Here is a 288358-nt window from a genome sequence, read left to right on the forward strand (position 1 = left end):
TAATAATAATGATGTTCAGAATAAGTGTATAACATAATAATAGTTATAATAATAAGGAGTACCTATTCACATTTTTATAAACACACTATACGACTTTGTGACTTTTTATGATATGCAATAATATTTTATACATTCTTAAATATATTATCATGCCTTTTCTATATTTACTTTTTAATTTATATTTGTATAAAATACCATGCACTGATTTTCTTATGATGCTTTGATGAAACAATACAATATGACATTTTCTTAGAATATTAGGACCCGCTATGTATGTACATCTCTTTTTTAAATAAATATGACAAATGATGCTACACTTTTAGATCATTATTTACATACTTTATTATTTTTAGCATTTTATTAACTCACTTTTTTAGGATGTTTCTATGCCATACTTTACTAATCAGGTGTTTATAAAATACTATTAAAAGGATTTCTATTGATTTTTTTTAATGCAAACTGTACAATGACTGTTGACGTGCATTATTATTTTTGAAATGACAAACCTACTATACTTTTTGGTGATATTTGTATGACTTACTCTATTATCACTTTTTTAAATGACACCTTATGGTATACGATAATATGCATTTTTTATGATAAATCTATCAAATATGACATTATGACTGACGATAATTTAATTAAGAAATCTGCTGTGATTTTCTTTTGACTTTTTAATATCATATGACACATTCAATATTTCTTGATGAAATACTACACTATGACTGTTTTAAATATGTTACCTTGATTTAGGAACGTTATGAATAAACATCATATTAAGTATCAGAGTGGAAGCAAATCTTCTAGAAATGCTAAACCTTTATAAAAAAAGGAATAAAAAGACAAACTGGCTCCAATTTAATTTTGGGGGTGTTTATTTCAACTAATGTCCCCACAGGAATGAACATGCAATACTTATGGAAAACAGAAAGTAAACATTTTAATTCTCAAATATTTGACACGTTCAGGGTTTTACTTTTAAAGTAAACAGCAATCAAAACAACAGAATACATATTTAATAGGGCAGGTAACATCCCCAAACCCTGACAGAATTGTATGGATTTATTTTTATTCAATCAGCAATTTTAATGTCAATGATTGTTTCTTTTATTTATTTATTTTCGGAGAAGAAGAAAGTCCATATGAATCACTTGTTAGATAATTATGCTACTTCCTCAATGAAAGATACAATTGTCTTCTTTAACCATGTAAATTGAAGAATCACATCCCGTGTGTCATTCTACCAAATAGCTGATTATTATGTCTTTTTTACCCAAAGAAAACAATGTACCATTTATGGATTGCTGCTGTACAAGAGGGATCACAGGCAAACATGGGAGAGGACATTCTGGTGAGAGATCACGACAACATGATGACGAATATTTCAAAAAAACCATACTACAGTAATTACATTTTTTTCTCAGGGAAAGCCAGAGTAAAACAAAGGCTTCTAACCTCTTACAAATCATAAATATATGCATCTGCTTTAAATAAATAATTGAACTCCACATAAAAAATACACATACTAAGAAATAACACTTATCTATAAACACACAAAAGTACCATAAAGAAATGTTTTTACTGAAAGCCGATCGAGAATTATTTTTTGGACTGGATCATTTTCATATTGCTCGTTGATTGTGAATGTCTTTGTTTTTGTATTTGTCCTTCAGCATTATTTTTTCAACAGGTCGTCCATTTCAGTATCCCAAGTATAGAGCACATACAGGAGGCTCTCTGCTCATTTCCTCAGAGCGAGTCTTCATCCGAAATTAGTAAATCAGCAGCGAGGCGTCGACTTTTTGATCCGCTCTTTGCTCCTCTACCTCAGAGAAATCCCCCTCCTCACATGAAACGCAGCGTCCAGCGCCTCTGACGCAGATCTCGATGGGCGTGGCCACCAGGTGGCGCCCTCTCTCGTGTTCTCATCTGTTGACCGCGATCGTAGCTGCCAGTGGAGGAGGGCGAGCTGTTCGTGGACACGGAGGAGAAGTGTGTGTCCATCATGAGCTCCCCTTCGCTGCCATGCAGGCGGGGGACAGGCTCTGCTGCTTCAGCCGGGTCCACCAACACGTTCTCCTCAGACGATGACGAGCTGATGTCCAGAGGGGGCGCCGCGCTGCTCGCCAAACCGTTCCCGTTCTCCGTGTCCAGCATCCAGCTCTGGTTGAAGTAGCTTGAAGACTTCTTTGACGGAGAAGCAGCGGCGCTCCTGCTCAATGGAGAGGAGCCTTCGGAACATTCGGAGAGAATAATCGGTGAAGTGGCCGCCAACTGCGACGGCACCGTGCCTGTCCCGGTTGCCGCTGCCAGCGCACAAACTCCTCGTAGAAGGTGTCGTTTGGCATGGCCTTCTCCCAGGGGAAGTTCCCTGTTAACATGCAGAAGAGCAGCACGCCGAACGCCCCACACGTCCGTGCTGTAGTCCACGCAGAAAGCCCTCGTGCCGCGAGGTGTCGCACAGCTCAGGCGCCGTGTATGGGATGGTGCCGCTGACGCGCTTCACCGGGGAGCCGGCGCGCCGCGTCATGCCAAAGTCCGAGAGCTTGACTTTGCGACACTCTTGTCGAAAATGAGGATGTTCTCGGGTTTGATGTCTCTGTGCACGAGTTTCTTACAATGCAGGTAATCCAGGGCGATCGCCACCTGGTGGACGCAGCGCTTCGCCACACACTCAGGAAGACCCACCTGAACAGAGGAGAGGAAGAACGAGGTCAAAGAAATGAAACCATTCAAATATTAAAAACTTTAATAGGATAGTATGTTGAAACAAGTCATGTTATAGTATGTCAAAAATATAGAGAAAAAACATCAAAGTATGGTACATCAATAAATGTCAAAACATTCATTGTACATTCTGTCAAGAAATATAAAATAAGTCAGAGTATAGTAGGTTGAGAATTATGAAAAAGCAGTTATAGCTTACTATGTAAACAAATTAAGTAAAAGTAACGTTATGATCAAAATATCATAAAAAATCAAAGTACAGTATGTCAAAAAATATAAAAACTTTGTTGATTTGGGCATTATAACTGAAAGGCTTGTTGTGGGCTCGTACACTTTTTTTTAACTGCCAGTCGTGTTAAAAATGTGTCCCATTTTATTGATTTTACGAGCAAACAATATTTGTTTACAACTTCTTCCCAAGCTTGGGGTGGTGCCCCCCAGGTTAGGAACCACTGGTATAATGTGTTAAAAGATTTCAATAATGTCTTAGTATAGTATTCCAACATTTCAGAAACACTTAATTATATAGGTGGTCCGAAAATATATAGAAATCATCATAGTTTAGTTCAAAAGTATAAAAATAATATCAAAGAATAGTATGTCAAAAATATAAAATAAGTCATAGTATGTTTAGTCGAAAATATCAGAAGAAAACATCACAGTATAGTGCGTCAGAATATTAAAAAAAGTCCTAGTGTTGTATGTCGAAAATATACAAAAAAAAGGTCGAATTTTGGAAAAAAAAACGGTATAGTATGTCGGAAATATGCAAAAAACTGCAAAGTATAGTGTGAGGGAATAATTCTGTCTTACTCCTGAGATATTTAACTGTTGACGTTTATAACCAACCCTGACTCGTTATCTCCTTTAAAGAATGTACTGCTGCACTCATTCTCAGTTTTATGACCGGTCAACTCTCGGTCACAGAGCCTAAGAGTCAGAAAAGTGATTCAGTATGTCCAGATGTTGGTGATATCTCCAGTGTTCCCAGCTGTTGATTAACTCTCTGTAAACTAGTTAAAAGGTCTATCGAGAGAGAGGCTGGTCAGATTTCACATGGCAACCCACCAGTGCAATCAGAATCTCTGGCTGCTGTGACTTGTGATGTGAAATTCTCCGGCCGATACTTGTAATAAACTACCAGTGTTTGACATCAAAGCTCCAACTCTCCTCGTGTCTCTCTGAGTCCTGACTCTCCATTGCTGCAGAAGTTTCCCTTACGTATGTTGAAAATATGAAAAAAACTGCATAGTATAGTATGTCGGAAATATTCAAAATTATACAACTACATATATAGTTTAAAATATTTTTAAAAATCTGAGTATAGTATGTTGAAAATGAGTATAGTATGTTGAAAATATCCCGTAAATCATAGTGTGTCGAAAAAAAGGCATAGATTAGTATGTCGAAAATATGTAAAAAGTAATAGTATGTTGAAAACACGTCATACTATTACTTTTTATTTTCGAAAATATAAATAAAAGTCATAGTGTAGTATGTCGAAAATATAAAAAAGTGTTAAAGTATATTATGTTAAAAATATCAAATCAAATGTCATAGTATGGTTGGTCCAAAATATCAGAAGAAACCTCATGGTATTAGTATGAGTATTGTGTGTCCATTTTCTATTTTTTTTTATCATGGTATAGAATTTCAAAAAAACTGAAGAAATGTATATATCGGAAATATATAACAAATTGTCATTATAGCATAACGAAATGATCAGTAAAAACAAACACAGTATAGAAAAAAAGCCAGTATGTCGAAGAAGTAAAAAAGTTATTAAAAAAGCCATAGAATATTGTGTCAAAAATGTAGAAAAAGTAATAAAATAGTTAGTCAAAAAAAAAGAAGTAGAATGTGATTTACGCCGTCGTATAGCTCAATTGGTAGAGCTGACAAGAGGAGGACCGGGGTTCGAATCCCGCCCGGGACCATAGCTGTCACTTGAATAAAGGGACTGGTTGCCCAAAAAACTCTTTAAAAAAAGTCAACATGTCATATAAAAGTTTACAGAAATGTCTATCAAATTGTCATAAAACTAAACTAATCTAATCTAATCAGAATTCAGTTCTGTATATCATAAATACTATTGTTAAAGGTCATAAAAAAAACATGTTTCAACAAGATTTGAGTTATAAGTAGCGTCTTTTTTGACATTTATTCATGATGGAAAGTGCAAGTGTCCCTGAACACAACATATACACGATAATCTTTCTCTCACCTGTGGAGGGATGATGTCGAACAGATCTCCTGCCAGCGCGTACTCCTGAGCGAATATGTAGTACTCGTCGGTCTCGAAGGCGATGCCGTACATGTTGATGATGAAGGGGGCAGGGCGACAGGTACAGGGAGATGCTGTACTCTCTCAGGAAACTCTTCAGCTTCGTCGTCTTCCTCTTCAGAAACTTCAGGGCCATTTTAGTGCCTGAGAAACAAAAAAGGAGGACAGAGGAATGTTACATAACTCCATAAATCTCCATCCTCGTTTTTCATGCATATGAGACGTGTCTAGGGTAATTATTTCACATCTGCCTAATTGCAAGTATGAAACTTAATTAAAATGATCAAAATGTGATGAATAATTAAAATCTCCCACGTCACTGAGTTAAATCCTGCCGTTTTTCAAATCCTCCAGACTCTATGTTCCCATAGAGCAGGGGTGGCCAACCAGTCAGAGGTTAAGAGCCACATTTTTTCTATGTTACTGCAAAGAGCCACATCAAACACACAGTCACTGATAACGCTTGTTTCAGTTTTTTGTTTTCTGGAGACAAGATTTCAACCACGTCACTGATGCATCTTTGTGGCATTGGGATATATATTTTTTAAATCCTCTGGAGCAGAGAGAGGAGCTGTGGATTATTGTTATTGATTATTGCATCAGTGTTTCTTAGGGTCAAAAACACTAAACTCACAACTTAAAATGAAAGCGTTTAGTTTATTTAATAAAAGAGCACATGTTCAATGTGAAAAGTGACAGTAGTTATAGATTATTTGCAATTTGGTGCTATATATATATTTAAAAAATATATATTATATATATTTTTGAAACACCTTGAATTTCAGGGGGGGGCGCGGGGCTCCGTTGGCGGGGCGCAGCGCCCCTCCAACACAATGGTAGGGGAAACACTGGATAGTGTTTAATCAACGATAGGTTTTCCCCCCCTCAAAGGTGATTGGTTCACTGCATCGCAGGTATTATTGTGATTGGCTCTTGGGTCACATCAAAATTAGACGCGCTGTCATCCTCTCATACTGACACCTGACACCACACATACACAAGTAGGGAGAGCCGGGACGAAAGTAACACGGGACGAAAGTAACACGGGACGAAAGTAACAGAGCGATTTTATCCGAGCCCAAACAACTTTGACCGGCCAAATTACGTCAGAATTATCAGCATTCAATACTTAACAGACCTACTAAATATCAGGTTTAACTGTCAGGAGTAGCTAGTGTTGTCACGGTACCAACATTTTGGTTTCGATACCAAGTCAAGAATTGCGATTCCGATTCTTTTTTGATACTTTTCTTAAAAAAAGGGAAACAGTCTTAAATGTAATTATTGTGCTTTATTTCACACCAGAACCATAACCATAACATAACCTTTTAAACAATGAGAACAATAAATAAAATAAATGACAAGAATTCGTATTAAATAAAATTAATACATGTCTCACAGACAGGCCTCGTGGTGTCCGTAGGCTTGCCCTCACTGTCAGAGATATAGCTCAAATACTTCCAAATTTCGCTTCTGGCGTCTTTTTTGTCAACAAGCCGAGGCGCAGCGGCAGCTGCACTCCCACTTGCAGCCATGCTTCTCGTTTTCTCACATGCTCTGGCAGCTAGCGCGTGCACGAGAGAGGGGAGGCACTTAGAGCGTGCTTGAGAGGGGAGGGACTTAGAGCGTGCTTGAGAGGGGAGGGACTTAGAGCGTGCTTGAGAGGGAGGGACTGCAGGCAAGGCTGCAGTGCAGGGAGTGGAAGCAGAGCGCTGAACACACACGGCTCTTATTAAAACGGCGCTTTCTCACCGGAGTACTTTTCCCCGTCATTCTTAAAGTACCGATACTAATGAAACGGCGGAATCTTAACGTTTTTAACGGCAGGGGTATCGCGGTACCTTTCAAGTATCGGTACACCGTGCAACACTAGTCAGGAGTCAATGTCTCTCCCCCCAAACTCACACATATACAATTCGATATGAACTGAAGAGCCGCATGAAACTAGGCAAAGAGCCGCATGCGGCTCGAGAGCCGCGGGTTGGCCACCCCTGCCATAGAGAGTGACCTGCTTACACTTTAACACAAATAAAAGTCCTGCATTTAGTTATGTATGAATCAGCAACATGTATTTGTAGGTATTTCAAGTAAAACTATTAATTGTGCAGTAATTTGTTACCTGTCAGCGATTTACTTTTATATATTATTTTGTTATATTTTGCATCTTGTGCAATAAAGGTACTTAATTTGTTCCGTCTTTGATTTGTGTCAATGCCGCATTTTACGTTGTGTTGTAAATATGAAACAGTATAAATGTAACAGACTGTATTTAATTATGTTGAACCATTAAATACATTATTACGTTCAATATGACATCACCCCATCATTGATGAAATGTCATTTGTGAGATCTAAGTGACCTTGAACTTTGATCATGTATAGGACAAATGGACTTTTGTGCCAAATTAAAAAAAAGGTGTCTTTAATCATCGTTATGATTAATGCAATTCAATCAATTGACACCACTATCACGTAAAAGTGATGCACTAAAACAAATGTAGTCTTGTGAGGTTCAGAGGCTCACCTTGGCAGACACTTTATTGCAACAAGAGAGAAATGAACAGAGCTAATCTAAAAAATATAAAAAGGTGGAGCGCTGCCATCAGTCAGTGTGTCAGCGAGGAGGAGAGGGGAGGGGAGGGGAGGGGAGGAGAGGAGAGCGGAGGGGAGGAGAGGGGAGGGGAGGGGTCTCCAATAGCTCCGGCTCAGCTCTGCAGAGCGCTCTGTGCAGGTCAACAGAGAGCCTTTGGGAAAGGTCCAGTCTGTTCATAACGCTTTGTAATGTTGACCGGACTATACACAAGAGAAATAAGTCCCAATTACATAAGTGATGCACAACTTACCTCGAGAGAATGTGCATTTTGTGAGCTGTGCATCAAATAAAAACATCTGTAAGAATATCGTCTATTTTATGTCTCTAATCCTGCAGAAGTCGTCAAATAATAATTGCCGTACAAGTAATATTAATATTCTTATTATGGTTACCAACAGTATAGCGTTATTTTTAACATTTATTAATTATAATACATTATTATAATAATAGTTTATTTTTTCATTATTTATTATTTGTAGAGAGTAATTGTGTCTTTGCCATCATATGTATCTATATCTAAAAGACGCATGGCGATACTATTTGTTTACAGTACAGAATATTTGAAACAACAAATAGGTAATGTTGTATTCTCTAAGCAGCAGCTTGTGTTACAGAAGTTTCATGTTTTCATGGAAGATGAGTTGTTTTCTGAAAGTCAGCCTGCTGGCTCATTTGCACGAGGACACACATGTTCCGAGGAACTCAGCTGACTCTAAACTGTGAGGGTTTCAGGGCAGGACCTACAAATAAGCTGCATTTCAAATCTACCCCACGGCCCCTTAACTGTCAAAACAACAGCACTTCAAAATAAAAACAGTATGCTTTTATCTTTCTGTCCACATTTGGTTACTTATTTAACATGTTACATTGAATAACACTTCTAGTACGTACTTCTAATAAGTCGGTAACATATTCAATGAAGGACTCTTAATGTAGTATTTTAACTGTGAGACACGTGTTTACTGTGAAGTAACTTTAAAGGAACATTATATTTCCACACTGACTCTCCTCGGCACAAATATTGAACAAATACCTTTAGAGAAAAAGTCTCAAATATTAAAGGAAGGTATAAAAAACGGATATAAAGTCGTGTTACTGCAGCTGTAGCATGAGGTAAAAGTTGAAAATATCTAAATGAAAAGAAAATATTCAAAATATGTTTGAAATAAAATGCTGACAAATTAAATATTGGATTTTATTTGGCGGAGGAAACTGAATATTAAAGGACAACCCCATTTCTAACTGTGACTGATTCACATTTCAGTTTCTCTCTTCACTAAAACTTTAACAGTTATGATTCAAAAGGTCAGAAACGATATTGCCTTCAGGCCATTTAGCCCCATAGTGAACCTGACATTTAAACCGAGCACCATCAGACAATTAGATCTGCGCTCTGATGGAGAAGATCTCAGTAATAAAGCAGAAGGTAAAACCACAGGTGCACATTGTTTCAACTCCACACTTCACAGGCTGGAAAGGTCAGAACTCATCTCGGTGACACACTACCGCTGCTTTCAAAATGTGCTTTGTGCTCCATAAAAAGAAAATAGGACATCATGGGATTTTAATGTTAATTTAGTAGCCTACATTTAAGCAATCTGAGTTCAGATATATGCCAAAATACTGCATTAAATATGTGGACAATTACGTAAAATGCGTTTTTCTAAAGTAAACACTTAAACAACATGAAAGGGTTTTATAAGTGATTGTGGAAGATAAAATGGTAAAAAATTGTATTCTTTGTTTGCTGATGCTTCAATACCAGGTACCAAGTACGTAGGTATTGAAGTAAATATGGCTTTAAGTAAGTAGGTAAGTAAGTAAGTATTGGTAAGCAGAGGTGTGGACTTGAGTCACATGACTTGACTCGAGTCACCAATTTGATGACTTGAGACTCGACTTGACAAAATCACAAAATACTTGCGACTCGACTTGGACTTGAACACCAATGACTCGGGACTTGACTTGGACTTGAGCCTTCTTGAGGTGACTTGATAATTTAATTCAGAGGCCTCCAACATGCCGATCGCGAGATGCCGCTAGAAGAGCAGACTCCCGTTGGGGAGAGCAGAATCTTCAGCCGCTCCAACTCTTGCTGTGAATCCATGCAGGCAGGGGCGGGACTTCATTTTGGTGAGCCACCATGCGGCCAATCATATGCGAGGACAAACTAGGATCATATCATTAGGTGAAAGAAGGGTGGGGGGCAGACGCTCCAAAGACAGCAGGTGTAGTAGTGGTACAGGCCAGCTACACAGAGCGACGGGGAGACGGGGAGCCGGGGAGCCGGATTTAAATGCAAGCGCGTCAGAAAAAGTCAAGAAATTAGCGAAAACCGAAAAAATAAGCAGCATCTGGCTGCATTTCAGTGATATTGTAGAAAGCAAAGCTGAGTGCAGGATTTGTAAAATGAAATTAACCTTCAGAGCAGGGTTATTGTTTTGGTAACCACTCAGGATTTATTGTCAGAGGTGGGAGAAGTTAAGATCTCGTGCTTGAGTAAAAGTATCAGAGTGTAAGAATACTCGGTTACAATAAAAAGTTCTGCATTCAAAATGTTACAAGTAAAAGTATAAGTAATAGCATTAAAAAATATACTTAAAGTACCACCTGCAGAGGGACCTAGATTCAGGTGTTCTTTTCCCCATAGAGACCGCCTCGCTGCACATTATCCCTGGCATAAAGATAGATTGTGGGTCCCTTATAACATGTTGTACACAGTGGAAATAAACTGGTCACCTCAACATCAGGGATCTTATACATTAAACTCCTTCTGAATCAAACCGTCACGGTAGCCTTACCTTACTGATCCCTCTTAAAATAAAATAAAACGTGTTACTTACCAGCAGAGAGAAAATTGATTATTAAATTATTAATGAGACTAATAAAGAGCAGTTTGATTATCAAGTATTATGGATGACGGATGTCATTACATTTGGTTAAAAGCACATAATGACTTGTTTAAGACTCGTTTTTTCAAAGTTTAGGACTTGGACTCGGACTTGAGCGCAAAGACTTGAGACTTGACTCGGACTTGCAAAACAATGACTTGGTCCCACCTCTGTTGGTAAGTATATAAATATGTATATGTAGGATGTTACTTATGTGTATGCTATGTTTTTTGTATTTGACTAGTAAGTATAAGTGAATGAGTAAGTAAGTAAGTAAGTAAGTAAGTAAGTATGTAAGTTAGTATGTAAGTGAATAAGTAATTAAGGAAGTCAGAAAGTAAGTAAGTATGTAAGTTAGTGAATAAGTAAGTAACTAAGTAAGTATGTTAGTAAGTAAGTAAGTATGTGAGTATGTAAGAATGTGAGAACTGAAGTTTTGATATTGTTGTTTCCCTATGTACTTCCGCTGAACAACACTTTTGTCAGTTGTTTCCTTCTTTGTTTGCCATGGAGGCATGTGAGAAAAAGATCAAAGTAACACGGGGTGAGTAATTGATACACAAATGATGTATTTTTGGGTGAGTATTCCTTTAATCATGTGGAGAAATCCAAGGCGTGATGCACCTTCCAAGCCTAGCTTCAAAACACTTCATTTCAAAGGAACATCAAAAGAAGTATTTGGAATCAGCTTCAGCGTCAACACACAGTTACCTCTGATCTTGTGTACGACCAGGTCCACCTTCCCGTACGTGCCCTTCCCCAGCTCACAGACCACCTCATAGTATTTGTTGATGTCCAGTTTCTCCAGGTTCTGAGCAGCAATCAGCTGGAGTTCCTCCAGGATGTCGATGGAGGCGCGGGAGCCGTGTGGCAAGGAGTTCATTGTTGTGGAGGGCGGGCCGGGATGAGGGTCCGGGCTGGAGACGGATGTTCCTGCAGGAAGGAAGAGAGGAGGTTCACTACGAGACCAGAGCCCACCCGTCTCCACCTTTGTAAACACAGCACCGCCACGTATTGACTTGTATGTGAACGTATGGGAGCTGGATGCTTTGTGTTCATGAGAAAGTTATTTTATAAAGATCACATGGAGCGTGAACAAGGATGTGGGGTTAGTGTTCCATTATAAGCTAGAAGAAGTTCAATTGACAGTGTGAAAAGTACAATATGAATATCGCATTTCAATGTTATTAACGTTATAACATTCAATATTACTAGAAAACCCTATTTTCACCTACACTATATAACTCCTGCATAAGATCACGTTGTATCTTTATTCTACATGACATATTCCCTATAGAACTGTGAATCCTAAGATGCTAAGCAGCATTTTGATCGACAGTGTGAAAAATAAAATACAATATCGCATTTCAATGTAAAAAGTTTACCAGTTACAGAGTATTAGCATGGAAAATTGTTTTTTTTAGAATAATACAGATGATGTTATTGTTTTAATACAGAACATAAATTATAGGTGCAGTTTATTTCTAAGTAAGTACTGCTGGATACATTTATAAATAATAATATATAATAGTTTAATAGTTGGTTTTATTTTGTATTGAGTTTGTAAATCTGTTTCTAAACTATACATTTTTTCAATAAATGTACAGTAGTGGAGTTTACTATATACTCTCTTCTTGCACTATTTCTGATTTATTTGTATTTACTTGCACATCTCAAAACATTCTCTTGCACTATTTTATCTGTTTTATTTGTTCTATGTCCTACACAGTATATGCATGTTGGAGGAGCCTGTGACCTAAGTTGTTCATTGCCATATCTACACTGTAGCTAATGTACAAATGACAATAAAGCCTTGAAACTTGTATATGTAATACAATAAAAAGTATAAAGGAAATTAAATAGCTTTTGTTGCTTCAGTAGAAAAAAAATGGAATTACGCAAGTATCTCAACATCGTAGGTACAGCAGACAAGTCAATAGTTTCTACACCACTGCAGTCAGAGAAATGAAATGTGTCAGATTGGATCACAAAAGAGGGAGGTTTTGCTCTTTGTAGAGCGGAGCAGCTGATAAATGATCCTCCTGCAATAATGAACATCTCATTCTGACCCGACGTGTTTCCCATCACCAATTCCAACCTCAGACAATCAGTCCAACCTTCCTCCTTCTGCCTCTAAAACAAGAAGCCAAGCAACACTCTCCTCCTCCAGTGTGACCCCCCGCAGCAGGCCAACCTCTCTGAGAGACTGCAGACACTCTGAGGCCTGATGGCACAGCACAATGAAGCCGCTCTCATAACGAGGATGAGAACGTGTCGAGGAGACGGGTGCTAGCCACTTCCTGTGCATCCGGTCCATCTGTGTTCCTGTCTGCAGCCTGAGCATGTCTGGGAAACTGTTGCACACGTTTCAACTTCTACTTTACTACAATTTGGAACCACATATTGTATTTTACTCCTCAAATGTATTTAACATTAGTTTCTACTTTCAGGTTAAAAGGGCGCAATTATGTTCATGTTCAGGTGACATGATTGTATTTTGTGACTCTACATGTTTACATGCTTTAATGTTCAAAAAGCTCTTTATTGTTCTCATACCGCCTGTGCTGCAGCACCTCTTTTCACCCTCTGTCTGAAACCAGAGCGCAGTCTGCTCTGATTGGTTAGCTGGTCAACTCTGTTGTGATTGGTCAACCGCTTATAGATGTCTCGCCCCTTAGCCTATTACGTACAATGTGTTGGAGCGCTAGCCAATAGAAGCGCAAGTGTGACATAGTGATGTCACTATGTTGCGGACGTAAACAAAGAAGTCGTTTCAGGCGGGGGTATTCAAATCCCCTGTGTTCCTGCAGACCATTTACATGCACAACAATCTATATACACACGACTACAGGAAAGCATATAGGACCCCTTTAAAATGATCATAACAAACTATAACAATCTCATAATGACTTTGTATATACTGCTCTGGATAAAAGATACCATGATGTAAAAAAAGGCAAAGTTTGCTCCAACTTTATCAGCTGCAAAATATAAAATGATGTACACATTAATGGATCATTAACTATAATCGTGATTCAGAACAATTGCCATAGTTTACTTTATTTGAATTTACTTAAGTTACGTGTCTGAGTATTTCTTCCACCTCTGATCAAAGCCAGTTCAATAAAAAGGATCACCTCGCAGTGACAGAGGGAAAGTGGCTCCAGACACCAACAGTATGTGCTGAGCATGAAAGTGCAACCAGCAGACAAAAAACGAGGAGTCAGCTGAACCCAGAGGAGCCGACCGGCTGTCCATCACCGGGCCACTCAGCATCCGTCTGACAAGGTCAATAAAACAAACACATATTAAACGAGACAGCGAGGCTGCAGACTGAAGAACTACCCGCAAACAGCCTTTTTATTTCCTGCCTCTGTGATTCGAATTTAATTAAAATTCAAGCTCTTCTCTGTCCAGTTTATCTGCAACACAGTAACAGTGACAGAGTAGCCGCGTTATCAGCACAATACAGGAAATGGGTTTTGTGTCTGCATGCACAAAGAGTCGCTTTTACAAAACCTGCTTTTCAGACATAACAGGTGCACGAGGAGATGCTTTAAAGCTTGTATCACACATGGTTCCCCAATTCTCACTGAAAAGAAAGCAGCAGATGGTTTGAACTTAATTTCACTGTGACGAAGGTAACTTCGTCACTATGGACTGACGGCTTCAGGCTGATGATTGTGTGCACCTGGTGTCCTGTGTTGTCTCCTCCCCCCTCACCTGTGTCTTGTTGTGCTGATTAGAGTGGGTGTATTTAGGGTCTGTTGCCCTGTCTGTTTAGGAGGCTGGTAGTGTGTGTGAGATCCTTGTGGCTACAGGATGTGTGCAAGGAGAACAGCAGGATTGAGGCTGTGAACTTTGTGCACATGATTTTAATAAATGCCCACTTCGGGTTATATTTTTGGACGTTCTGCCTCTGCCTCCTTGCTTGGTCTGGGCCGCTCAACAGTCAGCTTCACATTCACACAAATGTTTTGTCCCCCGCATTCACGTTATACAAACAGTACAACCTGTAAAAAAGGCACTTTGCAATCCCCTGATGGTGGAAAATGTCTTTATTTTAAGCCTGTTTTAGATTTACGCATCAAAAACACAAGACTGGAAAAATTGGGGAAATAATAATAAAAACAAGCATCTATGCTTGAATTAAGTTGTTGGAAAGGTGGCATATACTTTGAAAACTAAACTGAGAATAAGTGCAATGGAAACAGAGGGTTTCCACACAAACAGGCATGTGTACACAGTTTTTAAACACAGAGATGTTTTTAAAAATAAGCAGCTCACTATGTGCTCACGGCAAGGAGACGGAAATATTCCAATGGAAGATAAAATGTGTTATTGTATTTGTATGCCCATTTTATATCCAGGCATCAAAAACACCAGATTGTAAATGCTGGATATTTGAAAACAGAAATCTTAAAATAATCACCAATGATTGGGTGATAATCAATTGGAAAGAAAACAACAATATGGTTTTAATAGTTTCACTTTCTTTCTATCAGGTTTGATTAACGTTTGATTAACGTTTGTTTTACTACGATCAGCAGGGTATCATTAGTAAATGTGAGAGGCGAATATCATTTTGTGTTTTATACCAGTGGGTTGTGCGTTGGTGTTGGGATCAGGGGGTCACAGGTTCAAACCCAGTGCAGTCAGCATGTCGTTGTGTCCCTGAGACACTTCACCCCAAATTGCTCCTGTGGGGATTGCCCACAGTACTGAGTATGTAAGTCGCTTTGGATAAAAGCGTCTAACAAGTAACATGTAATGTAAAAATGTAATACCATTGTTACTTTGACTTTTTGTAAGTTATTAATGTTGTTACATTAAATGTTACCACAAAACCCTTTACCTAACCTATATACTATAACTCCTGCATACATTCATATTGTATTGATCTTTATTCTACATTACATGTGTTCCCTATATTCTACTAATAAGATGCTAAACAGCATGTGACAATAAAAGCTGAATTCAATCGTATTAATAAAATAATCGTTTCAATCACTTTTTACTGTACATTTGTTCTATTATTCTTTATACCTTCTAAGTGCTGCATCATCAAATATGTTCACTTGCTGCCTTGTTTAATTCTCAGCTCTTCTAACCATGATAACCTTGACACAGACGCATGCAGTGTGCACACGTTCACGCTCAATGCATGTACCACAGAACCTCCTGGGCATTAAGCATAGCTCATAATGTGCTCTCCCCCTGCCGTCATATCAAAGAGCTGCAGATGAAAGAACTCACAACCAGCACTAATGAAAAGCATCTTCTGTATTCTGGCAGCTCTGACTCTCTCTCTGGGTAACGGTGCCACGGTGGGTCCCCGGAGGGCCTCCAGGAGCCCCGCCTTCCCCCTGGACGAATGAGGGTTATGAGCCCTCCTGCCTGTCTTTCTTTTGTGTGAAATGCTCGTCTGTAATCAAAGCTGAAAGTCGGATGTGCGTCATTGCTGTTTTTTCATCTCCTTCTGCACCTCCAGGCTCATGTTACCTGCCTATTGCACCAAACTGGAGAGGAGGTGTGTCTCTCAGCCTGATGGAGGGGCAGGCTGCAGGATGGCACAGAGGTGAACATGAGCTTTTATTCATCTACCTGCCTATCGTCATGCCTAGTTTGGGTATTTCTGTAGAATAACTATAAATCAGTTCACATTGTATATCAAACCATATCCATCCAAGTATACCAAAGGTTTTGGTACCACTTTACAATAAGACTACCCTTATAAAGGGTTTACGAATAGTTTGTATTTATTAATTAGGTTGTGAACACTTTATAAATCATTAACAAGCTTTTATAAGACATGAGATAAACAGGGCAACTGTGACCGGTTACTTGCCAAATAGTGAGCCCACATTTATCTGTACTGCTAAGCCTTATTAGAAATGGGAGAAACTCATTAATAAATGGTGATTTGTTTAACACTTTACAAGGCTCCCTTTTGACAGTTATAAATGTTAGTAACTCGTAAATAAATGATCATAAAGAGATGCCAAGAAACATCAAGATGTAAGGGCGAGAATCAACTCAGTGAACAACAGATACCAAGGATGTTGGCTGATGAAGAAGACGAAGTAAGCTAAGTAGCCAATATAAGGCTTAGTCATCTTGCCAAATAGTGAGCCTGTGTTGATGTATGAAAACTATGTTAGAACTGGTTTATAAATGGTTCTTAATGATTAATAAAGTGTTTACAACCTAATTAATAACCTAATTATAAACCCTTTATGAATCCTTTATAAGGGTAGTCTTATTGTAAAGTGGTACCAAGGTTTTTGTCAGTCCAAAACCCAAATATATTCACTTTACAATGAAGAAAAGTAGTTGAAGCCTGAAAACAGCATTTTTGGAACAAACCTCGATGTATGAATGTAACAAATGATCTCACACTGGGTTTTTTCTAAAAAGAAACAGAAAAGCATCCATGAATCTGCTAAGAAATAAGAGATGTCTGTGTTACACCTATATGGGCACTCTGGTAAACAGAAGCTGCCAGCTAATTCAGCATATGGTGCAAATTGCCAAAATGTAAACTTATAAAAGGCGGGAAATTAAATCCAGTTGCAATAACAATTGTTGACTAATCATACAATATTGGCAATGATGGCAAAATATGCTGTTTTGGCCAATTTATTTCATGACAAACTAAATGTATTTAGGTGTTGGACTGGCAAACAAAACATTTCTAGACACCATGGCATTCATTTGTGTCTCGATACCCCACCAACAGAATGAACACATTCCAGTAACACTGACATCCTCCATCCATTCCTATACAGAAATCTTAGACAAAAACCATGTTGTAAAACTCACATCCAAAGAAATGTCCTTTCTGAGTAAGCCAACTCTAAATAATGAGAGAGTAAAAGCCTATAGATTACATAAGCAAAACATGTATGTGTGACTGACTCTGGACTAATTGTCACAGAAAATTAACATTACTAAAAATGTCAGTATGTTATTGTTTTGCCTTGAAACAAAGAAACTTGTGCACGTTTTTATTTCAAGCGATTCCAACTGCTGCAATGCAAAGCTGTCAGTAAATCAATTACAACTTGCATGACTGCAGGATTTGAGACTGCAACAAACAACCAAGATGACATTGCTACTTTACAGTTATTCTTTCACCCAGACATCAGCAGAGACCTGATCATTAATTTCTACGAGTTATTACAAGATGTAATTGTACGTTAAACCTGATAAAAGTGCTGAGTCATTGTCTCACTACTGCTATTAGAAACACATTAAGCACTGCAGAAAAACTGCCTCTGCCACCTCATTTGTGTCCAGGCCAACATCGACTTGTAAAACAACAGCACCTAATTAATCATTTGTAACGCTTAATCAATATGTCAGCTATCTAACACATACTTCAGGAACAAATGCTACCATCTTCAGTCATATTATGTGCTCAAAAAGGTCTGCTCGACACCAAGAGTTTCAGAAAGAGGAACACCTGTTCATTTGTATTTCAGAAATAAAATATCTCAACAAACATTTGAAAGATGGATATTACATTTTGGATTTATATTCCTGATCCTGAGAGGATGAATCCTTGTGACTTTGGGGGTCCTCTGTCTTTTCCTCTTCTGCCACATAGGGTCAAAATCTGTGATTTAGAGTGAAATATGTCGACAACTGTTCCTTAAACCTATTATCTAATCCCAAAGTTTCACTTTGACCTAGGGCTGCTCAATTAATCTTATTTTAATCGCAATTACAATTTTGTCTTGCAACGATTATGAAAACAACATAATTGAAATAAAACGATTTTATTATTTATTATACTTAAAGTTCAGGGTAATCAACTGTTAAAAACATACTGTTCAACATTTTTTTTTCAATAAATGATGTTTCCAAAGTAAATAGATAATCGTTTTTAATAATTGTGATATCAATTATTGACCCAAATAATCGAGATTATGATTTTTGCCATAATCGAGCAGCCCTACCTTGACCCAAACTTTGGTGTATTACATTTACAAATGTAACTAATCTGAGAGAAAAAACAAATATTATAATATGCTTAGCATTATCATGTTAGCATTTAGCTCAAGTACAACTTCACAGAGTTGCTAGCATCATCTATAAGACCGTAAGATTTAAAAGTTTTAAATAAACACCTACATGTCCACAAACAAATATTCACAAGGTTTTACAGTTGGTCAAATGTATGCCAACATTTTTAAGATGTCCTGGCAACTCACACACAAACAAACGAATAATAAAATATTGAAAACTGAAAAACAAATGGGACAGAACCCAACCATCCGTGATAGAAGTTCTAATCATTTCCAACAATCAGAATCCATAGTTTTGTAAGAATTTCACAATACTGAACTATTTTACAGGTTAGACTCAATACATTTTTTCCAATCCATAATCTGTCTTTGTTAATAACATCAATCATCCACAGCTGAACCCAATTATGATTGGCCAAATAATTCCTCTAGCTGAAAACACCAACATAGCATGGACTGCATTACCAACAGAAAGCCGTCCCTTTGAATGTAATGAACAGTGAGTTGGTCAGGTCTGGCCGGTTGTGTAATTACCTGCAGACCTGCTGCATTTTCAAAAATGTAGGGTTTTTCAAAAATGTTTTTCGTTGCATGGCCTCAGATCTACTTCATATAATAAACAAGTCTCTTCACTCAGGTGTTTTTCCACAGGCCCTGAAAACTGCAGTCATTAAACCGCTCTTAAAAAAGCATAATCTAGATTCTTCAGTAATGAACAATTACAGGCCCATATCAAACCTCCCATTTCTAGGTAAAATCATTGAAAAAGTTCAACAGTTGAGTAATTTCGTTTGGATGTGTTCCAGTCAGGATTTCGTCCAAACCACAGCACTGAGACTGCTCTTGTAATGGTCTTCAATGACATCCACTTAAACACAGACAGTGGCAGAACTTCAGTGTTAGTATTATTAGATCTCAGTGCTGCGTTTGACACTGTTGACCACAGCATATTACTAGACTGACTAGAAAACTGGGTGGGACTTTCGGAAACAGTTCTAAATTGGTTTGAATCCTACTTAAAGGACAGAAACAACTTTGTTTCTATAGGTAAATACACATCTGAGTTGACAAATATGACATGTGGGGTTCCTCAAGGCTCCATCTTGGGGCCTCTTCTCTTTAACATCTACATGCTACCGCTGGCTCAGATAACGAAAAACAACAAAATAAGTTACCATAGCTATGCAGATGACACACACATTTACATAACCATTTCACCAGGAGACTATGCTCCAATTCAAACACTGAGTAAGTGCATTGAACAAATCAATGACTGGATGTGTCAGAACTTTCTACAATTAAACAAAGATAAAACTGAGGTAATGGTTTTTGGAGCCAAGGCAGAACGTATAAAAGTTAGCGCTGAGCTTCAGCCTGCAATGTTCAAAACAACAGATAAAGCCAGAAATCTAGGTGTAGTCATGGACTCTGACCTGAGTTTCAACAGTCACATTAAAACAATTACTAAATCAGCCTACTATCACCTAAAGAATATATCTAGGATTAAAAGACTAATGTCACAGCAGGATTTGGAAAAACTTGTCCATGCTTTTATCTTCAGTAGACTGGACTACTGCAATGGTGTCTTCACAGGTCTCACTAAAAGATCTATTAGAAAGCTGCAGCTGATTCAGAACGCCGCTGCTCGAGTCCTCACTAACACTAAGAAAGTGGATCACATCACTCCTGTTCTGAAGTCTTTACACTGGCTTCCTGTGTGTCAAAGAATAGATTTCAAAATACTGCTGCTGGTTTATAAAGCACTGAATGGTTTAGGCCCAAAATACATTTCTGACCTACTGCTAAATTATGAAACATCCAGATCTCTCAGGTCTTCAGGGACTGGTCAGCTTTCTGTCCCCAGAGTCAGAACTAAACATGGAGAAGCAGTGTTCAGTTGTTATGCTCCAAATATCTGGAACAAACTCCCAGAAACCTGCAGGTCCGCTACAACTCTTACTACTTTTAAATCCAGGCTGAAGACTTTTCTTTTTGTCGCTGCTTTTAATTGAAACTGAGCTGTTGTGTTCATCAGTAAAGTGGAACTTCTGTGTGAACTATTCATATCTTAAACTGCACTGTAACTTTTTATTCATGTACTTTTTATTCATGTATTTTTATTTGTATTTATTTATTATTATCTTTTACTGTTTTTAAATGCCTTTGTCTGAATGTCTTTCATTTTTGTAAAGCACCTTGAATTGCCTTGTGTTGAAAGGTGCTATATAAATAAACTTGCCTTGCCTTGCCTTGCCTTGCCTTGCCTTGCCTTGCCTTGCCTTGCCTTGCCTTGCCTTGCCTTGCCTTGCCTTGCCTTGCCTTGCCTTGCCTTGCCTTGCCTTGCCTTGCCTTGCCTTGCCTTGCCTTGCCTTGCCTTGCCTTGCCTTGCCTCAATAAATTCACAAAGTACATTAACTTAAAAGTAACCATACGAGGGAGAATGTCTGCTCTGCAAGAACACATCAATGATTTCAAAAGGGACCCAATTATTTATGATTTATAAAGAAGTATGGCCTTCTTAACTTCCTAACAATAAACAGTATTCAAATGTAATATGTTGGTGGGATTAATGGATGTTGTTTTGTTTTTTATCGTGATATTGAAAAGAGCAGTGCAGGAAGGTGGAACACTTTGGCAGTTTCGGTTTGATCATCTCGAAGTCTATGAGTTTTTGGTTAGATGCTTGAAAAACAGTCTGGTTAGCAGAGGCTTAAGAGCTTTTAAAGTGTTGTTCTGCAACATAAAATATGTCAGCAAAAACCTTACTCCTGATTATTTAAAGCTGTCTTTAATAACAGCTGTTGCTAACTAAGTGTTGCTAACTAAGTGACTAAATTAGGCTACTTTATGTCATCACGCCGAACATTATTCCCAGTTGGTTGAGCAAGCCCCTTGCAGTGCTATCTTCAGGGTTAGACGAGAAAAATACTACACTCCATAGGGAATTCCACTGATATTGGTTTCAACGACTTTTCTGTTATTTTGACATTCCTACTGACTGTCAGCTTTTCAACGATGCCTCGACTGCTCAATCAGACCTGCTTGTCTTCCCCCCCAGTACCAGTCTCTGTGGGCCTTTTGTCATTCTTACCTATTCAAGTCAGTGCCAGTGAACCAACATGTGTAAAATACTATTCTCTGAATCTGCCCACTGAGATAACACAACCGGGGAGATTATTTCTGCACCACGAGCAGCTCTTTCCTGCGCAAATGTTTGAAGAGCTAAAGCCGTCACAGCCACAGCTCTGGCCCTCACTCCCTCTTCCAAAGGGGGCCGAGCTGCAGGCCTCTCATGGAGCTGTGGAGCACATCAAAGCTGGCTCGGGCTCCAACATGCGCGTACACTGGGGCTTTGTGTGTGCATGCTCGGCGGCGCATCACTGGGTGCTCTCCTTTAATGCCAACCCATTTCTGCTGCTGTGAACCCCACGCTACAGTAGGTAACGCTGCCCCCTTTGTCTGCTTTAATCTCTGCCTCTTTTTCTTCTGCTCTCACTTTCTCCCTCTGCACTGTTAATGCATGATCCCCTGTCTGCTGTGTGCAAACATGCATCAGTGTGCGACGAAAAACTGTCTAGAGCTGCAACGATCAGTCGACCAATCGATCCACAGAACATTGAATCACCAACTAATTTGAAAATTATCTCCCACACACTCCCCCCTCAGCCTGAAACACTTAGACTCCTTCTTTTACTTCTGTAACATAGTGACATCACTATGTAACACTAGCACTTCTATTGGCTAGCTATCGTTGTACGTGATAGGTATCGTTGTACGGGATAGGCTAAGAGGCGGGGCATCTCCAAACAGTTGACTAATCTCTACAGAGCCGGCCAGTTAACCAATCAGAGCAGACTGGGCTCTGGTTTCAGACAGAGGGTGAAAAGAGGTGCTGCAGCACATTAAAGCATGGAGACATGTCCCAGTAGAGGCAGGAATACAAATAAGAAGCTGAAATGAGGACGATTTGTCCTCTTTAAAGTGAGTGGGTTTTGCACTGACAAAACAAGACATTTAATAACCTTTTGAAAAACTGGGATGGACATTTTAAAGACCAAATGATTAATGTAGAACATAATTGCTAGATTACTGAGAGCGTTAGCACTCACAATAATAAATGACACTGATGGAGTGCTCGATGATAACTTCACGTTATATCCACATGGATGGAGAAGCAGGGCACGAACAGGGAGAAGAGCTTGCTTCAAGATGAGTTGTATTCCTTCTGCACCAGCAGCCATGAACCATCTGCCACACTGACACTGCCATTATCTGGGATAATTGAGTGTACTTTTTATATATGTTGCTGCTGTGTACAAGCTGTGAAACTAATATCCCTCTGGGACAATAAGCCAAAGCCTATTTGCTGATATAGATGTGTGTGTGTCTGGTTTAGGGCTGTTAGGATAATTCATTTTCTGAATAATTGATTGAGCATATACCCAACACTACTTCCCAGAGGTAACATCTTCAAATGTCTAGCTCTAAAAAACCTGAAGATATTTAGATTTCAGTTAATTAAGACAAGGAAAAAGGAGCTAACGATCTCATTTTAGTAGTATGAACCAAACATTTCTTCTCTGCCAAGGAGGCTGGTTTTCAGAAAAACTACAGGCAATATTTTCTATCAATACTGATCAAACTTAATATAGATTATTGCAGTAAGAATACCAGAAAAAACCTCTCAGTGTCAGTAATCAACTAACGATTATTTCCAGATTGATTGATTCTTCTCCCAAGAGACCAGTGCAACGTCATCAGGGGTAAGTTTGGCCCTTGAAAGCTAACGTTAGCTTCCCCCTGTCTCATGGCTATATAAAATATATATAATATCAAGGTGAAACGAACATGCATGACCCTTCAGGCAAATAGTGCAGCACATGATTAATTGAATCATATATTCATTGTTTTATTCAATATAATGAATGTATTAAAGCTAAAGAATGTCCAACACAAGTTTAAAAGTCTTCCGAGAGCCCAATGTCGGGCCCAATGTATTGTCTTCAAATGTATTGTTCTATTATAACAAAAATGTCTAAAACTTGACGATACCAGTCAAATTCACTTAAAATGTTTTAAAACCAAGTAGACAAAAGCTCTCCAATTCTAGCTTGCAAGCTAGTTGATTAAGCGTTTTCAATAATTTAGTTGTATAATAATAATAAAATGGCTACATACATGATATTTGATTGAACCCGGAGAATTCGGGGTACCTTCATTTGCTTGAAAAAACTGTAAAGGATACTGGATTATCAGAATAGTTGTAGATTACGTCAATCGATTAATCGACTAATCAATCCACGGTGGATTTCTGCAGCCATATCAAGCTTTTAGAAGCCATGACCCCAAAATAAAGAGAGTTCCCATCAATACAAATAATGTACTAAATAATACATCAAGGATGTAGGCATCCACAGTGTAACCCCCTTCACAAGACTCAGTCTCAGTGTTTACTGTCTGGGAGTCATAATCAAAAGCAGCACAAAGAGATGGAGTGAACCAGCTCGGCAGACACAAAGCAAGCATCCTAATGAACACAACGTGTAGTGCAGGTATACGAGCAGGAGCGTGCACAGTACGCTTGTTCGCCTTGGAAGAAATCATGTGTAGAAATGTAGCATGTAAACAATAAATCCCATATAGCGGTGTACAGATGTGGAGCTGGGACACAAAAGCTTCACAGCAGCTCCATTGTTCTGCTCAGGCTGTGTTTGGTCACATGGTGTCCAACTTTTCGCATTATACAGAATATAAAACATGATTTATCATTTAAATAAAGCAGTTCAAAAGAGGGTAAATGACAAAGCCGGCTTGTAAACCCAACACTTTTTCAGTGTTATGCTTTGCAACAGAGCATTGCAAAGACATGCAGTGACACAAAGCAGAATATTAGCAGTGAATGAATTTTAAAAAACACATTTAAAGACACAAACGAGCATTTCATTTGCAGTTAAGTGCTTTAAACCGGTCAGGAAATGAGGATCTGATCCTACCTTTCAAACGGTGCTGCATGCAATGTGTTAATCCATCCAGACAACACCTTATTGTAACTAAAACTGAATTGGAAACAGATCCTTGAATTATTTGTGTTGTTTTTCTTCTTCACAGCATTTGGAATAAAGCAGGAGTCTGTGGTTGTCTGCTCCGCCGCTGTCAGTCAGTCCCCCTGCAGCCGCTTTCTCTCTCTCTCTCTATTGTCTCTGCGCTCCTGCAGACAGGCCCCGCCCATCGCTGCTACCGTCCAATCGGAGCTCAGAGCGGCGGTGCGCTTCTCTGCAACGATCCTACGTCCAAGTGATGGAGGAATTCATACTGTCGACCACAACCGGCGACTTATAGGTCGATTTGAAGCAACATTGAGCTCTTTTATTCGAGTAACATTAGTATCACTACAATGTTATGTATATGCTGCTGCAATAACAATTCTTGAAATGCCAATGTTACTAATAAAAAGTTGAAATTAAGTCACTTAGCAACAGATAAATGTAGCATCAATTAACATGTATTTTACTTTGACATTCTGAGCTGACACTTGTGCTTTCACTGGCTAACATTATAATTAGATGTATCGATTATAATCAGAAAAACACATTACAAGTAAAAGTACCAAATGCAAATAATATAATTCGCCAACATTATTAAAAATGCAATGTCTTTTTTTCAAGTTATTCAAAAATAAATTATAGAATGACTAAAAGATTATTAAAATATCAATTAATTTCTGTCAATTGATTCATGGACTTATCATTGCATTTGGAAAAACGTTTGTGTAGTTTAATTTCAATCAAACCGTTATATTTTATCAACTTCTCTTGTGTTTTTAATGCAAAAATCCCTATTTCTAAATCAGCTAAAGCTGTTATGTAAAAAGTAAACAATTTGTCTCCGAAAAATACTACTTAATTTCATTACAAAATAGTCAACCTCAAAGTTGTACTTGTACTTTGTATTTGGCTGAGCCCCAAAACTATAGTTTGCAATACCTAGATATATTTCTTTAAAATAATGTTAAGAAAATCGATCAGATATATTTTGGCCAGTAGCCTAACTTGTGTCAGGAAAGTCCTCCCCTCATAAATGTCCCACGTCCTTGAATGCAGCATGAGGATGCAATAACGCAAAGCACAACATGTTCTGGATGAAATGTGAAGCTCACATTAATATCAATTTAAATAAATGTCTGTTTGCAGAAGGTGAGAATAACAACAAAATGAGTCATTGTAAATAAACTCTAAATAAAAACTGCTACTACAAAGAGAGTTTTTACTAAAAGAGTGATGACTGCTGTTTGTTTGTATTGATTTGTCTCTGCGATGGAAAGCATACTAATCATAATTATACTGTAGTTTGGTTGTGAAGGCCCTCATGATGTTAGGTTGCATTGTTTTGAGCAGGGGCATGATAGGGAGAATGCATCATGAATCATTTTCTATTCATGCAAAGCAGGGTTGAGGGGTCACAAGATGATTAAATAAATACAAACAATGCGTTTACACTTTTGCCTGTATCAATCAATCAATCAATGTTTATTTATATAGCCCAATATCACAAATGTTACATTTGTCTCAGTGGACTTTACAGTTTGTACAAAATATCAGTATGACAATACGACACCCTCTGTCCTTAGACCCTCACATCGTACAAGGAAAAACTTCCGGAGAAAACCCACAGTTTAAAGGGAAAAATGGGAGAAACCTCAGGGAGAGCAACAGAGGAGGGATCCCTCTCCCAGGACGGACAGACGTGCAATAGATGCCGTGTGTAAATTGAAAAGATAATACATTTGCAACATAGGTAGTCCAAATGTTTGGAAATGCATGTGTGTATAATAGGAAGATGAATCCACGAGGATATCCATCCAGGACCTATGATCCAGGACCACAGCCACGACTCAAGATCCAGGGCTCGCGATCCAGGACAGAGGAGCGCAGGATCATCCATGACTCCGGATCCCGGCGTATATAGACACCAAAAAGAAAGACATTTGGGGAAGCTGGGTTAATCGGAACATGAGAGTACACAGGTATAGACAGAGAGAAGGAAGAAGTAAGATGTCCCCCGACAAACTAAGCCTATATCAGCAAAACTAGGGGCTGGATCTAATCAGCCCTAACTATAAGCTTTATCAAAAAGGAAGGTCTTAAGCGCACTCTTAAAAACGGATAGGGTGTCTGCCGCCCGAACACAAACTGGAAGCTGATTCCACAAATGTGGAGCTTGATAAGAAAAGGCTCTGGCTCCCATTGTACTTTTAGAGACTCTAGGAACAACCAACAACCCTGCATTCTTGGAACGCAATGCCCTAGTAGGACAGTAGGGTATAATGAGTTCTTTAAGGTAAGATGGCGCCTGCCCATTAAGGGCTTTGTAGGCGAGAAGAAGAATTTTAAATTCTATCCTGTGTTCTATAGGGAGCCAGTGTAAGGCAGCCAGAACAGGAGTAATGTGGTCCCTTTTCCTAACTCTGGTTAGTACACGAGCCGCAGCATTTTGAATCAGCTGAAGCGACTTGACTGACTTCTTGGTACACCCTGATAATAAAGAGTTACAATAATCCAGCCTTGAAGTAACAAATGCATGGACTAGTTTCTCTGCATCGTTTTGAGGCAAGATATGCCTGATTTTTGCAATGTTACGTAGATGGAAGTAGGCGGTCCTTGAAATTGATTTTATGTGGGCGTTAAAGGATAAATCCTGATCAAATATAACACCAAGATTCCTTACAGTCTCACTGGAGGCCAAATTAATGCCATCCATAGTTAGTATATCCTTAGATAATTTGTTTCGTAGATTCTTCGGGCCAAGTACAATAACTTCAGTTTTGGTCGTGTTTAACATCAAAAAGTTTAAGGTCATCCACGTTTTTAAGTCCTTAAGGCAGTCTTGAATTTTATTTAGATGATTAATTTCATCAGGCTTGATTGATAAATATAGTTGAGTATCATCCGCATAACAATGAAAGTTTACAGAATGATTCCTTATAATATTGCCTAACGGAAGCATATATAATGTGAACAAAATAGGTCCGAGCACTGAGCCCTGTGGCACTCCATGGCTAACTTTGGTTTGCGTGGAAGATTCATCATTGACACGTACAAACTGAGAGCGTTCAGATAGATAGGACCTAAACCAGTCTAAAGCAGTTCCCTGTATGCCAACTAAGTGCTCTAGTCTTTGCAATAAGATATCATGGTCGATAGTATCAAATGCAGCACTGAGATCGAGCAAAACAAGAATAGAGACACGTCCCTTGTCAGAGGCTATTAGAATGTCATTTGTGACTTTAACCAGAGCTGTCTCTGTGCTATGATGTGTTCTAAAGCCAGACTGAAAAGCTTCAAATAAATCATTGTTTTTTAAGTAATCACACAACTGTTTTGCGACCGCTTTCTCAAGAATTTTTGAGAGGAACGGAAGATTAGAAATAGGTCTATAGTTGGCTAAAACCTCTGGATCGAGGTTGTGCTTTTTAAGAAGCGGTTTTATCACTGCTACTTTGAATGATTGTGGAACATAGCCTGATAATAAAGACATATTCATAATATTTAATAAATAAGTGCTAATTAATGGAAAAACTTCCTTCAACAGCTTAGTTGGAATTGGGTCTAACATGCACGTTGATGGTTTAGAAGAGAGAATCATTGAATTTAATTGTTCAAGGTTTATGGCTGAAAAGCATTCTAGTTTACTATCTAGTGTAATATTAGAACTTACGTTTCCGGGAGCTGTTGATAACACTATACTGGTCAAAGGCAAGAGGTCATTAATTTTGTTTCTAAGAGTAACAATTTTATCGTTAAAAAAGCACATAAAATCATTACTACTGAGTGCTATGGGAATAGAAGGCTCAATCGAGCTGTGGCTCTCTGTCAGCCTGGCTACAGTGCTGAAAAGAAATCTTGCATTATTCTTATTCTCATCTATTAATGAAGAGTAGTAAGCTGCTCTCGCTTTACGCAATGCTTTCTTATATTCATTGAGAGTAATATGCCAAATTAAACGAGATTCTTCAAGTTTAGTAGAACGCCATATCCTTTCCATATCCTTGTATAAATCATTAAAATCATATTAACTGTGATGAAGAACTGTACATACAACTTCAACCTGCGATGATCACAAGATGATAACTTAGTGTTTAAGTTCACACTCAAAATGCATTCAAATATGCAGATTAAAGATTTCCCGACATAGAGGTTGAACCAACATTTGGTGCATGATTTGGACACTGGTGCTTTGGCCCCTTAATATTGTTGTCTCTTTATAGTTGTAGGCATCTTTGGGGATTTTGTGTCTCTGTAGTAGATCTTTGTGATGATTTGTTGTCTTCCTCCAGCACTTTCTTGTCTCTTTGTAGACATTGTGTGTCCCTTTGTGGTCTTTGTTCTGTCTCTTTTGGTCCATCTGCTATATTTTATTATTCATTCACTCCGTGTACTGCTGTCAAAGCTCGTCCTTCATGCACCATAAGGAATGCCAAATGTGTTGCAAAGGGACAAAAAAACATCTGCAAAAATTAAGAACATTAACAATTGAGCAGGAACATATCTTCAAAAGAGTCAAATAAAACATTTAAAAACATGAGAATGAGATTCTTACTTAAATAGAATAGAAAATAATTAAATTAAACCTTGAGCCTGAATAGTGATGTATATTTTGCTTTCAAATTTTGAAAATGCTATTCATTTTGGAATTGTTTAGGTATATGGCATACATTTTGTTACATTAAAGGTGGGGTAGGTAAGTTTGGAGAAACCAGCTCGAGTGCGCTAGAATTTGAAAATACACAGCCGGAAAAAATCTGCCACTTCCTTTCAGAGCCCCTCCTCCAACACACACGAACGCGCACATGACCAATGAGGGCACGAGATAAGTTTGTGCACAGATGGAAGGCTGACAGGCAGGTAGGCCATTCAGTTACTTTAGCCGGGCCGGCTCAGATGATTGGTCGTGCTTTTTACAGCACTACGGCTTCCACAGATGACATTTTTTAATGGATTTTTTGTCAAAGCACTTAAGATATTCATTGCTATCGGGATGTTGAGGGCATTCCATGGAATATAACATGTGTTTCTGAAATAAATTACATACCCCACCTTTAAGGAATCATCTTGTGTTTTTTTATTTGTTTTTTAAGCTGACACAAAAAATATAAATGCGTCAAAATCAATATTTCAAATGTTCCCAAGCATACTCCTATTTAGTACTGAATTTGTGTTTCCCCCCATTAAATACAGGGGAATCATCTAAACAAACTGGAATTTAAAGGGTTACATTTTTAAGATTTAAAAAAAAAAATATTGATATATAATTATTTGAACACAGAAATGAATTTCCTCTAGGTCATCTTCTGGGTGATTGGGTTTAGTCAGAGTTAAACATGATAACTCCAAAGAACATGGATCTGCAGTGATTTGAACATTAATCAAGCGTTCACACCTTACAGTGACAGAAACATGATGTCAGATAATATTTTTTTAATTCAAGGTGTTCTGAATCATCAGCTGCGTCACCAAAGCTGATTGTTATTCTGCAGGCAAAGGAATTAAGTCTCAGGAGAGAAATAGAAACAGGCAGCAGTGAGCAGGGGAGATACATTGATCCTTTTTTTCCACAATGAAATCACAGCTGAATAAATCCAAGGTTAATTAATTCATGTTCAGCTTTAAAGTCTCTTGTGTCTATCCTGGAGCATTTTCAATTCCAGCTCACATTGTGAATGTTTGGAGCAGAGTTGTGTCCTCCTTTGATAATTAACTAGCTAACATCCTAAATCAGGCTGAAGAGGCAAACCCCAGAAGAAGAAAGACAGGAAAACAGGAAGAGGTGAGACTGGTGTTTGTGTTTGTCTCAAAGGACAGAGGTGTCCTTACTTTGTAAATTTAGGAGAATGTATGCGTGTTACAATGTGAGTTGCAGGTGAAAAAACAATACGTGGAGAGAGGGTTTTCTTTAAAAAAATAAACAGGCGTTTTATTTCTTAGCCTTCCATATTATTTTACAGGAACACAAAATGTCATGCCTGGTGCTGCGTTCACCAGCAAGGAACAAACACAAAATGCCCCCTCCCCTCTCAACCACATTTAGAGGAGACTGCCCGCCTTCCCAATCCAACCTGGCCAATCAGGTCATGGTTCTGAAAGCGGAGTGAAGGGTTAAATACAAAATTAAACACTGTTGTCTACATTTAATAAAACCCTAAAGGCTTAAGTAAATTCATAATTGCATCAACATAAATATGGTACCTTCAAAAACAACAAGGTCTGCTTAAAACGGATAATTTGTAACCTAATTGACACTCATACAATCACACATTTCCTGACCAATCACGTCCAAGACTCCGCCTACTCATACGGCACATATAAAGAGTGTTAGGGAAATAATTGTCCTAGACTCCTAGATATGACGTACATGACCAACCCTGACGTCTGTTATCTCCTTTAAGGAGATAGGCTGCTTCAGCCATAATGTTATTGTTCCCATTCTGTGACCGGGCAACCCTAGGTCACAGATGGTCTATTGTTGTGGGTGCACTGGGACACTTCCTTCTTTGTTGTTTGTGGACTCCAAGGTATGAAATCTTCGAGGCCATAAGTGACGGACGCAAGTGACTCAGTGTGCCCAACTGTCTAAGCTATCTTATCAAAATATGTTGATTACTCTCTGTGAAACCAGTTAAATGGGCTAACAAGAGAGAGGCGCTCCATAATTGACGTGGCAACTCTCCCGTGCAGTCAGATCGTGACTGCTGTGACTTGTGATGTGAATCCTCCGGCCGAAACTCCAAATAAATCATCAGTGTTTGACATCAAAGCTCCTGCTCCTCCCGTGTCTCTTTCCTGAGTCGGTGACTCCCACTGCATTGCTACACTCCCTTACAAAGAGTACTTTGGAGGCGTGCTTCCCCCTTTGAGCACTGGCACAAGATGGCTTCCAGGTCTGAACAAAGGAAATGGTGATTAGTTTGTGATTGTGTGTTTAAAAGACTGACAAATTCATTTAGATGCATTTTATTAATTTGTCTGTAAACTGTTTTTATAACTTTAACTGAGATAAAGACAACTCTGAAGAAACAAATAGTTAAGCCAAAATGTTAGTGAGGGAGTGTGTGCACTTCCTCACATTTCACACCTCCTCCCCCTCTGGCTTGCACAGGTCAGGCAAACGAGAAAGATAGTCAGCTATAAGGTTATTCTTACCAGGACAATACTGTATGGTGAACTGGTATGGCTGAAGGGCTAGGCACCAACGTAGAATCCTTGCATTCTGATGCTGCTTAGATTGCATCCACTTCAAAGGTCTTACACCTAGTGATGGCAAAATGAAGCTTTGAATGAAGCGTCGAACCACTCGGACAATAGACCTATCGCTAAGCCACGCCCCCTTTGAAAACTCGGACAAACAAAGCCGACCGTGAATGACTCTTGACAATGGCCGCGGGGGGAGTTCAAGTTAAAATAACATTAAAATAGAAGCAAGAGCTAATAAAAGCAACAGCAGATGAAAGTTAACAGTTAAAAGCAAGAGTAAAAAGGTAGCCATGTATTTCTTTATATAAAATATCTAATCTTGTTGCCTGTCGTGTGTAGTGGTGACTGTTGTGTAACCATTGAAATGATAATATGATGTTGAATGTTAGAAGTGGTGGTCACTACATTAAATCTATAACTATAACTGTCCTTGTTGGTCATCATTTTCACTGTTATGCACCTGGCTGACTGTAGCGTTACCTTTTTTTGGGTGAGGGTCTGTGTCTTTTCGGAGCAGCACACACGAGAGCCCGGATGGGATCTGATATTCTAGAGTTGGCTTCCCATCTCTGAAGTGCTTTGAGGTGAAAAGACAGTTAGCAAAAGTTAGCTAAAAACACCAGCTAACTAGCGAGGACGAAAAGTCAGACAGCAAACGTTGATGTTGATAACACTGTAGCTAGTTAGCTGGCTAACAAGTTGGCAGCTAACGTTAGCTAGCTGGGCTGGATATACGCTAGCTAGTTGGCAGTCAAAGTCAATCGTTAGCAAACTAATAGTTTGGTCTACGTTTCTAATACATACCGTCAAATATGATGTCTTTATGAATTGACCTTACCTTTGAGCAAACATAAGTGTCCTTGATAATTGTCTTCACATTCAGTTGTGTATGTGGTTGACGACACAGCATAATCCACCGCTTGCATTTGTCGAGTTTTCTTTTGGGCTTCGGAAAAGGTACGAAATATACTCCTCCATCCAGTCTTTCAGGGTACCTGGTGTCCGAAATTACAGGTACCCCACGCACAGCGTTTCACCATCAGATATTAGCTAGATTAGAAACTGAACTCTTCACAGTGGTTTCGATCGGCTTTTCTGGTGATGTCCGAGTTTTCTGTCAGGAGGGATTTTCGCTGTGATATGATTGGACAAATTCTATTTGGGGCGTGGTTTAGCGATAGGTTCATTTCTCGAAGCATCAGATACAGCGACCTCTCCTGGCGAAGTGCAAGGCTGCAGTGGGTTTAACGTATCTTTGCCTTGAAAAATATTCGATGCACACACACACTAAGACTGAATATCATGTTCTATTTGCAATTAAAGATTGATTATTGGGTTATTGAGAAGAGACTAGAGAGTGCTGGACATTTTTTTGGGAGGAGAGGGCCTTTTATCAGTTATTAAAGTTGAAAAGCAATGATTAAAATACATTCATTCCGGGCTTTGAACCAGCTGCGCGGAGGACATCGCCGCATTCGGGCCGCCGGCTCTACCCACTGGGCTATCTATTCCTTGTAATATTGAACTGTTTTTATATTACTGATAATTGTCTTTTTGTTCACAACTTCTCCACATTTCGAAGTGTTTCCCGAGCCAGAACGACCTATCTTTCTTCCTGGCTTGCTCTATAATGATACTACAATTCAAATGCAATACCAACAACAACTCAACAGCAACAACGCAAACTACGACAACAACCCACACATTGCGCAGAGCGGTCATAAAGTGTTGAAGCGCTCAAATTTGAAACTGTTTCAACCTGTCACCTGTCAGAATCGAGACGAGGCAGTGCATTGAATCGCGTGAATGGACCGCGAACCAGTCAAGTGATTCATTCTAGGAAATGAAGCAGTTGCTGCTTCGGACGTCACATGTCACGTGATTTGAAGCAGTTGCTGCTTCGGACGTCATATGTCACGTGATTTGAAGCAAGCTTCGAAGCACTGCTTCTATGGCAGAGGTGCCCAGTACGTCGACCGCGGTCGACCGCGGGGGCAATGCTGGTAGATTCATTCATATAAAAAAAAAATCCAGCTCCGTTAAAATAGACAAAACAGGTTTTGATCCCTCCTCCCTTGGCCTCCCTGCCACTTAATTTAGGAGTTTACTTGATTGACAGAAAAAGCGACCTATCGCTTTCCAATCTGTTAACCCAGAATGCAAAGCGATACAAAATCAATCAAGTGCCGGGAAAACTCAAATTAGTTAAACAAGACAAACAAGAGACAAACAACTAAATGAGTGCGGGACCGAGCAAGAAGCTAAAGACATACCACTTCCACCCAGAATGGGAGGAAGAATATTTTGTTGTGATGTCACATTCAAAGGTTATTTGCCTTATTTGTAAAGCAAGCGTCGCTCTGCCAAAGAAAGGTAACGTGGAGAGGCATTATCGGAGTGTTCACAAGGCATATGACAGCGACTTCCCTCCGAGTAGCGAGTTGAGAAAGAGAAAGGTCATGTATTATTGCTACACAAACATTATCTCGCAGTCTTAAGAGGCTTCTCAATACTCAAATTTCCCCTCCTCGACTCCTCGGTCCTCCGGTAGTGACCCGGAAATGAATTTCAGCGCGCCATTTTGAAGGACGTCTCATTTCTCTAAATGCACACCGAGGACCGAGCATCGAGCGTCGAGGAGGCTCTCTGGAGGAGCTCTAACCGAGGATACACTGATGGTTCCTCCACGGCTCCTCCGCGGATGCATTTCCGGGAACGGTGGAGGCGTGACGCACGGCCGGACTTATCTCAGCCAATGACAGCTCTGCATGCATCTGGATATTATTTTAGAAACTGCTTTCATCGCGTTGCGATGTTTACAGTGAGAACAGCTGTGAGGTCCGTGCAGAAAGCAGAGCAGTGTACAATATCACTCAGTATAACAGGCCTACATTACTCTCTTTATTTGCTGTAGTACAAAGAGTCGATATTTTTCTAAGACCATTTAGTGCTTCACATAATAAAATACACAACGGTTGTAGCCTGATTATGCTTTAGGAGCTGTAAGTGTGTGTGGTAGGCAGTGTGTGTGTGTGTGTGTGTGTGTGTGTGTGTGTGTGTGTGTGTGTGTGTGTGTGTGTGTGTGTGTGTGTGTGTGTGTGTGTGTGTGTGTGTGTGTGTGTGTGTGTGTGTGTGTGTGTGTGTGTTGTACAGTGCGTAGATGCGGCGGACAGACGGGTCTCAGTTGGTTTGGTGTCCTCTGCTTACTTTTAATTTAATTTAATTTCAAATCTTTATTTATACAGATACATCCCATTGAGATCATTGATCTCTTTTTCAAGGGAGACCTGCTCAAGTAGTTCCACATGAAACATAAAAACATAAATAGAACAACAAAAGGACATCATACAGCATCATTTACATAATTATCCACATAAACAGGTACCAATAGCTTCCGATTGAGTAGCATCCAACCGAGCTTTAAAAACATTTAGTGGCACCAGATTGTTCAGTTTCCATTTAATTTGCATACTATTCCAAGACAGAGGAGCTGCGCATCTAAAAGCTGTCTTCCCTAAGACAGTCCTAGCAGTTGGCACATTTAATAAAATGCATTCGATCTCAGGCAGTAGCCACTTACAATTCTCCGTGAGATCAGGGAGCACGGAGCAGATATAAGATGGAAGTTTCCCTAACGTGGCTTTGTATGTTAGGGAAACTTCCATCTTATATCTGCTCCCTGATCTCACGGAAAATTGTAAGTGGCTTATTATTATTACAAGTTAATACTTGTAAATACAACTTTTGGCCCGTAATTTCAATTCCCCATTTCAGCAACCAAAGAGAGGGGGGTGATATATCCAGTCTCTGATTGTCTTACGTTATTATGAGAGTGCTCTCATACTTTAAATTGTATATATTTATATAAATATATTTGTGTGTGTGTGTCCGCATCTGTGCCTGTTATTGTCTCATTATACGGTATACCGCACTCTCAATTAATTCAAAGTAAATATGTGGGGGAACAATGTTCAGCTGATTTAACAGAGATTATAAAATACAGCGCTATGACAAAACACTCGACAGCTGATGCTGCTGTTGCCACGTAATAATGAACGGACGTCGCTTTAATATGACCGCTCAGAGGAGAGGAGTTCTCATTTCTTTAAACGTCTGCTGCTTCCCCTCCTCTCTCCTCGGTTCCCCTCCTCGGTCCTCCGCTCGCATCTCCTGTGGGCGGGTCTAAAAGTCTCGAGGAGGGGAACCGAGGAGGGGAGTCGAGGAGGGGAAATTTGAGTATTGAGAAGCCTCTTTAGTGTCGCCAACTCGTTTCTAACATGCAAAAAGACAAACAAATGCGTCGGTGTATTTTTGATCTTTCCAATCGAGACGAGATCTCTCTTATGGAGTCAGATTTGGGTCAATATTCTAGCGCGTAAAACAAGCTACTCACGAGCGGAAAATGTGCTTTTACACGCGCATAAAATGACCCTCGCGCGCAGATTAAACCCCCGCGAGCGGCTCTGCGCCCGCGAGCGCCTCTGCGCTCGCTCGCGAGAGAGACAGCCCTCTTGCTTGCTCGCGGGAGTGTCAGCCTCGCGGAGTCTGTCTACGCGCGCGTGAAAAGTTTCTGGCACTTTGGGGCGGAGCCACTGGACTTTGATTGACAGCTGCCAGGAAACCCGGGGTTGCCAGGTTTGATAAATGCCTGAACTACCAAGAGCCGAGCAGTGACGGCAGCAAAATCTAGGTGCGTACAGCCATAGATATATATAAACACTAGATGACTCACCCGCGCTGCTGGCCAATGGAGACCGACGTTGCCACTTGGCCGCCATCTTGCTACAGGCAGTTCTCTCATTCATAACATTATGGTTTACTATTTAAATAACCATAGCTTGCTCAATTTTCAACCAATTTTCAAACGGTTTGGTTTTTTATAAACATCAAAGATGTAGTTATGATACTGTATACTTATAGTCAAGGACTTTCTTATGAAAATAACATTAAGCAGATAAAGCAATAGCTATACACACACACACAAGGTATTTATATTAAATATTTGCCGGTGTATATATTTCCATTTATTTTTATTATATTGTTAATATTTAAAATAAATTATAAAATAAAAATATATTTATATTTTATATATAAAAATCGGTCTCATGTTACCACTCTGTAAGCCAAGAGTTGTTAATTTAGCAATGCCTTAGCTTGAAGAATAGGGACACAATTAATGACAATAGCATATGGTGGTATATTATTTAGATATTCACACCTTTATCAGAAGAACCAAACCAACATAAAATGAGCTCACAGACAGGAGAGTTCTGTCTCATTTATCACAATTATACGAATATATAAATAATAGTAATATGGACATTAATAAGTTACTTTTTTAACAATTCAATGTTCACTTATCAATACTGTGAGCCTGATTTTTCTTACATTCTCCAACAGAAAACACAACTCAGCGTACTTTTAAGAAATTGATCTTAATAGGCTTTTCCCCTTATAAGGCAAAAATATGTTTTGAGGCTCTGGACAAAAATGGCTATTTTGATTGTAAAGGTTGCCAATCCCTGGGTGTAGTTTCAATGTTTGCACATGTTTATTCAAGTGTATGAGTGACATAGAGCAAGTGAGATGGCCAGTGGTTCTCAAACCTTTTACACAGAGTACCACCTCAAATTATATTGGGCTCTCCTAGTAACTCCATCATAGACCTTCCTGGGTACCACCGAGATAAAGGATTTAATATGACAAGCCATATGATGCTCTCATTTGTTAGTGACATTCCACATGCAAATAAAACAAGATTAGATGGCACTTTATTGATCCCAATTTGGGAAAACATTTGTAGTTACAGCAGCATAAGGGACAAAGCATTTTACAATGAATTAGAAATAAGCAAGAAAAATAAAGAAAAGAAAGAAAGAGGAAAATATACATATTGAGTTTGGCAGGATATTATATATATAATATACATAAATATAAGGCATATGGAATATTAATGTTAAATATTAAATAGATTATATATGTGTAAAATGTACAACGTGGTTATATTCAAGATAAACTATGGAGCAGGTGATTTGTTGAGTTATGGCACTGCGGAGCTGCAGAAGTCTGTTGGAGAAGGAGCTCCGTTGACTGTCCAGCTGCAGGTGGAGAGGATGGGTGGGGTTATCCATGATGGACAACAGCCTGTTCAGTGTCCTCCTCTCCACCACAGCTTCAAAGGGGTCCAGCTTGATGCCGATGACAGACCCAGCTTTCCTAATTAGTTTATTGATCCTGCTGGTGTCACCGGCTCTGATGCTGCCCCCCCAGCAGACCACAGCAAAGAAGAGTGCACTGGCCACAACAGACCGGTAGAAGATCTCCAGCATCTTACTGCACACGTGGAAGTATCTCAGCTTCCTCAGAAAATAGAGTCTGCTCATCCCCTTCTTGTGCACAGCATCAGTGTTGATCCTCCAGTTCAGTCCGTTGTCTAAGTGCACTCCCAGGTATTTGTAGTCCTCCACAACAGCCACATCCTCTCCCAGAATGCACAGGGGTAGAAGAGACGTCCTCACCCTCCTGAAATCAATGACCATCTCTCTGGTCTTGGCCACATTCAGAATACTCACAACATTAGGCTGAGGTTCATCTTCCGCTCTTCTTGAAGTGGTTGTGCTTCTTGTTGCTTCCGGCTAAAATAAACATAAGTAAAGACATTTTGAGTGTTTAAAATGTGCTGTAATACACAACACATTATTTATTCCTAAACTTGCAGAAAGAAAAACTAAAGTGTGACATTTAATCACATATTTATCAATCAATCTTATACACCTTGAATTTTTGTTGGCCAATGATACACATACCCTTTGAAGATGAGCTGGGAAATTGAATACTGTTGGCACAACACCATCTTTAAGCCGGACAGTCTGCCCCGTCCTGTCAAAGTCCTCACTCCTGAAGTGCTCACTGCAGAGCAGCGTCCTGCCAGAGGAAACAAAACCGTCCCTTCTTAGGGCGAGTTCCCACTGCCTCCTCCTCTCTCCGGTTTTGGGAAACCTTAAAAACATGAGAAAGGTAGCCAGATATATAAATTATTGTCAACATTGTCCGCCCTTCTTTCCTTTAACATTAAGGGTAAGGACAAAAATACACACCGAAATTATCATATTTTTGGGGTAATTGTATGTATGTATGTATGTATGCATGTAATGTATGTATGTATACTTTAAGAATAAGACAACCACACTAAGAGTAATAAAAAAGGTGTCCAAAAGAAACATTACATAATTGTGTAAAGAAATGGTAGCAACATAGGCGGCGCATGAGGCTCAGGTTTGGGAAGGCTAAATAACTTCTTTTTTTATCTGACTCTGCCCGCCTCCGGCGTTTATAGAAAAGAGATCAACTCAGTGAAAGCACCGCCTGCTGACCGATCAGAGCTCAGTGTGCGGAGTTTAAATCTATCAAGTCATATTACAGGAGAAAGGAAATACAGTTTAAACTGCCGTATGCAGAGAAGACGTCGACGTGTCGCACTTATCATTCATATCACACTGACATCACATCATCAATCAGATCATCGATCATATAATATCACAATATTTCCTTATCTGAGTCAGCTTCTCGAGCCGTATCTGGCCGTGCAACACTCACATTGTCACATATACTGTATGCAGACGTATTATTTTAAGCAACACATTAAGTTGACGAAACACTCGACTCAAATGTAATTAAAGTCAGATCCACTCGTGTCTTAGATGGGGCAGTATCATAAAACTGTTTTCAAACACTCGGTAGTTTATTTTTTAACCAGTTGTTCTATATTCTCCTTGCAGGTGCAACTCTGTGGCTTGTATCCTGGACTATATGTTTAAGTCATGGATGGTTAAAGTTCATATTTGTCTAATATTAGTTTACTTTTCATTAATGAAGTATGACACTGCGCTGTCAGTACACTTGTCCCCGTTTGTGATTGGTCAAATGTAGCGTGAACGCGTTCTCAGCTGGAGAGAGAAACCCTGGCTTGATTCACCGAGTTGATAACCAGCTTCGTGGACCACTTAGCGAAATCTCATTTGTTAGGGTTAGTTAAGATAACTCAAACATATCCAGGGTCTGTTGAATTGGCTTCGTACAGGGCACAGGTGGCTGCATAGCAGCGCTAATGTCAAAGACACACACATTATACATTATATTTTACCAGGATGCAGTGACACAAATATTTGGGAAGGCTTAGCCTTCCCTAGCCTACAGCACCCGCCGCCCCTGGGTAGCAACATATTCTAAAGAGGCTGGGTCAACATCAATCTTGCAATACTATTATCTCACATAGCCCCACTGATCCTGTGTAGCAGGACTTGTAATGTACATACATCCACTAAGTAATTAACTATTATCCTAATTATAGTCATAATATTGTCATATCTTACACGTGAAAGGTGATTCCACGGGTTCTTGTTTGCAGACTGCGGCGATTAGAGCAGCCGTAGGCTGCACAAAAGTCAAACATAGTCAGGTACTTCTGTAAACACAAAGCCAGCAATTTCCTGTATCATAATGTATCTAAAAATGTAAGATGTTTTTAACAAGCTAAACCACTTGGAAGAAATCATGTGTAACTTAAGTTATGTTGAAAAGAAAGAGCAGTTCTGCCTCTCCCACTGGTGTAAAGTTGCTGGGTGAACTTCTTAATACTAGGTCTCACTCACAGCCTCTTGTTATTAGCCAGCTAATAAATACAACCACATACACAAAGAAAAGCTGCAATTTCAACATGGCCAAGCATCCTGTATCATAGCCATGCTAATAACGTTTATAATAAACAAAACCGTTTGTAAATCAGTCAAGATTTCAGTGATTTAAGAGTATTTGTGTGCAGATCACTCACCTTACAACAGCTACCATAGCGCGTACCAGAGTAGCTGTTGACTGTAGCAAGATGGCGGCCGGTGAGCTACGCTGGAAAATCTCCCATGTATGAGCCATCTAGTGTTTATATATATCTATGCGTACAGCAGACAGTAGCTAGCAGTTTTCGACGGACACAGCCCACTGAAAAATATATTGTTTTATATCAAATTAATGTATATTACATTACATTACATTTAGCTGACGCTTGAATCCAAAGCGATTTACAATAAGTACATTCGACCAGGAAGACATAACCTTGAAGAAAACAGAATCATATATATATATTAGCTGTACACTTTACGAATATAATAGTTTTTTATGGACAACTTTACCATTCAATCTCGTCCAACTGATTTTGCTGCCGTCACTGCTCGGCTCTTGGCAGTTCAGGCATTTATCAAACCTGGCAACCCGGGTTTCCTGGCAGCTGTCAATCAAAGTTCAGTGGCTCCGCCCCAAAGTGCCAGAAACTTTTCACGCGCGCGTAGACAGACTCCGCGAGGCTGACACTCCCGCGAGCAAGCAAGAGGGCTGTCTCTCTCGCGAGCGAGCGCAGAGCCGCTCGCGGGGGTTTAATTTGCGCGCGAGGGTCATTTTATGCGCGTGTAAAAGCACATTTTCCGCTCGTGAGTAGCTTGTTTTACGCGCGAGAATATTGACCCAAATCTGACTCCATACCTCTCCCCAGTCTGTGTGCGAGGGGGCGGGGCAGTTTACACACACGCGGCTGCTCCATGCAGCAACACACGGAGGAGATGGCGGAGAGAAGCGCTCCAAGGTGTGGTTGAATGTTACCCGTCTTGAGGTGGACAATGCTCCTTGCCAAGAGTGTTTAGCATGTGAGGGCGGTAACACGAGCAATGTGTCTAAACATTTAGCAAAAGTGCACCACATTCAGACGGAGGAATGCACCGGGTTCGACTGTCTTTCTAGCAGCTCTGTAGCCCCATCCACGAGTAACGTTTCCACGTCAGGTGTTATGTATGCTAGCAGCAACACACGGAGTTAACTCCATTATACAAACATGGGGTAATGATTAGAGGAAACAGAGTTACTCTTTATTTTGTTAAAGTTTCAGCTGTTCTGTTTACAGTTCTGTCAGATTATTTAATACGATTTGTTAAAACATTGTTGTTTCTTTTGATGTGAAATATTATTTATTTTATTTAAATAAAAAGCAATGTTCATTTTGTAAACAATTTGTTAAGTTAATTTAATAATATATGTATTTTTGAATCAAGTATTCATCTTTATTGTCTTCATTGCTAGTTTCCACATGCCTAAAACAACCTCAAGCTAAATCTAAAAGTTGATGGCTAAATAAGAACGTTTGAGAAATTGTGCAAGCCATACAGTAATAGTCCGAATAGTCGATTAGTCGTTTCATTAATCGATAGATTAATCGATTATCAAATTAGTCGTTGCAGCCCTATTATCCCATGTATAAACAAAACGTGTTATTCAGCAACCCTTGCAATTTGGGATTTTATTTTTGGTTGGTAGACCTCGGTGAGCTGGTCATTTCAAAAGTAGCTCACCAGCCCAAAAAGTGTGGGCACCCCTGATCTATGGAATAGGAAGTCCACACTGTAAAAAAAAAAAAAACCCCGTTGTTTTTACGGTAAAAACCTGGCAGCTTTGTTGCCAGAATAATGATGTAAAAAATACGGTAAACTGTAAACAACTTTACAGAATAACGTGTATATTTTAGTTTAAAACTGTTGTAATTTACATTTTAAATCTGTAATTTCAACAGCCCTTTTCTGCTGAATTAGCATGATCACGTTGCTATTAAACTCATTATTTCAGTCAGATTTACATGCAGTTGTTGTATATTGTACATTGAATCCCATTCAATTTTACAGAAACATACCAAACAAATTATTACATGTTACTTGTTAGACGCTTTTATCCAAAGCAACTTACATACTCAATACTGTGGGCAATCCCCACAGGAGCAATTTGGGGTGAAGTGTCTTGCCCTGGGACACAACGACATGCTGACTGCAGTGGGGTTTGAACCTGTGACCACCTGGTCCCAACACCAAGGCCATGGTCCCAACACCAAGGCTCTATCCACTGCACCACACAAATAACACTGTTTAACTGTAAAAGCATCAGTGTAATGCAGTGTTTTACGGTGAAAGCAACATCTAAATACTGCAATTTAAGTTTTCTGTAAAACGTATTTATTACAATTAAAATGCAGAAAAAACTGTCTGTGAATATCAATCTCAAATATATAGTATAAAACCGCCTGGAAGGATTATTGCTCAGTGGGAAAAAAATGTTTTTCCTATACATTAGTCAGACTGAAAGATTTCATTTAAACTACACTGCCTTCGTATATATATGTTTGACTATTACCAGAAATGTGAAGAATGTAATCCAGGGTACACAGATTAAGCACTTAAAATAAAAAATGCAAAGCTAGATACACCTCAAGAGCCACTGTATTAAAAGTTGAACAAATTCCAACAAGAACTTGCCTTTCCAAGAATCTGTCATTTCTCAACATACATATTGGTAACACATACAAACTAAGGCTGCACAATAAACAAACAGCTCACATTGTCCAGGAAATTCAAGCTGAACAAAGTTGAGAGGTTACTTACATCACATCAAATGATTTATGGGAAATAATGTTTTTAAATATTTTTAGTACTTTATGTCTCATCTCTTATAGTGGGCACCTGTATAATATAATACTCGATCAAAGGTGAAGAACAAGTGGAAGAGGAGAGGAAGGAAAGCAACGGAATGAAACACAAGCAACCTGACATGATGGAAAGTGAATCCGATGAGGAAATATTAGGCATGACTACATCTGGGAAAAAGAGGATAAGCAACACGACAAGTGAGAGAGTAGAGGACAGAGCAGCTCTTAAGACCTGTATGATGCAGCTGGGCGTCAAAAAGCTGCCTGAAGACCCTTCCCTCTGCTCCCTTTTTGTCTCTTGTCTGAGGAGACAACCCAAAGTTATTTTAAACAAGGTTAGGGAGGAACAGGGTGCAAGTGAGGGAAGGATAAGTGGGGGAAATGTGGAGGCTGATGAACTATTGGAGAGAAGAAAGAGGCAGGAGCAACTAATGAAGAAAGACAAGGATGGAAAAGTAGAAGAAAAGAAAAGGAATACTCAGAGGAAGAGCAAAAGGATGACGGCGACAGACGAGGTGGGAATTTAAAAAACAAAGCAAGAGGAGGAGAATATTGTTGAAGGGGCAAAGGAGGCAAACATAGGAAGTGAGTGTTACTTACATCACATCAGATTTATGGGAAATAATGTTTTCATATATGTTAGTACTTTATATGTCTCATCTCTTATAGTGGGCACCTGTATAATATAATACTCGACTGTCACAGCCACAGACTGAGCTGTAACTTAGCCAAAATAAGGGATTGTCTTAGTTGAATACATGTTCATTGCTAAAGGAAGTGTGTACGTGATGAAGCTACAGTTGCAAAACATATGTCAGTGTGTGTCTAAGTGAGATAGGTGAAGAGGTAGGGTCAGCAGAGACCCTTCACTTCAGAAGCAAAAACCCAAGTGGAAAACAAAACACGTCAACATTTTTACACTCAACAGTAATGTCCTGAGCTTTTACATCCACATGAAGATTGTTTAAGCAACTTCACTTTGTAACAGCAAACCGCAAGAGTGGCTACAATGACCTTAAAAGAATAGTTTGACATTTTGAGAGTTACATATTGCATTTTTTTAAATTAGTTAAAAGAACATAAAAAAAAGGCACTTCAAATTGTATCTACAATTTAAACAATCAAACAAACTGTAACTTGGGCACATCGCCACATGCCATTGATCTTACTGTCCATATTCAGACATCACGCCACTCATGGTCCCAAAGTTCCTGTATCAAGGTGAGGACTCTCGGGTTCACCTGAAGACGGGATGCGCGTGTCTTCTCCACTTTGGTGCCCTTCTCTGGGTTGATGGAGAAAAAACACCTTCAAATAAAAATACAAACAACAGAATTAATAATAAAATAGCTTGCCCAACAACAAAAAACTTGACATCAAGCCATAAATGACAATTATCTTAACCCCCAATTCACTGAAGCAGCTGCTTTAGATTTGTTGCAGTTTAATAAAAGAAATGGTTGGATAAAGCCAATCCCAAAAAACACATACCTCTGGACAAACTCCAGGGTGGATGCCAGCTCTGACGGGTAGGCGATGTTGAAGCAATAGTAGCTCCCAAACATCACGGACAGGGCAGAAACCAAGGAGGGGATGTTGTCCTGTACTATGTTTCGATCCACACTCAGCATGAATCGCCTTGAAGAATAGCATGATCGTCCTAAAAAAGAAGAAAAACACAATTCAGACTAAATTAAAACAAGACTTGTCTTCCTGAAACATTTCACAAAACAATTTTAGCACACATGTTATTACATTTTAAGGTCCGTTAAATTGCTCACCATCAATACAAAAATGTATGTATGTGTATTTGCAGGTTAAGGGGAGATAAATGTAATGTCAATTTGACTTGCTTTTAGAGGATAGTTCATATTGTATGAAGGGGGGTTGTTGGAGAAACAGAGAGGGGAACCAGCAGACAGCTAAGCAATGAATATTTTCAAAGCTCTACCTTGCTGTCATACAGCTATACAGTCTGTTTCTGATAGGGACTGAAGCAGCAGGGTACATTTGTGACAATATTATAAATATAGCGTACACATAAACTGAATTTTTAGGTGGCTAAAATACGTTTCGCTGCTGCACCCATCCACAGCTTTATACGTACCCGTACTCCTGCCTGTTCCTCCAAAGACATGTCAGCAATACACTGACTATGGATAAGTATCCATAAGCATCCAAACTAGCCCTTTACGAGCTTACAGTAACAAAAAACATTGTGCAACATAAACGTCTCAAATTAGACAGAAAAGAGAGAAAGAACAGAAAAAAGTAGAGTGAACGTTTTTACTTACCACACACAACAATGGTGGGAGTCAACTGAACTTGGTCCATCTGTACTTCCTCTGCCAGGCATGTGTCCTCCACATAACAGAACATCGTGTCTTCCTTCTCATCAAAGTAGGACAGTAGAAGCAGCACCATGTCTTTGACGTCTTCAGAACAACCACTTAGCTCTCCTCTCATCACTTTAAACTTGGTTACAGCCTGTAGCAACCTTTTGCTCTTGTACACAGCAACAGTATTCATGTAGTTCAGGAGTCGTTTCCCCTTCAGATCCAAATTCCGTGTGAAAGTTTCTTGAAGCTCACTTCCTGTGAGTTCCTTGAAGTGGACTGCCATGCCAAGGTCGTCGAACCAAAACGGCCACTCTTGCAGGAGGGATTTTATATTTTTCCCCTGGTTGACTTGTTTACGCTGCGTGTAGAACGTTGACTTCATTAGAAGTTTGACCTCCTCTGGATTTGCATCAGTTTGCTTAGACATCACCCTCAGTTTTTCCTTTTTCTCCTGCTGGCTCTCTTCGGTCTCCCCAAGGGGCAGGAATTTTAAATCCCATTTAATGCACCCATAAGTGTCCTGGATTGCTGCTCTCTGTTCTGGAGGGACTTCGTCTGTGCGATTCTTTCGTTTTCTTATTTTTGGGGTCGTGGATGGCTTCACATTCTCTATCCTATTTTGTAATTGCTTGACCAGAGAGTGATACCCTGGCCCGATCACGTCTCCCTCTATTATGTCTTGAAGAGACGTAGGATACTTTGCCACTATCTTTTTTGCAACTTCAATAGTGTGTATTTTACTTAAGCAAGTACTTTTTCGCTTCATTTCACACACCAGAATCCGTACCATCTCTCTTCTCATTTGTGGACTAGGTCGTTTTCCTCTCTCCAGTGTCTGCATCAGTTCCTCTGGGAACTTATCCCACGGTATCACAAAGCTATCCATCCAGTCTATATCAGGGCTTTTGCAGCTGTTGGAAAAGGTTGAGGATGAACTTCTGGGTGAATAGGACGGCAAGGATGCAGAAGGTCCTGGGCCTGAGACACAAACAGATGAGCTGCTGGATTCAGGAGTCTGGCCTGAAAAACACACACATAGAAACAAAAAGAGTTATGAGGAACACCGTTTTAATGTTTCTATATTTCTGATTGATCTTTTACGCAGGCTACTTTGGGCACTGGTTGCATCCTGTACTACAATAGTCACAAGTATACATACATCTCAGCTTCCGAGCAGCAAGGACTTTTCTGGCTTGAATTGGCCTCAAAGCTGACAGCAAATCTGCTTCCTTAACAAACTGGAAATCCTCATCGGTCTCCACCCCAAGGGATTGTAAAGTCTCTTCCAGAATATCCTTTGTCATCTCTGGAAGTGATGGCACTGCGTATACATGTTTGCTCCATGTCTGTCATCTCTGGAATCATGGAAGAACGACACTTTTCGGTTTTCAAAATACAAATGAAAGACAAAGATAATTAGACATTTAGTCAAGTAATACTATTCATACATTATATACAGATAAGAGGAACCTCTAATTTGAGTATAGGGTGTGATTGAGGATGTATACTTTTTATTTCTGTATATTGCAGAACAAAAACTGCTGTCACTTTAATATTTTTCAAATAGTATTTTATCATTTTCCCTAAACATACATGTGCATTGTTAGAATGGTTTCAACACCACAGTAGCCAATATCGTGTTTATTTTGACAACACACCGTGTTTCAGCGGGATGACTTGGTGCCCGTTAACAATGTATGATGGTAACGGATATAAATCTACCAAGTCGTTAATGTTAACACATTGCAACCTTGCATTCTGTTTTGTCACAGAGTACAGGTGGTATTCAGAATGATAGTCAGCTTTATGTATATCCATCACAAAATACACAGCTGAATCATTTTGAATTAAAATAATGAGCAGTTCTCCGAACTCCATGGTCTCGTCATTTTTGGACACAAGGAAAAGCCCTTTTTTATATGATGTACCTTTATACTGTATGTCTGTGGAAACACTAGTATTGTTTTCTGAAAAGCCAAACTCTCTCACTGCATGTTTGATTGAATCACTGTAAAGACTGGAGTAAAAAGTACAACTGTCTTTGACTTGCAGAAGTTGACTGCATCCTGGTCCAGCTGAAAGATATGCCTGAAACATCTGATGTCTTTCGGATAAAGTTAGGCAGATGTTTTTAAAGTTTTTCAAATGCCTGGCACATCTCTTGAAGTAGCTGTGTTTACTTTCAAAACGCATTGTCCATACTCTAATCAAGGGGCCACATTTCAAGATGAGTGCCGGATAGTGTCTCATGAAATGGTGCTTTGGTTTTAGTGGACTCTCAGGAAAGAAACACTTCCTTGTTTCCAAATATTCTTGGATTGTAATGTCAAGATAGGCTACCTGTGACAACGAAATATTTTGTGCACAAATCAGATCAACAATATCTTTAAGCTGGAGAGTCAACTGCCACACATCATCTTCTGGATTTTGCACTTTGTCACCAATTAATATAGGCAGCAATCTTAACAAATTCCAGTTCTGAATGGCTTGACCTGAGAGCTTGAATACGTCAGAGCTGACAGCACAGGGCTTAGTGAGAGCATCAGATCCTTTGTACTTGAACTGTTTTATGCGCCGGTTCAAAAGTGAATATGTAAACCATTTATTTTTCTTAATAAAATACTTTAAGTACAGTGCAACATCGTAGGATAAGACACCCTCAAATATGTCATGGCCTAAACAAAGTGGGAGACCTGGCTTGCAAACATGAAAAGATGTCAAGAGCATTGAAGACAGAGTTTGCCTTTATGCCTTTGATGTGTTGACTGTCTTCAACTTGTAGATCAGCAACAGCAGAATCGTAACCTTCGGGTGTGCGCTGTGGTCCACATACATTTGGATCATCACTCTTAAACTCACTTTGTGTGATTTCATAGTACCTGCAAAAGTACTTAGAACGACTAAAGTTTTCAGTGAACCCACCAATACCGTGTGAACCCAAGTTATCACCCGCAATGCAGTACAGAGCCCCTTTGACCATGTCTCCACCTGTTGTAACTATTCCATTTTCCTCCAAATCTTTTAAATCCACTAACATCTCTGAGAACACCTTAGCAAATCCAAATTGTTTTAGGTCATTCTCCCCACACAATAAAACCAGGGACATGTGATCAGTATTAGAGCGCACATGAGCAGGTAGATTTGCCACAGAAAGATAGACTGCAACAACTTTGTGTTTTTTCCTAGCAGAGCCAAGGGGGTTGACAATTTCAAAAGCATCCTGGTACAGAATTAGCTTCAGGCATCTTGGATTTTCAATGAAGAACTGGTTGGACTTAAAGTTGTGGCCATCACTTATGTCACCAAAAACATCTGAGTCTGTTTCACATGACTGCTGTGACATTGAATTCTTCCAAAATTCTGATTCTAATAAGCCACTTACTGTTTGTTTCACAGGTATGTAGTAAGCAAACCTTTGTGTCATACTTTCATCATTTCCTAATGTTACTTTTTTAGGCTCTATGTATTTGAACATCTTTTTGAATGTCTGTCTCTGAGCTCTTGAATATGTTGTTCTCAGTGGTCCCTGGTGACAGACTGAGAACAGATCGGAATCCTTCACACAATCACAGATTTTAGCAATAGCATCATCAGTTAGAGACATGTCATCTTTTAAAAGTGAACGTAGTTTACTTAAAATGTAATCCTGTCCCAACTCATGCACATTTTGCATCTCTTCGACAATGGTCTGTATTGTTGAAGCTGGAAGAAGGAGCTGCCCTTGCCATTTTAAGTAGAATAAGCATACATTCCTAAGATAGGTCTCATTGAAATGCTGTGGCAAATCAGTGCTTTCATTTGTTGTTGCATCATTTGGGCTCTGGGAAGCATCTTCATGTGCAGAACACGGAGAAATGGCTTCCCTGTACATGTCACTTATGCTATCAACAGAACATGCTCTGTGTTTTCTGGACATATGAGCAGTAAATGACGATTTCACAGTGAAATTATTTGTACAACCAGTTACTGGACATAACACAGGTCGTCCCTCCACTATATGATATTTTAAGTGGGATATAAGTTCTTTCACTGTTTGAAATTGGCGCGCACATAACGAAATTGCACATTTCAAATCTGTAACAATGGCTCTAGCAGTGGCTGCAGGCACATTGTGAATCCGATAAAAGTGAGCTTTAAAAGCTGTGTAAGTACAAAATGTTCGCTTGCAGTTCGTGCCAACACATTTGAAAAAATACTGGGGTTCGTTCCTATGCACTCTACAATGCAGCACATAACCCTTCAAAGTCTGTAGCGTTTTGCTGCAAAAACGGCAGGTAATAATTTTTAGCACGTTAACACGACTGCCCGTTAAGTTTGAACCCGCTCAGATGTAGCTTCAAAACCCCCGCTTCACAACAGCATGAATTAAACGAAAATAAAGAGTTCAGCTTTTAGCATGATACTTCAATAACGTTACCAGACTATTTAAATTAACTCCCGGTGAGTAGACGTTATAACTATGACTATAAATGCAATAAATCACAAACAGAAGCTAGTATTGTCCTGACAACACACCGTTGTTTGCTTGCAGTTCGCGCCAACACATTTGAAAAACACTGGGGTTCCTATGCAATGCAGAACATAACCCCTCGTCTGTAGCGTTTTGCTGCAAAATGCACACAATCAAAAACAGAAGTTAGTATTGTCCTGACAACACACCGTGTTATAATTGAAGTTTGAAGAAAATAAACGGTTAGCTTACCAGTGCTACAGATGTGATCCTCCGCTCATGTGCACACAGCTCCGTGGTCCGTGGCAGGCAGACTTGAGATAGACTTGGCCGCGCATCCAGCCGTTAACCTGCAAAAAGCGACTGCTCCCGCGATAATTAAATAGTCCAATGAAATAACAGAAACAAACTCTACTGCTCAGTAGGCGTGTCTCAGTTCAGCGGCCGTTTCCTTCGGAGGCTGCGTTCGTTGACCGCTTGCGTCACTTCCGCCGAGAGGCTGTCCCAATTTAAAAAAAATACAAGAACGTAACGGCCCGTCCACACGTAGTGGCGCGTTCGATTACTGTTTGGGCTGTCTGCCGTGGGCTGCATTCCACTCCAAATTACCTGGCGGCCCCAGAATCCAAACGCCAGCTGTTTTATGGATTCTCATTTAATTTCCAAGAATATCTCAGTTTTGGGTTATTTCCAATTTCAAAATAAACATATGTGTTAACAAATAGAAATAAGAAGTAAGTATGTTATAGTATATTCAAGAATGAAAAAATATAAAAAACATGATTTTAACACTGTCATGTTGTAATTTTAACTGTATTGTATTGTTTTATGTATTACAGTTTTTCTGTGTTCAAACCACAGTAATCTGTAAATTATACAATGAAATATCATTATTTTAACATATTCTTAATGTGAATTTAACAGTTTTGTTTGGTTCAGTACTTTACGAAATATTACTGTAAATTAAACACTGCTTCATTGTTTTTCTATTTACAGTTTTTTTATGTCGTGATTTTACAGCTTTTCCCTGTTAATTTCACGGACTTTTTTTACAGTGCAGGGTTGAAGCTCCGTTCGAAGCTTCAGTGTCAAACTGCCATCACTTCTTACACAGGGCTCTCGACTAACTTTTTTCACCATCCTCCCGGAACCGTCCCGAAATACAATCCAAGCCGTCCCGAAATTAATGTGGACCGTCCCGAATTTAAAATGTTAGTTTTTCTACATTATCATTAGTTAAAATCATTCAAAGTGACCTTTAATATAAATAAAACATCATACAAATCATTAGATGATAATTCATCAACCTTTTTATTTGAGTAAATCATTCAATCACATAAACAAGGCCAAATATATTTAAACAAACACATAAACGAGAAAATTACTCTAATATTGAATCCAATCAAGTCCCATCCAATTAACAAAAAAATCCAACACTGTCCTGAAGACAGAACCCAGAGTAACCACTAACCAGGATGACAGTCTGTAACACAGTCAGGAGACCTTAGGCTTGTTTGAGACGCGTTGCGGCTCGCCTCGAAAGTAGACGAGAATAGCCGATCGCAGCCGGGGGAGGTCTCAAAAAGCTCGCCTGAAGTCGGACAGCTCGGAGTCGGCTTCGTCTTCTTCTTCTCTCGGTTTTTTGGCGGATTGCAAACAACTTTAAGTTGCATACCGCCACTTCCGGAGTCGGCTTGACTCGGTTTGCATTTATAAAGAATGCACACATGTATTTAATCGCAAAATGCAGTTTAGCTTCTAACCAGGTGCAACAAGCAATGAAGTGAAAAGTAATGTACACAATAGACAGAATAAAATATAGAATTAATTGAATGATGAATAAACAGTGAGGGGTATGAATACACTAGATATCAGCCTGTGAGCAGTATGAACAGTGTGTAAGAATATGCTAAGATATATAAAGTATGAAAACGGTAAGCAGTGCAAGTATAGTATACAATATATTGATATTAATGTCATGATGATAAACATCGTGGAAGAATGATGAAAAATGGGAATGGATGTGGCGACGTAAAACTGACACAAAACAACAACAAACTTTTGCTGAGCCAATTGGAGAGTTTCATCAGCAGCACGTGGTAAAAACCACCAATGAGCGCTCAGCTCGAGATACCAGCGAGTCGTTTCCCATCAAGCATTTCGCTTCCGCAGCCCGTGGAGAGGAACTGCTCCGCCTCGCCACGCCTCGCTCTCAAGGCTGCGGGCGTCTTTGTCCCGCGAGATTTCAACGTCTCATGTTGGCGAGCCCCCAGAGCAAGTCGGACAAAATGACTAACCATCATGCAACGCACTAGCAAGACGTTGATCGCAACTGCGCAGGTCTCGCTTGTCTCAAACAAGCCTCTTTACAAACTGCCCCGCCCCCTCGCACACAGACCGGAGAGAGAGATCTCGTCTGGATTGGAAAGCTCGAAAATACATCATAGACGCATGTTGTAGTCTTATTGCATATTAGAAACGGAGTTGGTGAATCTAAAACTGCGATATAATGTGTATGTAGAAATAATACATATGACATATATTTTTTAGATGTCCCCAGTACCGACAAAAAGTCCGATAACGTCGGAGTTTAACGTTACCACTGTCTTTAATAATTCCGGCACGGGGTCCGTTTAATACCGGGGCTCGGTACCCATCCCTACATGGGGAGAGGACTAAATACGATGGAGGGTTTTCTTCTCAGCCTTATTACCCGTAGGGGATGAAGAGGAGTAAGTAAATAAAGAGGCCGGCGCTCCAGGGTCTGGTTCTGCTGTGCGTTTTTGTGATGTAACGGTAAAACATTTCAGAATTCCTCCACGAGATGCCATTGTACATCACTCAACCCGCGACATACACACACTCAGTACATAGCTAGACCCGCAAATTTGCGGGCCAGGAATTCGCTGGCACAGCCAGCGGCACAGCTGTGGCCACGTACAGTGTGTGTGTGTGTGTGTGTGTGTGTGTGTGTGTGTGTGTGTGTGTGTGTGTGTGTGTGTGTGTGTGTGTGTGTGTGTGTGTGTGTGTGTGTGTGTGTGTGTGTGTGTGTGTGTGTGTGTGTGTGTGTGTGTGTGTGTGTGTATTTCGCGGGTTGCTAAATGTTTTGTGGGTGTGTGTTTATGTTGACAATGAGGTTTAATAACTGTGCTACACAAAACGTGCAGTCGGTTTAATTTTCATCGCCGTTTGTAGTAGAGTTAGCAGGGTATTTTTATTTGAACTCTCGTCCTAAATTCGTCCCAAAATTATTTGTTATCCTCCCCGACACAATTTTTTTCGGCCCCGGGACGACGGGACGTCCTTAAGCTCGAGCCCTGTACTTACACCTGCTGAATGTTTTAATTGTATGATGCATTAGAAGCTAAAACAGTGACTTTTAAACATTTTTATCCGGGATAACTCTTTTGAATTTAGTGTTTTTTTTTAACGTAAACAAATTTTTTCAACTTAATCCTAAATATATCAGTAGGATTTGTCATGTGTAAACCAGTTGTATTGCTACTAGTGTTTAAAAACCTTGGGCCACAGACAAAAGTGCAACTGTGAAAAGTCATGTTTGTTTTTGACTAGATACTTGTCTGCTTGGTTTCTCCTGTTGGTCACATAACAAGTATGACCTCCTCATATTAAAGGTTTGCGATCACAGTCTGCCCTGCTGCTTTTGGATGGTGATGGGGAAGGCCAGATCGTTATTCCAGTAGGAAGTCTAAGAGCTCATAATTAGTCGGCTGTTGGTTCTTTATCATCCCGACGTGTTTGACTGCATGGTTTCATCAAATTCTTGTCGGACAGGAACAATGAGATCCCAGGGTTGAGAGAAAACAGTGGGAGGATGTCACTATACCCATACACACAACACAAACACATTTAGCACAACATAAAAAGTGGAGCATTAAGAATGATATGTGCCTCATGTTTGTCTTCACTCTTGTTTACTACCACACAAAAAACTGAACAGCTGGGACTCCTTAAATCAAGGTTATGGTGCAATTTCCCAGAATGCACCACAGTGCCAGTGTTTTTAATCTGGCCAGGAGTCAGACGCAGCAGAGCCAGTTACTGCCCCGTCTGTTAAATCTTCTCTGCAGATAACCAGACTCAGTTTCCCAGCCTGATGACAATCTGTGGCCGAGGCACAGCGTGAGATTGGGGGAAAGATTGCTGGTGTTATGTAATTATGTTAAATGCACAGAATGAGGAACAACATAGCGGCCTCGAGCTGCAGCAGTAATTCATCCTCAATATTAAAACTGCTGTTTGGAAGTTAAAGCTTTTACATATAAACGATTGTTTAAACATGTATGCCCTCGCAAACAAGCTCACAATGCTGATTATCTTGTCCAGCACCCTTTTGGACAAGCTACGGTGTCCCTGAAGGTCAAATCACAAGATAAAAAAAAGAAAAACGAACTTCACAAAATGTTGTTTTGTGATATGTTTCGATTAGGACTGTCAATGTTAACTGTATGTTGTGTATGGTAAGTGTTGTTTACTTTTCCAGTGCCATAGACTAATTTCAATTATTTGTATGTAATAGACTGTTATCTGTTTCTGATTCTAAATATGAAATGCTCTGAATATGAAATGTTCGTTATTAATCCGGAAACCTTAACTAATGCGGATTTAATCCATTTACCAAAGTCGAGCCTCAGTTCCTCCCATGATACCAGTGCAGATGTTGTGCATGAATCGAATGGCTGTGAAAAGGCAAAGACAGCGGAGGTTGTGGCAAAAGAGACATGCATTGCATTGACTGGAGACCATCAGCAAGAGCCATCAGTACCTCCGAGTAACCACACAACTGCGCCCGTTTGCTTGGGGTGACGTGAAGATGAAGGGAAGGCCTTTTGCCGAACCATGCGCTAGTTTCTTGCACAATGGGGGAGAGCGGCTAGGGTCACCGTTGTAGGCATCTTTAAACAGGCTGCCAATAACAAGGGGGGGAAATGTAACTACAGAGGTTTTCTGGTACATTTCAACCTGCAGATTAATCATTTCATCGCATTAGGGGATTAGGTTGAGGAAGTTAAGTGTTGATGAGGTTAAAGTCTTGCAACCGTGGCGTAGTTTGTTAAAAAGCCAAATGTTAGATGTTTACATCTGACGACTGCATTCATGCTTCATAAAACATAAAAGTGGTTTTCATTTGTACAGACTATTTGATTGAACAAAGACCTGTAAATCATGTTTGATATAAAGCTTTTTTCCAATTGTTTTTCAATCCAAAAAAAACAAAAAAACATTGGCTTTTTGTCAAGGTAATCAGGGTAGTGCTAGCTTCTGGTTTGGACTTTAAAAATCTCCCTGCAGCACCATTCTCTAAAACAACCATTAACTCTCATGCAGTATGTTAGTAATGCCAGCAAATCCAGAGGGATTATACAACAAAGCTGATGAGAACTCTCCAAACTGGTCTTTCCTCAGTTTCTCCTGGGTCAAATCATCCACTCTACAAATCCTCCTGCAGCTCGTGCCCCCTGCTGTTGTTGCAGAGGGCAGAAACTAAGTCAGGTGAAGGGTGTTTTGGATCTGCCATAGTGAACATCTGCCGTGTGGCGTGTTTGTTTGACAGCAGAGGAAAAGCATCAACCTCCACATGAGACCTCAGCACTCCAACAAATGAGAGCTCCACGTGTGGCAGACACGACACACGTGCACGCAGGCAGAATAAATGGCACTCTGACACTGCTCTCGTTTGCTTCGTATATTTTTTCTTCTTCTGATAACTTCCCTGACAACAGCTTTATAGAGGGAACATTTGTTTTGTTATCCATCAAGGCTCTCCTCTGTTTGCCGTGACCAAAAACAGCTTCTTACAGTAATTAAAGTGTTTTATTACTACCATTCTCCAAGTACAATAGCATAAATATCCTAGCTTGTTCTTGCATTTCAAGAGGTGAATGATGATGATAATGATTCAGCTTGTCTCTTTGCAGCTGTGTAAATCACACGGACCGTGGACAGCTGGTTATCTGTCGCCTGGCTGTAAATTAGAGCAGCATCAGCTTCTAGCTAGAGAGGAAAGAGATCGCTTGATTGAAGTCAATCTGCATGAAATACATTGTATCAAAGAGATTCTGGCACCACATTGTGTTGATTTTCAGTCATGGGGTTCCACTACGATAATCCAGACAGAATTATGACCAAAAGCAATGGAGGGATTGCCATGAAATGTTGCAATGATGCTACTGCTCTGATTGGTTAGCTGGCCGCATCTGCCACTTAGCATATTGCGTGCAATGTGTTGGGGCACTAGCCAATAGAAGCAAGAGTGTTACATATAGGGAAGTACACAAAGGAGTCCAATGGAGGCATTTCAGGCAGAGGGGGGGGGGGGGGGACATCCCTCTGGAGGAAACTTTGGGAATTTAGCCTTTGAAGACCATTTACATGCATAGAAACCTATATATAGCACACTATACAGGGAAGGAAAAACCCAACAATTGCATAATAGGGCCTCTTTAACTTGTGTTATCTCCGTATGAGGATGTTGGTATTTTGCTCACTGTATCACGGTGCCAGCACAGTAAAAATAGGTTCAGATATATACTTAACATTTGAATAATAAGGGGCAAACTCATTCAAAGATCGTTTGGTTTTCGCGGCTGCGTAACCTGCACACTTCAAAATGAAAAGAAAATGTATTCTAACAGCACCTGCAAAAGCCGAAATCAACCGCTAACTGCGCTGCCAGGCAAAAATAGATCAAATGTATCCATCAGATAGCAGCAGAGCATGTTTCAGTATGAGACTGTGAAGCAGATGGCGGATATATAATGTGTTCTTCTTGTCACAGATGAGTATAATTCACTATAGTTCATGTTGCGGATTGTGTAATTAATGAATGTGTGTGCATGAGCGGGCTTGTGTGTTTTTCCTCTTTAAGGCCACAGAATCTGTGTGAGGTTTAGTCACGTGTGCATGAAGGGATGTCAGCTCCTCTTGATCCGACAGCTCACTGCTCTGAATATGAACTCCCTCAGTAGACTACAGACGCACAGAACTCCACGCTAAGACAGTAAAGAGACAAAGAGAGAAACACACATCAGCATGGGTTCCCAAGCTCCATGTTAGCTGTCATAAAGTTGACATTGTTTGTTTCAAAGAATTTTTTTTTCTGGCACATCTGCTTTATATAGGGACATATTAGAAATGAGACAGAAAAAGGCATGCAAGAGAGAAGAGAGGATGACTTGCAGCAAAGGGACCAGGCAAGTGTGGAACCTGGGCCACTGAGGTTACACTTATCATTGACAACGTGAAAATGTACCATTACAAAAAACATTGACTAACTCCACGTGAGACATTTCTCTAAGATTGCACAACTCAACACACGACTCAACTCAACAAGGGCATAATTTTAAAAAGTGGTGGGGACATGGCTTATAGGAAAAAACACTTTAAGCTGCGAGCATTGTAGGAGAGGTTCCGTATGAGACCAGTGGAGAGAATTATCGGGTAAGGGCTTATGATATGGCTTAGTTAAAGGGGCCTTTTATACTTTTGGGGTTTTCCCTGTAGTGTGTTGTATAGGTTTGTGTGCATGTAAATGGGCTGCAAAGGCAAACATCTTAAAGTTCACGTCAGAGGGAGTATTACGTTCCCTTCTGAGCTAGGGGAATCAAAGGGAAGCAACACAACCAGAATGGGATTGGTAAAAGTTATAAGCTGTTTTAATGCACAACCGGTGAACAAAAATGGCGGGCAAGCAGCCTGAAACACACAAATTGCCACAAACACTGGTTTAAATAACAAACAATAGAGGCCCCAAGGGCGCAAGTTTAAAGGGGAAACCAAACTAAGGGAGGACTCTAAAAAGTGAGTCTAAACGCATACAGGGAAACTAAATACTCACACACTAAATAAAGAAGGGAACAAAACCTCACTGTAAAAGTGGTACAACTAGCAAAGGAAGGCAGTAATAAAACACAGCTAGGACAACAGTCAAACAATACTAAACTAATCTAAGCACATCTAATCACAATAACACGGTCCACACAAGTTAACCCCCAGAATGAAGAGCAAATAGCGAGAGGCATCTGTTCACTCAACAGAGCCTCCAGAGTGATTATTGTCCCCAGCTTTGTAGTCTTCTCCAGCAGGTGTGCGCTGGGCTTGCACAGGGATTGGAGAACGTCGGGCCCGGCGTGCTCCAATCAGTGTCCTCGGAAGTGGACCAGGAGATGACAGCCAATGATGTTGGGGCAACCACACAGCTCATTTACATAATCACACACAGCTGCAGGCAATCCCAAACAGGTTACCGAGCAGGCAGAAACAGCAGCCGTAACAGGGAGTTTCTCTCTCACACACTCTGAAACACCTCCATTGGACCCCTTTGTTTACTTAGCGTACTGAAGTCATTTGTAAAACTTGCGCCTCTATTGGCTAGTCCAACACGCTAAAAGGCGGGTCCTTTCTGACACATCTCTAAGCAGTTGACCAATCACAACAGAGCCGGCCAGCTAACCGATCAGAGCAGACTGGGCTCTGGTTTCAGACAGAGGGTGAAAAGCAGCATAGGCAGTAGCCTATAGACTGCTGTGCTTTTTTACAGGCTGTCAATATCATTACTTACGTGTCTCTGTTGTGATGAAAGTGGCTGTTTCCCAAAATAAAGTGAAACAAATGAAGCTCTGTTCCCCTCACTCAGTTATGAACTTCCAAAAACACTTCTGATGATGAGTACCAAACCCTTTATTGATACAACTATGAGATTCGGGAACTGCTTTGAATTGTTTGAATGTCAAATACAAAATAAATCTCTCTTTGGATGAAATCACTTTTTGAAGTTGGCACATCCATTTCTCTCTGCTGATTGCACTCTTCTCATCAAGAATAACAAACCTCTGATCTTTGAGGTTGTTTCAAAGTTTCAGGCACCTGATAAATGATGTAAAGTGGAGGCACACAAACACAAAGCAAGGTCAGGTGCAGATGACGGTCACTCGTTTATATTCAAACTCAATGTGATTAGTGGAGGAGTTTCTTTGTGCCGCAGATGGTGAGTCAGCTCTTAAACTCATCTGTAACATGAGTCAGATCTTTAGAGATGTTAACACACACAGTTGACATGGATTTATATAGATAATTAGTTTGTGATAGGAGGACACTGTTCTGATGAAACTCAATGCCTCTACGGTAAAATCATTACATGAACCTTTTTTTTATAGAATTGTTGGTGTTTTTATTCACCTTAAAAACACACAAAACAAGCAGAGCTACTGTATGTTGAATCTACTACTGAGGTTCATGTTCTCCTTTATAAACCTGCAAGACAAATATAACACTAAAGTCTTAATTATGCTTTACCAACACAACAAATGTTACTTTCAAAAGAACAGAAACTACGGTATAACAGACTATATGTAAAGAAGTACTTCCTGAATCAAGGACAATATATAACTTCAAAAAGACCTGTTGTGCTTTTTGGAGTTTTCCTTTTCTGTAGTGTGTCATAGGTTTTTGGTGCATGTAAATGGTCTGCAAAGGATGAAATCCCAGCTAACCAATCAGAGCAGACTGGGCTCTGGTTTCAGACAGAGGGTGAAAAGAGGTGCTGCAGCACAGGCAGTATGAGAAAAACAAATAGCTTTCTGAACATTAAAGCATGGAGACATGTCACAGTAGTAGAGGCAAAACATTTCCTTTTGAAACCTGAAATGAGCACAATGGGTCCATTGTAATGATGATTTACTGGAGAACAGATTTGAAGATACTAACAAATGAACCATTATGTAATGATGAGGTTCAACATGCTTCAATAATGATCTCCAAAGATGCCCCACGCTCTCCTATTGGCCAAGGTATCTCCTGTCAAATTGGGAAACCAGATTACGCACACACAGCTTCTCTATACATGTTTGCAGATTCCACACAATCACAAATATCAGTTTGGATTTCACGATTATTTACAAATCGGATTACTCACACACTGATTGAAATACTGCTCCAACTCTGCACACATATCTGCGATTAGATCTGCCACGATTATTGCTGCATAGTATTCCTTCAAATCTTATATGTTTGGTTTTGGGTATACAGTAGGGTAGTAAAAACGGAAATGACACCCCCCAACATTTGTATATCTCTTAGTGCATTGCAGAGTTAATCTAGGTCAATTCCACGCTTCTCACAACATAGATTTAGCATTGTTGGAAAATATGTCATTATAAAATGCAGCACCTCTGGCTTTTATTTCAAGCAGGCATGAAACAGTTTTCCAGCCGACGATGAACTACGCATTCTTCCAACATCTCCCAATTCATGTGATACTTTCCACACATGGCTGCAAACAGGTCTTCAAGACAAGGCATTGACATTTCCTCAAGTGAAGTTCAGAAAGTCAGGAGTATATTTGTTTGATTTTCTACTTCAACGCTCTGCAGGATGATACAGTCTGAGCCTCAGTGAACAAACAGCTAATCCATCAGAGCCAATGAATTAAGTGATATTGGATTTATACTTTAAGAGTAGAAGAATACTGTTATTAGTCTCACTGTCAGAAATAATTGAGCCCATTGTCTCTGTCCTGCTGCTCTACAGCTGCAGGCAGTAGGCTAATTTATGCAGAAACATAATGGTCTCGTGAAATACAGCGGAGACTCCCCGAGCAACTAAACACAGGGAGCAAATATACATCAATGGCAAAGAGAACAAAGATATTCTGACGGCTTCTTTCTTTTTTAATGCAGATTATTCTGCATGGCAACGAGGATTTAATTACTGCAGCATGCCTCACCTGGAAGCGATCTCATATCAAAAAGGGAATTTCTTTGGTGAATGACATCTTTCTGCACCTGCACCTCAAATGAACCGCTGTTGAGTCTGAAACACTTTGAGCGATGACACATATATTGCTTTTATAGCAACGTTAACCCATGACTTAATACAAATTAGATTATAAAGAAATAAGTTATTTACAGGATAAAAATATAAATTCTATTCTAAAAAAAAAAGTATAATAAAATAAATACGTTTTAAAGAAATACGCTTAATTAAAGGAATCATAACACATACAATAATTGGGCAGGACAATATGAGAATAAAATTCCAAGGAAATAAATACATTTCATTTATATTTTACAAATGTCTTGTTTTTTTATTCATTTATTTCCATGTTTACCTTTTTATTATTATAGTCCTCCATGTTTGTTGCACACACAATACTGAAATAAGAAAGAAAAGAAGAGCAACAACAATGGTTTCCTGAAGCTATAGCAGAAATACTGAACATATAAAAGGGAATACAAACAATGTCCATCGCGAAAAGCCATTTAAACGTTTTAAGAATATTTTATAATTACAGTCATTCAAATATTTCAAATGTTTTATCACTTTTTTGGACCGTGCTGGTTCCCATTTCATATGCATACAGCTTGCATACTTACACAATTCATCAGAGAGGAGGAAAATGTGTCATTGCAGTATGGAATTATCATTAATATCATTAATACCAGAGAAAAACTATCTCAGCATATGTTCAATGTCATATTTCATGGGAGTTATGTAAAGAAAAAGTAGGCTAATGAAAAAAGCGGCATTATGCATAGAAAGAAATAATTGCATGATTCGTGATTATTCCAGAATATGGAAAAACATCACACAATACACTGAAGTGTAAACATATGTATAGTCTGCAGATGGACATGCATACGATTACAGTCAGCCATGTGTTGTGCATAATGCCACTAAAGATTATAGATTTAATTTAAACATTGTAAAGTCCTTAATGACATGTTTATTTTATTCAAACAAGCGATTGACATGTGCACTCTGAACATAATAAACAATATATTATATATTTAAGGAATGTTACCTTACGCAGGATTTGAATGTACGCCTTTCAGTTGTAACTGCTCTAATGGTACACATCAGAAAAATAATGTTACTTTTATTTGTTGAAGTAGTAATCATATACAGTACCTACATAACATGCACACTTTCCTTATGTCAAAATAATTTAGTGATGATAACATTTGGATCCTACTTGGATATTTGGTTGAAAAGCTTTAAAAATAGAAATGCCATATTTCTATGGCTTTTACACTTCTCATGTTTCCTCCTCATTCAGACATCTCTGGGTCCACATTTGGAAATGCAAAACACAGAAACGTTATTTTGAATAGATGATGGTATTTAAATAGCCTCCATATTCTCGATGCCTGAGTATCTGGGAGATTTGTCTCTAATAGCCATTTATTTGACCACATCAGATGATTTGACAGCAGAAAGCAGCATGTAAATATCCATGGAGTCTATGGTAAATACTGACACCGTGTGGAAAGAGGAGGGAACATGCATTTAAATACAACTATGCTTTTAACTCTACTATCTGACAGCTTCATTTTGCAGATTCAGAAGACATATACAAGTATATGCACAACAATATACATCAATTCCATTAGAAGTTAAGCTACCCAGCAGTATGCACCCATTCAAATGTGTTATTTCACTACCAGCTAGTGAGTAAGTGAGTGAACACTTACCCAAATAATATGGGAATGGGCCATTCATCATAATGCTACAGTCTTGATTGTTTTGAATTTCGGTAATTCAAGTATATTTTATGCTACTACTTTGTTTTTCCTCAGTGAACTTTAAGAGTACATTGAAGTGTAGCTACTTCTATTTATATGCTATTTCCAAGTGCTCTTTCATCCACTGGATTCATGTAAACTTGTATTCTTTCCAATGTAGTGGAGTAGAAGTAAACCATTAGAAAATGGAAATACTCAAGTAGGCCTACTACAAAGATGTGACTCAATCAAAGTGTATGTTTATAGCCCAATATCACAAATGTTACATTTGTCTCAGTGGACTTTACAGTTTGTACAGAATATGAATACGACACCCTCTGTCCTTGGAATACTTCTCCCATCACTTGACATAGAACAACCAACCAACAAAATGCACTCTTTTATAACGTTATATAAAAAGACATTGGTCATGTTTCCGACAGCACATGAAGGCACCACTGGCCCTGGTAATCCATCACAAACGTCTAGACTAGACCGTGAAGATTCTGCCGTCACCCAACTGACACCCCTTCTCTGATTGGACAATGATCTGATCCCGCCTTTTATTTTTTGATTGATAGCCTAATGACGAATAGCAATAGGCAACGAGCTGTCATCTAACTTGTGATTGGTTTAGCGGTACGGACAATATCAATGGTAACTTGTATTGTTCGACGTCTTCCCAAGACAGTAGCAACTTTAGGGTTTCCAACTACGAGAAAGTCGTTTTTATAGTTTTCTCCAGCGGTTTTGCTATTTTCATTAAGCGACAAACTTTGGTCGGTAGTCATACCATCATATACAGATGAATTAGAGGACATTGGTCAACATTGCGTCGAAAGAAGCGATCTGTTAAACGTAAGTCATAGCTTTGTTATGTTTGCCTCAGCTGGGATTTAAATGGTTAACGCCAAACTCCGTTAGCTGGACTTGCTAATGTATTCATCTTTAAAAGCCAAGCACATTCATAACATAATTATGCTGTCTTGTTTAACACTCTGTTGTTAATAGTTTTAGCTTATTTTATGCAATGTTTATAGAAGCAGGTGTTTGTTACTCGTGATAATGAGGGTATGGATTACCCGTTATCTTCAGGGCAAGGCTTGCTTTAGGTTCCTGTTTAGTGGAGCTTGCTCTGACCAGACTCCGTATACATCTTGTATCTAAAATACTTCAGGAGTAGCTTGAGATACATTTGATTAACTTTGAGGTATGACAATATGTATTCTCAATCGATATTAACTTTTCTTTAATTCGGCATGAAGAAAAATAAGATGTATTATTGGTTGAAACTTATTAGCTGCTTTTTCTCTGTTATCTCTGCTACTAAAAACATCGTCAACATCATGGGTGACGGTGACTACCGAAATGTATACTAAGATTTAATCTGCAACGTTGTGCATTGATGGTTAAATCACTTTGCCGAATTAATGTGGAGATCCTGGTGAATATGATGTCCTGTTTTGAGATCATTTCTCATTTCTCATTCAACAGTGTCACGTTAACTTTAAATCGACAGATTTCGAAACGGACTTTCAACCGACCTTACCTTGTCTAAATGGCTTGTTTTAAATTGATCCACAGGCCAGTGTTGGTGTGCTGAGTGGAGACTCACCTCTCCCCCTGGGCCGGGCTGGAGATGGGGGATCCGAAGCCTCCAGAGTTTGGGTCCCTGGAGGAAGAGCTGGGTTACTGGAAGGAGCAGGCTGCCACCCACCAACAGAGGTGTGTACCCCTCTGTGTTTGTTATTTTTTAAACTGACCTCAGACACCACCACTCCTGCCTCCTGCACTGCACAAAGATGTGAAAGTGCTCCGTAATTATATAAAAAATGCAGTTCTTCCTTAGTTTTTGTTGCATACTGTGACGTATTTCATAATGTTTTTATGCCTCAGAGTCCTTCAAAATGGCCTTTTTTACTCTTTTTTTTCTCACAACTTCTGGGGCCCCGTAGTAAATTCTGGAAAAATAATCAACTTTTTTTCCCCCTCTCCAGTTAAGTTTGTAGAAAAGTGAGTCACCGGGCAATCCTGCAAGACAAACAGTCATGATTCTCAAGGTGTTTTCCTATTAAACACATTTCTGTGATTTTAAGACTTTACGATTTAATTGATAATGCCCAAACTTCCTGTGGTTTGGTGGGAAACTCGTCAGGTTTTGTTGTTTGTCCAAACAGGTCGGGTTTAGAATGATGTTGGAAACCTTCCTCTTCACCAAGTCTTGGTCTAACTGGTTTACTTCAAACATGAATGTGATTATTAGGGATTACTAACATGAATGATAGCTCAAATATATGGCTTATATTCTGCGTATGTTTGTGCAGTGCGGAGGAAGCCCAGGAGGAACTGCAGGAGTTCCAGCAGATGAGTCGGGACTACGAGGGTGAGCTGGAGACGGAGCTCAAACAGTGTGAGGATCGAAACCGTGAGCTGCTCTCCGCCAACAACCGCCTCCGCATGGAGCTGGAAAACTACAAGGTAAAGAGGAAATCATCAGTTATTAGATACTGTTCAACATCCTGCATACAAACTTACAAATAAAGACATAGTGGTAGAGAGTTTACCTAACCCTCTCAGAATATGTAATACCAGTCAGGAAGGTATTTAAATAACGTTCAACAAACTGTTAAGTGCATTTGACTGGGGATTTCCATATCTATCAGCTGATAAAAGGGTAGGTTTCATGGCTCCTGTTGCCTCTGCTCTCTGGGCTTGACTGGTGCTCTTGTCTGAACACACACACACACACACACACACACACACACACACACACACACACACACACACACACACACACACACACACACACACACATACATATATATATATATATTGCACAGAGGATTTATTCAGAGCAGAACGAGGCAGCTGATGACTCTACACGGTCTGTGTCTGGAGGGGATGGCAGTGCTTCTCATAAGATCTACCCCAGTTATGAAGCAGTTCTCTCCTTTTCAAACATGTTAGTATATCCTTCTGCTATCATTCAAGAGGTATGTGCAGGGACAGTGGCTCGAGACGGAGAGTGATTGCTTTACATTTCAGTCAGTCTGTTCAGGGTCCCCGGAGCAAGTGGTGCAGGCTGACAGTGAGGTCATTGCAACATGTGTGGAGGCTGCACTGTCTCCAGCAATCCAGCATGTGGTTGTGCACTCCCCATTTGTGTAACTAGGCGTTTTTTATCAACATTTCATAGGGAACATTGAGACTTATTATAATTATGTAACATTTAATATAAAGAGCCGCCTTTATTTGTGTCTTATTGTCTTGTCTGGCTCTGTCACTATAAACAATGTCCAACAGCCAAATCAAGCCTCATTTGTAAAATAACATTAGGCTTTGAAGATCACAGTCAGAAAGCTAAAATAAAGTTTAAATAGTTTGATAATCTTTATCACTGGAACGTTCCCCAAGGGATACTTCACTCACACAATGAGTATTGGCATATCAAACGCTCAGCTTGTGTTGCTTTGAATTCTTGAGGAAAACATTGGACCTCATTAAACAATGTACTTCTAACTTAAGTCTTACATTTGTTCTTGAGAAAAGTCTATGGCGGAAGTGTTCCCACCTGTTCTCCTGATGAATTGTCCTTATTAAAAGCATGTGCCAGCTGATCCTAATTAGCAGGTTAACGCCTGATAACGACCATAAAAGGGTATCATACTGCAGTGTGTGTGTGTGTGCACACACACACACACACACACACACACACACACACACACACACACACACACACACACACACACACACACACACAAGGCTTGTTTGAGATGAGCCGCGGCTCGCCTCGAAAGTAGATGAGAATAGCCGATTGCAGGTCTCAAAAAGCTCGCCTGAAGTCGGACAGCGCGGCGTCGGCTTCCTAGTATCTCTTACCCCCCCCCCCACCTTCTGTTCCCAGTATCCCCATTAGGCTCCACTCCCTTCCTGCCTCTCTGCTAGTGAATTATCCTACCGGCCCACTTCGGTAAAACTCCTGGTATTCCCGAGGGCCAGTCCGCCCCTGATTGTAGCCCAATAATTGCTGCTAGTATTTCTGCTGTATAAACTGATAAGTTATGTGACACTCGTTTTGAGATTGATATTTTGAATTCTGGGATATACACGCCTATCCCCACGCATTCTTGCTTCTTAGATCCATCTGTATACATTTTGAGGTAATTGTAATACTTTTCGTTCGGGTACATACTCGTTTTAATTCCCACTTCATTTATTTGCCACTGTTTTTTCCTTTCTATGATACTCACATCTATATTAGCTTCTGGGGAAAGCCATGGGGAAACACGGCTAAATGGGCTTGCTTTGGCAAATGTTATGGTCTCCACTCCACATGCCCTCGTTCTCTCCTTACTTGTCCAGCCAAACCCACGCCCCTGGAACTTTGTATATTCCCAGCGATCCTGTAGTATTCTGTTTGTGATATTTTCTTCTCCACTTCCTTGTAGCCTGACCCAGTAGGCCTATGACAGAGCAAGTTTCTCTCTTCTAAAGAATGCACACATGTGTTTAATCGTTAATGTCAGATATGTACTGTATAAGTAAATACATTTGTTCCTGCTCAAGATTAGATTCAACTTTATTGTTATTGCACAGATTACAGGTACTGAGACAACGAAATGCAGTTTAGCTTCTAACCAGGTGCAACAAGCAGTAAAGTGAAAAGTAATGTACACAATAGACAGAATAAAATATAGAATGAATTGAATGATGAATAAACAGTGAGGGCTATGAATACACTAGATATACACAGCAGCCTGAGAGCAGTATGAACAGTGTGTATGCATATGCTAAGATATATAAATTGTGAAAACGGTAAGCAGTGCAAGTATAGTATAACATATATAGATATTAATTTCATGATGATAAACATTGTGGAACAATGATGAAAAATGTGACTGGAAGTGGCGACGTAAAACTGACACAAAACAACAACATTTGCTTTTGGAGAGTTTCATCAGGAGCACGGGGTAAAAACCACCAATGAGCGCTCAGCTCGAGATACCAGCGAGTCGTTTCCCATCAAGCATTTAGCTTCCGCAGCCCGTGGAGAGGAACTGCGTCGCGCCGCCTCGCCGCGCCTCGCTCTCAAGGCTGCGGGCGTCTTTGTCCCGCGAGATTTCAACGTCTCATGTAGGCGAGCCTCCAGAGCAAGTCGGACAAAATGACTAACCATCATGCAACGCACTAGCAAGACGGCGATCGCAATTGTGCAGGTCTGCGTCGGTCTCGCTCATCTCAAACAAGCCTACTGAAAGGTTAAAGGCTTCAGAGGGTGGAGCAACATTTATACATAAACAAAAAGATATGTTCTGAGGTGGAGCTACTTCTGCAGATATAATGGTCGTTTTCAGCAACGTCACTAGTGGTTAGATAGATTGAAAGATACTTTATTGATTCCAAATTGGACAACTCTTGTGTTACAGGAGTGTGTTTAGGCCATTTTAGGCCTTAAAATATAAAAAAATTGAGTAAAGTATAGACATAATAAAATATACAGCACATTTTAAATATAAACAAATATAAAATATCAATTGCGTTGGATGATATAACCGATTACACTATAAGAGTTGAAGTGTTTGTGTAGTATTTATTAATTTTAAAAGACCACTATGTTTTGTAAACAATGAAAATGAGTATAAAAATATATATAAATGAATAAATCCTATTTTACAAACCTTTAGAATAGAACAAAACAACCTACGTGACGAAAAGAGTTGCACTAAAATGTCAGCACTCAACCTATCTTAGGCCAAATCCTAGGTCAGAAGAAATTACAACGTTATTTATTATATAACTATATCATATCCTATATACAGTGGGGCAAAAAAGTATTTAGTCAGCCACCAATTGTGCAAGTTCTCCCACTTAAAAAGATGAGAGGCCTGTAATTTTCATCCTAGGTACACTTCAACTATGAGAGACAGAATGGGGGGAAAGAATCCAGGAAATCACATTGTAGGATTTTTAATGAATTAATTGGTCAATTCCTCGGTAAAATAAGTATTTGGTCACCTACAAACAAACAAGATTTCTGGCTCTCACAGACCTGTAACTTCTTCTTTAAGAGCCTCCTCTGTCCTCCACTTGTTAACTGTATTAATGGCACCTGTTTGAACTCGTTATCAGTATAAAAGACACCTGTCCACAACCTCAAACAGTCACACTCCAAACTCAACTATGGCCAAGATCAAAGAGCTGTCAAAGGACACCAGAAACAAAATTGTAGACCTGCACCAGGCTGGGAAGACTGAATCTGCAATAGGTAAGCAGCTTGGTGTGAAGAAATCAACTGTGGGAGCAATTATTAGAAAATGGAAGACATACAAGACCACTGATAATCTCCCTCGATCTGGGGCTCCACGCAAGATCTCACCCTGTGGGGTCAAAATGATCACAAAAACGGTGAGCAAAAATCCCAGAACCACACGGGGGGACCTAGTCAATGACCTGCAGAGAGCTGGGACCAAAGTAACAAAGGCTACCATCAGTAACACACTACGCCGCCAGGGACTCAAATCCTGCAGTGCCAGACGTGTCCCCCTGCTTAAGCCAGTACATGTCCAGGCCCGTCTGAAGTTTGCTAGAGAGCATTTAGATGATCCAGAAGAGGATTGGGAGAATGTCATATGGTCAGATGAAACCAAAATAGAACTTTTTGGTAAAAACTCAACTAGACGTGTTTGGAGGAGAAAGAATGCTGAGTTGCATCCAAAGAACACCATACCTACTGTGAAACATGGGGGTGGAAACATCATGCTTTGGGGCTGTTTTTCTGCAAAGGGACCAGGACGACTGATCCGTGTAAAGGAAAGAATGAATGGGGCCATGTATCGTGAGATTTTGAGTGACAACCTCCTTCCATCAGCAAGGGCATTGAAGATGAAACGTGGCTGGGTCTTTCAGCATGACAATGATCCCAAACACACCGCCCGGGCAACGAAGGAGTGGCTTCGTAAGAAGCATTTCAAGGTCCTGGAGTGGCCTAGCCAGTCTCCAGATCTCAACCACATAGAAAATCTTTGGAGGGAGTTGAAAGTCCGTGTTGCCCAGCGACAGCCCCAAAACATCACTGCTCTAGAGGAGATCTGCATGGAGGAATGGGCCAAAATACCAGCAACAGTGTGTGAAAACCTTGTGAAGACTTACAGAAAACGTTTGACCTCTGTCATTGCCAACAAAGGGTATATAACAAAGTATTGAGATTAACTTTTGTGATTGACCAAATACTTATTTTCCACCATAATTTGCAAATAAATTCTTTAAAAATCAGACAATGTGATTTTCTGGATTTTGTTTTCTTCTCATTTTGTCTCTCATAGTTGAGGTATACCTAGGATGAAAATTACAGGCCTCATCTTTTTAAGTGGTAGAACTTGCACAATTGGTGGCTGACTAAATACTTTTTTGCCCCACTGTAATTATTAAAGTCCAAAAAGTGTTAAAACGTTAAACAAATTGACAGATTTATTTATTTTCAAGTGTAAGTTCTAATAATGTGAACTTTTAACTCAGTAAATACTAAATCTGACACTGTGTTGAGAGGGGAAGGAGCTTAACACTCTCAGAGCAGTTGAAGGGGTTTGTCTGAGATTGCATGTATGTGCAGTATGCAGAGACTTCATGGAATTTAGCGAAAGCATGCTGAAGCTTGACCTGTTCTCACACACTGCCTCCTGGGAGCCCAGTACTAACCATATATACAGTCTATGGTACTAACATATATTTTACATTAAAAAACTAATGTGTATAAATATCCAGAACCACATAAGCCACGAGACAATGTTCATTATGTTTTGATTTCTGCTGTCAATGTTTGATATTCTATACAACACATGATGTCTGTGCACCAAAGTATGTTCTTAGGCTTGTACCTTTTACATTATACTTTTAATCACACTGACATGTTTTCAAACATCAAAGTTGTTTTTGGTTAAAGGTGGGGTAGGTTATTCACTTCAGAAACACTTTGTGTTATAGTCCATGGAATGCTCTTAACATCCCGATAGCAATGAATATCTTAAGTGCTTTGACAACAAATCCATAACAAAATGTGATCTGTGGAAGCCGTAGTGCTGTAAAAAGCACGACCAATCATCTGAGCCGGCCCGGCTAAAGTAACTGGATGGCCTACCTGCCTGTCAGCCTTCCATCTGTGCACAAACTTATCTCGTGCCCTCATTGGTCATGTGCGTGTTCATGTGTGTTGGAGGAGGGGCTCTGTAAGGAAGTGGCAGATTTGTTCCGGCTGTGTATTTTCTAATTCTAGCGCACTCGAGCTGGTTTCTCCAAAATGACCTACCCCACCTTTAAGCTAAATAGCATCACATTTTCAAAACATTTAAACAATCGTACTATTAATCAGAATTAGTGCCTTACATCAGAGTAAAATATATTAGAAGGTAAAAACATTAGAGCAAATATTCAAACAAAAAGAGATATACAAATAATATGAAAGTATTACAACATAATAAATGTGTGCAAGAAAACAAATGTTAAAAAAAAATACAATAGACATACGACAAACTCCTGTGGAAAAATATTTGTATTGTTTCAAAAATAAGGAGTGATGCCTTTTGAATCTGTAGTCCTTTAACATTCTGTCTCCTCCTGCCACGGTCTGCAGGAGAAGTATGAGACGCAGCACTCGGAGGCCTACAGGCAGATCTCCACCCTGGAGGGGGATCTGGCTGAGACCACCGCCGTCAGAGACCAGCTCCACAAATACATCAGAGAGCTGGAGCAGGCCAACGATGACCTGGAGAGAACCAAGAGGTCAGCGCACAACTTATGCACAATTGTTTGACCACACAAAAATAACTGTTATTTTTTTAAAGGTTTGGATTTGAAATGTAAGCCTTAATTATGAATGTTCTGCTTTCAATGAAACAAGAAACCCATTGCCATATGTGTATGTTGTCCGATATCAAATATTTGAACCTTTTTTAAATTTTATATATAGCAACCATTTTGATATGAATGATTGAAATGTCTGGTCATTTTAGTTCAGATACTTTGAAAGGGCTTGACTAAAAAGCTGTCCAAACTCAAGTTACCTAGGCCAGATCTGCAGAAACGTAGCCTACCAAATCAATGCCTTTGGCTGCCTTTCTAGACCCCCTAATATTTGACCTGAGCTCCACTAACTTCTCATGCTGTGTGTTTCAGGGCGACCATCATGTCGCTGGATGACTTTGAGCAGAGGATGAACCATGTCATCGAGAGGAACGCCTTCCTGGAGAGCGAGCTGGACGAGAAGGAAAACCTCTTGGAGTCCTTCCAGAGGCTGAAGGACGAGGCCAGAGGTACAGAGTGGAGATTAGTTTTACAAACGTGTGCGATATGGCTTAAAAAGAGAAAATGTTCACACTGTCAAATAGAAATCTCATCGATTTCGAGTTTTATAGCAGATTTTCGTTTTTTTGGTTAACCAGTCATTATAAATACAAATATTGCAACATATGTACTTACAGTGGGGCAAAAAAGTATTTAGTCAGCCACCAATTGTGCAAGTTCTCCCACTTAAAAAGATGAGAGGCCTGTCATTTTTATCCTAGGTATACCTCAACTATGAGAGACAAAATGAGGATAAAAAAATCCAGAAAATCACATTGTCTGATTTTTAAAGAATTTATTTGCAAATTATGGTGGAAAATAAGTATTTGGTCAATAACAAAAGTTCATCTCAATACTTTGTTATATACCCTTTGTTGGCAATGACAGAGGTCAAACGTTTTCTGTAAGTCTTCACAAGGTTTTCACACACTGTTGCTGGTATTTTGGCCCATTCCTCCATGCAGATCTCCTCTAGAGCAGTGATGTTTTGGGGCTGTCGCTGGGCAACACGGACTTTCAACTCCCTCCAAAGATTTTCTATGGGGTTGAGATCTGGAGACTGGCTAGGCCACTCCAGGACCTTGAAATGCTTCTTACGAAGCCACTCCTTCGTTGCCTGGGCGGTGTGTTTGGGATCATTGTAATGCTGAAAGACCCAGCCACGTTTCATCTTCAATGCCCTTGCTGATGGAAGGAGGTTGTCACTCAAAATCTCACGATACATGGCCCCATTCATTCTTTCCTTTACACGGATCGGTCGTCCTGGTCCCTTTGCAGAAAAACAGCCCCAAAGCATGATGTTTCCACCCCCATGTTTCACAGTAGGTATGGTGTTCTTTGGATGCAACTCAGCATTCTTTCTCCTCCAAACACGTCTAGTTGAGTTTTTACCAAAAAGTTCTATTTTGGTTTCATCTGACCATATGACATTCTCCCAATCCTCTTCTGGATCATCTAAATGCTCTCTAGCAAACTTCAGACGGGCCTGGACATGTACTGGCTTAAGCAGGGGGACACGTCTGGCACTGCAGGATTTGAGTCCCTGGCGGCGTAGTGTGTTACTGATGGTAGCCTTTGTTACTTTGGTCCCAGCTCTCTGCAGGTCATTGACTCGGTCCCCCCGTGTGGTTCTGGGATTTTTGTTCACCGTTCTTGTGATCATTTTGACCCCACGGGGTGAGATCCTGCGTGGAGCCCCAGATCGAGGGAGATTATCAGTGGTCTTGTATGTCTTCCATTTTCTAATAATTGCTCCCACAGTTGATTTCTTCACACCAAGCTGCTTACCTATTGCAGATTCAGTCTTCCCAGCCTGGTGCAGGTCTACAATTTTCTACCTTTGACAGCTCTTTGGTCTTGGCCATAGTGGAGTTTGGAGTGTGACTGTTTGAGGTTGTGGACAGGTGTCTTTTATACTGATAACGAGTTCAAACAGGTGCCATTAATACAGTTAACAAGTGGAGGACAGAGGAGGCTCTTAAAGAAGAAGTTACAGGTCTGTGAGAGCCAGAAATCTTGTTTGTTTGTAGGTGACCAAATACTTATTTTACCGAGGAATTTACCAATTCATTCATTAAAAATCCTACAATGTGATTTCCTGGATTCTTTCCCCCCATTCTGTCTCTCATAGTTGAAGTGTACCTAGGATCAAAATTACAGGCCTCATCTTTTTAAGTGGGAGAACTTGCACAATTGGTGGCTGACTAAATACTTTTTTGCCCCACTGTATATAAGAACAACTACTCAATTATTATTTAAAGAAGTAAATACAGCGGTTGTTTTTACTGCTTCAAATTAAGATTGAAATGCAATAAGGTATGGTGTTTTCCAGCGAGGGTAGGAAAAGACCGATTATTTAATTAGATTTTCTGGTTATAATAAAATCACAAGTCTCTGTTTCACTTCTGTAACTGTTATTTGTTATTTGATTGGTGTCCCAGACCTGAGGCAAGAGCTTGCAGTGCAGCAGAAGCAGGACAGGAGGCCATCTCTCAGCAATGGAATCAAAGACCCTTCCTCTTCTTCCTCCTCTTCCTCCTCCACCACGGCGGGTCTGCCCACCCCGCCCCTCACCCCCCCGGACAAACGAGCCGAGGACAAAACCACGTCCTCCACCCAGCCCTCCCCCTCGGCCACCACTCCGTCCAGACCTCCAGCCTCAGTGGAGAGCTTCAGCACCTCCCCGCCCTCCGTCAGCAGAGGTCTGGTCATGTGTTCTGGACTAATTATCAACACATCAGTATCAAAGGGTTTCATTTCCATTGGGGACGCCTGTTCACTTTTCAAAGTCCTGTTTTTGTTGGCTCTTTAAAAGTATTTACTCACTCGATGTGTCCTGCCCCCAGGTTTCAGGTAAGAGGGGCAGAAGAAAGGGATTTGTATTTTATCCTGGAGTTTGCCTCTTAGTCAACTTAGAACAGGCTATACTAATATAGATAATTCACAGGATGTAGCTCAAAGGGCTTTCACAGCTTGAACAGCACAAGACAAAAGGAGAATACGTCAATTCAAGTCAGACATATTGTATAAACTAAATGTAAATAGGAATATATGAACTAAAGTAGAGTTAAAATTACAAAGGTTTAGTTTTACACTCAATAAAATTGAACCTAAGTCAAAGATAAAGGCTTTTCTTTTTGTATTAAAGATGGAAATACAATCATAAAGTATCAGGCCTTTATCAAGAAAACTTAACTTAAGTGGAAGTAAAATGTGTGCATTGATATTACAGAAATGTACATACTCTCCGATTTGTTTTGTCTTTAACTCCAATATTATAACAATTAACCATTTTCATAACGACAATATTAGGATAAAGATTGATATTCCTTACTTACTTACACATTGAAACTTAAAGGTCACCTATTATGCGAAATCCACTTCTTCATGTCTTTCATACATAAGCATGAGTCCCCTCTGTGTAAAGAGACTCTGAAAGTTTCAGGACAAAAGATTCTCTCTCTTTTTGTCCTGATCCATTTATATAACAACCTGTCTGAAAATGAGCTGGTCAGATTTTGGCCACTTTGTGATGTCATGTTTTTTTGGGTTGTGCAATTGATAGCCAATTACCAACCAAGGTAACCCCCCCCCCCCCCCCCCCCTTATCACCTGAATCTCCTCCTAGAGCACCATTGTATATTTTTAAACCAATCACTTCATTGAGGGGCGTGTCTAGCAGCAACTCATTAGCATTTAGAGCTACAGACGCAGAATCAGCCCTTTTGAAACAGGGCTGAAACAGAGGGGTTTATGGGTAATGCTACAATGCACGATCTGTAGAGACATGTTTTTGATATATCCGAGACCTTTAATATATTGATGAAAAAGAGTATAATAGGGGACCTTTAATGGTCTCGTGTTATGTGCATAGCAAGTTTAGATGATATTGCTCTCTAAAAAACATACTTCTGGGAACTTCATATGAATCATTCCCAACTCCTCCACTGTGAGGATTCACCCTGTTTTATAATACTGACAACTTGTATTTCTTTATATTAATGTGATTTGCTCCTGCAGGTGAAAGCCTCTCAGCGACTCCTCTCCCCTCGTCTGCGAGGATCTCGGCTCTGAGCATCGTCGGAGAGCTCCTGAGGAAAGTCGGGGTAAGAGACGCTCTTGTGATTTTTTACCCAGAATGTATTAGCTGCTGACTTCTCAGCATGTGACGCTACAGGGCACCCAAAATACAAACAAGCACAAACCAATAATTGTTCTTCTTGAATAGATTAGAACATTTCCTTCCACGTGTCGGCAGTTAAATGCCATTTTCTCTTTTTTTTATTGAGGTTTTTCGATGAAGCTTTAAATCTCTATTGCCATATTTAACTTTTAGCTTAGAAATATGAACTCTCCGGGAAATAATCATCACATCTTCGCAATGTAAAATTGGCATTCTGTGTGAAAGTGTTTATGACAAAAAGAACAGTTAAACCTGGTCTTTGTTTATTTTGCAGCACTAAAACAATTCGGATTCGGTGAGTCTTTTATTCAACGGGTCAAGATCTTATACACTTCCCCGATGGCCACAATCACCACCAATGGACTGATATCACAATGCGTCACTTTACACAGGGGTACTAAATGTACCGTTTTCCATCAATTGGAAATCACGACACAAAAGCAATATCACAATTTGGAAAAACCTGCTTATGGAATGCATTTCAATGGGAAAATTATCTGCCGGCATAAAAAAATCAAACAATGATATTGATGCAATCTGGAAGCCATTCATTGATACATTTAATTAATAATCCTCAATCCGATTTCAGCCACCACCCCTTTCTACTTCTTTAAGGTCATGCTACTATTTATATGCCCCCCCCCTTCCTAGGATATATGACTATTATATTGTTACTCATTCCATTTTAATTATAATGTTGTCATGTATTACTCTTCTTGTCTGGTCCCCTAGACCAGTGGTTCTCAAAGTGGGGTCCGCGACCCCCCGGGGGTCCGTGGCACTCTGCCAGGGGGTCCGTGAAAAGTTTTCAGATTCATTAATTTAAATTATCATGATATCATTTTTTTTTCTTTTCAACAAATAATCTTTTTTTTTTTTTAATCTAAATATTTCATAGATTACGTTCAAATCTAACAAATAGATACATTTAAAAATCAAGCGCGTTACCGTGGAAACAACAATAACTGTTACGTCAGTCAAAGAGCGCCGCTGCAAGCATCATAGATATATAACACGGCTAGCATACTACGAAGATGGACAGATTTTTAAAACGACCGGTTACGGCTACAAATGAAGTAAATGAAAAACAGACAGGTCCACAGAAAACTACCGGTATGCTTAGTCCTAACTTACTTTAGTTACTGTACTGCAAAAAGCAGACGGCGCTGCGCTCAACACACAGACAGACTCAAAACCATGGACACACTGGCACATAAGTTACATAAACAATTTCTAGGCCTAAATTGCATAAGCTACAGTATTGCAACTAAGCAGACAGTTTTCTCTTTCTCTCTCTCTCTCTCTCTCTCTCAAACACGTAACTCACTCTCACTCCTGCCTGGTGCGCATGGCGCGAGAGGAGAGGGAGAGACGCAGAAGTGAGACTGATTACTTTGAGCAACATGCATGGGAATAAGTTACAATATAATACATTTGTGTATATTTCTCGCTATTCAGATGGTCATGGTGCTGCTGTTGCGCAATGTGCAGAAGTGTCTTCTTTTCGCACCATGACATTATCAGTTATGAATTTGTTTTTCACTGCTTGAGAAAACGGACTTGTGGCTGAGAGCGTGTGAAAAACGTCAATTGTGTGAGAGTTGGCAGCCCTGTGAACTCGCTTGACATTATTATGTATGAAACTGCCAATCAGATTTATTTACTTATTAATCGAAGGTGCCGGAACGCTGTTCTGGATCGTTCCGGCCCACTTTAACCCGTGTGTGTGTGTGTGTGTGTTCTGAAATGCACTTCAAATGATCACTTTTCTCTTGATTTCCCTTTGATATTTTCTTTAGGTACAGTGTTACTTGCAGCTAATTGATTGTTTTATGGGTATTCTGTGTTGAGATGGTGCAAATATTTTTAATACATATCCAATATCTTTCGAATACATTTCTCTTGTGTTGTTCTTTCACATAACTAAGACTATAGAAGTGTAAAAAATAGGCTACGTCAGATTATTCCAAGGGACATACAAGTCAAATCAAGTACATTTTTATTTATATAGCCCAAGATCACAAATCAGAATGAGGGGGTCCTTGGTGTATTCTCTATCTTGTAAGGGGTCCTTGGCTGAAAAACAATTGAGAACCTCTGCCCTAGACCAGTGGTTCCCAAACTTTTTGTGCCCAAGGCACACCAAAGGACAAGTAAAAATCTCAAGGCACACCTATTGTGCAAAATAGCCCTTATAACACGTGTTATCACTCATATCATGTAAAATATCTGTAAATGTGCATAATTATTTACTAATGCCAAATAAAATGTGACAAAGACAACTATATTACTCATGAAATATTTATTAACGAAATATTTCAGAAATTAATTTGAAACTTTATCAAATTAGGCTTCATCAAAGCAGCAACACACTCATTTAAACCAGACAGGTCACAACATTAAAAATGAGGCAAAAGAAATTCAGCACAGAACTGTCAATGCAAGGAAGCTGCATTGTCCATGGTCCTGAACTACAAATTATACATGTAACATTTCAGCAATCAGCATTGAAACATGTGCTATTGTAAATATTTTGCCGACTTACTTAGTGAGATACATGTGCCTGTCGGGGCGCGCAGAATTCTTTTATCCTTGGTGGCACTGAGGAGAGGGCCACTCACAAGTCCTGTTCAACAGAGCCGTGACCTCCTGTTGTTCTTCATGTAAATCATAGTAGAGAACGCCAACTCCAGAGATGGGGTTGTTACTAAAAAAAAGTAATATATTACATATTACTTTTTTAAAAAGTAATATATTACACTACTTCGTTACTATCTACATAAAGTAACTTGTTACTTTACTCGCCCGAGCACGTACGAACTGCGCATGCGTGAGTGGCAATAACTTTCCTTACCAGCAGGCGGCGGTAGTGTGTATTTGTCATTCAAAACAGGCAACAACCGGAAGACAGAGAAGAAGAACAGACTACGTGATATAAACAAACAACAAATAGCTTGTGTGGTAGCTTCACCTTAGCATGTGTTCTTTGCAGGTGTTTGTTGAGGTTTGACCACGTGGTGTTTACAGCAGTGGATAACAGCTTCTGGCCTGGACACAGTTTGCACCTCACCGTCACATTCCTGTCTATTCTTCGGACGAACTCAAAGTAATGGGCATACCTCCACCCCTCGAGAGTTATCGCTGACTCAGCCATGTTTATGCAGCACTGCACGTGGAGATGTGGACGGGCAAGTCGCGCAGATTTCGTACATATAAAGCTACAAAGTACTGATATAGTAAATACAAAAATAATAATTTTTTGTGTAGTTGTATATTGCAATAATAACGTATGGTTGTCACCAAATCCCACGGCACACCCGGACTTGCCTCACGGCACACCAGTGTGCCGTGGCACACCGTTTGGGAACCACTGCCCTACACACACACACACACACACACACACTTTTCTTTTGTTGTCTCCATGTATATGTTATTATTTGTCTTGTATACTTGTAAATGCTCCGTATTGTCTTCTGTGTATATGTGACACTGTACGTGTATGCACTTGTCTTGGAACTCCTATATCGCTAAATAAAATAATTATAATTAAAATAAAAGATACTATGATTGCAAAGTGAAGCAACAATTAAATAGACATCCAAAACAAAACAATCAGTGTCGCAATTAAATGTTTAGAATTTGAATATCAACATGAGTGAAGCCTCTTAGCTATTTGTAAAGTAGTGACATTTGATCCTTTTAACTGTAGTTTTTTATAATAAATTCTAGATTCTTCGCCTTGTTTAAATTTCTCCTCCAGTCTCGTCTTGCTGCAGATGAGGTTTATTTTAAATACTTCACCGTGATTCTAAACTCCAGGATCACAAACGTAAAATAACTTGAACCTGTTTTCTTCGCCTCTTGTAGAACCTGGAGTCCAAACTGGCGTCGTGTCGCAGGGGCCCCGATGGGGGTCCGGGGGCCACGCCCAGCCAGAACAGCTCCTCAGAGAGCCATCCTGCCAACGGCCTCTACAACAAGGGGTGAGGTTCACAGATTTAACGTTTTTTTGTCATATCTAAATCTTAAATCTATAAGGCATACAAATAAATACAGAAATAAAATAGTGCAAGAAACGTAATGGTGTTAATAAGGAATACATATAAATTAGGGCCGGGACTTTAACGCGTTAATTAAGATTAATTAATTACACAAAAATTAACGCGTTAAAAAAATTAACGCATTTTAATCGCACTTATTTTTGCACCGCGGAACGTTTCTCACTGGATGAGTTTCAGGCGTACCGATTATACTGGAGCACCAACTAACGTTCATGACTTCAGACAACAACAAACCACAGTGAACAACAGTGGGAAATGTTGTTTTAAAAAACGGACGGATGGAAGCGTCGATAAGAGCACGGTTGTGTGCAAATTATGCAAAAAGGAATTCGCATATCACCGCAGCACATCAAGCCTCAAGTATCACCTCAATGCAAAACATATAGCAGCTAGCGTGGAAGCTAGCGTGGTTGTTAGCCTGTTTTATCGCGTTCACACCAAAAAGAACCGGTACTAAAATTAGTTCATGAGAACCTTTTTACCCCCTTTTCAGTCCCTGCTAGAGAGCAGAGAGCTGCTAGAGAGCAGGGACTTTCGTGCGGCTCTCTTGTGAGAAAAGAGCTATATGTCTGAATCGCTGGGCGGATTGCAAACCACGCCCCGTAAAACTCCCAAAAAGTTTTGTGAATTTTATTATCCTCGCATTAGCATTATTAGCATTAGCCCAGCGCAGAAACGCAGAGACTAATTTATGGCAACACAAAATAAAACATGGGAGCGGTGGAGATGAGGAGGTGTCGGCGTTCTGGCGATTTACTCGGAAGGCTGCTGGGACTCCCTAATCCACCCCCAGGTTCAAAGAGTTCTCATGAACTAAGTTCTCATGAACCTTTGTGGGAAAAGTACTGCGGTGTGAATGCGCCTAATGGTATACTAAAATCCATGTGAAAAAAATTGCTTCTCACTGTTCTCAGGTCAAATATTTATATGTGATTAAAAATGCGATTAATTTCGATTAATTAATTACAAAGCCTCTAATTAATTAGATTAATTTTTTTAATCGAGTCCCGGCCCTAATATAAATACAAATTCAACACTGGAATGGCTGCCAAACATGTAGAGATTGAGATTTAAGAAACATTTGGAGGGGTATCTTAATATTTTCCAGAGCTGTACTCGCTTTTTTTACATCCCAGTTTTTTAGAAAGTACCAGTTGTGGAAGATGTACGCGCAAATAAAAGTACTGCATATACATGTCTACTTAAGTGACATAAGTATTTTTAAGTGTTATCAAACATATTTACATAAAGTCCAAATCCTAGGATGAGGAATGGCCCCTGGTCAGCGCTATATTACACTAATATTATATTTTCCGATCATTTGTTGCGGTATTAATGACATTTCAGTTCATATACTGTTGGGTAGTCATTTCTTGACAATGTTTAATGAAAGAAAGTGTTGCCGTGGTGACCTTTAATCTGAAAACGTTCTGACATACATTTACAACATATTCCCTCTAAATGTATTGGAATAAAAAGCAGCATGAAATGGGTTTATTCATTCCAGTACCTATAGGTTTACTTGAGCTCTGTATCTGAGTAAGCACACTTAGTTACTCTCTACCACCAGCCGACAGCAGTCCACTTCCTCTCATGGTTTGAGGGTTTCTTTGTATACCGTTCCATTGTAAAGTGTTTGTGTGTTTATAGGCTGGTGAAGAGGTTAGACTTCGGAGCGGGACCCAAGCTGCTGCTGTGAAACGTCTCTCCTTCCACCCTCAGCCCCCCCCCCCTGTCCATCCTGGATTTAACGGTACTGTGTTGCACGTCGTACAGACACTGGGATCAGCTGATGTAAACCAATGAATGTTTCTCTGGATACTTTGGATACTGTCACTGGCTCAAGTTATCACTGACTCTGTTTGTCAGCAGCGCTTCCTTCAGCACTCGCACTTAGCTTGAACTATTTGAACGGACTTGTGCTGCATGTCACCCCATCACTGTGTTTTTGTATTTGTGTGTCAAGACTGAACTCAAAGCATATTTTAGGGTAAAGGAAAAGTCACAAACGGATGCAGGGTTACGCTGAGACGAAGATGCATCCATGTTTGAACTTAGGGAGGAAAAAGCCTTTATTCTTAAACGGCGTCACTCTAACTATAACAGGGTTTCCCACAATGTTACAGATGAGAGTAATATCCAGTTACAAAGACAGAGATAAAGGCGAGAAGGCCACATTTACATTTGTCAATTCATCACGATTGAATTGAAATGATATTCTGCTTCGATACATATTTGCTTGCGTTAAGCCTTTAAAAAACAGCATTTTTTTCAATATCCTCAAAATACTGCTGTCCTGCTGGCTGCACACAAACAAAAGCTCACGCTATTTAATCCCTTTACTCAAATGAAGGGTTTTTATCTTTAGGGAGATGACATCAAAAGCTTGATTTGACATTTTGAGCTTATCTGAAAACATCAATAAAAGCTTTGATGTCAAAGAAAATCCGTCGGATGTCGTACTTGATTTACTTTGGGTACTAAATCTAAAACCAGGTCAACTCTAACATAACTGGATCTTAGTAATTGTCTTTTTTTTGTGAGTTACACTTGAAATTACTGTTAAAATTATGTTTTGTGGGGAAAAAATAATGATCTTGCCAACATCTAGTGGCCATCAACGGTTCTGCATCTTAAAGCTGCCTTATTTCATTTATTGTATACATAATGAATTAATGTGAGGATTTTGTACAGCTCTATGCGGATCTTCATTGAACTAGATCTGGTTGTATTCCTCATTCAGCTCAATGGTAACTGTTCAAGATATGAACATAGACTCTGAATAAGGAAACTCCTGTCGACTCGCTAATATCTGTTTTGGCTCTCACCAGTCTTTCCATATCTGTTATCTGCGATCGAGATACTTACATGTACCTTCATGACGCAGACGCCCAGCGCACACTCAAAGCTAAAAACCTGAAAATAAGCTGAGATAGAATAAAGGGCATCCCAAATAAACTAAATAATTGTGCACATAGAATAAGCGCCGGAATGAATGAATGAATATTTCACCCACAAAAAGATCCCTTGCATATTAATATCTCACCTCCAGTCACCTTTAATGAATACTGTCATGCGTCTTGATGAACTGAAGTAAATGGACACGTTTCATAACATCAAACTCTTCCACAACGTGTGCAGTATAATCCAAGTGTCTTTTATCTAGCTCCCTACTTCACAAAAACACTTGCAGGAGTGTCAGGGTTATGGTTGAATTATACGGTTTTAGCAACAAGTTGTACAGCTAGATAATGAGAATTGGATTATACTGCAAGGATTTCTTTTTAAGATATAATTGTATAATGTTACTGTATGTTGTTTACTCTGTCCCATTCTTTGATACTGTGTGTGAATGAACTCTGATGCAGCAGGGCTGACCCTCTGCAGAGCTACTTCTGGGTCTCAGGAGTGAAATAGGAAACGTCTCCTGTTAGCCAGGAGATATGAAAACTTCAGTGAAGGCTACTCGTGTTTTATGTTAAAAAGGAAAAGTATGTAATAGGTTTGAATTGTAGTGTTAAATAAACTGTACTTTGACTGTAGAGTCACTAATAAAGATGTTAGGTGCTCAGGGCAGACTGAACACTTTGTGATAACCTTCTTTTATATGTGGTCATTCATACATTTATTTTACTAGAAACAAACAATTCATGATGATAACATATTATAGAATGACTTGTAGGTAAACATTATTAATCATAATTGTATTGTTTGTTTATAGTAAAATAACTTGTTTGGGGTTTTTAATTCCAATGGTTATTGTAAATGTTTTTGTTCTTGTTTTTTCCCGTGGCCTCATTCTGATGACTGTTGAATAATACCATGATCTCTGTCAACCTTAAGTGCTGCTTATGTTTCTGAGAAAGCAATACAACTTGAAATGTTAATAAAATATATGAAGAAATCATCGTTTTGTTCCTTCTAGAAAGCCAAAAAAGAGAGGCGAAACATCGGTGAGGATTTTATTTAGCAGTTTAATAGCACTTCAGAAAGTCAAGCTGCGTCAAAGCACTCATTGTACAATGCACATTTATTATTATATTTGATATGAGGTTTAAATCACTCCGCCTAATCTTACAGTTGGTTATACAACATTTGGGTTACATGTATAGCTTTACATACAGTTTCCAAATGAACAGATCGTCTCTAAAATACTCAAGAAACCAGAGCAAAAGCCTCTTTTTCCAAAAATGATTTTTTTTAAATGCTTATTTTTATTTAGCTATTCGATTGAGAAACTATATTTTTTGCTGCATTCTTAAAAAATATGATTGAACCCTTTCTCGATTCCCCCTCAATTTTTAATATTAATCAACATTTTAAAAACTTTTTTTTTAAAAATGTAAATGCATAAATCACAATATATTGACTTTTCTTGTTCAATATGTTTTCTTTGTGTTTTACAAACAAATGTTTTCTGGTTACCTGGATGACAAATACAGCAAATTGAGAAACGGATAAAAAAAATCTGTTTATTGGGAAATAGATATATAAGAATAATTGTAATGTTTAGAAAAGTATTGTAGATTAGATTTTTCTGAATGACCGAGTAATATATTCATTTTTGTGGAAAGGTTACTTGTGGCATCATTATAAATAAATACAATTAAAATATATAAACTACATTTAATATAAAGACATTTTCAATATATTAAATTCACATAAAAAAAATGTGAAGATAATTTTGTGCGTATTTAAAAATGTTGAACTAAACCAGACCTGGATGTTCAACCGTGTTCAAATTGTTACTTTTCATTCATAAATCATGTTTTTCCTAACTCCAAATTATTTGTTGTTTTACTTTGAAATGAATTTGTTTCCATTTTGTCATAAAATATCTAAAACTCCTTCAAGTTATAATATAAGGAAACTATTTAAATAATTTAAATTAAATGTGTGAAATATTTCTGGCACAGGTTCTGCCATAGAAAAAAATATATTGTTGTGAATATGTATTATTATTATACTTTTTCCCAACTTGTTTATGTAAGTACCTCTAGAGTTTCCACATAAATCCATTGTGATATTCAAATATCTCTTCCACGTTATAATATAAGGCAACTTTATAAATAATTTAAATAAAAAGTGCGGAAATATTCCTGGGCCTCTACTCGTCGGGGGAGTAGGACTCCTCGCGGGGGTCCAGTGGGGGGGACGGGGAGCGGGACGGAGGCTCCTCCTCCTGCAGATCCAGCGAGTTCTCCTTGATGCTCCTCCGGCTGAGCCCCCCCCCCAGCCCCAGGCTCCTCATGCCTCCTCCTCCACTGCTGCTGCGGGGACTCGGGCTGCTGAACACCGCCTCCCCCCCGCTGCCACGCCTGGGAACACCCGCCACACCAGGAGGAAGAGGAAGAGGAGGAAGAGGAGGTCAGGAGGAGATTGAGGAAAGAGGAAGGCGGCTTATTGCAAAGCGAGTTTGAACAAAATAAAGGTTAAAGCCCGTAAAAGTGAAAAGAGAGCGATGAGGAAATGAGAAAGAGAAGTCCCGTTGAAGCAGAGAAGAATGTCTGCAGGAAGCTTTGAGGCAGTTTGCAGATCAGTAGTGTCTGAGGGAAGTGAGGCAGGACCAGAGGAGGAGGAGGACGACATTTAATAATAGCAAACATGTGCAATATTATTCAATATTTAAGAAATATTTCAACAAAAAATATATGAATATATATATATATATATATATAAACAAAGATTGTTAGGATTTTACATTAATACATTTTGTTGTGTATTTTTTTTATTTGGATTTCTCGGATTTGGTTAATTTTGTTTTAATATGTTACTATTTATTTTGTCGGGAAGTAGTTATTTAGTTATGTTTCTTTAAAATAGTTATTTTTTCAGATTTCTTAAAATAAAATGTATTTAGTCAATTAAAATCACAAAATAAATGTTATTTGATCTTTTTTTTTAAATAGTATTTATTTGGTTGTGAATTTTAATTTGTATTTTGTTATGATTTATTAAAGTAATATTTATTTTAATGTTAATAGTTTTTTAAATAAAAATCATTGTGATGTATGAAATAGCATTTATGTAACAGCTCCTCGTGTCCCTGCGGTACCTCAGTTTGCTCCTGAGTGAGGCCATGTCTCTGTTCATCGTGTCGTTGGCCTCGCTGGCCTCCTCCAGCTCCCTCTGCAGCTTCCTGCGAGCGGCGGCCACGCGCTGAGCCTCCTCCTCCGCCTCCTCTAGCTGGTGCTTCAGCTGCTTCACTCTCACGTTGCCCTTCTCCGCCTGCACAAAGCAGCAGCAACAAGTAGCATCAGTAAAGACAGTTACATGCAGCTTTACATACTTCTACACTAGCTTTACTTACCTGGTCTTTGTACTGCTGCGCCTGCTTACTCTCGTCCTCCATCTGGATGGTTAAATCCTTCAGTTTCTTCTCCTTCTGACGCACATTCTTGGCGTTGGACTGACGCTCTCTGCACAAAATAAATACAAAATATCACCAAATATTTATAAGATAGAATAAGATAACAAAAACCTGTATAACAATGTCATACTGTGCATGTACAATAATGATCTTTTATGTAACTTGGTTTCACTGCATAATTGTTAGTTGGAAATGAACTTGACAAACTCTGTATCCCACCATGCACCAGTACCTGCTCTCTATCTCCAGCTGCTCTTCCACCTCTCTCAGTTTGAACTCCAGGGCAGTGATGGAGGACTTGAGTTTGGAGCGTCCCTGGCCCTCCACCTCCTGCAGCTTGGCCTTCAGCTCCCGGGTCTGCCTCTCCAGCTGCTGTCGGGACGCCTCCTTGCTCTGAGAGGTGGAGCGCTCCACTGCCAGCTCCGCACCCAGCTGATCCACCTGCACACCGAGGGACAAGAGGAAAAGGAATTCACTCGGGGAGGAAACGCCTTAAACCAGTGGTTGAAGAAGTGCTCAGATGTTTTAGCAGTAAGATTAAGTTGTACAAATACTGACAAGTCACACTTCTGCATTTGAAATCTTACTTAAGTTAAAGTAGAAAAGAATTCACATCAACATATACTTAAGTAGTACAAGTAAAATTACTTTTAATTTCAGAATTTTAAATTTATTTTTTTTAAATATTGGATTATTTATGCATTAATGTTACCAGCAGGTAATGGGTAAGTAGGATTTAATTTATATAGCACTTTACAATACACATATTTATAAACACAAGACACGTATACAAATAAATACCTAAATAAATAGCAGCTCCTATAAAGATGCGCAGGAAAGATTCCCTAAACCCAGAAACAAGTCAGCTTTTTAGCAATTCCTTAATAAATGTGTCAGTACATAGTCAACTCTTGTAGCTTCTTTTGTCTTCAAAATGGCAGCTTCTTATGACACTGGCAAATATCATCACTATGACATTAGCAAACTTTAGCTTAGTCGTGGGGAGATGAAGTCATATGACCGTGCTTTAGTTACATTATAGCCTAGCGTTAGCTTTTTATTACTGGTGATTGCATTTGTGCCTCAAAAAAAGATATAACTGTTAGTATGTGGACAGTATTTTGCTGAACAAAACGTGTAAGTATCATAAACTCTGCTTTTTTTCTGCCACCCTAACCCACTAAGCAGTTTGCCTCAATGTAACATGAAAAGGGAAAAAAACATGGGGCCCAGGATTGAACCCTGTGGAACTCCGCAGAGTTAAAGGAGTATATGAGGACATCTTTGGCAACTTTAAAATGCCTATTTGATGAGCAGGACGACTAAACCCACTCCACTTTCTCCCACACCCTCACCAGCTGCTGGCTCTTTCTCAGCCGGTCATTGAGGCTCTCCACGTTGGCCTGCTCTTCCTCCAGCTCCTCCTCCATTTGGCTGATCTTTGCATCCATGCGGCGATTTTCATCAGACAGCATTGATCTGAAGAAAAAGGGGCGGAGTATCGAGAGATGAGCACAAACAAGAATGGAATGTTGGGAAGTAAATACAAAATAAGATGAAATTCACACAGTTTTAGAGCTAATTTGTATGATAACATCTTCAATGTAACTTACCATATTTTAAATTATTATCTTTTATCTCGTTTTACCTCACCAATAAAAAGATAAATTGTAAAGCTTTAGAACTGAATGAGGTCATTCTTATTTGACACAAACTCCAACACAATGCATTTAAACGGTAGGGCTAACACATGAACATCATAAAATAAAATATAAACATGTGTTCATCAAACAAGGCACTCACTTTCCAGAGGAGTTACTGCTGAGCTCATCAGCCAGCTCGTCTCTTTCTGTCTCCGCCTGTTTACGAGCTCTTTCCGCAGCTGCCAACATCTGGACAGACGGACAGACAGGCAAGACACACTTTTAAGAAGAGTGACCTTATGATCAAAATATGATATCAAAATCATATTGATGGGTAAATGCCTGGTAAATTATCACAATCACAACACATCCCCTCCAACCTGATTTTGAGTTCGTAGGAGCGTTTAGGATATTATTATTTGTGTAATTATTTTTTAATATAAGAGTTGCTCTCCTCAGCACGATGCTAAAACTTAGCAAAGAAAAAAAGGTGGTTTATTTCAAATGCAATCAATGTGGGCAAAAAAAGATGGTAACTGTACACTTAAAGGGGTAGGTAAGAATGGAGAAACCGGCTCGAGTGCGCTAGAATTTGAAAGTACGCAGCTGAAAAAAAGAGGCCTCTTCCTTCACACTTCCTTACAGAGCCCCTCCTCCAACACACACGAACGCGCACATGACCAATGAGGGCACGAGATAAGTTTGTGCACAGATGGAAGGCTGACAGGCAGGTAGGCCATCCAGTTACTTTAGCCGGGCCGGCTCAGATGATTGGTCGTACTTTTTACAGTACCACGGCTTCCAAGGATGACATTTTGTTATGGATTTTTTGTCAAAGCATTTCAGATATTCATTGCTATCGGGATGTTAAGAGCATTCCATGGAATATAACAAAGAGTGTATCTGAAGTGAATTACCTAACCCACCTTTAATGTGAGAGGGTATGCTGTACAACATGTACGTGGATGCAATTTGAAAGTCATTGTCCTTTTTGATGTGATGTTTTTATTGATATTTTACTGGGGGAGACCTGCCTCTTATAAAATGTAGTTTATTTTGAAGCTGCAGGGTTAAAAGGCCTCACCTCGTGCAGGTGGGCGATGTCGGCCTCCATGGCCTTGGTTCTGCGCTCAGACTCTCTGGCTGAAGACAGCACCTCCTTCTGGGCCACACGAGAGTCCTCCAGGTCCCTCTGGAGATCCTTCACCTGGCCCTGAGAGGAGAGCAGAGGATGTCAGGTTTTAAATATATATGACTCTTACAGTAACGCTTAGTAACTCAATCAAAATAAGGAATTACAGGATGCAGTTTGATTGTTGCTCGTCAATGGGAAGATATTGAAAAATGAAAAGTGTGTGCTGACCTGGATCTTGCGGAGCTGCTTGACGGCCTCGTCGCGGGCCCTGCTGGAGGCCTCTAGCTGGTCCTCCATGTCCTTCAGCTCCCCCTCCAGCTTCTTCTTGCTGCCTGAGGCCTGGCCGCGCTGCTTCCTCTCCTCCTCCAGCTCCGACTCCAGCTCTCGCACCTGATGCAGCAACAGAGGGACAAAGTTACAAAGTCCTGTGTTGAAATGAATACTAGCATTAGAACGAGAATCAGAATCAAGTTTATTGCCAGGTACGTATAGACATACAAGGCATTTGCGCTGGTATCTGGGGGTGCGAACATAAACAATCTAATAAAAATAAGGTGCAATAGTAGGTAAAACATTTTTTAAAACTATTTAGCAGCCTAAGGTTCCACCAGGATCAGCGCAGCTAGAAAAATCAAAGACCTGCAGGAAGTGTAACATCTTCCCGTCCTGCAGCATGCTCACATCTCACAGCGGCTCCTTTGTACTCCACCTGTTTGACGAGCTGCTTCCTCTTCTCCTCGCCCAGCTCATCGCGGCCGTGCAGCTCCCTCTCATGCTGCACCCTCAGAGCCTGGATGTTGACCTCAAGACGCAGCTTGGCGTCCTCGGCGACCTGCAGCTCGTCCTCCAGCTCGTCCATCTGCATCCTCATCTCGTCCGCCATGGCCTCCAGGCCGCGCTTCGCCTTCTCCAGGTCGTGGACCTGAGGCAGGACGGAGAGAAGTCAACATCAGAAACAAAAATAAGTGTATTCATGTCCTGATGTTCACTCTTAAGCTCTTTCCAACATAGTCTTAAAAACTCCAGATTTAATTCCATATTTAATTCATACGTTAATGCAATATTTGTTATTATATATATATATATATATTTTTTTGGATTTGATCAATTATTTATAAAATGTTTGAGAGTTCAGGAAAATATATTTAAAATAATTTATTACCAATGAAAATATATTTTTTGGTAAAAAAAATTCAAGGATTGAGCTCTCTTTTCACAACATATTTTTTTGGGCATTTTATACGTTTATAAATACGAGTAAGGAAGTGATGGGACACAAAACCCACAGAACAAAATAATGTTGAAAAGGAGTAATTCATAAAATGTTATTTATTTTTCACTTCCTTTTTTAAATAACGCGTGAGTAATACATTTATTGATGATGTTTCTCTTACGCTCTTTCCCACGTCGTCCTTGGAGCTGATGAGGTCCTCCATCTCGCCCTTCAGACCCTTGGTGGTCTTCTCCGCCTCCTCCAGAGCGTCCTGGCTGTCCTCCAGCGCCCGGGCCAGAGATAACAACCGCGTCTCCTTCTCCCTCACCTCCGCCTCCGCCCGATCACGCTCATCAGCAAATTTACAAGACACGGCGCGCTCCTCTGCCAACATCTGAGGGGCACAAGGAGGAAAGAGACACGTTTTATAGCATCTACAGCTTGAGCAAAGTTCCATTTGAAAATACATTTAGGATATTTTTTTAATGCTTTTTGCTTAATGCGAAAGGCTTCTGGTTCTTTATTATACAAAAATCATAACATTTTGTTTACATTACATTTTTTAAGTCAGAACAAATAACTATTCAGAAAGTCCTACTACTCATCTTTTAGAATTATAATTAAGGTCTTGAATATTATTTAAGACACTTCAATACCAATAAATGCATTATCTTTGAATAATATATCTTTTAAGACTTTTTAAGGATAAGTGGGAAAACCTTTGAGAGGAGTTTTTATTAAGAATTATTGGAGCACTTTATACTTCTTTCCGTGTGAATTATGGGATACAAAACCCAAAGTACTTGTGTGAAAACAAGACATTTAACCCATTATACCCATATGCACAATAATCATGATTATATTGTGTAAAATAATCCAACGCCGCACACACAGACACAAAGTTAAATAATGACTAAAAGGGACTAAAGTGTAAATTCATTTCTTATTGATAGAGATTATATTGAGGATTCTGTCATGATTAATAATTGTGTAAATAATAATTATAACGTTTCTATATCCCTATGACATATTAGATCAACAACTTTATTTATCTTTCACAGCACAGTAACTCTTATTCCGTTTTTTGTTATGCCGTCTTATTTGATCAGATTGCTTTTTATATTTGTGCTGGCTTTAATGGCAATAATATACAATGTGTTTTATTTATTATATTTTAAATGTTTTTGTAAAGCACATTGAATGACCTGCTGTTGAAATGGGCCATATAAGTAGCCTTGCCTCAGCTATGAAAAACAATAAAGTTATATTGATTTTTTAAACACCTGGTCGAACTTCTTCTGCCTCTTCTCCAGGTTGGAGACGAGCTGCCGCTGTCCGTCCAGGTCCATGAGCACGTCCTCCAGCTCCTGCTGCATGCGGCTGCGACTCTTCTCCAGCTTATCGTAGGCCGCCGCCTTCTCCTCGTACTCGCTGTTGGCCGCCTCCAGGTCGCGCTGCAGACGCTTCTTCCCCTCCTCCAGCATCTCCACCGCCCCCGACGCCTCCTCCAGCTTCTTCTTGTAGTCTGACAGCTGACATGAGGAGAAGGGTGAGAGAAAAGGCCATTTACATTTCTTCAGTTGTAACATTCAATGTAGCCAAGTACAACAACAAAAGAAGCTTAAAGGTAATACAAACTGGTTTTTGAGAGATTGTAAGAAAATGTATTGGCATCTATAAAGTTGATTTTTAATTGATTTTGAATAATTAGTTTGGGTGTTATTTTAAATGTAATACTTTAACTAAATGTTACTGATTTAATATACTTAATTACTTTTAGTTATGATATATTTTCAATGCATGCCTTTGACTTGTAACAGTATTTCCTCTGTACTCTCCTCACCGACAGTTAGACAGTCACTGACCTGCATGCTGAGGCTGGAGAGCTGCCTCTCCACGGCCCTCTTGCCCTCCGTCTCCTCCTCCAGCTGCTCCATCAGGCTGTTCCTGTCCTCCTCCATCTGACGCAGACGCCCCGACACATTCAGCTTCTGACGGGTCTCCTCCGACAGCAGCTCCTGCAGGAGAAGGAGGGGGAATATAGGGTGGAGAAAGGTGTCAGCAACCTTTTTGGTCCAGACAGAATATCTCCAAAATGACCTAAATACAAAAACATGTACAACGCGGACTGTACTTTTTGAAAAATATCTATTGTGACCCCCCACCTGTGCGTCCTGCAGCTGGGAGGACAGACTGGAGACGTCTTTGCTCAGCTTGATGTTCTTCCCCTCCACATCGTTCAGCAGACCGGTCACACCGTCCAGCTCCATCTGACGGAGGCCGAGCAAACGAGAAGATAGGCAATCTTAAATAATACTAATAACGTGGACTTATATAGCGGCAGGGCAGAGCAAATAAGAAGATAAATAAAGTCTCTAATATACGGTTTTGTCCACATTATAAATAATTCTCGCAGCGGTAAAACCAGGACTAACTCCTGGTTGAAATGACCCATTTTATGTAGATTTTTACAAAAGAAAATACATGATCACACTAAAACAGACAAAAGAACAAAGTCAAATCAATGCATCCTGCTTAACACTTAAATTCACTTATATCAGCAGATCTTCAAACAAACATGAATCAAACAAAAAATGATAATATACTGTATATAAACAAATATCTTTGAAATGGAGTAAATGAAAAAGAAACGCTTAATATGATCACCTTATAATCTCTACACTAAATGTTCTTTTAAAATGTAACTAATGAACAAAACAACCTAAACTTCATAAACTTTGTCCAACTTTTCAAATCATTTTAGAATTTAGAAATTGACTTGCAATACATCCTTTTAAAAAAACAGTAGAAATAATTAATCATATAACCGTCTATCTCAGTAGGCCAAATATAACAGAAGTCTCTTGGAAACAGCAAGAACAATAAAGAAATATTTCTAGTGATATACTCCATTGTTTATATATTTATCTCACAGTCATCTTGGAGACCCGCTCCCCCAGCTCGGTCCTCTGCCGCTCGCTCTCGCTGAAGCGTCCGTTCAGGTCGTTGAGCTGCGCCTCCACCTTCTTCTTCTTGTGCTCCACGTCCTGCTTGGAGCTGCCGAGGGAGCGCAGGTCAGCGCTGAGGTCCGCCTGCTCCTTCTCCAGAGCCTGCTTCGCCTTCTCCAGACCCGCTCTCACCTGGGGGCAGAGGGGTGGGGGGTTCATGACACACTGCTCCTCCCTAAATATATCTTTATTGATTAAAAGGAAGCAGGCCTGAGAAAGTAATTCAACCCACCTTCATCTAATATCATTATCTTTCATTACTTCATTCTTTATTTCAGTCATCACGTGTGTTTATATTGCTACTTTTATAAACGCATTCTCCATAAAAAAAGTTGAAACTACACCAGGTGAACAGTAAAATATAGTTAATGTGGAAATATAGGGCCACATTTTAAGTATGTCTAAACTAGACGTGAGAAAATATTTTGTAATTAATGCAATTTGAGTAAACTGACCCTTTAATATCAGAGCGAGGAAATGTTGTGTCCCAGGTATGCATCAGTGTGTGTGTTGCGTGTGCGTGTGGTGTGGTGTGGTGTGGTGTGGTGTGTGTGTGTGTGTGTGTGTGTGTGTGTGTGTGTGTGTGTGTGTGTGTGTGTGTGTGTGAGAGAGAGTACCCTCTTGGCCTGCTCCAACTGCTCGTTGAGCTCCTCCACAGCCTGGCTGTGTTTCTGTCGGAGGTCCTGGACCTGAGCCTCGTGGGCCCGGCCCTCGTCCTCCGTGGCTTTCTTCAGCAGGGCCACTTCCTGCTCACGCTTCGCCCTGTCAGGTACAAATACACACATATGACGTACAATAAATACACACACAACATCAACACTACACATCTGGGGGCACAGAGGTCTCTTTGTATGCAGATGAAACCCTTTTTTCATTCTTCTGCACAATCTTAGAAAGAAGCTGTTTTTAACATTGTTTAACACAGATTTTAATATTTAATATTTGCTTTAAATGAAGTACCTTTACTGTTATCACCGGATTAAGCTATGATCTGTTTGAACAAATATATAGATTATTTATTTTATCTTAAAAGTCCTAGGCCATTATAAATGTAGACTCCTTTAAATGTTGCCATTTTGTAAGTGTACCTGGTTCCAAACTTTGAAATGACACATATACTGTGATAGAAGACTTTGACCACACAGTGCCCCCCCCCTCCCCAGTACCCACCGTAGCTCCTGCTGTGCGGCGGTGGTGTCCAGGCTGTCCTCCAGCTCGGTGCGGAGAGCGTTCAGCTCCTCTCCCAGATCCCTCCGGGCCGCCTCCACCTTCCCCCGGGCCCCCCTCTCCGCCTCCAGGTCCTCCTGCAGCTCTGAGAGAAGAGCCTCCAGCTCCCGGACTCGCTTCACCGCCGCGCCGCGCTGATTATACTCCTCCTCCAGCCTGGGGACACAGGGAAGGTTCTGATAACGTTTCAGTATTAAGGACTTTTATGTAGAAACACCTCTGTAGAGTTGGCTGCTAAGACACACTAAGGGCTCATGTGCTCCGTGTTGTTTCTTGTAAACAGTTTGTTTAAACATATGCTCACTCACTATGAGAGACCACACAAATCCACGTACTAGAGATCTGCAGTGTCGTAGAATATAGTTGTTTTGCATTAGTTGTCTCACTTATCACTCTCTTAACCTGCCAGGTCAAAATGGTTCTGGCCGTCAACTTCTATAAAAAAGTACCCAGCAGGTTTAGACCAATATAAGCCTGAATTCTTGCCTGAAACTTTGTGTCGGGAAAAGACTGTTACATTATCTTTACATATAAATAAACAGAATACAGTATTAGCACCTGTTATAACTCCGGAATGTTTCCTTTAGCGCCCCTCCCAGGATAATCTTTACATGTTTAGCTCCACTGCTGATTATTCTGTGTAACACCGTGTTGAACTGTTATCTGAACCTCCCCAGTTTACCGGGCCTGCGTGGCCTCCAGCTCCTCCTCCTTGGCGGCCAGCTGGGCTCGGAGCTCTGCCAGTTGGTTCTGCAGGTCGGCGTTCTGCTCCTGGAGGTCGGCCAGCTCCGCCTCCACCTTCCTCTTCGCCTTCTCCACGTCCTGACGGCCCTTCTCCTCCTTCTTCATACGCACTGCAGCAGAGAGGAAAACAGTGTCACTGACCTTTTATTAAGGTTCATTATACAAAAACTGATTTTTAAGGTCATCAAGTCTTGTGAGTCCCCTTATTTGTTTCAAATCACTGGTCCCCTAGAGTGGGGCACCTGAGAAGAAATTGGATTTGACAGCCTCGAAAATACAATACAAGTTATCTTTTATAGGCTAAATCTCACCTACCATTTCCGTGCACAAAAATATATATATAACACACTACAGGAAAGGAAAACCCCCCAAAGGCATAATATGGGCCCTTTCTTTTCAGTACATGTACACAGTCAAATGGCTTGGGATCAAAAAAGAAAGTAGACATATTTCTTTAGATGTAAAACGTTTATGATTGCTGGTGCCTTTGTTTGTGTCTGTTACTGTGTGCTTTTATCCATTCCGCTGTCTCCCTTACAAAAAGATCCTTAATCTCATTTGCACTTTTCCATTTAACTGCAAAATAAAGCGCCATTAAGGAATAGAGTATTGTGAGTGCTTTGCTGCCTCACCCTCCAGGTCTGAGATCATGGATTCATGCTTGGTTTTGAGTTTGGTCAGATTCTTGGACTTCTCCTCCTCCTCGGTCAGGTTGGAGTTCATGTCCGACATCCTCTCCTCCAGAAGCTTTCTCTCCTGAAAACACACAACAGTAAAGATTGCATTGTGCTATCTACCTAGCAAACCTTCCAGAGTGTTTGTACCTTCTGCAGCTTGTTGTTCTGGTCCTCCATCACCAGAACGTCCTCCTCCAGTTTCTTCACTTTCCCCTCCACAGACGCTTTCTCCAGCTGCAGCTTCTGACAGGAGTCCTCCTGCTCCGCGATGTGGGCCTCCATCAGCTGCAGAGAAAACAGCGGGACATTACAGTTTGGATAATGCCAAGTAGCTGTAAGCTTGGTTTGGTGAATTGGTCGATACATAGCGTCAAAAAAGCAGGATAAGAGCCCAAAATGAATATTTGAAAAGCTTCACATTCATATTTCCTCATAGGACCAAGCACCGAACCTGAGGGGACAGAGCCTTCTCCGTCGCTGCCCCCTCCCTCTGGAACTCACTACCCAAACACATCTGTAACTTCACCGATATCACCATGTTCAAATCACAAATAAAAACTCATCTTTTCAGAACTGCTTTTAATCTGTAATTTATGGTGTGTTTTATATTTTTTTATTTTAAGTGTGTGTTGTTTTAATTATGTTTTTTAATGAATTTTTACTCTGAAAAGTGTCTGAGTTTCCGGAAAAGCGCTCTATAAATAAAATGCATTATTATTATTATTTTTTTTTTTAAAAACAATGATATATGTCTTTCTTTATTTTAGTTTATCAAAATTGTTATGACTATGATTATTAATATAATAATTAATTTATACCAATAATATATTATTATTATATTATTATTCGTATTATTATTATACTATGTTATTTTTATATTATATTTGTATTGCTGTTGTTATTAATATTGTTGTTATTATTATTATTAATATTATTATAATAGTGCTGTGCCCCCACCTGCAGCTGCTGCTCCGTCTCCTTCCTCTCCTGCGTCAGGGCGTGGCTGCGGTCCTCCTCCTCCTCCAGCCGGGCCTCCATCTCGTGCAGCACCTCCTCCAGCTCCTGCTTCTTGGTCTCCAGCCGCACCTTCATCTCCTCCGCCTCGGCGTATAGCTCCGTCTCCGCCTGGAGCTTCGTCTCCAGCAGGGTGCGCTCCTCCATCAGCTACAAACACACACTTCAGGATCTTCTAAGGTTCAAATCTAATCTAAATGAAATGTTCTCTCACCTGGGTGTGTTTCTGCGAGATGTCTTTCAGCTCCGCCTCAGACTTCAACGCCACCTCCTTCGCCGACTTGAGCTCCTCATCTTTCTGACCCATCTCCTCTTCCTGTCTGGTGACCTGCAGCAGGGGCTTCACCTGGAACACACACACACACACACACACACACACACACACACACACACACACACACACACACACACACACACACACACACACACACACACCACACACACACACACCACACACACACACACACAACACACACACACACACACACACACACACACACACACACACACACACACACACACACACACACACACCTCGTGATTTTCTCACAGTCTCTTCTGAAATCATACTTTTATTGTAAAGCGTTTTATTGTTTTTTTTTTATTTCTTGTTTAATTTTTTTATTAATTTGTAATTGTTCTCTTCACGCAGGCCGATTACTTATTATGCAGCACTTTTTTTACAATTAGGAATATCATTTATTTGTGTCATACATTGATATATTATTTTTCTGAAATAAAAGCAGGGATAATGATTACCTCTGTGTTAATCTTATATTTAAAAACTTCTAAAAACTTCTAAACGTTGTTCTGATAGTGTCAGTAAAAAAGGTGTGTAACCTTGGTGAAGAGCCTCCACCACTGCCAGTTCTTCAGTTTGAGGTAACAGGCGCAGTTTCTCTGGATCACCTTCATCGCTGTCAGCTGCTGCTGCCGTTTATTGAACGCTCTGAAAACACACAAATAAATAATATGATGTGAGCTGCAAAAGGTTGAAGGTTTATCCAGAATTCAGCAAAAATGGCCAAATAACTAAGTCATTTTGATCAGGTTAATTTAAGATGTTAATACTTAATACATTTTCAGATATTAGATGCTACACATCTGAATATGCAGAGTAACACAAGTTGTCTGATAGCTGTAAATGAAAAGTGGAGTGCAGTAGGGACAAAAAATTGAAATACTCAAGTACAAGTACCTCAGATTTATTTTATATTTAATAAGTACTTAGTTCCTTAATCCAAATCCTTTGCACATACCTCTCACAATTTTGCACAACATTTTAATTGTTAAACCTGCAGAGCAATTCACTTTGTATTGACATATACTGTGCATCATTTGAATGTTAAGGTTTTCAACAATACTCTAAAATGAATTCCTCGTGTGTGAAAGTGTAGTGTCTCAATATGTTTCTCTTACTTGCGGGCCAGGAAGCCTCGTGCTTGTGCCTGGAAAGCGATGGTGACGACGGTCAGTTTGAGGTCGCGCTCCTCCTCCAGCTGGGCCAGCACTCCAGTCCTGAAGAACATCTTACTCTGCCCGATGCGGAACAGGTTGGGGTCCAGGTCCAGGTGCTTCACCTGCAGGAGGAGAGGAGAGGGAGGACAGGGGAATAACTGCTTATTATACTTCCTAATTCAGCTAAATCCATATTCCAAAGACCTGCACCGGAGCTGTTAATGTGGACATCCTCTGACCTTCATTTTAACACTGAATGTATGCATTAATAATACAAAACGTACCATCAGACAGCACGCCTGCTTCCCGTCCATGAAGCCTTTTGGGATGGCGCTGGCAGCCAGAATCTCATATCTGCAAACAGAGAAACTCATTTGTTTTCATTTTGCCGTGACATTTATTAATTAAAAGAAGTAAAAACACTTTTTGTGGACCCTGAAAAATTCTCAATTAATGCTTTTGGTTATTTTATTTTTTGAATTGGAAAATGTGTACATCTGTGTTTTCCTCCAGTGGTCTAAGTGAGGAAGTGCAAAACCATGTTTAAATGAATAGACAAACACTTTTCCCATCAGGATGTCTGCTCTGCATACTATCTTTACAAATGTAATGCTTACTGTAGGCTGTAGTAAGGGTGTTGTTTATACTGTTATTCACATTTCTATTAACATTAGCACACAAATAATATAGTTATGGAACCTCCAAAGAACACTAACAGCGAGTGGTCTGCTCACCGCTGTCTGAACTCCTGGAACACGATGCGGTTGGGGAAGCCCTGCCTGCAGATGCGGATGCCCTCCAGCACGCCGTTACAGCGGAGCTGCTCCAGCACCAGGTTGGAGTCCATCTTCCCCGCCTGCAGCAGCAGCAGCAGCAGCAGCAGCACACTCAGTCAACACACGGCAGCTTTAGCTCAAATACAGTCATTGTTCGGGGTGTATATAGGGACATATAACGTAGCATGTCACCTCAACTCGTACGCATCACTAGGGACCTATTGTGCTTTCTAATTATTATTTTTTCAATCCCACTTTCTTATACAAATGGAATTGCAACTCGAGCCCTGGCTTAAATGTTTTTGTTTTCAACTATTATTCAAAAGATTCATGAGTTCTTTCATTAACATGCTATCTTAATGGTTCCAGGCACACAAATACATGCTGGGAATACATTTGGTAGCTATGACTGAATTATTTAAAAGACTTATCTAAGTGAAAAGTCAGTCTTTTGATGCTGATACTTTTGTCCTCCGAGGACTTCTGATCAACTTTGTCAAGCTTAACATTTAACTTCCTTGTAGATATAAAACATTGGATTAATACAAACATAGCTTTATAAAGGTTTGAAGCTTCCTACCCTCTTCTCGTGGTTGGGGATGATGCAGCGGACGAAGTTGGGCTGCGTGTTGTGCAGCGTGGTCATCAGTTTCCCCAGAGACTCCTTGTACAGCTGACCCACCGTGCGAAACATCCCCTTCTTAGATTTAGTGGGAGCTGAGCTCTCCGACATCTTGGTCATCGTCTCCAGTCCCACCACACGGTCCACTGACGGCAACAAATACATACTGATTTTATACCGATTTCTAACTCATAACTGAGCTATATTTACTAATTAAATGATTATTTGAGGGTTAAAAACGGGTGCTTTGTTGATTATTGTAGGTTTTATTGCAGCTCTTATGTGATGTAAGATGACTTTGAGTGTCATTGCATGTTATTACTATTTCTTTCAATACCAACCATCTTTCCAGAGGTCCTGGATGAAGTTGCTGGAGGAGACTTTGAGCAGTGCCGTCACGTTGTCGTTCAGAGGGTCCATGTTCTTAGTCAGCCAGCTGGCTGCGTTATACTCAACCTTCAAACATAATGGAAGAGCGTTGATGGTGATCAGGATGCGGTTAATCTCTATTTTTTTTCTAACACATTTCATGAGGAATACCTCAGCTACAAAACCAATTAGTGTTGAGAATAAAGTCCAAATAAGGGTTTTAAAAAATCATGTTTTGTCACAATCTATGCAAAATGTCATGAAAACGTTACTTTATGGAGAAAAAGAAACGCTCATTGATGTGTTTTTAATAGTGTTTGGATAATAATATAGCTTTGTGGCGCAGAGAAGGAAGTTCTATAGGGATAGCAATATACTATTTTTTGACAAAAAGGAAAACGTTGTCAGGTTTTTTGTCTGAAAGGCCCTCACATTGCCGGCGTAGTGCATGACAGTAAATATCAGTTTGTGTTGTTTGGCTTTGGAGAACTTGACGTGGCTGGTGTGTGTGTTCAGCAGCTTCTCCACGAAGGAGACGTCGGTGGCTTTGGGGAACCAGCACTCCTCGTCCAGCAGGGCCAGGATACCGGGGGGGTTGTTCTGCAGGACAGAGGCTTAGCTTAGGAAACATCTTATCTTTGTTTCTGTTGGGTTTTAGGTAAGGACCGCTGACTGACCGCCCTCTCGATGAGCTCGATGCAGGGCTGCAGGTCCAGTCCGAAGTCGATGAAGTTCCACTCGATGCCCTCCCTCTTGTACTCCTCCTGCTCCAGCACGAACATGGTGTGGTTGAAGAGCTGCTGCAGCCGCTCGTTGGTGTAGTTGATGCACAGCTGCTCGAAGGAGTTGTCCTGAGGCGCAGACACATTACAGTGGTTAGGAAACAGTGTGAATACTACCAGTGGTAGTAAGTAATCCAACAATGACAAAAGTATGTCAATGTATGTTTTCATTAGGGGTGGGGCAAATAATCGATAAAGCATAGTATCGCGATACTGTGCGTGGCGATATTGTATCGATATACGGACGCCAAGTATCGATATTTTATTATATAAACGTTTCATATTGCAAATCCCAAATAAAAGTTTTTGGTAACAATTGCTTTTTCTATTCACTGGTGCTGAGCTTTTTCTTGTGCGGTCATGGCCATGGGTAAAGTCAGTGGGATTGGCGCAGGAAGTTAGTCAAAACAAAGATGGAGTCAGCGAGGAAAGAAATCAGAAATGTGCCGGTCGCATTTAAATCAAAAGGTGTGGAATTATTTGGGATTTTTTAACCAGGAAGGGAAGACACAATCGCAATATATAGCAATATATCGCATCGCAATACTTAGCAAATCGCAATACTATTGTATCGTGGCTTAAGTATCGCGATAGTATCGTATTGTGGGGAGCCTGGTGATTCCCACCCCTAGTTTTCATAAAGCGTTCACCTCAAAGATCTCAAAGCCAGCGATGTCCAGGATGCCGAGGAAGGTGGACGACTGCCTCTTGCTCTTGTTCAGAGTCTTGTTCACTCTCGCCAGGATCCAACGGAACAGACGCTCGTACATCGCCTTAGCCAGAGCCTCCACCGCAAAGTCAGCCTGAGGAGGAGGAGGAGGAGGGGGAGGAAGATGAGGGAATGCAGAAGGTGGACATGTTTTAATTTCACCCAGAACTTAAAAAAGTTAAGACCTATTTTTATGCAGAAATTGCCACTATCGGGAAATGTGACATTTATCCAAGAGGCTTTTTTTAAAGTACCAATTATGTCTAGATTTTGCAATGCAACATCAGAAAAAACAGGATTACAAAAATCATACTTTCCGTTTCTTATCATCTCTTTAGAATTTTTAAATATTGATTTTTGAATAATTATTTGTATATTTGTGTTGCTCCAACATTGACCCTTTAATACTCAAGAAATATTTAATTCATGTCTTTAACTTTTTGAGAGTAAGTGCTTCCATATTTGCCCAGTTTTGCCACATGAGCTTTTCATAAACTAAAAAAGAAAATATTACAAATGTACCTTGAAATCATATTTGAGTTTTAATGGCGTCAGTTTTTCCATTACCTGCTGCTTAGTCTGCGCCTTCTGCACCACCTCGCGGCCCACCTTGATGCGGGGGTTGAGGATGGCGCGGGTGAAGTCGGTGATGTTGATGCCCTGCAGGTGACACAGCTTCTGTGCAGCTGGGGTTGATGGGTAACAGAAAGTTGGGAAGAAGAAAAAGTCAGAGACATTTGAAACATACATTTACCAACAGTGCTGGTGGTGTTTTTAAAAAGGTTACCGGTGTCGTCGGGCATGGTGGCCTGCTCGCTGCTCCTCTCCTTCTCAAACTTGACGTTGCCCAGCTGGAGCACGGTGGACACCACCTTCATCATCCCTGCAGGAGGAGGGACATCAAGACGGTGCAGGAATTTACAGAAATGTTAAAGATGTCCAAAAACAGTTTCCGCCTCATTCAAGTAATGAGATTACAATTGTATAGCTGGTAAATCCAGTGGAGAAATGTAACTAAATACATTTACTCAAGTACTGTACTTAATTTTGACATGATTGTACTTTACTTGAGTATATTTAGTTTAGGCTGCTTATACTTTTATTCCACTACATTTCAGGGAATATTGTGCATTTTATATAACACATCTATGTATCATTCATAGTTGTTTACATACAAAACGCTTTAGGATATGTACTGTACTACTAATTGACCTGGTGTTTTACATAGTATCTCAAATGTCTCCACATTAACAACATTCAAGATTAAAAGGCTTTTCAATGCATGCGTGAGTGATAATAACAGTATAATATAGTATTCTATAATAATATATAACTGTGAACAAATCTATTTTGAATACTGAGTACTTTTAGCTCATAATACCTCTGTACCTTCACTTGAGGATCTTTTTTTATTTCAGGACTTAACTTTTAATGTAATATTAACACCATTTTCTTCCTGCTTTCACTAAAGGAGGATCTGAGTACTTATTCCAGCTCTAAGTAAAACCAAATGTTTTTTGTAAGATCTGTTCATAGAGAGAAATGGTGTATTGTTGGAGTTTTGGAGAGCCCCCTCTACCTATCCTCTCCTCCTCGGTGAAGCCCATGATCTCCATGGCCTCCAGAGTCTCCAGAAACATCTCGTCGTCCTCCTGACCCGGGATCTCCACGTGTCCCGCCACCAGGAAGCGGTAGGCGCTGAAGTCCTCCAGCAGGAGCTCCTCTGCACACACATTATAATATTTACATTTGAATCTATTAGAAACTGAACTCTTGGATCTGTGTGTGAGAAATTAAAGTGACATTCAGTAGGATCAATGGATAATAAATACAAACAATTATTCTTAAAATGTATAATTATTAATGTATTGATGATGCAAATAAATGCTTAACTGAAAAATAAAGTAGCCTACCATTGTTTTAAGAACTCCTGGCCCCAGTGAAGCCCAAAAGTGTTCATTATTAAATACATAAGCAATTGAATAATAATGTAAATTAATTATATTAAATGTATAAATGAAACAATTTGTAAAACTATCCTTTTTTGTTATTACTTTTATTTTATTATTTCCAAAAGTTATTTTGACTATTCTTGTTTTCATAAAAACAGCTTCTTCTTTAATTAATGAGATTATTGTTTATTTATTTTTTACAACAATGCACATAAAATAAGAAATGTTAACTGATTTATCATGAAATTCAAAAGATATTGAGAGGAACAAATATTTTAAAACGGAACAACATCTGTCTCTTTAATGTATAAAGATAGGTGTTTAATGTTTTCTTATTAATCTTTATTTTTTTGTATTTCCCACTTTAGTTTCTTGGTGTTTTTCTTTGTTGTTTACTCTAACTCTCTGTTAGACTCTCTGACTAATTGCCCCATTAATAAAGTATGGATTTTGAATAAAAGCTGTATTATAATTTAAAAAAAAGGTAAATAATGAACTGTTAAATGTCACAGTGAAAACCCCTCTCACCCTTCAGCTTGTCTTTGGCCCCGGCCACCAGGTAGTAGAAGATGTGAAAGGCTCTCTCTGTGTTTCCCTGCCGGATACAGCGAGACTTCTCCAGCAGGTCTGATCTGGTTAAAAAAATAACCAGGGCTGGCAAAAATAACACTTTTTTATCTATTTCTTTCCATGTATATTCATATATTAACAAACTAAAGGATACAGGTTTCAATGTTGGCCCCAACAATATATCCGGTCACATCGAAGTTGAGCTTGATGAACTTTCCCTGTGGACAGAGGATAGTTCTGATATTAGGATTCCTTATTTTAAGGACCACGCATAAAATCATTCATCACATAAAAGGAGGATTCATGCCATAAACTGTACATTTCCATCTGCAGCGACTACAAATGTGAGTTTCATGGCGCCATAAATCACTACATTTCTTTTTTAACGCTGAGTGTTTTTTCAAATAAGGGATTTAATAACTTACAAATCGTGAGGAGTTATCGTTCTTGATGGTTTTTGCGTTTCCGAACGCCTCCAGGATGGGGTTGGCCTGCAGCAGCTGCTTCTCCAGCTCCCCCTACAGCACAGAACACATTTGTACATTTACTTAAGTACTTCACTTTCCATTTTAAACTTAAAACAGAGGATAAAATCACTTATAAATAATGATATAATATTATAATTAAACAACACAGAAGTAAATAGTTATTTTAAGCTGTAGTTGGTAATACTTTTACTTTTGGTATCTTTTGTGTATTTAGATGCTGATACTTAAGACTGTCAATGCAGGTAAGTCCTGCGTAGACAGTCCTAATTAGGTACCTGCATTACTGCTTTAACTTGAATTAAAATATATAAATATTTCTATACTGCATATATAATATATCTCTTCATTATTGTGTGTATTCAACAGTAAGAGAATAACAGAATGTCAACTATTTATCATGTAAAAGTGTGAATTGTTATACTCACGTAGGCCAGAGATCCAGCCTGCTGCTGCTGTGGCTGCTGAAGCAGGAAACAACAAAAACAAAACTGGTCAGAAACTTTATTTATCTTCATTTAAAAAGTTACATTCCCTAAAAAGTGTCTGCTTAGGGTCTCAAATTAATAAATGATGATAAACAAACCTTTTAATCAGAGTTATGGAGGATGTGTAAGAAGAATCCATTTTTAGTTATAATAGTAACCAGATTGTTTCTAAATTGAGGCATTCTTCATGAAGCAAACCAACATTTTCAAGTGTTTCCAGTAAAGTAATTACGTATAGTACTTCCAGTAAAACATTTTTAGTATTTAACAATAGTTAACAGAAATTACAACATTAAAAGGCTGCATATTAAAAATAAAATGCATTGGAAATATCATTTAGCATTCACTATTATACCCCTCGAAGTGTACATGGATCAGATTGAGAACCCTTAGCAGTTACCTCTGGGTATTAACATGTTGTGTGACTGCTACTGCCCTTTTTCAACATTTGGCAAACATTTAAAAAACATAATGCGGCTGGGGAAGATTGTCACTACTAAGATATTTATTAAAATATTTTGGAGATAATGTATCTCATTATAAGACACATTTTTTATAAAGAGTTACTTTTGTTGTTCTTATAAATTATATTCTGATATATTCAACTTGTATTTGTTATTAGATGTGTTAAGTCATTGTTTAGTTTCCATGTAGATTCATTTTCTTCTGGAGGAATCAGTACTCACAGGATTGGCCTCCTTCTTGCCTTTGTGCGAGGATGCGACCACAGCCAGGTACTGGATCACCTTCTTGGTGTTTTCTGTCTTCCCCGCTCCAGACTCACCTCTGGGGGACAGACAGAGGGGGGGGGGGGGGGGGTAGGTAAATAGATTATATTAGAGGGCAGATGATATATTAAATGAGAGTTTAAGATGGAGACCGAATGCCAAATAAATACTGTTAATTGAAGCAGGGTATTTTTAAAGATGATTGTGACAATATAAAGTTCCTGAACATTCGATTAGGGATGCAACAAATAGATGCTCAATAGTTTATTGACTTAAACATGTTATTGTCTTCCATCATAGTAAACTGATTATTTGGGGGATTTTAAAAACTTTTTTCGGTAACAAAAGAAGAATTTTCACAATTTAAAGCCTTTTATTAATAATATTAGCTGACATTTTAAAGACTTACGAACTAGGATGGGTCCCTGGCTATTCTTGAGTTTGTGTGCTATTTTACTTCCACACCATGTCTTCTTTCTGACAAGTGGAAAGGAACATTCCAAAACGCACATGCAGGTGTTTATATTTCTAACTTTGTGTTTTTGTTTCTGCATCGTTTTTTTGCCTAAATTCACTAGGTAAGCATAAGCAAAACTTGTAACACAAAAAGTGCTGTTGTTATACTGTATGGGTAATCAACCGGGTAAACTTCATGGTGATAGTTAGTAGTTCTCTCTTCATTGATGAATATAGCAAACTAACATGTGGGACTTTGGAACTGGAGTGGATTAGCATGTTTGCTTTAAAACGACTTTTACGATCAATTGATTTTTGGAATTGTTGCCTTTAATTCTGTCCAAAACATTGTTGAATTAATCATCTCGTTCTTTTGGCGATTATCTAGATGAATTACTTTGAGAAATACATTATAATCTAATTGAAAAAAAAGGCTTTCACATGAATTGGTAATGGTGCTAACCGTTAGTTGCAGCCTTACATAAACCTGAACGTACATCCATACAAAATAAGTCACATGGAATCTAAATCCCAAAACATAAACAGGAACATGTATTCCAGGAAATGACTATAGGTCTTTGAATTGATTGACACTGTGTGTGCTCACATGCATGGTGCAGTGTGATGGAAAATGGTTTAGTGTGTTTTGACTCACGTGCAGAGAATAGACTGATCCTCACGGTCTGTGGGGGGAGAGAAAGACAGAGGGGGGAGAGGGATGTAAGAGGGGGAAGTAATGTGAAATGTTGACTGAGCTGAACTCATTAGTGGAAGCCGGGCTGAACACACCAAACATGAACTCTGAAGGCGGTGCTTCTTCACTCGGACACGAGAGCAAACAGCTCGGAAATCTCGTCCTGAGGGAGATTAGCCTCCATCACTCATATGGTCTAAAAATAGCAGGTGGATGCGGGGCTCCATCGCTGTAATCTGGTCTGCCTGCTCCATGTATGGCTATTCTGGGGCTGAGTGGAAACTACTCAGTTGGTCTGAGGTCAGCGGTGGACCATGAGGCGGCACGCTCCGGGGCTCCAGGCAGGGCAGCTCCCTGCACCATTTAACTTTCATTAAGCAGCTTTCACTGGGCTATTGTGTCTGTGTGGTGAGGTACTCTAGGAAAACACTCACTTAGGACGGTTGCATTGATAGTTTTTGAGGCATGTTGTGCTATGAATCAGCATTTTTTAAACATTACAAATTCTAAACGTGAGAAAATAGGGAATTAAACGTTTCAAAACAATAACGAAGAGGTTTCGCATAAAAGTAATTAGAAATCAAAATGAGTGCAGTATTGCAGAACATGTTTAACTTCTAAAGGGATACTCCAGCAATTTAGAATAGTTTTCTCTCACATAGAAAAGTGTGTTTTTGTTAGTTATAATATATACAGTGCCTAGGGAGTAGTGCGGCGGTCTAGTGCCTTACAGAAGGGCACTTTGGCATGTCTTAAAACACTCAATCTGGTCAGATCCGCCTCTTGAACCAATGAAAACCATCCCTTAAAGGTAAGCTTAAGTGGCTAGGGAAAACATTTAGGCTTTTTTTTCTCCCATTAGAAAGGACAAAATATGTGTTAATTGTTTTGTAATCTGGTAAATGTACCCTTTGAATGTCAATATCATACATGGTTGTATCGATTCACAAAAGAGGTTTTGCTAAGTTTCACAAATCAAGGGTTATCATTCAGACACAAGCGTTGAAGGTGGGAATGCTGATGATATACTGTATATATATATATATATATATGATTGATCACTGACACACACGCAGAGTTACCCTGCATCATGTTCCTGTAGGCGTTGTCTGTGATGGAGTAGATGTGCGGTGGCACCTCATGGCGTTTCTTGCCCTTATACATCTCGATGATCTTCTCAGAGTAGATGGGTAGCATCTTGTAGGGGTTCACCACCACGCAGAACAGACCAGAGTATGTCTGCGGGAACAGAGAGGAAGTCACAACGTCAGAGCACTGATCATCTCTCTGGTTGTTAAAAGCAGTGTTGGGCAAGTTACTTTTAAAAAGTAACTAGTAATAGTTATAGTTACTGCTCTCAAAAAAGTAACTAGTTACTTTATTAGTTACTAAATTATAAATGTAACAAGTTACTTTACTTTACTTTAAAAATAATAACAATAAAATTGAAAATGAAATGCTTTCACTGGTATTCTGCTGACTAGTTATCTGAAGGCAACAGAACACACTCGACCGTTGCGATGGGCAGCATGTCCTCAACAACATACCTGCCAATCAATCGGTTTAGTTGACTCTGGGTGACATGTGGCGATTTAAAAAAATCGTTTTTTTGGCTGTTTAGATGGTGTTGCTCCATCTGGGTCACTGCCGGTGGTTGAGATGGTGGGGTCTTTGGCGACTAGTGTTATAGCCCCATGTACATTACTTAGGTGCTTCAGGAGATTGGCATTGCTGTTTTTCGATGTGGACAATGCTTTTTGTCCTGCACAAAGTTTACATTTTACCGTGATATTTTTTTGCGTCCTTTATCCCCACAAACTGAAAATAGTGGTTATATTTCCAAGTTGCAAATGCGCTGCTGCTCTCGCTGATACTTGCATCTGCCATTGTGTGTGTGTGTGTGTGTTGGTGGGCATTGCTGTGTGTGTGTGTGTGTGTGTGTGTGTGTGTGTGTGTGTGTGTGTGTGTGCAGGGGCGCTGCCATGGATTTTGGGCCCCATGAAAAGATATCTCATTGGGCCCCACCACCAGGCACAGGCCACGCAAACCAAGCACAATGCTGTAACCACACCTCCAGAACCCAACCGACTCATTTATGCTTTAAATAACTCTACCTGTACAGGCTTGCATCTATCTTGTAGTCCAATACTAACTGCCAGAGGTGGGGACTCGAGTCACATGACTTGAATCGAGTCAGACTCGAGTCGCATATTTTTTTACTTGAGACTTGCTTGACTAACATTGATAAAAGACTTGACTTGACTTTGACTTGGTATTCATGACTTGAGACTTGACTTAAGCTTGAGACAGATGACTTGAAAGGACTTGACTGTTTAAAATTAAATATTTGCTTTTGTTTTTGTAGTGAGATATTACGTTTAGTTTTTTCGAAAAACGTGATTATAGCGCCATGCGCGCAAACCCATTAGAAGGCAGGAGTCTCAGTTAACATGGCAGCGGCTAGCTTTACTCCAAAAATAGTGAAGTTTGGATTCAAGGATGATGTTGTCGATGACGGTAATAAGAAGAGAACAGCGGTATGCAGGGTCTGCGGCATAAAGATCAGTGACACGACCACCACAACATCCAACTTAATTCGTCACTACAAAAATAACCACAGAGAAATGCATGTGCATGTGTTGTGTTAGCTAGAAAGCTAACGTTAAGTTTAAGCTACGTTAGACTTGGTTTCAAATCGATTAAGCATTGCAAAGAGAAGACAAAACGGTAAATGAACACTAGAACCGCCAAGGGATTCGTTTTGACTAACCCTGATACTGACAGGCTGTCAGGAGAGGGGGAGAGAGAGAGGAAAAGAGATGCCTTGTTTATTTCCCCTGTGTTATTATCAGAAGTTACTGTACACTTTTGAATAATGTAGTTCTACTTTTAGTAGTTTGTTTAAATGTTTTAATTATGTTGTTTTGTTTGTAGAAGTGCATCATTCCTTGATTTATTGTAAAATGAATCTGAACTTTTTGATCTGCTATGATAAACTGAAGCCATTTCTAAATGAACCCAATTAAGTGTGTTTTAAATCTACTTATTTTATAAGGAAATGATGAAGAGGAACAAATTAAATTATTTGAAAATGATATCTATGTAGGTGCTGACGCTGTTGGTGGTTCTAGTGTTAACAGAAATTTAAATTAAATATGTGTAATGGCAAAAGCCATATATGATTTTCTTACCTGAAATTCTGCCTTTTTGAACAGACTTTTTGAGTCCTAGCTCTATTGTCTGCAGTTCTAGGGTTAATATGAATCTAATATGATTGTCATCGGTCTAAATTAGATTTCAAATGATTAACTGTGTATGTAATGAAGATCATAGTGTGGGTTGAATCCATTTTCATAATCACTGTCTTTGAACTGATTTAAATGCGGAAACTGGGCTTATTCATCAGAATTTTGTATGACTTGACTTGACTTGCTTGACCTGAGCAATGACTTGACTTGCTTGACTCTCACCACAGTGACTTGGGACTTGCTTGATACTTGTAGGTCAAGACTTGAGACTTGTTCATGACTTGCACATGTAGGACTTACTCCCACCTCTGCTAACTGCACAATATTTACTGACACTGAGCAGTGAAAATATAACACTGTGAAGACTGCAAATTCTACTGCAACATTCTGCTGCAGTAGAATTCACTATTTGATATAACACTAACATTCCTGACATCTTTTATGGTGTACATGCCTTTTTAATAACATTTTTGAATGGAACATTCATAAATCAAAAATAAATATAACTTAAATATACATGACCACTTAAATTAAAATAAAGTGAACATTAACACCATTATTATCATTTATAAAATGATATCACAAAAAAAATAACATAAGCAGCAGATTTTCTAATTAAATATACATACCAACTACAAAATAAGTGGGTATTAAAGTGTAAATGGACAACAAAACGGAAATGGAAATGAAAACGCCTGATGGTGGTGCTAAATCAGAGCAAAACTGGGTGACATACTGTCGCTCTCTCTTGTCTTTCTCTCCTTTATTTTCTTTTTTGAAAGCCTGACTTTGTTAGTCGTTGAGACATCGTACACACGTAAGTACTCGTATCCCTGCTCACATGCTGCTCTCACTCTGCTAGAAAATGCGGTGCCGCACAGCGTTTGGAGACAGGACCAAACCATTACATGTAAATAGAGGGGGTGTACAGAGGCTTTGGATAATTAACTTTTCGAACAAAAAAGGTTAAATTAATCGTAAGTTTAGTGAGTACATTATCAATATAATGTTATATTAATATTAATTATTGATGATTGATGAAAGGTTACTTAAACATTTTTTCTTAATTTTCTACAATTTTTGGGGCCCCTGTCAGTCACGGGCCCTTAGTATCGTCCTAACTTTTCACCCCCTTACGGCGCCCCTGTGTGTGTGTGCAGGGGCGGCGCCAGGGGGGAGCTAGGGGGTGCTGAAGCACCCCCCAGGATTGCCAAAGCACCCCCTAAGCACCCCCAAGAAATATGTGTTTTGTTTTTTTTTCGAAAATTATTATTATTATTTTTATTAAATTAAATTAGAAATATTATTGATTACATCAATGCATATGTGAAACAAACACATTTTTGACCAAAAACATAAAGCCAACACAGGTGATATGATTAGGCCAATGGTCAGCACCCATTCGATTTTTGACCTACCCATAGGCTAAATTACTTTGTGACACTTGATTGACTTCCTGTTAGCTAGAGCGCCAAATGATTTGCTAACAGCAAAGTGAAAAATTGATCGTTTTTTAGTCCTTAAACGACCACGTGTGGACACTCAATCAAAACCAACTGAAAGCGAGAGGGATTCTGCACATAATAGGCCTCGTGAGTACAAGTAGCTTACTTCTGGGTCTCTGTGTTTCATTCAAGCCCTGCTCTGTGTGTGTGTGTGTGTGTGTGTGTGTGTGTGTGTGTGGCACGAGCCATTTTGTGTGCGTGCGTGCGCGAGAGAGCTCGCCTCGCGCACCAGTGGGTATCTACCGGAGATCGTTGTGGTTAGCATCTGGTGCTAGCTAGCCAAGCTAACGGATATAAGGAGCTTTTTCAACAACAAGGTGGAGGGAGAACTCTCTCCTGTCAGACGGAGAGTCTCAGGTAACCTCAACTCAGGTGAAGTAAAGGACTCTCTCAGTGTTTAGATAGTTAACTTTAGTCTAGTTATCTCAGTGGGTCTCAAACGGTTTGTTTTAAAAGGGGAGTGATTTGTAAAATATCTATAAAGAAATAGAAAATCTGTTGACAGTTCTGTTTCGTATGGGTGTTGAGATGTATCCATAGATCTCTTAATGTTGCTCTCAAAGTGCACCAGATTGATGCTTTTAACTTCAATATTTAAAAAAAAAATCTTCCCGGGGCTGCTAGCCCCCGGACCCCCCTAGAGGAGGTGAGGACCCTCCTAGAGGAGGTGAGGTCCGCTCCCCACTTGTAAAAATAGCACTTTACCCCTGCCTATATGCCGTGAGCTGATTATCGAGCCTTCATTGTAACAGTCGCGGGTGCACTGTGTGTGTGTGTGGGGAGTGTTGCAGTAGAACATTCAACTGTAGCGCTGGTGCATTAATGGAAAACCCTAAATGTTTGAGCACCCTCTATGAAACGTCAAGCTACCCCACAGCACCCCCTAGAGAAAATATCTGGCGCCGCCACTGTGTGTGTGTTAGCATTAGCAAGTGTTCGTGTGTGTGTGTGTATTTTCCCCATAAGGCAAGACCCGCCCAACTGTGTCTCTGATTGGCTTACCCTGAAAAGTTACCACGCTTTCATTTTTCCATGGTGCTGTGAGAGGACATCGCTGTATTCGCCTGTAAATTACATCCGCAGGGAGATTCGGTTCAGTTCCATCACATAATATAACGCAGTAACGCACACATTGAAATCACAGTAACTTTATTAGTTACCACAAAAAGTAGTCGCGTTACAGTAACGCGTTACAGTAACGCGTTACTGTGTGACGCGTTAGTCCCAACACTGGTTAAAAGTGATAAACACACTCTGCTGAACAGATTGTCCTGGAACACTGTCCTCCTTATATCATGATTTTCCAAGAACATAGTAGGACATGGTGTAATAGACACGTCAAAAATGCTTTGTGTATTAATGTTAGTTTTAAGTTTCATATCAATACATCCTCAGAACGTGTTTTCCTATACAATTATGTCAGCTTTATCTTGTTTGTTTCCTTTACTTTGAACCTCTCCATGGGCAGACATACATGCAAAAGGCTGCAGCATCTGTCCTACGAAGAAGCAAGGTACTGTACACATAATGTTGTACTCTGTTGTAGTTGCTTTGTGGACTTTTTTTCAGTCCAGGCCAAGGCGCCCTGGACCTGTGCCTCATAGGACTGTTCGGTAATCCATCAATCCACCAACACATTAAAGGACCGGGTGAAAGGTACAGTTATTTCAGTAGTTTGGTACTTTTCCTGCCTTCTCCTTCCTTGTTTAAAGGTGTCAGATTGCTGAGCCCCTCATTTGGCACGAGCAGGTTTTCCTAAACATTTCCTCTTGTTTTCTCTTTTCCTCTGGTGCCTTTTGTTAGTTTTGGTTTAATTGTGCCTTAAGTAAGTATCTTTTGGGTTTTGGAAATTTTTCACCATTTTCTACAGAAAAGGAAATTAATTTGTCAACAAATCAAAACATTTGCTTTAGATTAACTGAGAACAAAATGACACATAAATAAATCATATATTTTAAACCTTAAAATCTCATATGAATAGTTTACACAAGCTTTTCTGACATACTGCACAGCCTCCAAAACTTTAATATCATGCACAAAAAAAACATTAAAATGACTGCTTTCAGTTTGAATTCAAACCCTGCATCCTGTTTGATTTGGAATCCAGGTTTAGGTGGTTCTCAATCATGTATTTACTTTACATTGTGGGATCACCTCTAAAATGCACAGTTCACACTATAATATTGTTTTTGGGTGCTCAGGTTTGGCCTGCTCATATATGGAGCGGAGGGACTTCAGTTCCTAACCTGCAGTTATCTTCATGGCCGTCTGTATTAGATGCATCAGCGTGGCTTTTTTTATTTTACATCGCCCTACCTTATTAGACTTTGTAAGACTGAAAAAATAAAAACCATAAGCCCTTGATCCTCTCAGTACATCCTGAGTCTATAGCGCCTGCACACAGTCCCTGAACAAGGACTTTTTCACCTAAAAGTGGAGTCTGTGTGGGTTTATAAGGAGAACAAAAGCAGTCGGTTACCTCTGGCTTAGGAAGCTTCTTTTTAGTCCTCATATTTAGGTTTTACATGTAGATATAAAAGAGCTGCTTCTCTTTCTTTTTCCACAGAGATAACATCAGTTAGATTTGTATGTAACTTTCATTGTTTCACTTTTATCCAGAGAGGAGTCATCCTCGAGACATCAATACGGCACTATTGTTTAAGAAATGTTATTTGATTTCCCGTAACTCTGAGTTCATGCTTTCTTTTTATGGAAAGTAATCCTTGGTTTCTTCATGTCATTTTTCCTTCTTCTTGCACATATGATTTATTTAATCCCCTATGATACATTTTAGGATAAACATTTTGAACTGGATTATACTATGATTATCCTTTGAGTTAAAAAAAAATGTATTTGTATTTATTGGCTCATCTTATCCTGCAAAATCGTGTTTTTTTAATGTTGTATGTTCCTTGATAACTTTCTGACAATTCTAAGTGTGTGTGTGTGTGTGTGTGTGTGTGTGTGTGTGTGTGTGTGTGTGTGTGTGTGTGTGTGTGTGTGTGTGTGTGTGTGGCTCACATAGATGAGGCTGGAGAAGTATCTCTCCCGCAGGTTCTGGAGGACGGAGGCCTCGTTGAGGAAGGTGAGTGCGGCCATGTCCTCCGTCTTGCTGAACTTGGGCGGGTTCATCTTCTGGATGTCGTCTTTGTTCACCGTCACCTTCTGACCGTTAGAGAGCTGCACCACCACCTGCAGCCCAAAACACACCCAGGAATCAAAGCTTTGCCTGCCTCTGTGTTGTCATTTAAGACCTTATTGTTTCCAACATTTTCCATAAAAACTGAATGTTCAAAATAAGAAAAAGATTAACACAAAAAAATCACATCACAAGATGCAACTTCAGTGTTCAACAGATTCCGCTAATGTTTTTAATTAAATAAATGTTGTACCAACAGATTGAAAAAAATAAATACAGATAAACACAAACAAAAAATATTTTTGGAAAAATATCAGATTTTTGCCAATGAACATTAAAACCTTGAATTTTGTTATTGTTATATGACCATTTCAACATTTTCTGAAGTTCTGCACTTTAGTCTCTGCTTAATGCAACTACCGATTATTTTCCAAAATCGATTAATGTGCCGATAACTATTTAAATTAATGGTATGCTCCCTGGCTAAATGATGCGCTGCGTGCTAATAGAACCGTCCTTAGGGCAGCAGAGCGGAAACGGTGGAAATCCAAACACCGTGACGACCTCCTAACCTATCAGGCTCTCCTCTCCTCTTTCTCTGCTTCAATCTCTCAGGCAAAAAGCACTTTCTTTCAAGATAAGATCCAATCTTCCTATTCCAATCCCAAAAAACTATTTTCCATCTTCTCCACCCTCTTGGACCCTCCAAAAGCCCCTCCCCCCTCCTCACTTCTGTCAAGCGACTTTGTTACCCACTTTGAAAAAAAGGTTGATGATATTCGCTCTTCTTTTTCTGACTCACCTTTACTCACCGCTGGGTCACCAGACCCTCCTTCCACCAACACACTTACCTCCTTTTCCCCTCTCTCTCCAAGTGAGGTTCTTACCCTCATTACCTCTGCCCGCCCTACCACCTGTCCTCTGGACCATATCCCTTCAAACCTCCTTCAGACTATCGCTCCTGATATTCTACCGTTTCTCACCCATTTCATCAACACTTCTCTAACTTCTGGTCACTTTCCAAACAGTCTCAAGGAGGCAAGAGTAAACCCTCTCCTAAAGAAACCCACTCTCAACCCGTCAGATGTTATAAACTACAGGCCTGTCTCCCTACTCCCGTTCCTGTCTAAATCACTTGAACGCGCTGTCTTTAAACAACTCTCCTGTTATCTCCATCAGAACAACCTTCTGGATCCGCACCAGTCTGGTTTCAAGGCAGGTCACTCCACAGAAACTGCTCTCATTGCTGTCACTGAGGAACTGCACACTGCCAAAGCAGCATCCCTCTCCTCTGTCATCATCCTGTTGGACCTGTCTGCTGCATTCGACACGGTGAATCATCAGATCCTCCTTCGCACTCTCCAAAAACTTGGAGTTTCAGGCTCTGCACTTTCCCTCCTCACCTCATACCTCAAAGACCGTACCTACAGGGTGACTTGGAGAGGGTCTGAGTCCGACCCTTGTCAATTAACTACAGGGGTCCCTCAGGGCTCTGTTCTTGGTCCCCTCCTCTTCTCCCTGTACACAAACTCGCTCGGATCAGTCATTAGCCCGCATGGTTTTTCATACCACTGCTACGCTGACGACACCCAATTAATTCTGTCCTTTCCCCGCTCAGAGACCCAGGTCGTCGCACGCATCTCTGCTTGTCTAGCTGACATCTCTCAGCGGATGTCTGCTCATCACCTCAAGCTCAACCTTGACATGACTGAGCTGCTCTTCCTTCCGGGAAAAGATTGTCCCACTCTTGACCTAACAATCAACATCGGCACCTCAGTTGTTTCCCCGACTCAGACTGCAAGGAATCTGGGTGTGACCCTAGATAACAACCTGTCCTTCACTGCAAACATCGCTGCTACAACCCGTTACTGCAGATACACGCTTTACAACATCAGGAAGATACGTCCCCAGCTGACACAGAAAGCGACGCAGGTTCTGGTCCAGGCTCTCGTCATCTCACGCCTAGACTACTGCAACTCCCTCCTGGCTGGTCTACCTGCATGTGCCATCCGACCTCTGCAGCTCACCCAGAATGCAGCGGCTCGTCTGGTCTTCAACCTTCCTAAATTTTCCCACACCACTCCGCTCCTCCGCTCCCTTCACTGGCTTCCGGTAACTGCTAGAATCCACTTCAAGACACTGGTAATTGCTTACCATGCTGCGAATGGATCTGGCCCTTCGTACATCCAGGACATGGTTAAACCGTACACCCCAGCGCGTGCACTACGCTCTGCATCAGCCAAACGACTCGCTGCACCCTCGCTGCGAGGGGGACCCAAGTTCCCATCAGCAAAAACACGTGGGTTTGCTATCCTGGCTCCAAGATGGTGGAATGAGCTCCCCATTGACATCAGGACAGCAGATAGCTTGCACATCTTCCGGCGCAAACTGAAAACTCATCTCTTTCGACTCCACTTCGAGCGATAGATTTATTAACAAAGCACTTATATACTAATAAAGGACTGGCTTATCTATAGCCAGTTGAGTAGCACTTGAAATGTTTGGCTCTATGAAACCTGATGTACTTATATGATTCTGTTTTCTTCAAGGTTGTGTCTTCCTGGTCGAATGTACTTATTGTAAGTCGCTTTGGATAAAAGCGTCAGCTAAATGCAATGTAATGTAATGGTACCTCATTTTCCCAAAAATTGCAATTTCATGTCCAGAAACCCCAAAATATTAAGTAACCTATAATATATGAAAATGAAAAGCTTAAAATCCTCTCATTTAACCTCTTAAGGGCGGGGGCAATTGGGCTTAAGAGCCGTAAATCAATTTTCTCAAATTAATTGATTTTAAAACGGTTCGCAATTATTGGCAAATATTGTATTTTTAACTGAACTCTACCTTTTACCTAACCCTTTTTTTGTTACTGATATGATATGATGAAATAATATTCTACCAAGTACCTTACATTGGCTCCATATTGCCAAGCTGGTGTATATTTAGAATGTGTTATTTCTACTTTTCCTCAGCAGTAAAGAATCAGAGTACTTGGTATGCAGTTATGCGACTACAGTTGGATTATCTCTACTGGCGTCCTTTACCTCGTCCCCCTTATCCTCCTTCATGCTGGCGGTCTCAAAGCCCTCCTTCTCCGACGGGATCCACACCATCTTCTTGGCGGACCAATCCGCCTGCGCCACCCCACTGTTGCGGAAGTCGTTATCCAGGAAGAGGAACTTGCTGTCGTCGGGGGCCGGGTCAGCCATGTTGGAGGTTTCAGCGTCAGGAGTCGAGTCGATCTCAGGCTCAGATTCAGAGGCTGTGGGGTCTGGGTCGGTACTGACGACTGGGTCGGCCTCTGGTGGGTCGATGGGAGTCGGGTTGACCTCTGACCTCGGTTTGACTTCTGGCCTACTGACATAACACACCACATAATCAAAATAGCTGAAAACGTGAACCACAACATGACAACAGGAGCAGCAGAATCCTGAAAATCATTGCTGCTATAAAAAAAATAGTTGAACACATAATTTCTTGTGAAACAACAATTCTAGGTGCTGGTGACCCCGCAGTCCCCGGTTTACCAGCTGTATGTATGCTACGCTAATCGGCTGCTGGTGGTAGCTTCATACATACAGTGCTGTACAGACACGAAACTGGTATTGATCTCTTATTCAAGCAAAAAAGAAAATAATCAGATTTCCCAGAAAACAATTTCTTATAGTTTTTCTTGAATTAATACCTTATTAACTTCCATTTGTATTCTTTTGCCCTACTTAAAGCTTACAGTATTTCTTATGTTTTCTTGAAAAATCTTTTTGGGCCTTTTTTATGATTTATTGGTAGCACGTTGAGTTGCTTTTGTTAAAAATGTGCTGTAAAATGAACTTGTACTGTAATAAAATATGAATTCACTAACAAAGTGTTGTGAAAAGTCTTGCGGACCGAAGAAAACTGATCCTAAAAAAAGTAAGCAAAAAACGTTGACCGTTAGTTTCAAGTATTTCTTTGTAACATTTTATATTTATGCTTTAAGAATAAACAATCAAAGTTAAAGCCTCGTGAAAATAAATATATTTTAATATATATCAAGGATTTAACACTCAAAAACTTCCTTGGTTAATTAGGTGTGATTAGAGAGCTGGAAGCATACAGTGAGCAAAAAAAAAACAACCTAACCCAACAACTCTTCAAAACTATTTGAATTAGTACTTAATCAGTGTAAGATTTAAAGAGCTCAATTATCATCCAACAGAGGAGGATAGTTTTTCAACACATCACACAGAGGACAAACCAGCATCATAAAACACATCCTCGTCTCTCAAACTGCTGCCTTTTTGCATCCGACTTTCACTCTTAATTTAATTTACATTTATGACACATTACTGCAGATAACTGCCTCAGTGCATTTCCCTACAGGTTCACAATGAGCTACTTACTCCCTTATCCTCTTCTCTGCCTCTGCCTGCAGGTCACAAGGCTGCGTTGACCTCCGATGGAAGAGCAGGCAATAAAACATGAAAAGCAGCACACAGAAGATAATACCTATAATCAAACAACTCGGCTGCCATGCTGGAATGCCCATGTTTGGCTAACCCCTTTGCTCCTGGTAGCTTTGGTAGCCCAAAGAGGGATGCTACGGTACTTAGCAGGCATACTACCTTATAAGGTGTGGCTCATGTGTCCAGCCAAGCTCACCGTTTACACCAAAATGGTGACATGTCACAAGGTGCACCCAAGGGTGGCACAGGCGTGCACGCACAACAGAGTAGGTATGTGAGCAGGAATCTCTAATGAAGATTTCTGACATTTTTACTGAGACATTTAATGATTTAAGTGAAGGTCAATGATCCTCCATAATGATCCAAATACCAAGAAGTGTTAACCATTTAACACTACAAGAAATTCAGGATAATGTAGCAGGCTACTGGTTTTTTAAATCAATGTTCATATCTACTTAATTAACAACTCTATTAATAATTAATTAATATTGTCACATATTTCTCTAAAAGTGACATAACTTTTATATTCAAACAAGTTATTTTTTTACACATTAAAATGAATTCAGCAGGTTATTTCAGCTGAATTCATTACATGGGAGTATTAGCCTGCCCTTGTCTTCTGTATGAAATATGGTCGTATAAAAAGTATATAATATATGAATAAATTAAGTATTTGTACTCACTGTGCAGTTCTTCAGTTCTCAGTGCAGGATGCAGACTCCACTCCAGGGAAATGAGAATATCATGTCAGGTAAATGAACTGATGATGATGATGATCATGTCCTTCCTCCTTTCTCACTATTTAAACCGGCCCGCGACACCTGGGGGTGGAGCAGCAGCGCGCGCGACCCACCTCGTTTCCAAAGTTGGCAGAGACGTCCAGTCAGCCAATCACAGAAGCAGGAGAGGTTTGCCTTCAAAACAAAAGCATAAATGTTCTAAACAGAATTTGGGTTTTTTCTGATATTGAGCAATTGTTTCTGTTATTATTATTGGCTGTTAAATTCACTCAAGCAGTGTACTTAAAACAACATTAAGTTTCCGATAATTTAACTCTTATTTTGTACGTTTACAGTTTAACTCAATTCATGCTTCAAAACATTCATTTGCCAGCTGTTGATTGTTGATTGATTGATTGTTGATTTCCACATAATCATTTAACACTTACACAAACGACTATAGCCTACAACATAGGCTACACTAAGATATCATTTAATATCGGCTAATTCCCAAATATCGTTAAAAGTAGGCCTATAGGCCTACTTACAAACCAAAAGGGATATGTGAAGCCGGTCATTACTAAAACAGATCCGCCAGAGTGGACAGGGTGGTGAATGTTAAGTCAAGGGCCGAGATGTAGGCCTAATTTGTTTAACTTAGTGAACTGTAGCTTAAACAATTATAATAATAAACGGTGTTAATGTGGAGAACATCCTGCTGAACAAATATGTAAGTATTATAAACGTTATATTACGAATACTGAAAACGATATTTTTGAGTAAACTCAGTTGTCTTAAGGGGAAATCAAGTTAACTAACATACTATGGGCCTAACGTACTTTTATTTTGAAAGGTTTATGCGATGTCTTGTTTCCATGGTGACTAATGACTACCAAACAACAGGTAAATGCACTTGCTTCAAGTTTCTTTTTAACACTTTTCTGTAAGACAATTAAAATGTCTGCATCGGTTGAGCAGGAGGACTTAGATAAATGCTTCACCGTGTTTGACGGCTCTTCTCCAGAGGATGTGTCCCATGCCCGGCAGCTGTGGAGCTCGCTGTCCCTCCTGCCGCCGCTGGAGTCCCGGCTGGTGTCCGCAGACATCCGCCAGAGGCTGCCGGTGTACCGGCCGCAGCGCAGCAGCAGCGCCGGTCCCAAGCCCTCCGCCCCGGCCCCACAGCCGCCCAGCGTGTCTGCTCTCCGTCAGAGACGGGAGGAGAGGCAGCGGTATGCCGCCATGGCCGACCAGAGGCGGGAGATACTCACTCTGCTGAGCCGGCAGAGGGATCAGAGGATCCAGAAGGAGCTGCTCTCGGTGGGCTTCAAACCGAAGCTGAAGCTCGGCAGGGAGAACATGTTGAATCTGCAAAAACCTCCAGACTCTGTCACTGACGAGGAGCTGGTGAAGCAACTGCAGTAAAAATACTTTTTAGACTTATTAAAATACTCTTTATTGGCTCATATATTTTAAGTTAATCAAGTTATACCTGTATGTAACTTTATAGTCTGGTGTTAAGGCATATTTCAAAATGCAAGTTGTCCTAGATATTAATGGTGAAAGAAGTGTCTAGATCAGGGGTGTCCAAACTACGGCCCGGGGACCAAATGTGGCCCGCGGACCATTTTGAATTGGCCCTCAGCAAATTCAAAATGACTTGAGTATAATAAACTTCTGCTTGTCTTATATTGTACTTCTTCAAAATATATGTTCAATAATATTACACTGTATTCATGTGTTAACAAGCCCAATTTTCAAATAAATTGAAAACATTTTCTAACTAATCTTAGTTGATGAGAAAAGAGCCCAATAACAAATGTACATAGCCTAACAACCTTGCAATATACCCTTTGTATTTCCTCTTATTATAAGCAATCTGAAGCTTCTGTTTTAAGGAATGAGCTGCTAACAAAATAAATGAAACCCTATGGAGAGCAGTTATGTATAGGCTGTTTTTTTCTTCAAGTATCAAGAATAATTGACCTACATTGGATTGATTTTTCCAACTTATAACTGACCTTATGAGGCAATACACCTCACCTCTAGTGAGTGGCCCAGCCCTTCGTATATTTTTCTGTATCGCCCTCGTTGAAAAAGTTTGGACACCCCTGATCTAGATATTTTACTTAATTTAGTGAAAATAAATTACAGTTCCACAGTGTACACATTTAAATTCATTACAAAAAAAGTTCAAAAGTATTAACATCAAGATGTACTTAAAGTATCAAAAGTAATAGTATTTATTTTACAAAATGGGCCATTTTAGAATAGCAATATTGGGTTATAATTACATCACTTTAGTGTTGTAGTTGGTAAAGGTGGAGCTACTTATCATTTATTGATATGCTTTTTTCTGATCCTTTACTTGAATGAAAGTAGCAGTTCCAGTGTAGAAATGCAATAAAGCCCTTGAATTATCCAAAGTAAAAGTACTAAACATTCAAAATTAGATAGTTTGCAATATCATTATATATAACAATATTGTATTGTAATTATGTATATGCTACATCATTTATGATTATATTTTCAAGACTTTTTTCTTGCACAAATGTCAGAAAAATGCAGTTCAGCCTCTTAAAATGTCCATCTTTTCTGTTTGATATCAGATAAAAGTGAACAACTTTTGTTTCAAGACTGACAAAACCAAGCGAATCATCGAGCAGCACTAAATTACTGTATATTTAATTATTTCCAGTGACAGTCTTTACTTATTTATGACAGTCTGGTGTTCTGCAGGTAAAATGCTTGCATGTCAATAATCACACAGTACATTTTAGGCGAATGTGAACTGGACAAATTGAACTTTTTGACCTGATCAAGGCACCAGATGGAAAGTCAGGGGATCAGCAAAGTCCTTGATGTTTTTGGAAATTTTTAAATACTATGCACATTCACACAAGTGTTTTTAATTACCCGGCTGATTAGTCAGATGGGGGCAGCAGCTGTGCTGACTTTATACAGATATGTTAAGGAGCCCAGGTGTAACTGATTAACTGTAACATTTAACATTAATCAAATAACCAATAATATGTCGAGGGTTGAAAACAGCAAACCTTGGAAATAAATGAAAGTTAAACAAGAGCAAGATTTATAATAAAAACACTATTCTTTTGTGTTTTCCTCGTGCTTTACCTTTGTTTACTTATTATTTCTGAATTAGCTGCTGTAAAACTGTCTAAAAATACATACTTTTTTTTCTCTTCTCCTGCTTTAAAAAGTTTAAATATCTGCTGTAATAAATAAATGATTAGAATTATAAATGCAGGTTTATTTTTGTAGCTTTTCCGAGAAAAATAATTGGCCTTGTTTTAATAACATAGAGCAAAATTAAAATCAAAAGTAAAAAATAATGCAATAGTCAAGGAAAATTGGTATAAATTAAAAACATTTAGTCTACAATAAGAAATATGTAAAATAATGTACGACAAAACCATCAAAAAGGAAGTAAAAAATAGGTAATAATACAAACAAAAACATATAATAATAATAACATTCCGCAACTGATGCCGATCAAGTTTTTTGGACTGACAGTATTTAAAGGTGGGGTAGGTAAGTTTCAGAAACTGGCTCGAGATACATATGTTATATTCCATGGAATGCTCTTAACATCCCAATAGCAATGAATATTGACAAAAAATCCATAAAAAAATGTCATCTGTGGAAGCCGTAATACTGTAAAAAGTACAACGGCTAAACGGATTGGATTGCCGCCCTGTCTGTCAGCCTTCCATCTTGTGCACGCACAAATGTATCTCGTGCCCTCATTGGGCGTGCCGTCATTGGGCGTGCATTGCAGCAGTACTTCAATGACTCGCGGCCACTTTCACCAGTCTGCTGACGTCATGTGCGCGTTCGTGTGTGTTGGAGGAGGTGCTCTGTAAGGAAGTCTGAAGGAAGTGGCGGATTCTTTTCGGCTGTGTACTTTCAAATTTTAGTGCACTCGAGCCGGTTTCTGAAACTTACCTACCCCACCTTTAAACCTGCTATAGTTTTTTGCTAGACTATTTATGTAAAATGTAATGATCTGATTGTATTTCATGTCTTAACTCTTCCTGGTGTCAGCACGCAGCACTTTGCTTCAAACAGCAGTTATTACATAACATGAAGTGGAGCCTGTGTGGTTATTCAAATACCCAGTGGAGAAGGCCCAACCATAATAGGATAAGAAGAGGCCTGCAGCATATTGACTTTATCTAATTTGGTTATAGTTTTCAAAGCACAGAGATTATGCTGAGGCCTGCAGTCTATAAACGCTCTTTAACCTCGAGCATCCGTGTAATTCATCCTTAAGTAGCTCTAAAGTGATCGTCCACTTTGAATTCCATCTTGATTATAGACAATCCGCTTCTGTTCTGGACGTCATAACTTTATATTTTCTCATGAGGGAAGAGCATGTGTTTATCTAACTCACATGAATTAGTGATAGGCTTAAAGGAAGCGGCTGATATTCTGTCAGAAAGAAGACTATAAGGACCAGCATAAGGGTAAATAAATCAATACAAGGTTACAAATATTAAGAATAAAGTCAAAATATTGAGAATAAAGTCAATATGTCGAGAATAAATATTATAATATTGAGAACAAATAAAAAAACATTGATACTTCAATATTCATAAAGTGGAAATGTCGGGAATAAAGTCAAAATCTTAAGAATAAATGGAAGTGTTTAGAATTAAGTCGAAATGTTAAGGAGTTGAAATATTTTGTGAACGTTTAACTTGATTTAAAGCAGAAATACTATTTTCTGTAATACTTATCTGCAAAAATAGAAGTTAGAAGTACATAATTATGAAAATTGTTCTTCAATAAAAGTCACAGGTAATAGCACTCAGTATGCAGAATGGTAGTATTAGGTTTTAATAACATGTAATGTAGTTTACATTTAGTTTACCAATGTTGAGCCAATTTATATTTAAAAATTGGCTAGTAACTACATTTTAGATAAATATTTGATATGGCTAAAAAAGTACAATATTCGACACAAAGTATAGCATAAAATGAAAGTACATAAATAAGTGGCACAAATATGTCAAAAAGTACAATACTTGAGTAAATATACTTCAATAAAATCAACAACTGTCCCGTTCACACACACTTGGTTGTACCATGAAGGTCAGTGTATTGATAAGAATTCACCATGAGATGTCAGTAAAAACTCATTTATAGACTTCACGTTTTTTTGAAAAACAGCAACCTACTGTAAGTGTGTGAGTGGAAGCTACTAAACTGTAAATAGTATTACAAAAGAAAAGCTGAATTTACGTTGTCCTCTATCTAATCTGTGTGTTGAACCCTACAAATATTCACTTCATTTACGCCTTGACATTTTCTCCAGCAGTGTTTTTTTTAAGGAGTGAGAACAGATGACTGCAATATCTGCACCCCAGCTGTTGCTCACTCACTTTGCTGCACTTCATCACCGCTCATATGATAGCTGGAGCTCTCTGAGGGAGTATTATGGTCAGCGGGAACTGATGTCTCTGATATTTAACTGACATTTCATGCAGAGCCTCGGGAGACTCTACTGTGTGATGCAGGGCAGATCAGATAAATGTTCAGCTGCACAACTTTTCCCTTCTTCTTTGTCCATCTTCCTGATCAAATACTTAAACAAATACATCCACATGTCATACGTTGTTCTTTATGTGTGTATGATGTATGTATTGATATGATTGAATTCCAACTTGATTGAATAGCTTCACTTCATTAATACTAACACTGATATTTTAATAATTTAAGGAAAATACTTAATATTTGTGTTATCCTCAAAAGACATCTGACTCTGTGTCTCTCAGATCCATTCCCACTATAAAAACAAACATATATAGTTTAATTTTTCAGTAATCAATAATTTCCTTAAACAGCTGCTTACATTGCATTTGCTGGGGACTATTTTCAGAGGCGGATTTGTCCACATTTGGTGCTTTAGCAAGTATTTGTGTGAGCAATAGTACTGTATATGTGTTTAAGAACACGTGTTTACGCTTGGAGGAAGTGGAACAGCTGAGGCCCGGGGGGTATACTACGAAGCAGGATTTTCGCTTAGCCGGCTAACTTCAGGGAAAACTCGGGGTTTCCGGTCCTACGAAGCTGGTTCTCTTTTTAGCAGGCTAGATCTCCATGGTAACTTATGCTGTGCGGCTAACCTGGTCGGGACCACCAGAGGCCTGTACTACGAAGCTGGATTTTCTTAACCTGGATATGTTTGAGTTAGCCGGTTGGCCTAATCCAAAACATACGCGCTCTCGCTAAACGGTACTACGATGCTGGTTATCAAGTGGATCGCTCAAGCCAGCCGTGTCCTATCTAGTTAGGTGCGCGTTCACATGAAAGGGGTGGTATTTGGAGCATTCGACCAATCACAAACATGGAGAAGCGCACTGACAGCGCAGCGTCATACTTCCTGAATGAAAAGTGAACTTTAATACTAGTCAAATATGAAGAGGTTAAACTTTAAACATCCATAACTTAACCCTTCTCTTGCGTTTCGGGTCAAAAGTGACCGAATGACTTTTATTTTAATCATAAATATTGTGTTTTTCATCCAATTGCCTCAATACCTTATGTTATCCTCCACACTAGGCCTCTGAACATATACACTTGATGATCACCACTTGCATTGAATTTTGAGTGATTTATTCAACAGTGAAACACCCTTGACGTTTTCGGTCAGATTTGACCGCCATAGCAAATGAATGGGTATGAGTGTATTATGTTCATCCTGCAGATGGAAAACATCTATACACACACACACACACGTTACGGGAACCTCTCCCTTTCTCGCGCTGTATGATACAATGTATCATACCTTCTCACAGGTGAGCTCTGTGCCCCTCAAGAAACACAAACCTCTCACTTTCTCGCGCTAAATGCGCCTCCCTTACTGGCTCTCAAGCAGTTATATTTGTGCCTTGCTCACATTTGACTCATTGACACAATGAGCAGGCGACCGATTAGGCGATTTTCTGTACGAGGGGCTCTGGACACATTTTTGAACCAGATGAAGAAGAGATTGAACCAGATGAAGAGGAGATAGAGGAAGATGTCTCAGAAATGGAAGACAACATCGATCCAGACTATGAGCCTACAACAGACCAGGAAGAGGCACCTGAGGGAGAGGCCCCTGACTGAGGGAGAGGCCCCTGACTGAGGGAGAGGCCCCTGAGGGAGAGGCCCCTGAGATAGAGGAGCCTGAGGTGACATTCCACAATTTTGCATTGCTAACTATGTGCGTGAACACACGTGAACACACACACACACATGTTCTGTTATGGTATATTTCTCTTTCAATAAATGTTCATTGAAGAAAACAGTATCAGTGTCTTATTTTATATTCATCACAGTGAATGCTGAACTTGATGGGCCCACCGGTGGGTCCGGACCATGACATGAAACACTGGCTTGCTTGTATCAAATCAATACATCCCATACATCATTGGAACGGGAATAATCTGAGCTACAACACTAACTAAATCATTTCCATCTCCAGTAAACACAGCCTACATGGCAAGCATTTTTATAATATACAGTAATGTAAAATAAGCACTATCTTTGAACTTACTGCCAAAAATAATACGAAATTCACCCCTGGTGTCATTCTGTCAGTCATCCCTTGATTCTACTTGCTTTGACTGTTCAAATGAGATGTCAACTATCACAATTGGATAAGGGGTTCCAGAGATATCACTGTGCAAAACACACCGGTCAATTTTGACCGAAAATAGCATGGGAAGGGGGGTATGACCTAACGCAAGAGAAGGGTTAAACACTTTATCCAGGATAAAAGCCACATAGCTGCACCTGCAAGCTGAATACAGCTGGCAAAAGAAAAAGTGTTTGAATGCGTTCATTAACAGGTTTATGATATCACTGCCCCGTCTCATTTAATTTAATTTCAAACCTTTATTTAGACAGATAAATCCCATTGAGATCATTGATCTCTTTTTCAAGGGAGACCTGCTCAAGTAGTTCCACAAGAAACATAAAAACATAAATAGAACAACAAAAGGACATCATACAGCATCATTTACATAATTATCCACATAAACAGGTACTTATAGCTTCCGATTGAGTAGCATCCAACCGAGCTTTAAAAACATTTAGTGGCACCAGATTGTTCAGTTTCCATTTAATTTGCAGACTATTCCAAGACAGAGGAGCTGCACATCTAAAAGCTGTCTTCCCTAAGACAGTCCTAGCAGTTGGCACATTTAATAAAACCACAGCATTCGATCTCAGGCAGTAGCCACTTACAATTTTCCGTGAGATCAGGGAGCAGATATGAGGCGAAGCCTGCGAGCTAGTTCAGGCAGTCAACTCGAGCACTTATGCTGCATTCATACATAACGCCCCCTTGCCACTCTACAACCAACCAAACAGAGTCTCCTTAATACGCCGCTCTATTTAACCTGCCAGATCTCTCTCCATGCATTGCTTGCTGCTGCTATTGCTGCAGCTACCTCTACGTCGCTGCTGCTTGCTGCCCCACCACCACCCCAGCTTCCACCCCAGCTTCCACCTGTAGGCTCGGGGGTTAGTTATTTGATCATCACTCATCGTGCTATGTATATCTATGGAGTGATGATGCCCGAGCCTAGTCGCCAAACTTAACTATATGCTGCTTCTAATAAACATGTTAAAGGAACACGTGAGTTGTCTGACTGAAATAAGATGGAAGTTTCCCTAACATGGCTTTGTATATACAAATGTACCAGTGACTGAGCCTCCGTACAGTTAGTGAAAGCAAACCAGCCCTTGCATACAGGGTACAGTGATGGGTTAATGCTTTACAGTTTGTCACAAATCTCAGTGCACTGTGATACGCAGCATCTAACTTGACCAGGCAATTGGCAGGTGCATTCATATACATCAAATCACCATAGTCCAGCACAGGTAAAAAGGTCACAGTTACTAGCCTTTTCCTGGCCTCAAGCGAGAAACAGGACTTGTTCCTGTAGAAGAAACCTAGCCTAACCCTCAGCTTTTTAAGCAGGTTATTGACATGAAGTTTAAAAGTGAGACAATCATCAAACCAGATACCAAGGTATTTGTAACAGGTAACCACTTCAAGTTTTATTCCTTGCGTAGTTACAATATCTAAAACAGGCTCTGGTGTCTTTTTAGCTTTAGAAAAGAGCATTACCTTGGTTTTCTCAACATTTAAAAGAAGCTTTAGTTCAGAGAGCTGAGTCTGAATAATGTTAAAAACATCCTGTAATTTAACACCAGCCTCCTTAATGGAGGGACCTGCACAGTACATCACGGTATCATCCGCATAAAAATGTAAAGTAGCTTCATCCACATTTTCACCTAAACTGTTGATATATATGGAGAATAAAAGTGGACCTAAAACAGAACCTTGGGGAACACCATTAGCAATGTTTAACCACTCAGAAGACAGCCCATCAAAGTGAACACATTGGGACCTTTCAGAGAGGTAGTTCACAAACTGTAAGGTTTCAGCGTTAGAGTCTGTGAGCTTGATTGTGATCTCCTGTTCTGGATTGTTTGCACCTGTGCCTCATTAACTGTTGTGTATATGTAGCCCTGTTCTCCTGTTGTCTTTTGTCGGTTCGTCTTGTCTTGTCGTTATCTCCATGCCTGTTTACCAGAGAACCATGTTACAAAACCTAGTAGAACCTAGTGATTCGATGTAGAATCCTAGTAGAGCCTAGTAGTCATTATTGGATAGCTTGGTTTCTTTACAATAAAGAACATTACCAAGCAAACGGAATCGAGCATCTGAGTCTTTGTGAGTCCTTCATGTCAGAACGAACCGACCAAACAAGATGGACTCAGCCGATTCCACCGTGTTAAAGACGGCTTTGCAGGCGCAAGTAACACGCATGTATCAACATGAGGAACAGCTGACAACAATGAATCAGGGGGTTCAGGACTTAAATGCCCGTCAGCACCACTTCCAGTCAACAGTGACAACGGAAATAAATCACCTGGCGGAGAAAATGCGTGACATACTTACGCACCTCGAGGCACGTCCTGCGGTTCCTGCGGCAGAGTTTTCCAGTCCAGCGGAGGTCGGGTTTGCTGAGATCCCCGTTCAAATACCCATGCCATCGTCTTCACTCCGCCTTGCTTCACCGGAGAAGTTCTCCGGGGATTCTGGAAACTGTCGTCCATTCCTGATACAGTGCGATCTCCATTTCAAACATCAGCCCGCAGCATTTCCCACAGATCAAGCTAAGGTAGCTTTCATAGTATCTCACTTGACGGAAAGAGCGGGAGCCTGGGCAACAGCAGAATGGGCCCGAGACTCGCCTATTTGCCAGTCGTTAAGGTTATTCATTAATTCTATGAAAAACATTTTTGACCAGACAGCACCCGGGAGAGAGTCAGCGAGAGCCCTGGTGAACATCAAACAACGGCAGAGGAGAGTGGCGGATTACGCGATCGAATTCCGGACCCTGGCAGCGGAGAGTGGATGGAACTCAGCGGCTCGTTTTGATGCATTTCTGCATGGATTAGCGGATCCCATAAAGGATCAGTTAGCTCCATTAGAGTTGCCTGTAGAATTGGACTCGCTCATCGCCATGGCTATCCGGGTGGACCAACGTCTAGCAGAGAGACGTCGGGAGAGAGGGGAGAACGCAGCTTCCACTCCACTGTTCGGACGGGAGTTACAGAGGGAACACTACGGTTGGCGGAGTAATACCCGGACTTCATCTCCAGAGCGACCAGCGCCCCCTAGCGCCGCGGAGGAATAGATGCAGCTCGGAAGAGCCAAACTCACCCCGGAGGAGCGTCAGCGCCGCCTACGGGAGCGGCGGTGTTTCTACTGCGGCCAGCAGGGTCATGTTCTGGCAGCCTGTCCGGCAAAAGATCAGGCTCATCAGCGGGAAGAGGGACGCTGGTGAGCCGAGTAACTTCTTTCGACCCTTCCTCGAGAAGACACACTCAGGTACAAATGAAACTGAATGATAAGACCGTGACTCAGGATGCATTAATTGATTCTGGGGCTGATGAGAGCTTGTTAGACTGGGAGCTGGCTAAAGAGTTGAACTTAAACATTGTCCTTTTAGATCAGCCATTAGAGGCTAGCGCGTTGGATGGCCGCCTTTTATGTACAGTTACTCATCGCACAGAACCCATAGAAATTGTCATAGATCAGGAGCACCGTGAGCATATTAGCTTTCATTTATTTAACTCAGCTCAACAGCCTCTCATTTTGGGTTACCCTTGGCTTGTTAAACATAACCCTCACATGGACTGGCTTACAAGAAAGGTTAAGGGGTGGGGGAGTGAGTGCTCTCGTTCATGTTTAGCCTCTCATACAGTTTCGAGTGGACCGCACAGATCTGGGAACTTTAAACAGGCGTCAGATAGGGACAGTGTCACTTCTTCTGAACATTCTGACTTTCCTGACTTATCCAAAGTGCCAGAGTGTTACCATGACATTAAGGAGGTGTTTAACAAAACACGAGCTACTTCCTTGCCTCCCCATAGACCGTATGATTGCCCCATAGACCTTCTCTCGGGCTCTACTATCCCCAAAGGACGGTTGTATTCTCTTTCTGGTCCTGAAAGGGAGGCCATGGAAGAATATATATGATCATCACTCAAATCTGGCTTGATTCGGCCATCATCATCCCCAGCAGCAGCAGGTTTCTTTTTTGTAGGGAAAAAGGACGGTTCATTAAGGCCCTGTATTGATTACAGTCCACTTAATCAGATCACAGTTAAGAACAGATATCCCCTTCCACTCATCTCTACGGCATTCGATCTGTTACAGGGAGCCAAGATATTTACCAAGCTTGACTTAAGGAATGCATATCATCTTGTGCGCATCCGGGAGGGGGATGAGTGGAAAACAGGTTTCAATACACCTACGGGACATTACGAATATTTGGTGATGCCTTTTGGACTTTGTAATGCACCTGCTGTTTTCCAAGCCCTCATTAATGATGTGTTAAGAGATTTCCTGAATGTTTTCTGTTTTGTGTATCTCGATGATATTCTCATCTTTTCTCCAGATAAGAAAACTCATGTTAACCATGTTCACCTTGTTCTTCAGAGACTCCTTGTTAACCATTTGTTTGTAAAAGCCGAAAAATGCGAGTTTCATGTGAACTCTGTGGCATTTTTGGGCTTTGTGATTTCCCCTAACAAGGTGGAAATGGACCCAGCTAAGGTCAGTGACGTGGCTAAGTGGCCCACGCCAGACTCTAGAAAGAAAGTTCAGCAATTCCTGGGGTTTGCTAACTTTTACAGACGGTTCATACGCAATTTCAGTGCTATTGCCTCTCTTCTCCATGTCCTTACCTCTCCCCATGTTCAGTTTGTGTGGAATCCACAGGCAGAGAAATCTTTCCTGGAACTGAAGAGGAGGTTCACCACAGCTCCCATCCTGACTGTACCTGATCGCCACCGACAGTTTGTGGTGGAAGTGGACGCCTCCAACGACGGCGTTGGAGCTATACTGTCCCAGAGATCAGCGGGGGACAACAAGCTTCATCCGTGTGCATATCTCTCCCGTAAGCTATCTTCTGCTGAGAGGAATTACGACGTGGGAAATCGGGAACTGTTGGCTGTGAAGATTGCTTTGGAGGAGTGGCGGCACTGGTTGGAGGGAGCGGAGCAGGATTTCCTGGTCTGGACGGATCATAAAAACCTGCAATACATCAGGAAGGTCAAACGTCTGAACTCTAGGCAGGCCAGATGGGCTTTGTTCTTTAATAGATTTAGGTTCACTCTGTCATATCGACCTGGTTCGCAGAATGGAAAGCCTGATGCACTCTCCAGGATGTTTGATCCTGAGCCAGTCCCCAAGAGTCCAGACCCCATTCTGCGGCCAGACCGAGTGATAGGGAGTGTGACCTGGCCCATTGAAGCCAAGGTCAAACAGGCAAACGTTGGAAGTCCTGTCCCAAGAGGGTGTCCTCAGAATCGCTTGTTTGTGCCGGAACAGATTCGATCTCAAGTTGTTCATTGGGCCCATACGTCTGTACTTACCTGTCATCTTGGAAACAAAAGGACCCTTTTCATGGTGAGACACAGATTCTGGTGGCTGGGGATGTGGAAGGATGTTGCAGAATATGTGGCAGCGTGCCCTGTGTGCGCCAGGAACAAAACTTCTCGGCAAGCTGCGGCAGGTCTTCTCCAACCTCTGCCCATTCCCAACAGGAATTTTGTGACAGGATTACCAACATCGGCAGGTAATACCACCATACTCACTGTGGTTGATCGTTTTTCTAAAATGGCACACTGTGTAGCCATGCCCAAGTTACCTAATGCCAAAGAAACAGCAGAGGCCATGTTGTCCCATGTGTTCAGGATCCATGGTTTTCCCAGTGATGTCGTTTCAGACCGAGGCCCACAGTTCGTGTCACGTTTTTGGAAGGAGTTTGTCGCCTAATCCAAGCCACTGTTAGTCTGACCTCCGGATACCACCCACAGTCGAATGGACAAGCGGAGAGGATGAATCAAGATTTGGAGACCTGTTTGAGATGTCTAGCGTCCGAGAAACCTACCTCCTGGAGTAAGAATCTGATTTGGGTGGAGTATGCGCACAACACTTTACCCACATCAGCCACTGGTATCTCCCCATTTCAATGTGTCCATGGGTACCAACCTCCATTGTTTCCGGAGCTCGAGAAGGAGGTCACCGTACCATCAGCCCATGCTCTGGTTCGCCGCTGCCGTCGGGTCTGGGCGGGAGTTCGCCATATGTTGCAGAGGAGTGCCGGTCGCATGAAGGTATTGGCCGACCAGAAACGACGTCCAGCCCCCAAGTACCAGGCCGGACAACGAGTGTGGTTATCTACAAAGGATCTTCCTCTCCATGTCGCTTCCAGGAAGCTGGCTCCCCGGTTCGTTGGTCCTTTTCCCATAGCCAAAGTGATTAACCCTGTTGCTGTCCGTTTATGTCTTCCAAAGTCCATCAAGGTCCATCCCACGTTTCATGTCAGCAAGTTGAAACCAGTCAAAGAGAGCAGACTGGTCCCCGCCTCCACCTCCCCGGATTGTCGACGGAGGTCAAGTGTACACTGTGGACAAAATACTGTCTGAAAGGAAGAGGGGCAGAGGTAGACAGTTCTTGGTCGACTGGGTAGGGTATGGATTAGAGGAGAGGTGTTGGATCCCAGGCAGCTTCATTGTGGACAAGACCCTTATATCTGACTTCGATAGAGAACAGTCTCAGGCTTCAGGGACGTCTGGAGCCGTCCGTAAGAGGGGGGGTACTGTAAGGTTTCAGCGTTAGAGTCTGTGAGCTTGATTGTGATCTCCTGTTCTGGATTGTTTGCACCTGTGCCTCATTAACTGTTGTGTATATGTAGCCCTGTTCTCCTGTTGTCTTTTGTCGGTTCGTCTTGTCTTGTCGTTATCTCCATGCCTGTTTACCAGAGAACCATGTTACAAAACCTAGTAGAACCTAGTGATTCGATGTAGAATCCTAGTAGAGCCTAGTAGTCATTATTGGATAGCTTGGTTTCTTTACAATAAAGAACATTACCAAGCAAACGGAATCGAGCATCTGAGTCTTTGTGAGTCCTTCGTGTCACAAACCACCCTACTGCATCGCTGGACATGCCTATACTGGCTAGCCTCTACTTTAAAATGCGATGATCGACGGTGTCAAACGCTTTTGAAAGGTCAATAAATAGAGCTGCACAACTCTGCTTATTATCTAAAATACTCGCCACATCATTCACCACTTTCATTGTGTCAGTGATGGTGCTATGTTGTTTTCTGAAGCCTGACTGATGTTTAGACAGGATGTCATTTGTACATAAAAACACCTTTACCTGTTCACTCACTAAGCGTTCAAGAACCTTAGCCAGAACTGACAACTTAGAGATTGGCCTATAGTTATTTAATAAGGTGGCCTCCCCTCCTTTTAGCAAAGGCAGGACATACGCTGACTTCCACAATTTTGGAATTGTGTTAGTGCTGAGGGAGAGGTTAAAAAGAGTAGTGAGAGGTGGAGCAATAAAATCTGCAGCTATCTTTAAAAAGAAAGGTTCTACGTTGTCCGGGCCAGCCGGTTTCTTAGGATCTAACTTGGTTAAAGCTTCACGAACAACATCAACAGTAAAAGGGGTAAAACTAAAAGGGTTTTCCAACACAGGTTTTTCAGAGTCACATACTGTAGTGTTCACAGAAGCAGAGTTAGTGACAGAATCAAAAAGAGAACCACAGGACACAAAATGCTCATTAAAGCAATTTAGCATAGTAGCCCTGTCCGATATAGTGCCAGATGCTGTGGTAATGCACGGAGGTAGCTCATTACGGATATCGCCGGTTGTTACAGCCGCTGCTACCTTGTGCCTTTAACGTTGTGAGTATGCAAATGAGCTGTGTCTTCCGATGCTGTCAGTGGCCGTCCCGACCTTGCAACATTCGCGGGGATTGGACAGACGTCACTCAAGCCCTGTCCGCTGCTGCCACGTCATCCGGGGGAGGAGGATAAAGGCTGGGCACGAACATCCGTCTGGAGGCCCTGTATTTTGTGACAGATACCTCAACCCTCTACTTGTGACAAAGCCTTCATCCTGTGATTCTGTTAGACTGCGTAGCAGTGTATTTTCTGTGCCTCGTTAGACTGCTTAGCAGTATATTCTGTAGGGTTCTGTGCGATCTCACTGGTTAGCAGTGTGTCGTGGTATTCTGTGTTTAGAGTAGGGTCTGTGTGTGTGTGTTGCGTAGATCCAGGTTGCTTAGCTCCTGTAGACCCGCATTTAGATTAGTGACATTGTGAAACAGCTTAGACCCAGGTTAGCTTAGCGCCTGTAGATCAGCATTTGTGTATATTGCTTAGACCCCGGTGATTAGCACCGGTTGATCAGCAACAGCTGTGTTTCCACACAGTCTCCTTTTGTTTAGTGTTTTGTTCCACTTTAGAAGTGAGGTACGTTCATTCTTTTGTAGCCTACTGTGCAACTCTCTTTTGGAGTCCTGTGTTGTTAACCCGTAACAGTTTGGTCCGTTGTTGGTCCAGGCTGTTCGTGTGTTTATCATTGTTTTGTTCAGTTGCCGTCATAAATAAACCCACCGGTAACCAATACCAATTACAAACTGGTCGTGTTGTTTCCCTTTCTTACCCCTAGCAAAGAGGGAACGTAACACGTGGGGTCTCGTCTGGGATATCTAAATAGATTCCGGGGGTTATAGGTGGTGTTATTGTGGCTGAAAGCTGTGTAAAACGTGTGGCCGGTACACTCAGGTATGGCATCGTTCACTTTAGAATCGTTCTTGGTTTGGCCGTCCTATGAGGAGCTGGACCGGTGTAAAAAGGACGATTTAATGGAGATAGCGCGGCACTTCGGTCTTGAGGTGAGCCGGCAGATGTTAAAAAAAGAGTTGAAGGCAGTGGTAGTGGATGAGATGGTGAAGAAGGAATTACTAGTACTGGCTGTACCTGTTGAGCTCCCAGTGTCTGATGTGTTAGCTGAAGACCCGTTAAGTCAAAGGCAGGCGGCAAAGTTTATATGTACCGAGGAAAAGAGTGATGACAGCGAGGGGGGCGAGTCGTGTGAAGCACGGTTCCTGCCGCCTCGCGGAGGTCCACCCTCTTCTGTGGGCAGCACAGATTCCCGGGAAGGGAATAAACTAAAAATCCGTCTCGCTTCTCACTTCAGTTAGAGGCTAAAGACAGGGAGCAAGACAGGCAGTTCCAGTTGGAAGTACGGAAAATCGAGGCAGACAAGGAAGTCCGGATACGTCAGCTGGAGCTAGACTCCGAGCTGCGCGCCTCCGGTGCTTTTGGCCATGTCGGAGGAAGCCTTCCACTTTTTTCTCATCCACCTGCCTTCAATGTAGGAAAAAATGTTGCGTTAGTGCCGGTTTTCCGTGAGGCTGAAGTGGATGCGTATTTTGGTGCGTTTGAACGCATGGCAGAGGCATTACAGTGGCCGGCTGAGGCCTGGGCTCTGTTAGTGCAGTGTAAACTTCACGGGAGAGCTCAGGAGGCGGTTGCTGCTCTTTCACTGAAGGACAGCCTAAGTTACGACCTGGTGAAGCGTGCCATACTTAGGGTGTATGAGTTAGTTCCCGAGGCTTATCGGCAGAAGTTCAGGAATCACAGAAAGGGGGCTAATCAAACACATGTCGAGTATGCCAGGGAGAAGGGGATGTTGTTAAATAAATGGATTGAGTTATGTGACGCTGCAGAGTATTCTGCCTTGAAGGAATTAATCCTGATGGAGGAATTTAAGAGGGGATTACCTGACCGTGTTGTGGGGCACCTAAATTACCAGAAAGTGCAATCTCTCTCCGCAGCTGCTGTGCTGGCAGACGAATATGTGCTAATGCATAAAACTGTGTTTTCTCCGGCTATTGCTGAGAACTCTCGCCGCATGCCGGGTGCACCTGTTGGTCAGTCAGCGAGAGTATACGAGGAACAAAGAGGAGAGAGAATGTCACTATTGTCATCAGCTTGGGCATCTTATTGGTAATTGTATGATTCTGAAGCGGAGGGAGCAGCCACCCAACATGACTAGGCCGAAAGGCATCGGCTTAATCAATACCAACCCACTCATTACTCCCGCATCTGACAATGATGAGGAAATAGACCCCTGTTTCAGGCCTTTTGTGTTCGATGGGTTGATATCATTAACAGGTGAGTCAGACGATCAGAGACCCGTCCGCATCCTACGAGACACTGGAGGTTCACAGTCAGTGATTGTGGCCTCGGCTCTGCCATCCTCAGACCAGTCAGCGTGTGGGTACGGATCACTATTATGTGGCATTGAAATGGGTTACGTGCCCCGTCCCGTACACAACATACAGTCGAAGTTAATTACTGGATTTTTCCCTGTTGCTGTGTGCCCAGCATTACCCATACGGGGTATAGTTCTTTTAAAGGGAAATGACATCGCAGGAGGTAAGGTAACTCCTGCACTTGAAATATTGGATTCTCCTCAGACTGTGTTGTCTGAGGCCACAAATGCTCACATTTTCCCCATTTGTGCTGTCACTCGCGCGCAGGCGCGTAAGAGTGACTCGGAGGTGTCTCTAAATGATTCTATGTTTGGGACCCTGTTTACAGATGACAAAATGCCGGAGGAAAAGCCAGCAGTGGTGATTTCCGCTTTCCCTGCTGAAACCGCTGCGCCAGCGCAACCTGACAGCCCAGCCGGTGACGGTTCCACACTCCCGGTAACCCGAGAGCGGTTACTCGCCGCGCAGAGGGCGGATCCGACGCTTGTGAAGTGTTTCGAGCAGGTGGTGAGTAATGACAAAGCAAGGGGTGAGAAGGTGGCTTATGTGTTGGATAAAGAGGTATTAGTGCGCAAATGGTCCCTCACTGCTACTGCTGAAGCTGACTGGAGTGTAGTGCATCAGGTAGTCGTGCCGGGGCCATACCGTCAACATGTGCTATCTGTAGCGCATGAAAGTCAATGGTCGGGACACTTGGGCGTGACAAAAACCTATCAAATAGTTCTAAAGCATTTCTTTTGGCCAGGTTTAAAGAAGGATGTCTCTAGCTTCTGTCATGTGTGCCAGGTTGTCGGTAAGCCTAACCAGAAAATTCCGCAAGCTCCGTTACATCCCATACCGGCTATAGGTGAGCCCTTTGACCGGGTGTTGATAGACTGTGTTGGTCCTTTACCACGTACAAAAACAGGTCAACAGTATTTGCTCACCATAATGTGTACGTTGTGGAAATTGATGTAAAGTATTATGCAGAAAATGTGATGCAGCATATTTTTGGTATATTCATTTTAATGTCACCCATATATAAGAGGTGTATTGCATCATGTTATCCCTAATATATGTGTGGGTTTATACATTCCTGTGTGTTAATAGTTGAAGGAACAAAGTACATTTTTCCTCTTAAATATAGAGAGGTTTTTTATAGATTCCTGAAACAATGTTCCCTTTTTCTTAAAAGTAGATTAGCGCAATAGTCTTTTTCTTTCACTTTTACCCTTTTATCAAAAGGGTGTTTTTAGGCTATTTTGGAGGAGGTAAAATGCAGAATTACTTGTGAGTTCTGTTTTGAGTGAAAAGATTACCCCTTTGAGTGTTTTTCTTGGTTAACCATTAATAGGCTTTGCAAATTAACAAGAGAACTGCAAGGGACATTTTCCCCAGATATAATGGTTAAATTCTTCTTAAGTTAATGATGCGCATCCTGCAGGCCTTGAGAATTGAGTCACACAGTTAAGAGAGACAATGGTCCTTCTGATTCTGGGTAAGCTGACTTCGGGTGGATGGAAGTTCAGAGAGGGCCTAGGGGTATGAGGACAGTTAAGCTTTGTTGGTTAGCTGGTCCTGAGGAGGTCATGAGATGATGACTGTTAAATTCCCAACAAGTATGGCTTTCATAGAGAAAAACATATGACTATTGTGTGATAAGCTACATGATAAGATGTGTTTTGCTTCAAACTGAGACTGTTTGCGGGTTCTCTGCTGGCACGCGCTGATTCGCTGTGACACAGCATCTTTTGCATCTCCCAATGAGATGACCTGAAAAGATGACCAGCTGACCCAACTCCTCCTGTTTTATTCTTGTATGTAAGCCTGTTCGGCCTTGTGTCCAGTCTCTTTCCTGCTGCCGTCAAGACGATGAGGTTCTCCCGGCATTTGGACCAGAGCAGGGGGAGGGCTGACCCCTTTGAGAAGTGTATTGTATTATTACCGTTTATTATTAAAACAGATTATTGTTTAACCCTCGTCCTGGTTGTTTTGAGTTGTCCTTCTTTTAAAGCAGACTCATATAGGATCGGTGCGGAGAAGAGATAACTACTCCAACAACATCGACTCGTTTTCCGGAAGCTATTCCCCTGCGTAGCATTACTTCCGCATCTGTAGTTAAGGCCTTGACCAAGTTCTTTTCTACATTTGGAATTCCGCGAATAATTCAGAGTGACCAAGGGACAAACTTTAAATCGAAGTTGTTCAAGCAGATTCTCCAAACACTGCAGGTTAAACATGTCATATCCAGTGCGTATCATCCCGAGTCGCAGGGGGCGTTAGAACGGTGGCATCAGACGTTAAAAAGCATGCTGCGAAAGTACTGTATGGAAACAGAGAATAATTGGGATGAGGGAATTCCTTTCGTTTTGTTCGCAGCCCGGGAAGCTGTTCAGGAGTAATTAGGATTCAGTCCCGCGGAGCTCGTCTTCGGCCATACGCCCCGCGGTCCACTTAAAATTCTACATGATGAGTTTCTTTCGGCTGATACTCCTCCAGATACGAACGTACTAGATTACGTTAGTCAGTTTCGGGAGCGTTTGTACCGAGCAAACTCACTCGCTAGAGAGTCGCTATCCGCTTCACAAGCTGTCATGAAGCGGAACTATGACCGTGCCGCTGTCCCTAGGCACTTTGAAATAGGTGATAAGGTCCTCGCACTATTGCCTATCCCCGGTTCTGCGCTCTCAGCAAAATTCCTCGGCCCGTACGAAATCCGTGATTGTCTCAGTGACACAGATTATGTGATTGGTACTCCAGAGAGACGACGAAAAACGCGCGTCTGCCATGTAAACATGTTGAAGCGTTATTATGCACGCACCACCACTGATAGTCAGTGTTGTGCTAGTTACTGAAAACCAGTAACTAGTTACCATTACTAGTTACTTCATTTCAAAAGTAACTCAGTTACTTTACTAGTTACTTACACCAAAAAGTAATGCGTTACTGTGAAAAGTAACGTTTTAGTTACTTATAAAAAGGGGCTCCCATTTATCCTTCATTTCAGTACTGTTATTGCATTGGAGAATAATACAATCTATTGATCAATTTGACATGCATTATATGCAATCTGGATTGCATCGATATTAGCTGGCTTTCCATTTTTGTATATTCTTTCTCCAGGTAGTTGGAAAAAGTTTTCCGTCCCATATGCCGTGTGCCGCCCGGACATGGTATCATGCTAACTAGCTCCCTGAAAGCGGGTGACTCCACTGTAGCAATAGCCTGCATGTGTTCTACAACATACCGTGCAATGGCTTTATCGACTTTTCCCTGGCTAGCAGTCCCTTGGTTAAAATCCAGCCGCTGTTGCTTAGGTGGAGGTGGAGTGGCGTCGGCTGAGTCTCTGTGGTCTTAGCTCGGCTACTAGCTTCGTCCCAGCATGTTGTTTTTGCAGATGTTTTAAGAGATTTGAATGACTGGTTTGGGCAGTAGATAGGATCTTTGACCCGCCAAGACACTAAACTTACATTTAACTAAAACTTTCTTTTCTTTGTGCTCGACAAAAGTGAAATAGTGAGAATATCTCCAGGTGGAGAAACTAGACTTGAGCTCCGCCGCCATAATAGTCTTGTTAGTAAACAACACAAACACGCCCACAGCCCGTCTCCGCATGTGACACAGGAAGTATCTAAGTACATTTACTCAAGTACTGTACTTAAGTACAGTTCTCATCTCTGTTCGCCTGGCTGTTGACTATATATAAAAAAAACTAACGAAGTAACGCACCATGTAGTAACGGTAACTGAGTTACTGAATTTAAAAAGTAATGCGTTACTAGTTACTGCCAAAAATAACGGCGTTACAGTAACGCGTTACTTTGTAACACTGCTGATAGTACGCCGGCCGGCTCAGCTACTCAAAGAGTAGCTGCTTCCACCTTAATAGTTGTAGATAGTTTCGGCCCGTCTGACGACGGTTTGGTGATGCGTTCACATCACCAGCCGGGTACTCGGTTATGCAACTCGGAGATGGTAAAGACATTGCCCACTGTGTTAGGTCATCTGCAGGAGGCCCAGCAGCACGACATAACCCAGTTGGTGGATCGTTTCCAGAGCCTTTTCCATGATGTCCCGACACAAACTAATGTGATAACGCATGACATCGATGTAAAGGGCGCGAGGCCGATTAAACAACATCCGTACCGTGCCAATCCGACCAAGCGCGAGCTTATGAAACGGGAGGCGGAATATCTCGTATCAAATGGCCTGGCGACACAGAGCTCTAGCCCATGGTGTTCACCGTGTCTGGTAGAGGCGAAATCTGATGGTTCTCCGTGCTTTATTACGGACTACCGTAAGGTGAACGCTGTTACGGTGACAGATTGCTGCCCATTGCCGAGAATGGAGGATTGCATCGATAATTTAGGTTCCGCAAAGTATGTCAGTAAATTGGACCTACTTAAAGGTTACTGGCAGGTACCTTTAACGGGCCGTGCCTCAAAAATCTCCGCTTTCGCTACGCCTGACTGTTTTCTGCAATACACAGTCATGGCGTTTGGTATGTGTAATGCTCCCGCTACATTTCAAAGATTGGTGAATACTGTCCTATCCGGTATAAGCAATTGTAACGCGTATTTGGATGATCTCATTGTGTACACGCCCACCTGGGAGATGCACATGAAGATCCTGGGGCAGGTATTCACCCGGCTCGCACAGGCGTCTCTTACTTTGAATCTGGCCAAATGTGAGTTTGGTAAAGCTACTGTCACATATTTAGGGAAGCAGGTTGGGCAAGGCCAAGTCCGACCAGTGGAAGCTAAGGTTGCTGCGGTGGCTGAATGTGCGGTGCCCGTCACCAGGAGTGATCTCCGCCGTTTCCTCGGTATGGCAGGCTACTACCGCAGTTTCTGCCGCAACTTTTCCACTGTAGCCCAACCCCTAACTAGGTTGATAAGTCCCAAGGTGGATTATGTTTGGACCCCTGAGTGCCAGCATGCCTTTGAGTGTGTAAAGACACTCTTAATTCACGCTCCTGTGCTCGCTGCTCCCGATCTCGCTAAACCCTTCAAACTCGAGGTGGATGCTAGTGCAGTGGGGGCCGGTGCTGTTTTACTGCAGGAGGATGCGGATGGAGTTGATCATCCTGTCTGCTATTTTTCCCGTAAATTCAACAAGCACCAGGTCCGCTACTCTACTATCGAAAAGGAGACCCTTGCTTTGTTGTTAGCTCTCCAGCACTTTGAGGTTTATGTCGGGTCCAGTTCTTTGCCGGTTGCAGTGTTTACCGATCATAACCCCATTGTCTTTTTGTCCCGCATGTACAACCACAATCAGCGTCTCATGCGGTGGGCTCTGATCGTCCAGGACTACAACCGGCAAATCTGCCACAAGAAAGGGTCAGCAAATGTGTTCGCAGATGCGTTGTCCAGGCTGGAATGAGGTGTGTTATGATTCACAAAAACCCTGTGGGGTTTGTGTTTTAAGGGGGGGGGGGGGTGTTACAGCCGCTGCTACCTTGTGCCTTTAACGTTGTGAGTATGCAAATGAGCTGTGCCTTCCGATGCTGTCAGTGGCCGTCCCGACCTCGCAACATTCGCGGGGATTGGACAGACGTCACTCAAGCCCTGCCCACTGCTGCCACGTCATCCGGGGGAGGAGGATAAAGGCTGGGCACGAACATCCGTCTGGAGGCCCTGTATTTTGTGACAGATGCCTCAACCCTCTACTTGTGACAAAGCCTTCATCCTGTGATTCTGTTAGACTGCATAGCAGTGTATTTTCTGTGCCTCGTTAGACTGCTTAGCAGTATATTCTGTAGGGTTCTGTGCGATCTCACTGGTTAGCAGTGTGTCGTGGTATTCTGTGTTTAGAGTAGGGTTTGTGTGTGTGTGTTGCGTAGATCCAGGTTGCTTAGCTCCTGTAGACCCGCATTTAGATTAGTGACATTGTGAAACAGCTTAGACCCAGGTTAGCTTAGCGCCTGTAGATCAGCATTTGTGTATATTGCTTAGACCCCAGTGATTAGCACCGGTTGATCAGCAACAGCTGTGTTTCCACACAGTCTCCTTTTGTTTAGTGTTTTGTTCCACTTTAGAAGTGAGGTACGTTCATTCTTTTGTAGCCTACTGTGCAACTCTCTTTTGGAGTCCTGTGTTGTTAACCCGTAACAGTTTGGTCCGTTGTTGGTCCAGGCTGTTCGTGTGTTTATCATTGTTTTGTTCAGTTGCCGTCATAAATAAACCCACCGGTAACCAATACCAATTACAAACTGGTCGTGTCGTTTCCCTTTCTTACCCCTAGCAAAGAGGGAACGTAACACCGGTGGATAACGATGTAATGGCTTTCCAACATTTTCCAGGATTATTCAGATTCTTTGTGGTTACTGACAGATAGTACTTTGATTTAGCACTTTTGATTTGCGATGTGAAGCTATTCCTTAGCTGCCTAAAATGCAGCCATTCTACCTCTGAGCCTGATTTCCTAGCCTTTGCCCAGGCCTTGTTTCTCTCATGAAGGAGACTGGACAGATTAGCAGAAAACCAAGGATTGTCTCGTCCCTTTACTCTAAATTTACGCAGGGGTGCATGTCTATCAATGATCTCCATAAAACCAAGATAAAAATAAGACCATGCGGTTTCTACATCAGCACACCGATCGATTTTACCCCAATCAAAATCAAACAGATCATGCACAAAACCCTGCTCCACAAAATGTTTTTTGTCTCTCTTAATGATAATGCGAGGTTTAACCTTTTGGACCTTAGTGTCCCTAATTGTGGCTACAACACAGTGATCACTCAGATCATTTGCAAATACTCCCACAGATGAATATTTATGGGGAACATTAGTTAAAATGAGATCTATTAAGGGACTTACTGTTAGGGCGAGTAGGACTGTCAACAATCTGAGTAACATTTAAAGAGATACAAAGGTTTTTAAAATCCTCTGACACTGCAGTTAACCAGTCCCAGTTAAAATCTCCAAGTAGCACTATTTCCTTGTAGTCTAGTTGTGATAAAAGATTTGCTAGTGAAGACAAGGAGTCTTTGACAGCTGAGGGGGGTCTGTAACAGCCCACCAACATGACCTGTTGACCCTTTGCCACTTCTATATTTATGGCTAAAAATTCAAATTGCTTACTGATCGATTTGGAAACTAATGTGGATACACTGAACTTATTCTTAACATAAATGGCAACGCCACCACCTTTATTAGGCCGGTCGGTACGATACACATTAAAACCATTTAAGGCAATGTCAGAGGCCAAAATAGATTTGTTTAGCCATGTTTCTGATAAAACAATGACGTCAGCGTCAGTTGAGCTCGCCCAGATACGGACAACATCTAGTTTACCTAACAGACTGCGCACATTCAAGTGGATGAAACCCAACCCAGACCTAGCTTTAAAATCAGCAGGAGTAGCGATCTGACTACTACTACTGGGCGGACCAGGGTTAGGTTGTACATTTCCTGACAGTAATAACAACAACAAAACCAGGCATCTTTTCCTCTTAAACGACACACATACATTGTCATCTAATTTAGAAACACAGGAAAAGTCTGCGAGTGTGATCTGAGCTTAAGAAGCAGTCCTGAAGAACCATCATCGCAGGAAAACAAAAAAGACAAACATATTTTGTCGAGCAGATTGTCTGTGACAAGGCAACCGGTAATTGTTTGAGTAACACATCCGAACCTTTGCAGGGGATGCCCACTGCGGGTGGCAGAACAGACCTGAATCCAGTAGACTCCTCAGAATGACTAGAGATCTTCTCATAGTCCAAAACAGTTAACAGGCATAGCAGAATCCCGATATGGGCCATTTTCCCAGACCAGCACACAGTATCCGCGATGTTCCTGGAGCAAAATCAGCATAGCAGCAAAGGACAGGCGAAAACAGCAGCGTGGAAGCGCTCCGGTCCCTCCGTGGTATCCCCGGGGTGAAAGCAGGCCTCTGCAACAGCAGAACCAGGACAGGTGGAAAGCAGGCCCCAGCGGTGGTAAAATCGTCCTCCGTACAGCAGCACACGCCCGGTGGAAGCAGGCCAAGCCCGAAGCGTGGATCCACTCCGTCTCTCCGCGACGACTCCGGGGTAAAAACCTCTCCAGTACAGCCGTATTCTACAGGTGGGAGCAGGCCTCCGTTGATCGCAGAATCGCAGGCAGCAACAGGTGGAGCCGCTCCGTCTCTTCGCGACGAGCAGGCCTCTGTAAATCGCAGATCGCATGCAGCAACAGGTGGAGCCGCTCCGTCTCCGGAGGAAAAACACCTCAGTACAGCCTTACTCGACAGGTGGGAGTAGGCCTCGGCAGATCGCAGACAACTAAAACTACTACTTGTATAAGCAGGGAGGGCTAAAAGTTTAGAACGCGATCTGACTTTAATTAAATTTGTCTCGAGTGTTTCGTCAACTTAATGTGTTACAGTATGTGACACTGTAAGTGTTGCACGGCCAGATACGGCTCAAGAAGCTGACTCAGATAAGGAGATATATGATACATTATGATGTGATATGAATGATAATGGGACACATCGACGTCTGCACTCAGTGTAGGCTACTTATGTTGTGGCAGATATTTAAGTAAGCTTTCTTAACGCTAATGTTATAATAGTCAGATTGCTCTGAAGATGGGAGGTGATATTCTATTCATTTTCACGTTCATTTCACGTTCATTTTAAGCAACACATTAAGTTGACGAAACACTCGAGACAAATGTAATTAAAGTCAGATCGTGTCTTAGTGATATCATAAACCTGTTAATGTACGCAACACTTTTTCTTTTACCAGCTGTATTCACCTTGCAGGTGCAGCTATGTGGCTTTTATCCTGGATAAAGTGTTTAAGTCATGGATGTTTAAAGTTTAACTTCTTCATATGTCTAATATTATAGTTGACTTTTCATTCAGGAAGCATGGTGCGCATGCTTTCGGCATCATGACTACACTTGAGAGTCTTGCAAATGCAGGTATTTCTGCTGGGCAGGAAGTAAGTTAGCAGAGGTGGGACCAAGTCATTGTTTTGCAAGTCCGAGTCAAGTCTCAAGTCTTTGCGCTCAAGTCCGAGTCAAGTCTCAAGTCATTGTTTTGCAAGTCCAAGTCAAGTCTCAAGTCAGGATGGGCAAGTTCAAGTCAAGTCAAGTCCTAAACTTTGACAAAACGAGTCATAAACAAGTCATTATGTGTTTTTCACCAAATGTAATGACATCGATCAACAGAATAATACTTAATAATCAAATTGCTCTTTATTAGTCACATTAATAATTTAATAATCCATTTTCTCTCTGCTGGTAAAGTAACGTGTGTTTTTCTATTTTAAGAGGGAACAGTAAGGTAAGGCTACCGTGACGGTTTGATTCAGAAGGAGTTTAATGTATAAGATCCCTGATGTTAAGGTAACCAGAATGTTTATTTCCACTGTGTACAACATGTTATAAGGGACCCACAATCTATCTTTATGCAAGGGATAATGTGCAGCCAGGCGGTCTCTATGGGGAAGAGAACACCTGCATCTAGATCCCTCTGCAGGTGGTACTTTAACTATATTTTGATGATAATACTTTTGTACTTTTACTTGTAACATTTTGAATGCAGGACTTTTTATTGTACAGGGTTCCTGCAGGTTTCGCCAACTCAAATTTAAGACTTTTTAACACCTTTTTAAGACCACTTTGAATAGAATTTAAGACCTATTTCACGGCAATAAAGTATGAAGGAAAATGTATATAAAGAAGAAATACGTCCCATAATCACTTACAAAGTAAATGTATTCATGTTCAACATAAGAACAATGACTGAACACAACAGCGTAACAGTACAGAACTGTGTTAGCGTGTTAGACAAAAAGTGTGTATGTGTGTGCGTCTGTGTGTGCTTGAGTGTGTGTGTGTGTGTGTTAGGGCTGTGCAATTAATCATATTTTAATCGCAATTACGATTTTGGCCTGCCACAATTACGAAAACAACATAATCGGAAAAAACGATTATTTTGCTTTGCTAGGTTGTGACAGTGCACCACAACATATTTGATCTAATGAATTTTTTAGTAACGTATCATTTAATTAATTTTTGTATTGGTTTTTCAGTTGAATTATACGTTCAGGGTAATCAACAGTTAAAAAGATACTGTTCAAATTATTATTCGTTTTAAAGTTCAATAAATGGATGTTGTCAAAGTCAATGAATAATCATATTTAATAATCGTGATATTAATTATTGACCAACATAATCTTGATTATTGCCACAATCGAGCATCCCTAGTGTGTGTGTGTGTGTGTGTGTGTGTGTGTGTGTGTGTGTGTGTGTGTGTGTGTGTGTGTGTGTGTGTGTGTGTGTGTGTGTGTGTGTGTGTGTGTGTGTGTGTGTGTGTGTGAGTGAGAGAGAGAGTGACAAGAGCTATATTCAGAGCTCTGCTGCCTTGGCTACACTATTTAATCGTTGCTGTTGTATGATTGGTGTTTAGCTGCGGTATTTAGCGTCTACAGCACCTCCGCTTTTAGGGTTGACGTAGACCCAAACTTCGCCCGGAGGTCCCCCGGTGTTGTTGCGGGAGCTGCTGCTGCACTAGCTAACGCTGCACTAGCTAACGCTGCACTAGCTAACGCTACATTAGCAAAACAAACACTAATTTATTTTGCAAAAGATGCAGCGGGCTTCAAACACGTTCCCTCCACTGGTTTCAACCAAGCACTAAATTAGATGTTTTCCAACCAAATACGGTTGAACTTACACTTCCCCATATTTATTTGTAAGTAGATTCGAAGATAGGCTACATGAGCTGAAGCTTGGTTGCTAGGTTACTAGCTGGGTGTTCTCCGGGGGAAACAAAGTTAGTGATTACTGGTTCCATGTTGATTTAATTCAATACAAATTGTTGGGGGGAACTGAAAGGCTATTACCCTACTGGTTACTTTGCAGCCCGGACATTTCCCCCAAAACACATTTAGACGCTATCGCAACATAGAAGTACCTTTCAAATCCGATAATTTTCAAGACCTTCTGAATCATATTTAATACCTTTTTAAGGCCTTAAATTCTGATTATCAAATGTAAGACTTTTTAAGACTTGTTAAGACCCCGCGGGAACCCTGATTGTAACTTTTTTTAAATTGTCTGAACTTCTCCCACCTCTGACAATAAATCCTGAGTGGTTACCAACAAAAAACCCTGCTCTGAAGGTTATTTTCATTTTACAAATCCTGCACTCAGCTTTGCTTTCTCCAATATCATTGAAAAGAAGCCAGATGCTGCTTCTTTTTTCAGTTTTCGCTCATTTCTTGACTTTTTCCGACGCGCTTGCATTTAAATCCGGCTCCCGTCTCCCCGTCGCTCTGTGCAGCTGGCCTGTACCACTACACATGCTGTGCCCCCCACCCTTATTTCACATAATGGTATGATCCTAGTGTGTCCTCGCATATGATTGGCCGCATGGTGGCCCAGCTAAATAAAGACCCGCCCTTCTCAGCAAGAGTAGGAGCGGCTGAAGATTCTGCTTTCCCCGACGGGAGTCTGCTCTTCTAGCGGGAGCTCGCGATCGGCGTGTTGGAGATCTCTGAATTAAAGTAGCAAGTCACCTCAAGTCAGAAGGCTCAAGTCCAAGTCAAGTCCCGAGTCATTGGTGTTCAAGTCCAAGTCGAGTCGCAAGTCTTTTGTGATGTTGTCAAGTCGAGTCTCAAGTCATAAAATGTGTGACTCGAGTCTGACTCGAGTCCAAGTCATGTGACTCGAGTCCACACCTCTGTAAGTTAGTACAAAGCAAAACAAATTACAGACGAAAACAATGTCAACCAATCGTGACAAATTGTGACAAAGCAGCAGTAAGTGTTTACCATTTAATATGAACACACACCTGCATGCACCAAGTGCTTTATTTGCTCAGGTGGTAGTGAATAACACTGAGGATATTTATGGACCTGTCTCTGCAACAACCTGTTGTGTAACAAGAACACAGATGCATGAAAAAAGTCAATGACAATAAACTGGAGAGGGACACAAATCACAGCGACACAGAAGCTTTCCAGAGGCCCGTCCCTGAGGCTGAGTTTAAAGGGAGGTGATATACAACAGTCTCCTCTTCAATAAAAGCTTCGTACCCAGCGGGATGTTTTACAGTTGATAAGTACCAGTAGCCGTCTTGTAAAAAGTCCTGCTTTAATGAACAGGAATGGTGGATGCTCTGTGACTTTGAAACATCCTCTGGGATTCACCACAACGGTCTCAGAGCGGTGTTAAAGTGTGTCACCGCTTGTCATCGCTTAAAGTGTGTCTCTGATCCTGCCTCCTCACTACCTGCAGAGACATGCAGAATGTTAAATGTCTCACTGCTAATAAAGAGACATCCTGATGTTGTTTTTCTTGGCCTTGGCTCAAGCGACTGGAACTTGGTTTGGCAGAAAACACCAGGCTGAATGTGAAGCCTTTACGTAGCTTTATCGCAGTTTATTCTAAATTTGATCAATTATAACTTTAACCAATACCATCATGGCTTCCACATGCCATCCTGAACCATAGTCTTTCTGTGAAAAATGCAGTAGTCAAAAGAGGCCCTATTGTGCTCGTTTTCAGGTTCATATCAGTATGTAGTGCCTCTACTGTTTACATACTTCAATGTTCAAAAAGGTCTTTATTTTTCTCATACTGCCTGTGCTGCAGCACCTCTTTTCACCCTCTGTCTGAAACCAGAGCCCAGTCTGCTCTGATTGGTTAGCTGGTCAGCCAGCTTTTGTGATCCATATGTCGACCATTTAGAGATGTCCCACTCGCTATCATGTACATTGTGTTGGAGAGCTATAGCCTATAGTTTGTGTGTTATGCAGTGATGTCACTAGATAGATAGATAGTTCACCAGAGTGTCTGAATAATACACAATATAACGAAAATATTGAATAAATGGAATACTCTACAATCTACAATCAAACTATGTCACGTAAGAAACAAAGGAGTCTTATGGAGGCATTTACATCTTCATAATTTTTAAGCGAACCCTCAATCTTTCTCAAACTGCACGTTTACTTTGAAAAGACGTGTGCAAAGAGCAGATATTGACTTGGAAACACACATTTTGGAGTGAATCCGAAAAACGGGGCAGATACACGCAATATGTTTGACTAATGGTAATCCTTGGTGGATCTCCTTGCTCTCTGAGTGTTCAGTCCACGTTTTTTTCTGTTTTTGTTAGACAACTGCTTCCGCTATAAGCATCCAATTCCAATTAGCAGAAATATAAAATCATACTGTTTATAAGATCAGATATGCATTGAACCTCTGAGAAGAACTGGGTAGTCTGTAATGAAGGATGGGCAGTTCATGTCATGAGAACACAGCGTATTGATTGCTTTGATGTCTCATTGGAAACCAATGGTGTAAATATGAATGCCTCCTGTTTTCTGATGACCTGTTACCCTTCCTTCTTCTGAACCTATTGTGAACAATTTATTTGTATTACTGTTGCCAGATTCAGTCACAAACACTGTCTAGTGATGTATTGTGCAGAGAATAAAGCTCTTGTTTAATGCGGTGTTGTCACTAATAGAGAAGGTCATACCTGTTTGTAGAGACTGAAAAATGCAGGTCCACCTTGAGATGAAGCATCGCTATCATCAGGCCCCATTAAGCCAGGAGCAGCACACAAATATTAAACTAATGTATTTTCCAAGGACTGAGACTGTGCTGTAGCTCATTTAGTACCAAACAAGAGCTTCCCGTCATTATTTGGACGCTGCAGTACATCATGGATCAACTAGGAACCTAATACAAAGTTAAATCAAATTTTTAACCCACATATCATCAAGGTGCTGCACCAAATAATTACTTTATATCAACAACAGATCAAATCATTTTTTTTAAATCGGTTAGTTTTATGTTTTTAGATGATTCTATACCTTTCAGCTTATATAGTATATGAATGTTTGTCTTAAATTTGTGGTGTTTAGACATGAGTATCTGGATCGGTGGACTTCAACATTTATGTCTGTTACGATTCGGGAAAAGGTAGGACCCAAATGCAGTTTAAAAAGGGAAGCGGGTTTCAAAATGTAACAAAAAGCGAGCTTTATTTACAAAAAAAGCTGTTGACAATGAAAAATACTTAAACAAAACCATGAATCCAAAAAGTAGGTAACACGAGGTAATCCAAAGAGTAGGTAACACAAGGTAGCATCCAGACAAAACTAACCGTGACAAACATGAAGGGTGACAGGAAAGACAATGAACCGACCAGGAGCACGGGGGAAGACAAGACTAAATACAAAGAAGGGTAATCACAGGACAAGACACAGCTGGGCAGGGGAGGCAGAAACACAAGGGCAACAGGTGAACACAATCAGACAATCAGACACACCAGGGAAAACACAGGAAGGAAGAGAAGACACAGGGAGAACAGAATTTCAACATAAAATCATGACAAGACAGACAACTAAGATTGTGACAGAAAACGATAGTTACGGCTGTAACTACGGTTCTATGAGTCCCGGATGACCGCCAGAGGCGGTGCTTTAAGCACTGGATATGTCCATCGCGCGCATGCGCAGCTCGAGTACCAATAACAACAAAGTCACCTGTGACCCACGTGACACCGGCTATATCAGCCGGTGTCGTCAGAGGATCTGTTCCCAGAATCTTCTCGCGAGCACACAAGAATTCTGAGTGACAGGGAACTCTGGCGGTCATCCAGGACTCATAGAACCGTAGTTACAGCCGTAACTATCGTTCTATTTCGTCCCTACTGACCGCCAGAGGCGGTGCTTTAAGCACTGGATGACTTATACCAACAATGTCATGAAAAATCCAAGCCCTTGCTCACCACTGGAAGCAGCGGAGCTCGGCAAAAGGACCACGGCCAAAGAATGGGGAGTGGCGACATTGACCTGATGACAACTGGAGAATGTGCCAGAAGACGCCCACGACGCCGCGGCGCAGATGGTCTCCAGGGGCACCACCCTCAGGGCAGCCCAAGATGTTGAGATGCTCCTTGTAGAGTGGCATCTCAGCCTGATGGCAGGGGGCGGCCACTGGCCCCATAAGCCTGTGAGATGGTATCGACAACCCAGTGGGGCAGCCACTGGTTAGAGGGCATAACCTCCTTTAGTGCCGCCAGGGCAAAATCAAGAGTTGCTCCTCCTGCCGTATACAGGCAATAGCCTTGATATATGCCCTTTGGGCACCCCCAGGGCACAGCAACTTCGACGTGCCGTACTCCTGCATGTCAAAGCGTGCCAGCTGGGCAGGCTGATTGAAGTGGGTTTGTGGAAGGACCCCGGGCGGGAATACCACATTTGCCCAAGGGGCAACGCCTGAGAGTCCCACCTCGGGCATGTATTGTTTATGGAGAGGACATGCAACTCCCCGACTCGCTTCCCTGAGGCTATGGCAAGCAGAAATGCTGCCTTCGTGGGCAGCCACCTAAGCCCCACCTGGGCCAGGGGCTCGAAGGGAGGAGATGATAGGGCATCCGGCAGCAGGGACAGGTCCCAAGCCGGAGCCCTCGGGGTGCTAGAAGGACGCTGCCGTAAAGCCCCTCTCATAAAGAGGGACACCGATCTGTGGGGGACACACCTGTGGGACACCGACCTGTGGCACCCCGCCATGGCGTCGTCGACCCGAACATGTCGGGCAGAAATCGCAGCCACATAAATTCTGAGTGGAGTGAGAACGTCCACTATCTAGAAGGAACTGTTGTCTAAGCAACAACGTACATGCTGTCCCCAAGGAACACGCACATTCTTGCCCCCCAGTTGGGGTAGAAAGTGCGTGAGTGCAAGCTGCACAGCCCAAAGCTCTAGCACGTTGACCTGGCGCGCACTCTCCTGGGCAGACCGCTGACCCTGAACGGTCCTGCCCTGCCGCACTGCACCCCACCCTGAGAGACATGCACCTATGGTGATGGTCTCCTGGCGGGATGGGATGTTGCAGATGGGCACGCCCACCAGGAGATAGGCCCCTCCAGCGTGACAGAGAGTGGAGGCAATGCTGCAACACCCTGACTTCCCTGTGCCACTTGGCGTCCAAGTGAAGGCTGTTCAGCCACATCTGCATGGGGCGCAACGACAGCGGGCCTAAGGGCCCAGCGGCCGAGGCAGCTATCAGTCTGCCCAAGGGCCGGAGGAACTGAATATAAGGCACCCTCTTGCCCGGCCCACGTGGAAGTAGGCATCCCTCAAGTCCACGGTTGAAAACCACTCCACCTGTGCATATGCAGTGATCAGCATATAGAATGGCAGTACCTTCAGGAATCTGTTGATTCCTCTGAGGTCCAAGATCGGGCGAAATCCGCCGACTTTCTTGCTCACGAGAAAGTACGCAGAGTAGAACCCCCTGGGCTAAGCAGAGGGTCTTACTGGCTTGATTGCGTCCTTGGACAGAAGGACGGACAACTCTTGGGCCAGAGCTAGGGCCCCTGCCGGACCGCTGACGACTGTCAATTAGACCCAGCCGAAGGCTAGGGGCCGGAGCTGCGGTCCGTACCCCTGGGTTAAGGTGAAAACCACCCAAGGGACGGAAGTACAGACCGCCCAGTAACTGAGCTGCTGCTGGGAAAGCAGCCGACAACCGCCCCCGGGATTTCAGGGCCCAGCCCCCCGGCCCCTCGAGCCTCTTGGGGGGCGCCGGTAAGGCTCTGGGGCACGAGGCCGCCTGGAAGGCGGGCGACCTGGGGCACGAAAGTCATTGGGAGGCGGTTGAGTGGGCCGCTAAGACCTCTGCAGACCACCCCTGTAATCCGTCGGCTGAGTGCGGCTGTTAGAGCGGCCCCTGGGCCTGCTGGGAGTGGGCACAGGTCTGCGAAGACCCGAGAGCTGCTGCCTGGTCTGCCTAGCTTGGGCGGCACGCTCCAGTGCCTCCAGGGCAGCTGACCTAAACAGCTCCCCTGGCTCGACTGGTACGCTACGGAGGACTCTCCTACATACCTCCGTTAATGGTGACTGGGCCAGCGAAACCTGGCGACGAGTCTGTACCAGCGACAAGGCGTCCTCATACAGAGGTGCGTCAACCGAAGGAGGTGCGTCAGCCAAAGGAGGTGCGCCAATCGAAGGAGGGGCGTCAACCGCAGGAGGGGGGGGGGGACAGGCGGCCTGCTAGCAGCCCCTACACCGGGCCCAGGCTGAAGGGCCAAGAGGCGACTTCATCATGCCCCTATCGGCAGCTAGCCGATCCACTTTAGAGGACAGCCTGTTTCTAGTCCTATTGGGGGGAGCACACAGCCATCGCTCCCTCAAGTCGCCGGGAACGGCCGAATTGATCTGGAGGAGGATGTGACAAGGAGAGGTGTCTGTTGGCTGCTGCCAGACGTTCCACCTCAGTGATTCTAGCCACTCTGAGCGCCCGAGGCATGCAGCTACAGCTCATGCAGGCGTTTACCGTGAGAACCTCCCTCAGATGCTCGAATTTCGTCCCCACTGACCACCAGAGGCGGCCGAGGCAGGAGGGGCAGCGGTCGTGGCCGTCCTCGGGCTCAAGAGAAGCCATACAGGCGCTACATGAATGAACCATTCTGTAGGTAGCCAGATGCAGCGTAGCCGGGAGCGGGTGCGGGAACACAGCCTTCACCAGCTACCTGCTTAATGGAAAGAGTAGAGCGTTGCTGCTACTCGCCGAACAGAAAGAGGGATGTAATTACACCCACGTTACCGGCAGAGGGAGCGGGAGGGAGAGCACTGCCTTCACCTGGCTGGATTAATAAACACGGCAGTTCAGCGTCTACCAGGAGCGGGGGCGAGAACACTTCCGGCTGAGTTAGAGACGAATGCCAGATGCAGAATAACCGGGAGCGGGTGCGGGAACACAGCCTTCACCAGCTACCTGCTTAACGGAGAAACAAGGCAGTTCCGCGTCTACCAGGAGCGGGGGCGAGAACACTGCCTTCACTGGTTGAGTTAGAGACGAATGCCAGATGCAGCGTAACCGGGAGCGGGTGCGGGAACACAGCCTTCACCAGCTACCTGCTTAACAGAAAAACAAGGCAGTTCAGCGTCTACCAGGAGCGGGGGCGAAAACACTGCCTTCACTGGTTGAGTTAGAGACGAATGCAAGATGCAGCGTAACCGGGAGAGGGTGCGGGAACACAGCCTTCACTAGCTACCTGCTTAACGGAAAAACGAGGCAGTTTGGCGTCTACCAGGAGCGGGGGCGAGAACTGCCTTCACTGGTTGAGTTAGAGACGAACGCCAGATGCAGCGTAACCGGGAGCGGGTGCGGGAACACAGCCTTCACCGGCTACCTGCTTAACGGAAAAATGAGGCAGTTCAGCGTCTACCAGGAGCGAGGGCGAGAACACTGCCTTCACTGGTTGAGTTAGAGACGAATGCCAGATGCAGCGTAACCGGGAGCGGGTGCGGGAACACAGCCTTCACCGGCTACCTGCTTAACGGAAAAGCGAGGCAGTTCAGCGTCTACCAGGAGCGGGGGCGAGAACACTGCCTTCACTGGTTGAGTTAGAGACGAATGCCAGATGCAGCGTAACCGGGAGCGGGTGCGGGAACACAGCCTTCACCAGCTACCTGCTGAACGGGAAGAGTAGAGCGGTGCTACTACTCACCGAACAGAAAAAGGGATGTAGCTACATCCGCATTACCGGTAGAGGGAGCGGGAGCGAGAGCACTGCCTTCACCTAGCTGGGTAAAATAAAGAAGCTTAACTGTATACGCAAGACGTTAGCCGAGCACTGCTGCTAACGATCAAGCAAGATCAAGTCAAATAACACACGTGTTTAAGACCAGATAACTAGCTTCTAAAGAAGAGAACAGCACAGAGCCGTAGTTACAGCAGTAACCATGGCCAGTGCTCACACGGCATATAACCGTAGTTACAGTAGTAACTATGGCCAGTACTTACACGGCTTAGAACTGTAGTTACAGTCGTAACTATGGCCAGAACTTACAAGGCATAGAGCCGTAGTTACAGTAGTAACTCTGGCCAGTACTTGCACGGCTTGGAACCGTGGTTACAGTAGAAACTATGGCCAGTACTTACGGCTTAAAACCGTAGTTACAGTAGTAACTATGGCCAGTACTTACACAGCATAGAGTCGTACGGTATTGACTATGGCCAGTACTTACACGGCTTGGAACCATAGTTACAGTAGTAATTATGGCCAGTACTTACGGCTTAGAACCTTAGTTACAGTAGTAACTGTGGCCGGTGCCTAAAAGTGTAATATAATATTGGGAGGATGAAATCCTCCTTAATGGCCACACATGCAGAGCACACAGCACACAGTGAAGATTGTTCTCTGCATATCGTCCTAGTGCTAGGAGTCTAGTACTAGGAGCAGTAAATACAACGATATAGCGCTACTGCAACCATATCATGCGTTTACCGGGAGTGGGAGCGAGAGCACTGCCCTCACCGGCTGAGTTAAATAATGAAGCTTAACAGTACATGCAAGATGTTAGCCAAGCGGCTGCTGCTAACAATCAAGCAACCAAGTCAGAACACAATGTTAAGACCAGATAATTAGCTTCTAAGAAAGAGAACAGCCCGCATAGAACCGTAGGCCATGGTTACAGTAGTAACCGCACATGCAGAGCACACAGCACCCGCAGTGAAGATGTTCTCTGCATATCATCCTAGTGCTAGGAGTCTAGTACTAGGAGCAGTAACACAACGATCTAGCGCTACTGCAATCAAACCCTATGTTACCGGGAGCGGGAGCACTGCCCTCACCGGCTGAGTTAATAGTTAAGCTCAACAGCAAGGTGTTAGCCAAGCGGCTGCTGCTAACAATCAAGCGACCAAGTCAGAACACAAATGTTAAGACCAGATAATAGCTTCTAAGAAATAGAAAGTACTTACCTTACTCTCTGCATCTAAACGAAAAACGGGTTTAAAGTATGACACTCTGGGCTTTCCATTGTAAATTGAATGAGGGACACAGCCAAAGCTGGGACTCAAATGCTAATGATAGCTCGGGCACAACGCCACAAGCAGAACTTTCAAAAGAGCATAAGGGCAACTTTATGGGAGAGGAAGCGGGAACACTGTCGTCACCAGAAAGTCTAAGCCAAACCAAAAATAAAACAGCAATCAGGACAACTTGGCTGGGAGAGAGTGCGGGGACACAGCCATCACCAGCAACAAGCTGACACCAACCTGTCTGTCGAGGCTCTGCACAGCGCACAGCCGGCCACAGCTCCTGGAGGACGCGTTAACGACCCATAGCTCTTACTGTCAGTCGCGAAGCTGCACGCGGCCAGCTGCTTGCAGAGCAATCCCTCAGATCAAACGTTCAAACCTGAACGCTGTAGGCTACAAAAATGTAGACACGGTACCCTCGCGCAGCGAGAAGATGAAAGGAACAGATCCTCTGACGACACCGGCTGATATAGCCGGTGTCACGTGGGTCACAGGTGACTTTGTTGTTATTGGTACTCGAGCTGCGCATGCGCGCGATGGACATATCCAGTGCTTAAAGCATCGCTTCTGGCGGTCAGTAGGGACGAAATAGAACTAGGATTGTGATAACGCCCTTGTGTATTCCTAGAACAAAGAAGTCAATAAGTGAATGATGTAAGGTTATGTAATATCTGTGACTGTATAAAGAGATTGCATTAGGTGACTGAGGTCTTTCTTGCAAGTAAACCCACAAAATCATTAACTCGTGTCTCCAGGCTTTTTCTAGAGATGTCCAGAATTATACAATTACACAACATAATGACTTCATTTTTGTACAATATTTAATTTTACATTCTGTTCTTGTATCATATTCTATTTACGTGTATATAGACTTCTTATACTATTTTGTATTTGTATTTTTATTATATAACTAGGTTGCGTTGTTGGAGGAACTCGGGTCATAAGATATTCATTGCCATTTCTAGACTGTAGTTTATGTGCATATGAGATTAAAACTTTTGAATCTTGAATGGCGTCACAGACAAGAATAGATAATGTAAAATTAAATAGTAATAGTAAAAGTAGTATTTATGACTAAAGAAAGCACAAGATGCTAACCTAAAAAAAGACAAATCAACATTATACTTTTCTGGGAATCCAGGTTAAAACGCTACGGCAAACACAATGCACATAGTACATTGAGGTAAAGGATATGCTAACTGTGTATCTGACTCAGATACACAGTTAGATTATATTATATTCTATAATCATACAATTACACAGCAGTCACAGTTTTGGTTTAACAGTTTGATTGTAATGGGGATAATCACTGTATACAGGGTGATAATGTGCCAATCTGATGTTTATACATTTTGTGTTCACCACCCCAAATAGCCGAACAATTAATTATTGCTTCTTTAAAAAAAGCTATCTATCATTTTGTAACACAATAATAATTGTATGAATTGATTGACACTGTCTAACAGCCAATTCACTCTACTTATTTGGGTGTGCCATAAAAACTGGATTTAGCCTAAAATACAAATTGCAGTTGAGATAATAATGTTAACGATAATTCAAACATAGGGAGCAAGTTTTATTCTTGTCTTTGTGGTAGAAAAAGACATTGAGGAAATTCACCAAACACCATTAACGCATCTCTCTTTACTTGAACTTTGAAAAGACGGTCACCTGGATTTATAATCAAAAGGTATGGATATTGACAAGAGAGATTAATCATTTAGTGTTTAAAATGCTCTTTAAATTCAAGAAAAAACACATTTTGTGCGTTGGTAAAGTGGTTTGCAAATGTTCGTGAAAAACACATTTCGTTTTAAAAGCATTCAAAAGGATTCATGCTGTATTTCCACTATCTTTCTCCCCTCCTGTGTCAGTATGCAGCTCTTGGCAAGGCAGTGCTCTCTTCACTTATGAATCCTCCACCTCCTTTTACAACGCCCAGTGATGCAGTGAAACAGAGGCTTTAACTGCCCAGCTAATCTATCTCTACGTCCATATATCGCGTCTGCAACTGGATATATTATGGATCAAAGTCGGTCCAGCTGACACATCTGTGAGAAAGATGGGAGGGAAAGGAATCCATAACTGCAGGTCAGCATGGAGGTCCATTCATCTCTAGAGCTCGCTGCAAATGTGTAAAGTTCAGGTAACAGGCAGCGCTCATTTTGATTTTATAATCCATACAAATGAGAATTGTAAGCATGCTGTTGCATTTCTTGAGATTTTTGGGAAATAACATTTCCCTCATTACTTAATTTTTTCCACTGAATTAGTTATCGATAGTATAGTTATATATACTTGTAGCTCATGTCCAATGAAATCTACTATTAAAAGTTAGTTAGTTTAATGTCAAAAAAGGATCAGGTATTTCCTTGATGAAAGCTGGCCACCTGTTTTTTTCTGTAATACAAACAGCGGCTGTTGTGTCTCGTCAAACATGTACAGTAAGTATTAGCATGTTTCTCTTTACTTATACTCAAGTTTAATGTAGTCATGTTTCATGTTTTGTTTAGTTATTTTTGTATTAACAAGTCATGTCAGGGATTTGTCAAGTTATCGTGTCACACGTCTTGTCTTCCACTTGCTGTTTTATTTTGGTACTTACCTCTTGTGTCTCATTTCAGATCCCTTGACTCTCCGCCATTTTGTGTTACCCCGCCTTCGCCAGCCCTGCCCCTGATGGTTTCCACCTGTTCCCAGTTACCTCGTGTTTAAATACTCCAGTCTCCCCTTGTCTAGTGCCAGTTCGTCTTGTCCTGTCCTTGTGTCAGTAGCCAGCGTATAAGCAGTTTTTTTCATGCATCAAGCCTGTTCCATGTTCCTGAGTTCTTAGTAAGTTTTCTTCCTCATACTGAGAGAATTTTTGTGTTGGTTTACTTATCCTCCTTGTGAGTGTCCTGAGTCTTTTGAAATTAAAGTATTTTGTTATACTTTACCTCTGTCTCCTGGAGTCGTGCATTTGAGTCCAACTGCCTTGTGTCTGAAATTCGTAAAACAGCGGCGGATTAACCCACATTTGGTGCTCTAGTGTGTATTTGGGGCAGCATGATGCTGTATGTGCGATTTAGTAAAAAGTCATAGACACCAATATAGAACTCAGCCCAAGTTTAAAGATACTGACATTTCCCTTTAAGGTTCTTATCATGTTTATTGATATTGTGCTTTGGAAATGCATATCAGTATTCCTATAACCATTTACAGTAACCACCAACCAGGCTGAGTCCCATCTCCAGCACTGGGAGCCATGCTGATAAATCAGTGTTTATTGCGCTTACTCATGAACAAAAGCATTTACATCCCACTGTTTGATTTTATGCCGTATAGTGTTTTGCCGCTTATTGTTAATAAATAATGTGACCTGCTGAGCCTATATTACACATTACACAAGTCCATGCTTCTGATATAAGGTATAGTAATGTTAAGCCCTATAAAACCCTTACTAACCTCATGAGTTTGCTAATGGTAGCTATTGTTTGCTTACTGCTAATGTTCTGTACAACAACAACAACAGCCTTACCATTTCAGCCAATGTTTGAAAAATCATTATGTTAGCACACATTTGTTGCTGCTAAATGTAAAGTTAGCTAACATATAGTTAATTATATTGAAATATTAAGATATGATTGTTTACTTTGGTCTTATCAATGAAGGTCGTGTGGCTTTTTCAAAGAAAATGTAAGCTAACGTATCCTAATGATTGTCACTCACATTTTCAAAGATTGAGGCATTTATAATTAATATAAATACATGTAATAGAATACTTAATTGATTGGATGATAATGAGGATAGTTTTTGTTGCAGTATCAATGCAGGTTTTTTGGTAATGTTTGACAAGAAATACATAAAAAGCAAAACAATTTTGGGTTAGAAGCTGTATCTGTGAGTCATTCTACCAGAAACGTATATTTCCACATCTAAATATACTGAAGAAAAATTATTTATTTCTATCAATTTCAATAACAGGTCATATAGAGAACATGTTAAACTGTTAGGAACGCATTTGTCCCATCTCAGCATGTTTTTATTATTGAATAAAATCCATTTTTAAATGAGTTTCACCCTTAAGATGTCAGGCCCTGTCACAGACAAATGAAGCTTAGCGCAAGTTCAGGCAGGAAGACCTATCACTCCGTATTGCACGTCATGGCAATACTCGCTCCCTTCACTAGATGACAGGGAGCGCCACTCCTTAGCTAACCTATCACTTCCCTCCATTCACAAGCCTAATTATCGCACCTGTTAATCTGTATATATGCTCTCCCCTTTTCTATCAGCTGTCTTCCAGGTGTCAACGCGCAAGTTGGTAGCTTACACTCCTCTTACGCCTAAACACTTGATACGAAAACCTCAAACATGTCTAATTCAGACTCTTCAGAGAACCTACTTTTTCGAAGGATCTCGATCCCGTTTCCGATGCACTTCCAGAGGAAGCGTCAAACTCCTCAAGTCACCGTCGCCTCAGTTCTCGTCTGAGCGCCCGCAGCGGCTCTCGCACAGCAGAGGCAGAATTCCTCGTCGCCCATCTCCGGAAGCAGGGCATCACCCCAGCCCCAGATCTCCTGCTTTCCCAGCTCCGTGAGCTGTCGGACCAAGACTCCGGTGCGGTCTCCCAGCCCAGGCCAGCAGCTCCAGCCAGCCCCCCCGGAAGAGGGGGCGAGGGCGTACTCGCGGCCGCGGGGGCAAAAGGTCTAAAAAAGCGAGTCCTCTAGGAGCTCGCTCGGCCAAGAAATCCTCCACCCCTCAGGCTGACTCCAGCGCCGCTCAGCAGCCCAGCGCCGCTCAGCCCGGGAGCTCCGGCACTCAGCCCCTCTTCGATGGCAGCCTAGCCAACACACTGCAATCTCTGGCAAGTTCTATGCTGCTAATCGACGCTCGCCTTCAGTCCATGGAGAGAGGCCAGGCCGGAGCTTCAACCTCTTCAGCGGCCCCGCCGGGTCAGGATTTAGCAATTGGCATGGTAGTTCCTTCTCACTCTCTGGCTTCCGCCCTCCCGGCTCCTCCCTCAGGTAGGCCCTACATTCCCCAAGCCGCTAACATCTCCTCACGGCTCAGAGCAAAAATCCTCGACGGGAAAGACATTAATTTGGTTAGCCTTATTCTGCCTTCCCCGGAGTGCGACAAAGCCATCGCCACGGGAGGAAGCATTACTGCGGTATTTAAATCCGCAGACTCCCGGCTCCTCAAAGACCTTTCTATAGGGCAATTTCTGGTAGCTTTTAGCATCTTCCGCGATGTCCTCTGCGCAGTTTACCCCGGAAGGAGAGTGGAGTTAGATGTTTATCTGGCCATGATTGGCGATCTTCACATCAAATACGGGAAAACAGTGTTCTATCAATACCATAAAAGCTTCTTTAGCAAAGCAGCGCTACACTTAGCTCATTGTAACATCCGCCTGGACTGGTCCGTGCTGGATACCGAGCTGCTCGTAATGGCTACCGGCGGGCAACAAGTCGTCTCGTGCATTAGCTGCGGAGCGCAGGGCCACACCTCTCCGCTCTGCCCTTCAGTGCCTCTCTCCGGGTCTAGCGTTTTCCCCACGCAGTATTCCGGGAACAATAAACCAAACCGTCAGGTGATCAAGCAAAGGGATAATAAGATTTGCGTTTCTTTGAATGAGAACGTGTGTTCTTACCCTTATTGTACTTTTCTTCACATTTGCAGTACCTGCAGGGATGCTCACCCGAATTCAGTTTGCCCCAGGCGCCGGCCCCCTTTCCCGCGCCAGAATCAACGTGGTGGAAAAACCTTTTAAAACATCACCCCTCGACTCCCATTAACACCACACACTTAGCAGCTGCGCTTTCGACTCACCCAAATCCTGTGTTCGTTGATTATCTTTTGTCAGGGCTCTCTCAAGGGTTCAGGGTAGGGGTCCTTTCTCTCCCCTCAGTGACTTTAGTGGCTAAAAACCTGCAGTCAGCCACCAAAGAACCCACCATAGTCTCTCAGCTCATTCTAAAAGAGCTCAACAAAGGATATTTAATCAGTCCTTTCCATTCCTCTCCGTTCCCAGTGTTCCGGACAAGCCCAATAGGGGTCGCTACACACAAATACTCCGAGAAGAAAAGGCTCATTTTCGATCTGTCCGCTCCTCGCGCTGGTCCGTTTTGCAGCATCAATAGCCTTATTCCCCCAGAGTATTTTTCGCTTCATTACGCTTCAGTCGATAATGCCATCAAGCTTATCAAATTCGCAGGGCAAGGAGCGTGGCTCTCCAAAGTAGACATCACCGACGCGTTCAAAATAATTCCCATTCACCCATCTCAGTGGCACATGTTCGGTATCAGGTGGGAGTCCAAATTCTACTTTGCTGTCCGTTTAACCTTCGAGTGCAGAAGTAGCCCTTGCATCTTTAATTCTTTTTCCGAAGCCCTCTGCTGGATCCTCCTGAACATCGTCAGAATCCCCTCCGTCCTTCACTTATTGGACGATTTCCTCCTCATAGATCCCCCTCGGGACAACTCAGGAGCCTCTTTAGCAAAACTCAAACTATGCTTTCAGGAGTTAGGTGTTCCCCTCTCAGAAGAGAAAACGCTAGGTCCCACCACAGGCCTGGAGTTTTTGGGCATTACACTCGACTCTGTAGACATGGAAGCATCTCTCCCCACGGACAAACTGCAGCGCATTCGCGACATCTCAAAAGCCTTCTGCGAGCAACAAGTTATCACCAAGCAGCAGCTGCTCTCCCTGCTCGGGCACCTCAACTTCGCCATGCATATCATCCCTTAGGGGCGCTCTTTTATTTCCCGGATCCTGGATACAGCGTCGGCTGCAGAAAACCTCCATGACCACGTCTTCCTAGATGAAGGCTGCCGCTCAGACCTGCGATTTTGGTCCCTCCTGCTCGCACACTGGAATGGCGTCACCTTCTACGACGACCTCGTGTACTCTTCCGACTCCATGAGATTCTTCACGGATGCTGCCCCATCCGTGGGTTTTGAGGGTTTCTTCCAGGGAGAGTGGTTCGCAGGCTCGTGGCCTCCGTCATTCCCCAGCCATGCCTCTTCCTCCGCTCTGCATGAGATCTTTCCGATCGCTGTTGCCTGCCACGTGTGGGGTCACCTCTGGCCCCGGAAGCGGATCTCAGTACTCTGTGACAACCAATCAGTGGTCGGGATTATTAATAAAGCGCGCTCCCCGTGCCGCGACATCATGCCGTTCATGAGAAGCATCACGTGGTCTTCCATCACCCACAACTTCCTCATCTCCGCTTGTCACGTTCCCGGCCACCTTAACTCAGTGGCTGATTCCCTCTCTCGCTTCCACTTCCAGACATTCCGGAACCTCTGCCCAGGAGCCAGCGCTCAACCCGTCAGGATTCCTCCCCTGCATCTCCTCTCTCTCTTCTAAATAGAAGCCCCCTAGCAAGGCACCTCGAATCCGCCAGGTTTCTTATGAATCCGCCAGGTTTTTCTCAAAACATATGATTTCGCTTGGAGAACGTTCGCGTTATTTTGCTTTTCCGTAGGCATTATACTTAAACCTGTTCTCATCTCCACCGTGTGCGCCTTCATGTGCTACTGCGCCACTGATCGCCACCTCAAACCCCAATACATCCGGGGCCTCTTAGCAGGAGTTCAGTTTAATGTTAGCTGGTTCGATTCCGGCTTTCCCAGCCTGTTCGCAAACCAGTCAGTCAAACTCATTCTCAAAGGTCTTATTAAAACGTTTCCCCCCGTCTTAGACCGGAGACGTCCTATTACACTCTCCACTTTACGCCTTATGCTCTCCAAACTTAGAAATGGGTTGTTCTCCCCTTATATCAATGCACTTGATGCTTTATTTCTCCTAGCTTTTTATGCTTTCCTCAGGTGAATTTACCACAGCTTCTCTTATGTTCGATTTCAATCGAGACGTCAGCTTTTCTGACATATCCTTTCACGCCAGCCATTTTAGCTTATATCTTAAGCACTCCAAATGCGGCGGCGCCTGCTCCGTCATCGCCGCACGCAACGACTTCCAGTTCTGCCCTTATAAATCCATGATCAAATTCCTACAGCTTAGACCTACCTCTAATCCTCTCTCACCATTATTTCTTATCTCAGGGAATTTTCCCTTAACTCAACGACAGTTCAATCACTATTTAAAGCAAGTTCTCATTAAATCCGGGTTATCACCCCTTCTATACACGGGGCATTCATTTAGAATAGGTGCAGCTACTTCCGCTGCTAATCAAGGCGTCTCATCCTCATCCCTGCAACAACTCGGACGGTGGTCCTCCTCCGCTTTCTCATCCTACATTCGTCTGGACCTCAGTGCCGTGCTGGCTATCCAAAGGTCTCTCCAACCTTAAAAATGGGTACGTATGCATATAACTGGTGGTGGTTCTTAGCATGTCAGCACGTATGTTCGCCCCGCGGCTCATGTTTATTCTTGCCATGTCTAACCCTGTATGTCCAGGTCGTAACCTTCGGGTCTGTATAAATGTGTCCCTGCTAAGTCAGGTTGCCCCGCACGTCCGGGAAGCCCTGCATGTTCAGGACGCCCCGTACGTCCGGGATGCCCTGTACGTCCGGGAAGCCCTGTACGTCCAGGATGCCCTGTATGTCCAGGATGCCCTGTATGTCCGGGATGCCCCGTACGTCCGGGAAGCCCTGTATGTCCAGGACGCCCTGTATGTCCAGGATGCCCTGTACGTCCAGGAAGCCCAACGCGCAACCCTCCTCCACCCCTTCGCCTCCTGCTTCCAACTCAGGGCCAAGCTTAACCTTCTCCCTTCCAACCGGACCTAACCATTTATCACCACCACCAGTGTCTAGACCCAGGGGGGTTCATCGGAAACGGTTCTTTCCCTTCCCGAATGATATCCTACAAAACCTGGGCCTAATCACCAAACACCATTTCATTCACTTGTTATAAACTGTCATCATTATGTTTCATTTATATAATGTGACCGATAATAAACATGTATTCCATACATCATGTCTCTCCTGATTGAAATGTGAGTACGGTAGAATGGTTTCCTAATATATTTTTTTAATACAAATAACATTTTCCCATTGATCACATGTCCCTGATTGTATCTAAAATGTTTTTTAATCCTTTTAAGAATTCTTAGCAACCTATCAGTTAACTGTAGTGGACGGTGTTAGAAATTAAAATCAATGTTGATATGGCGTAATTTGAATTAAATACACTATTTAATTTAAATCAGTTTTATTCTGAAAAACCGAAAGTTCACTAACTATTAACTTAATACTTTTATTCTGAAAATTATTCACTTCCGGTTAGCATTAGCATGTGGCGAAATGCTGCATTTTCAAACCGTGAATCAAAGGTGAAATGACATATGATGTTGTACACTGAGCACACTGGGTTTAGCACTCATTTATTACCGCCGAATAACGTTTATTAGGGAATGTTTAAATAACCACAGACACCAGAATGATATAATTTAACAACAGAAAAAGGCAGGAATTGCATTGGACCCGCCCCCGACGACGCCGGTCAATAGGAGAAGACTTCAGATGACAACAGGAAGAGCAAGCCAAGAATTGACCTCTTCGACCTGCTGACCTGGACTGACCGGGCGGATGAGGAGAGCGCCTCCACTCGCACATTTCATTTTGTACACCACCGCATCTTTTGTGTAATTAAATGCTGTTAACTTTTATAAGCTTCCCTTGACTCTTTTCAGTCTCTCCTGCCTTCAGGGTTCTAGAATACACTAACAACGGTGAGGAAAGAATAATCACCAGGTAGTCATATTGTTGTAAAGAAAATACTTTTACACCAATTATTTTTCTAAACAGCTGATGTGGATATGACCCCCCACCTCCAAGCTCACAATTGTAGAGGTTATTTCACTTAAAAAATAAATAAATAGTCAATTTCTGTATTATAATTTCCTGTGTGACAGGACTGACCCTGACAGGGTTGACAGCTTGTGACAGGACTGACTTAATAGATTGAATTGATTCAGAAAATGTATGTTTGTATTTTTTAAATCTTGTTTTGGTAAGTTTTCCTTTTTAAAATTATTATCATGATTCAATATTAGACTGATGTGGTAATAATCATTTAAGGACACACGATAAGATTTGATAGAAATGTATTGATAACTGCTCGAAGCATTGTTTTAATAAACACATTTATTACAACATAACATTGGTAATCTACAATTCATTTCATTTAATAATTGTCAGCTTAAATTTTTTCAATTAAGTAATTTAACAGTTCAATACAATTTCATTTTGTTTTTGAAAGTGAAAAAAACCAAAACACACTGCATGCATGTCATTATTTCAATTGGAGCTAATGACAAGTACGAGGAAACATTTTTTCATCTTCTATTTAGCCAATTTGGCCCAAACTTCTTTTTTTATCTCATGATGACGGCTGGTCACAGGCTGAGGCGGTTGAATGAAACAAATTACATCCTCAAATAGGTACCAGATCATGTCTTCTCTTGCGCGCCAGACACTGCCTCTGTCTCTCAGCTGCACTGACTGGAGCCATTAAACTGCAATTTCCATGAATTAAAACAAATTACTGCCATTGTTACTTAAAGATAATAACCCCCATTACAATATTAACAGGTATTTAAAGGTCCCCTATTATACTGGTTTTCATTAATATATATTAGAGGTCTCAGATATACAAAATATGTCTCTGAAGTGTTTGGCTGTTTTGTAACAGTGCCTGACGTGACAGGGCCTGAAGTGACAGGTCAGGGCTTGACGTGACAGGGCCTGACGTGACAGGGCCTGACGTGACAGGGCCTGACCGTCGGCCATTTTAACTGCCATTACTCAGCATTTCAACATGTTAGCTTAAAAATAGTTAGCTTGCTAGCAAGGGATTTTAGTCAACTTTAATACATTTTTTAAAAACAAAAACAATATAATTATTTTCTGGGATATTTGAACGTGACAGCAGCTGCCCCTTTAGCTTGTCCACGTAAAAATAAAAGGTGTAAAAACAAGATTAAAATATTAATATTCAAGGACAGAATTTACCCACTTCAAGGACAGCTCCTCCTCAGTCAGATGATGTAACTCCTTCACAATCATGTTCTTAAAGGTGTATTACACAATTTTTTAAGGAGTATTTTATGAAGCGTGACAGGACTGACCAAAAACATGGGGACTGTTGTAAAACACAATTTTTTGGTGAAATGTAAGCATTATAAATGTGTTATTAATGACGTTTGTTTTTAAAATAAAAGTTTTTAGTTCATTAAGAAATGTAAACCCCTCGCTCCAATTTGGCTGGGGACAGGCCATTTTTAAGAACTTCTATTTTTCAAAAGTGTTTTTCAATAAATTAAAAAACACCTGAAATCCTAATGAATCACAGACCTATGTACAAACAACTCACAAAACACAACTATCTCATCAGTTTTAAGATATGTTATGGATTATAATTTGTATTCACTGTAACAATCCCAGGACAGATAATATACGTTTCTGGTAGAATGTCCCCTGTAATGTGTTTGATGTTTTGGGGGAAATATATATGTATATATATATTTTCCGATCTGGTTGGAAAAAAGACAGGACACAGGATGTGTAATACATAGATAAATATATGTAAATAAATACATTCAACAGATTTTCAGTCGTCAGCAGCATGTTTACATCTGTGTACAGAGAGGGTTTATGACCTGCTACAACCAAGCAGTTTTCAGACAGGCAGGGAGGGAATTAGACATCAACTTCACTTCTGCAACCCTCAGCCAATTCAATCCCTGCTGTTTACAATCTGCCATGCCTTATATAACACACAGATTCCCAGGCAGAGCATCACACTGTGGGGAGAAACTGTAGTGAGCGCAGCAGGAGAAGAAATAGTTTTTTCATCCAGCATAAAGTCTCATGTCTCACTGAAAATTGAAATAGCTGACTGAGAGTCAGCTATTTCAATTACATCACAAAGATCCCAGACATTCATCTGTGCTTGTGAATTGAGATTATTTATCAGGTCTAATATATATTACTTTGTTTTGTAAATGCATCAAAATCAAATAAATATATATCTAAATTCAAGTGGTACACAAATATACAAGAAAACAACTTGAATATTCTCTGAGATTATAAAGTCATTTGCGAGAAATGTATGAGTTTGATTCAATCTTGCAAAATTAATCCGATTACCTGACAATATATACTGTATGTTTGATCTGATGTTTTTTCAGGGGGGTTATTTGTAACTTAAATCTAGAAAGAGAAATCCGATTTTCTTACTAAACTTTTCTCATAAAAAGGTGAAGGTTTTTACCTTACATGAAATGTCATGGATTATTACCCATTTCTTGTAAATGTATGAATTTGATCCGACTTTTTTGGTTTTAGATTGAAATCACATATTGTTGGGGGATTTTGGATGAATAATATATAAAATACAAGTTTAGTTGTGTTTTAACATATTTGTCCCTGTAAACTGTACTGTAGATGTTGTGCACATAGCTATTTTCTGAATCGTAACATTTCCTGTAGTGAAACGAATGTTCTGGACTACAGATATAAAATTATATTCAACAATGACAATGATATCATTATTATTTTATTTCGAAAATAAATTATGTGTTTTGTTTGTCTACTTTTGCTATTTTCCCATCTCAAAATACAATCATCTGTGTATATATATGTCTGTCAATGTACACTTTATATCATTTTATATATATTTGTATAACTCTTACAATAAATAACGATATGTGTCCAAATCACAGTTTTGGTTGTGTAGGGACTAAAAGGATACAAATCCAAGATAATCTTTTGAATACTCACTTCATATTTGAACAGAAGTGTTTGTTTAGTTGTGATGTATCGATTTTGGCCACTAACACAGCCACTTAATGTCTGCTTTTTCTTTTAGAGAACTTTAGCTCTGGGTTACTATTTTGAGTTATGTTCTCGATACAGTGCACATCCCCTTGAGACTTACACATTTATGCAGTCAATTTTCAGAGAGGTCGGAGGTCAACGCTTCCCTGCAGCAGCTTCCCCAAGGACACTGTGCCGTAGGAGCACATTAGCTTCCTGAGAGGGTTGACCTCCGGGTGATGGAGCTGTCAATCATGTGTTTGGCCCCAAATAAAAAAAGTACAACCCAAAGCCCTGCCAAAAAACAGAACTGTCCCTTTCCATGTAATATGGGAAATAATTCAGTTTGTGCATGACTGAAAGCCTTTATAATTAGCTTTATGCGCTAATATTTTTTTTATGGATGCATTGTGTCAATATTTGCCCAAAGTCCCTAAATAACTGAAAACTACTCATGTTAAAGGAGGGATTGTGAGGTGGGGGAAACTTTTTCTGGAGGGAACTTTGGGATATTTGCCTTAACAGACCATTTACATGCTCAAAAACTTTTAGAACACACTACAGGAAAGGTTAAACCCCAAATAGCATATCGAGGCCCCTTTAAATACTTCTGAAGATATAAAGACAGTATAAACAAATACAATTAGACTCATACGTACAAGAACCTTTTTCAAAGATTATTTTCCCAAACATCTCAGTCTTAGTGTTCAAAGTCACATTCATTAAGCTCTCCCAACTACAGAACCCTGTCATAAATTGCCTGTTTCAGCCTGATAAATCCCACCTGTTCATGCGCAGGTGCACACTCGTACCGTTTGATCATTAACATGCTCGATGCCCTCAAATTGCTCCATTTGCGGGGAAAGTCTAATTAACAAAAATGTCACCGAAAAATAACTTCACACGGCAGAGTTTCCAGTCCTGCCATCATAAAAATCAGCTGACAAAAGAAAAACTAATTTAGCAGAAGCAGTAGAGGTGTTAGGGGGGGAAATGCCAAATATGGAAGAGAGAGGGATTTATGGTTTGAAGTCTGGTCGAAAATCAAGTTTCACAATTCAGTTTGTAATGATACTTTACGGCAGTCTGCATATAGAGGATGTCAGATCGAATAAATGGATTACAAAGACCAAAGTCAATGTTAGGTTCTTACATTTTCATCCTTAAACCTAAATGACGTAACACACCAAACCATGATCTTTTTCCCAGTAGTTGTATTGTCTAAACCTAACTCACCTAACATAGGCAAATATTCACACCTGGGGGGTATACTACGAAGCAGGATTTTCGCTTAGCCGGCTAAATTCAGGGAAAACTCCGGCTTTCCGGTCCTACGAAGCTGGTTCTCTTTTAGCAGACTAGATTTCCATGGTAATTTATGCTTAGCGGCTAACCTGGGGGGTATACTACGAATCTAGTTCAACCTATCCTGGATATGTTTTGAGTTATCCGGTTGATTTAATCCAAAACGAAGCCGCTCTCGCTAAACTGTCCTACAACGCAGGCTATCAACTCGTTCGCTCAAGCCAGCCGTGTCCTATCTAGTTAGGTGCGCGTTCACATGAAAGGGGTGGTATCTGGAGCATTCGACCAATCACAAACATGGAGAAGCGTACTGACAGCGCAGCGTCATACTTCCTGAATGAAAAGTCAACTATAATATTAGACATATGAAGAAGTTAAACTTTAAACATCCATGACTTAAACACTTTATCCAGGATCAAAGCCACATAGCTGCACCTGCAAGGTGAATACAGCTGGTAAAAGAAAAAGTGTTTGAATGAGTACATTAACAGGTTTATGATATCACTGCCCCGTCCAAGACTGACTTTAATTACATTTGACTCGAGTGTTTCGTCAATTTAATGTGTTGCTTAACATAATCAGGGCCGCCCCTCCCTACAGGCCAATCACGCAGGCTGCATGGGGCCCGCCTTGCGCAGGGGGCCCCGCCCAGAGGGACTCAGCTGCTGTGCGCAGTTCTCCGCTCAGTTATCCGCGCACCCCCCGCAAGTGAGAGTGAGAGGTGAGACAAAGGGAGCACGTTTGTAACCCGACACCGTTGCAATTAGTGCTGCGTACCTGGACTCACATTCAGGTTCAGGTCCGGACTCAAGTCCAGAGGTTCAGGTTCAGGTCCGGACTTATAAGTCCGGACCTGAACCCATGGCTTCTGTCAAGTTGTGTGAGTAACTAAAGTGAACTTATTGTGAGCTAATTATCAATTGAAAATTAACTCATAATCAACTCAAATTCAAACTTCCAACTTGTGTCTACATTTCTCTACAAAGTACAAATGTAAAAAAAATCTATAGTCTATAAATGACTTATGACAGCAACTACAGTGAACTACTACAAAGTTCAAACATGTCTTTCATTTAGCAAACTAAAGTAACCAAACAGTCCCTGAGCTGACTGAGCATAAATCCCTAAAACGTTGCTGAAAGGTAGAGTGTAGAGTAGAATATACACATTACACTGTTACACACCTACTGTACAGTACTGTAGTGACTGTACAGTCAGAGTGTACTGTACTGTACACCATGTATTTTCTACAACTCTACATGTGTACATTATACAGTACATATACATACATAGTGATGTACATACATACTGTTAGAAATTAAAATCAATGTTGATATGGCGTTATTTTGAATTAAATACACTATTTAATTTAAATCAGTTTTATTCTGAAAAACCCGGAAGTTCACACTATTAACTTAATACTTTTCTTCTGACAATTCTTCACTTCCGGTTAGCATTAGCATGTGGCGAAATGCTATGTTTTCAAACCGTGAATCGAAGGTGAAATGACATGTGATGTTGTACATTGAGCACACTGGGATTAGCACTCATTTATTGACGCTGAATAACGTTTATCAGGGAATGTTTAAATAACCACAGACACCAGAATATACGTAAGTGCAATTTTTTTTGCGAGTCCAAGTACCGGTTCCCGACGTTCCGGTTTTAACCGGACTTGAACCGAAACTTTTTACAAGTCCAGTACCGGTTCGGCGTACCGGTACGCAGCACTAGTTGCAATGAATCGACATCTGACCAATCACGACTTTAATACGGCCACTAGTGCAGGGGGGTATACTACGAAGCAGGATTTTCACTTAGCCGGCTAAATTCAGGGAAAACTCCGGCTTTCCGGTCCTACGAAGCTGGTTCTCTTTTTAGCAGTCTAGATCTCCATGGTAACTTATGCTTAGCGGCTAACCTGGTCGGGACCAGGTTAGGTTGCAGGCTAAGAGCTCAACTCAGTGAAAGCACCGCCTGCTGACCAATCAGAGCTCAGTGTGCGGAGTTTAAAGCGATCAAGTCATATTACAGGAGAAAGGAAATACAGAAAAACTGCCAATAGGCGCATTCACACCGCAGTACTTTTCCCACAAAGGTTCATGAGAACTTAGTTCATGAGAACTCTTTAGTTCTCATGAACTAAGTACATATGTCGTTCACACCGGAATAAATCCCTGGGGGTGGATTAGGCAAATGAAGCCGCTGACGTCACTTCTTCTTCTGCTTTGGGTTTACTGGCAGGCCGCAAACCACTTCACGCCGTATACTGCCGCCCAAAGTCCCCGGCCGCCCAAAGTCCCCGGCCGGAAGTCCCCAGAGTTGGGGACTGGCTTCAGTAGAAGCTGCTGGGACTCCCAGCAGCTTCTACTGAAGCCTTCCGAGTAAATCGCCAGAACACCGACACCTCCTCATCTCCACCGCTCCCATGTTTTATTTTGTGTTGCCTTAAGTTAGTCTCTCTGCGTTTCTGCGCTGGGCTAATGCTAATAATGCTAATAAAATGGCGGCTTCACAAAACTTTTTGGGAGTTTTACGGGGCGTGGTTTGCATTCCGCCCAGCCAATCAGAAATAGGAAAATGTTTACCCCCACGAAAGTCCCTGCTCTCTAGCAGGGACTTTCGTGGGGGTAAAAAGGTTCTCATAAACTAATTTTAGTACCGGCTCTTTTTGGTGTGAACGTGACAAAAGAGTTCTCATGAGCTAAGTTCTCGTGAACCTTTGTGGGAAAAGTACTGCGGTGTGAATGCGCCTATTGCAGGAAAGACGGCCGGGAAAAATCACAGACTGTGTGAACGTGAAAATGAATAGAATATCACCTCCCATCTTCAGAGCAATCTGACTATTATAACATTAGCTTAAGAAAGCTTACTTAAATATCTGCCACAACATAAGTACACTGAGTGCAGACGTCGATGTGTCCCATTATCATTCATATCACATCATAATGTATCATATATCTCCTTATCTGAGTCAGCTTCTTGAGCCGTATCTGGCCGTGCAACACTTACAGTGTCACATACTGTATGCAGAAGTATTATTTTAAGCAACACATTAAGTTGACGAAACACTCGAGACAAATGTAATTAAAGTCAGATCGTGTTTTAGACGGGGCAGTGTTATCATAAACCTGTTAATGTACGCATTCAAACACTTTTTCTTTTGCCAGCTGTATTCACCTTGCAGGTGCAGCTATGTGGCTTTTATCCTGGATAAAGTGTTTAAGTCATGGATGTTTAAAGTTTAACTTCTTCATATTTGACTAGTATTAAAGTTAACTTTTCATTCAGGAAGTATGACGCTGCGCTGTCAGTGCGCTTCTCCATGTTTGTGATTGGTCGAATGCTCCAAATACCACCCCTTTCATGTGAACGCGCACCTAACTAGATAGGACACGGCTGGCTTGAGCGATCCACTTGATAACCAGTGTCGTAGTACAGCTTAGCGACAGCGCGTATGTTTTGGATTAGGCCAACCAGCTAACTCAAACATATCCAGGTTAGGTTGAACCAGCTTCGTAGTACAGGCCCAAGGTGAAGAGATGTCGGTGAAAAGACAGTTTCAGTCCGGCGCAAGCAAGAGGGGAAAAAAACAAAACATGAAGAAACTAGAGCATCACTCGAAGGTGGGTTATTGTATGAGTCAAATGTACAACTTGCGAATGTTGTATAAGTCAAATTGCCAATTGCCATATTAAAACATCAGCTGCAATTCATAACATGAAGAAGGCAGTCTCTGCATAGCATATAGGTTAATGGAGATGCAGTTATTTCCAGCATTCTTTATTTAACATTCATTCAAGTATGTTATGCCTTTTATCTGCTAATGTACAGGAGGAAGAGTGATACACTGTCTGTCTAGTTGGCTTACATAACAGTTAAAGTTTACAGCCTAAAAAACATGGAGCATTTTTTCCCCTTTTATTCATTTTTATGTCAATTTGCACATTTCATGGTGATGCTCAGCCTCTCCCCTTAACTCCTAACAGTGATCATTATGTCAACCACAACACAGAGAAATACTGATAGAAATGTGTGTGTAGTTATTGATACATTGCTGACAGAGGGAACTATATACAGATTTAAGAAATATCAGTTTTTGAGCATGTCATAAGGATGTTTTGTCTTGACTATATTACAACTATATTATAATAAAATAATATAGTATTTATATTATTGAATTGATTATGATTATGATTATTATTAGTAGAAGTAGTTTATTTGCATTAATTATATTTTAATCTTTTTGAGGCTAGTATTTGGCAGGAAATGCAGACGTATTCACCTGTAAACGCATACTGAACGACATACATGCACATTTACCATTTACCTCACTGTGTAAAACAGTAACTGTGTTGATAATAAAAAAAAACAAGAATTATATTTGCAAAGTAGCCTACTTTGTTTCCAAAAAAAATGTTTTCACTCCTGTCGGTTGGGGGGGGGGGGGGGGGGCCTCATCTCACAATGTCGCTTAAGGCCCCAAGTTGGACAGGAGCGGCCCTGAAAATAATACTTATGCATACAGTAGCCTATGTGACACTGTGAGTGTTGCACGGCCAGATACGGCTCAGCTGACTCAGATAAGGAAATATATGATACATTATGATGTGATATGAATGATAATGGGACACATCGACGTCTGCACTCACAGTGCCGCGGACTGTAGGCAACATAATGTTACTTTGATCCGGTTACTTATGTTGTGGCAGATATTTAATTAAGCTTTCTTAACATAATAGTATAATAGTTATAATAGTCAGACTGCTCTGAAGCAGTCAGCAGGCGTGGTGCTTTCGCTGAGTTGATCTCTTATCCTGGAACCTATCCGGCTTCGGAGCACAGGCTAGGTTCCAGGATAAGTCACCATGGAGATCTAGCCCGCTAAAAAGTGAACCAGCTTCGTAGTACCGGAAATCCCAGAAGTTATCTTGCTAAACGAAAATCCTGCTTCGTAGTATACCCCCCTGGTCGGGACCAGGTTAGGTTGCAGGCTAAGAGCTCAACTCAGTGAAAACACCGCCTGTACCGAGTACCGGTTCCCGACGTTCCGGTTTTAACCGGACTTGAACCGAAACTTTTTACAAGTCCAGTACCGGTTCGGCGTACCGGTACGCAGCACTAGTTGCAATGAATCGACATCTGACCAATCACGACTTTAATACGGCCACTAGTGCAGGGGGGTATACTACGAAGCAGGATTTTCACTTAGCCGGCTAAATTCAGGGAAACTCCGGCTTTCCGGTCCTACGAAGCTGGTTCTCTTTTTAGCAGTCTAGATCTCCATGGTAACTTATGCTTAGCGGCTAACCTGGTCGGGACCAGGTTAGGTTGCAGGCTAAGAGCTCAACTCAGTGAAAGCACCGCCTGCTGACCAATCAGAGCTCAGTGTGCGGAGTTTAAAGCGATCAAGTCATATTACAGGAGAAAGGAAATACAGAAAAGCTGCCGTTGCAGGAAAGACGGTCGGCAAAAATCACCGACTGTGTGAACGTGAACATTAATAGAATATCACCTCCCATCTTCAGAGCAATCTGACCATTATAACATTAGCGTTAAGAAAGCTTACTTAAATATCTGCCACAACATAAGTAACCGGATCAGAGTAACATTAAGTACAGTCCGCGGCATATCACATCATAATGTATCATATATCTCCTTATCTGAGTCAGCTGAGCCGTATCTGGCCGTGCAACACTCACAGTGTCACATACTGTATGCAGAAGTATTATTTTAAGCAACACATTAAGTTGACGAAACACTCGAGACAAATGTAATTAAAGTCAGATCAGCAAAATGACTGAGGAATAAAGAAGAGTCTTAATACTCCGTTTCCACAAACAGCAATAACACTTAATCAACATTAGTATTCACAGTTCGCAACATAAATAGAGCATGGCCTGGACAAGACCTGTTTTAAAGTGCTATGTGTAGTATTTTGTGTTTTAACAGATCGTGCTACTTCAGTCCCTCTTTGTTCCGGAAAGCCAAAGGGAGAATGAGAGACAATATCCAGAGTGTAAAACTTCAGTCGAATACCCATCATCTAACAAAGTTACAACATTCAATCTGTCAGCATTCAAAAACTACAGCTCCCATTAGTTCTACCTGCATGCATTACACCTCATCGCAATTTTAGTTTTCTCTCTTATCCAAGATATTCACCAAGACTCTTCTAATGTCATCTTTGTACCTTAAAATGTAGCTTTAGAACAAATATAATATAGAACTAGCTTAGAGGGGCTAATGTTAGATATTCCTGTGTAACTTCACAATATAACGTTTATACGGTAACTAACTAGCATCCATTTTATTCCTGCTTTTCGCCAAAGGAGTTACAAATGCCCTCTTTAGTTCATCAAAATGGTTTATATCATAGTTAGAATAAATGTCTGTTCCCTTGTTTCTTGTTGTAAATATTTGTCCTTGTTAATATTTCAAATTGAAGCTGCTATAATGCAAGAAAAATGTACACATTATCTGCCAATAAAGTATTATCATATCCTATAAAATACTACACATAGCACCTTGAAATATACTGGAACACCTGTTTTACGTCCTCGAAGAATCTTAATTCCCAGATTTCAAAGTCAAAAATCTCTCAAAAAGTTTCTCCCACTTAATGGTGATTTGCATTTCATATAATAAGTACATATTTGTCTAATATTCTTTAAAACAATTATTTTGTTACAACTTATATGAAAGGGAATAAGGGCTGCTGTGCTTTTGTTCTACACATAATTCCTTGAGATATGCTGGAGAACTTTCCATCTGAGAAGTATCCTAATTCCCAAACCTCTGTTTTTCACACTTTATATTAATTATCATTTAATATATAAAGAACACACCTCTCTAAAGTTAGTTAATACAACTACTCTGTCTCTTCTTGTCAAGTTAATCGTATTCATGAAATAAGGTATGCTGTGCTTTTGTGTTCGGTGGCAGAACACCCGGACAGTTCGAACCAAAATAAGCTTTTCCCCCCCGATACTCAGCACTGCTCCTCCCCCAGCGAGTCTGTGTTCTCCCCCAGGTCTATGGAGGCTGACGTGGCTCTCTGGCCCCGTCCTGGACCAGAACCCAGCCCTGGCCCCGGCCCTGGACACTGCCCCCCGACTATGAGCCCGCCTCTGGCTCCGCTGTGGCCAGGGTAGACCTCCACCGTGCTGGAGATGGACTGCATGGAGCGGTCCCGAAAGTAGTGGAAGGCCTCCTGGTCCAGAAAGTTCTGCTCCTCACGCAGGCCCTGCTCGAACAGCTTGCGTTTGTGCCTGAACTCGATCACCGTCTTGGTGTAGGAGTTGAGCGTGGTGACGGAGGCGGCCATGCAGCAGGTGAAGGAACCCCAGGCCATGCTGCAGGGACAGAGACACGTCTGCTTTCAGAAGACTACTAACATATGATCATCAAACAATGACAAGCCAGGTCATGGTTTTAAAGATGTACATTTAAGATGTAAACATACATTTTTTCTGAAATCACCATTCACTTAATAGACAAGAGCGTTTGAACATTTAATTTAGACTTTTTTATCCAAAGCAACTTAGAATAAGTGCAATAAACCATGAAGATATACGTGAAGATCTGAAACGATAAGGACGGGGGAAAATGGCAACTCATTGTATATGTCGAAATAGTGGAAAATAATTAAACATAAAATAATTAAACATAAAAACATGGGGAATAAAACATAGAGAAATAGTGCAATGTCAATCACAGAGAAATAGTGCAGTATAATAGTGTAAAGTCAGTAAAATGCTTTGGTAAAGAGATAGGTTTTAAGCTGCCTTTTAACGTATTGGCTTCCCTAATATTGATGGGTAACGTGTTCCACATTTTTGGGGCGTAGTTTACAAAGGCTGCATCACAGTAAAACTATTTCACCACAAATATTCTCAAATATTGTGTTTACCAAAGTAAGAATTAACTTTGCACAATATCCTACTATTGTCTTCAAATACCTTACATTACATATTATATAGCTGAAACTTTTATCCAAGAGACTTACATGTACTTTAATAATGTAGTAATGCCTATTTTGGGGTAAGGTATCTTGCCCAAGGAAACTGCGAAATGTTAACTGCAGGGGTTGGGATCAAACTGTAGGCTCCTTGATTGGTAGATCATCTAGACCCTACACCCCAGTCACGCCTAAGTACCACAGCTGGCCCTTATGTCAAGGAGACCAGGCTGTAATCAAACACCATTGTTCATTCTTCTAACACCACAGGCTTGATCCAAATTAGACCAGTGGCGGTTCTACGGGGTGGCAGCTGCCACCTCAGAAAAATGCCTTGCCACCCCAGTTGGCAGCTTTGTTTTGAAAGAAAAGTTGTGGCTCATCGGACATTTATGAGAGAAAATCTCTAATGTCCGAGTGCAAGTGAATGCAGCACAAGACGCGAGCCTTGTAACCCCTCCCCCAGCCCTGGCGCGAGCGTGGAAATATGACAGAGAAGAGACCGTCAAGTTTGGCTGTACTCAGCATTGAATCAAAACGTACTAAAGCTTTCGATCTTAATAAGTTTGTGAGGCGATTTGCTGAACAAGATGGTAATCGCCGCATTCAGCTGTAATAGGCATGCCAACTTAATGCTCTGCTCACGGATGACTCGATGAGCATAACAAAACTGTTAAGATGATGACCTTACGTGTGTATAACATTTTTCTTCTTTGTGGGGGTCTGCCCCCAACAAACAGTTTCAAGTCCTGAGAAAGTCAAATAAGACGGTGTGTAAAACTTCACTGCCCAGCCAAAAAAAAGTAACCACTTTGATTTAACTAGGCCAGTAGGTAAGGACTTTCCACTGGATAATAACTGCAGCGATGTTTATGTTTTAGCTGAATACACGTTTTTTAACCCTAACTGATGCAGTTAGTCACTTCTTTAATGTTTGTTCTTTCTGATGTAAAGTCAAGGTTGTAACTGTTTACAGTAAAGTCGTGGGGAGCTGAACTGTTCCTTTGGATATTTTGATATATGATAGTAATTACTTGTCTTTCAAATTTGAAGGAGGGTGAGCAAGCATCTTGAGGAACTAAATGATCTCCTCCAAAAAATATAGTTTATTTAATAATAACACTGAATATGTGAATCATAACAGTGATTGACAGCTGAGAGGAATAATATGATTGTTAATAGTATCATATTAATTCAGACAAACATCAATGAGACAGTTAATTAATGTACTTATTGCAGCAGTCTGCATATATTGGTACCCCTGCTGGTCTAAGAGTGAAACAAACTCATTCAGTTATTGTTCAGTTAAAATTAATTCAATTATGTCTGCCACCTTGTATATTTATATTTAAGGCTTTACTGATGTGCCACAATAATGTCACCTAATGTTATTGAGTTAAAATATAAATATTGTGGCTTTCCAAGTTAACATTGATATGACTGCGATTAAATCAGCATATACTTCTGCCAGGGAATGCCACCCCTCAAAATCTCCTGCCACCCTCTTGCCACCCCATGAATATTTGTCTAGATCTGCCCCTGAATTAGAGGTATATACTTATTATGTGTGTGTGTGTGTGTGTGTTTGTGTGTGTGTGTGTGTGTGTGTGTGTGTGTGTGTGTGTGTGTGTGTGTGTGTGTGTGTGTGTGTGTGTCTGTCTGATCTCAACAGTTGGATGTCTTCCTAGGAGCATAGATATTAAATACTTTGATTCCCAGGTCTCTAGGACCTTGGGAAAGGCATGTCACAATTTGCCATGTTTTGTTCACAAGTCCTGATATATCCTATAAACACGTATCGTGTGCGTGTGTGTACTGACCAGAAGGACCAGCCGTAGTCCCAGCTGTGAGGCCTCCAGTCCTCTGGACCCAGACTGACTGTGATCTGAAACACCTGAGTGTACATCATGTGGGCCACCATACCCAAGAGACCTGCAACACAAACGCACACAGAAGTGTAAATATCCAAACATTAACCTGAGACATTGAGGCTTGACTTGTCTGAGCAGTTGCTACGTAAAAGCAGTCAACCTGTTATCACAATGGTTCAAGAAATATGTCTATATATAAAACAGTGGTTCATTCTGTTAAATTAAAGTAAGCTATATGATGTAATGCATTGAAATGTGGTTCATTACCCATGTTCCCTTCAGGATAACAAGAAATAACTCTTTCACTGTCCTAAATATGACATATTTATGTTGGCCTCTTTTATGTGATGCAGGTTTATTAGTTTTTTACATACAAATAGATAGGCCAAAAAGTAATGAAAACCTACAAATATTTGAGGGTTGGATAACATTTTTAAAATAGCCGGATTCTGATTCTGGTTTGGTACATAGGCCTTTAGTAAGTAATGGTTTGTTTAAACTAAGCTAACAGCAAGTATAATGTGCCACAGATCAGAATTTCTAAGTTCTAAAGTTGGAATGCTGATACAGCATTCCAACTATCCCTTATGCTACGCACAAAATTCTTTATTATTCAGCCGGGTTATTTTGCGCCTCTTCTTCTCCCACATTCCACATTGCAGAAACTCCATTTCAAACCGTTCAGCTCTGTCGGGAATCAATGGCTATTACTTTTCTTATTCATAACTTTCATAATTCCAGAGATAAATCCCATAATTCATCACATTTTTAACATGGAAGTCAGAAACTCTTCAGACTTGAACAATCTTCATGCAACTTCAACTGCTAACTGCTCCTTCATACTTTCACTCAGAATCCTCATTTCAACTTCAAAATGTTACACATCTTTCTGACATCATTCGTGTAACACAACTTTTAAATCTGATTCATACTTTTAGAGATATTAAACATTGTTCAGACCTTGGTAAAGAGGCATTCTTCAGATTTTAGAGTGTGTGATGTCACAGCTAGAGTGGAGGACAGATTTAATTTTGCCGTCATATTTTCTTTTAAACCTGCCATAATTCCCAAACCCTACATTCCTGAGACATAATTTTTCATGAGAAACGTAGGAAAACATCTCGTAGGTTTAAAAAAAAAAAAAATGAAGCAACATTTTTTAATAAAATGCCTCTTGAGGGCATGAAGTGACAAAAACATTCAACATGTCTCCATTAAGGCCCATTGTAAGTTCAGCCTCATCTTTCCCCACCACAGCAGCCGCACACCTTTAGTTAATCTGCCAAAAAGGCCACATTATTAACCCGAAAGTACACAAAAAGTACACTTCAGATGCTCAAGTTCCTTGACATGCTTCACGCTTTTGAAATTTCACCGATATCTGTTACGGTGAACAAAACGTTCACATGTAAGAGGTTTATCTCTCATTCAGAACAATGAAAATGCTCTCCTCTCACTGAATACTGCACATAACCATGGAAACCTTTGATCTCTGGACACGTCGTTAGCTGAAATATAAACACCTGTGTCATGGGACACGATGATGTCATAACTCCAACCGACATGCTCAGAGCAGCAGACTTCAGATAATGGTTAATAGTCCTGCCCTCAACAGCTCTACATCAATTATGGGGTGTCATCATATGCCGTTTCCATGGAAATGCATCCCTCGCCATAAAACACGATGTCGCTGTAACTCCAATGGACACGGTCCGATCGCCCCCCAAACTTCGCTTGTATATCACCGGTCCATGCCTCAACAGCAATACGCCAAATCTGAGATCTCACCATAGGCTGTTGCCATGGAAACGCATCCATCGCCAAAAAACACGATGTTGTCGTAACTGATATGAAAATGGTCAAAACACCACCAGACTTCAGATGACAGTTAATGGTCCGGCCCTCAACATGTCTATGTGCCTTTAGTGAGTTTTCCTCAAAAGCTGTTGCCATCCCTCGCCGTAAAACACGCTATTATATAAATGGTCAAAAAGTGCTCAGACTTCACATGTGTGCTAACAGTCCAGCCGTGAAGACAGCTACGTGACAGTTTTGAAATGTCTTCAAATGTTGTTGCCATAGCAACACAATGCTCACTATGAAACACGGTTTTCTCTTAACTTCAGTGCTCCAAACGGCCCAAGACTTCACAGGTTTGGTAACGATGCAGCCATCAAAACATTTAAGCGTATTATGGGGTGTCATCAAATACTGTTGGCATGGTGACAGATCATTCGCCATCAAGTTAGTTCAAAAGTTTGCAGTTCAAATATTCTGCTGCTTTTCCAAGCTTTTTTACTTTATTTTCTTCTCTCATCACACATTCAAGCCCCCAGTGTTCATGTATCATTTCAATCTAAATTCTTCACTTTCTTCTTACACATTACATTTCAGCATAGCAATTCAGCGTCAACCTTTCAGCATAAAGCATTCCCACTAGCAATTTCTTCAGGAATTGCATTCTCTAGTTGGTAAATGCTTCCCAGAGGATGAACCCTACAGATTTTGTAATAACCCTATCCCCTCTCCTCTTGCACCAACATCAGGGTTTACATTATTAACCCCTCCCTTTCAACACTTTAAACGAATGCTGCTGTACACCCTCAGTGTGTTTCCTATTTTTTACAAAATGATAATCTGCCTGGATAATTACAATTAACCGAACAACAGTAAATCACTTTCGCTATTCGCAGCTCAACATATTATCAGTAATAAATCAGAACACATGTAACGTATGATAATTAGTCATTATACGGCACCAATTGATTTAACATGAGACACCCAATCAATTAGAGATAGGGTAACAATCGCTCATAATCATACAGTAAATCAAGAAAGCCATAAATGTAAATGAGGAAATGAGAGAAATGAATGAAAAGGTTATACATCCCAATCTTTGTGTGTGTGTGTGTGTGTGTGTGTGTGTGTGTGTGTGTGTGTGTGTGTGTGTGTGTGTGTGTGTGTGTGTGTGTGTGTGTGTATGTGTGTGTGTGTGTGTGTGTGTGTGTGTGTGTGTGTGTGTGTGTGTGTGTGTGTGTGTGTGTGTGTGTTAATTTCTTCTCGACCTTGACTCGTTTTTGTGTGTGTGTCACATGCCAGTAAGAGTACATGGTTCATCTGCTTTACTGGGTGTTATACAGTATTCATTGTAGCTTTGATGCTACCCGTCAAAAATGTTAATGTACAAAATTATATATAAAAAGCAGGTTGACGTCATCATGCTTGGCCAACACCACTAGGCTTCACTTTTTACCATTGTGACAACTACTTTAGCATAATTTTAAAACATGCTTATTGTCCACTTGGTAACTCAAGAAAAAGTACTATATCATTATGCTATATGGTTTCCCTTTCCTGTAGTGTTATATTGATTTTTGTGCAGGCTAAAATCCCAAAGTTGAGAGAGTTGCTCTCCCGCACACTTTCATGGGTGAAAAGAGGTGCTGCAGCACAGGCAGAATGAGAAAAATAAAGAGCTTTTTGAACATGTCACAGTAGAGGCACAAAATAAAAATATGAACCTAAATGAACATAACCTTTACATTGAGGTCAAGATAATTGTTTAGCTTGTTGTGAAAAAAAATCACTTTACACACTTAATTAATGATGTAGTGTTTATCATGTTTTAGTTATAGTGCCTGTAAATGTGCTTTAATGTGAGGAAAAGGATAGCCGTTTGCAACATGGTTGAAATGGAGCCAACTTCTTGTATAAGAGGTTTAACATGAGTTGGGGGAAGAAATCCTACAATCCTACACAGCGACAGCTTCCAGGGGATAACCTCTGACCACGGGCGACCTCTGACAAATCTCCAACTACTTATCCTCATGTCTAAATGTGTTAAAATAATACGATGTGCACTACTTCCCCGGAGGAACGGCCATAAAAGGTTAAGAGGTTTCGCATGTCTTTTCAGGCGTCCCATCTTACCCGACAGCACGGTGAAGACAGCGGCGAAGGCGTTGAGTTTAAGTCCGTCGATGACGTTGTTTGAGTGGAAAAGCTCGAGGCACATCAGACTGAAGCCAACCACCAGCAGCAGGATATAGAGCACCTCGGACACCACCGACAACCAGAGCACACCTGCAATACACACATTGCATAAAGCAAAACAAATAGCTTCAGGCTAAAAATACAGGGTGAATACTGATAACACAATGGCAGAGGACTATTTGGCAATATTTCGGATTAAAACCCAATGTAGGTAGGTAGTAGCAACCTGAAAGCGATGTGGTAATCTGTACATTTTTTGGTTAAGATCAGTACGTGCTCTACAGATATCAAGATTCAGCCTATTGAGTAGCTAACCCTACTGAGTTCTCACTTTAAAACAGGTCAGAAACATAAAGAAATTATCCATAAAAGTACGTTTTCAAACACTTTTTTTGTTGTTGAAAAAACTTGAGAAAACTTTGAGAAAACTCTACTTGGATTGCGGGAATTTGTGGCATCAAACACAAACATCACAACAAAACACACAAACATTGAAATATTAATACAGAACTCAAGTGAACATATGAGATAAAAACAGACTTCACACATTTAAAGGCATAGATCCCAAAACACACAAACAGACACACACACACACACCTTTGTACATCAATTACAAGCTAAAGAACACATCTAACTTTAAGATTTTACATGAGCAATACAAACCTGAAGTTATCTGTCTCCTATAATCTTCTATGTGACCTCAATGACTGTTCAAGTGATCATTTGAACAAGTCAAAATAGAGCTTTTTAACAATGTGCTTAGTTACCACCTCTTAAATCCACCAACAATGGATTGCCACTCATGGGCAATGGGAAGCTTCTTAAAGGAAGGCTCCAGTCATTAGATAGTTAATCAAAACTAAACAGTATTTAGTGAAACATTATGTTTAAACCATACCCTGAAGAAATCAGCGATATTCCCCGGTAAATAATGATTTTTTTTTAATCAAAACCTGTATATTCCGTCAGGCAGCTGACATTTTGGCCATTTTCAGTAGTCACATGATCCGAAAAACTAGGTCGTGACGTCATCTATGCGTTCACTTTGTAAACACACGACGAAAACATGGCGGAGTATTTGAGTTCGGACTCGTCAGCCGAGGAAGAAGTTTAGAAAAATAAAGTCCAGGCGGACTTGCTTTGAATTATCACTATAGGTATTCATTCCATCCAAATATAACTGTAAAAAAAATAAAAAACATACTCTGTTATCCTCTTAGGCCCCACGGACCCGGTTCCGGGGCCGAAATCGTGTCATTTGCAGGAAACAACGTCTAAGGAACCTTACTATTTAATAAACTATGAATATTTTATATCCATATAACGGGAAAAAAACTAATTTAACTGATCTTTTTCATTTTTTTCTTCAAAAAAAACACAGAATGCTAACAGTGAGCCTCTGAATTAGCCCAGAGCGAAAAATGCTAACCTATTACTGCACCGAAAATCACTCCTAGCTCCCTTATTACTTATCCTAGCTGCACATCCAACACATCGTTTATGATCGTAAAGACACAGAATCTAACGGTGCTCACCTCAACACTGAAAGATACAAACTCGCGACGTTATCAACAAAAACGTACATCAAAACAAGTGGCGGTAGGTACTAACATGCGCTAGGCTAACATGGCTTACCTTGGTCTTTGTCTAGTCTAAACTGGTCTTCAATGGCATTACAACAATAAAAACGATGATGTAGTTAATCCATAGGTTAATATCCAATGTGACTGTGTCCCTTTGAAATGTTCTGATAATCTATAAGCAATAAAACTGCAATTCCGTTATCTGCTGTCCGCTCTGTGCTCCGTGCGCTCTGGGTCCTACAATTCATGCTCCCTTACGTAGTAAACAATAAGTAAAGTCTGCTGCGTAAGGTGCTTACGCTGGCTGGCATTGGCAGTGCACTGCATCCCCATTAAGTAATGGTTGATTAATAAATCCCATTTTATGTTTCATCAGACTCTCAGAGTAGTCGTCCGGAAACTTGAAATGTTCGCTGCATACATGCGCCTGTGGATCTTTCGGTTCGGGCCGAGCACATTTCGCTAGCCACTGCCTCCGAACGTACTTCCTACGCTTACCCGTTGGCAATAGATGGAACCGAACATTCCGTGGATTGTTCCTATCCGAATTGTGGCAATGTTTCGCGATACAATGAGGCATATTTCTCTAGAATTGTGAGAGTAACTAGAGTAAACAACTTGAACAAAGCACATCCGTCAATTTGTCCTCGACACCAAATGCATAGTTCACGTCACTTCCGGTAAAATAAGTCATGTGACTCGTCAAAATGGCGCCGCCCACAGGGTTGATGTTATTTCGGTAATTAATCAGTTTAAAATCACTGATAACGTCATCGGATTAAAAAAAAAAAAAAGACTGGCAGAGACTGGTCTGTTTTATCGGATGATAATTATTTAAAAATGCGTGTCATGAGCATTCCCTCCCTTTAAGTTGACTAAATGTGAATACAAAACCATAGTGAAACAAAAATGCCATTTGACAATCAAAATAACTACATTTCACAAATGTTTCCAATTCACAACATTTCGAATGCCAATATGTATTTGTTTCAAGTGTTTATTTTCCATTCTTTGTAACAGATCACTTTGAGATCATAGCAGAGATTGTTGTAGTGTAAAGTAAAAACAATGTTCCTTACTGCATGGCTTACATTACATTGTTCTCAAATGATGATCTTAAGTAGGAGTGTATCAGGCGTTGTCTTTCAGATGACACACAAAGAGCAATGGGATAAAAACATCAAACTGAATGCAGCAATGACTTGTGGGACAACGCTCCTCTTATTCAGACTTCACCATGTTTCCCTTTTTGCTCCGTGTCGCTCTCCAAGGTATGCCCACTGATACAGAAGTTAACTAAGAAACACAAAGTTGTGCTGAAAGAGTTCCTTGTCTTGTTCTTGGCAGACATCTGAAGCTATTCACTCAGCACTCAGGGAGTAAAGCCACCGCAACTTGCTGAAGAGCCAGGAGGTTTGGACAGAGATCTGATTCAGAGGCATCGAAGCATATATGTGAAATTAAAGCACATCATATATAGTTGAGAGAAAAAATATATAAATTCAGAATAAACTCACTTATTGGCAGCACTTTTGTGTGTTTAAAGGGGCCCTATTATCCAAATGTCAGGTTCATATTTGTACTTTTGGCCTCTACTGTGACATGTTTACATGCTTTAATGTTCAAAAAGCTCTTTATTTTTCTCATACTGCCTGTGCTGCAGCTCCTCTTTTCACCCTTTGTCTGAAACCAGAGCCCAGTCTGCTCTGATTGGTTAGCTGGCCGGCTCTGTTGTGATTGTTCGGCCACTTATGACACATTTCCACTACAGCGCGGAGCGCGGTTTAAGCGTGCCGTGCGGTGCCCGGCCTGCTTTTGGTTGCGTTTCCACTAGGCGTAGTTCCGGCTAGCGGGTACTTTTTCACAGTTTTCTGGCTCTCCAAAATCGAGGTTCTTTCCGGGCCAACAACCGGGCTGAGTATGCTAAACTAGTGAGAGAATCGCTGGCAACTACAACAAAATGAACATATTTTACCGTGATTTAATTGTAATACACGTTTCAAAATGATGCCGAAGTACCAACATACTGATACCGGTTAGTAAAAACCATGAATTAATGCTTTGACAAGTCTGCAGACAGACGGCAGGCGAAAACCTTTTAAAATGCGTGTTTTCTGAATGGAGATCGGCTAAGCTAACGCAGTATATGCTCCGACCGTCCACACTCACAACAACGGCCTATACAGACATAAATAAACCAGCGACTGTATTCACCATGACACAGTCAGTCTGTGGTTTGTAGGCTACTTGTTTAACTGTTGTCTAGTTTCTGAACAGATATGAGGAGCCAACCCAGTCTCACGGCATTTCGTGTTATAGTCACGACATTTAATCTATTGATTCGTGTTCACCAACATGATTTCCCCCTTTTTTTCGTGTCACACAGAACGATTTTAAAAGCAATGCAGCACGTCTTTTTGTCCGTTCGGGTCTTGGAAGACCGGAAGCTGTGGGGTTCATAAAAACATGTTCTTACTCAATATCTAGCCAGGATTATTGTTTTTATTTTAAATCGTATAATGTCGGACTTTTTTTGTCGTCTGTGAGGAAAATAAATAATAATAATAATAATAATGCATTACATTTTTTATTAGAGCGCTTTTACAGGTGCTCAAAGCGCTTTACAAGTAATGGGGCTCAGAGCCTCAAAATACTGAAATCTGTATTTATTTATTTTTCCTTCTAATTTGTTATTCTTTTCTAAATAACACACTGTTATTTACTCACCAATAACACACAATTATCCTTGTTTTTATTTATTTGTTTGATTCCATAATCTCGGGCTTTTTTGGCGTCCGTCAGGAACTGAATTTAAAAATAAAAATAACCGGAAACAGACGTAGAACTGATTACCCAAGATCCTCAGCTATGGTTTAAGCTCGCTGATTGGATGTTTTAGCCGCAAAGCACGTAGGGATATGGTGTTAATGCGATATGAAATCCGAAAAATGTTCAGAGTGCAGGATGGCCGAAGACACTACACTACCCATAATCCCCAGCTATTGTTTAGGACTACTGTCCCCGTGATTAATCTTCAAGCTCTGAGATTGGATGTTGGAGTGGCAGTGCGCCAAGGTTACGCCGAGCGTCAAACAGCTGTTTGATATGGAACGAAACCACCCCAGACTATCCAAAACCGGAATCGAACGTCCCCCCCCCCCCCCCCGTCCCCCCCAGAACTACACATGCTGGCTATTGTGTTTCGCAAAATGTTCTATGGGACGTCTCTACTGAACGTTTTCGTTTTCCCCACAATTAGGAGTTGCCAGTATTAAACACACTGGTGTTATCAAATGTAAAACATATAATTAATAAATGGGTGAAAATCGCTTGTGTCCATAATGCGCAGCATTAATATATACCCACATGACGGCTCATTGTTACTTTGTAATTCTACTCCACTACAATTCAGAGGTTAACCTGGTATTTTTACTCCACTACATTTATTTGAGTTACTTTGCAGATTCTGATTAATGATGTGAAATATAAACAACCCTTAAATCAGACTTTAGTTACATCTGAGTAAAATTCAGGGAAGGTGATTGTCAAGTGCCAACAATCAGGAGAGATATTTGATAGTTGGTGCTTGAGAAGACTAAACATTTATCTGCAATTGATATGAATGGAAACGAGTAATAAAGTCTATTCATTACTCGTTATTCTCTACTAATAGTTAATTAAAGACTGTATATAATGGCTATTTTGCACATCCCTTTCAATATTTCAATATTTTCAAAGGTTTATTGACATATCATATACACAACTATGGTGTAGTTATGAAATGAATGAAAAACTTGGGTCGCAGGTTCCTCAACAGTGCATTACAAGACATCTATCAATATGTGTGTATAGCTCCACCATTAAACTGTCATATTCTGCACATTTATTATACTATCTACATACATAAGAGTATAATTCATATGTATAATATCAGTTAAAATAAGTGCTTCAACATAGTTAACATTGCAGGAAAGCAATATATTAGACGTTAAGTTCTTTGTCAGGCTTAATATTTATCATTTGATACCCCCAAAGCTTTTTTCTTATTTAAAAGAAGACTTAATCTAAAGTATTATTTAATGTTTGAATAAAGGTTGATTCGTTTTTCTGTTTTGCACCTCCTCCTATTAATATCTTTGTACATCCTGCACTAAACTGTTTTATTGTAGAGATCACTTAGAGTATCGTCTTGATTTTTTATATTCTATATTTCTATCATTGACCTTCTACTTTCCCCCTATGAAAATATGTACTCTAATATCATCAAAATCAAATATAACACGTAAAAACAATAATTCAATAACGTGCTTTAACCACTAGGCGGTGCACACAAGGTACACACAGCCATAATAACTTTATATTATTAGTGTAGGACTACTTTTAAAGTTACCAGTCTGCCGAGATCTACCAGTCCAAATAGAGAGGCGTAGCCATTACTGACAGCCTACTACCAGGTAAATACACACTTCTACTTGTATAAAACTGACCTTTGTATGATTGATACTTCATAAAATACTGCAGATCCTTTATCTTATCTCTTTTTAATCTACACACATATAAGTATTTAACTGAAGTTACACAACAGTGTTGTTGATACAGAGTTGGAGTTTATTCACACGTCACATACTACAGTGGGTAATGTTTTCAAGAAACATTGAACAGTGCTGCCACATATGACACAGGAAAAAAGGAAAGACTCTGAACCCTTTCTTTGCCATTATATAAAAATAGTATTGCTACAAAAGTATAAATTAGGCTTACTAATAAGACAACTCAGATCTGAAGCTACACAGGAATCTGCTGCCAAAGTGCAATAAAAAAGACAAAATTAATAGAATCAAACCCTTTTTTTGTTGCATTTTAGTAGATTATAAAAATAAATGCCTTTAAAATAGGATGCAAGCAACACTAGTTTCTTAACCTGAATTGATAATAGACTATAATCAATTTAAGTTTGCATTCTTATACCATTTTGTATAATAATTATAATGAATAAGTTCAAACAAACTCAAACTTACAGCTGATTAATAACGGTATCTAACTTGAGTTTTTATCATATCAAAAACCTGTTGAAATGCTACTGTTATTTTTATTACGCATCGGCAGCCTCCAGGAATGCTTCTTTCACAACTTCGCCGTCTTTGAAAGACTTCATGTGTTTCGCAAGAACGTGCCTGACACGATAAGATTCTATGGTAGCAGCCTTGCTCTTGTTGTTGGGCCTGGTGAAAATGGACTGCTGTGCATTTAGCTGTCCTTTCAGGCCCCTCCCCTTTTGGGAGCGTAGGGCAGAATTAGGAGGGAATTCCGTCTCGTAGCGTTTGGGCACTGTTTTGAAATGCCGCTCCTAAATTACCCTTCTTCGATAAAGCCACGCTCGCATTGCAGATGAGACAGATGGACTTTGAATTGGAATAGATACAAACATAAACATCCTCCCACTCGGAGTGAAAATTATATATGTTTTGCTTCTGCCATAATTGCGGTCTTGTGTGTGTGCGGACTGTAACTCCTGTTGACACGGACAACGTTAGCGAAGCGAACTAGTGCACAGTACTGCCCACTGCCCACCAGCCGCGCCCCGACACATGGGGTCACGCCGGCCAATCAGAAAGCTTTGATGCGTTCAAGTGCATTATTCTGGCACAGGAAGATTATGATATAGGACATTAACGATAAAACAGAATATTGTTGTTCTATTTTTAGACACATCTCGCGATCGACTGGGAATCTCCCGATCGCGATCGACTGGTTGGGCACCCCTGCACTACACTATATATAATCCAGGGGGCGGTATTGCGCCTAAAAGCTGTTTGCCAGCCGCCCTTAAACAACAAATGAAGAACAAGAAGAAACACAACAACAAAACGAACTAAATACAAGAAGAAGAAAAGTTAGTATGGCGATTTCAGATAACACACAGGAGCTAGAACCCACCTGCTTCTTTTAAATCAGCTGTGTGGGAACATTTCGGGTTCCCTGTGGACTACAATAACGATGGAGTGTGCGAGTGGTGGATCGGACGAAGACGGTGTGTCGGCGTTGTTCTACAGCGGTGCGGTATGCTAATATAAACACACGCCAAACATGCTAAATCCTATCAGAAGGCATCACCCAAATTTGCCAATCACCGGAGCCCGGCAAAAGACAACAGCAGTTCAACAGCTGATCCCCGCTGTTTTTAAGAAGCCAATAGACATGAAAGCCGTGAAACCAAAATAAATAACGGAAGCTTTTGGCATATGTTTTTCAACGACTTTGCGCTCTTGAAACACTTTCTTATTATTTATGATGTAATATTTTCAAGACATTCTTTTTAGTTTTACAGCTTGATGAAACCTTTTTTTTTTACATCAGCCATTATAGATAATATGGCCATCTGAGTGTGTGTGGTACTGTTTATGGTTTGTTTTTAACTGTTTAATACAGTTAATTATTCAAAATGTCAGAGTTCCTTATTTTGAAACTGAAACTTGCACTACTGTTCAAAAATAAATAACAACAAACCTGGAATTATGAATTTGGGACTTTTTTTTGCTTTTTCTTGTTGTACCGAACCGTACCGAACCGTGACCCCCAAACCGAGGTACGAACCAAACCGTGACTTCTGTGAACCGTTACACCCCTAATGTACACCATCTGAAGATGTGTAGTTTTATTCATATTTTCACATAATTTTACAGCATATTGTTATACTATTTCAGACTCAGTATTTACATTCTTATATTCAAAGAACATCAGTAATATCTTTAAAAACGACAAGTTCTTTTATATCAGCTGTGCACCGTTATCGTGTAAATATAACCTATCTACGAATTAGATCAAATGTAAAAGTCAGCTGAATTAGTGTTGATACTGCAAGGAGACGTATTGTGTGAAGAGAAATTGAAGATGTTGTTTAATTGTTGATATATTTATGATCCACGTCAAGTATTCAGTTTCGGCGGCATTTCTTCCAGTTTGTCCAAAGGTCTTCTAATCAGGGCTCTATAAATAAAGAACTAAGGCAGATCTGTAATATGTAATGCAGCCGAACCGTGTATTACAATGCTGTTATGTGATGACTTTTAAAGAGAAAAGCAAGAACACTCAGAATAAAGTATTATTTTCTTTTAACCCTCCGGTATCACTGTGGACGTTTTTGTCCATATGGGTAATTTTTCACTTTGCAATAACTTGGTTGTGTTGGTGCAAATGGCCTGATTTTTTTGTAACAAGGCTATTTTCTCGATCTATTTTGGAATTCCAATTTCAATTTTTCAAATCGGTCTTTAATTCACTGTGTAACAAATCGACTACGCAAATTAGTCATTCGAGACAAAAATGTCCACTGCAAAATACTTTGATAAAAACATTATATTAAAAGGTTTTTTCACAACTTTTTTGGGTTCAATCTTTAAAGCAACTTCCGCTCTAATAGAAAATACCAAAAATGTAATCATTTTCATGATTTTAACCCTTTAAATGCCATTTTGAATACATGAAACCTCTGTTTTTGTTCATGATGATAACCCAAAAATACATATCTGGGGACTGGCTCTTTTTTTTTTATAACAGTCTTGGATATGTCAAAGATTAGCAACAAAATGGATTTTTTTGCATTATTACTTTTTGCACAAAATCAGATTGAACAAAAAAGTTACAAATTAGTCATTCGGGACAAACATTTCCACTTCCAAAAACTGCTCTAAAATGACAACAGATTAATATTTTTGTAAACTTTTTGGGGTTAAATCTTTCAATCAACTTCAGTCCTGATCAAAAATACCAAATGTTAAATTATGTTCAGGATTTTAACCCTTCAACTGCCAGTTTGAAAACATGAATTTGCGTTTTCTATGAAAAACATGCACAAAAAGGCAGTTATTTTCCATATAATAAATGTTGGGGGGGTCGACTTTTTTTTTATCACAGTCTTGGATATGTCAAAGATTAGCAACAACAATGATTTTGGTGGATTATTAGTTTTTGCACAGAATCAGATTAAACAAAAAAACTCACATTAGCCACTCGCGGACAAAAATGTCCCATCCACTCCCATTATAACCACATATTTTGATCTCTCCGCCATACCGGTATAAAATCATGCATTTTGTAATGTCAGGGTTTTATATTGGAGGAAAGTAGTTCAATTTGTCCTTTTTACTCTATATCACCAGATGTGACATTTTACCATTGAATTACATGCTTGTCATTTATTGGTTTATTTGCCTGTTGTATAATGGGGCCCTGAGAGCCATTGGAATACATGTATGCAACTAATATGATGTAGGTGTGTTGGTATGGATGTGGAAGAGTGGTATCAGCTGAGAATTGTGTGTGTGTGTGTGTGTGTGTGTGTGTGTGTGTGTGTGTGTGTGTGTGTGTGTGTGTGTGTGTGTGTGTGTGTGTGTGTGTGTGTGTGTGTGTGTGTGTGTGTGTGTGTGTGTGTGTGTGTGTGTGTGTGTGTGTGTGTGTGTGTGTGTGTGTGTGTGTGTGTGTGTGTGTGTGTGTGTGTGTCTGTCTGGATGTACAGTGTGTGTGTACAGAGATAACAATATACAGTAGATTTGGTTTACAGCAAGTCGCAGTTTTCGCAAACTAATAATCCACCGAAATCAATGTTGTTGCTAATCTTTGACATATCCAAGACAGTGATAAAAAAAAAGCCGACCCCCCCAACATTTATTATATGGAAAATAACTGCCTTTTTGTGCATGTTTTTCATAGAAAACGCAATTTCATGTTTTAAAACTGGCAGTTAAAGGGTTAAAATCCTGAACATAAGTTAACATTTGGTATTTTTGATCAGGACTGAAGTTGATTGAAAGATTGAACCCCAAAAAGTTTAAAAAAATATTAATCTGTTGTCATTTTAGAGCAGTTTTTGGAAGTGGACATTTTTGTCCCGAATGACTAATTTGTAACTTTTTTGTTCAATCTGATTTTGTGCAAAAAGTAATAATGCAAAGTAATCCATTTTGATGCTAATCTTTGACATATCCAAGACTGTTATAAAAAAAAAGAGCCAGTCCCCAGATATGTATTTTTGGGAAAATAACTCATTTTCTCTGTTTTCATCATGAAAAAAAACAGCGGTTTCATGTATTCAAAATGGCATTTAAAGGGTTAAAAACCTGAAAATGATTACATTTTTGGTATTTTCTATTAGGGCGGAAGTTGCTTTAAAGATTGAACCCAAAAACGTTGTGAAAAAAACCTTTTAATATAATGTTTTTATCAAAGTCTTTCGCAGTGGACATTTTTGTCTCGAATGACTAATTTGCGTAGTCCAATCGAATGATACCGGAGGGTTACATTTTTTTCGGATTTCATATCGCATTAACACCATATCCCTACATGCATTGCGGCTAAAACATCCAATCAGTGAGCTTAAACCATAGCTGAGGATCTTGGGTAATCAGTTCAGCGGCTGTGTATCGCAATGATGCTCGAAATGTCCCTTATAGGCCTACGTCTGTTTCCGGTTATTTTTATTTTGAAATTCAGTTCCTGACGGACGCCAAAAAAGCCAGAGATTATGGAATTAAACAAATAAATAAAAACAACGATAATTGTGTGTTATTGGTGAGTAAATAACAGTGTGTTATTTAGAAAAGAATAACAAATTAGAAGGAAAAAAAGATTATAAAAAATACAGATTTCAGTATTTTGAGGCTCGGAGCCCTATTTATTTTCATCACAGGCGACGAAAAAAATCCGACATTATACGATTTAAAATAAAAACAATAATCGTGGCTTGATAATGAGTAAGAACATGTTTTTATGAACTCCACAGCTTCCGGTCTTCCAAGACCCGAACGGACAACAAGACGTGCTGCAGGCACGAAACACACTACCAATAGAAATACATTGCTTTTAAAATCGTTCTGTGTGACATGAAAAAAATGGGAAAATCGTGTTGGTGAACACCAATCAATAGATTAAATGTCGTGACTATAACACGAAATGCCGTGAGACTGGGTTGGAGGAGCTGTGAGCTCTGAGGGCTAACAGCTAACGGCTGATGTTGGTTTTGTGTTTCGCATTGAAGATGACGTCACGGCTCCACCTACACTGCGTTACTATAGTTAACTTACTACCCCAGTTCCTAAACTGTAATGGAAAAGCAGCATAAAGTGAGCCTGGCCTACCAAGCCGTGCGAGGCCCTGCAGTGGAAATGCGCCATTAGAGAGGTCTCGTCCCTTAGCTTATCACGTACAATGTGTTGGAGCGCTAGCCAACAGAAGTGTGAGTGTTACATAGTGATGTCATTAAGGTGCTGTTTACACGAGAACGCAAATGGTTGTATCCGCTACTTTTCTCTTTCGTATAGCCCGTTCGTTCACACGAGGCCGTAACGGCCCTCTGGGGGGCCAAACGGCTCTGTGTGTACGCCCTATACGATCATTTCCTGATAACGATGAAGCCATAGCCCCACCTCTCCCCACCTCTGCTGCTCACTGCTGTAGCATGGTCAGTAGCTACTGCTACTGACCATGCTACAGATGTTAGTGCAAAATCTAAAGCTCCTCTACCACAACCATCAGCAACAAGTGGACGTGGAGAATTACATGAACTACATGTTGCTAAATCCACCGTGGGGCATAAACAGAAGGGCAACCATGGCAACCAAGGCTCGGGGGTCTTCTTCGCTGCTTTTGGTGTATTTTGTGGCAGAAGTACAGCACCACTTACAGGCATATGTACTACAGCGTCTCCAGCGCTTTTGAGCGGTCTCGTGCGGAAGTACAGCGCCACTTACAGGCCCTGCATATGTACTACAGCGTCTCCAGAGCTCCCGAGCGGTCTCGTGTGAACGGAAGACTTTTTTGATATCGTATTCGGTTCGTTTGCGTTTCGTATGCATTTGCGTGTAAATGGGGTCCAAGTGTGTTGGAGAGAAACTCAACTTAACCTATTAAAACAGTTTTTGAATCAAGCTGAGGCTTACTGGCATTTTCACTTAATATATTCATTGTTTCCCTTATAATTTTTATAAAGCATTGGAATGCATTATATAAAGCACTTAGAGTCTACTTGGCACTCTATAAAATGTAATCTACAAGTAACTTTTTTATTAAATAAAGAGTCTGTGTTGACCTTCACTTCTGGTGCTTTTGTGTGTGGAAAATGACAAGATTTCCATTTTGTTGTTCTTCTGCCCTAACTGCACAGACTGAAGGCGGGGACGTTGAATTGTCCTTCCATTTGTTCTGTTTACATACATTCATCCAGTGTTGGATGACAGAGATAATGCGATGAATCTCTAAAGGATGATGATACATTTCTCCTCTGCAGGCAGGACACAACCCCTACATCTCAAAACAAGGTGAAGTATTTGTTTCTGATCTGGTAGGGGAGGTGGCGTTTGATATATCCATCTTCTTGTCTGACACTCACTGGGCCCTCGGGTTGTACAGGGCTGTACAAAAATCCCATCAGAGCAGAGAGAGACATTTTGCAGGATGATGAACACGTTTTACAACCCCACTGTTGTTCTTCACGCTCTCCTCTAAAAATGTGAAGATTTTTAGAGGAGAGACGAGTTTTCATGCCCTCAGGATTCACTCTTACCAGCAGAACTCGCACAGCTTTCTATATTTATATTTTCTAAAGGCAGAAGCTTCTCTTGAATACACAATCTTTAAGTAAGTTTGAGAGAGGTTAAGGATCTCCAAACTGCTAACATAAGACACAAGACATTGGGTGCAATTACAAAGGGTCAAATGTAACTAAGAGAATTTGTAAGAAGATTACTTGAATATTTCAGAAGTTTGTTCACACATTGTTCATTGTTTCATCGGATTGTGTTAAATGCAGACTAGTTTCCTTACTAAGGATGTTTCTTTACAACACAACTGCATTGTTGTATAGTTTTTGAGAGTGTTTTTTTTTACATATAAGTTTCTAAACACACACTCGAGACTCTTAATCAGGTCTTTGTTCTCTGCAAATATCAACATTGACACTCTTTTATGCATGTCCGTTTATTAAATTAAATGTTTATTTTAAACCAAACCACAATCTTTGACTGAGAAGCTTTGTTGTGTTTTTGTTTTAAGGTGTTAAAAACAGTCCCCGTAATCGTGGAGAAAACATGTTTTTCTAAATGATTGATTGAGGATTTGGTTTAGTTGTACTGTATAGGAATGTCAATTAGAAAAAGACAAGATGGGACAGATGATATGAGCTGAGGGTTTATTTCAGACATGAAGCAAGAAAAGAAAAGTAAAAATAATTAATCCACACAAGCAGAGTTTAGTGACTAAAAGTCATAAAGTTCTAACTAAACCTAAGAATGAACTAAATTCATTCATCATTCAAACTTAAGAATATTGTTTGCTAATAAAGCCATAGTCATTTAAAGGACAGTATTCACAACAGACAGAAAGAAGGATATAACATCTGGATCTGAATGAGACAAATACTTAAAGTTTCTCTTTCATGATATGAAACACCAAAGTCTGAAGAAATCTCTGAAAAATGGAGCAGGAGAAAAGAGGATGAGCAGAGACCTCCGGGGGACGTCGGTGATAAAGGTATCCACTAAGCACTTTACGATGTCAAGGTGCAAAACTAATGTGACGTCTGCTCAGATCATCTGGAGGAGAAACACACCTGGGGCTGAACCCTTCAGGATGACAAACAGCGTGATGTTTTCTCTTTAGAAACCTGCTATGCCGTCGGCGCGGTTCTATGGTCTGTCCAGACTGAAATATCTTAACAACTGCTGTTGCAACGTCATGAAGTTTAGTTCAGACATTGGTGTTTCCCGCAGGGTGAATTGTAAAAACATTGCTGATCCTGTGTTTTTCAATCTAGTGCCATCAACAGGTCAATAGTGTGGTTTATGACTTTCATCAACTCTCGCTATACTTTGTTTTTACCATCACAACTCATGTTAGCGAGATTGTGATATGAGACCAGATATCCTCGTACCCTGGTTTTAAGGTCTATCATTTTATATAATACCTAATGTTTTTAAGGTAGCATTATAACAACTCAGGTGACTCAGGACAGCTGATTGAAATCGGGACTGTCCCGAGTTTTACGAACGCCTAATCACCCTCATTTCGTCTCTCCCTTTACTTCGTCTTACATTTTGATTTGTTACATTTGATTTTTGTACCTTGTACTGAAAAGGCAACCTTATGGTCTGAGAAGAGAAACCAATGCTAAAATAAGCAGAATAAGCAACAACAAAATAGATAAAAAATAAATAAAATAAAATGAAAAAAAGTTAGATTTATTGATACTTTAAAAACTAAGAAAACTGTAAATAGTTTTCTTATGGCCGATACGTTTTGCATTTCTCAGGTGGGCTTAGTTCTGCCGGTGCAGTCTTGACCACAGCACAGTTTATAAAGTCCTGGCTCTGGCCCCAATTTGATTTGTGTAATCAAATTTGTGTTGTCGGTTTTTCATTAAGAATGAACTTGGCTGTGAGTGAGGAGCAGCTGTGTGTTATAAAACACAGCAGTGATCATGCAGGGCTCAAAGGAAGGCAGATTAACATATTATATCCTTGTGTGAGAAGCAAGGTTGCCCCACTGGATGCACCATATCACTGCTCACCACCGCTCCCTGCAAAACACTCCTGCTCTTCTTCCAGATGGCATCCACAGATGAAACCATCAGAAACGTTCATTATTAACAACATGCTCTGCATGGAACAGAGAATTAGAGGCTACGCCCACCTGCAGCAGAAATATTCACGCTCAAATATTCTTTTTATGAGCTGCAGTAATAAGCTGCTCATGTCTGCAGTTATGAATACACATATGTATTAGGGTCAAATTCAAAAACAAATAAGACAAGAAGCAAGTAAGGCCAAAGGCAGCAGTTGTTGGGAAAACATAATGTATGTGTAAATGTAAAGAAACTTAGGACACACTGTTTTGTATGATATGTTACGTTTCACATATTCCACACATCAATATATTAAAATACATTAATAAAGTATACAATATGTATTCTACTGTACAGTATTAAGGCCCTGTCACACTGTCCCGAAATTGACACCCGATGGACACACGATAAAGGAAATGTTCAAATTCGGCTGTGATCGTAGCAACATCGGGCCATTCGTGAGGGCATCTTAAGCCTTCGTATGACCGCCGGTGGAGTTTCTTACGGCCCGTCCACACAGCAGCTTTGAACAAATCTTGAAAATCTTGGAGCTGGGCGTGTCTGACAGCTTGGGGATTTTTTGCGAGCAACACGACCAACAACCAATCACATGAATCTCCCGCCCCCGACATACAAAGCAAAAAAAAAACGGGGATTTTATGCGAGCAATATATATATATATATAAACTCCCCAAACAGGTGAAAACCTACCAGTTTCACCCACTGTCTCTGGCACCTCCCTCCATGCCTGGTTCCTCCGGTTTGTATCCCGGTAAATAGTTCTGGTCGTAAAGAACCGGGTGATTTGCTACAGTAATTTCTCGTTTGGAATATGAGGAAATGTACTGCGGTCTGGCTCTCCCTGCTTACACGCGGTTTGATTGGCTAGAGCTTCTACTGTCAGATTTGCATAAACGGATCTGATTGGCTGTCGCTTCCAGCTCAGCCTCAAAAGTTGAACATTGTTCAACTTTGGAATCCTGAACATCCTGGAAATCCTGGAAATCTTCGCCTCGCCCCCCCACAATGCAGTTCGGCGACAAGCGAGGGAAAGTGACGTCATCCCCATTCAAAGTCAATGGGCGGAGACGCGCTGGAAGCGGTGGACAAATCGCCAAAAGCTGCTGTGTGGACGGGCCTTTAGGCTCCGGCAGCAACTTCGTGAGCGGCAACTTCGTAAGGCACTCGTGAGGGCATCTTGTCAAATCGTGTCATCTTCGTGTTATCATCGGTGCATTCACCCTCACTCTGATCGGGGCGAATGCCCGATGGCACCGATGATAACAAGATGCCCTCACGATGGCCTTACGAAGGGCAACATTTACACACGAATTCAACACGAAAATTAACCTTCGCAAGGTCCTTTGGCAATTTTTTGGCATGCCAAAGATTTTGCCACCGCTCACGAAGTTGCTGCCGGAGCCTGAGAAACTCCACCGGTGGTCATACGATGGCTTAAGATGCCCTCACGAATGGCCCGATGTTGCTACGATCACAGCCGAATTTGAACATTTCCTTTATCGTGTGTCCATCGGGTTGTTTTATTGCACAACAAAATCATGTAAATATATTATGTAAATAACCCAATTTGTGTTCTGTGAAACTAAAAAGGATATAATATATTATTTTGAAGGACAGTTGACAGGAAGTTGTTGTTGTTATGGAAACAACATTACGGAGAAAAGGTAATATTTTCTACATATAACGACGGATAAAGTAAAGAACAAAGTCTGAAGATATCAGTACTGTAACATAATTGTTTTTGGTACTTTCATTGCAGTTGTATGTCTTAAATGTAATGTAAATGTTGCCTTCGTGTGTGGTTCGGGGCCATCTTCGTGCGAAATTCACAATTCCATATTCGTGTGTCCATCGGGTGTCAACTTCGGGACAGTGTGACAGGGGCTTTAAAGTTTACATCCTGTTTCACCTTTTTTCAATTGTATGTGTTTACTGTATATTTGCCTATACTTGCAACTTAGCTGCATCGTTATTCGTCTTGCACTAGTTTATTAATTAATTTCCTGTTATTTCAGAATTGTTTTACATGTTGCAATTTTAGAGGAGCCTAAGTTAAAGTGTGAGAAGCTATTATGCTTTTCCTGTAATGTGTTATAAATGTGTGTGTGCATGTAAATGTTCTGCAAAGGCTAAAATCCCAAAATTCCCTCCAAAGGAAGTTTCTCTCCTGCCTGAAGCTTCCATTGGACTTTTTTGTTTACTTCCCTAACAGTGATGTCACTATGTAACACTCGCACTTAATTTGACTAGCTTCTAACACATTGTACGTGATAGGGCAAGGGGCGGGACATCTCTAAGCGGTTGACCAATCACAACAGAGCCGGCCAGCTAACCAATCAGAGCAGACTGGGCTCTGGTTTCAGACAGAGGTAGAAAAGAGGTGCTACAGCACAGGCAGTATGAGAAAAATACAGAGCTTTTTTTACATTAAAGCATGTCACAGTAGAGACACAAAATACTAATATGAACTTGAAATTGAGATGTATATGTCCTCTATCATCAATCATTTTCTTGATAGATACATTTTTTTTTTATTCTGGGAGATTAGTTTGAATCTGCTTGAAACCTAAATCAAAACAGAAGGCATTATCTTCATTTTTGTTGGGAGCAGGTTTACTCTAACATCCATAAATCAAAACTGACAACACATTGGAAAAATCCTGAGCTTGTTTCATTTCAATTAATACATGTCACTTTCCTTTTACTCCCTCCTCTGTCAATATAATTATGATGAAGGCCTCAGTTAAATCAGCCCAGAGAAAATATGAAACCTTTGTAATAGAAGGTTAAATCTGAAACGGTTTTGACGGATAATCGGGCACAAATGGGATTGGCCAGATGTTTTGAGGCAAAAACATTAGAATGTGTTTTTCATTCCTTCTATAACTGCCTCCACCTTTTCAGATGTGTCTATGGAGGATAGTGAGTAAATAAACACAGGAAGTACATCTTGAAGAAGGTCCCATTTGCCCTGTTAACAACCAGTTTTCATTTCATTCTCCAAATAGATTTTCTACGTTTTCTGATCAGAATGAATGATCAGCCTCCATGATTTGAGATTAAACAATGTAGAGTTGAAAAAAGGAAACGTCATACTTGTTTCTTAAAGAATAATGAGCCCTTAGTGCAGACTCCACCTTAGTTTGCAGTCTCTTAGAGGAGGACTAACAGAGAAGTAGAAGCACAGACTGCTCCTGGAAAGATGTTGGTTAAGAAACAGTTTTCACCCAAAAATAACAGCATTGTTTTTTTTGTTCCCAAGGCTGTCAGACTGAGTGGTGATGCTCATTTAGACAAATAGTGAGAGCGACAACCTTTCAGTTGGTTGCAATTGTGAAAAACATTATCAAACACAAATATAAAGTAGCACAAACAGATAATGAAATTCAAGGGAGCGTCACTAGTCCGTCATTCAACAGTGGTAGAATTAGAATTGGAGGGATGAAACCCTCTTTAAGCGTCACACGAAATGTGCTTTTAACCCCTCCTAGCACTAGGAGCAAAGCCAGTGTCCACATAGTGCCTTCCTGACAGAGACAGGCACTATGTGGACACTGGCCCTAATGTCCTTTTGAAACGACTGCTTTATGTCAACAAAGCGTGTGACTTCGACCTACCGACAGACAACCTTCTCAGTCTAATCTTCACTTACGACTCTCATTATAGTTTTAAAGCAGACGCTCAGATGTCATTAACTTTGACCTCAATTTAATTTAAAATAAACGTCTTTAAAATGAACGTCCTTCTTAGAGCTGGACATCATAACTACTTACTACCAGAAGTGAAAGAGAAATCAGGCCTATATCTTAAATAAAAGTCAAAATAGTATGACTATAAAATAATCTAGTCTAAATCTTACTGAGGTAGATAATACAGACGTGTTACAGGATCAATGAAGGTAAGATAAATAAGACGTGTTTCTCTAATAATATAAAAATTGATAGGTACAGTCATTATTTATATATTTTTCAATTGTTAGAATATAATAATGTTAAATGCCGATGAAAATAAGCCAGAAAGGTGCCCAATAAAGAGATGTGTGCATATTTATTTTGGTTTCCATTGGTCTGACGAACAGGTGGGAGCGGCAGGTGGGAGCGGCGGTGGCTAATGACGGTCATTACTCACCTCTCTCCGATGCCGGGGCCAGATCAATGAAGCTCCGACACTTCTCACCTGAGAGAGGAGAGAGAGGAGAGAAGAAGAGATAGATATCAAGAGGTGAAGAAGGCAAGGGGAAATTAGATGGGAACGAAGCAGAGAGAAGGAGTTGGAAGGAAAGTCGAGAGGGTGAGGGGATTTATGAGACAAGGAGAAAAAGGAGAAAATGTGCATTAGTGACAGTGCTTCAAACCATTCAAGTTAATAATGCATCAGGCCTGCAAACAGTGAGACTCTCCAGTATCAACACTTGGTTGAAATGGTTGATGCAGAGAACATGCTTTATTTTGCACAAAAGTTAAATGATGCTTGAATTATGGTAATTTTTGTTAACACTTAGTCATTATTTTGAGATTCTATGCCATAATTATGGTATGCTTAGTCATAATGCTGCTATGGTTTCTCTTTTTTTCTGTCAGTCATTAGTTAGAATCTTTTTTCCCCCACAATTCTACATTTTTATTTGAGCTTTTTTCTTTTACTGGTGGAAATGGGCTTCCATATCTATCCACACCTGCAACGCAGTCAACAGTTGAACTCAATAGTACAATATTATTCTGAGAGTATCTTTGCATAATGCAGTCTCATGTTGGATTTGGATGCCGAGTTAATAGGAGCTCAGGGGCCTCATTTATAAAGGGATATACGCTAAAAGATGGCGTACGCCAGTTTCTACGCAATGTTTGCAATTTATAAAATACTAACTTGACGGGAAAACGTGCGGTCCTCCACGCAAACTCTAACCCATGCGTACGCACTAAACACAAAAACGGGAGAGACGAGAAACTGCAAAATCGTTGGCAGAAGGAATAATGGAGAGAAATATGTGGAAATAATACCATAAATAAAATGTTACTTCTCATTTATCATATATGAAGAATTCATTTTCAAACATTGATTAAAGCCAATCTTAAAATGATGAAACAAACGCCTGTTTGCGACTCCTCAGTGCACACAAAAACATAACTTGGAGAAATAAATAAATACGGATATGTTATTTAAAACCACCTCGAATATGTTGTGTTAATGTTATGAAACGTTTTCTCATAAATGATGCGGTAAGCAGGAGGACAGAATTATATGGGCTCAGAACAGTCTCATAATACACACATGCACACAGAAGGATTCAAACTTGTATTTCCGGATCCATACTTGTGTTTTTCAATGCACACACAAATGTATTCCTTTTCATATACATGTAAACAAAATCCAAATACAGAAAAAAGTTTTACATATGTATTTTTGATCCTCACTTATTAGTTTCCTGTTTAAATCCCCTGAACCTGCAAACACAAACAGCTTTCTGTGCACGGATCGCTTTGCATTCGTGTGTGGGTTTTTTGAGACTCCCCTGACGGTCAGCCGATTCGTACTTGTAATTTTTCTATCTATAGCCAATCAGATGTCTCCTTCATTCTAAGCCAATCACATGAGCGCGCCCCCACGAGGGTAAGATTACTTCATATACGCATTTTGCGCAGTCCGGTCAGCTCGCTAAACAGAGGGCGGAGCATCAGGTGATCATGCAGAGCAGCGTGTCTCCATCAGACTCAGCAGCTGATCTGATCTCTCTCTTGCGTCCGGTTATATTTCACTCGCGTTTATGTCCATATCGATCAGATCCAGCTCTCCTGATCGGCCATTATAGAGAGCACCGATCAAACTATTAAGAGTGAATATCGGCCGATAATGACCGGCGGGGCTCCCCCCCGTTAACAGGTCACTGTCTAGCACTGGCTTCGTAGTGCACTGATCGATTAGGCTAAACTAACCTGTAGCTGCTCCCTCCACACTCACAACAACTTCATACAGACATAAATAAATAAAGTGTTGCCTGCCGTTTTTGTGTACACAAGCATTCATCAATGGTTTGGAAAGTGGCGCTGTACCTTAATAATATAAAGGCTTGTATTTGCGTGCATTTCCTGTTCGGAAAGTGGCGCTGTATGTGTCGGTCGCGAACGAGACGGCTCAAAGAGCCGGCTCTTTTAACTGAACGACGGGAGCCGGCTCTCGCTCGCGAACGAGCCGGTTTTTTTTTTTTTGCGGAGGGATCTAGATCGGCATGAATGCACATTATGTAATGTAAACATTATCCCGCTTATTACACATGGCCACATTCTCAACAAAGTAACGACATGACTCCCAATATTAATTGAAATGCTTTTATGGATTTATAAAATGATTTTATTGATTTAAAAACTAGTTTTATGTATCGATTTAAATTGACATGCATCCGCTAAGAAAAGTAGTCCGTTGTTACTGTTTGAACTATCATAGCAACGGCAGGAACTGCTTCGATAGTGTTTTTGAGGAGCTTTTTGATTACAGATTTGAAAACATCGTTGCTTGCTTTAAAAGTAGCACAATTCATTATGTCAAACCTTGGAAAGTATCTAGATATCCCTGCCCTAATGCCAAAGTAACTGCACACTGAATATGTGTCGCCGTTTGATGTCTATGTCTGGACCGCTGCGTAAAAAGGAGGGTTTCTGCCCCGTTACTTCTCTTCTTACTTCTATAAGAATAAAACACGGAGGACGGAGATCTCTTTTTCTCCCCCTCTTCTGACAGCCCAGCAGCTGATCTCAAAGCACGCTCCCCTCTCCTGCAGGGGGGCGTGGTCAGCTGCAGCTCACAGAATCAGCCCCCTGCGAAAACAGCGCTGGAAAGAGCAAATAGAGCGAAATGAGGCATGGCTAAAATGCAGGATATTTTTGGTATTTTGAAAAAAAAACTATATTTATATACTTTATATAGGTCGATACAGTAGCCCCTTTTTTTAAATAGTGTTTATTGGTGTTGCTATCTGTTTTGTGTAGCGTGGTTCTACAAGCAAGTCAATGCATTCATTGGGTGGTATCAGAGAGTTACAAGGGTCTGTAAATGCAATGAAAACAATTGGCCACAGCAAATCATTTATATTAAACATGTAATTTTTATTTTTGAATACTTCAGTACAAAGGATGTATTGAATAATTTAAGTGATATATGTGTACACATATAAATCATTAGTCAAAACAGGGCTACATTTGATTTAATTAAAAGGTATAATATGTGGTAAACTGAAGAGCTGTTTGGGAGCCGAAAAAGCCGGCTCTTCTTGGTGAGCCGAGCCAAATGATCCGGCTCACCAAGAAGAGCTGGAATTCCCATCACTACGCTATAATGAGAGTGGAGGGTGTCCTGAGATTAGCGCCTGCAGGCAGGCTCCATTGACCTGTCAGCTCCGGACTGCGCAAAATGCGTACATGAAGCGCTACGTCATGAACGCAAGAAATCTACCCTCGTGGGGGTGCGCTCATGTGATTGGCTTAGAATTGAGGAGACATCTGATTGGCTATAGATAGAAATAATTACAAGTACGAATTGGCTGACCGTCAGGGGAGTCTCAAAAAACCCACACACGAATGCACAGCGATCCGTGTACAGAAAGCGGTTTGTGTTTGCAGGTGCAGAGGTTTTAAACGGAAGACAAATATGTGAGGATCAAAAATACACATGTAAAACTTTTTTCTGTATTTGGATTTTATTTACATGTATATGAAACGGAATACATTTGTGTGTGCATTGAAAAACACAAGTGTGGATCCGGAAATACAAGTGTGAATCCTTTTGCGGATCATGAAATATAAGTGTGAATCCTTCTGTGTGTATGTGTGTATTATGAGACTGTTCTGAGCCTATACAATTACGTCTAAACTGAGGCTGTGTTGCATTTCTATAGGTTGTAGATACGAGCATGGTTTTATATACTATCATGTTTAATCGTGTTTTATGCCGTTTGCCAAGACTTGATAAGTCGCTTGTAAAACACAGGAGGTATGGAAGCTAAGAACACCATATGTGGTCAATTGTACAGCTAATATAACACAACACATTAGTTGGATTTCCTTTAACTGGTGGATATTAGAGATGTTAAGATTCACCGATTCGCATCGGTGCACCGGCATAAACGTTCAAGATGCGAGTGCACCGGTTGAAAGAGTGCACATCGGCTACAGTTTGGGTTGAACCGGGTTGAACTCGCGATGCATCGATTGCGTAGCGTCTTTGCATCGGTAAAAAACCGATTCATCATATAAAATTCCCTCATCTTGTCAACGCTCAGCAGAGACGATTTTTGATATTTGCTTCGCCACTACGGAGACCGAGAGTCTCAGTTATCAACACACACGGAAGTTGAGGGGAAAGAGAAACACAGCGCACCAAAAAATACCTACAAATCAAACGTTTGGCAACACTTCGGATTGTTCAAGAAAGACGGTGTAATAGTCATTTATGCTACAGGTATCCGTAGACCTTTGTATGAGGTATCTTTATTACTTAACAGGTCTACAGCCATGATACATAGATCCGTCCTAGATGCGGGCTTGCATACACACAGTATCACTCCGCAGCCGCACCCCATCAGTAACGTCCTGATGGTATATGTGCGTGGCACTATATACTACAGACGGTCAACTTGAAAAATCGCTCGCAAATTGTTAACGATTCCGAGCCGCTTTAAAGTACACAAGTAGTACGAGGAACTTAGCGACGCACATAAAGAGGCGACATGGGGTCTGCGGCTGAAAAGAGAAACATGAAAGTTAGACATACGAGTTAAATCAATCAGTGAGGTGTTCTGTCAGAGAGAGTGGTGTTTAGTTTACAGCAGCCTGTGACGGCCAATAATAATGTAAATGTCTTCCTTACTGTAAGCAGTTATGAAATACCTGTTTGTGAAAGGTTATTTGTATTCTTTATTGTTCATATAGAACCCACTGCTTTCTGCTCACTGGTGAGTTAGCCTATGAATGAGTGTTAAGCACATCAGGCTGGCAGCTGTATGGGCATTGCACTATGGTAGCTGTTATTTTCACATTGTTAATCATGAGCAATGCATCCTTACATTGTTGGATGTGGACTGTGAGGTGTTATAGAATTGTACTCTGGAAAGCTTTTAAAGGCAACAAAATAAACGGCATGATGGGATGTGCAGTACCAAATATGTAAAGCACTTTTTTGTTAATGTATGATTTGCTGCATATAAGGAATAAAACAAAAATCCTCTGTCGTACCATATTGAAGTATCATTATTTTTGCATCGTGTTGAATCGCATCGTATCGCACCAAATCGCATAATGTTGAATCAAATCGTATCGAACTGTATCGCAACAGGGGTGAATCGTATCGTATCGCATTGCATCGCCTAGTGTTTCAAATGTATCGTTAATGTATCGTATCGTGGCAACGTATCGAGATGCGCATCGCATCGGCCTCAGAGATGGAGATGCACATCCCTAGTGGATATAGAGTTGCTGCGGGGGGGTTGAGACGCACAGGCTGCAGTGGAGACGCTGCGCGCAGCTGATCGACAGCTGGAACACAAACCACCAAATACAAAAACATTATTCAGATCCAGTCGTCATGACTCCACTCCGGAGGGATTCCCTGTTCACTTCTTACAGTCTCTCATCAAGGGGGGGTCTCCTGTCCCCGGTACACACTGCCTGAGGAAGGCTATGTGTATTTTTTTTGTCATGAACCTTTTTCGGACCACTTGTTTATTTATTTTGGTGACGATCCGACCTCCATGCTGCTACTCTGGTTCAAACGGCATCCACCAAACAATATGATTTATCTCGACCTCCCCAAAATAACCCAAATCTTGCACGGTGTGAGATGTCTTTTTTAGCTGTTCTGTCGTAATTTCCTGCGATCTTCTTCATAAAGTCAGTCTGAATGAATGAATGAATGGGCGTTTCTTTGACTATTTATAGGCAAATATGGGCGTTACGTGAAGCCCGCAAAAGCTGCACCGCATTTCGAGTCGGTTGTGATTTATAAAGGGAAGCCGGGTAGGAAGTGCTGTACGCACTTTCCTCGCCGGTGCGCAATGTTTGGTGAATCAGAAAATGTTGGAAAATGTCTGTACCTATTTTTTGGATTTCTACTACGTAAGCAACCTTCCCACGTGAATCCTACGCACGGCGTTATAAATGAGGCCCCTGGACTTTGAAAACATATACTCTAAATAGGAAGTGGGTCATTTTGAGGTCACCAATTGTTTCTGGAGTGTTTGAATCTTCGAGTGACACGACAGAGGAAAACTGAACCTCAACCCAATTGTCTGAAAGAGACATTTTCAGGCAACTGTAACATTACACTTTTCAACATAAACAATTCCACTGCACTAAAAACACTATGGGTTAATCAATCAATCACAATGTACTCCTTAAAGCATGCACTGCATTTACAGAACGAACCTCCTGCTGTAAGACTCAGAGACTTGCAACTAGTGATTGAGACCATTAACTCATAAGGTGAATGTTACCTCAAGTTAAAAGTAGGTTCATTTTCTTATAGACTTCTATGCAATCAGACTTCTGTTTGCAACAAGTAGAGTCACTTGCCTTTTCAGGACTGTATGTTTTTGCCTGACTGAGAAACAAACATTGCTGATGTTTGTCTGAATCCATGTTATCCATTAAACCACATTTTAACTATTTGAATGCTTTTCATTTGAGTCCTCCTACCGGTCCAACAGTTCCCCTACTCTACCTAAATTAAAGTTAACATGTCAATGACCCTAGCTAAAAGTTGATCCATGACTCCCCTGTTATAAATGCAGAATGCTGTACTTGACGTATACTGGCCGGAAACTTATCTGAAGTGTTATAATGAATCTTTCCAAGGTTAAAACTCGAGAGGGACTTGGTGAGTTGCAGAGAAAGTGTGCTCTAAGGTGAGCAGCATGGCGTCTGATTAGGACATGAATCTAAAATGTAATTAAAGAATGAGCGGGCCTGTCTGTGACCTGACGACAGCACTAACTTACAGAACAATCAGTATTCCTACGCTTTCCCACTGCACATAGGAGGCAAATTACCCTATAATATGTCAATTATCCCAAGAAATCCCCGTTATCACACTGTGAATCAATCAGGCTGAAATTAAATAGATTTGCTTTAAAGAGGCTTCAGGTGGATTCCCATTTCTCTCTCTAGTACCTTTTTCTTTTACGGCACATTCTTCCCTCGCCCTGCAGCTCCGCAGTCAGTTTAATCAGTGATCCGATGTCATTCGGGGCTAATTGCAGCTGTAATGAGTATGAATGGTCTTGTGAAACAACGGCTAATGTAGCATTACTTCTACAGTAGTGTCTGCATTTTTCAGCCAGATCAGGTGCAGATCGCACAGAGAGACACACTTTTATGACAAGTTTACTCTTTGCCATGTCGTTTATTTACACGCAAACTAAGGTAGAAGGTAACATTTATTTCTTTATATTTCTATTCTAGTACCATTCAGAGACAAATATTGTGCTTTCGACTACATTTCTGAAAAACTTGCAGATTCAAAATGCTCTCTCAAAACTTTCTTGTAGGGTTATTATTTATTTATTTTTGCCATTCAGCCGCTGTTATGTGCATTCACACTGATGCGCAGAGAGAAGCTATGGTGCTAATGCCGGCTAGCATGGTGGTCAGAATAACTGTCATCCTCAGTGAAATCTGGAGAAGGACACAGAGGATGTAGTGGTAAACCGAAGAGACAAAGGAGGAGAGCTGGGTCAGATCTATGGAGAAAAGGAGATATATGTATGTCTCCCCCCTCTCATCATGGGGCAACGTACAATAACTGGCTAATGAAATGGATACGCTAACAGCGTTAGCTAAGAGTCAGAAGGAATAACTGGAGTGCAGTTTAATGTGTGTTTGACGGAAACAAACATGGCTGCACCAGGATATATCTAGGAGAGCTTTGGGACTGTATGGAAAAACAAGGATTGCACCGGGAGGTTCACCATGTCTTCACCAAAAATCTATGATTGAATTGAATAATATATACATGAATCACATTACAATAAGATTTTCTGAATTATGAGTGATTTTACTTTTGGCTATTTTTGTATATTTAGATGCAAATCATTTTATTAGGGCAGCATACATTTGACCTAAAATTGTGTATTTCCAAACTGTAGTATTACTTAAATATGCAATAACATTGACTTTCTTTTGTCTTATAGCATTTACAGGTCTTCTATAACATTGTTGGACTCACAATGGACAATTTTTATAAAAAAATATCTAAATCAATGCAGAAGAACAAGAGTAATCATCTTCTTCCTTGGTCAGAATCTGGCACCAACATAACCCAAAATGCAACTCAACTGCTGCCAGTTCAGTCAGAGATTATGCTGTTTTATGCTACTGTAGTATCAGCTACAGTAGTCTCACTTCTTCTTAAATTCACACCTCTACAGTAGACTTCACAAAGCTTCCTTCTGGACACACACAAGCCTTACTTCTTTCTTTCTTCCTGTATTTAACATATGCAGGAGTAATCCCCAACACCTGAAAACACACTGTAATGGGTAAAATCAGTCGAGTTCCCAACTCTTTTCAAATCCAAAGAACCCGACAGGATTCTGACTGGGTTTTTGGGTCAAGATGAGCCAGTCTTGTGTGGGTCAAAATGTTAGAGTTGTATACAATCCTATCCGGTGGTGTAAGAAAATATGGATGAACTTGTGTATTTAGATATTATGTTTTTTGATATTCTATTGATTCTCAAAAACACTGTACGCATATTATCTTTTCTGTGATAGGCAATTGTTATAATTTGTATTGGATTGCACAAAGAGTATAGTGCTATATTGTTTGATGTTACAGTTTTTAATACTTAAATGCACAGTTCAAATTATTTCAACTTTGACCTTTTTTTACTTTCGACACGCAACCAATCAGAATACATCTGTATTTATTGGTGCAAGCTAGCAGGAGATGTAACCATACAAACAAAACGTTTTACCTCAAGGCTCTGCATCCAACCTCGCAGCGAGCAAATCGTGTATCATGTGAATGCAGCTTAAGGTAGATTTTTGGAGACCTGGGGACAACTCTGATTCTACCCATTAGATAGTATTTGCAACTGGATCCTCTGTACATAAAATCCAGTTAGTTTACAACCTGTGAAATGAAAAGCAACCAGTTACCAGATTGAACTTGTTTAGCTGCTGTCAACCAATCACAGTCCACCATGGATGACTTTTCATTTCATCCGGTTGAAACACTTTTAATTTAATTGCAATAATTCTGCAAAACATAAAGAAAACAATAAGAAACTGAAAATACTTCACAAACTCAACAATTTCCGCATTTAATTAAATCAGTATTCAAAGTTAAATATAGTTGAAAAAAAGCTCAGTTTGGTGTAAAAGTGAACTTCCTGAAGACTAACCCCGTCAGACTGTGCTCTCATTGCTCTTGTTAAAACATTATGGAGCTGAGCTGCTTACCAGTCTCTGCGCCCTGCATGCCAGAGAGCGTGATGTAATTTAGTAAGCCTGCTGAAGAGGCAGCGTGACAATGTTTTTTAATTGAACCCTTAAGACCCTTCACACTGTCTCTCAGCACAGATTAAACAACTTGTATCAAGGGTCATCAAGTTGAGTGAAGGCCAAAGATACACCACAAGTCTCTTACTTGACATTGCCTCGCACCACGTCTGAACTGGAAGTTATTCTTACCGGCCATCATGCCCCCCTATTGATTATCAATTAGTGATTAGACGCTGCCTGCAACTGCTCTGATACACTCTAACATCACTTAGTTAACATCGGAGTAGAGACAGATAACAAAATACTCTCAAGTGAATCACTGCCAAATGTTCTACTGTTTTATTGTCTTAAAAGAGAGTAGAGTTTTTTTATTATTTCTATTATTATTTATGTTTACTCACGTGAGGCTGATAATTGAGTTAAAGAAAATAGCTCAACAATTTAATAAACAATATGCCAAAAACTTCCACAAGCACACCATGCTCTGACAGTGAGCTGCTCTGAATATCCGAACGGCATGAACAGAGTTTAAGAATGGCACAGTTTGTGCCAGAGTGCGCTCCGGCACCCAGAGTGACTATTTACAAGTTTAGTTACGTTTTTAAACTTTGTGGCATCATGACATCCCATTTCAGAATGCAGCATTAGAACCATCTCGTCTGGTCTTCAACCTTCCTAAATGTTCCCACACCACTTGCTCCACCGCTCACTTCACTGGCTTCCAGTAACTGCTAGAATCCACTTCAAGACACTAGTATTTGCGTACCATGCTGTGAATGGATCTGGCCCTTCCTACATCCAGGACATGGTTAAACCGTACACCCCAGCACGTGCACTCCGCTCTGCATCAGCCAACTGGCTCGCTGCACCCTCGCTGCGAGGCCGTGCGAGGGGGACCCAAGTTCCCATCAGCAAAAACACGTGGGTTTGCTATCCTGGCTCCAAAATGGTGGAATGAGCTCCCCATTGACATCAGGACAGCAGAAAGCTTACACACCTTCCGGCGCAGACTGAAAACTCATCTCTTTCGACTCCACTTTGAGCAATACAAAAGAAAAAAAAAGAAAAGCTCTTATATACTAACAAAGCACTCATATACTAACTAAGCACTTATATGCTATCAAAGCACTTACATACTAATATAGGACTGGCTTATCTAAAGCCAGTTGAGTAGCACTTGAAATGTTTTGCTCTATGAAACCTGATGTTCTTATATGATTCTGTTTTCTTCAAGTTTGTATCTTCTTGGTCGAATGCACTTATTGTAGGTTGCTTTGGATAAAAGTGTCAGCTAAATGCAATGTAATGTAATGTAACCAGACAGTCTGTGAAAAGCATTGGTGTAATGTAGTGAAGTACATGTACTCAAGTACTGTACTTAAGTACAATTTTGGGGTACTTTACTTGAGTATTTTTTATTGTATGCTACTTTATACTTCTACTCCACTGCATTTTAGAAGCTAATATTGTTGCTCAACATGCTACCTTTAGGTTCGTCATAAAACAATGCCACTTCCTAGGAAACAATGAATCTTAAATAATAACATCATGATCTTTTCTTTGTACCTTGGTTGGTGATTGGCTAATTGTTGCAAAAGCCAAAAAAAAACGTTATGACATCATAAAGTGTCCAAAAATCTGATCAGCTCATTTTCAGACAGGTTTTTATATAAATGGATCAGGACAAAAAGATAGTGAATCTTTGTTCCTGAAACTTTCAGAATCTCTTTACACAGAGGGGACACATGCTTATGTATAAAAGATGTGAAAAAGTGGATTTTTCACAATAGGTGACCTTTAAGTTTTGACTGAGAGAATTAAGTAGCATCTTGTTTCTTATTTTGATGTGATTATGTGTTTTATAAACAGTTGCGATGCATGGTGGAGCTTCTGGGTGTTCCTGCAGACCATCTTCTCAGTGAAGGGGAACACCTACCCATATTTATATATATATATATATATATGTATATATACATATCTAGTAACCTTCTTTTAGACACCACGAGAGCTAACTATGAAGCCTCTCTATCGCAGACAACAGGCGATAGCGAGAGGTGTACAGATTACACAATTCTGACTATTACAAAAACCTTTTATAGATAATTTACGTAACGCTGCCTCGAATGTGATACGTGAATTTGCCAATTAAATTATGACTTGTCGAAAGTCAAATGCAAGATATCTGCAGAGCTGTTTAATCATGATTTCACCAAAAAAAAAAACTAGTTTACCAAATGCTAAAATATTTTAATTATCTCTTTGCAATGTTGCAATTTATGACCTTTATTTATCACCTTTAGTAACTTTGCAGATTTTGATTCATGATGCCAAATATAATCAACACTTTAATCAGACTTTAGTTTCACCAAAGCTTCCCTGCAGTATGCAAAGTAGTTAAAACTAGCTGCACCTTTAACAGCTTTGACAAACACAGTAATGCATCAATAACATATTATTCTAAAATGGGCCGATCCACATTCCACCCACACTCACCGTATATATTCAAATGTTTTCCAAATCTAGGCAAACTGCCTAATAAAACATTAATCGAAGCAGGAAATCGACCATATTTTCTCCTGGTGGGCTTCCTATGGACTTCCTCACACTCAACGAGAAGCAGGCAGAGGGAGGGATAAACAACCTCACTATATCCAATCATAATAAATGTGTTGCATTTAGAGACAAATGTTATTCCAGCGCAGGTGTTCCCAGTTATTCTCACGATTAGACCTGTTCTCAGGTTAGGGTTGGACTGAGCTGCTACTAATTATTTTCTATAATGACTAATCTGCCCATTGTTTTTTCGATAAAGTCTTGTTGCTTCTGTAAATGTCGGAAAAAAGTTAAACCTACCTTATCTAACAGAGCCCAACATGACATCTTCAAATTGGTTGTTTCACTGATTTATAATCCAAATCCTAAATATTTAGTTTAAGTAACTAAGTACATTTTTAAGTAGTGCACTTAAGTACAATTGCCAAGTACTTGGCATGTATTGAAATGTTCCATTCCCAATATGTAATACTTTTCTCAACTACATTTTGGAAGCAATTATTGTATTTTTTACTCCTCTATATTTATTTCACATTAGTAACTAGTTTACTTATTTTAAAGTTCATAACATTAATAAAACATATAAATGAACGAATCAATTGTGATGTGCTATTATGGACTAAGATACCCAGCAATATAGTTACTTGTAACTAAAGTTAGTTTAGTTTTGGTACTTAAAGTGTATGTTGATGTGAATACTTTGGTCCTATTACCTAAGTAAAAAAATGCATGCAAGACTTTGACTTGTAACAGAGTATTTCTACACTGTAGTTGAATATATTTACTTAAGTGAAAGCTTTGAGTACTTGTTCCACCTCGGTAAAAAATACAAAATATTGAGATGACATGAGTTTGATGTTCAAATCAACTAATCATTATATGAACTGTCAAATAATTGCGGCTCCACACCAAACAGCCAATATATTAATGGAAAACAAAATCCCCTCCCAGCCCTGCACTGTTACTGGGGTACGGTTTATCTTCTAAGGATCAGGATGTGTTAAATGTGGTAAAATGTACGGACACTCATTATCAGCACAAGTTCAGCATTTGCCTTTAAGACCATAAACTGGTCAATACACGCAAACTCTCTTAATCTGTCTGTTTCACTAAGCTGTTTAATTACTCTTATACACAGCCAAAACACATCGTAACACTCTCTCTGTTTTCTCTCTCTCTCTCTCTCCCTCTCTCTCTGTCTGTATTGCTTGCAGAAGATAAGCAACAGATAGTGTTTGTTGTTTATCAGAAGTTAATCGTTTAGTTCCATCCATGTTTATTAATCAGCTGCTAAAAATAGTTTCAAACATATGCACTACTTTCACCTCTTTACGAAGGTACTGACTACTGAGCCTTTTTGAATGTGGTTTTGAAGATGATGTCATGTTTATAGTTTTGCTGCAATTTAAAAATATATATTTTCACTTTTGACTAACCTGAGGATTATTTTCTTGATTTCCCAAAGTCAAATGTCACATTTTGAAATCGTGTAGTTATGGCATACTAACTAGTGGTGGAAAGTAACTAAGTACATTTACTGGAGTATATACTTAAGTATACATTTTGGTACTTTACGTGAGTATTAACATTTGTTTTACTCCACGACATCTCAGATGGAAATATTGTACTTTTGACTTTATTTGTAATTTGTGGTGGTTGAATTAAATGTCATGTTTTTATATATTTGTACTAACTTATTACAATAATTGTAATTGAAACCATTTCATTTGTTCTTTTCAAGAGTGTTTTATGTTTTTTTGTGCTATGTGCTACCTTAAAGTGCAAATTAATTCCTAAACTGGTTTGATTTTCCGGTATGGACCCACCTGCCTCGTTGATGTTCTCCTCGCAGGAGTACCAGATGCCGGTGTGGAAGCGGCGGAAGAGGAAGCGGTCGTCCCCGGTCTCCCAGCTGTAGTGCACCTTGTTCTTGTCCGTCTCGTTAACACCGTAGTCGATGCAGTTGTGGCGCCGCTGCTTGCTGCAGTTGGGCTTTGGCACGCGCTGGGTGCCCTCGCACCAGTACGTGGTGATGAAGGCAGTGGTGGAGAAAAACAGAGCCACGAGGTTCAGACCCACGGACAGCAGCGCGCGACATTTCCGCGTGGTCTTCATGATAAACAAAGTTCATCCAAAGAGGTTGTTGGTCAGAGGATGAGAGGCATGACGCGGGAAAGACGCACAGAGGAATTACGCGCGTCTGCCTCTTTGCTCCTCTTTGTGTTAGTTTGTCCTCGCGGAGAAGTGACAGGTGGTGCAAACTGCACGAGAGAAAACCGTTATAAACCTGCCATTTACTTCAGCATTAGATCCCACAACTCCCAGCGTCCCCGTCTCAACAACTCTCAACAAGGAGGCACACTGAGGAAACGTCTCTCTGCCCCCCCCCCCCCCCTTTCTCTCTTTCTCTCCCCTCTCTCTCCCTCCTCGTGCGTCATCGCTGTGACCGGACTGTTTTTTATGGGGAGATGCTCTATGATTCTTTCACAAAATACTGGAATATAATCATAAATGTTTTATCACAGGAAGTCACCTTCAGGTTTTATCAGACAATCAGGATAATGAATGTATTGTCATATACAAAATAAAAGCAGCAAATGTTCTCTTATAAGAAGCTTACATTTTATTTTATTGCCAACGTATTATAACAACAATAACTTTATTTTCGCACCTTTTTCAGTGCTTTGACATAGTTAAATAATGCTTAGAAATCCATGTGAAATGTCACCTTCAGATTTGTTATAAGCCAAGCAGGATATTTAGCTAACCCTAACCCTTTAGGTTACATAACAAACAAAATAATGTTATCCAAAGCCACATGTGCATCGCTCACATTTAAAAACGTGTTACAATGCTATCAATACACAAACATTTGCTTCAAGATTCAACGAAAAGTGCTGCTACAGGATGTACGCACAGGATCAACCCCTTCAGTTTAAAGCTGGAGCAGAAATAAAAGTGTTTTGTCAGTATTAAGCTGTTAAAAATGATTTACCAACATTTTTATTGTAGGGCACATCTGTAAAACAAAATGTTTCGCAAATTGTTGGGCTAAAACTATCAGCATAACAACAGCAGGCGATATCTTTAAAAATAAAGCTGGAGAAGATGCAAAAGGAATAGGATCCAGTCTGGAGCCTTGGGGTACACCAGAAAACAGAGATTAATGTAATGAGGGTTCAGGTATGCACAGTTGGTGCAAAAACTCCTGTCTAAGAGGTAATCCATTTTAGGTGATCCTAAAATGTACTGCCCAAGCCTCTCAACTCCGTGTTGTGGTCTAATGTGACCAATACAGAATATTCTCCTGCACCATGACATCAAGTCAAATTCCTCGTACGTGTCAACCTACCTGGTAATGAAACTGTTTATAATATTATGAGATCGTTGCAGCCCATCTGAGAAGAGCCAACCTACCTGAACACACCCCTCCTTAATTAGTTTTTCCAGCTGTGACGTGTTGCAAGAACATGTAGAAACTAGCCATCCCTCTTTATCGATCTGCCAACTGAAAGCTCACATCTCCAGGCATGAACATCACCAGCGACAAGGCCGAGCCGCCCACCACATCCATCTATCACCCCTCATTTTATGGCTCCTACCTCCAGATCAATACAGTCAGCCTGTGTGTGTGTGTGTGTGTGTGTGTGTGTGTGTGTGTGTGTGTGTGTGTGTGTGTGTGTGTGTGTGTGTGTGTGTGTGTGTGTGTGTGTGTGTGTGTGTGTGTGTGTGTGGTGTGTGTGTGTGTGTGTGTGTGTGTGTGTGTGTGTGTGTGTGTGTGTGTGTGTATGTGTGTGTGGTATGGCAGCACAGTCTGATTCAGAGTGACAAAGCACTTCAGAAGGGTCAATAAAAAGAGAAGAAGACGGTACGTTGATAAATATGTGATAATGCCGTTGGATTTATCTGCAGTCACACTAAGCAGTTCAAATATTAACATAAAAGTATAATGACTGCAGCCCTCCTTTCAGGTAACAGTGACAGCATTTTAAACACTGGGAGTCCAGTCTTTGACTTCAGGTAAAGAAACTGATATATTTTAGTATCAGGGAACATTTTATTCTCTATATCACAACATTTCTAAGAGTTTTGGTCTTTTCCACAGGTAATTTAACATTCAAGATTCAATCACATCATTGTCATCGCACAGTTCAAGTAAATGTTTAGCATCTCACCAAAATTGCTAAAAGCAGGAATAATCTACAGAAATGACATAACCTAAACCCAAATGTTAACTTACTTGCCTCGCCACATCTGTAGGTATATATTTATTCAGTCCTTTTGTTGACTAAATTCCACGAGTTGTTTCTTATGAAGAAGAAGGTTTAATTTTAAACGTAACTACCGGAAATGTGCACATAATGCTGGACGTTTGTAGGACAAATTACAAAAATTACAATACATATATATTTAAAATATCATAAAAACTGTTGAATGGTATATTGGTATGATTTCAAGCCTCCTTCAATCGGTCAAATTATGTATTTGTGATTCCAACAATTTGAGCTGCCTTTGGATTGCTTTCTTTTTCATTTTATTACCCAGAATGTAACAACACTAACTAATTTAATGACACAAATCCAAATAGGACACTCTTAATTTTGTTAATGTTGGTACATTTCTGGTTATGTTTTGTGATCATGAAACCAACATGTCCTTTTACACGTAACACCTTGCTTCCATCATAGCCTGTAGTAGAAAACCCTTTCTGGCTTGAAAACACACACACACACACACACACACACACACACACACACACACACACACACACACACACACACACACACACACACACACACACACACATACATATTTTGTACTCTGTAGTTGGATAGATGCCCCTGACAAGATTTCCCATTGGATATATGAGACCATCTGTGGGTTCGCCCCGGCTTTGTTTGCTGTCTGAATTAAAACCCGGCATCAGCCCGTAGATCATGACGTCCAAGTTAACACAGCTCAGTGCTGCTGCTGCTGCCGAAACACGATACACCCCAGGCAACAACAGCAAAACACACCAAAGCTAACTTATCTTCAAGTGCACACTCAGGAACAACAACCCTCAAGCACCGTTTACTTCACAGGCTTTGTTTTGTGCAGCATTTTCTTCTGGGGACATTGTCCAGGTATTCTTTTTGTTTCTTTTTGTCTGGCAAAGTAGAAATACCACACTGCATCATGTCCTTGTATAATGGTTCGTATGACATGTGACAAAAAGTATTCCTAATTCTTCATGTGTTATCCTTGTTTCAGTAATAGTACAGAGATAGTATCATAAATATGTATGGTAAGTATTAAAAAGTACTTTTTAAATAGTACTTTTTAAATTTAAATTAATTGTATTATTATAGCATATTATATAACTGTTTTTTCACCAATTAATTATTGTGTTGTATACAGTATGTTGTATATTTGTCCTTAGATATACCATAACTTTATTACACATGTGCTTGCCTTTCTTATTTAATTTCATCTGTACTTTTATTGACGTAACGCTGTAAATTGTACCCGCTGCGGGACGATTAAAGGATTTCTGTAGGGATCAACACCTGGACTTGCTGCCTGAGGAACAGACTCGCTGCTCCTGACTGTTCTCAGGTGTCACATTTCTACCTGTCACACAGACAAACACACTCACTTTGTGCTGACATTTGAGAGCTATCAGTGGCTCAGAGCGACCTTGGTTTAAATTGAGTGCAGCCTGTGAACTGAAGTGGGTGCTGTGTTTAATCAGAGTCAGCGGTTCAGCTCTGCTCTGTGAGGCTGCAAATACACAATCCAATTTATTACAAGATGCTGATCGTTTATGTAGAGTTATTATACAGAAAAGTCACAATATATAATCAATATCAAGCCGCCCATAAGACTGATTCCCTTTCAATACATTTTACGTAACTGTGATGCCACAGCCACACAGGGTAAACAATTCCACTGCACCCTCACCTTCAGTAGTTTTGCTTCAGTTCAGCTGCAGTAAAACGTGCCAATTATCAACACCACACATTTGATTAATGGTCCCATGTCATGTTTTTCCGGTTATTACCCGTCCCCTTGTGTGTTATGAAGGTTTTTCTGCATGTAAACGGTCTGCAGAGTCACAAACCCTCAAAGTACACCCTGTAGGGAGTAAAACTCTAACACAGAAAATACCTGTCTATGCTGCCCCAGAACGCCTCGTTGGAGATTTCTCTTTCTCCATTTAAATGGACCAATCCGAAAGGAGTTACCGTGGCCGTTGGGGGAGGTTACTACCTGGTTCAGCAAAAGGTTTGAGGACTCATAAATACTGCAAGCAGCCAATTGGGATAAACCACCTGCTTCCATGTCAAAGGGGGGATTTGGGTTTTGTCAGTGTCCTCTTTGTATTCTGTTAATCTTAATTACCACCTTGGTTTCTTCGTGGTTTTGCCAAGCTACTATATACAGTTGCAAGAAAAAGTATGTGAACCCTTTGGATTCTCCACACATAGCGTTGTGTGTTCCTTCCAAACAACTCAACTTTGGTTTCATCTGTCCACAGAATATTTAGCCAGTAGTGCTGTGGAACATCCAGGTGCTCTTTTGCAAACTTCAAACGTGCAGCAATGTTTTTTCTGGACAGCAGTGGCTTCCTCCGTGGTGTCCTCCCATGAACTCCATTCTTGTTCAGTGTTTTACGTATCGTAGATTCGTCAACACAGATGTTAGCATGTGCCAGAGATTTCTTTAAGTCTCTAGCTGACACTCTTCTTCACCTCATTGAGCATTCTGTGCTGTGCTCTTGCAGTCATCTTTACAGGACGGCCACTCCTAGGGAGAGTAGCAACCGTGCTGAACTTTCTCCATTTATAGACAATGTGTCTTACCGTGGACTGATGAACATCAAGGCTTTTAGAGATACTTTTGTAACCCTTTCCAGCTTTATGCAAGTCAACAATTCTTAATCGTAGGTCTTCTGAGAGCTCTTTTGTGCGAGGCATGGTTCACATCTGGCAATGCTTCTTAAGAATAGCACATTCAAAACTGGTGTGTATTTGTTATAGGGCAGCTTTAACCAACACCTCCAATCTCGTCTCATTGATTGGACTCCAGGTTGTCTGACTCCTGACTCCAATTAGCTCTTGAAGAAGTCTTTAGCCTAGGGGTTCAAATACTTTTTCCACCCTGCACTGTGAATGTTTACATGGTGTGTTCAATAAAAACATGAAAACATATAATTGTTTGTGTGGTATTAGTTTAAGCAGACTGTGTTTGTCTATTGTTGTGACTTAGATGAAGATCAGAACACATTTTATGACCAACTTATGCAGAAATCCAGGTAATTCCAAAGGGTTCACTTTTTCTTGCAACTGTATGTTCCTTGGTATTTCATGGTTAGTTTTAGGTTAGTTTGATGAGTTAACACCTGTTAAGTTGATGTCATGTTTATTTGAGGTCTTTCCTGTTGACCTCTTGTAGAGGCCTAGTTGTTAGAGATTCTTGGTTTATAGTGTTTTCTTTGGATTTTTGGGTTGATAAAAAGCCCAGTTTATTTCAACAACTGTGTCCTGTGGCCTTACTATATACTTGACCACAAATATTTGAACATAACCTTCAAGCATATAGTTTCTATTCATATACATACATGTCTGTTAAGTCAGTATCTATCACCAAATCCCTTATGTTTACACTATTACAAAGTTGTTTGTCTGTTGCGTCACTTGGGTAAAATCATAAGCAACACGCGTGGTAATTGTGATGGGTGCCACCAAAAGCCGAAGCACAGATCAAATTCACATTGTAATTATTTTATTTTATGCTTACCAGAATTTAATAAATAAAAGAAAAAATGCTGGAAAGGACTTCCTGCAGATTTAAAAGACAGGATTTTGTTAAAGCTGAAAGGATCCTAAAGATGAATTCTGTGAAGTGTGGATCAAACAGGATTCTTCCTGGAACTGGCTACCAAATCTGTACATGAAAAAGAACCAGATTATGAATCTGTCTGAACTCTGGAGATCCTTTGCGGTGTTGAGAGAAACCTCCAGAAGAACACACATTACTGTAATCACAACACACATTGTGATCTGATTAGAAGGTGTATGAAAAGCATGGCATGTCTATTCATTTTGTTATGCCCATGGTTCAGGCCCTCGGGAGGACTGGGAGGTGGAAACCTCCATCGGGAGGTTTTTTATCGGAGACAGACTGACAAGTCCTCTCCTGTCAGACTGAGAGGCTGATAACTACAGCTCAGAGGCCTGTACTACGAAGCCGGATTTTTGCTTAGCGAGGTAACTTCAGGGTAACCTCTGGGTTTCCGGTGTTGTGCCGTAGGTTGAAGGCTTGCCGTAGATTGAAGCCCTGTTCGCGGGGACGTCATCGCCTGTATTGAGCGTTCGTCTAGTTTAATAAGCTTTGTTCTCTCTTTTTAATGATATATTTCCCATCAGATTAAACAGCAAACGGCTGAATAAATAATGTGCATACAATTACGAGGTGGCTCGTTTTAAGGACACAATCTTCGTATTGGAACAAACTTCCATTTTTAAGTGTAGTCCCACTCTGCTATGTTCCTCCTTCCTACAGAACAGACAATGAAAGGATAATATGTCATTTGTCAGTATAGTCCTATTTCTTAAAACCTTCTCTGTTGTTTAAGTGTCTGATACTGGATAACCACGAATAGTAGGCAATGATATAACAGTAATGATATAATATATATGATAATGTCAGACAATGTGTTATTTTCAATCAATCCTAAAATATAATTTGTTCAAACTAGCTTCACTCGCTTTAATTGCTCCTTTAAATGTAATTTTCCTCTGTGGTTTCCTACTCAACACATTTTTGTATTGTAATGCCACTCATATTTTATTTTTTATTTTAAAGTGATATTGAATATTTTGAAAGATGCCTTAAAATAAAGTGTATTATTGATCTTATATCTGTGCCTATATCCCACTATTAATGTTCCTTATTTTAGACTAGGTTTTTCCTGGTGTCAATAGGGAAGATTATTACTGTTCTCTACATAACATGTTCAGCAGAGCAGGTATTTCTCCTGCCAGATATGGCACCCCCCCTACAGCTTTGTCCAGGACAGTCACACCGTCACCAAAATATATATATATATATTATTATTATACATCCATGGTCAGTACGCTTGTCCATGTTTGTGATTGGTCAAATGTTGCTAACCCCGCCCCTTTCATGTCAACGCGCACTCAGCCGGACAGAGAAACCCTGGCTTGAGTTACCGAGTTGATAACCAGCGTCGTAGGACCGCTTAGCGAGATCGGTTTGTTTTGGGTCAGTTAAGCCAGATAACTCAAACATATCCAGGGTATGTTGAACTGGATTCGTAGTACAGGCCTCTGGTGAGGTTAAGGACTCTCTGAGTGTTTAGATAGTTAACTTAGTCTAAGTTATCTCTATGAGTCTCAAACGGTTTGGTCATCATTTATGTAAACACATATTTCCATTTGAGGGGGGAGTGATTAGTAAAATATGCATGAATAATACATACAAAAATGTAACTAGGTGAAAAAAGGTAATATAAACGTTTAAAACTTATTGAGAGCTAAAACGAGTCTTTGCTGCCGCCTCATAGAGGAGCAGGGGGGAGAGGATGGAGACGAGAGAGGCTGGTTCAGGAGTCCGGACACACTATAAATATAAATGAACCAAAAACAAATAAACAGATTTCAATGCTTTTTCATATTGGATATGGTATGTTATTGGTTATGGCCATGTTCTTATGATTTTATGATTATTTAAATGTATACAGTTATTTTTCTCTTCTCTTTATTTTCCCCTCAAAATGCACCAGATTGATGCATTAAACTCCAAAATGTAAAAACAAATCTTACCGGGGTAGTGTGCCCCCGGACCCCCCTAGAGGATTTGAGGTCCATCCCCACTTAAAATATGTTCACATGAATAGGTTCATAAATACATTTGCACATTTTTTTAAATAGTAACCCATGTCCTTATGTTTATTTTTGGGTAGTAGATTTAAACTATAGGGCTATCACTATGGGCAGCAACGCTGTAAATATTGACAAATAAATCCAGCAAAATGGCACAATGGGTGTATAATTCCCGGCCTGACTTATTGTCCCAGTCTGGCCCTGCCATGGTTTGTGATAATCAAACTGAATGATTTGATTTGGGAAAAGATCATGATAAGGGTTAACATTGGTATGTTTGTCTCGTAAGTTATCTACTTAAGTTAAGTAGCTTAGTCATCATAAATAAGTCAATGCTTGACATTTACACAGAACATGAAACCTGGTCCATTGCTTTCTTAATGTGCTGTACGTGTTGGATGCCATGACAGCGTTTACAGACATTTAAATTATCCATCCTCATATAGTTTACATAAAGTGATTCCGATTCCATTATTATTAACTGAGATAACACTATATTATTTCTGTAGAAACACAATAAACAGACTTGTTTTTGAAACTTTGATTCCCTTTTACTTTAATTCAAACTGTTTTTTATTACAGCAACAAGAAAAAGAATCATATTCCTGTGAGATTGAAATGTTTCTCTACTGTCAGTGTTTCTTTATCAGTACTCAGGTTGATCACTTGTTCAGGTTAATAACTTAAGATCAATGGTGTCAGATTGTAAAAACTGTATGTGATTATTTGGGAAATGCTTGGAGCTGATCCAGGCTCAACGGCCCCTGAACATCTTGCATAATACAGATCAACAGTCATTTTCTTTATCCAGGCTTCCTGTTTCAACTTACAGTATAACTTATGTTTGATTACATTTCTCTATTACACAAGAGGCGTAGCAGATAAATACATGTTTACATTCTTCAGCACTCACTGTCTGTATGAGCTAGAGAGTAACAAATAATATAAATATGTTTTGGTATTTTGCTGCTACTATCTCATTTAGTCTTTTTCGTTTATTTGAATTGCCTTTTTATTTCTGCCCTCCATTCCCGTCCTTTTTCCCTCCATACGTTGATTTTAAATTGTGAAAATTGACATACGTACAATCATTTCACTGACAGTATCCTTGAGATAAATGTGAGTTGTAAAAAAATCGTTTTATATAATTGATGAATATTTTCGATATCCTGCCATGTCAACCCAGTCTCACGGCATTTCGTGTTCACCAACACGATTTTTAATCTATTGATTCGTGTTCACCAACACGATTTGCCCCTTTTTTTCGTGTTGCACAGCACGATTTTAAAAGCAATGTATTTCTACTGCCTGCAGCACGTCTTTTTCTCCGGTCGGGTTGAGGAAGACCGGAAGCTGTGTGGTTCATAAAAGCATGTTCTTACTCAATATCAAGCCACAGTTATTGCTTTTATTTGAAATCGTATAATTTCGGACTTTTGTTGCCGTCTGTGAGGAAAATAAATGGGGCTCAGAGCCTCAGAATACGGAAATCTGTATTTTTAAATATTTTTTTCCTTCTAATTCGATATTCTTTTCAAAATAACACACTGTTATTTACTCACCAATAACACACAATTATCCTTGCTTTTATTTATTGGTTTAATTCCATAATCTCTGGCTTTTTTGGCGTCCGTCAGGAACTGAATTTCAAAATAAAAATAACCGGAAACAGACGTAGGCCTATAAGGGACATTTCGAGCATCATTGCGATTGTCAACATTTCTGAGTTTAGGATGGCCGAAGACACTGCACTACCCATAATCCCCAGCTATCGTTTAGGACTACAGTCCCCGTAAGGTTACGCAGAGCGTCAAACAGCTGTGTGAAATGGAACGAAACCACGCCAGAACTACACATGCTGGCTATTGTGTTTTGCAAAATGTTCTATGGGACGTCTCTACTGAACGTTTTCGTTTTTCCCACAATTAGAAGTTGCCAGTATTAAACACATTGGTGTTATCAAATGTAAAACATATAATTAATAAATGGGTGAAAATCGCTTGTGTCCATAATGCGCAGCATTAATACCCACATGACAGCTCATTGTTACTTTGTAATTCTACTCCACTACAATTCAGAGGTTAACCTGGTATTTTTACTCCACTGCATTTATTTGAGTTACTTTGCAGATTCTGATTAATTATGTGAAATATAAACAACCCTTAAATCAGACTTTAGTTACACCTGAGTAAAATTCAGGTCAAGTGCCAACAATCAGGAGAGATATTTGATAGTTGGTGCTTGAGAAGACTAAACATGTATCTGCAATTGACATGAATGGAAACGAGTAATAAAGTATATTCATTACTCGTTATTCTCTACTAATAGTTAATTAAAGACTGTATATTATGGCTATTTTGCACATCCCTTTCAAGATTTTCAAAGGTACACAAATACGGTGTAGTTATGCAATGAATGAAACACTTGGGTCACAGGTTCCTCAACAGTGCATTACAAGACATCTATCAATATGTGTGTACCTCCACCATTAAACTGTCATATTCTGCACATTTCTTATTCTATCTACATACATAAGAGTATAATTCATATGTATAATATCAGTTAAAATAAGTGCTTCAACATAGTTAACATTGCAGGAAAGCAATATATTAGACGTTAAGTACTTTGTCAGGCTTAATATTTATCTGTAGATAGATACCCCCAAAGTTTTTTTCTTATTTAAAAGAAGACCTTAATCTGTTATTTAATGTTTAAATAAAGGTTAATTCGTGTTTCTGTTTTGCACCTCCTCCTATTAATATCTTTGTACATTCTGCACTAAACTGTTTTATTGTAGAGATCACTTATAGTATCTTCTTGATTTTTTATATTCTATATTTATACTTTCCCCCTATGAAAGTATGTACTCTTAATATTTTTTTAATCAAATAAAACACAATAATTCAATAACGTGCTTTAACCACTGGTACACACAGCACACAAGGTACACACAGCCATAATAACTTTGTATTATTAGTGTGGACACTTTTGTTTTCGTACAACATCTGAAAATGTGTAGTTTTATGCATGCTTTCACATAATTTTACAGCATATTGCTATACTATTTCAGACTCAGTATTTACATTCTTACATTCAAAGAAAATCAGTAATATCTTTAAAAACTACAGTCCTTTTATATCAGCTGTGCACCGTTATGGTGTAAATATAACCTATCTGTGAATTAGATCAAATGTAAAAGTCAGCCGAATTAGTGTTGATACTGCAAGGAGACGTATTGTGTGAAGAGAAATTGAAGATGTTGTTTAATTGTTGAATATATTTATGATCCACGTCAAGTATTCAGTTTCGGCGGCATTTTCTCAGTTTTTCCAAAGGTCTTCTCATCAGGGCTCTATAAATAAAGAACTACGGCAGATCTGTAATATACAATGCAGCCGAACCGTGTATTACAATGCCGTTATGTGATGACTTTCAAAGAGAAAAGCAAGAGCGCTCGGAATTAAGTATTCTTTTATTCTTTTAAAATGTTTTCCGGATTTCATATCATATAAACACCAAATCCCAGCATGCATTGCGGCTAAAACATCCAATAAACGAGCTTAAAACCATAGCTGAGGATCTTGGGTAATCACTCGAAATGCCTACGTCTGTTTCCGGTTATTTTTATTTTGAAATTCAGTTCCTGACGGACGCCAAAAAAGCCAGAGATTATGGAATTAAACCAATAAATAAAAGCAAGGATAATTGTGTGTTATTGGTGAGTAAATAACAGTGTGTTATTTTGAAAAGAATAACAAATTAGAAGGAACAAAATATTTAAAAAATACAGATTTCCGTATTCTGAGGCTCTGAGCCCCATTTATTTTCCTCACAGACGGCAACAAAAGTCCGAAATTATACGAAAAAAAGGGGCAAATCGTGTTGGTGAACACGAATCAATAGATTAAAAATTGTGTTGGTGAACACGAAATGCCATGAGACTGGGTTGGCCATGTCGATCGACCCCGGAACACATTTTGAGCTACAATTTAGGAGATTCTACCAAGACATGATTTTGAGAAAAAGCCCTTCAAGTTTGCTCACTTATTTTTAGCCAACGTTTTTTAAAACGGGGATCCGTGTTTAATATTACGAGGGCATAGTACCCCTTGCCCCCCGAGGATCACCATTGGATGAGTTATGATTCTGAAATCAGTTGTTCGCTGTTCCTCTAATAATGTTTATCATCAGTTTATTTTTCACAGGATTCCTTCATCACATGGGAATTAGGCTAACTCCTTTTAAGCTAGTAGCATCGAGTACGTAGATTAGATTTCTACTTGGATGAGGGAATGATCGGATGAAAGTTGTCGAGTGTGTGTACGAGAGCGTAAGTGTGCTTGATTGTGTGTGTATTTTTTGCGTAAGCACACACACCAAACACCTGTACGTATGTTGTAATGCCTCTGCCACCTGGATATTGCCGGTAAAAGTTTCATATTCTAAAAACTAAGACTTTGTTTGTTGAAAATGAACAGAAACCTCAAAATACGAGTTTTGGACATAAATCCACGTTCAACTCGGGATGCACCATTGTTACTTCTGATTGATTTTGAAAGAGCGGGTCACACATTGCCAACTTTCTTTGCTAGATTATAGGAGCTATGCTGCAAAATAGATTAAATGGGAAAGAGTTGGCCTGGTTTTTTTTAATTGGGTCAGCGGACAAATATTGATTGATAAAATGGCTATTATTATGATTTTTAAAACCAACCACTTAGAATAATATCAGCCCAGTAGATGGCCGTTATCAGGGGTCGAAGGGTTTGCACACATACTAGTAGGTTCAGATCTCCCTTAACATATTTGGTCAAGAATTAGAACTTCATTTCACTGCTAAGTTTACTTTAATTACAGTGCATTATTTGTGCAACAATTGTACTTGCCTTTACTTAAGTAAAGGATCTAAATCCCTCTTAACGGTTGTTGGTCCCATTGTTGAGCTTGATACCCAACCTCTCACTCTCAGCAAAATAAAAAAACAAGATATGAACAGCAGTCTGCAGCAAAAATAACCTGCGAATCAATTCCACGCTCAGCAGATTCCTCATGGTTCTGTTTTTCCAATTAAGTGTCTGGATGGTTGCATGGACAAGGGGGGTCTGAGGAGAGCTAAGTTGTTTATTTTGGCCAGTAAATGACATTTATGCAAATTCCCTGAGGATGGATTGCTGACAGCGGTGTGTCGATGCAGACATTTTAACAATCAGTAGCTGCAGCCGTCTTCAGCCGCGTGACAACAGGAGTTAAATAAAACACAAGGTAGTGATGGAAAATAAAATCAACTCTCTCTGGCAGCAGCTAACTCCCAGATTCATCGTTTTTTAACCAAATTCCACTCCTTTAACCCTGGCAAACATTAGGAAATAAATACTAAGTATCTCAAAAAACATCGGTCAAATTTTTTTTAGGTTTGTGTCATACACAACAAAATTAAAAGTAAAACATCTATGCACACCTTTTTTGGCTCCTTTCTACCTGTCAACTCTTGGTTTGGACTTGTATTGTTCTAATGTTATTATAGCTAGTATTTACAACTCCAGGATTGTAATCTTTCATCAATAGTTCAATACTTTACCTCATTGCGTAAAACATCAAAACTACTTTGATGACTTGTTTAATGTTTGAAGTATGTTTAACATACTGTATGTTTATATTTCAGAAGAATATCCATAAGATATCCAAATGTCTTGACCTTTGTCTAAAGGTATGTTTACACTAACCGTAAAGCAGATTTGCTCTTAGGCCTGGCTGCTTTTGGCATCACATTCATTTTACAAAGCAGATTTGCATCTCAAGACTATTACAATAAATATTAAATTATAACACATGTTGGCTAGATCACAGTGCCACTCTGATTTCTCCCCAAATACTCTCTTCCTGACATACTTAATTGGGCAAATGACGAAACGGCCAGGTTAGTTAGTCTTTGTGTAATGCTTAAATGCTGCTACATAGGTAATTAATTCCTGTCGTGTGAAGAGGAGTTTGAAAGCGTCACCCGATGTCGTCACTGCACCCAAATCTAAATCATCGATCAAGTGGCGGAACATTTAAAGCTGACACAAACTGTCAAGAGGAGGACATTTCAAAAATAAATAAAGACGGTGTGAAAAATGATAACAATCGAAAGCCTGATGGGAGAATGTGTGTTTTACTGATCAATTAATCAGCTGCACCTAAAGAGTGTGGACTGCTACTTGGAGAGGTCCCAGTTCACACTGAGTCTGCCAACAGAAAGGTTTTGGGGTGAAACAAAGCTTCCACAGCCCTAATTCATTTTTTCATGTCTTTTAATAAGAATATTTAAAACTATCTTGGACAAACAGTTACCATGAATTCACATTTTATTTTATTCAATTTGTAAGTGCAAAACTAGCTACGTGTGCCATTAGAGCTGTGCTACGTGCACAAAATAGATGTGACTTATGAAACAAAGGGTCGGTTGGTCGGTCGGTCGGTCGGTCGGTCGGTCGGTCGGTCGGTCGGTCGCTCTCTCTCTCTCTCTTTCTCTCTCTCTCTCTCTCTCATTAAAATGGTTTTACGATGTCTAAAGTTACTGATTAGTGACATGTTTCCTGCTTGGGGCGCAAACATCTTTGCCAATAGAGTGGTGCAGGGATGACGTATTTACCCAGAAGTAAGCTGCGCTTGGGTTCCCTCGACAAAAAAGCTATGGGATTTCTCCATAGGATTTTAGAAGATAGCTCGAAATAAGGTCTGTGGAAAACGAACCTGTTTGATAAATGCACGTTTTGTTCAGCCGGATAATATCCACATGTCTTCCCTACTTTTATAATTTTTGAATCATAAATCTAATCGCCAGAAGCAAAATGCTATCATTATGCTATAAACGAACTACAGCCGAGTATAGCAGGGTCGCACGACTTCAACGTCACGCCAACTTAAGATCGATATTCAAAAATACAGATTCAAAATTGTACAAGTTGAAGCGTTTGTTTTAACAGTTTGCAGGAGGCAGGTACTTGCTTTCATGCAGAACAGGGGCAAACAAACTTAGCGGGAGTGTTTACGTGTTTGGCGTAATGACGTTGTACAACGTCCTCGACAACTTCTGTAGTCCTACTCAGCCACATGTTAACAACCATCGATTTTCAGACACGTAAACTCTTCAAAAATCACCAGTGGGGTCACTGCTGATGGATTTAATGTCGTAGAACAAAACCTGATCTGTCTCTTACATGTGTGTCAACCACAGACCTTATTTCGAGCTATTTTCCAAAATCCTATGGAGAAATCCCATTGACTCTGAGACGAGGGAATCGGTAGTGGTAAAATGCTAACTCACTTCCGGGTTTTAGCACTTTAGCACCACTCTATTGACTCTCATTATAAGTGGTGCATGCACAGTCCGCACCTCTTCAATGCAACAGATAGGAGCAGCTTGGGGCGCACCAAACTACACCCAAAGCAACTGTTGACACCGCCAACAACTATGGGGCAGCAGGAGCCCAGAGTGAGTGATTGACATTTGAATGAGAGAGAGTTAGACGGAGACGAAGAGTGGTACAACTTTGCAACTTTTTTTGGTATTTTACTATGATATTCTAACTGTAACAATAAAAGGGAGGGGGCAAATCACCCCACGGAGCTCAGACCCCACGCAGCAACCAGGAAACGACACCAGTAATCCACCTCACACTGTCCGCTCCTCGAGCCCCACAGGGCAGACCAGCGAGCCCCGCAACGTCCCGCCAACACGGCACCCACGCAGCATTCTCATCTGTTTGTCATTACTGGTGTAATTTTCTGGTTGCTAACAAACGCCATTGTAAAACATAAACACTGATGTTCAGCTGTAACGGTGGTTGACTAATCAGAACGGAGTGGGCAAGCTGACCAATCAGACCATAGTGGGCTCATAGGGAGGGGGGGGGGGCAGGAGCTCCAACAAGGCGTGTAGGACCAAGAGTGAATACACATGCTACACAGAGATGCTGTATGAGAAACCCAATGTGATTTTGGAACATTGAACAATGTAAATATATTCTAGTATACCTCAACAATAGAATTATGATCAGTAGAAATGGCCATGACATGGGACCTTTAAGGTGATACTAGTTTTTTTGTCTGCCCCCTGGCGACCAAACAAGTAACTATTTTAGCTTTAAGGTTTAGAAAAAAAGGTAGTGTTTATTCTCAGAAACAGATGGTGAACCTGAATGTTTTAAAGAGAGAATGAGATAAAAAAAAATAGAAACAGTGTGGTGGTAGTCAGACTTCTTTTAATCCTCTCTGTGACTTCTGTAAGCTGTAGAGAAGCATGCATATCCGTCCATCTGTCTGTCTATGGCATGTGGACACACTATAACTGTATGCAGTGTGTGTGTTTGTTTGCAGCCCAGAGTTTTCCTGATTTCCCCACGGTAAGAAAGTGTGTCTGCGAGCTGACCTGCAGCTCATTATACCCTCTGCTGAACCTCCTCTTCTAATCTAACGGGACGCTCTGTCTGTCTATCTGTCTCCGCCAGCCATCCGCATCAGGCTTCCACTAAAATTACTTCTCGCAGGCCAACGGCATTATTTTCATTATCTTACGCCATTATCTTGGAATGGTTTTATGCCAAAGAGTTCCTCAAAATATGAAAAAATGTTGATCTATCCTTGTTGAAAGAGTAGAAGGCCTCTGAATCCACACCGTTAATGTATTAATATGTCTGTATCAGTGTAACTGGGAGATATGCAAGGACACTTTAGTGTGGGTGAAATTGAACCGGTCCAACACAAACAAATGTAAACTGACAATGCAAACGTAATGTTGCCTGCTGTTGATTCTGGACACGGTTTCGGATGGTTTTAATTGGTTCCACAGAACTGTTATGGCTTTAACAGGTTGATGGGAGTTGCACAGAGGCCTAGTGCATAGATTAGAAACATTTAATGGTATGTGATGGTTCATGCCTAATTCAGGGTAATTGAAGCTATAGTCTGACCTACATATGGTTTAGGTGGATTATATGCAAGTAGTTTTTTCCCTATATATATGCCATAGAGCAGTGACCACCAACTGGCGGCCTGCGGGCCACATCCGGCCCGCTAGGCATTCTCATTCGGCCCGCACAACGGGGGTGACTGTGGCGTTGGCGGAGTGGTTAGTGTGTTCGCCCCCCACTTTTTTTTTACAACGTCTCGTGAGTAATGTGCAGTACCGGAGTCCAACAGAGAGGCAGCAGCTGCGGGACAGTAGACTGTGTACTGCGTAGCCTTCCCTGCCCAAGGCCGGATTAACCATATGGGTAACCTGGGCAAGTGCCCAGGGGCCCTTGAGCAAAGAGGGCCTTCAGTGACAAGATGGAAAAAAAAAAAAATTAATGTAGTTCGGCGAAAAGTGACGTCACCCCATTCAAAGTGAATGGTGAAGCTTTCAACGCACGCCGCTGTGTGGACGGGCCGTCACTCTTCGCTATAAATAACCATAGACTGTATATATAAATGGACGTAGGGTCCGTGACGTCACCCATAAGATTCTGCAGAGTTGCAGAGAAGCCCTTAGTAGACGGAGTCGGCCACTAACGGCTCGACAGTGACGTCAGAGTTCAACTCCCGCCTGCTCCAAATAAGGGCAAAGAGGCGGAGCCGAGACGGGACCTCCTGCCACCAAGCTGGAAGTTCCAGAGCTAGCTGAAGCTACCAAGCTAAGCTCAAATGCTCCCCATCTGCACACTGCCGTCGCATTTTACGTTTCTAAGGTAAGCGGACATGAAGCTATTCAGCAAAACTATAAATAATAATTTAAGTTATTGAGTTTTTAGCATAATATTTCAGAATCTTAAAATCCCTTAACGTTTGTATGCAATTGTGCTAAATTCAACACTGGAATCAAGCAAATATTAATATGTTTGCATGACATTAGTTATTTATATTTTGATATCACTTAATTATATGTTTAATGCATTTAAGTCAAGCTAAGGTACTTGTGATGGTAGCTAGTTAAGGCAAGGCAAGGCAAGGCAAGGCAAGGCAAGGCAAGGCAAGGCAAGGCAAGGCAAGGCAAGGCAAGGCAAGGCAAGGCAAGGCAAGGCAAGGCAAGGCAAGGCAAGGCAAGGCAAGGCAAGGCAAGGCAAGGCAAGGCAAGGCAAGGCAAGGCAAGGCAAGGCAAGGCAAGGCAAGGCAAGGCAAGGCAAGGCAAGGCAAGGCAAGGCAAGGCAAGGCAAGGCAAGGCAAGGCAAGGCAAGGCAAGGCAAGGCAAGTTTATTTATATAGCACTTTTCAACACAAGGCAATTCAAAGTGCTTTACAAAAAATGAAAGAGATTAAGAAAATGGCATTTAAAATCAGTCATTAAAAAGAAAAGCTAATAAAATAAACATTAAAAGAAAAAATACATGGATAAAAGTTACAGTGCAGTCAATTAAACATTAAAAGAAAAAAAGTACATGGATAAAAGTTACAGTGCAGTCTAAGATATGAATAGTTCAATTAAAAGCAGCGACAAAAAGAAAAGTCTTCAGCCTGGATTTAAAAGTAGTCAGAGTTGTAGCGGACCTGCAGGTTTCTGGGAGTTTGTTCCAGATATTTGGAGCATAATAACTGAACGCTGCTTTACCATGTTTAGTTCTGACTCTGGGGACAGAAAGCTGACCAGTCCCTGAAGACCTGAGAGATTTGGATGGTTCATAATTTAGCAGGAGGTCAGAAATGTATTTTGGGCCTAAACCATTCAGTGCTTTATAAACCAGCAGCAGTATTTTGAAATCTATTCTTTGACACACAGGAAGCCAGTGTAAAGACTTCAGAACTGGAGTGATGTGATCCACTTTCTTAGTGTTAGTGAGGACTCGAGCAGCAGCATTCTGAATTAGCTGCAGCTTTCTAATAGATTTTTTAGTGAGACCTGTGAAGACACCATTGCAGTAGTCGAGTCTACTGAAGATAAAAGCATGGACAAGTTTTTCCAAATCCTGCTGTGACATTAGTCTTTTAATCCTAGATATATTCTTTAGGTGATAGTAGGCTGATTTAGTAACAGTTTTAATGTGACTGTTGAAACTCAGGTCAGAGTCCATGACTACACCTAGATTTCTGGCTTTATCTGTTGTTTTGAACATTGCACACTGAAGCTCAGCGCTAACTTTTATACGTTCTGACTTGGCTCCAAAAACCATTACCTCAGTTTTATCTTTGTTTAATTGGAGAAAGTTCTGACACATCCAGTCATTGATTTGTTCAATGCACTTACTCAGTGTTTGAATTGGAGCATAGTCTCCTGGTGAAATTGTTACGTAAATTTGTGTGTCATCTGCATAGCTATGGTAACTTATTTTGTTGTGTTTCATTATCTGAGCCAGTGGTAGCATGTAGATGTTAAAGAGAAGAGGCCCCAAGATGGAGCCTTGAGGAACCCCACATGTCATATTTGTCAACTCAGATGTGTATTTACCTATAGAAACAAAGTTGTTTCTGTCCTTTAAGTAGGATTCAAACCAATTTAGAACTGTTTCCGAAAGTCCCACCCAGTTTTCCAGTCGGTCTAGTACCTGTGTTAGTGCTCTTACCTGTGAGGCCTCCTCCAAACAGCATAATAACCAGACTGTATCATTAAAACTAAGTACCAGTTCTAGATCCTTGACTTTAGACAAACAATTCAAAAGACAAAATGTATTTAAAGACCAATCTTTATTTGAAGGTGCCTCTTAACCTGAGGTATATTAGTTATACAGTAATAGTATTGACAATCTAAAAAAACTGAGCAACTCAACAGTCAACTTTATATTTCTTGTTGTCTAAAGCATTTCTTATTTTCATTTTCCCCCTCTCATATTCAGTGTGGACGGATTGAGACAGCGTGGTGTCCAGAGAGCTTCAGAGACTTCAGGGAGAAACCTCCGTGTGATGGACGTCCTGTCTGTTGGTTTGGAAAGGACTGAGGGTCTTTCCTCTGCGAGGAGGACCAGGGCTGATGAAGGAGCCCATGCTGGGCAAAGCTGATACCAACTGCACAGGCCTAGTCTGTCACTTTATTTGACTAAATGTGTTTACTTATACATTTAATAGGTTTACACCTTCTGTCCATTATGTGCTTTTTATTTAAAACATGTTTGATTAACTTTTGGTTCACGTTTCAATAAATTGTATTTGTATTTGAACTCCTTTTGTCCATTATTCTTACTGAAAATGTTAGATTACACATTCACATCTGACTGAAGATTGGCCCCATTTATTTGTGACGTTGCAAACTCTGCGATACAAGGCACAAGTGTTGTGAAACTCATAAAACGAGGCAAATAGAAATAATCAGCTGATGGAGTGTAGATGTAGAAATAGGTGCATTCGATCAGCTGACTGTGTTTTCACAATAAAAGTGTAGTTTCTTAGTGAATGTCCTGTACTGATAATCTTTTAATGTTCCTCTTGGATGTTCTTCTTGACCCTCAGAGAAGGAGAACATGTCGTGTCTTTCAGGCATGTCCTTTCCTAACAAAAATGACAGGAAACATAAATCATATTATTGCAGAACAAGTGTGTTATTTATGAAAGCGGCGTGTTTGTGTGTTTAGGGGCTGTAGATATAATTATTTTGTAATTGTAATTTCTTTTTTTTATTTCAACAGTGAGCTACAAAGACAATCAGATTATGAATGAACAGTATGAAGTTCATCAACATTGAAATATATGTTATTATCAAAATAATATTTAACTGTTATCAAAACGTAGTGCAACTGTAGAAGCTTGCTCTGTTGTCTCACTGAAAGAATCACTTTTACCACATTTTTTCAGACAATATTGAGAGATAAATAGTAGCAGTTCTCACTATGTGTTAAATATATTTGCCTTCAATACATTAAATTAGAAAGCTGACAAAGTCATATTGCTAAATATCTAAATGTAACCTTTTGCATGGAGAAACCCATCAACTTAACTGATGTGTAGGTGATCTAGTATTTAGTATTGTTTAATGGAATGTATATCAGTGTATTAAAGTCAATACTTCATTTATTTAAACCAATATCTTTCTTGATTCTTTGTACAGTATGAAAAAAGAGTGTTTGTACCTGTGCTGAAGTTCACTGCTGTGAGGAGTCCAGTTCTGTCTCTCACGCTCTGGTCCAGCCTGTCTGCATCACCTGGACACCTTAAACAAACAGATATATATGTAAAGTACCATGTGTACAAACAATATAGCTGATTCTCTTCTGTTGAACATGTTGGATTGTGTATTGTCTAGTGATGTGTCGGTCGCGAACGAGCCGGCTCAAAGAGCCGGCTCTTTTAAGTGAACGACGGGAGCCGGCTCTCGCCCGAGAACGAGCCGTTTTTTTTTTGCGGAGGGATCTAGATCGGCATGAAGGCACATTGTGCAATGTGCACATTATCCCGCTTATTACATGGCCACATTCTCAACAAAGTAACGACATGACTCCCAATATTAATTGAAATGCTTTTATGGATTTAGAAAATGATTTTATTGATTTAAAAAATAGTTGTATGTATTGATTTAAATTGACATGCATCCGCTAAGAAAAATAGTCCGTTGTTACTGTTTGAACTAACGTAGCAACGGCAGGAACTGCTTCGATAGTGTTTTGAGGAGCTTTTTGATTACAGATTTGAAAACATCGTTGCTTGCTTTAAAAGTAGCACAATTCATTATGTCAAACCTTGGAAAGTATCTAGATATCCCTGCCCTAATGCCAAAGTAACTGCACACTGAATATGTGTCGCCGTTTGATGTCTATGTCTGGACCGCTGCGTAAAAAGGAGGGTTTCTGCCCCATTACTTCTCTTCTTACTTCTATAAGAATAAAACACGGAGGACGGAGATCTCTTTTTCTCCCCCTCTTCTGACAGCCCAGCAGCTGATCTAAAGCACGCTCCCCTCTCCTGCAGGGGGCGTGGTCAGCTGCAGCTCACAGAATCAGCCCCCTGTTTCAGCGCTGGAAAAAGCAAATAGAGCGAAATGAGGCATGGCTAAAATGCAGGATCTGTTTGGTATTTTGAAAAAAAAACTATATTTATATAGTTTATATAGGTCGATACAGTAGCCCCTTTTTTAAAATAGTTTTTATAGGTATTGCTATCTGTTTTGTGTAGCGTGGTTCTACAAGCAAGTCAATGCATTCATTGGGTGGTATCAGAGAGTTACACGGGTCTGTAAATGCAATGAAAACAATTGGCCACAGCAAATCATTTATATTAAACATGTCATTTTTACTTTAGAATACTTCAGTACAAAGGATGTATCGAATAATTTAAGTGATATATGTGTACACATATAAATCATTAGTCAAAACAGGGCTACATTTGATTGAATTAAAAGGTATAATATGTGGTAAACTGAAGAGCCGTTTGGGAGCCGAAAGAGCCGGCTCTTCTTGGTGAGCCGAGCCAAATGATCCGGCTCACCAAGAAGAGCCGGAATTCCCATCACTAGTATTGTCCGAGTCAGGGTCCTTTTTATTTTACTGTAACTTTGGAAGTTGTGTTACCAATGCTTACTGTTTATTTGATACCCATTTGGTAATGCAATTAATAAAAACAACAAGGTTTGGGTTCGTTCTTCAGATGACTGTGACGTTAACGTGTAAGCTCAATAATGAACTCCAACAAGAGTGGCTGAGTGATCGATGGAGTAAGACGCAACTTTTAGGAGCTCCTGCAATATGCTCTGAAATGTGATTACAGGCACATTATTTATGAGATAGTTCTTGGTGTAAGAGTATTTAATAGTTTATTCTCGACTTTTTGATGACCAAAATGCCTTTTAAAGCCAAAAGTACGAATAATTCGTCCGCCCCGTCTCAGAGGCCTGCTCCCCATGCTGCATCCTCGCCTCCGAGTGATCCCTCCTCCCTTCGCAGCGGAGCTGCGGGGCCCGCTGTCCCCCCCGATTTCAAAGAGGAGATGCTCGCTTCACTCCGTACTGAGATGGCGGCTGTTTTTAAAACTGAGCTCCATGAGGCCCTGAAGGACAACTTATCATCCATTAAGGCAGAGCTACAAACAGTGATGGCGGATTTAAGTGTCAGTATTACGAATATCAAGTCTGATGTGAGTGCCCTGAAATCTACTGTAGGGGAAATGGAAACTTCGCTCTCGACCTGCACTGATGACATCTCCAAACTGCAGGCTAAAGTGGAGCACCTGTCCGCTGAACTGGAGAGAGTGGATAATAAGTGCGAAGATCTCGAGGCCAGATCACGGCGTAACAACATAAGGATCGTGGGTGTACCGGAAGAAACAACCATCACTACTGCCGCTATTTCCACTCTGCTTAAAGAGGCTTTTAAGCTGGAGAAAGAGCCACTTCTGGACCGCGCCCACCGCACCCTCCAGCCGAAGCCGAGACCTGGCGAGCGCCCCCGCACCATAATTGCCCGACTTCACTACCATGCGGACTGTGCTGATATCTTGCGGAGAGCCAGAGCCCAACAACGGATCAAGATCTTTGACTTTGTCATCTCCATATTCCCTGACCACACCTCGAGGACAGCCCGTGCCCGTGCTGCCTTCAATGACGTCTGCCGTCAGCTCCGTGATATACCGGGGATACGTTTTGGTCTGCTTTACCCAGCGCGACTCCGCATTACCCATGGCGGTACCGAGAGGCAGTTTAATTCACCGGATGACGCCGAGACATTCATTAAGACACTGGTCAAGTAAGGGATCTCTTAACACACCATGATGAACACCTCTGGAACAATTATTTACTCTTTATTTTACTTAAATCCATACACCAAGTTCTCTGTATGTGGAAGTTGATCTGGTTATAAGTGCCTTGCTCTATATCAATCTCAAGTTTGCAGGAGCTTAACCTAAGTTTACCTTAGTTTAGCTTTCACTATTAGGTCACAAGCTGTTAGCCATAGGAATTTGACTCCTTGTGGAGTTAGCACTGGGTTCTCCATCGTTTGGGGATGGGGTCGATGTAAGTGCTATGCCTATGGGATGGGTGGGAGGGGCTGGGATTGTTTACTGTGTGTTTTTTTATTTTATTTTTTCTATTGCTTTGTTTCCCTCTATGTCTCTTTCGGGGTGGTGCTTCATAGTCAGTTCTCTCTTTATAGAAAGTCCTCAGTAAATGTCTACCAATACTAGCAATTTAGGAATGGCTCCTACTGGCTCACCAGTGAAGTTTGTAAGCTGGAACATTAAAGGTATGGGGAGCCCCTTGAAGAGATCCAGGGTATTTGCTCATCTGAAACGACTTAATGCAGACATAATGTTTCTACAAGAAACCCATATGCGCTCCACAGACCAGGTGAGGCTTAAGTGTCCATGGGTTTCTGAGGTGTTCCATTCAAACTTCAACTCTAAGTCCAGAGGGGTTGCCATTTTAATTGGTAAGTCTGTTAATTTCACATCTTCCAAGTGTATAGCGGATGACAATGGCAGATATTTAATTATCTCAGGCACGCTGTTTCATGTTCCTGTATTGTTAGTCAATATTTATGCCCCAAATGTTGATAACCCACACTTCATGAACAAGCTTTTTGAATGTCTTCCGTCACTGCATAATAACCTGCTTATATTTGGAGAGGATATGAACCTCGTTGTCGATCCCAGTCTAGATCGTTCTTCTCCTAAAACGCTGACCGCATCACTCATGTCAAAAACTCTTTCTGACTTCATGTCCAAGAACGGCTGCGTTGACCCCTGGAGATTCTATAACCCCCGCATTAAGGAATATTCCTTATTTTCTCATATGCACAAAGCCTTTTCTCGAATTGATTATTTCTTCATCGATGCCAAACTTATTACCAAAGTGTCGTCAGTTAAATATCACCCTATTGTAATTTCCGACCATGCTCCTCTTTCTCTGGATATTTGGATTTCACCGCAACCACGATACTCAACGCCGTGGAGGTTTAATACTTTGCTGTTGTCAGATGACAAATTTAATAAATTTATTGGAACTTCAATTGATGATTTTATTACAAACAATCAAAACGACAATGAACCCATCTCTTGTTCTCTGTTGTGGGCCAAATCATCTCTTATTCTGCGCAGTTAAATAAAACTCGTTCTGACAAAATTAAAGATATATCGTGCAAGATAAAAAAAATAGATCAGCAATTCGCCATTTGTCTCTCCCCCAATTTACACAAAGATCGAGTTGAATTACAGACGGAATTTGATCTCATAACAACTACTGATGCAGAGCGACTTCTTTTATGCTCACGTTCAACGTATTATGAATATGGTGATAAGGCGAGCCGCCTTTTGGCCCACCAATTGCGTCGTCAGGCAGCCTCACGTATAATCCTCCAGATAAAAGATTCATCAGGCACGGTGCATACCGATCCTAGTACCATTAACTCAGTCTTTGGCTCATTCTATTCTTCTCTATACAAGTCTGAATCGCCATCCGACACTTCTGAGATGGGCGCTTTCTTTGACAATCTCAATTTCCCTACTATAGGTCCTGGTGTTTCAAAAGAACTTGATTCTCCATTAAACCCAGATGAGATCTCCCTCGCTATAAATAACATGCAAAATAAAAAAGCTCCTGGCTCTGATGGATTCCCAGTAGAATTTTTTTAAAGATTTAAATCTAAATTGGCCCCATTAATACACTCGGTGTATAAGGAATCTCTGCGGAATGGTTCTCTTCCGCCCACTTTAAGACAAGCCTCCATAAGTCTGCTTTTAAAAAAAGACAAAGATCCAGATCTCTGCAGCTCTTATAGGCCACTTTCCTTAATACATGTGGATGCGAAAATACTTGCTAAGGCTTTGGCACGTCGATTAGAAAATATTCTCCCAACCATAGTTTCTGAAGAACAAACAGGATTTATAAAGGGACGTCAACTATTTTACAATGTCCGCACCCTTTTAAATATTATCTACTCCAAAAACACCGCTACGACCCCTGAAGTAGTGATCTCACTTGATGCAGAAAAAGCATTCGATAGGGTTGAGTGGGACTATTTACTTACTGTACTGAGTACATTTGGGCTGGGTGATATATTTATTTCATGGATACGCCTTCTTTATACATCCCCACAAGCTAGTATTTCCACTAATGGCGTTCAATCTCCTTATATTACTTTATCCAGAGGAACCCGTCAGGGATGTCCACTATCTCCTTTGCTTTTTGCGTTAGCCATAGAGCCTTTGTCAATATATCTGAGGACCTCAACCACTTTCACTGGGATATCGCGGCTGGGGATGGAATTTAAATTGTCCCTGTACGCAGATGATTTATTGTTGTATGTCTCAAGCCCCAGTAACTCTATACCTACAATTGTATCTTTTCTTACGAAATTTGGTTCATTCTCAGGTTACAAAGTGAATATTTCCAAAAGTGAATGTTATCCTGTTAACGCTCTGGCATCACAATTGAACCAGTCCGATGTCCCCTTCAGATTGAGCCCCTCTGGCTTTAAGTATCTAGGAATCAATGTAACAAGAACACTAAGTTCCCTTTTCGCTGCCAATATCTCCCCTTTAATGTCTAAAATCAAGTCAGACCTTCAAAGATGGAAGAGTTTACCTCTGTCGCTTATAGGTAAAATTAACACATGTTTAGAGTCGGAGAGGTCCTGATAATTTTATTCCGGTAAATTACTCTGACCTACTAATTGACCTTTCCGAAGTTATTGAGTCTATGTAAGGTTGCTGCTTGGCTCAGATCCACCAACGTCAGCAAGATCTCACCTCTATTAACTCCCGAAGAACCAAGATTTCAATTAACTGCTGTTTCAATTCAGACAACTCTTTTTTAATCTGTTTAAGGGATCCCGAAGGATTTTGATATCAGTAAATGGAGTGTGCTCCTACCTAAGTGTGTGTGGCAGGGTGCAATCTTACCTTTGAAGCAGGAGAGGAGAGCACAGGTGTCTTTTAAATTATCCCAATCCAACTGGTGGGATTCAGTTTATTTGAAGAAAAATAGGTCCAAACTAATACAGGGTTTTTACCTTCTCTCTTTACAACATTATAATCATACTAAAAACCTGGTGCTGTGATCATGTTCAAATATGAAACTTTAATTCACAGTCTTACATTTATTACCAAAATGTTTTAATTTCAACTGCCCAATTTAGTTGTGACATTTTAAAAATTCTCCCGATAGAATTTAGAGGTATTTCCTCGTAAAAAGACCGGTGACAATAAAAAGCGCATTCAACTTTCCATTCACCAATCAATTCACATCAGTTTCATACCTTTTTTCCGACACAGACGGCGGGTATAACATTCAAAAACCCATACCTGTCCGCAATTTCGGAGGGAGAGATTTTCCTCACAGATGGCGGTATTTATAATATTCATACACTTTTTCCGACACAGATGGCGGGTATAACATTCAAAAACCCATACCTGTCCGCAATTTCGGAGGGAGAGATTTTCCTCACAGATGGCGGTATTTATAATATTCACAAACACATCTCTCATCAAATCATTCCACTCAGCCAACAACCAAGAAATTCGAGAGATATTTACCCCGTCTGGCAGAACCTTACCGAGAGCTAGTTACCCAGCTCTGAAGCACACAGCCTACCGGGAGAGAGTCTACCAGGGGAAAACCCCCCTCTCTCCTCTCTCTTGCGCTCTCTCAAAAAACCAGTCTCTTTATGCTAAAAAAACTGGATCGAAAACCCAAAAAACAAACTCCTCCTCTACACCCAATTTGTGAAGAACTGCGCATGCCCTGTAATGTACAAGGCTGAACATGCCTCGACATGTTCCAGAGCTTTATGACATAAGACCCACCTTCTCATGTTAGTGTGAAAAGGACATGAACTATTTTTGACCTCTGTGTTTCTCCTTAAGCCTGGAGCCCCCCTCCCTGTGTACTGCTGTCACAGGAGAGGAAGAAAACTCAACCTAAACAAACCACTTTGTTTTGTTTATACTGTAACTATAGAAAAACCTAAAATATGAATCATTTTCATTGTGGGTTATACAAGAATATAATTGATTATATTTGATTATAACTAACTTTCGTTTTTAAGTATTAAACATACTATGAAAACTCACAACACACAGTTAAAATGAACATTCTTCCTAAGTACCTATTTATTTTCCAATGTCTCCCTCTATTCCTACCTAAACATTCCGACCCTTGTCAATTAACTACGGGGGTCCCTCAGGGCTCTGTTCTTGGTCCCCTCCTCTTCTCCCTGTACACAAACTCGCTCGGATCAGTCATTAGCCCGCATGGTTTTTCTTACCACTGCTACGCTGATGACACCCAATTAATTCTGTCCTTTCCCCGCTCAGAGACCCAGGTCGTTGCACGCATCTCTGCTTGTCTAGCTGACATCTCTCAGTGGATGTCTGCTCACCACCTCAAGCTCAACCTTGAGAAGACTGAGCTGCTCTTCCTCCCGGGAAAAGATTGTCCCACTCTTGACCTAACAATCAACATCGGCACCTCAGTTGTTTCCCCGACTCAGACTGCAAGGAATCTGGGTGTGACCCTAGATAACAACCTGTCCTTCACTGCAAACATCGCTGCTACAACCCGTTGCTGCAGATACACGCTTTACAACATCAGGAAGATACGTCCCCAGCTGACTCAGAAAGCGACTCAGGTTCTGGTCCAGGCTCTCGTCATCTCACGCCTAGACTACTGCAACTCCCTCCTGGCTGGTCTACCTGCATGTGCCATCCGACCTCTGCAGCTCATCCAGAATGCAGCGGCTCGTCTGGTCTTCAACCTTCCTAAATTCTCCCACACCACTCCGCTCCTCCGCTCCCTTCACTGGCTTCCGGTAACTGCTAGAATCCACTTCAAGACACTGGTACTTGCTTACCATGCTGCGAATGGATCTGGCCCTTCCTACATCCAGGACATGGTTAAACCGTACACCCCAGCGCGTGCACTACGCTCTGCATCAGCCAAACGACTCGTTGCGCCCTCGCTGCGAGGGGGACCCAAGTTCCCATCGGCGAAAACACGTGGGTTTGCTGTCCTGGCTCCAAGATGGTGGAATGAGCTCCCCATTGACATCAGGACGGCAGATAGCTTGCACATCTTCCGGCGCAAACTGAAAACTCATCTCTTTCGACTCCACTTCGAGCGTTAGAACTATTAACGAAGCACTTTTATACTAATAAAGGACTGGCTTACCTAAAGCCAGTTGAGTAGCACTTGAAATGTTTGGCTCTATGAAACCTGATGTACTTATATGATTCTGTTTTCTTCAAGGTTGTGTCTTCCTGGTCGAATGTACTTATTGTAAGTCGCTTTGGATAAAAGCGTCAGCTAAATGCAATGTAATGTAAACAATTTTTTAAGACTCTTGATCAGGTTATTTCTGGCTTTTTATGGAATGGAAAGGCACCCAGAATAAGTAAATCTATTATTCAAAGATGTAGACTTAACGCTGGACTGTCTCTCCCGAACATCCAATTATATTATTGGGCTTCACACATACACAAAATTTCATTTTGGTCAAAATCAGTGCATCCTCCATGGTCTAGATTTGAGGCACAGTCTTGTGGCTCATCCTCCGCTATGGCACTACTTACCTCTTCCATTCCTACCAACCTCTCTGGACATACAAATAATCCTGTTGTGAGTTCTACTCTTAAAATCTGGTACCAATTTAGGAAGCATTTTAAGTTTACTTCTGCATCCACTTTAGCTCCTTTATTGGGAAACCATTTATTCCGACCTGCCTTATCTGACCCCACTTTCTCTGTATGGCATGAGAAGGGCCTGAGGACTTTTAGAGAGCTTTATAAGGATAATAACTTTCGTAGTTTTCCAAATTAGACACTGTACCAAATCCCTGTTTCCATCCTTTCCCTCTCTACCCCCTAATCAACTATGGGATGAGTTTCTTTGTTCCGATCCCCTTCAAAAGTCACTTATTTCAAAAATATATAACAAACTCCTGACCGATGACAGCTCACACACCACTAAAATCAAGGCTGCCTGGGAGGCTGAGCTAGGTGTGAGCTTGGGTGATCACTGGTGGGACACTGCTCTTAACAGGATTCATACAAGTTCATCCTGTGCTCGTCTCACTCTCATACAGTTCAAGGGGCTGTACAGGGTTCATTTCTCAAAGGCACGATTGTCACAAATATATCCCACTGTTATTGACATCTGTGACAAATGTCAAGCCTCTCCCTGCAACCTATCCCATATGTTCTTCTCCTGCCCATTAGTGTTTTCCTTTTGGCAGAAGTTTTTTGAGGATATCTCAAAAATACTCTCACTCACTGTGAAAGTCTGTCCCCATATTGCCATATTTGGGTGCCCAGAAGATTACAACAGATACAACTCGGGGCAATTAGATATTTTGGCATTTACTTCGTTATTGGCAAGACGACTTCTTCTTCTTCACTGGAAATCCAAAAAAGCTCCTTCCAATGCTAAGTGGCGCAGCGATGTCATGAATTTTCTAAAATTGGAGAAAATTAAGTATTCATTAAGAGGCAGAACCTCTATGTTTTACACTAAGTGGCAACCCTTCTTAACCTTCTTCCAATCTCTCGCATTTTTGGTTACTGATTGATGGACACCCCCCCCCTTCCCCTTTATTACGTATTTATGTTAATTTTTTGTCTTTGTATTGTTTTAGTATTATTATTTTGATTGTATTATTATTATCTTGTTTAGTTCAGTCGGTACACTACTCCCTTATATTTGGCTATCTGGTCTGTTTGAGTTATGAAGGTGGCTTAAATACTGTATGCCTTCAAGAGAAAATTAACCATGTATGGCTTGTCAATTGATGCACAATAGTAGAGACTAAATGGTTACTAGTAACTTTGAACTGTGGTCCCTGTCAATGTACCAAATGTCTTTTTTATGTGTCTTCAATAAAAATATATAAAAAATAAATAATGAACTCCAGCTCAACCAACCATATTGTAATATCTAAGTAATCATCTTGAAATATGACATTAATAATTGTAATATACACACATCTTATTGTGAGGTTGATTTCACATACACTACTTCGACATTAGCTTGTCTACTTGAGCATAGCCAATTTAAATTAACCTTAGCAATGTATACAGTTCCTACCTACATAATAAAATATCTCTCTAAGTTACAAGGATGACCTTATTTTATCAACCTCAAACAGAAGCCGTTTGTTCTACAGTATTATCCCACTTAACGCTTAACGCTTGTCTATTTCATTTTAACCTTTATATATCCAGGGCTGCCAACATTTGAGTTCAGCTTCAGTGTTACAAATGTATTGAACATGTACAAACTAGGGTTTCCCATTAATGTACCGGGCGCTACAGTGGAATACGCACATACACAGTGTACCCACGACTCTTACAATGAAGGCTCGATAATCAGCTCACACCATATAACATGGCTGATATAGCTGTAAGCAGAGGTAAAGTGCTATTTTACAAGTGGGGTGGGTGTCCTCATCTCCTCTAGGGAAGATTTGTTTTTAAATATTGAAGTTAAATGCATCAACCTGGTGCATTTTGAGAGCAAAATGAATGTATGGATACATCTCTCAACACCCATATGAAACAGATTTTCTTTTTCTTTATGGATATTTTACAAATCACTCACCTTTTAAACTGTATTCTTGTTTTACTGTCTTATAGTATTTCATAACTGTTTTTCATTTATTTTCATAAACGGTGACCAAAACGTTTGAGACCCACTGAGATAACTAGGCTAAAGTTAACTAAAGTCCCTTACCTCACTGAGCTGTAGTTATCTCTCTCAGTCTGACAGCAGAGAGCTCTCCATCTCCTTGTTTTAGAAACAGCTTCTAATATCCGTTAAGCTAACCAGTTTCTAACAACAACAATGCAAATAGTGAGTTTGGTAGAAATATACAGTATGATAGTACATTTATTGAAGATTTTACATTATAAATATTCCCCAAAATTATTCAAAAGTATATTCTTCCAAACTCTCTGCCGTAGTATGACCACCAGGAGACTATTGATGTGTGTAGTGAGTAGTGTTGCACGGTGTACCGATACTTGAAAGGTACCGCGATACCCTGCCGTTAAAAACGGTACGATTCCTCCGTTTCATTAGTATCGGTACTTTAAGAATGACGGGGAAAAGTACTCCGGTGAGAAAGCGCCGTTTTAATAAGAGCCGTGTGTGTTCAGCGCTCTGCTTCCACTCACTGCAGCCGTGCCTGCAGTCCCGCCCCTCTCAAGCACGTTCTAAGTCCCTCCCCTCTCTCGTGCACGCGGCCACGCTCTAGCTGCCAGAGCATGTGAGAAAACGAGAAGCATGGCTGATTGATTGATTGATTGAAAAGTTTATTAACAGCTTGTATATTGGGTACAGTACAGTACAGCTCAAAACATACAATTGTTAAGGGGATGCAGACCAGAGAAAGACTTTCGTCTTGTTTACATCAGGGTCCCCCATTTCCAATTCATCATGTCATCGTGGCTGCAAGTGGGAGTGCAACTGCTGCTGCGCCTCGGCTTGTTGACAAAAAAGACGCCAGAAGCTAAATTTGGAAGTATTTGAGCTATATCTCTGACAGTGAGGGCAAGCCTACGGACACCACAAGGCCTGTCTGTGAGACATGTTTTAGATCCCTGCAAACCAAGGGAGCCAACACATCAGACTTGGCTAAGCACCCGCCGACCGGAAACCAGAGCTGTTTAAAGAATTTAAAGACAGACAGGTTAGCGAATGTGATAGATAACATAATTACATCATGCTCAAGCCCATGCCCTCAAATCTAAGTCAAACAAGTGTAATTTGTTTTGTGACAAACGAACGTTTTCGTAGTTTGACGAGGCAATTAATGGCAATGATAACTGTCTAATATGGCTATATTTTTAGCTAACTTACCAATGTGGCTAACATCTGCAATATACATTTTGTCAATGTCAACACATGTTAATAAAATATAAAAAAAATTATATTGTATAAAACAAAAAAGTTGTTTGAGATGATGCTTAATTTTATTTAATACGAATTCTTGTCATTTATTTTGTTTATTGTTCTCATTATTTAAAAGTTTGTGTTATGGTTCTGGTTCTGGTGTGAAATAAAGCACAATAATTACATTTAAGACTGTTTCCCTTTTTTTTAGAAAAGTATCGAAAAAGAATCGGAATCGCAATTCTTGACTTGGTATCGGTATCGAAACCAAAATGTTGGTATCGTGACAACACTAGTAGTGAGTTTGGCCAACCCAGTCTCACAAAAAAAACGTGTAATAACTACACTGAACAAAAATATAAACGCAACACTTTTGTTTTTGCTCCCATTTTTCATGAGATGAACTCAAAGATCTAAAACATTTTCTATATACACAAAATAACCATTTCTCTCAAATATTGTTCACAAATCTGAAAAAATGTGTGATAGTGAGCACTTCTCCTTTGCCGAGATAATCCATCCCACCTCACAGGTGTGGCATATCAAGATGCTGATTAGACCGCATGATTATTGCACAGGTGTGCCTTAGGCTAGCCAAAATAAAAGGCCACTCTGAAACGTGCAGTTTTGCTTTATGGGGGGGGGGTTGGGGGGGTCCGAAAACCAGTCAGTATCTCGTGTGAGGGGTAGGATTAGGGTTAGGGTTAGGGTAATGTTGTGAATCGAGTGGCCTGTGTTCGTCGTCCATAACATACACCTGCCCATACCATAACCCCACCACCACCATGGGCCACTCGATTCACAACATTACTCTAACCCTAACCCTACCCTTAACCCTACCCCTAACCCTAATCCTACCCCTCACACCAGATACCGACTGGTTTTCGGACCCCCCCAGACCTAAAATAGTTTTTTTTTTCACCATTCATTCCAATGGCTGGCATCTACAGTATGTCACGTGATCTTCACATTTCTCCCTGCAGAAAAAAAAACATGGCCGAACTTCGTTTTATTCTTGGTGTAAAATGCCTATTTTAAAGTTAGTTTGGCCATTAAAATGCGTTTTGATGTCATTTGATGCGAGAAATATGAGTTGTTATTTCAGATTATGTGTGCAGTGGACGTACATGATCTTTAGTTTGCTAGTTATTATGAAGATTACTTCAGGAAATTGTGTCGATACAACGTTTTCATTGTTACCAAGGTGGTTGCTAGGGACGCTGCTATCGATATTATTTCTGTTATGTTGTGTAACAGTTTAATGGTGTAATCTTTATTGCTACCCCCTTCCCCGTCAATGTATCACCCGGTCCCCCCCTCCCCCACCCCGTCCCCAGAACTACACATGCTGGCTATTGTGTTTCGCAACATCCTCTATGGCACTCCTCTACTGGGAGTTGTAGTTTTAAAAGACGTTTTTGTATTTCCCATAATAAGAAGTGGCCAGTATTAAACTGTGTACATCCCTGGAGGTTTAGGGGATAGGAAACACTCAAATGTAAAACATATAATTAATAAATGGGTGAAAATTGCTTGTGCCCATAATGGGCAGCATTCATATATATACCCACATGCCAGTTAAGGTCAGAAGAGCTTTATTTAACAGCTGGTCTTATGTCTGTGACCCCTCCTGTTGTTAAATGATGAGCCTGAAACATGCACTTGTCAAGGTTCAGAGGCACATTTTTGCAAATATGGCAGTAGCCATCGATCATCTTAAGATAAGATATACTTTATTGATCCCAAGTTGGAAACATTTGCGTTACGTCAGCATGTGTAACAGTTGTAAATATGCAGTGGTGTTTATTTGTAAATCATTTAGTATAACCACACAAATTCTGTGTTTTATATTTAACAATTCTGTGTTCTTTATTTATTGATTGTTCAATACCTGACAAGGCCGGAGATGAAAAACTTTGGTCGCAGGTTCCTCAACAGTGCATTACAAGACATCTATCAATATGTGTGTACCTCCACCATTAAACTGTCGTATTCTGCACATTTCTTATACTATCTACATACATCTTATATAAGAGTATAATACATAGGTATAATATCAGTTCAAATAAGTGCTTCAACATAGTTAACATTGCTGGAGGTATACACAAAGTTTTTCATTCATTGCATAACTACACCGTTTGTGTATATGATATGTCAATAAACCTTAGAAAATCTTGAAATCTTGAAAGGGATGTGCAAAATAGTCATTATATACAGTCTTTAATTAACTATTAATAGAGAATAACGAGTAATGAATATACTTTATAGGGATCCTATTAATATATAATAATAAAAATAATGAAATTCAATAACATGCTTTAACCACTAGGTGTCCCTTTATATCAGCTGTGCACCTTTATGGTGTAAATACAGCCTATCTACCAATTGGATCAAATATAAAAGTCAGCCGAATTAGTGTTGATACTGCAAGGAGACGTATTGTGTGAAAAGAAATGTAAAATGTTGTTTAATGGCTGATATATTTATGATCCATGTCACGTTTTCGGTGTTGGCGACAGTTCCTCATGTTTGTCTAGAAGTCTTCTCAGCAGGGCTCTATACATAGAGAACTACGGCAGATATGTAATATTTAATGCAGCCGAACCGTGTATTACAATGCCGTTATGTGATGACCTCCGAAGAGAAAAGCAAGCACACTCGGAATAAAGTGTTTTCGGTCTGTTTCCGGTATTTGTTTATGACGATGTGCTGTGAGATGTGAGACTGGAATTGCACAGGGGAAAATAACCAACCTGATCTCACCAGAATGCGTGACTCCACCACGACTCCTTAACACCGCATTGCGTGGTGGAGTCACGCATTCTGCTACATTTACGTGTCGGCACCACGCAAAAAACCCCAATGTAAAGTGAATGAGGCTCTTTTGTCGTGGTGCACACACGCATTTCTACAACGTCCCGCAGTGAGCTTTTATTCTATAAAACGTTTTTTAAATCTACTTTATAGCTTGTAGTAACTCACGGGAGGCTTCTTTTATTTTATTTGTATTCATAATCATTTTTATTTTTCGTCAGAATGTAAAAATTACATTAGTTACGAATTTTTGTTCTAAAAAAACAGTGCATTGTGTGTAATACAACTGTGATTTTTATTAAATTAGTTAGTTTTTAAGGAAGGCCAGAGCTTCAGCTGTGTCAAATAGATTGTTCCCTTTAGTTAACGTTATTTAAAAGATAATGATCATGTCCCCTTTATTGTATTACGAGCGTCCATTCCCATTGGATAACAGAGAATTGTACACCCGGAAGTAAGTATTCTCCTTACTGTCGATTGATTTTACAGTGATATCTGCACTACTCATCAACTCAAAAACACAAAATTATCCTTGTTAATTACACAACATTGATTGGTTTAAATTGTGTACAATGCTTTTGTATTTTTCCCCTTCGATTCGGAGAAACGAATATTTTTTCGGAGTTTTTGGATGGCAGAAGACACTACACTACCCAGAATCCTCAGCTATCGTTTGGGACTACACCATGTGCTTAGCTTGACAAACTCCGTGATCAGTCCTCAAGCTGTGATTGGTTGACCTCCAACTGCATTCCATATAAAAAACGTTTCGTAAAAATCAAATCATACTTTATTCAGCAGTGCTTGCTTTACTCTTTGAAAGTCATCACATGAATGCATTGTAATAAATGGTTTGGCTGCATTAAATATTACACATCTGTCGTAGTTCTTTATTTATCTACAGAGATCGGGCCTCAAAATAGACCGGAAACTATTATTTTACCGTTCTGTTTTAATTTCACAATAAAGTTAGTAGTAATAATTTGTTTTGATATTATTGTTTTTTATTAACTACTAGACCGCTGGGTCATGTTAAGACCATATTTTATGTGTTGCTGTTGGGTTTTTCCATCGCTTTTATGTTACAAATATCAAAACAATAACAAAATATATCCGTTGTCAACTAAACCAGAAACAGCAGTATATTTTATTTTGTTAACACTGTAAACTTGACAGCTTTTTAACCCAAACCACCTACTGGTTAAAGCACGTTATTACACGTTTAGAGTAATTGCAATGCAGGTAGATTATGTTGCTTTTTAATGACTGTTTAAAATTCCTTTTTCTTAATGTCTTTCATTTTTGTAAAGTACTTTTGAATGTGTTTGATGAAAACATTTAAATATTAAGAATGCATACAAAATAGTGGGAAAGTAGAAGGTCAATGATATAAATATAGAATAGAAAATATCAAGAAGATACTGTAAATAATATCTACAACAAAACAGTTTAGTGCCTGATAGGAGGATGTGCAAAACAGACAAACTAATAAGGCTTTATTTAAACATTAAAGAATACTTTAGGCTAATGTCTTCTTTTAAATAAGAAAACAGCTTTGGGGGTATCTATTTACAGATACATATTAAGCCTGACAAAGTACTTAACGTCTAATATATTGTATGGTTTGTTTTGGAACTTGACAATCAACTTTCCTGCAATGTTAACTATGTTGAAGCACTTATTTTAACCGATATTATACATCTTTATTATACTCTTATAAGATGTTAGATAGAATAATACATGTGCAGAATATGACAGTTTAATGGTGGAGGTACACACATATTGACAGATGTCTTGTAATGCACTGTTGAGGAACCTGTGATCCAAGTTTTTCATTCATTGCATAACTACACCGTAGTTGTGTATATGATATGTCAATAAACCTTAGAAAATCTTGAAATCTTGAAAGGGATGTGCAAAATATCAACTATATACAGTCTTTAATGAACGATTAGAGAATAACGAGTAATGAATATGCTTTATACGGATCTGCAGATAAATGTTTAGTCTTCTCAAGCACCAACTATCAAATATCTCTCCTGATTGTTGACACTTGACAATCACCTTCACTGAATTTTACTCAGGTGTAACTAAAGTCTGATTTAAGGGTTGTTTATATTTCACATCATTAATCCAAATCTGTAAAGTAACTAAAATAAATGTAGTGGAGTAAAAACACCACGTTAACCTTAAAGAAAGCCCTCAGGATTATAAAAGACCCCCATCACCCCAGCCACAAACTGTTCTGTCTGCTGCCGTCTGGCAGGCGGTACCGCAGCATCCGGACTAAAACCACCAGACTCAGGGACAGCTTCATCCCACAGGCCATAAGACTATGAAACACCTGAAATTAGAAACAACATCCATAACATTCATCTGGCTGCTACTTAGAAATTATTTATCTAATATATCATATTCACAATGTAGTGACTGCTTTTTTGTCTTTTGTTTTCTTAGTTATGTTCTCTTTTATATGTGTGTGTTATGTGTAACGTTGCTAACTTCTTGGCCAGGTCAGCATTGAAAATGAGATTGTATCTCAATGCTTTTATCTGGTTAAATAAAGGTTAAATAAAAAATAAAAAAGATTCCAATCTGTATATAGACTCTTATTGCACTATTTCACTATTTTTTCTGTGTATCTGTTTTATTGTGTTGCACTGTTGGAGGAGCCTGCGACCTAAGGGGGGGGGGGGATAGGACACGTTCGATTCTTGTTTTGAATAGTGTGCCGTCGATGGGTTTCATTCCATTTCAAGGTGCTTTTTGACGCTCCGTGTAAACTTCGCGCACTGCCACTCCAACATCCAATCACAGAGCTTGAGGACTGATCACGGGGTTTGTCAAGCTAAGCACATGGTGTAGTCCCAAACGATAGCTGAGGATTCTGGGTAGTGTAGTGTCTTCTGCCATCCAAAAACTCTGAAAAAATATTCGTTTCTCCGAATCGAAGGGGAAAAATACAAAAGCATTGTACACAATTTAAACCAATCAATGTTGTGTAATTAACAAGGATAATTTTGTGTTTTTGAGTTGATGAGTAGTGCAGATATCACTGTAAAATCAATCGACAGTAAGGAGAATACTTACTTCCGGGTGTACAATTCTCCGTTATCCAATGGGAATGGACGCTCGTAATACAATAAAGGGGACATGATCATTATCTTTTAAATAGCGTTAACTAAAGGGAACAATCTATTTGACACAGCTGAAGCTCTGGCCTTCCTTAAAAACTAACTAATTTAATAAAAATCACAGTTGTATTACACACAATGCACTGTTTTTTGAGAACAAAAATTCGTAACTAATGTAATTTTTACATTCTGACGAAAAATAAAAATGATTATAAATACAAATAAAATAAAATTAGCCTCCCGTGAGTTACAAGCTATAAAGTAGATTTTAAAAACGTTTTATAGAATAAAAGCTCACTGTGGGACGTTGTAGAAATGCGTGTGTGCACCACGACAAAAGAGCCTCATTCACTTTACATTGGGGTTTTTTGCGTGGTGCCGACACGCAAATGTAGCAAAATGCGTGACTCCACCACGCAATGCGGTGTTAAGGAGTCGTGGTGGAGTCACGCATTCTGGTGAGATCAGGTTGAAAATAACGTATCTATGCCACAATTTTAAATGCGGATTTTGTTAAACTAATACGTTTGCCCTGTGGACCAACACTATACATTGACGGGGAAGGGGGTAGCAATAAAGATTACACCATTAAACTGTTACACAACATAACAGAAATAATATCGATAGCAGCATCCCTAGCAACCACCTTGGTAACAATGAAAACGTTGTATCGACACAATTTCCTGAAGTAATCTTCGTAATAACTGGCAAACTAAAGATCATGTAAATCCACTGCACACATAAACTGAAATAACAACTCATATTTCTCGCATCAAATGACATCAAAACGCATTTTAATGGCCAAACTAACTTTAAAATAGGCATTTTACACCGAGAATAAAACGAAGTTCGGCCATGTTTTTTTTTTTCTGCAGGGAGAAATGTGAAGATCACTTGACATAGACGCCAGCCATTGTAATGAATGGTGAAAAAAAACGTAGGGATCTTACAATTTCAGAGGCGTTTTTGTAGAAATACTACGTCCTACGTTGTGGACCAACGTAGTTATTACACGTTTTTTATGAGACTGGGTTGGTTTGGCTGTATAATAGTGATTGAATATTATTGTATTCTCTTTTTTCAGAGTTGCACTTTGCAAACGGTCCCTGAGCACTCCTTTCTTCTCCGGCTGCAGATAGAGGCCAATGTAATGTGTCCAGCTCTGAGGACGGCGCGTATTGGCTTTTTTTGATCAAAATGTGATTGTAGTTCGTTGTCAACCTTACCACGGTACTTAGGAGACATCATTTGTGTCTGAATAACGTTTTGTTCATGAGTTATTGATCCGTGAAATCAGAATCTCCCAATATCGTTCCAACTTTACTGAACTAAGCCAGAAGACCGTCTCATTTCGTAGATCCCTCGGTTTGCTGTTCCTTCACTTTATTTTGGACGAAAACTTAGCGTGAGGAAAGGCAAGTGTGGCGTGAGTGCGTGAGATATGGGTTAATTGCGTGACTCACGCTCAATGCGTGAGTGTTGGCAGCCCTGTTTATATACAGTCTATGATTTTAACTTGGAGGCTACGATTAGCATCGTTAGCACCGATGTAGCTACCACTCGCTTACACGCTAACCCAAGCCTTAACATTCATTACGTAGCTGATTAAAATCATTAACACATAAATAAGTACTCGAATTTCACTTACCGCAAAACCGCATTCATGCACCATCTGTTTCAACCGCAGAGCGAGTCACAATAGTCCGATATATAAGCATGAAGAACAAACAAACGCGGCCGGGGTCAACTTGTGTTCCCTGGATGAACTGAGCAGGCAGAGTGCCTGTAGCTTCACGGAACAGCTAGCAGAGATACAAGAAGCTAGCAGCAGCAGTCACTTGACAGAGCCGTCACTCAATGTGACCACGCCCTAATTTATGCAAAAAACGTTAAGACCTATTATAAATAAAAGGGTTGTGTTAGAAAACAATTCACTCACAGATCCATAATCATGAAGGTGGAACCTAACTATATTCATAATAATATTTATTGCATCCATGGGTAGAAACATGTTTTTTTCTGCTGTAAAGTTGGGCATTTTAACATGGGGGTCTATGGAAATTGCTCCTTTCTGCAGTCAGTCCCTATCGGCTAATATATGAACTGCAGTGTGTGGCACTTCCGTATTGGCGTCCCGGCTGTTCCCCAGAGTTTGCCGCTTGTAAATAACACAGCTTTTCTATAGGGTCAAATTCATATATTTTCTAAACCGTCGCTGTACTGTAGGTATCACTATGTATGCGCTAAACTTTATTACTATGCGGCGGCGGTGTATAGCCGAATCACAGCCCTACCCTCACTCGTGAAAAAATGGATGGTGCCGGTAGCCAAATGCCCAGCGGGACTGCGAAAAGAAAGAAAAAGAAGAGAGAGGCGGCCGCATTAAAAAATGTGCCAACAATAAATAGTAGGGCCGGGACTCGATTAAAAAAATTAATCTAATTAATTAGAGGCTTTGTAATTAATTAATCGAAATTAATCGCATTTTTAATCACATATAAATATTTGACCTGAGAACAGTGAGAAGCAATTTTTTTCACATGGATTTTAGTATACCATTAGGCGCATTCACACCGCAGTACTTTTCCCACAAAGGTTCATGAGAACTCTTTGAACCTGGGGGTGGATTAGGCAAATGAAGCCGCTGACGTCACTTCTTCTTCTTCTGCTTTGGGTTTACTGGCAGGCCGCAAACCACTTCACGGCGTATACTGCCGCCCAAAGTCCCCGGCCGGAAGTCCCCGGAGTTGGGGACTGGCTTCAGTAGAAGTTGCTGGGAGTCCCAGCAGCTTCTACTGAAGCCTTCCGAGTAAATCGCCAGAACGCCGACACCTCCTCATCTCCACCGCTCCCATGTTTTATTTTGTGTTGCCATAAGTTAGTCTCTCTGCGTTTCTGCGCTGGGCTAATGCTAATAATGCTAATGCGAGGATATGGCGACAATGGCGGCTTCACAAACTTTTTGGGAGTTTTACGGGGCGTGGTTTGCAATCCGCCCAGCCAATCAGACATATAGCTCTCTTCTCACAAGAGAGCCGTACGAAAGTCCCTGCTCTCTAGCAGGGACTTTCGTGGGGTGAACTAATTTTAGTACCGGCTCTTTTTGGTGTGAACGCGATAAAAGAGGCTAACGTCCACGCTAGCTGCTATATGTTTTGCATTGAGGTGATACTTGAGGCTTGATGTGCTGCGGTGATATGCGAATTCCTTTTTGCATAATTTGCACACAACCGTGCTCTTATCGACGCTTCCATCCGTCCATTTTTTAAAACAACATTTCCCACTGTTGTTCACTGTGGTTTGTTGTTGTCTGAAGTCATGAACGTTAGTTGGTGCTCCAGTATAATCGGTACGCCTGAAACTCATCCAGTGAGGATGAAACGTTCCGCGGTGCAAAAATAAGTGCGATTAAAATGCGTTAATTTTTTTAACGTGTTAATTTTTGTGTAATTAATTAATCTTAATTAACGCGTTAAAGTCCCGGCCCTAATAAATAGCTTTTTCAAAAAAGCAAAAAGTGACGAAATAGGCCAGCAACAACCACAAGGAACAGTGGCGGCGGTCACGGAGGATGTTGTTGAGCTAGCGAGCAATGTTAGCCTTGAACCTAGCATGCTAACGCAGCAGCGGGTAGAAGAGGAGGAAAAAGATGAAGAGGAGCCTGACGAGGATGTCACAGAGCAGGGTGAAGGTTCTAGTTCATCGGAAGTTCCCTGTGTCTCTCAGGACCCTGCACAATGGGGATTAATTGCTGGAAATGTCCGGGAGGAGATTTTGATGAAAGAGGTTTCATACTTTCATAATCGGGCAAAGAAGTATCCAGCATCTCCGAGGGAGACCGATGCTAGCGGCCGGACACGCTCACTGACCAACGATATACTGACCAGACAGCTTCACAATGGAGAAATCGTTCAACGCGATTGGATTATTTATTCTCCATCTACCGGAGCAATTTATTGTTTTGCCTGCAAACTTTTATCCACTCACAGCCACAGCAATGCATTTGTTCTCGGCTTTAGTGATGGGAAGCATCCCGAGAGGATAATGGAACATGAGACGAGTCGTGAGCACAGAAAATGCATACTTTCACTTATGCATCACACTAAACTCATGGGCACCGTGGATGCTTCTCTAGGGATGCAGGTCGACACAGAAAGTCAGTATGGAAGGATGTATTGAGACGTGTGGTTGCGGTGATTACATTCTTGAGTGAGAGGGGGCTTCCTTTCCGGGGAAATGACAAACTTTTAGGATCCGCACATAACGGGAACTACCAGGGAATCCTGGAGCTGCTCGCGCAGTTTGATCCATTTTTAAAGGATCATTTGCAGAAGTTTGGCCAGAAGGGACGTGGTAGGACTTCATACTTGTCATCAACTATCTGTGAGGAGTTCATTGGTTTGATGGGTGACAGACAGAGGTGGGAGTAAGTCCTACATGTGCAAGTCATGAGCAAGTCTCAAGTCTTGATCTACAAGTATCAAGCAAGTCCCAAGTCACTGTGGTGAGAGTCAAGCAAGTCAAGTCAAGTGATTGCTCAGGTCAAGCAAGTCAAGTCAAGTCATACAAAATTCTGATGAATAAGCCCAGTTTCCGCATTTAAATCAGTTAAAAAACAGTGGTTATGAAAATGGATTCAACCCACACTATGATCTTCATTACATACACAGTTAATCATTTGAAATCTAATTTAGACCGATGGCAATCATATTAGATAAATATTAACCCTAGAACTGCAGACAATATAGCTAGGACTCAAAAAGTCTGTTCAAAAAGGCAGAACTCCAGGTAAGAAAATCATACACAGGGATGCAAACACAGGTATGGTGAAAAAAGAGAGAACTATTCGAAGCAGAAAAAAAACAGTGTCAAATATACCATCTGACAAAGGCCTGTGCTATAATGCTTCAATTAACTGGCTATTCTTTATAATATACTCTGATCAATAGGAGACAGAGATGTTAAGTTATAAATCAAGGGTTTTTATTATTATTTACAGCAGGGGTGGGGAACTTAACGTGAAGAGACGTTACGCTCGTGTTGTGTTCAATGAACCTGTCATTGGCCAGGAAAAACAGGCACTCGCTTGTTTAATTATTTTGCGGTCTAGATTTCTTCTTCTTTTTTGAAGTGAGAAGTTGTCCGTCCGTCAGTCCGACTGCCGACGGACCCCCCCCCCCCCCTCCGGTTAGCATTATCATGTGGCGAAATGCTGCATTTTCAAACCGTGAATTAAAGGTGAAATTACATGTGATGTTGTACACTGAGCACACTGGGTTTAGCACTCATTTATTACCGCTGAATAACGTTTATTAGGGAATGTTTAAATAACCACAGACACCAGAATGATATAATTTAACAACAGAAAAAGGCAGAAATTGCATTGGACCCGCCCCCGACGACGCCGGCCAATAGGAGAAGACCTCCGATGACAACAGGAAGAGCAAGCCAATAATTTACCCCTTCTACCTGCTGACCTGGACTGACATGACAACTGACAGTGTGAGTGTGAATGAATGCCGGCATGTGATCAGTGTAATTGCATAATTCTAAAACAATAACTAACCAAGCATGTTTTTGGACTAACATATTATTTTGGTGCTCCAAGGGAAACGAGAGGTTTCCTAAAAATTCCACAAAAATGGAAACCGCACATGTGACCCGTTTCTAATCTACTTGATATTTTACTCCCACAGGAGTTGGCGGTTTGCAAATACAAAACTCAAACTTAAATCTGAAGGACGGAAAGAAACACTTCTTTTCACTGAAGTGTTTACTGTGGAAATAATGATAATGGATGTAAAATTGTAAATAATGTTCGTTATGTCCCTAACCAATATTTACCTGACAGTTTTTGTTCCCCCTCCCCATTACAGGGTTTTGTTACACATGAGTTCATGTGTTAAAAGGGGGGAGTGTGTATAATGTATAATGTCAACATCGCTGTAAAATTCACAATTTAAATGTTTCTTTTAAGGATTGACAGAAACCTTCCGCCCCAACCCAGATGTTCAAACTGAGCATTGAATGATAGTTTTATAATTAACCTGCTCCATATCTGGGGATAAGATACTGTTTGATGAATGTTGAGATGTTTCTAAATATTGATTGAATTATAACAGGTAACACAGAAGCAGTGGCCAAGGGGCTACTGTGAGAGATGTAATTCCAGAATAGAATACCGAAGAAGTTGACCTGTGATAATTAAACAATTTTGTAATATTTTAACAGACATTAGAGTAACTGAGGTTTGAAATGTAGAAAGAACATATTACAGTTAAGTTAAGCTAAAACATAGTAGTATAATGAGACCGAATTTAATTTAGACAACATATTGTAACTAGCCTGGTAAAGAATTAGAAGTAAAAGCCATAGACTTTATTGTTTAGTTCATTATGGGGATATACATTTAATTTAAATTCATAATAGAAAGACATTTGATGACAGTATGTTGGAATTCTGTATTCATTTTTCAGCTTAATAATAGACAGGTAGAAGCCGTATTGCCAGGTGCAATCGATGGGATTTCTGCACACGATCCAAGCAGAGAATGACGTACCTTACAGGACAGATACACTCAGGAAATCATTCACTCTGACCGCATCATGACTTTAGTTGTTTTTGAATCCATAATGAAATTGTATTACATAACGTTAGTGTGTGTCTTTACCACAAACAGGAATAGTTCATTGTTATATTTAGATTTGAGCAAGATTACAAGGTTTTTATTTAGTTCACCATGAAGATGTTTTTTGTTTGTAACATATGCCCAGTAGTAAGATTCAAATATCAGCAGGTTCTGAATTATTATTCCTCTGTCCCACAACCAAAAAGAATGTGGATGGGGAGAACTATATCTACTAGAACCAGCAGAGATTCATAAATTACACCAGAGACACAGTAAAAGTAAATAAAGAGTAATATTTAGCTATTTTCAGATAGTTTAATCCTTCTTATACTTTGTAAAAGAACAAGTGCCTTTGCACCAGATACAGTAAGAAGATTATTTATGATGTGAAAGGAGGGAGTTAGACGTTTTCCATACCAAGCTAATTGCTGCTATTTTACAAAGTGACATTAAAGGTTTAAGCTAGAAGTTATGCACAAATGAAAAACTTCATATTTATGATGAATATGTATTCTTTGTATTTTTTTACTTTTATGAGTTATATACCATGCAATGTTCGGATGAAGAACTAATTGATTTCAATATTATTTACATACCTTAAAGGGTATGTAAGGAGGGATTGTTAGAAATTAAAATCAATGTTGATATGGCGTAATTTGAATTAAATACTCTATTTAATTTAAATCAGTTTTATTCTGAAAAACCGGAAGTTCACTAACTATTAACTTCATACTTTTATTCTGAAAATTATTCATTTCCGGTTAGCATTATCATGTGGCAAAATGCTGCATTTTCAAACCGTGAATTAAAGGTGAAATTACATGTGATGTTGTACACTGAGCACACTGGGTTTAGCACTCATTTATTACCGCCGAATAACGTTTATTAGAGAATGTTTAAATAACCACAGACACCAGAATGATATAATTTAACAACAGAAAAAGGCAGAAATTGCATTGGACCCGCCCCCGACGACGCCGGCCAATAGGACAAGACCTCCGATGACAACAGGAAGAGCAAGCCAAGAATTGACCCCTTCTACCTGCTGACCTGGACTGACCGGGCGGATGAGGAGAGCGCCTCCACTCGCACATTTCATTTTGTACACCACCGCATCTTTTGTGTCATTAAATGCTGTTAACTTTTATAAGCTTCCCTTGACTCTTTTCAGTCTCTCCTGCCTTCAGGGTTCTAGAATACACTAACAAGTGACGAATGAAGTTGGATGTTGTGGTGGTCGTGTCACTGATCTTTATGCTGCAGACCCTGCATATCGCTGTTCTCTTATTACCGTCATCGACAAAATAATCCTTGAATCCAAACTTCACTATTTGTGGAGTAAAGCTAGCTGCTGCCATGTTAACTGACACTCCTGCCTTCTAGTGGGTTGCCAGGTTTGCGCGCACGGCGCTATAATCACGTTTTTCGAAAAAACTAAACGTAATATCTCACTACAAAAACAAACGCAAATATTTAATTTTAAATAGTCAAGTCCTTTCAAGTCATCTATCTCAAGCTTAAGTCAAGTCTCAAGTCATGAATACCAAGTCAAAGTCAAGTCAAGTCTTTTATCAATGTTAGTCAAGCAAGTCTCAAGTCAAAAAATATGCGACTCGAGTCTGACTCGAGTCAAGTCATGTGACTCGAGTCCCCACCTCTGGTGACAGAACAAGGGAAGCAATAGCAACAGAACTACAGCGAGCAAGGCATTTCTCTGTCATCGTAGATTCTACACCTGACATGTCTCACGTCGACCAATTCACTTTCGTTTTCCGATTTGTGAGTGAGAAAGGAAAAGTTATTGAGAGATTTATTGGATTAGAACCCATTCACAGTCACACTGGGTCAAGTCTGGCTGACTGTGTGATGAAGATGGTCATTGATATGGGGCTGGATCTCGAGTCTGACTCGAGTCAAGTCATGTGACTCGAGTCCCCACCTCTGGTGACAGAACAAGGGAAGCAATAGCAACAGAACTACAGCGAGCAAGGCATTTCTCTGTCATCGTAGATTCTACACCTGACATGTCTCACGTCGACCAATTCACTTTCGTTTTCCGATTTGTGAGTGAGAAAGGAAAAGTTATTGAGAGATTTATTGGATTAGAACCCATTCACAGTCACACTGGGTCAAGTCTGGCTGACTGTGTGATGAAGATGGTCATTGATATGGGGCTGGATCTCTCAAACTGCCGTGGCCAGGCTTATGACAACGCATCCAACATGTCAGGAAAATATAATGGGCTGCAAGCTCATCTCAAGAAAAGCAACCCACTCATACATTACATTCCGTGCGCAGCACACTCCTTGAATTTGGTTGGTGTCAACTGTGTGCCAGTTTTTTGATATACTTCAAGCACTTTATGCTTTTTGCTCTGCTTCTACCCACTGATGGAATAAAGTGTTCACTGAAAATGTCACACTGACGCTAAAATCTCTCTCCTGTACAAGATGGAGATGCAGAGGAGACTCCACAAGAGCTCTTTGTGAGAATTACACTGCAATAAGAGGGGCTTTACAAATGTTGGCGGCTGATGACGAAGAGCGTCAGGACACACAGCGAGAGTACTAGTGTAATGCTAGTACTTACGTGTGAACCATGTCTCTGACTAACAAAGTCAGGCTTTCAAAAGAGAAAAGAAAGGAGAGACAGACAAGAGAGAGGGACTAAAGGGCGACAGTATGTCACCCAGTTTTTCAAAGAAAAGGTGGGTGCGGTCCATGAGTGGTGGAAATGTGTCTGTTAGCTACGCATCGTCCATTGTAATAATTGTTATGTTTTTTTTTTACTAAGCTGACATTAAGTACTGTTAATATCTATACAGGTTTTTGATTTCACTCCTCTTTTAGCTGACATTTAGTTAATGCAGGTACATTTTTAGCAGCTATTCATACTAAATCAGTTGTCCCTCCCCCTGGTGCCAGGACCAACAGATCCATCTCTAGACTTAGCAGCCCTGTCCCCCCATAAGTGTTATATTTTCACAGCTCAGTGTCAGTAAATATTGTGCAGTTAGTATTGGACTACAAGATAGCTGCAAGCCTGTACAGGTAGAGTTATTTAAAGCATACATGAGTCGGTTGGGTTCTGGAGGTGTGGTTTGTTACGAACTTGGATACACAAGGAAGAAAAGGACTCAAATGCACGACCCGGGAGCCAGAGATAAAGTACAAGTAATATACTTTATTTGCCAAAAAAGGATATTCCAAAAAAGATATTGGCACTCTTAACGAGGCGAACAAAAATAGGTTTTACCAAGGCACAACAACAACAAAAAAATCACTCACAACGTGAGGAACAAACTTACAATAAGTTTCAGGAGCATGAATAACGCATGTAAGAAAAAGAGCAAAATGTGATGAGCAGAGTTTTGGCATGAGGACAGGACAAGACGAACTGACACTGAACACTGGGGAATTTAAACACTCAACAACAAGACACAGGTGAAAACAATCAGGGGCGGGGCTGACGCTGATGAGGGCGGGAGAACACATAAGGAAAGGGAGTCAAGGGACCTGAAGTGAGACGTGACAAAAACAAAACAGGAAGTGAAAAACAATCCAAAATATACATGAAACATGACTGACTAACACATTGTGTTAGGACATGGTGAACATGGGACTTAGAGTCTGGTGAGAAAATCAAAATGTCATCAAGGTACACATACACAGAAACATTCAAAAATTCCCACAAAACCTCATTTACAAAACCCTGAAAAACAGCCGGTACATTACACAGTCCAAAAGGCATCACAAGGTATTCATAGTGACCGCTCTGAGTGTTAAACCCTGTTTTCCACTCATCCCCTTCCCTTATTCTAACCAAGTGATATGCATTTCTTAAGTCCAGCTTGGTTAAAATCTTGGCAGTCTGAAGTAGCTCGAAAGCAGAGGACATGAGTGGCAGAGGATAGCGGTTTTTCACCGTAATGTCATTAAGAGGGCTGTAGTCTATGCAAGGTCTCAGAGAACCGTCCTTCTTTCCTACAAAGAAAAACCCCCCTCCAGCTGGGGAAGATGAAGGACGGATAATCCCTGATTTAAGAGAAGAGGAAATGTAGTCGTCCATTGCCGCTCTCTCTGGCCTTGAGATCGAATACAGTCTGCCCTTTGGAATGGGAGCCCCCGGTAGGAGATTAATGGGGCAATCAAAAGGTCGGTGAGGAGGTAGTGACATGGCTTTTGATTTGTTAAAGGCTTCCTTTAGATCGTGATAACATAACGGTACTTTCTGTAGGTCAGGATAGTCTGGGTGATCTATGACGATCCTACTAGGGTCTGTTGGTGCCTTAACAGAGCGTGAATGTTTACACCTGTTAATGCAATCCTCTCCCCACTCCTTATTTTTCCTGAGCGCCAGTCAATGTGTGGGTTGTGGATTTGTAACCTCGGAAAACCCAAAATAATCGGATGCGGAGCAGATTCAAAAATGTGAAACTGCATAACTTCAGTGTGGTCATTATTTACAGTAATCTGGATAGGTTCTGTGCAGTGGGTGACTGTAAACAACAAACGGCCGTCTAAAGCACTGGCGTTAATGGGGGAAGATATAGGAACAGTCTTTATACAAAGCTGTTTGACTATGCCCCAATCCATAAGACTTTCGTCCGCTCCTGAGTCTATTAGCACCCCTTGGCCAATGACCTGATCATTAATAAAAATGTTTACCTTGGTAACTGGTCGAGGAGGAAAGTCTGTGGGAAGCTTGCTCACCAGCGCCCTCCTCTTGGCTGGTAAGCTTGATCTTTTCCCGGACATGACATGAGTTGGTGACCCGGCTGGCCACAGTAGAAACAACACCTTTCTCGTAGCCGGCGCTGTCTCTCCTCCACGGAAAGCCTGGTCCTTCCCAACTGCATGGGTTAATCTGCAACAGGCGGAGGTGCTGTCCTCCAACGGACCGAATCCGCTGGCTGAAAAACCTCCTCTGGTGGAAAGGCTCGCCGAGAAAAGCCCTGGAAACTGGGATGTCCGTCACAGCTGCGTCAACGTTCTCTCTCTCTTTCCCGAAGACGGTTGTCGATCCGGATGGAAACGGCGATGAGAGACTCCGGGTCCCGTGATACCTCCAGAGGAGCCAGCTGGTCCTTGATTGGATCTGACAACCCTGTCAGAAAAGCGTCGCGAAGAGCCGGAACATTCCACTGTCCGCTGCTGCCGTGCGAAACAAGGAACAAACTTACAATAAGTTTCAGGAGCATGAATAACGCATGTAACAAAAAGAGCAAAACGTGATGAGCAGAGTTTTGGCATGAGGACAAGACGAACTGACACTGAACACTGGGAGACTGGGGAATTTAAACACTCAACAACAAGACACAGGTGAAAACAATCAGGGGCGGGGCTGACGCTGATGAGGGCGGGAGACAGGCCCGGTTCCAGAACAAAATGACTCAGGGTGCATCTGAGATTAGTGAGGGTGCAGGGGTAAAGTGCTATTTTTCTAAGTGGGGAGTGGACTTAACACCCTCTACGGGGGTCCTCACCTCTTCCAGGGGGGTCCGGCATGCTCCCCCGGGAGGATTTTTTTAAAATATTGAAGTTGCATCAATCTGGTGCACTTTGAGAGCAACATTAAGAGATCTATGGATCTATGTGGTCTTTGCTTGATTCATGCCTTCCCAGTCCCTTATCACGTAGCCTACAAGAGCATGGCGCCAGTTGTTGTAGCCAGTTGAGGTGAAGGCATCTGACTTACTTGAACCGAAATGTCTACATGCATAGCAGAAGATGGCATCTTTTTTACATGAATATTCCAGCCAATCTCTGTTTTGAAACCATGAGCTGCAAAATGAAAGCCTTACCCCACTGTACAGGCGAGTTGGGTACTTTTTTAAATATACCTGGGCAGGCTCTGTTTTGCCGAGGTCCTCTGGCACTTGCGGGTCGCCGAGGGGAGGCGGTGTTTGGGGCAACGAAGACGGCTGCGGCTGCTCCGCCTCCGTGGGCGAGGCGGGCAAAGCCGGCGAGTCGGGCGGGAGGACGTTATTGTCCACGACAGTGGCCACGGGTAACGTAATGTCCCCATGATCTGAACTGTTATTACCTGCAGTAGATGCAGTGTTACTGCTGGCGATAAGGGCTGGTTGTTTTAACAATTTTCTGATGTCCATCATTGACTGCTGTGTAAGCACCTTGCAGATGATGAACGCGCAGCGGCACAGGTCACGCGCACCTGACATAATAACGTTACTTACCGTTTACATTGACCAAATAAATGCAGCAGACAATGTTATTTAAAGGTGGGGCAGGTAAGTTTCAGAAACCGGCTCGAGATATACTTTTTGTTATATTCCATGGAATGCTCTTAACATCCCGATAGCAATGAATATCTTAAGTGCCTTGACAAAAAATCCATTAAAAAATGTCATCTGTGGAAGCCGTAATACTGTAAAAAGTACAACGCTAAACGGATTGGATTGCCGCCCTGTCTGTCAGCCTTCCATCTCGTGCACGCACAAATGTATCTCGTGCCCTCATTGGGCGTGCCGTCATTGGGCGTGCATTGCAGCAGTACTTAAATGACTCGCCTGCAACAGGCGGCCACTTTCACCAGTCTGCTGACGTCATGTGCGCGTTCATGTGTGTTGGAGGAGGTGCTCTGTAAGAAAGTCTGAAGGAAGGGGCGGATTCTTTTCGGCTGTGTACTTTCAAATGTTAGTGCACTCGAGCCGGTTTCTGAAACTTACCTACCCCACCTTTAACCACAATTACAATTTATTTTATTTCAACTATCTTCTTCTTCTTCTTCTTCTTCTTCTTCTTCTTCTTCTTCTTCTTCTTCTTCTTCTTCTTCTTCTTCTTCTTCTTCTTCTTCTTCTTCTTCTTCTTATTATTATTATTATTACTATTATTATATATTTAATATTTTTCACTTTTCATTTTTTTCACTTTTCATTTATTTATTTTTTTACTTTTCATTTTTCAAATGAGGGTGCATAACGACTCAACTGAGGGTGCAATGCACCCTTATGCACCCCCGTAGAACCGGGCCTGGCGGGAGAACACATAAGGAAAGGGAGGCCCATTCCCAAACCGCCCCCTACACCCTACCCCTCCGTTTGCGCGTTCACACGGAGGGTCCGCCATATTAAGGGCTGTTCCAAAGCAACAAGTGTGGAGCGGTGTGGAGGGGGAGTGGGCTATCAAGCCCTCAAACAGCGAGTCTGCAGCGATGCTGACTTGAGACCGGTCTCTACCTGACCGGAGTCACGCTGTGTGTGTCCGTCAGGAAACAAGCTGTTAAAAAGTAGTTCCAGCAAACATCCACTGATAAACTGCGATGTTAGCAACCTCATGATGACCTCATATGTTTTTAACTTAGGATCGTACCTGTGTTTAGTCTAGAAAAAGGTAAAATTGTGCATTTTATTATAAAGTTGTGTATATTTACAGACCGTTGCAAAAACGAAGACGCTTATAAACATCAGGTTTAAAACTAAAAGAGCTTTGAAACACAATGAAAGATGTTTGGAGTTTTATTTGAGTTATTAATTTAAACTTTTTGTCTAAGAGATGCTGATTTGAAACCGTTGTTACATACAGTTACGGCATTTCCTGTTTCTGCCGGAGAGAGGGGAGGCCGTCCCAAAGCTTGCTGCTGTATTTACTCCCTCCATCTGACAGGAGGGAGCCTCGTTGAGCTGCGAGTGTGGCTACAGACGGAGTTCACTCCGTCACGGAGGGGTAGGGTCGAGGGAGTGGTTTGGGATTGGGCCTGAGTCAAGGGACCTGAAGTGAGACGTGACAAAAACAAAACAGGAAGTGAAAAACAATACAAAATAAACAACATGAAACATGACTGACTAACACATTTGGCGGTGCACAACATGGTTACAGCAATTGTGCTTGGTTGGTGTGGCCTGAGCCTGGTGGTGGGGCCCAATGTGATATATTTCCATGGGGCCCAAAATCCCTGGCGTGTATGGCCAGAGTGCAGGACCTAGGCTATAACACATTTACTACCCAATAGCATTGTGAGGCTGAACAAAAGGACCTTTGACTATGTAAATGTAGTCTTTTAAAAAACAAAACATTTACTGACTTTTTTAGGATAGCTTCAAGTAATGTTGTAAAATTACAACCGGGGGCCTTACAGGGTTAAGGGCTATTGTTTATTGTTATTTACTTTAAGATGTTTATTCTTAACCTATCATTTAATTTAAAAACTCTTATTTAAATGATGTGTGTGTGTCTCTGTATTCCTGATGATACACTGAGGGAATGAGCTCATAGTGCTGCCATAAGCTAAACAGTCTGTATATTGCATTACATTTGTATAATGTAAGCTTCGTTGATACTTTGTCTGCGGGAATACGAAAAAAATAGTTAGATATACTGAATATTATTTGATCTATTCCACCACTTAATCCCAAATAAGGTAGAGGTGTGTTGTAGGTGCCTTAAATAACCCCTTATTTTCTAGTGAGATGTATTTTTATGTTCATATAATAGTGATTTCAATGCCACCCCAAAATGATCACTGGTTCCATCCTGACCACCCCACTGAAAATGTCCTGGCACTGCTCTGCGCTGTGTGGCAAACTTGGGAAACTAGAGACTGCTCTGCTGACAATATTTTGGGACACTGTACTGCACCAATTCAAGCTTACGAGCACTGGCTTGCAAAAGAAAGACATTCTTTTGGAATCGCTGCGCACTTATGTTGCATCACATTTTCGGACTTCGAGACATCTGCCCGGGCCGTCACAGGCGTGACACAGACATACCAGCACGAGACTCACCGTGTTGGTAAAAGACGAGTATTTGATGACGAGACAGTGGAGCACGAGGTGGTACTGACTGGCAGTAATAAATTCCAGGTTGAGACATTCAATGTAATTATTGACCGGTTGCTCTCAGGACTTAGCAAACGCCTGGATGCATACAAAGACATACATGATCACTTTGGAGTCCTATTTGACATGTGCTGTGATGACACTGATCTCCGCAGACGGGCCAATATTCTCTCCTCGTCATATCCTACTGACTTGGATAAGTCATTAGGAGATGAGCTGATCCAGTTTAGGGCTTTTGTCAGCACAGAGCCAGATAAAACTCATACAAACAGACTGCAGGTGGTGCTTAAACATGGACTACAGACAACATTCCCCAATGTTTTTGTTGCGCTCAGGATTTTTCTCACACTGCCTGTAACCAACTGCGAGGGTGAGAGGTCCTTTTCACAGCTTAAACGCATCAAAAATGAACTTAGGACAACCATGGCTCAGAAAAGACTTTTAGCCCTTTCTTTGATGGCCATCGAGTCTGATCTTGTGAGGGACCTGGATTTTGATGACCTAATCACAGACTTTTCAAAGAGAAAGGCAAGGAAGAAACACTTCTAAAACATAAGATCCACTGTCTCATCATTCTCTCTCTCTCTCTCTCTCTCTCTCTCTCTCTCTCTCTCTCTCTCTCTCTCTCACACACACTCACTCTCTCTCCCTCTCACATATACACACACACACACACACACACACACACACACACACACACACACACACACACACACACACACACACACACACACACACACACACACACACACACACTATCTTCCATCACATATACTGATCACTTAGTTGAGCAACCACACTATTTCACTACATATTTTACTTTTGTACCTCTCAATGTTTGTAACTAATAAAACTTCTTGTGTACTTGCACAGCCAGCCAGTCATATTTTGGCATTAAGTGGGGTGCTGCTCTGAGGTTTTGAGCGATATTACCTAGGTATTCCAGAGCCATACACTGTCTTGAGATCTTATCCATTGTATCTTTGTCTTGTGATTTTTGACTAAAAGGGCAAAAGGCTAGACCTACTTTGGTTGAACTATGTGGCTGCGTCCCTGCTTTTGACAAATAGGTGTGCGATTTGACATGAAAATTGACTGAAAATTCTAAATATTGGTCATGTTGGTAGGATTGGGTAGGCGTGGTGTTAGTTGTTGGTACGTGGGTTGGGGGGGGGGCATGAGCGCTCAGTGCCCAGGGGCCCCTGGAGGTACTGATCCGGCCTTGTCCCTGCCCTGAAGAAGAAGTGATCCTTCGTTGTGAAGAGTCTGCTTTAGGCGCTCCACAGCAGTAGCCCCGCTGCGACAGAGTCCAACAAAGAGGCAGGAGCTGCGGGACAGTAGCCTAGAAGTTGATCCTTCGTTAGCATGAAGAGTCTGCTAAGCTTTATACGCTGCGCAGTACCCCCCCCCCCCGGTCATCAACTTAAAAATTCTGGGCTACTCTTCTATGTTTTTACATGGATAGTTTGTCTGGCTGGCTTCAAAATCAAATTATCCTTGTCCTTCGTTTCCATAGTTTCTTTAGATTGCTGGTCGCTTGGAGGGTCAAAAAGGTTACAAATGAGCATTATTCACTGTTTAAGAACAAGATCAAATGACTAACTCGTAATTGATATGTTACCAGAGAGTTTATTTACATCTTTAAGCGACAGTAAAACCATCCACCTCTCATAAAAAGGCTTTTTTTAGATATGGTGGTTTTTAATGAATGAAGGAGACGAATAGAGGAGAAGATGGGAAATGACAGGAGAGATGAATGACAGCAGGAATTCATCAGTCATGGATGGAAGGATAGATGGATACACAGCAGTATAAAACTATATGATATTAAAGCAGAGTATGTCAACTTCTCAGAGATGATGGACAACGCAAAGAGACAGTGTGACGTTCGTTTTGATTACGACAGCATTTAGACAGCTGAGTCAGATAAAAGCTAAAACGTCAGTGGTGACGTTGGGATACAGATACATCATTACAAGATATTTGTCAACGGCGGACCATGATTGTCAATCTGTCCAACTTGTTGTTCCACAGCAGGGATGTTTTAAATAAAATGTGATCTGAGCTCGGACAGTGAGGCTAAAACTGTAAATCAGTTGTCTCCACTTGGTGCACTGACAGAAGGCCATTATAGTGGAGGCAGATGTGATGGATGGACGCAGATGTGATGGCTGGAGGGCAGATGTGGAGGAAGCAGAGAAAGTGACAGATGCAGAAACAGGAAGTCAGACAGGTCGTCCCTCTGCTCTCTTTTTACTCCCAAAGATCTGCAGAGACACCTGATATCTTCATGAGTGACCTTGACATTTTCAATTTGGAAGTCAGAATTTCAAAAAAATAAGTTGTAACATTTTGGTAATGAAGTCATATAGAAGTTCAAGAACAAGTTGTTTATGTTACAAATGTGGTATGGATTAACTTAAAATAAGCACTTTATAAGTGCATATCTATTTAAATATTTAAGAATTTGGTTATTTGTTTGTCCAATCAGGATTACATACATGCATGAAACATGTTTGACCTTTTGGTAGATGTAGATTTTTTTGTTATTGAATAACTGTTTGATTATTGATTTGAACTGAAGGACACATTTTGCAGCACTATCCCATCCATCTTCACCGAGAAGCCCTCAATCAGCCTCCCTAAAAAAGCTTCAGATATTGATTGAATGAATACTGCTGAAGCCTTGAAGCCCATCCCAAAAAGTTCATAACAAGGGCATTAAACAAAAAAACAAGAGACATAGGCTTGAAGCTAGAATGAAGCCCTGATGCAGTTATGAAAAGGCCTGACCAAGCAGGTATGTCTTTAGCAGCCTTAAAAAAACAGTTCTTGGAGGGAAACAAATGTGTGGTGTCTCGTCAATTGTGTTAGTTGTGTTTGTTTTATGTCTGTCATTTCATGTTTAGTCAGGTATTTATGTAATTCCAAGTCTAGTCAGGTTTCTATGTAGAGTCAGGTTTTCATGTTACTTCACGTCTTGTCTGTCTATTTTATGTCTGTCATCTCTAGTCAAGTCCCCATGTTTCATGTCATGTTTTCCCATTTCCTGTTTTATTTTGTATTTACCTCTTGTCTTTCTTTTCAGACCTTGTTACTTCCTCACTTTGGGTGTTTTCCCGCCATCGTCAGCGTCTGCCCCGCCCCTGATTGTTTCCACCTGTTCTCTCATGTTTAAATAGTCCTTGTCTCCCTTTGTCTTGTGCCAGTTCGTCTTGTTTCAGTGTGCTTCATATGTCCAGAGACCCAGCAGATACCAGAGAGGAGAGTTTTGTTTGTTTGATATCAAGAGTTTTGTTTTGTCCTCGCAAGAGTGATTTTTTGTTAATACTTTGTTTTATTTTTCTCAATAAAATTTGAGTCGTTGTATTTCAGTCCAGTATTTTTGTACCCTGTTCTAACAAAATGCTGCCATCATGGAATCAATAAAAACAACAAATCGCTCAACCGCAAGACAGGTATTCACAAAAGATATTGAGATCAACCTCAAGCAGAAAGACAACTGACATGAGAAAAGTATTAGCTTGCGAGGTTGACGCTGAGTTGTTACCATAGGTGACAAATGATTTGTGTATCCACCCAATCATTCAGATCCACTCCAGTAGTTTTCCATAATCCAGTTGAGAAATTAACCTGAAAACATTACATCCATGGACGAAGGTTATTATCATTGATGCATGAATTAATATATAATGTTGCAGTTGGTAAAGGTGAACTGTATTTTAACTACTTTATAAACTAATTCTGGAAAGCTAAATCTATAATACACAATACGTTTTACTGTTCTTACCATAACTTTATCTTCCAATTATGTTTAACTTCTTGTGAATTTCTGATTCCTAATATTATAACTTTTTAATATATTTTTCAATCCTGATCTCCTCAAAGTCCCTCACAGATTATAAATGTTGTATAATTGTCTAGAAACATGTGTTTGGTGTTAAAGTTTCTGTGAGTCTCCGCAGCATTCAAGAGAAATCCAACTTGAGAAAGTCTCAGCCCACTCTTAATCCTTTGAGCTTCGATTGAAATTCACAAGGTCCATTAACGCGAGCTCTCGCTGGGGACCCCGCCGTAAAGTCGGGCCAGGCTTCTTTTCTTAGCCCCTCTGTCATGTGTCAGGATTAGTCAGGCGTGGAAGGCACCTTGTTATTGAAAAGCTCACCTGTCCGTCTCGCTCACCCGATCTCCAGGAGAGGGAAATGTCCAATTTCAGTGATATTTTACTTTGTAATGAAAGTGTCAAGGGGATGTAAAAAGGAGGAGATGCACCATAAATCTACAACTCTGGAAAACAGGGTGTAGGTGGAGAGCACACAGTGAGTCGATGTTTTATTCAGTCTGTCTGCGTTCCCCTCTCTGCTGTTTGACGAGGGAAACGCTCCTAAAGCTGGCAGGTTAAAACAGCAGACAGCTATTTTTTCTGCCTTCAACCAGAAGTTCTCTCCAGACAATTATTCTGATCCATAACCAGCATGATCACATGAAAATAAAAGGCTAATAAGTTAGATGGTATTCTGATTGGAAAATGTGTTTACATACATTTTGTGAAATTACATACCGCTCTAACATCTGCTTTTAAATGTGTAGCTGGAGCAAACAGCCAATTAGCCTAGCTTAGCATAAAGAGACAAGACGGGGAAATATCAAGGCTCTACTATGCTTACGGCCCGTCTACACTACAGGCATCAAAAAATCTTGAAGCTGGGCGTGTCTGAAGCTTGGCGATTTTTTGCGAGCAACGCGACCAACAACCAATCACATGAATCTCCCGCCCCCGACATACAAAGCAATAGCAATGTTAAAACGAAGTAAACTGGATATAAAATCCCCAAACAGGCGAAAACCTACCAGTTTCACCCACTGTCTCTGCCACCTCCCTCCATGCCTGGTTCCTCCGGTTTGTATCCCGGTAAATAGTTCTGGTCGGAAAGAACCGGGTGATTTGCTACCGTCATTTCTCGTTTTGGAATATGAGGAAATGAACTGCGGTCTGGCTCTCCCAGCTTGCACGCGGTTTGATTGGCTAGCGCTTGTACTGGCGGGAATTGCAAAAACGGGATTTGATTGGCTGACGCCAGCTTCGAGCAACCATCGAGCCTCAAAAGTTGAACATTGTTCAACTTTTGACGCCGATAGACGCTCGCGATGCTTGCAACGCCTTGCCATGCTACCCACAATGCAGTTCGGCGAAGTTTGAAAATATCCTATATCACCCCATTCAAATGAATGGGCGAAGCGTTGAAAGCATTTTTTGACGCCTGTAGTGTAGACGGGCCGTTACAGCTTACACAAATGTTGGGCAGCAAGCAGAAAAGTATATTATGCATCATGGCAGAATATGTGATGTTCGAGTTGATCACAGCCATGAGACTAATGTTAGCATTCTGTTATCTCTAGTTGCCAATGAGTTAGCAAAACTTGAGGTTGAAGTTAGATTGATCAAACGAAACTTAAAAACGGAGGCTTCCCCTAAAAATATTTTCGCATTTTCTGTAAAAATCTTCATTATTAACTCTAATGTTTATGAGCTTCCTTGCTTTTGCAACAGTGCCAGTACATATTTAAGACAAGAGTTGATCCTAGATTCTTTCACACACAGTGACGTCATGAGCTACCCACAATGCAACGTGCGCCATATATATATATATATAAATACGCCATTTTTCTGGAGGTGCAATTATCCTGGAGGTGCTAATATAAACAGCTAGCTAACGTAGCCAGGCAGAGCGCACTAGGTTTTTTTTCTGAATTAACGACCGAAGAAATCGCTGCATGTCTTCGGATTACATCTCTGGACTTGAGGGGTGTGCTCTAGGTCGTTACCAGCGTAAACTAGAGCTGTGTGGGTTGCCCTTACAGACTGCCTGCAGATGTAGGGAAAAACGACTCTCGAAAGTGGCCTTCGGTCGATTTTGGCAGCATCTACGTCTATCTTCTGGAAACACCAGGTGAATACCCCACTTGTCACAATAATATTATCATGCCAATGCATATATGTGGTATTTTAGAGTTGACTATATTGATTAAGGCAATAGACTATGATATTCTGCTTGCACCTCGTGTGAAATGGCGGATACCGGAAGTACGGTGTCGCCCTCGGCCCAAAACCCGTATGTGTGTGTGAAAGAATCGATGTAGCATTTTGGTTGTTAAAGTCTCTATGTTTGAGGAGTTTACGTTCGTACAAGTAGTCCCACAAAACTACATTGTACAGAATGCCTTCCATGACAAACACAAACCAGCTTTGCACATTGTTGGTAAGTGAGCATTGATTGATTGATTGATTGATTGATTGATTGATTGATTGATTGATTGATTCGATTGAGACTCAATGTTAAAAGGTTATATACGTACCTTTTAGCCAAAATGGGCTGCTATGTTGTTTTGCCCATGACCGGTTTTTCTACATCTTTGAATGAAAGCTGTCTAGCAGTTTAAGATCCGTTGTGCTGATTGAAAACAAAAAATCTAACAAACATACCTTAACAATTTGAATTTTTTTGCTAAAATGCTGGGACACCGTATATTTTCAGTTTCCTTTTTTACGAATTGCAGCAAAAAGCAGGCTCTGATCATAATGCACTGTCTGAGCTGTCCTGGAGTTTAAACACATCAGATGGCCAATTGGTCAATTTCAATTACAGCCTTCCTTATCAGCTGTCTGTGGATGTCTGCTGCTGATTGGACAGCCTTTAGCAGATGGGTACAATCATTCCTCTCTTTCTGTCTCCATCTCTGTTTTCTTTTTGTGACATGTCAGGGAGAAATATGAGCAGAAACAAACATGTTTGCATGAAAGGATCGATAGGTAATCCTGAGCTTAATCTGGTGTCTGGTTCAGAGCGTTTCCGTCCTCCCTGCCTGCTGCCGGCTGCTTCCTTATGAGAGGAAAAAACATTGTTGGTGTCTGACAAAAAGCTCCAGTGATTTAGCAGAGCAGGAGGATGGCTTATCTCAGAGATCTGTGAAGAAAAATAAACCTCTCTGAAGATGGGAACACACACACACACACACACACACACACACACACACACACACACACACACACACACACACACACACACACACACATGCACACATTTAACACTGTGTGGAAGCTGAGCTCTTCACCTTCTTACACACAGCTGGACAGCCTAGAAACACATCCTATGTAGCCTATGAAAAAGCTCAATTAACCCTGAGATGCACTGAAAAAACTGAACGTTGACTTGACAATTATGTAAGGTTTAAATAAAAAATATTAGGTTTAACTTAATATTATTGCTTTCAACTAACCTAATACAGTTGGGTGAAATGTGTTAACATAATATACTTAATGAAAATGTACGTTTCAGTTTTTTCAGTGTGGACATGATTTTAAAGATTTGTTTTTTCTATGTTTGCATCAAAGTGCATTTTGTTAACATGGAAATATTCATCTTGTAGTTAAACGAACTTGCTAAAATACCTTACTTTTCTTACATTGCCAACTACCTGACCAGCGTTTATATTATTAACGCAAACTCTGACTAAATGTATTTATTAATATAAGTCATTTTCCACAAAGACGAGAAAATGATATGATGATGTCATATGTGTTAATCTGCCATAATGTTGACATGAAAAGACTCAAATGTAGTTTTACATTTTACCCACATTTTTCCTTAATTGTAGTATCAATAAGGGGAGACAAATTACTATATATATGTTTTCCTTATCAGGTCTACAGTGGCAGCAGACAATTATTAACATATTTTAACAATATGTTGACGTTTTTTGGTTTTCATTTAAAAATGATGTTGACTAAATACGATAAAGACTGAGAAACGCTGAGAACGACCAATAAAACACATTTTTCTTTAAAAAAACAAATGTTCTACTGATTTGTTTTCTGAAATATGTGATTTCAGTGTCAGTGAAAATATGTGGCTTCTGCAAAATTGGTTTAATATTTACTTTGGTGACTTTTGGGGAAAATGCACCTTTATAATCTGTGTTCATGTTTACTTCTCTTAGTTAATACACTTAGACCTGCTGCTGGTGTCCTTAAGAGGCACAGATGAAACCAACATCACACAGATACAGTACAGGACACTGACTCTCATTTTGCCTGCTCCTTCCTGAAGTGTCTCCGGCATGCTTCTGTTGGGACTTGCGTAAGGTTAGAGAAAGGTTTTACAAGTGAATATTAACTGCATGTTGGATTGCAGCATCAGTTATTGCAATAAATGCCCATAAGCCATGTTAAAGCTGAAGCTACTAAGACTTCTGGGTGATTATTTATTACCACAGTACTTCCTGCAGCTGCCCTAGCGCAAGTGAGGACACTCAGACACTCTCCCACCCATGTATCTGTTTCTGCCTCTCTATTTATCTTTGAGTCTCTCCTGTCTCTCCTGTCTCTCAGATACAGAGTCAACGCTCCAGTGCTCCTCCTCCTCCTCCTCCTCCTCCTCCTCCTCCTCCTCCTCCTCCTCCTCCTCCTCCTCCTCCTCCTCCTCCTCCTCCTTGTCTTTCAGAATATAACTCACCCTGCGGCTCTCAGTAACATCAATCTATCGATTAAAGAGAGATCAACTCCTGCAGACACAGACAGAGGTGGAGCTGTTTTGTGTGGAAGTGTTGGAGGGACACTCACGTGCTGCAGGACAGGCGAAACAAACTATAGAAGTTTAATGAACTTCCTCACATCCTCATGGGTTGTATCAGCGTATGTCAAAACTCTCCTAAAATAATACAGATGAACCCCTCTGTTGTTACCCATCACTACATGTTTTTATCTTTAAGTCATCTTTAAACCCTATCATGTTTTATAAACGTCTGCATTCTCGTACACCAAGCATTCCTTAGACTTTATATTTGTCCTAAAAAGGGTCTCTAAAAGTTCTTAAAAAGTGAAAACAAATACAAATAAACACTCAACATGTTTCATGGTAAATTTCAGATGTTCATTTTCAATTAGGATCACTCTTGGCAAGCAGTGGATTTGAGTCATGTAAATACATGTACTCAAGTACTGCACTAAAGTACAGTTTGAGATACATGTACTGAACTTGAAAATATTTCCATGTTGTGGTACTTTGTGGTTCTACTCCAACACATTTGGGAGGCAAATATTGTACTTTTTACTCCCCGACATCCATCCAACCAACTTTATAAAAGTAGAATTGTTACTTTTCCTTAAGTAAGAGCTATCAAATAATGTTATCCACTGTCACAATCATCTTTGTTCAGGCTTCAGTGACCTTGGTGAATTTATGAACATAAACGGATCAATGGAGGCTGTCATCCTTCGCCGTCTGTCACCTTGCTTCTTTACGTCTGAGTGTGAGTGTGTGTGTGTGTGTGTGTGTGTGTGTGTGTGTGTGTGTGTGTGTGTGTGTGTGTGTGCGTGTGTGCGTGTGTGTGTGTGTGTGTGTGTGTGTGTGTGTGTGTGGCCTAGCATTACTATACTTGTGGGGACCTAAATCTGTTTACACAGTCACGTGTGGGGACTCACCTCCCTTATGGGGACAAATTGGAGGTCCCCATGAGGGGAATCATTAATTTTAGGATGAAGACTTGGTTAGGGTAAGGGTTAGGGTTAGGCATGTGTTGGTTATGGTTAAGGTTAGGATAAGTCTCCAGGAAATGCATGTAAGTCAATGTAATGTCCCCTGAGGTGATGTATACATGGTATGTGTGTGTGTGTGTGTGTGTGTGGTGTGTGTGTGTGTGTGTGTGTTGTGTGTGTGTGTGTGTTTGTGTGTGTGTGTGTGTGTGTGTGTGTGTGTGTGTGTGTGTGTGTGTGTGTGTGTGTGTGTGTGTGTGTGTGTGTAACATGTATCCTCCCACCTCCAATTTCACCTTGTTTAGATTAGACCTTTCAATGCCACCAGGGCAAAATTAATCAAATTAAGGCTGAGTTCTCTGACGGACCAATGCCCTCCATATCTACACACATATATCTACACACACATACACTAAAAGTATTTAATTATTTGTCGAAAATCTCTTTGGCCCACTAAAAACTGAAAACCTTGTGCTGTGCGAATACAAAGGTATTTCATGTACAATACTTGAGTAAACATATTCTCCCCACGATAAGGTGTGATGTTAGTTTCTTGGGTAGAAGTGTAAATTGTGACCTCATTGTGGCCAGCAGACACACAATAACTCCAAAACATACACAAACAGAGGCATATATGCCTTAAATAAGTGACCCCAACTCACCTTAAAACACATTTCTGCGTGCAAACTCATCCCACAGATTGTTAATTTTGTCTTCAGGCGCTAAAGCAGCAGGAGGAGCGATTGTCTGACGCTCGCCCCCCTGTGGTGTTGGTGTTGTTGGGGGCAGGACGGCAGGGTGCTGGGGCCCAGCAGGGGGTCATAGCAGGGAAAGGTCGAGACCCTCCCTCCAGCCGTACCTGACTGAATCACATCGTCTGAGGGATTCCTTCTCACAGCGCGAGTCAAACAGACAACAGCTACATGAACAAACCCACTACAGGTGTTTAATTTCCATATGAACAAAGACTACAGCCCATACTCAGTATCTGCAACACCTGGAGGAAGCATCTGCAACAAGAAGGAGTTTCATTTGAAAGCCAAACATGCAACATGTTTCTTTTTGGCAATATGTGTGTCCCTTGTAATTCAATTATATTAGACTTAAAGGAATCATGTCATGCTTTTCCGGTTATTACCCGTCCCTTGTGTGTTATGAAGGTTTTTATGCATGTAAACCAAGCGGCAAACTCTGGGGAAGAGCCGGGACGCCAATACGGAAGTGCCACACACTGCAGTTCATATATTGGCCGATAGGGGCTGACTGCAGAAAGGAGCAATTTCCATAGACCCCCATGTTAAAATGCCCAATTTTACAGCATAAAAAAACATGTTTCTACCCATGGATGCAATACATATCATTATGTATATATTTAGATTCTACGGAGCCCCCCAGGGGACATGGAGAAGAAAAAAACAATTATTTGAACAAAAAATAATAATGCAAAATAATTGCAGTTTGTAGACGGTCCCTAAGCACTCCTCTCCCTCCTCAAGCTGCAGTTTGTGACCAATTATTGATGTTTAGCTCGGATGACGGCGCGTATCGAACTGTTCTGATAAAAACGACTCTGTAGCTCGTTGTCTACCTTGCTATGATTGTAAAGTCATGTTGTTTGTATTTTTACAACGTTATGTTCATGAGTTATTGATCCGCGAAATTCGAATCTGTCAATAACTCAGCTCAGAGGGACGTGCATGTCCCCGGTTGAAACAGACGGTGTATGCGCGGTAAGTGAAATTCGAGTACTTATTGATGTGTTTATGATTTGAATCAGCTACAATGAATGTTAAGGCTTGGGTTAGCGTGTAAGTGAGTGGTAGCTACATCGGTGCTAACGATGCTAATCGTAGTCTCCAAGTTAAAACCATAGTGTGGTGACCACCTATTAATACACTGGGACATAATTCATACATGGAACTACAGTTGGGATATTGTTCCCACACGGACATGTTAAGTGTTTACTATATATGTTGTGTGCCCTCCTGACTTCACTCTCTTCTTCCCGGACTGCAACCGGATAACATGACCTTAATTACTCTCTAATAAAGTACCCTTTTGCACCTTCCTTACAGCGCCTCTGACTCCCTATCTCTCGGCACTACACTGGTGACCCCGAAAAAGTCTCGAGAAGTTTCCGGGACGGACTCGAACACGGCAAAAAGAACGCAAGTTTTTTTCTCGAAATGCCGGGGATATTTTGGAATCGTCCGTGGCTGACACCGGCACGCGGACTGAGGCTCGGTGCGCGCCCCGCAGAAGAGCTGGGGACGTTGCTCGCCATTCCCGCATCAGCCTTCCATCCAACAGGGGGACGATGCACAACCTGCTGGGTCGACCAGCAACCCGATTGCTACCTCGTGGGCTTATTTCTTCGGGGCGTGCGGCTCCACGTCCCGGCTGCGCTAGCTGACGACGACTAGCGGCTAACCACGTGGGGCTAACGACGGCTAGCAGCTACCCATGGCTGCCAGCTAGCGGCTAACGGCTAGCTGTTAACGGCTGTCGACATATTTCTGTTAACATCTGACTGTTAACAATTTTTTACGGTGCCGGAGAGGAGGTTCGACCAGCCGGTTGACCTCGTGTGGACACTCACCTTTTTCACCACCTCAACAGCGGTTCCAGACGCCACTCACGTTTTCATCGGCGCCTGGGTGGCGCACTCCTGGACCCCGTCTCGCCTCGACATTTCCGGACGTCGCCCATGCTCCATCGGCCCATGGGTGGCACGCTCAGGGACCCTGTCTGGCCTCTCATCTGTCCACGGCTCCTTCCTCCCGGGGAGACTGCTCCTGCCTCCCAGGGATACCTCAAGGCTTGCCAAGGATTTCGTTCCCCGCCGCCGCTGTGCGTTTGCCTGCGGCCGGGATGCTCTCCTGCTTCCCGGGGATACCTCAACGCCTGCTGAGGACTTCGTGCCCGCCACCGCTGCGCGTCTGCTTGCGGCCGGGTTGCTCTCCTTCCTCCCGGGGAGACTGCTCCTGCCTCCCGGGGATACCTCAACGCCTGCTGAGGACTTCGTGCCCGCCGCCGCTGCGCGTCTGCCTGCGGCCGGGTTGCGTTCCTTCCTCCCGGGGAGACTGCTCCTGCCTTCCGGGGACACCTCAACGCCTGCCGAGGACTTCGTGCTCGCCGCCGCTGTGTGTCTGCTTGCGGCCGGGTTGCGCTCCTTCCTCCCGGGGTGACTACTCCTGCCTCCTTGGGATACCGCTCCGTCCTTCATTCGCCACGACACCTACTGCGGCCCCCTTACGACGGCCCGTTCCAGCCCGCCCCCGGTGGGGGTGCCCTCGCCCTCGTTAGGGCCCCTGCCCTCTCCTGCGGCCCCCTTTCGTCGGCCCGTTCCGTAGCCCGGCCCTCACCTGCGACCCCACCCTCCTCGGCCCCTGTGGTGCTTCCTCCCGGACGCGGGGATTTTTTTTGTTGCCATGTTTGAATTCTGGGGGGGCTTGTGTGGTGACCACCTATTAATACACTGGGACCTAATTCATACATGTAACTACAGTTGGGGGTATTGTTCCCACACGGACATGTTATGTGTTTACTATATATGTTGTGTGCCCTCCTGACTTCACTCTCTTCTTCCCGGACTGCAACCGGATAACATGACCTTAATTACTCTCTAATAAAGTACCCTTTTGCACCTTCCTTGCACCGCCTCTGACTCCCTATCTCTCGGCACTACAATAGACTGTATATACAAAGGTTAAAACGAAATAGACAAGTGTTAAGTAGGATAATACTGTAGAACAAAAGGCTTCTGTTTCCATCCATCCATCCATCTTCTCCCGCTTATCCGTGGTCGGGTCGCGGGGGTAGCAGTTCCAGCAGAGAGCCCCAAACTTTCTTTTCCCTAGCGACATCAACCAGCTCTGACTGGGGGATCCCAAGGCGCTCCCAGGCCAGCGAAGAGATATAATCCCTCCACCTGGTCCTAGGTCTACCCCTTGGTCTCTTCCCAGCTGGACGTGCCTGGAACACCTCCCTAGGGAGGCGCCCAGGTGGCATCCTAACTAGGTGCCCGAACCACCTCAACTGGCTCCTTTCGACGCGAAGGAGGAGCGGCTCAACTCCGAGTCCCTCCCTGATGACCGAACTTCTCCCCTTATCCCTAAGGGAGACACCTGCCACCCTGCGGAGAAAACCCATCTCGGCCGCTTGTATCCGCGATCTCGTTCTTTCGGTCATGACCCATCCTTCATGACCATAGGTGAGGGTAGGAACGCATATGGCCCGGTAGACAGAGAGCTTTGCCTTCTGGCTCAGCTCCCTTTTCGTCACAACGGTGCGGTAAAGCGACTGCAGTACCGCTCCCGCTGCTCCGATTCTCCGGCCCATCTCACGCTCCATTGTTCCCTCACTCGAGAACAAGACCCCGAGATACTTGAACTCCTTCACTTGGGGTAAGGACTCATTCCCTACTTGGAGTGGACAGTCCATCGGTTTCCTGCTGAGAACCATGGCCTCAGATTTGGAGGTGCTGATCCTCATCCCAGCCGCTTCACACTCGGTTGCAAACCGATCCTGTGAGTGCTGAAGGTCGCAGACCGATGAAGCCATTAGAACCACATCATCTGCAAAAAGCAGTGGTGCAATCCTTAGTCCACCGAACTGCAGACCCCCTCCCCCATGACTACGCCTCAAAATCCGATCCATGTATATTACAAACAGGATTGGTGACAAAGCGCAGCCCTGGCGGAGGCCAACCCTCACCGGAAATGGGTCCGACTTACTGCCGAGGACCCGGACACAGCTCTCGCTTTGGCAGTACAGAGATTGGATGGCCCTGAGTAGAGACCCCCTCACCCCATACTCCCGCAGCACCTCCCACAGTAACTCCCTGGGAACTCGGTCATACGCCTTCTCCAAGTCTACAAAACACATGTAGACCGGATAAGCGTACTCCCAGGCCCCCTCCAGGATCCTTGCGAGAGTAAAAAGCTGATCCGTTGTTCCACGACCAGGACGGAATCCGCATTGTTCCTCCTCAATCTGAGGTTCGACAATCGGCCTGACCCTCCTTTCGAGTACCTTAGAGTAAACTTTCCCGGGGAGGCTGAGTAGTGTGATGCCTCTGTAATTGGCACACACCCTCTGATCCCCCTTTTTAAAAAGGGGAACCACCACCCCGGTCTGCCACTCCTTCAGTACTGTGTCCGACTTCCACGCAACGTTGATGAGACGTGTCAACCATGACAGTCCCTCAACACCCAGAGCCTTCAGCATTTCCGGGCAGATCTCATCCACCCCCGGGGCTTTGCCACTGTGGAGTTGTTTGACGACCTCAGTGACCTCCCCCCGGGAGATTGGTGTTGATCCCCCGTCATACTCCAGCTCTGCCTCTAACATAGAGGGCGGAGTTGTCGGGTTCAGGAGTTCCTCAAAGTGTTCCTTCCAACGCCCTAACACTCCATCAGTTGAGGTCAACAACGTCCCATCCTTACTGTACACAGCTTGGATGGTTCCCTGCTTCCCCCTCCTGAGGTGTCGGACAGTTTTCCAGAACAACTTTGGTGCCGCCCAAAAGTCCTTCTCCATGTCTTCTCCGAACTTCTCCCACACCCGCTGCTTTGCCTCGGCCACGGATGAGGCTGCTGCCCTTCGGGCCTGTCGGTACCTTGCAACTGCCTCGGGAGTCCCCCGGGATAACAAATCCCTGAAGGCCTCCTTCCTTCAGTCGGACGGCTTCCCTGACCACCGGTGTCCACCAGGAGGTTCGAGGGTTACCGCCCCTTGAGGCACCTAGGACCTTGAGACCACAGCTCCCCGCCGCGGCTTCGGCAATAGAGGCTTTGAAACACCGACCACTCTGGTTCAATGTCCCCAACCTCCACAGGAATGCCCGAAAAGCTCCGCCGGAGGTGTGAGTTGAAGGCCTCCTGAACTTGGGCCTCCTCCAGACGTTCCCAGTTCACCCGAACTACACGTTTGGGCTTACCAGGTCTATCCAGAGGCTTCCCCCGCCACTCGACCCAACTCACCACCAGATGGTGATCAGTTGACAACTCCACCCCTCTCTTTACCCGAGTGTCCAAAACATACGGCCTCAGGTCCAATGATACGATAACGAAATCGATCATGGACCTTCTGCCTAGGGTGCTCTGGTACCACGTACACTTATGAGCATCCTTATGTTCGAACATGGTGTTTGTTATGGCCAATCCATGACTAGCACAGAAGTCCAGTAACAAACCACCACTCCGGTTCAGATCAGGGGGGCCGTTCCTCCCAATCACGCCCCTCCAAGTGTCTCCATCATTGCCCACATGTGCGTTGAAGTCTCCCAGCAAGATTAAAGAGTCCCCTTCAGGAGCCCCATACAGGACTCTTTCCAGGGTCTCCAAGAAGGCTGTATACTCTGAACTGCTG

At 40.9% G+C, this 288358-nt stretch overlaps 6 protein-coding genes and 1 pseudogene across 12 annotated transcripts; 2 read left to right on the plus strand and 5 right to left on the minus strand.

The window, feature by feature from the left end:
• Positions 1 to 857: 857 nt before the first annotated feature.
• LOC117557162 lies at positions 858 to 24704 on the minus strand (annotated as a pseudogene).
• Positions 24705 to 37706: 13002 nt separating this feature from the next.
• LOC117557164 lies at positions 37707 to 40671 on the minus strand. Of its 2 annotated transcripts, XR_004570667.1 has the most exons (4): positions 40602 to 40671; positions 40144 to 40204; positions 38578 to 38770; positions 38018 to 38406 (listed from the first exon to the last, which is right to left on the minus strand). XR_004570667.1 is itself a non-coding variant. In XM_034232864.1 (3 exons), the coding sequence occupies exons 1-3, from the start codon at positions 40616 to 40618 to the stop codon at positions 37744 to 37746; spliced, it is 873 nt and encodes a 290-aa protein (XP_034088755.1). In that variant the 5' UTR covers positions 40619 to 40657; the 3' UTR covers positions 37707 to 37743. The 2 variants fall into 2 exon arrangements, 1 of the variants encoding a protein (XP_034088755.1); XM_034232864.1 differs by lacking the exon at positions 40144 to 40204 and having other exon boundaries at positions 37707 to 38406; positions 40602 to 40657.
• Positions 40672 to 42851: 2180 nt separating this feature from the next.
• On the minus strand, positions 42852 to 50390 carry LOC117557163. The gene is made up of 5 exons (XM_034232863.1): positions 50325 to 50390; positions 46782 to 46977; positions 45578 to 46642; positions 44775 to 44943; positions 42852 to 44591 (listed from the first exon to the last, which is right to left on the minus strand). Exons 2-5 carry the CDS (start codon positions 46924 to 46926, stop codon positions 44462 to 44464), a joined length of 1509 nt encoding a protein of 502 aa, XP_034088754.1. The 5' UTR covers positions 46927 to 46977; positions 50325 to 50390; the 3' UTR covers positions 42852 to 44461.
• Positions 50391 to 63222: 12832 nt separating this feature from the next.
• LOC117557159 (nuclear distribution protein nudE homolog 1-like) lies at positions 63223 to 83576 on the plus strand. Of its 2 annotated transcripts, none has more exons than XR_004570666.1 (9): positions 63223 to 63451; positions 64178 to 64318; positions 64918 to 65071; positions 71220 to 71368; positions 71762 to 71898; positions 73870 to 74130; positions 75449 to 75534; positions 79479 to 79717; positions 80695 to 81313. XR_004570666.1 is itself a non-coding variant. In XM_034232860.1 (9 exons), exons 2-9 carry the CDS (start codon positions 64233 to 64235, stop codon positions 81369 to 81371), a joined length of 1038 nt encoding a protein of 345 aa, XP_034088751.1. In that variant the 5' UTR covers positions 63223 to 63451; positions 64178 to 64232; the 3' UTR covers positions 81372 to 83576. The 2 variants fall into 2 exon arrangements, 1 of the variants encoding a protein (XP_034088751.1); XM_034232860.1 differs by lacking the exon at positions 80695 to 81313 and adding an exon at positions 81323 to 83576 and having other exon boundaries at positions 79479 to 79594.
• Positions 83577 to 83626: 50 nt separating this feature from the next.
• On the minus strand, positions 83627 to 162412 carry LOC117557158 (myosin-11-like). 5 transcript variants are annotated; one of them, XM_034232856.1, is made up of 47 exons: positions 161671 to 162412; positions 160223 to 160266; positions 120853 to 121264; positions 119816 to 120046; positions 119070 to 119120; positions 117732 to 118044; positions 114567 to 114737; positions 107875 to 108031; positions 106754 to 106781; positions 105601 to 105700; positions 104855 to 104890; positions 104367 to 104459; positions 104096 to 104159; positions 103900 to 103998; positions 102999 to 103142; positions 102207 to 102302; positions 101987 to 102105; positions 101361 to 101513; positions 100606 to 100779; positions 100361 to 100528; positions 99901 to 100015; positions 99518 to 99705; positions 98896 to 99017; positions 98446 to 98515; positions 98123 to 98283; positions 97544 to 97652; positions 96918 to 97049; positions 96647 to 96853; positions 95837 to 95974; positions 95645 to 95768; positions 94951 to 95122; positions 94212 to 94424; positions 93659 to 93803; positions 92967 to 93173; positions 92199 to 92303; positions 91899 to 92051; positions 91317 to 91565; positions 90215 to 90427; positions 89530 to 89742; positions 89049 to 89210; positions 88770 to 88898; positions 87846 to 87934; positions 87398 to 87521; positions 86275 to 86483; positions 85983 to 86091; positions 85728 to 85900; positions 83627 to 84990 (listed from the first exon to the last, which is right to left on the minus strand). In XM_034232856.1, the coding sequence occupies exons 6-47, from the start codon at positions 117894 to 117896 to the stop codon at positions 84780 to 84782; spliced, it is 6009 nt and encodes a 2002-aa protein (XP_034088747.1). In that variant the 5' UTR covers positions 117897 to 118044; positions 119070 to 119120; positions 119816 to 120046; positions 120853 to 121264; positions 160223 to 160266; positions 161671 to 162412; the 3' UTR covers positions 83627 to 84779. The 5 variants fall into 5 exon arrangements, with proteins under 5 accessions (XP_034088747.1, XP_034088746.1, XP_034088745.1 ...); XM_034232855.1 differs by lacking the exon at positions 119070 to 119120 and having other exon boundaries at positions 117732 to 118041; XM_034232854.1 differs by lacking the exon at positions 119070 to 119120.
• Positions 120766 to 121440, plus strand: cunh11orf88 (chromosome unknown C11orf88 homolog). The gene has a single exon (XM_034232861.1). It carries the CDS (start codon positions 120809 to 120811, stop codon positions 121271 to 121273), a length of 465 nt encoding a protein of 154 aa, XP_034088752.1. The 5' UTR covers positions 120766 to 120808; the 3' UTR covers positions 121274 to 121440.
• A 15934-nt stretch (positions 162413 to 178346) lies between the features above and the next one.
• gsg1l (gsg1-like) lies at positions 178347 to 218756 on the minus strand. Its single transcript, XM_034232871.1, has 5 exons — positions 218264 to 218756; positions 204524 to 204571; positions 185117 to 185269; positions 181136 to 181247; positions 178347 to 178710 (listed from the first exon to the last, which is right to left on the minus strand). The coding sequence occupies exons 1-5, from the start codon at positions 218550 to 218552 to the stop codon at positions 178347 to 178349; spliced, it is 966 nt and encodes a 321-aa protein (XP_034088762.1). The 5' UTR covers positions 218553 to 218756.
• Between the last annotated feature and the right edge of the window lie 69602 nt (positions 218757 to 288358).

The sequence above is a fragment of the Gymnodraco acuticeps genome, unplaced genomic scaffold (genome assembly GCF_902827175.1).
Source record: "Gymnodraco acuticeps unplaced genomic scaffold, fGymAcu1.1, whole genome shotgun sequence".
NCBI lineage: Eukaryota > Metazoa > Chordata > Actinopteri > Perciformes > Bathydraconidae > Gymnodraco > Gymnodraco acuticeps.

Coding starts and splice junctions, on each gene's coding strand:
- LOC117557164 (XM_034232864.1), bottom strand. Junction 38,407..38,577: donor TCCCAGCTCATCTTCAAAGG/GTATGTGTATCA, acceptor TGTTTATTTTAG/CCGGAAGCAACAAGAAGCAC.
- LOC117557163 (XM_034232863.1), bottom strand. CDS start 46,926: ATGACAAAGGATATTCTGGAAGAGACTTTACAATCCCTTGGGGTGGAG. Junction 46,643..46,781: donor TGCTGCTCGGAAGCTGAGAT/GTATGTATACTT, acceptor TGTGTTTTTCAG/GCCAGACTCCTGAATCCAGC. Junction 44,944..45,577: donor TCCCACCATTGTTGTGTGTG/GTAAGTAAAAAC, acceptor CTTCTTTTTTAG/GACGATCATGCTATTCTTCA.
- LOC117557159 (XM_034232860.1), top strand. CDS start 64,233: ATGGGGGATCCGAAGCCTCCAGAGTTTGGGTCCCTGGAGGAAGAGCTG. Junction 65,072..71,219: donor TGGAGCTGGAAAACTACAAG/GTAAAGAGGAAA, acceptor CACGGTCTGCAG/GAGAAGTATGAGACGCAGCA. Junction 75,535..79,478: donor AGCTCCTGAGGAAAGTCGGG/GTAAGAGACGCT, acceptor CGCCTCTTGTAG/AACCTGGAGTCCAAACTGGC.
- LOC117557158 (XM_034232855.1), bottom strand. CDS start 117,896: ATGGCTGACCCGGCCCCCGACGACAGCAAGTTCCTCTTCCTGGATAAC. Junction 94,425..94,950: donor CTGGAGGCCACGCAGGCCCG/GTAAACTGGGGA, acceptor CTGTGTCCCCAG/GCTGGAGGAGGAGTATAATC. Junction 87,935..88,769: donor ACATCGCCCACCTGCACGAG/GTGAGGCCTTTT, acceptor CCGTCTGTCCAG/ATGTTGGCAGCTGCGGAAAG.
- cunh11orf88 (XM_034232861.1), top strand. CDS start 120,809: ATGTCTGCATCGGTTGAGCAGGAGGACTTAGATAAATGCTTCACCGTG.
- gsg1l (XM_034232871.1), bottom strand. CDS start 218,552: ATGAAGACCACGCGGAAATGTCGCGCGCTGCTGTCCGTGGGTCTGAAC. Junction 204,572..218,263: donor GGAGAACATCAACGAGGCAG/GTGGGTCCATAC, acceptor CTCCTCTCTCAG/GTGAGAAGTGTCGGAGCTTC. Junction 178,711..181,135: donor GACTACGGCTGGTCCTTCTG/GTCAGTACACAC, acceptor CTGTCCCTGCAG/CATGGCCTGGGGTTCCTTCA.